General features: G+C 42.7%; 2 protein-coding genes and 1 pseudogene across 3 annotated transcripts; 2 read left to right on the plus strand and 1 right to left on the minus strand.

The window, feature by feature from the left end:
* Positions 1–12,328: 12,328 nt before the first annotated feature.
* Positions 12,329–129,988, minus strand: Lrrc1 (leucine rich repeat containing 1). Of its 2 annotated transcripts, none has more exons than XM_051197992.1 (14): positions 129,594–129,988; positions 83,927–84,044; positions 55,210–55,288; positions 51,362–51,451; positions 37,336–37,392; positions 37,085–37,148; positions 36,667–36,741; positions 34,181–34,325; positions 32,412–32,530; positions 31,051–31,134; positions 22,486–22,601; positions 16,335–16,507; positions 15,284–15,420; positions 12,329–13,537 (listed from the first exon to the last, which is right to left on the minus strand). In XM_051197992.1, the coding sequence occupies exons 1-14, from the start codon at positions 129,750–129,752 to the stop codon at positions 13,379–13,381; spliced, it is 1,575 nt and encodes a 524-aa protein (XP_051053949.1). In that variant the 5' UTR covers positions 129,753–129,988; the 3' UTR covers positions 12,329–13,378. The 2 variants fall into 2 exon arrangements, with proteins under 2 accessions (XP_051053949.1, XP_051053950.1); XM_051197993.1 differs by lacking the exon at positions 129,594–129,988 and adding an exon at positions 111,034–111,054.
* A 33,796-nt stretch (positions 129,989–163,784) lies between these two features.
* Positions 163,785–195,117, plus strand: LOC127231705 (60S ribosomal protein L7-like; annotated as a pseudogene).
* Positions 195,118–240,940: 45,823 nt separating this feature from the next.
* Klhl31 (kelch like family member 31) lies at positions 240,941–244,752 on the plus strand. The gene is made up of 2 exons (XM_051197994.1): positions 240,941–242,112; positions 243,830–244,752. Exons 1-2 carry the CDS (start codon positions 240,941–240,943, stop codon positions 244,560–244,562), a joined length of 1,905 nt encoding a protein of 634 aa, XP_051053951.1. The 3' UTR covers positions 244,563–244,752.
* Positions 244,753–288,358: the final 43,606 nt, after the last annotated feature.

A 288,358-nucleotide genomic window follows, 5' to 3' on the forward strand; every position in this document is an offset into this window, starting at 1 on the left:
GAGAGAGAGAGAGAGAGAGAGAGAGAGAGGCTAAGGGAGGGTTCTTTCAGTTTTTGCACATAAGGTGAATCTTAATTTTATGTAGCATTGCTATATACACAAAGAATATAAAAATATATATTTGAAAAATCAAAAGTCATGCTTTTTAAGATTTTTCAACAGATGGAAAGGATCATTTACTTACTTCTCTAGGCATAGCTCAAGTACAATGCTGAATACATAGAAAAAGCTTTTGAATATGATAGTGATGGTGATGAGACTGAAAATCAAGGAATCCTGGAGTCTATAATGCTATAAATCTATTCTTAAAGTCTCTTAAAAAGGAAAACCTGATACTACTTCTGATGCCCTTTGAAACTAAAACCATCAATAACAAAACCCACATCAGTGCGCAAAGGCAGCGGCTTTGCCTGAACTGGAAATGAAGCTACATAGAAACCAAAGAAAGGGGAAATATAAATTATATACTTTCAGCTCACAATACAGTATGTTGTGTTGTTGCTGTATGTATGTATGTATGTTTACATGTATATGAACACCATTAGAGGCCAGAGTTCAAGGTCAATGCCAGGTGTCTTCCTTCCTCAGTCATCTCCCACCTTATTGTTTGAGGCACGGACTCTCACTGAACCTCACTAACCCAGTTAGTCTGGCTGACCATTGAGCTCTGGGATCTCCCTATCTGTCTCTACCTTGTCAGTCCTTGGATTAGAGATGGGAAGTACAACTGACTTTCATGGGTGCTGGCTGTAGTGGATGCTGGCATATGCAGTACATACCCTCCTTTCAGAAAAAAAAAGATGCCCCCCCCCCTGTTGATGAGTCCAGAGAGTGAGCAGTTACTCATCCTAAGTGCCTCTCAAAATCTGCCTCCACCCCAGGGCACTGCCTTGTCCAAATTATATACCTCCTCACCTCCTCATCTCTGGTATTAGCCCACGTGGAATTACTGGCTGCAGGTCTCCTGCTCCCTGCTGGATTTGCCAAAGCTTCTGTTGGAATTGCCTTGCAATTCAACTTTGTGATTATTCCCCAGAAAGAATTCCTGCAGGTGAAACTCCAACTCAAAGCCTATTTCCAGGGACTCAACTGTACCACCACAGCAAACAAAAAGTAAACTGGTTTCTAGAATATTTTTTTTTTTTTTACACTGCAATCAAGAGAGCATTCAAAGACAAAGAAAATATTTTCAGATAGTCGACGTTGAGTAACTCACAGTGTAAGAATGTAGAAGAGAACACCACACCTCTATATTTACTGAAACCTCAGAACAGATGCTGTGTTGAAACGCTAGAGAGGTAAAGGTTAAGTTTATCTCAGGCAGTCCTGGAAAATTCCCAGCTTCTTAGGCTGATTATATTCTATCTGAAAGGCGTTTAGCCAGGGAGGCATGGGGAGCATGCAGAAGTCTCCAGAGATTAACCTGCCATGATGCACAAGGGTAAGGGGAAGCCTAGTCTTCACAGGTTGTAACATGGCAGGCAAAGGAAGTGGGGATCTTCACTGATAACTATCCATTTTGGTCAATTTTTAATGAGAACAAACACATGAGTCTTATCTCATAATGTTGTGTTTCTTTCTAAAGAGCAATGTTTATTATGCAACTATTATTCCATCTCAGTTTAATTTCCTCTCTAGGCCTCCCAAATATGGAAATGTACTTCCTCTTCTGGAGGATGTATCTGCATTTCTCTATTGACAATCTCAATTTCCACCTTTCTTCTCTCCATTAACACAAGGCCCTGCTACATCCCATCTTTCTCTTCCTGCCCCACTACAAGAAAATGAGGTTCATCCAACACAGCTTCTTATCAGTAGAACCAGACTCTAGCTGTTGGCTGGTAAGAAGCTTCATAGAGGGTCCATCTCCCCTGGGCCTGATTCAATTTGCTTCCTTCTTTCTGCACTGTCATAGCTAGTAGCCAGGGGTAGACATTGTATTTGGGAGAACCAATTAAGAATTGATTTGGAGTAGCTTTTACCTGTGTGTGTGTGTGTGTGTGTGTGTGTGTGTGTGTGTGTGTGTGTGTGTGTGTGTGTGTGTCTATCTCTCTCTGCTTTTCTACATTTATTGACCTTTTATCTACCATGAAGAGGTTTGTAAATCGTGGGGCTGGGACTTGCTCCTGAAGGTGGTATAGTAGCAAATTCAACAGTCTTGACTTAATCACCAGAGCAGCACCCATCAGTGAGTCAACGATTCTAGTTATGATTCAACTTCCTAACCATTCGAATGTGTCTAATATCTTCAAGCACATAGGATTCTGAGGGAAAGTATCAAAGCATCACTAAGCTAATATGAGCACTGCAGCTTTGAGCGGGCCTGCCACAGGACAGCAGTCACTTGACACTTGACGAAGCAGAGCTGTTATTATCCTTATTTGACACACTGATGATATGACTCGGGCTGGAGGCATAGCTCAGCCCTCAAAGGCTAGACTCATAGCCAAAAATGCAAGATGATATGACTCACTTGGATTCCACATGGACCTAGAGACTCACATCTCACTGTGAAGAAGACTTCCTGTAAAGAAGTTGTGTCTGCAGAGACTGATTGGTTAGAACAGCAGTACTGTGGAGAGACTAGAACATTGCACGTCCAAAGGTTAATCACTTTATCTTGGGCTAGCTTTATCCTAGAACAGCCATTCCTTGTCCATCTCTGTGTGAGAGTGAACATTCTATAACCAACTGATCCACCAACCCCAAATCTGAGTGTCATCATATAGCATCTCAGACCTATAGGAAAGCTCCCCCATCTTTATGTAATGCCTCTGATACCCTCAAATGGATTTTAAACTTGCCTTGATTTATGACTGTCTCTGTTCTGGAAAACTATGAAACTGCTTCTATGTTGGAACATGGTTTTGGGATAACCCAAATCTTTGTTCCCAGGCCATGGTCACTAAAACGGCTCAAGAAAACCTCTCTTATTCCCTTTAAGATGAGAACTGGGGCTTTGCTGTAGAAGCAGTACAGATGGAAGGGTGCCATAACCTTAAAGAGCATCCTGGCTCTGCCTTAGATGTTTACAGGATGATGGGCTTATGTGCCCTTAATCTACTCCAGTCTATGGACCACTTATCTGTGCACATCCTTGACCACTATTTAGCCAGTAATCTCACAGCAGGACCTTGAAGAAAATTTTGGCCAAGTTAGTTGGATATCTTTGTCCCTCTTTCTAATGTGGCCTCATCAATAAACTTCCTTTCTCTGCTTTCCACTTTTAATGGGGCCCTTTAAATCGAATTATTGAGAATGAGTGGCCAGACCTGGCTTGGGGACCCCTACGATCAAAACTATGTTCACAGAGTCTAGACAGCAGAACAGTCAAGTGCAGTCAAAGTAGAATCTCTGCACACAGGATGAAACCACAGGGATCTGATGACCTAGCCAGAGCATTTCTGAAGTGTGGTTTATTGGAGACAGAACCCCCACCACCACCACCACCACACAGTGAACAGTGGTGTATATGGAGATGAAGAAGGCGGTAGAAAAGCAATCCTCACACCAGTCTTCACAGAGAAGAGGGAGACAGCTACGGAGGAAGTTAAACAATTTTTGGTCCTATGGGATGGAATCAGAAGATATTTATAGAAGCAGCTGAAGATACGGACAAAATGAATCATGGATAGAAATGTCTAAGAGGGAAGATCAGAGAGCAGCTGAGAGAGGGATAACGTCTAGGAAAAGATGTCAGGACAACAAGGTTTCTGCTTGTAACAGCCCTAACTGTCCTGGAACTTGCTCTGTAGATGAGGCTGGGATTAAAGGTGTGTGTGCTACCACTGCCCCTAAAGTTTACTTTTAGTGGTGCCTCAGTAAAACCCAGAATGAATGTGTTACTGACATGGGCATGGCCACATCAAGGACTCCAGTGCCTCAAACCTATAGGAGTAGCAAAGCCTTCCCCAGGTGAGGCTTAGAGAGATGGAAAAGCCTTCCTTGGGTCCAAGGGTGACTGTTGACAGTGTGTGCAGAAAATGTCCACCACAGCCTTCTCCTGAATACTGCTCCTTTATAGATTGCTCCTACTGAGATTAGCTGAACTTGTCTCTTTGTTCAGCAGTTTATAACACACATACACATATATATAAAGTTGGGCTTTGTTCACTGTATATAGTATGTCAGCTATTTGCAACAACCCAATCTTTCTGTTCAACTATATATAATAAACACACTGGATTTCTGGGGTGCTGTGGCTTCTCCAGCCAAGAGCCTAAACAACCTGATCTCAGCTTCTCTGTATCCACACATCTGTGCTTTCTACATGCCCTCACTGTTCCAGCTGGGTCAATACCTGCAGCTATGCAAGAACATGACACCTCGAGGTGCTGTTGTGATAATTTTTGTTGTTGTTGTTGGTTTTTCAAGACAGGGTTTCTCTGTGTTGCTTTGGAGACTGTCCTGGAACTAGCTCTGTAGACCAGGCTGGCCTCAAACTCACAGAGATCTGCCTGCCTCTGCCTCCCAAGTGCTGGGATTAAAGGCATGCACCATCAACACCTGGCTCTGTCATGGTGATTTTTAAATCACTTCTTCATAGATAATGCTACAGTTTCAGGTACAGACTCTGTAAGTTACGTGATGAAAATGCCTCAGCCAGGTCAAGAGCAGTAATTGGAGCAAGGGGTGCCAGAAACAATCTCCAGCTCCTGGGCAGTCTGACAAGGGCTGGTCCCAGGAATGTGTCCCAGAGCATCACACGGAGAAAGTAGTGAGCACAGACTATGCTGTTGGGACTTAGACTCAGGCTCTCTGCAGTCAGCCCACTTGGCAGAGCAGCATCTGGCTGTGTTAAGCAGGTGGCAAGCACACTCATGGCTCTGTAGATGCAAAATGTAGCAACAGGTCAACTGGTGCCCCTGAGCTTAATAAAGGTAATGCAGTAAATGATTTTAGGTTATCAGGTCTTTACATGATTTTAAATGGGCTTAAGGAGCTAGAGAGATGGCTTAGTGGTTAAGAGAACTTGTTGCTCTTACAGAGGACCTGGATTCAATTTTCAGCATCCACACAATGGCTCTCTCCAGTCCTAGAGGATCTGGCATCCTCTTGTGAACTCCCCAGGCACCAGCTACTCATGTGGTACAAACACATACATGCAGGCAAGATACTCACACACGAGTGAATAACTTTTTTTTTTTTAATGGGCAAATTGACATAAACTCGGCTCATCATAGAAGAGGAAGAAGTAAGCTCAGTAGAGAAAATGCCTTCATCAGACTGTAATGACTGATGTGGGAGTGCCCAGTGCATTGTGAGCAGTGCCACCCCTCAGCAGGGAGGTGGTCCTGGATGGTGCAAAAACAAACAAGCCAAACGCAGAATGGGGAGTAAATCAGTAAGCATCATTCCTCCTTGGCCTGTGCCTCAAGTTCCTGGCTAATAAGCTGTAAGATAAAATAAATACCCCCCCCAACTTGCTTTTGGTCATAGTCTCTAATAGAGCAACAGAGAACAACCCAATACAACCATAATCGAAGAAAATGTTTGTTTTCTCAAACGCTCAGCGATTTGCGATTTAAGGATCCTTGGACTTTATTAATAGGGGTGTTATTGAAAAAAAATTTCAAGTTATTTTCAAATGAAGCTGTGGAACAGTAAAGGACATCATGTAGATGGGAACCAATCATAAGACAGGCCTTGAGTGTGCATGCATCGTCCGGAACTTCCAATATGACAAGTAAATGGGCTTCAATGTACATGTGCATTGATACATATTTACATTATCAGGTATTTACTTTGGAGGACAAAAGGGGACAGTAAACTTGGGAGGGAGAACAAAGATGACTTTGAAGGTGTTGAAAAAGCCAACATGGCTTCTTCAGTTACCTGGAGACAGATTGTCCTGATGCATCAAAGGGTAACAGATGAACTTAGGAACCCTGGGGGGGGGGTGTTGAATTGGGTGCTTGCAAACCTGAGCTGTCACGGTGCAGTTTGGAATGTTCATCAACATCCCAGACATAAGGGCTGATGGCAAACTTGGAGGGTCTGGGACGGAATGCCAGACAGTAGATCACAAATGAGTAAGACCAGGTTCTTGCTTATTGGCAACCCACACTTGGCAGGCTTTTGTGCTGTGCTGAGCAAGTCAGGAAATGTTGATATATTCTCACACATCTGGCCAGCAGCACTTCTAGGCTTCCCTTTGGGCACTCACCCACAGGTGAGCATAGTTCCTGTTTCTGTTAGCACCTCATCTCTTGCCATTGGTGAGCACATGTTAACAAGAGCCTAAGGGTCAGCAAGTGGGAAGAGGGATCAAGACTTGTGTAAGGGGCAAGTCTGCACAAACCCATTTTAATGCAGTTCTCTAGACAGTATTTGGTTTGGGGGGGCTGTTACAGATGAGTTAATGGAAGTTCAGGGAAATCAGGAAGGCCTGTTATGGGTCACACCAAGTTTCCTTGTGTTTGAGCAATGGTTCTCTACGTGTGGCGCCAGATCTGCTGCAGCAACCGGGGATTTGCCAGACATGCACATCTGGGGCTCCACACTCATCTGCTTCCTAGCAGGCTTCATGTACTTTAATGTGGGCTTCAGTTTGGAAGCCACTGAGTACCACCACCTTCAAGAAGATACTGCCAAAGATACCAGGGTATCCAAGTGGGCAAGATGGGCTCAGTTGCACTCAGCTTCCTGTCGAGAGTGAGTAGTATGAGTCAAGAGGACAACCAGAGCCCTAATCCTTCTTGCCAGTCACATTGTGCCAGCTCATCCCACACCGACAGCAACTATGGGTAGCTGCAGAATGAGCAAAGAACCCTTCCAGACTTCGCTTCTGGTGCCACCATTGTTTCTTCCCGCAAACTATCTAGTCCATGGTCTGCTGTGCTTGAGGCCAGGGCAAGCAGTAGGTAATTTTGTCAGTGTGAAGTTACCACAGGTGACAAACTTGAATTTCGAATGGTTGCTTCAAATGGGAGTCAGGACATCTACCCGTTAATAGTCCTCAAAGGGAGGACAGGTAGCCTGTGGGGAAGTACACACTCCACCCGGTGCTTTCTCTACACTTAGATCCCTTTCAGGCATCTAAGACGGAACCAGCATGGATGGGGGTTACTTACCTCAGTGTCAAGCCTCTGCAAAGGCCTTCCTATATGCATCTGCCGCCACCCATCAGGAGGAAAGTGGAAGAGGCCCTCCCACAACGTCTATGGCAGTGTTCCCGACCCTCAGATGCTCCAAAATGATTAAATTCACAGGCAATCCTAACCCAGCAGACCCAGCCCACAGCCTGTTCTCGAAACTTCCCAAACTATTACCGAAACTCACCGCACCCATTATGCCTGTGGGCCAATGGGCAGGACAAAAATTCAGGAAGAACTTTCAATGCCTGGACAAGTAAGCCTGTTGTTTTGTTTTCCTACACAGTGCTGAGCTAGGTTTAAACAAACAAGCACTCACACCTCCAGCTGAAGGAAGTGTAGCAAGCAGTAGCCTCTGTGAGAATACCAGAGAGGACATACACAGAAGAGCACACTTCCGGTAACTATTTTCTCAGGTGCTCAGGGTAGCCGCTCAGGCAACTTTTTTCAAACTATTTACTGCAGTTGGCACCTTTACGACTTATTTCCAGTGGCCATCTAAAGAGGCATGTATATTCTCTGGGGCCATGCAGTAACGGATCCAAAGGTGTCTCCCTACCACACCCGGGTGTCAGTCTGGTCTCTTGACTTGTGGAGACTGCATGAAGCTTTCTCTTCCTACCACCTGGCAGAAGAGGGTTTCAAAGAAGTAAAAGACAGGGTAGCACCACAAGCTTTCTATCTTGTTTCTGCTTCTTTAAGAAAGTATCCACACAGAACAAGAACAATACAGTTTCACATTTTCCATAGCTAGCCTTTTTGGAGGCAACAGGCAGGCAGGCAGGCAGGCAGGCAGACAGACAGACAGACAAAAAGAAAGGAAGAAGGGCAAACAGACAGAAAGGTGAAGGAAGGAAGGAAGGAAGGAAGGAAGGGAGGAAGGAAGGAAGGAAGGAAGGAAAAAAGAAGGAAGAAAGGAAGGAGAAAAGGAAGGAAGACAGATCCAGTTCTTATCTGTCACAAGTTCGCATCCTCAAACTGCAGGAAGGTCAAGGTACATCATGTAGCTCTCCTAGTACCTGACTTCTCTCCATGGGAGAGCTATTAAAAGTAGTGATGATCACAAAAATTTATAACCATTCCTAAATGACTGGCCCACTCTAGAGCTGCCTGCCAATACCTGGAGCATGCTAATGCTGAGACCAGGTTCCTGAGCTGTCTCTCCAGCTAACTTGGAAATATCAATTTGTTCTGGCCATGCACTAACCATGTGAGCTATCTTCCAAACTCCTTGATGTGCACCACTTGAGATGGTTAATCCCCGTGGCGATTTCTGCAGCACTTAAACAGGATGCCATGGTGTGAAGTGTGAGAGGTGGGCGGGAACAACCCCAACTAGATAAAATGAGGCTCTGCTTACATCTCACGCGGTTTCATGGCAGTGTTTGTCCGTAATTTAGGCCTGAACTACCTGAGTACTTTAAGACAGAAGTCTTCTCACCACCATAAATACAACTAACTCTAAATGTAATTGCAGGTTCCCAGCTGTGGCTGGGAGAGGAAAGTCAACAAAAATAAAACTGCAATCGCAGATTCGAGTCAGCAGAGAAGCGAATTTAAATTCCATCTTGGGCTTATTTATGAAATCATATGAATTTTAATTCGTGGCTTTGCAAAGTGGGACTGTGATCTACATCACAGGGTCACCCTGGGACGCACTGTGTTGATAGCTTGGCGGAAGGGCACCTGGAGGCGGCAGCCAGCTGTGTATCTCCTACCTAACCAGGAGCAGCCCATCATTTTAGAAGTTAAATGCTCATGCCTCAAAAGAAATGGAAGAAAAAAAAAATGAAAAAAAAATAATAAAGAAAAAACCAACCACAGAAGATTCTTGCCTGTCATAGTGACTGCCAGCCTGCTCTCATGGTTTAAAATTATGGTCTTTCTGGCCAACAGGCAAGAACAAAAATCCTTCCTGCAGCCAGCAGCTTTGCAGGCTCCTCCCCATCAGGTTCATCTTGTTAGTCTTCCTTTCCAGCCAGCTGTCTGGGCTTTTTAAACACCCAGCAAGGTAGAGGCAACTCCACCCTCCCAGCCCAGGCTGCACTAACATGTACATAGTCTCCAGGCGTTTCTCTTTAGGGTGAGCGTTTTAAAGCTACTTTCCCCTCCTGATCCATTCCAGCCTAGGCACTCCTGTGAGAGAAGAGACAACAGAGTATGTTAAAAGGGAGGAAATTATAAAAATGCCAGGGATAAATTAAAGTTGAGAAAAGGAACAAAATGAGTTCCATTGACTTAAAATATAAAAGTGAGGTCATGGCAAAATGGAAAGCATTTTGTGGGAAACAGCCCCCTCTCCCCCCCGCCTTAATTAGGTATTTAACAGTTTCTTGGTAGAAACTTATCAGAAAGAGTTTCTCTGTGCAGCCTTAGCTGTCCTGGAACTCGTTCTTTGAACTTACCACAAGATCTGCCTGCCTCTGTCTCAAGAGTGCTGGATTTAGAGACATGTGCCCAGCTTTCAGAGTAGTTCTTAAGTCTAGGAAAAAAGGAGGAAGTCTGACAGAGACCATTGGGAAACTAACCATTAACTACACTAATTGAAATGCATTTAAATCAGAATTAGTCATGGTGGTCCATGTCTATAACCCTAACACCAGAAAGCCAAGACAGGAAGACTGCCAGTCTGAGTCCAGCAATTTTTTTTGCTGAGCTACAGAGCATACATCTCCCCTTATATAACACGGGGGCCCATATCTAAACCAACAGAAGAGATTTTAGGCAGTTACCAGTAGTGTGTATTCCTGAGAATGCTGCTGCCAACCTACTCACACACTGAGAGCTGGTACGGACTGCGGAGCTCCTGGGGACCTCACTGGCAGCAGCAGGGCTTGTAATAACAGCAGCCATCAATTTCCTGAGAGAATGTGTTCCATGTATTCCATCTAGTCCCCTTCTAGGCTATTAGAAGCTAAATGGCTTCATCAAACCCACGTGGCCTGGCTGGATTCAAACCCATGATTTCATTAACATCTTGACTCAAAATCAACTCCAACATGATATTTCAAAGAGTACACTTAGGTCCTTCTTTTCTCTCCCTTCCTTGCTTTCTTTTAAGCACACACATGGTCATCTTTTTCCTGCATATGTATTAAAATGATATTTCCATCCCTTAAGAACAGAGCCTCTTGATCTTGTGTTGACACTTGAAGATGACAGACATGTCAAGACCCTTTATGTAATTCTACCTTTGCGTGTTCGATTCCCCACAATCAAAAGCCCGAGGTCTACTTTAAAACATTGTCTTAATGGGCTCTTTGGAAAGCTGAGTGAAGTCAGTCAATAGGAATAGGTGAAGTGAGACTTCCACTCGCCGAGGATGTCACCTGTGTCAAAGTCTCTCACCACACACCTGCCAGGCAGCCAAGGCACAAGGAAGGCAGTTTCACAGGGATAAGATGGCTCCAGTCACTTTCTGACAGATATTTTTTTTTTTCTCCTGGCCTTCAGCCATTCATTAATTATGTTTTCAAGAGCATGGCAATCTCCAGATGATGGCAGAAGGGCTGCTGTGCCAAAGGGCTGGTGTTCTGCTCTCACAGATAACCAGTCGGTATACTATTGGACTTGGCTTGTTATCAATACTCTTTTACAATTCCCAGAAGAAAACCAACATGTTTGGCGCTGGTCAACACTTTCATCGTCAATGGCAATCTCTGACTTCATCTCCTCTAAGGATGTGGGTTTTGTTGTTTTATTACTTTATCCATTGAGATATATAACTCACTTGATTTTTTTTTTTTAAAAAAAGAGGAAATAAAAAAGATTGTGGAAGGAAAGTGGGTGAGTATGTTCCTATAAACATTTTCTTTTTCTACCTTTACCTATTAGTCCCATCAGACATGTAAGTCAGTGGAAGATTGAAGTCCACCCTTTCCTAAAGGAAGGGAGGGGCAAGGAGAGGAATGACTGACAGCTAGTGCTGCCCACTCTCACCCCGACCACTCACACCCCAGCAAAAGGTCAGGAACTTGGCTACTGGACAGGAAGGAAGCTTTCAGATCCCTTTCCTTCCTAAAGAGCCTGGGTATCCTCAGGCTGGGGCTGCTGCGTTCCGTTGGTGCTGACAGTACTGTAGAGTAGAAGTTTGTATCCACTACCCTGAAGCTTAAGAGCGCCACAGATTTTGCCAACATAAAATGTCAAGATGAAACAAAACCACTCAAGCCCCAAGTTCAAACCAGAGCAAACCAGCTGAGTAGACATGGCATAAAGAAAACAGGCTGAAGGAAGCAAATAATTAGGCACAAAGCATTTCCTACAGTAACTTTTTCTCCTCCCCTGATCTCTGTGTGTCTGGATCTCCATCCATTCATTAAAACTGAGTGGCAAATGGTGGCCCTCATATGAAAACCATGAACAAAATACAGTGGGAAACTTTGGTTTGTTTTTCAGTCAAGACAACTCTTGTAAAATAAAAATCTCTATGTTTATCTACATAGACTCACTCAGTCCTTGAATTGCAACTATCAGTTTTATAGGTTTAAAAATCAGAGTGTGTCAAACACAACAGAGAAAAGGAAATGGATCCCTACCCATGAGTAGGCAAGGCTGAAAACCATTAAATGGCATGTACTCTCATGTAAAGAGTACTGTACTCTCACCTCCCGTGTTTTGAAAGTTCATCTACACGTGGACATACCGACAGTATGCACAGGTAAGTGACCCACAGAAGGCATTGATTTGCTAGCTTGAAAGAGGGTGTCTAAGGCATCCAACTGGCCAGATGCCACAGCTCATGGTGATGAACCCACACTGAAGGCAGCTCCAGGCTCTGCCCCGTGTGGCAAAATGACTCATGAATGAAAATCTCCCCAGAAGTTTCTCCAAACCGGCTAAAACTTAGACACTCAGCAGACAGAAACACCTGCCCAAGAGCTCAATGATCTGCTACTATTTTGAACATACAAAGTAATGATTTTTTTTTTTAAAAAAAAAGCTATATGGTCAATGTCCATGATGAGTTTATTTCATAGGGAACACCCCACCCCCACCCCGCACAAAAAAATAAATAAAACAACCCATAATTTCCCAGACACTGCACAGTGCCTGGCACTTTGCATTTCTCTTCCATCAGAGCACACACAAAAAGAAAACAACAAAAATACATTAAAGACACACCCTTTAACTTAGCAGAAGTAAATCTTGAAGCAGTGTTTTGTTATGCTTTGATTACAACTATTTACAAATCAAAGTGCACTTGTATAAAGATAGCAACATTTCTATTAGGGTATAGGTTATTTTGCTTTATTGTGGTCTTTTTATCTGTATATAAAACTTTTAAAGCTTTCTTCAATAAAAGTCATTTTCCTACAATACATAAGTTACTGATCCACTGAATTTCGGAACCAGTTTTGTTTGTTTGTTTCTTCTGTGCTTTTCTGCTGTACATCATTATACAAATGGCACACGCCTTTGGACGAGGCGCAGTCTGATGCTGCACTCATTAAAACTTAAGACAAGGGACAGCATATGAAATGACATATCAGCAGTCTAATCCTTTGGCTCATCTTTTCGAAGAAATCACTGGATAAAACTTACAAATCACTGGTAAATTCATCTTTTTGGTTAACAAAGAAATCCATCTGGTACATTACCACTAAATGCAACACTGCTTTCCAATGACCACACTCATATTCCCATCTCACTGCTCAAGGACACCACTGTTTACAACTGGTGTGACAGGACAGGATACAGTAAGGCACGAGGTGGATGGTACAGATAAAAATGAATACTTTAGGCCTAATCTGTTTTTCTGCACAAATATGAAAATATGTACCGTCTTCAAGATAAAATAACAAAGAAATACATAATTTTTGTTATGAAATACCTATACAAAATTTTAAGATTTACACCATCTGAGCTGCCATGAAAGGTTAAAAAAAGTATCTTTTTTTTTCCCCCCAATACATAAAGCTTCCTCTCATCAGTAGGTCCATGAGAACTTAGATTCAAAATGTCCAGCACTCAATAGCGGAAAGAAGACTAGAATTCCCCTTCCTGCTCTCTCTAAGCCCAACATAAGACAAAATACGAAGGCCAGATGTTGACAGTAGTGTATTCTACGTATTATGTACAACTGAAATTGAGAAACAATCAGGATGGGAGCCTACTGGTACTGGTACGGTAGTGACTGAGGGATGCGTAAGGCACTTTGTGCAAGAGCAGCATCCTGGCACAGGGATGGTGAACGCGAGGGCTGCAGAGGCTCCTCGGACAGACGCACGCACAGGAACATCTCTACAGCAGGGAAGACACAGCAGGTAGAACTCAGGCGAATGCTACACCGATGTGGTGACTCGGTCAGTGGCGTGGTTGACCTCGTTTTTGTTTGAATCCAGTCCTTTGGCAGCATTCATGTCGTTCCGTAAATTCTCCACCGACCTTTTCATGTTCTTTAATTCCCCTGGGTGTGGAGTGGCTCGCCTCTGAAGTGTTCTCTGCAAACAAACAGAGGCCCGAGAGTGTTTGGTTTTATCCACTGCTGTTTCAAAGCATGCAGTTTTCAGCCTAGAACATTCCAATACATATTGTACTACTCCAGAAATCCGAGTTCCAGGGGAAGCAGCTTTCTTCCCAGCTATGTGCATTCGTCAGCTGTTCACCCAGAGTTCACAGAACATTAAAGTAACTTCGTAGTCTTGACAGAGCATAATACTTTTAGAATAAAGGAATGCATTTAGAAATATTAGTACAAAACACATTTCTACATGTTGATGGAAAAATAACAAAATTTAAGATGTAATTATAGAGCAAAGAAAAAAAAAAACAAATAAATATCCTAAATTAAATTTACTCTAATGTTCTTTTACTATTCAGAGTGGCTCTGGTTTCCTTCACCGCTCCAGGCCTGGGAGTTGAAAAAGAGAAAGTGAAAGAGAGGACTTCATCTGGTTAGACTGCTGTGTGCCATTCCATGCTCTGATGAAAGTGCATGTTCTTCTAACAAAGGCCACAGTGCTGAGAGCTAAGTAACAGGGATTAGCAATTTGTAAATTTTCCCATTAGCTAATCTGTGGCATGCCCATTATCTCAAAAAGCAGCATTTCCATCTTTGGAAAGACCTGTCTTAGAACACATTAGCTTAACAAAGAGCATTACCAAGGTAGTAAAAGAACCACTGAAATTACACTCTGGATGTCAGTGGTAGGCATTAAAGAAATACTGACTTTGAAGTTCCTTATCATCCCTTATTCCCATTTTTCTCCCTACTAAGACAGGTGCCAAAATTCCCATCTGGGGACAGCTAGATGACTAAAGACAATTTTAAAGCACCCTTTAAGGTGGAGACAGGGGCTGCGAGCACCCGCTGTAAGTGTTGCTTGTGAAAACCTAACTGGTACAGAGAATTTAAAGAGCTAAAGTAGGGGCTGGAGAAATGGCCCAGTGGTTAAGAGCACATAACTACTCTTCCAGGGGACTGAGGCTCAGTTCCCAGCACCCATGTTGGACCCAATACATGCATGTAACTGCAGCCAGCACCAAGGCATCTGAAGCCTCTTCCATCATCCTTGGGCAACAAGCATACTCAAACACACATACATACATATGACTGGAAATAAAAATTAAAAAAAAAAAGTACCAGCCAGTATAAATCAGTATCAAGTCAAGAGCTGAGACACGGTACATCTGAGAGACATTTTCAAATATGAACCAAAAGGCAGAGCTTCAAATATATTCCTGATATTCCTGATTTCTAAATGGAAACTTGCCAAGTTAGTTCAACCAAGATCATAAAACTCTAATAAGGGCCATGGTGGCCTGGTATGCCAAGAAGAGAGATGTTTTGAATTGAGTCACATATGACATGTGAATGGACTCAACATCGCACAGCCATGAGTAGTATTGGAAACAGGAAGACATCATTCACTCAAGCAAATAAATAAATAAATAAATACATACATACATACATAAATAAATAAAAGGAAGAATCGCTAAGTTTAGAGAAAAATATGGGGACAGAGGGAGATACTATCACAAATAAATAAAAACAATCATTCAAGTAACAAAAATTCAATCTGCATCAGTGCTTGGAGAGCTAGTTCTGTTTAAGAAACAAATGAACAAACAGAAAGGCTAGATGTTGAAAGACAAAACTATACAGTATACAAAAAAACAAACAAACAAACAAAGAAAATCTACATTAGGCGCCACTGTCAATCTTGGATGAATGTCTAGCCCCATACCGTTTCATTTTCCTCTTCATCCTTTTCATCTTCCAAAAACCGGATTGCACTAACTCTGTGCACTGTGCGGTCATTCCAGGCATCCTCAGAGACGTCATTCACCAGGCTTTCCAGGGCACCACAGCGAGGCAGGCTCTCTGCAGTGACAAAGACAACATCAGTAGGGAATGCTGGCCATGGGACTGGGAATGGCTACACTGTAATTTAGTGGCTCATTGGTCAGAATCCACACAGAGGACTACAGTGCCAAAAATAAGGAGAGTAGACCACTGTTGCAACCACCAACCTTGGCTTTTGGTTAAAACATAAAACAAGAAACAAAAAGACCTGGGCAGAATTGGTCTTTTCTAAGGGGACTACACTTGAGATCCTCTGGGGTATTGGTTAGACTGGGATTGCTGAATGTTCCATCATAGATGGCTCAAACACTGAAGGGTGCTTTGTGGCTCTTGTCACACAATAAGCACAGTTCCTTGTTTTGTTTTGTGTTTTTTATCATGGGATGGCTGAAGTCAAGGGAGGCTGGTACCCTCCTTCATGTCACTTTGCTATACTTTCCTGAGGCCAGCAAAGTCATTTCTCGGAGTGTCAGCGTGGAGGACTCCAGTATTCCTGCTGAACCCATCTCTCTTAGCAATGGACTCATACCATTATTTTGACATTTGTGTGAATGTCGTTTTTAACAGAATTTACAAAATGAAGATAAAAAGCCCTCAAAATAGTTCACTGGTTTAAAGACACTGTGCCAGTGGTGGTAACTGGGAATCCTCCAATATGGTTTGGAATTTAACAAGCTACCCCACTGATGAGCAGTCTACTTTTACCCTTAGTGTATCATTCCAAATCAAAGGGTTGCTTTCAGAATTTTGGTCAGGATAAACAGATATGAGTGTTCTTTTCCTATAAAGACCTAGGGGGCCCTTCCAGAGTAGCCACACAATCCACTTGCCTTGCTTCTAGTAAGGCAAACTACAAATGCAAGCACACTTGGGGAGAGGAGGCCCTAGGGATAAACATTAGCTCCAGCTTGAAGTCCTTAAGAGAGAATCACCTTGGCAGATAGGTTCAGAAGGCAGCTGAGGAAGTAAGACACAAGTTAAAATCTTCTCCCCTGTGGTGCGGTCTGTGTCGGTCTGGAAAGTGAGGAGAGGCTGGGACTGGTTGTCAGATAACCACAAGGCCTTTAACTTCAGGGTGGTCAGCGACAAGGGCAGATGGCGCAACCTGACATAAGACAAGAGACATTACAACCTGGAATGTCAGGGAACGAGAGCCCTCAGAATCGGTCCAGAGTGTAGGAAGATGCTATGCTCATGATTCGATTTTCACGTAGAGTCGCAAGTGAGGTACCCACTTCTCCTTACTGCTACCGCTTCTCTGCAGGACCTCCAGAACAGACTAAACAGTCCAAAAAAAGCTCAAGACACATTTGAAGGCCTTGCCCTAGGTTTTAGCTTAAGAACGGCAAATTAAACAGCCTAACTGAAAGGACTCAAGCACGGTTCTTACCGCTGCACAGGGCTGCAGCCTCACCGTTAGGCTGCTGGGGATCAACGGGGGCGGCAGGAAGGAGAGAGGCAGAGAAAGATAAAATTATTCTGCACCTGCTGCACTTGCTGACTCTGGGGAGAACCTTCCAGGTCTTCCTTTAAACTCTGATTTTTCAGCTCCCAGCCACTCTTAATCTCAGTCTCGGGTGATAATTAACGGTCACACCAGATTATTGAATTTCTGATGAGAGAAGCCACCTAAGAACACTTTAAAAGTTGAAATGTGACACCTGAATAGTAGGTGTATATTTACGCTTGCACCATGATGCAATAGACCGCCACCATCAAAATGTTCTTCATAAAAGTCACCGTGGGTTACCTGAGAATGGAAGCTGAAATAAACCCTTTCCTCCCCAACTTGCTTTTGGTCATGGTGTCCATCACAGCAATAAGAACATAGCTAATAAATATATAAAGCTTGGTGCCAGGATTATGGGCCATTGCTGGGACAGACATGACCATGTTGTTTTGGGGAGGAATGTGACAGTGTTTAGAACTTTGGGCTGGGAAAGGCATTGAACACTTCTGTGGAAGCTTAGATAGCAAAGATGAACACAGTGCAAACAATTGAGGCCTGGCTTGTAAAGTTTCAGAGAAAAGCAAAGGCTCTACTAGAACCATTGGGTCATATTCTGAATTAAGAATCTGAGTTCCAATCACCTAGAGTTGAAGACCCAGCTATGACTAACAAAAGACCAGCACCGCTGAAGTGAAACCTTTGTTTTACTGGAACAATTGCTACTGGTTCGCTGGAGCTAAGAAAGTAGCTTTGTCCTGTTTAGGGTTTCTGTTACTGTGATAAAACATCAAAACCAAAAGCAACTTTGGGGGGAGGGGTTCTTCTGCTTACATGTTCACATCATAGTTCATCATTTAGGGAAGTCAGTGGCAGGAACCTGGAGGCAGGAGCTGATGCAGAGGCCATGGAGGAGGGCTGTTTATTGGCTTCCTCCGCCTGCTTTCTCATACACTGAGAAACACCGACCCCGGGATGGCATTGTCCAGTGACCTGGGCCCTCCCACATCAACCAATAAGAAAATGCCTTATAGGCATTCTTACAGAACAATCTAATGGAGACAAAAGGACTCTGGCTTTTGTCGAGTTGACATAAATGATTAAGAGACCAGCATCACTGGGGTAAAAACACTAATGGGAATATTTTCCCAGGGTCAGGGCATAAAAGCCATGGTCCAGAGGATGCCAAGGCTGCATGTCTTGCTGGCAGCTGAACTTGGTAATGTCTAAGAGTCTCACAGGTAGGACTAGTTCTGAAGCCATAAGGGGGACATGGAGAGCAGCTGAGGCTTGGCACTTTAAGAGGCCTGGAGAGGCCACTGGTGAAGATATAGCCTCGATTACGGTGGAGATCCCAGGATTGAAGGGGTCTTGGAGAAAAGCTGAGGTGGGCACTGTGTGGCAGAATCAGCTCCTGCCTCCGGGTTCCTGCCTTGGCTTCCCCCAGTAATGGAGTGTGACCTGACAGTATGAGATAAAATAAACACTTCCTTTCAGTTGTGGCCTCTATCACAATATTTTACTAGTGAGGGTGACACTCGATCCCTGCTGTGAAGAACTCACACCCAATTCAAGGACATCTGAGGAATCCGAGGCAAAGCAGCAGCCATGTCCACCCTCTCCTCACTCAGATATGTCTGCTCCTTAGGTGAGGAAGCAAGTGGAATCTCTGATGTCTGGAAAATAATTTCTCTCTCTGTACCAAATCTGTTGTAGACACATTCAAACTCAAGGAGGTTAAAGACATTATTTTTTTTTTTTTGGGGGGGGGGTCAGTCACTGTGACAGATATATACATACATACACACGTATGTGACTATAAAGTACATGAGGACACAGCTCAGTGGTAGGGTGTTTGTCTAGCATGTACTAGGCCCTGGGTTTGACTCCCTGCAGCATAAACAGACACTCGGACACACAGCACAAGCATCATGGGCGAACACACTTTTCTATCATAGGAATGAAACCGTCTCAATTTTTACTCTTTTTATAATCAGACTTTAAATCCTCTCAAGTGTTGAAGTGTTGCTCAATAATGTTACAGTCAGCAACTCTGCTGTTCTTGCTCATAACCACACAAGGGGGGGGGGGTGTATCAAGACTTGAAAGCTGGCACAACAGACAATCTGCTCCTGCTACGCCTCAGGGCCATCACCAGCTTTCCAGTGAGCACCGGCAAAGGCTAAAAATATCACCAACAAATAACAGCTTCTATGTACAACAAGTGGGTGATAAAAGCCGAAATAAATTACTGGACTCTACAGCAGCAGACCTTGTAATCAATCACATTCCAGCTCACATTAACGAGTCATCTGAAACACTGGCTTTCCTGTGAATAGCCCAAGTGCCAGGAAGCTCCAATGCGGTTGCTGCTGACCAAGTCTACATCACACGCCAGCCCAGCCTCAACAGCTCTGTACACAGAGATCTAACTTGTAGTGCTCCTATCCCTACAGTCTGTACACACTCTGCTGGTCAGGCCAAGCAGCTTCTCAGGGTTTGCTGTGGCCTGCTCACTGCAAACACATACACCCTCAACTGCTTCTCAGGAAAATTATCCAACTGGAAGTCAGAAAATGCTATAATATACCCCAGCTTTCCAGGGGAGTTAAATACACTTTTAAATTTAATCTGGTACCCTCTCTATACCACGGGATAACAGGATCAGCAGAAGCAGCCTTGGTCTTGCGTGCACACATCTGTATGCTCTACTTAGCACCACAACCCCAGAAATGAAAAGCTGCTGTTTACTGTTTCACACTGATGGACGAGAGCAAAACAAACTGTGACCAACCCAGCCTCAAGTGACCCTCTGTGCCTCTGGAATATTACAGCAATTGCTTTGACAAAGGTACCGAAGAACTCAGTGTGCCTACTGGCTAATGTAATGTTAACCAGTGGTTGAACACTGCTATACTTTAATGTTTCCTTTGTTATCCCAGGTAGAATTTCCTAGTTTCAAGCAGTTTTCAAAAAATGTCTGACAAGAGCATTTGGAAAAAAAAAAAAAAAAAGCAAATCTTTCAAATGAAAGCCCCATGTACTCACAGTCTCCACCATCCTCTATGGGCAAGGGAACCACTGTGATAGTTTGGTGCAGTCAGATATGGTTTTAAGAAACAACAAAACAAAACTGAATGCAACAACATTCAACTTGCTTTTTCACTCAGCATCATGAGTCTTCATTTGAATGCAGACAAAAAAAAGTCACATTTTTGATGACTTAATGTTCCAGAATTAAATGATTTAAATTGTTTTATTAGGGCGCGTGCACACGCACATGCGCACACACACGCGCGCACACACACACACACACACACACCCAGAACACAAAACTCAAAAGTCTAACCTATGTCCTTACTAACAGATAGTTTCTAGTATCTGGTACTGTTTATATTGAAGCAAGAGCCCCAAGTACCCTGTTGTGTGTTCCTGGTGAGTATTTCTAGGCAGGGAGTTTATTAAGAGTTAATTTTTTTTTTTCCTGTGTCCCAGAGTGGCTGATGATACAGAACACTTCCTGTCACTGCCACAGAGGGCTTCATAGTTCCCACATGGAACTCTAGAACCACCCTTGTGGTGATACGTCCTATCAGGTCTATTACAGTGAGTCCCTGCACAGTAGCAGGCAGTCTCTCTGGCTGGCAAGCACCACCATTATATACTTGAGGGCAGAGCCAGATGCCGCACCTTTAATCATCTCCCATGGATGACATTTCTGCAAGTTCCAACGCTGACATGGTGATCTTATTATTATTACTAGTTTCAATACTGAAATTTTAAAACAAGTAGTGATTATACATTTTAAAAGCTGAGAATTTAGCTATGAATTTATATATGGATGGACAAAATGGCACATTTCACTGACTCAGATGGCAACTATGTACTTCAGCTTCTTAACTAAGCGTCTCCACTCCAACCCAAGCATAATAAAAATGTAACTTCCCTTTCTTCTGAGAACTGGAGAACCGTGCCCCTAGTCAGAGGAAACAGTTTTAGAAACTAGAGCCATCTTTCTGCTCAAGGATTAGGAATGTTAACTCATGCTTCCCAGTGTGGCCAGGACCAGCTAGAGTTCCTGAGTTTCCCGGGCTGCACTAAGGAAGCTGGAAAAAGCAGTCCTTCCCAGGCTGCAAAGGTAAGCAGGCAGCAGAAACTGACATTCAGTCCAAATCAATCCTGAGCTTGCAGTCACCTCTTATATGGTCTTAAGAACCTATCAAGATGTCTGCAAAGGATTAACCTTTAGAAAGGTGAGCGTTCCAAGGCCATAGCTCACCTCCAATTATAGCCCAGCTGTCTAGGGCCCCCTGCAAAGGAGGAAGAGTGTTAGCTTGTGCCCGGCCTAAGTGACCAGCTAATCAGTACGTGGGAGCCAGTCTTCCAGCACTCTACCCTGCGGGCCTTTACCAAGTAAAATCAGCTGTTTCCAGTTTAGTAATTACTGCTACTTTGCCCCTATCACATTCAAAAGTAATTTTTAGATTCCTGTTAGCAGTGAAGATTTTAACACTTTTTGAAACACCATGCAGCTCATTCTGCAAAGCTATTAGCATTTTTCTTCAGTCAAGTATTTACCAGACACCCACTGTGTGCTCGATGCAGTCACAGAAGCAGTCTCTCTCTCTCTCTCCCTCTCCCTCTCTCTCTCTCTCTCTCTCTCTCTCTCTCTCTCTCTCTGTGTGTGTGTGTGTGTGTGTGTGTGTGTGTGTGTGTGTGTGTGTGCACGCGCGCCTTAAGATAACATCAAGCTTGGATGGGTTACACGCATACATGCCAACAGGCATCACCATGGGGGAAGCTCTTTACAAAGGTCCAAAGGCAAAACCCCAAGAGAAAAGAAAGTGGGTGATGAATGACGAGCAAAGGCAGAGGCAGGGAAGGGAGTCCCAGGCAGAAAGGCCGGAGCAAGTGTGTATGGCATCTCAAGTGCTAAAACTAACTCAGGATGCTTGCAAGGTGGCTGCACTCCAAACCATGACACCTGGCACAGTGTGGCAGGACTGGGAATGTGAGGAAGAGCAGTGCTGTGTCACAGGGATGCCACCTGCTTTGAACCGCAGTTTTGATTCTGAAGTCATTCGGGTACTCTGACACTATGGAGCCTCTCCCCACCCGTAAGTATGCCCCTACAAACCCAACTTTATTTACAAAGTCAGGAGGCTGAAAATGACTGGCGCAGAATATCAAGACCCGTGCTTAAAATTCAGTCAGGTTTGGCAGCATGTGACTCTGGTCCCGGCTTCTCGGGAGGTGAGGGCAGGAGGGTGGCCCCAGCCTAGCCTCAGTAACATACTGAAACCTCTACCCTGCCTCAGAAGGAAAAAGTCAAACTGATTCAAGCTTATCTTGGAAGGAAGCATCTCTAAGGCCCAGTGTGACTAACAAAAGTAGCTAAGTAGCTACCGAAGCTAAGGCAAGGCCTCTGCTCCCAGGTCTGGTCTGCTCTGAAGTAGCCTAAGTTCAGGTTGTGCTCTCACTGCCCTACCTGGCTCTAGCAGCTTGGTCCCCATCAAGAGTTCTCTAAGCCCTCTGGCCGCTCGGTTGGGCAGGGCCATGCCGCAGCTGCAGAGACGCATGGCAGCAGAGTAGGGCCAGGAGTCTATCTGTTTCGCTCCAGCAAAGCCCTTTCTTACCTGTTCCCTGCCACATCTAGGACATGAAGCTCCATGGCCTGAGACACCTCTGCAGGTATTCGAGTCAGTCTGTTGTCCCGTACACAGAACACGGTGAGGTTGCAGCACCCGCCGATCTATAGTGGGAGAGAAAAATCATCTGTTCTTTTCTCCATTTTGAGGAGAGGTGGGGGTAGGGCAGGGTATTTTAGCAACAGCATGAAAAGGTGCATAAAAATATATGATTTTAAATTCCACTAATGAGCATAACATGTTCTAAACTGAACAAAGAAATTAACACAGTTTAAACTGTCATTCTGAGAAACGTTACTTTTCATTGCTGATAATACCTAAAGCGGCTGCACTGGTTAAATGTTAACTAAACTACACAAGTCCAGGAAGTTTTATTTAGTCATAAGAGAATTAAACAGTTCTACTTCAAAATATTAGGCCAGAGGTAATGCTGACACGAAGACACACAGCTCAAGGCCTGTCCTATAACTCCAGGGTTTTCAATATTCCAGGGCTAAGAAAGGGAAGGAGGGACATGAAAAATTATACATGAATTGTCACTGAGTACATTTTGATAGCTTTTGGTCACTCATAAATTAATTTGACAAAATCACTTTCCTTTGAGGAATGCAAAACCAATTAACATCTCAGCAAGAAGTGACATTGGTAAATATATGTACATTTGTCTCAGCCATGGTCTGCTAACTCTACAACTGCATTAAACTAAGAGCTGAGCCCACATCCAAGACTGTTCCAGAGTAGCTGAACTTCCTATGTGTGGTCTTTAAGACACACTAATCCAAGACTTTGCTGGACATATCAGCCATGGATTTTTGAGTTAGAAAATCTGAACCAAAAGGGAGGAAAAGGGACTTGATCTCAGACATAACCTTCTCCAAGTCTCCGTGAAGCATCATGTTTTTCTGGTCTTTGCCATCCAGGGTAGAAAAAGATTATAAAGGGACCCATTGATGTCTCTCGGACACATGGGAAAAGGTTACCCCAGGGCCTCTCACTACAGAAGAGTCTTGACTCCTCAAGCTGTCTGAATGTATCTCCTTCCCTGTTTCACTAATATGTGTACTTAATATATGTATACAACACCCAAAAAGAGAAGGCATCTTTACAAAATTACTAATTTCATGAATTATCCTTCTATTTATTCTAAGAATATCAGGATTTGCAATTACTACATTTAATTGCAGAGTCCAACCATAACAGATGTAAACATATTAACATTATAAAGCACACAGGTTTTCATTTGCTTCATCACTGAAGGCACCCCAATGTGTGGAAGCCATCCCTTTCAGGTCTCAGAATTCAAGTTTCTCATCCCAGTAAAACTAGTTTATTCATTGTGTTTACACATCATTACTTCTTGTAAAAAAAAAAAAAAAAAAAAAAAAAAGCCTTTTTTCTTTCTGTTTTTAAACATCTTAACCAGTAATCCAAACTGGCTCAATGTCCTTTAGCCCCCGCCATAGTATTCCCAGAACCTCTGGTCACTATGATGACAAACAGCCACCTACATTTCTTCCATAATTATGGACTAACACTCTGTAACAGGACAAAGTGTCTCTCGAATCCTGAGATTACTTATTTGTGTATGGATACATACAGTTAGAATACTTGACAAGAGTAGTTCTTTTCTTATCTACCCTCCACCCATCCATCGCCTGTACCTACCAAACAGGTCAAGTGTGCTCATCTTAAGATATGATTCTGCCTGACAGCACAGCCCAATACCCTTTCATGTGAAAATCAGTGAAGGACTGGCACTATCATGTTACCCAAATCATTTGTGGGCATTTTCATCTCTCATTTGGTTTCACAGGCAGAATCTGAAGGTTCCCTGGCGGTCATCAGGATCAAATGTCTATTATCACTTAGAAATTCTGGGAAGCCGAGTCACTGTTTAAATAACCTATTACCAGTTGTGTAGGAAGCTAGTATTTTAAACCTCCCTTAAACCACTAATAACACCTTCCGAGAATACAAGGGTTTCGATTTGGAGTCTCTAAAAACTACAGAATGTAGCAGGAAACCTGAGTTTAGCTCTTTTGTGTCTACGTTAATTCAAAATGATCCTATATTTAACTGTCTGCCAATGAATTAGCCCAGGAAGGGCCTGGAGATCACCATGGAAACCTTTAGAACAGTGGTTCTCAACCTTCCTAATGCTGTGACCCTTTAATACAGTTCTTCATGTTGTGATTCCCCCCACCCCACCCCCCAAAAAAAAAACCCATGAAATCATTTTCTTTGCTATTGTATAACTGCAATGGTCCCACTGTTATGGACCATGATGTAAATATCTCTGGTTTTTTATTGTCTTAGGTGACCCCCTGTGAAAAGGTCGCTCAATAACCCCATGGGTCATGGCCCACAGTTTGAGAAACCACTACTGTAAGGGTGAATGCTTATGGGGCAATCTAAGGACAATGATCAGACTGAAGATGCAGAGAAGCAGCCTAGGTCAGCCACCCGTGCTGCATGCATCCCACTCTGCAAATGGCCGCCTGCATGGAAGAGACCGCTCTCTCTCAGTGCTGCCCTCTCAGTATTGGTAGCAGAACAGAACCCACAATCATTTCACAGGCAAAGAGGAAAACTTACAAGAAAGCAAAATCTGGCCTGAAGTACAAGGTGAACAAAGGCAATATACATAATTTTATAATCCTTTTCAGAGTCGGTGCTGTGTTATATCAGTGTTTCCCACTTGATGAATGTCTTTCAAATGATACGGTTTGGGGATTCCACAAATTATTGGACCACATATACAACAAGACACTATGATCTTTAGCATCTATATCACCAAGAACATGGTCTAATGTTATTATATGTCTCTAGATTTTATTGGCCACACTGTATTTTCCCCTCCAGATATGTAAGTGATTTTCTTAACAAACACCCATGGCTGACAATGCTAGTTAGTTCCCAACACTTCTTTGCTTCTCTTGCTACACTAGTTTAATCATCCAGTAGATGTTGATAGTGATTTGTCTATACCTCACAAACAAGAACAGACACTTCCACAGCACTTGACACAAGAGACTGGTCCATGATAGCTCCCTCTATATACTCTCAGGACACTTCTGGTCCACAAGAGTACTTCATGTCTTGGGATGGTGCCTGGAGCATGTTTGGTGCTCCTGTATAAAATCTGAGAAACAAGTCTTGTGTGTGTGTGTCTTAATATCAATGGGCTACTTTTTTAAAGGGTAAATTTCCAGATTTATCCTTTAAGGTATGTTTCTAAGTCTTTGATAGTATCAGTAGTCTTTCCCATGTCGGCCCTAACAATCTACACTTACAAAATATCATGTACTTTCCTGTTGTATTTGTCAACATTTGGTGTTTCACTTAAAAATTTTAAAGTTCTGATAGATTAAAACATCTTCACACTTCTATGAAAACAGTCATCTACAAAATAGCCTTATGGCTATTTTGCTCTCTCTCCCTTTCTAGGTATCACTGGTTTTGGTTTTGCTTACTTTTTTCATGACAGACACAGCTTTTGCTCAGTGACATGAAGGAGTTTCTGGTGACAGTTAAGATTTTCTTCATTTGTGATTAAATGTCCTCCTACCCATACACTGTTATCCTCCTGCAGATAAGGAATCTTCCAGGTAGAAAAAAAAAAAAAACATCATAGTCATCAACTGTTTTGTGCTTGCACGCATGTGAATCTTAAGATGCACCTGCAGGTCAGATGGTAATCTCATCTTTCCTCAAGTCCACTGACCTGTTTTGTAGACACAGCATTTTTTGCTTGCCTGGAAATCCCCAGTTAGGCTATGCTAGCAGGCCAAGAAGCCCCAGGTCTGGTTCCACAGCACTGGGGCTCCATGCTTTGCCTTTCTTAAGGAAGGCCTCCTGGGACTGAATGTGGGGCCTCATGCTTTTGTGGCCAGCATTTTATAAACAGAGCCATCTCTCGAGCCCTGGCAACTATTTCTTTAATGATTTTATTTCCTGTTTCGAATTTAGGAATGCATTCCCAGTCTTCAAATCTTATGGTCAATTGTATTTTATTCTAATATGTATAGGTTTTATATTATATTTATTAACAATAATTTTAAAACGCAAGGGCAACTTAGACTGAAACAAATTTAAAGTGTAAGACAAAAAACTAACTAACATCATAATCATTTCTGAATATCAGAATATTTACAGGACATTAGTACTGTCATACTGTCTAAATTATGTGTGTGTGTATTTTTTTTTTTCCTCCTACAAATTCTACATTATCCCATTTGACCAAACAGGTGTGATATAGTTGGGTTACCTTCCTTAGTTTTATATGATACAGACAAAAATAAGAAGCAAAACTCCCCTCTGTATTCTAAACTTAGCCATATGCTCAATTTCTTTTAGCCAAGAGGTGTTTCAAGGCGACATTTGGCTGGGGAATTACTGCAGTTACTGCCTCATTCATCAGACCCACAATCACACACCAGCTTCCTGCCTATTAAATCATGCTCCTACATTTTCTTCCCCTTTCCCAGGAGTATGAAAACTTAAGCAACAGAGTGAGAGATAAAACACACAAGCAAGTGGCTGGGGGCTCAGAAGCATGCCATGTGTTGCGAATGAGCCGGGCTTAGCCTTTCCACCACAAGCTAGAATCATGCTGACAGAGCACAATGCAGGGAAGGCAGATGAGGTGGCAAAAGATGCCCTTCAGAGTTTCTGAGTAACTTACGATGTAAGTCACAGAAAAGCATTCTTTTGTAAAATAATGATTTGAACAAATGTGAGAAACACATAACGATACAAGAGTCCAGGCCGTGCGGGTATTACATTTACTCATAGAGAAATGCCTGTGGTTTACAATGATGAACACACAGAGCAGTCAGCCAGTCTGAGTCTCCATGCACTTATGAAGCAAAACAGGAGTCAGCGATGTAACTGTAGTCAGAACAATACTTACAAGGCGACAAGTTTACCTGACTTTTCTAAAATTCCAAGCAGCTAACAATTAAGAAAACAAGAGACATTCATTGATTTCCAAATGTTTACTACAAATGACACCACAAAACACAAACAGGATCCTTCATCGTGGCCTAAACAGTACAAACATCTTCCCCTCAGTCATTTGGGAAAATAGATGGAAACACATGCGGTTGGAGGAAGGAGCTGTGCCATTAGGCTGACAATATACAACACCATCAAGTAAGACCAGGATCACACAATATAGGGATAACTACAGACACAGCAAACCAACAGCAATTACACACGTGTGGATTTGGGATGTAAAAATTGGTTAGTTTCTGTCTTAGCTTAGATATGCCATATATGCAACTTAATTGATCAAGAAAAAAAGGAAATCATTTTTCAAGAAAGGGTAAGATTTGATCAAATGGTATCAAGCATCAAGGTAGAGCTGATGTTCACACATACTGACAATCACAGGGCAGACTACACTAACTGTTACACACCGATGACTTGACATGTGGTTGGGACACACTTTGTGGTTTAGTTGGTCAGCCGTAAGGAGACAAGCAGTCAGATTATTTCTGTTGGGTACCAAACTGTGATACATGGCAGAGCCAAAGACATATATGCAATGAGTTTCTTATCCTGGGATCTGTCTTGGTCTCTATCTCTGTCTGTGTGTGTGTGTGTGGAGGGGGGTAGGGCTGAAGATAGAGTCCAGAAAGATTTTACTCTTAAAAACCAAAATGTTTCTGCTTTATCAAGAGACCAAAGAAAATAAGTATGTTTTATCCACTTATAAAACTCTACATGCCAGGAAATCAATCATAATTTTCCAGAAAATAGATAAAATGTGATAGCACAACGCTTTAGAGCTAAAAATATTTTTGCAGTGGACTTAAGTAGAACCAGAAGGTGCTACATGTCACTCTCTAATCAGAAACACTGCTGGAGACTCATTTTGACAAAAACAAGGACAGCTTGTTAAAATGACAGTAGCAGTTTCATAATAATAAATTTGTAAAGATTCTCCCCTAAAATGTCTCCCTGGAAAAAAGAATTCATGAGCCATTCAGAGAGGATGGGAGATGGTTATTATTAAAGTGCTCTCCTTAGCATTTGCCACGAAAAATACCCCTAAGCTGCACTGATGTTCTAGAATGCCCAGACCAAAGGTCACTTGACCTTTCTTTACTGAATCAAGGTTCTGTACAATCTCCAGCACACAGATGAAAAGGCCATGCTGAATCTGACTCCCTGTGTGGCCCTATTCTTACAGTCCAGTCACACCGATTAAAGACTGGGGGTGCCATCTTTGGAGCTAAAGACTGGTTGCCCTCAGTTTCTGTATCCTTGAACTGAGGAGGCCATCATGACTTCCAAAGACTGAATGAGCAGAGCTGCACAGAAACACCATGGACCATGCAGGGCATTAAGGAAGAAAGTGACAAATCTCCTCCTTGGGCTGATTCTGCCTCCGATCCATTCCCCGTCTACAAGTGCTGTTCCACAATAGGAAAAATTCGTGTCCACAATATCAGCTGTGTTTGGGTTTACTGCGTACAGATTAGAACCAAAATGTTTTGATTAGTGGATTAGCGGTTTCTTAGTTGTGTACCCAATTTGGCTGAGATGTAGATTTGAGTCTTTCTGTTGCAGACAGTTTTGCTTATTATGATTCCTCATGTTAAGGGTATGTCTGATTATAAATGTGTGGTGTTTTTAATCTGCATCTTCTTGCTTACCCAGAAGAGATTGGGCTCTGTGAACAGAGATCCAAGCTGAGAAAGGGAAAGAGGAAGCCCACACACCCTATAAAGTGGCCCTAGGAAAAAGAAAAGAGGTGGCCCTCAAGTTCTGGCTGGTTAGATACCAACTTCGAGATTATTCCAAGACAGATGGTAAAAGGGTCAGAGCAGGGAAATATGAACAAAGCAATGTTAGCCAATGTGAGGGAAAGAGGCTTTCTCCATGAGGACCCAACAAACAGGAAGTCTCACCAACAGCTTCCAATAAAGGGAAAGGAAAGGACCATAAACTCAGCTTTTGGCTATGTGGTGAATATTACAGACAACACAACAAAAGGTAAGCCCAGTCTTACTCTTTACAGTACAGCGCTCCCAATTCCCAGTAACTTTGTAGTAAACCTTTCAAAAAGGACACTAGACACCTCCGTGCTCCATTCACTGTGGGTTCCCTCTTCAGTCAGCATTCCTACCTCCTCTGAAGAGCCCCTGGTTACTCTCCACAACAGAAAGTAATCATCCCATACATGGTCCCCTGGAGAAGTGGAAAGGGACAAGATCTCCCAAGTAAATTGGGAGCATGGGGGGGGGGGAGAGGGAGTTAGGAGGAAGAGGAGGGGAAAGGTGGGCATAAGGGAGCAGGGTGATTGAGTCAGGGAAAGAACAGAGGAGAGCAAAAAAAGAGATACCATAATAGAGGGAGCCATTATAGGTATTAAGAGAAGTCTGGCACCAGGGAAATGTCTAGAGATCTACAAGGATGACCCCAACTAACAATCTAAGCAAAAGTAGAGAGGCTACCTTAAATGCCCTTCCCTGATAATGAGATTGATGGCTAACCTATATGCTATCCTGGAGCCTTCATCCAGTAGTTGATGGAAACAGAAGCAGATACCCACAGCTAAAAACTGAGCCAAACTCATGGAATCCAGTTGCAGAGAGGGAGGAGTGATGAGCAAAGAGGTCAGACCAGGCTGGAAAAACCCACAGAAACAGTTGACCTGAACAAGTGGGAGCTCATGGACTCCAGTCTGATAGCTGGGAAACCAGCATAGGACCAACCCAGATCCCTAAACACTGGGTGTTAGTTAGGAGGACTGGGCAGTCTATGGGGCCTCTGGTAGTGGATCAGTATTTATCCCTAGTATACGAATGGACTTCGGGAGCCCAATCCACATAGAGGGATACTCTCTCAGCCTAGACACACGGGGAGGGCCTAGGAGGACTTAGAAGACTCCTATGAAAGGCCTCATCCTCCCTGGGGAGCAGAAACAGGATAGGATAGGGTTTAGTGGGGTTGACAGGGGAGGAGGGGAGGGAACTGAGATTGACATGTAAAACAAGCCTGTTTCATCTCTGCACTAGTAGACGGTGGGAGAGGAGGAAGAGAAGGTGGAGTGAAGCAGGGATGGGATGGGGGTGGCCTTTGTCTGTATAGGCATGCCTTTGTAAAGGATTCCCATCCTAGATATTATTAACAGACCCTAACTAAATCTGTGCCAAGAAACAGGGTTGCATAATGGTCCACTTTTATAAGCACAATAATGGTTTGTGGTCAAATGCAATAGTTAAACCCCAAATCATCCACATTCTCTGGCAAGCTTCCAAACTGTCCACTTTTGTCAATAATCATTTTTATACAAAAATAGAAATCTTCCTTCTATTTAAAAATCCTATCAATGTACATTTCTCAACTCTCCTTAAAGGAACTGATAAGCATTTATGGATGCAGACCACCATCCAGGCTCATACTTGCACTCTTTAAATGCACTATTTGTCTTTTAAACATGAAAAAAAAACAAAAACAAAAACAAAAAAAAATCACCCATGGACATTTTTGATCCCTTATGTATAACAATTATTACGATATTCTTTCTTTAGTGGCACATACCTCTTTTGGTAAAGACATCAGTTTATTTCTGTCTGCATTCAGGTTGCTCAACTTCTTAAGTTTTCCAATGCTCTTAGGTAAAGTCTGTTAAAAGTAATATGATTGTTATTAACTTATTACAATTTTTACAACATAGCTCGACAGAAAAACCAATTACTTACAAGGACTTTAAAACTATCAAGGAAAGAAAACACTTTTTCCTGAATATTAGATGTCTGTAATAGTCACTTGTGGAAATGTAATGAAGTATTCTATAATTCTGCTGTTATGATAGCATATTTGAAAGAAATTAAATCAAAGATGGAGACTGAGTAACGTAATGTTCTCCCGTTCACCAAAATGTGTATTTACACCTTCAATGTTTACAAGTGTCCTTTCAGCATGACAGACAGCCATCTGCTCTGACATGTGGAAGCCAGCTGCTGAGGCCGGGGGCACAGAAGACCCTGGTGGGTGTCGAGAAAGGTAAGCAGGCTTGGCATGTGCGGCAGAGCCCTACAACAGCAGGCCGGGTCACACAGGCTCTCCAATATCACAGCAGAACCTGGGGGTCACTACAGTTTTAACAGCTATGGTTTCTGTTTGTAAACCTACAGCCACCACTAAGACAGGGCCACACGCCTGCCAGGGCACGGCCACCTCGGGAAGAACACGGTGGGGACCCGCATGTCTGTTTTCACTCTTCATAGGCTGTCTGTCATTGCTCTTTCCACCTAAAGAAAACTACTTCACTTAACAACCCAGGAGAAAGGGGACGCAAGAGTAAAGAAGGGAATGCAAGGTGGGAAGAGGCGTGGCCAAACAAGGCAGTGAAGACAGAGGTCGAGCACAGTACTTGCCTCTTGAAAAGGAACAGTAGAAGAGAGGGAGATGAACAGTGAACCTAACAGATGAAGCAAGGGAGGGCAGGAAGGAGGCAGACAGCACAGACTGGCTGCCACCACGCTGACCCACCCTGGGCAGGTGGTGCATAGGGAGAGGAAGCTTGGTCAAAGTGTGACTCTGGGCAGCTGCCTTCGGTCCTTGTGTTTAGGGTAGGGTGGTCTTGTTCGAAGTTTTCACACGCCATCCTCCAGCTCAGAGTACAGAGCCAGCAGTCTAAGCGTCTATCCCTCGAGGCTTTCCCGTTCCTTCTGGTGTACTAACACGCCCCAGACACACCCAGCTTATAGGCAGGCTTTGCCAGGGACCTCTGTGAGGTGTGAGTCCAGGGTCTATGCTCTGAGGACACATGCTCTAAGTGTGGAGTCCCCCACACCCTTGGCTTATGCAGCGGTGGTTGGTCTTGAGGCCATACCTCCTTATGGCAGGTACAGAGAGAGAACCCATCACAAATCCTCATCACAGTACAAGGCACTCACCAGGAGCCGGTTTTCTGTAAGAACTAATTCCGTGAGGTTTTCACAATCCCCAAGTGCTTCAGGCAACTGTGTGAGCCTGTTCTGATCCAGCTTCAAGATTGACAGTTTCTTTAGATTTCCTACAAAAGTGTCATTTAAACTCATTAGTTGTGATTCTTTGCCTGATTATCATTTGGCTTTTTTTTCCCCCCCTCTATCTACCGTTCTTTTTTATTTTACATAATTACTTTTCTTTTCTTCAACTGGCTTTTCAAACTGAAACTGTATCACTTTCACTTAGATCACCAAAGGTTGAGTGTTGAGAATAATTTGTTTAGCACATCGGAAAGTCAGTAATTAGAAACATGTGAAAGGCTAACTAAAAAAACTATGAAAGCCAGAAAATTTCATGAAGGACAAATAGCTACTGATGCATTTGTAAGAGCAGGAGCTATTTTGTGGATAGATGAGCACCACTTCTGACCCTGCCCCCTCACTAAAACAGCTGACCAATCCCATCCCTTCAGAAACACAGCTGACTAGTCACCTGTCAATGTAGTGAGTGTGAAGATCCTACCAGAAGTAGCCCTGCGTGTGCAGAAAAAGGTGGAAACTCCAAAGAGCTTCTGAACAGGAAGTCTTGACGGAGCCGCACAGGACAAGGGGAAAGAAGAATGAATCTAATGGCCACCTCCAAGTCCCCAGGGGAAAATGAAAAAAACTGAAACATTTGAATTCTTCCTTCTAGCCGGTCAGGGAAACAGACAGTGCAGGCACCCTTCATTATCCTAGCAAGGCCACCTTCCACATTAAATGAGAAGATCAGATCGCCTCTACACAAACAGAAACATGAAGTGGAGCGTAGAGCAGTGAAGGAAGAACTCTCAACCCCGAGCTCACTGTGTAGCATAATCAGTAAGGCCAGTGCTACCCACAGGGTACAGTGCAGCTTGAAACGTCTCCTTAGCCCTACTCCCCAGCTGGAAGTATTAGAGCTTGAATAGTGCAAGTGGTGGGGCATTTGTTTCCTCACTAAGAAGGGCAATGTGATTTGTAGCCATTGTCTTTGTTCTTCAAAGCTTTCCAAATGAAACTCCCCTTTGCCCCTCTGAACAGGATGTACTGAGCCTGCAATGGAAGGCAGGCCTTGCTACAGATAGTCCTTTAGAGCCCACAGGGTCAGCTCCCACCTCCTGTTCCAAGCGTCAAAATATCCAGTTCCTATAGCTGTATATGATTCTAAATAAACAGTTCTACGAAGTCAAAATCCTCATCTCTTTTACAGCTGGTACCAGCAAAAACAGTGTCTCTAGCCTTGCTGACTATGATCAGTTTTCGCTTCACTTTGCCCAATACCAGAAAGGAGGGGATCTTTGGTCACACTCTTCTCCATCATCTTATGACAATCCGTGGTTAGACATAGTTCCTTACAGGCGCTGGCCCGCACTGCTGTGATGGGGTTACCAGTCCCTGAGTTTACACTACATCTGTCTGTCTGTCTGTCTGTCTGTCTCTCTCTCTCTGCACATTTTAATTATTAGCACACATTTAAAAATAACATTTTAAATGGTTGTGCAAAACAAACAATATTACAGGTGTTTGCCAAACGAGGATGGACAGGCATACTTGAAACTTACGCTGCATTAACTATCCCCTGCTTTCCTTCTAGGAGAAATGAGGAGCCACATTCCTAGCACTGAACAGCTATGAGCAAAGAATTTGAGAGTGGGTTCCCAATGGTCTAGATGGAGGCAGGTGGAACTCTGTATCTGCCACTTTTCTGTACTCACCAATGCCATCGGGAATTGTTTCCAGTAAGTTCTGGGAAATGACTAAGTCTGTTAAAGAAGTCAGGCCACTGATTTCTTCAGGAAGTCTCTCCAACCTGTTTTCAGAGACGTCTAAACAGAGCAAGCTCTTCAGATTCCCAATTTCCTGTGTTAATGGCACAGAGAGAGAAAGACATGCTTGAAGCTGGCATAGCAGGGGAGTTTGCTACAGGGGTTTTCACAACCAGACCCCAGGTCCACATGACAGGAACAGGAGCAGAAAGAAGGTAAGGGTTGGAAGATGAGGAAGAGTGCGGTGAACCGCTGGACATGGCACGATGTCCATCATAACCTCACACCGGGTGGGGTTACCTGCACAAGATCAAGCTGCTCACAGTCTGAGCAGAGATTGGCAGGGGCTCAGAAAGCCACACCCTGTCCTCAAGTGAGGAGGCTGCTGGAGAAAGGAGAGTCCTTTATCTTTAAGAGCATGGCCCATGGTAGGGGGGCCCAGACCCATGTGGGTGTGTGAAGCACTAACTGGGCTTAGTGGATGGAAAAGAAAAGGGAAGTGAAGAGGCCATGAAGTTGGGAGGAGATGAGGCAGGGTAAGGGAGTTGGAGGAAAGGAGATGAGGGTGGATATGGCAAAAATATATTATATATATGTATGAAAAAAACTGCTTTAAAAATCCTCAGAGGCAGGCAGATCTTGATGAATTCAAGGGCAGACTGGTCCACAAATCGAATTTCAGGATGGCTAGGGCTGTTACACAGAGAAACCCTGTCTCAAAAAAACAAAAACAAAAACAAAACAAAATAAAACAAAACAACAACAACAAAAAAAAAAAAAAAAAAAAAAACCCAAAAACAAAAATCCTTAATTCTGGGCTGGAGAGATAGCTTGGTGACTAAGAATAATGGCTACTCTGCCAAAAGAGCTGGGTTCAGTCCACAGAGCGGCCCCCTCCCCCCCCCCCCCGCCCCCGGCCATATATTTGTAACTCAAGTTCCAGGAGACCCAACATCCTCTTCAAGCCTCTCAGGAGCACTGTACAAATGTAATAGACACACACACACAAGCAAAAAAAAAAAAAAAAAAAAAAAAAAAAAAAAAAAAAAAAAAAAAAAAAAAACAAAAGCAAAAAAAAAACTCACATAAAATGCGAAAAATAAAATAATTTAAGGCCTCAGTCTAAGTATGTTATTTCTATTTTACCACATATGTAAGTGTAAATAGTTGAGTAGTTTACCAATGGAAATGATAAACTGTATGAATTGCAGCCAAAGAACTTGAAGGGGGTTTGATTTTGGTACAACTTGATACTAGAGGCAAATGAGACTTTTAAATAAGTACTTACAGCATAATCCATTGGAGAGCCAATTCCTTTGTGGTTAGAATGCCACATCGTCGCACAGTCATTTATACACATCTGCACTGACAGGTACTCTCCCCCTTTTAATGTCACATAGCTAGCATTTTATTACACTCCTCACATTCCACAGATGCTCTCTGGCAAGGATTTTGCACGTGTTACAATGAATTCTAAGTATTAGCCAAAGGCTACCCCAAGTTACCTATCTGTTTCTCTTTCTGAAGGGCAGCCCAAATCTGAGTCGTGGAGTCTAATTGGTTTCTCAGTTCCAAAAGTCATTAAGTGACATCATGATAACGTTGGTGCTGTTACAGTGACAACTCCAACTTTAGTTGAGTGTTTCCTTCTAGTGTCAGACTTCCTGCCCTCAATCTGTCACTCCTCACCCACAGCTCCTAGCCCTGTCACTACAGTCCAGCGTGCACCATGCAAACTGTTTTAAATTTGACCATCCACATCATAAAAGGCACAGTCTGTAAACACTCAAGAGTCAAACTCCATGACGGAGAAAAAGGAGGTAACAAGAAGAAATGCCTGTTGTGCTAGGGAAAGCCCTCTGGGTGAGTTTCTCAGCTGATCTATCCGAAAGTAGACCTGCCTGCTAGACTCCACCCTGAAGAATGAAATGGCCCAAGGCACATTTCATTTAGAGCATGGGTCTCACATTTGACAACAGTAAAGACTAAACACAATGGTATACCAGCTCAAATGGTGGGTGCTATGGTAGGACAGGGGAGCTCTTATTATTGCTTTATATTAACTACAGTGGGTAAGGGGGGAGATGAAGTAAAAATAATTATCCTAAGGCACTTGGGCACATCACTAAAAACAGCCGAGATTTATACCGTTTTAATTATGGCCTTTATAATTCACGGATCTACTGGACTTGAAGTAAACTGTACTAGCTAGGAAGAATGAGATGATGTACAGACTTCAGCATCTTTTAGAGACAGTGGGCTGGGTTTTTAATATCTCTGTGGCACTGCACCATGGTGAAAGCTCTTGGCCTATTTGCAAGTTTTTTAAACAATGTTTCTTATCTTTGGAGTCTTCTAGAAAGCCCTATAGAAGCATGGAACACACACAGTTTTCTGCCACTGCTGTATATTTTGGGAGACACACTGTAAATTACCTGAGGTAATTCAGACAGTTGATTTCCATCCAACCAGAGATCCTTCAGATGTAGGAGCGCCCCAATTGATTCTGGCTGAAACAAAAGGTAACATCATAGTAACAAGGCCCCAGACCTCCATCTTCCATTATGGGAGAACAAACCATCAAATGGGAAAGGGTACCACTGTGGGGTTAGTTGTTACATCTCTCATATCAAGACTCTATTCCCCAACCTCTTCCCTAGAACGCAAACACCTCCCCTCATGAGCAGACCCCTAGTCTTGAATCTCCCAAACTATTTCTCAACCACTGTGAACAGAAGCACAATCTCCATGTTTCCTAGCTATACCTAAAGAAAGATAACCCTACTGAGTGCTTCAAAATCACTTGTGCTTACAAAGACAGAGAAACATCAAATCTCTCAGATACACACTTACCAAATTATAGATTTCATTGTTTCCTAAATCAAGTTCTTCTAGTCTCCTCAGCTGGGTGAGAGAGCTGTTGAAAAAACCAACAACAGCAAATGCTCAGAGAAGACTTTAGACACGTAGAGCCACACTCTTCCTTTCTTGGACTAGTGTCCAAAAGCATGGTTCATTTGGATTTGGCAGGAGGCACTGCCCAGGAAGGACGATGCTGCCACTCATTCTGCACAAAATCCCCCTTGCTTTCCCCAGAGACTCACTCAGGAAGATAGGTAAGAAGATTCTCTCTCAGTTCCAGGGAAGCCAGGTTATAAAGACTAGAAATTCAAAGAAGAAAACAGTGTTAAGAAAATGCCTTAGATATTCCCACTCTCTCTCTACCGTCCACATCCCCCACATGTTGCTCCTATTAAAACCTTTCCTGTTACTCCCCAGAGTAAAAATATTTACCACCACCACTAATGGACTTAATCTTCACCTCCCAAATTCCAATACATAATATGGGTATAGTGTTTAATCCACAAATCCCTTATCTATGAGACGTGGAAGTAATTCACTAGCCACTAAAGATGACCACTCCCTGAACTGAGACAGAAGCCAACTATGTGCCTCTCAACTTCAGAATGTTAAAAATGTGCTGTTGTAAGAATTGTGGTGCCTTTAATCTCAAGGGGCTGGGACTTCTTCCTGTTATCAGTGAAATATCATGCCTGTTTTAAAGAACACTGCCTTGATCTGACAAGATGGCTCAGGGAGTAAAGGCCACCGAGCCTGACAACCTGAGTTCCACCCCCAGAATCCACTGGTGGAAAGACAAAATCAATTCCTGCAAACTGCTTTTCTTACCATTGCTATACCCAGCCCAAATAAATGTAATTAAAAAGAAATTATATTAGGGTCTCTCAACAAAGGCCAAGTGCTCTAGCAGATGGCCATCAGCCACCAGGGGTCAAATAGATAAATAATATAATGAAAGGCTCTGTCCATATAACTGACTTAATACTGCTGCTATACTGACATGGCGCTTATCCTTACTAAACTCTAGAATGTGCTCTTTGCAGTATACAATCCTGCCTTTCCAATGTTAAGAGAATCTATCGGGTTACTAAGAAACAGACAGATGCTCTCCCCAACAAAGATCATCTGGGCCACTTTCAGTTGGAGTCAGTGCCTCATCATCTAAAGACCCACATACTGAGCTAACTCTGTACTGCATGACAGATTTCAAAAAGCGGCTCTCATTCACCTCCCGGGTATCCAGGCTCCACGACAACCCCAAATAATTTTGCTAATATTGCTTTAGCATTGTCTAGATTTGGAAGGATTTTATTTCTGAACATCAACATTAACCTGCCTTAATCCTTTACTTTCTGTCTTTCCAACAACAAACAACAAAACTAGGTCCACATGAACTAAAAAGCCAGAAAACAAATATGAGTAAACAGTCCTTCCATTCCATCTATCAGTACAGATGTGTATCTGTACACAAACACAGATTCTCAACATTTGTTTGCTGAGAGTATTTTTAACTATGCTAAGGACAGTATATATCCTGTATCTTGTCCCATTATAAACCGAATAAGGGACTGGAGCAGTTAAGGGCATTGGCTTCTCTTCCCACAGTCCTAGGTTCAGGCACCCACATAGTTCACAACAGTCTGTAATTCCAGTTCCAGGCGATCTAATGTTCTCCTCTGGCATTCATGGGCACTGTGATGTGCACACACATGAATTCATACACATCAAAATAAAAATGTGAACCAAATTAAGTTTCCATCAAAGGCCAAAGCAAACAAAGATGTCAAATGAACATGATTTATGAAAATCAAAATCCTTCCTCTAAGTAATCACTCATGGACTTAGCCCCAATATTTTCCCAATGGAATGGAACTAACTGGCAATGGGAGTTCTTGTTTTACTTCCTTTCGATCAAATGATCACCTGGAAGTACTGCCATGGGGGGTGAACTATCCAGAACTAACATGCACAGCGCTAAGTTACACTCAGAAAGGGAAAAGCAGCCAGGCAAAGGAGGCGCACACCTTTAATGCCAGCACTCGGGAGGCAGAGGCAGGCGGATCTCTGTGAGTACAAGGCCAGCCTGGTCTACAGAGAGAGTTCCAGGACAGGCTCCAAAGCTACAGAGAAACCCTGTCTCGGAAAACAAAACAAAATAACAAGGGGGGGAGGGGTTGAGGGGGAGAAGGATCTGATGTCAGAGTAAATGTTCAGGTCACTCCACCAGGTTTATTAGAAATGTGCTAAACCCATCTATATTCATACTTTGTTTTTTTTTTTTTTTAGAAAATCACTAGTGGAGCTGTCATTTTATCCATCCAACACTCATTACCTTCATATCTATTCTGACAAATTAAGGACATCTACTGCTTCAGACAATTTCACTTACTAGGTATCATCCAAAGGTAAAACTGTTTAATGTTTTAAGTATCTCTCTCTCTCTCTCTCTCTCTCTCTCACACACACACACACACACACACACACACACACAGGGCTGTGTGTGCACATTTGAAAGCTGGTGCTCAGAGAGCCCAGAAGATGGCAGTCTTGGGAACAAAACTCAGGTCTTCTGCAAGAGGAATACAGACTCTTAATTAACCACCGGGCGGCCTCTGCAGCCCCATCAAATACATGTTTTATACACAGCTTTTGAGTCTGCATTGTACCACGTTTCTGAAGTTCTGGTCTGGGCACCTCCACCTCAGACACAGAAGGGAGCGTGGGGAGTGGGGAGAGGAGGCACTGGACAGGGCCCTCTCACGGCTCACCCCTCTCACCGCTCCTCAGGCCTCTTCTCAGCAAGTCAGTCACGACCATCTGTGGGCAGTACTATGATGACAGAGGAAGACTGAGGCATCCTACATCAGGAAGAACCAAAGCCTGGCTCTGAGCCAGGGATTGCCCTCACACTGGACTGATCAGGCCCCTTAGGAGCTTACTGCCCGCTGGAAGTTTCCCAGTTAAACAGTAAAACCACTTCTCAATCTCCGATGTCACCTCCCTAACCAGGCCAAGAAACACCTGGAATTTCACCACTTGCTGTTGTAAAAAAAAAAAAAAAAAAAAATACAGGGAACTCTATTCAGGTGTAAAGAAAATTGAAATTTTCAGGTAAATGGATGGAACCAGAAAACATACAGAGCGAGGTAACCCAAGCCCAGAAAGACAAACACTGCGTGTTCCTCCTTATTTGTGAATCCTGGCTCCTAATCTTCAGATGTGAGTATCCTAGGATAAAAAGTAGGAAGGGAGCATGGGGTAGAGGGTAGAAGAAACTCTAGAAAGGCGGTCAGTAGCACACAGGTGTTATAAAGCTGGGATGAATGGGAAAAATGGGTGTCATCTAACTGAGAAGGGGCAGAGAGGGCAATTCAGAAGAGATAATAAGAGAATAAATAATACTAAAGATGCCTGAAAAAGCCACACCGGCCCACTGCCAGTGATGGTGTCAGAAGCCTGGCTGGCTCTATGAGCAGCTGAACAGCTCAGCTACCATCTGGGCCTAGATCCAGTGCTTTGAGTCGGTCCACACCAACATCTACACCATCTATGAGCTGCTGGAGCATGTGAAGGAGCCGGTCTTGCAGAACCAGGGTTACAGGATCATCATGACTCTGGCAACAGCAGGGTATCAAGAGACAAGTCTTGTGATGGTCCAGTATTTATGGTGTTCCAGAAACCAGAAGCTTGGAACTAGACCAACAATTCACTGCAATGATTTGTGTGTGTGTGTATATGCGTGTGCATGTATGTGTGTATGCATGTGTATGTGTGTGTGCATGTGGCATGTGTGTGTATGTGTGTATATACATGTGTGTGCGTGAGCCACTATGATGAACAAATATTCAACGTAGAGGTGGGAGAGACAGAGAAAGGAGCCGTGAGTGAGTGGAGAGGTGGAGAGGGTAAGAGAAGGTCACAGGTATGAGAGAAGCTGGCGGTGGCCGGGAGAACATGTTGCCAGGTAGTGCTGACAGGGTGGTGTGCAGCAGCCTGGACCTGGCACTCTGACCCAGCCATGCTTCCTGCCCCTCCCCCCCCCACACAGACCAGCTGTACCATCTCCCTGGTTCTAAGCAACAATAGGATGTCTAAGATGAAAACCATCATTTTCTGGATTGGATCTCCTCAAAAGACTTCTATGGTCCATGCTGCTCCTGGAGGCCACTTTGGTATCCATGGCCCACTACCCCAGGCCACGTTCATATCTGTGGTCAGCTAAGGGCCATGCCGGTGTCCCTGGCCCAAGGTGCCACTGAAGGCCACTCAGACGTTGTTGGTTGGGGCCACTGCCTGAGGCCATACCAATGTGGAGAATGGCCCGCACTGCCACCTGAGCCCATGGTAACGCCTGGGTCTGTGCTGCTGCCAAGGGCCACATCTGCGGCCATGGCCCTACTGCAGCTGTTGACGTACACATGGCCTGTATTACCTCCAAGGGCCATGCGGATGTCCATGGTCTGTGCTGCAGCCTGAAGCAATGCTAATGTCCATGCTGTGCTACCACTGGGGTCAGTATGTAGATGAGAGTGGCCTGCACTACCACCTGAGCCCATGGTGATATCTGGGTCCACTCAGCCACAGAGGGGGGCATGTCTGGACCCATGCTCCTACTGTGACAGAGGGTCATATTAACGTTCACAGTCTGTACTACCCCTGCATACCATGCTAAGTTCCATGGTCCGTGCTGACACTGGATGCCATGTGATGTCCATGGTCCACGCTGTCTCCAGAAACCATGTGTGAGTCCATGATCCATGTTCCTGCTGGCTGCAAAGAGCAGGGAAGCTACTTCTGCCATAGTTCCGATGACTGCAGACTCACAGTTGAGGAAGAGGGACATGGAAGGTGTCTGTGACAAACCCTATCCCCACCCAACCTCAACACCGCCCCCTCAAACACACACACACACAAAATAATAGCCTAGACAGAAAGCCACCAAAAAGAGCTCTTAAAGATTGTGACGAGGACGCTGCAGTGTAGCTCTCTGCAACTGAGGGCTTCTGGTAGGGGAGCAGGTGGGGAAGGACTCGGGCTGGTGCCACCACCAGTTTGACCATGCTCCAGTGAACATATGGGCAACACTAATGGAACTTTGTTTTTTTTTTGGGGGGGGGGGTGAGGGGATGCCAGGAAGTCACGAGGGGGGGAACAGATCTGGGAAGAGAGTGTACTAGGAATTCATAATAAGGAATTCTCAAATAATAAAAATATTATAAAAAAAGCTCTAGGAAAAATTATTTATGTTTACTTTTATACAATGCATATAATGTACAGTTTAAATGCAGCGACTCCATTCTGGGTAATAATATTTCCCGCAAAGCCATCAACTAACAGAACCCCAAGCGCTAGGCATGGGAAAGCTCTCTTCCAGTTGTTGGTGAGGGGAGTCCAAGAGCCTGCCAATGCAGTACAGGCTATGGCTGCTGCTCACGGCTGCCCTCAAGAACTGGGAGGTAGACCCTACTGCTGAAGATTCTACACACCTCAGGCACAGGGCTTGGGAGGAACTGATCTGGAATACTCCTCCCTGGGGACTGATGCTTACAGTGTCCAAGCATTGTAAGCTTGCAATGGGGGAAAGTAACCAATAGCCCCACACTGCTGTAATGTCTTCAAACTACAATGACCAGACTGGTAAGATGTCTCACCAACAGCTGTCTAGGTGGGCCAAGTCACTGTCCCCTGAAGGGAATTCATGCCTAGGACTGTGAACTTAGCCAACCATCTATGATTACGAGGATATGGTTCCTTGAGAACCATTACTGACACTTTCCTGATCCAGTGTGATACTACATCCACAGGTAACTGTTAACTCCTATCTCTCATCAAAGGGCTTCTCTTTACAGCAGAGATGACCGCAGAAACTCACAGGCAATCAGGCAACCAAAACACAGGAAACAACAGACAGTGGGGTGCCCAGCTACCATCTGACACATCTATAACATCATCGAAGGCTCGGGGAGTATCATGGGAGAGGGGAACAGAAAGACTATAAAAGCCAGAGGACCAGGATGCCTACTCAAAGACAGTGTCTTCTACATATAACAGGAAGGCTGCATCTATGAAATCTTAATGGTATGGCACAAGACCTGCACAATGACACCGTCAGCTGACGAACCGAAGTAGATGGGGGGGAACATCACCCCTAGATAAAGAGCTACAGGAAATCAATGGCTTCTGAGAGAGGGACAATCAGTTTTATCCAGGCAGGAGACCCATAAATCACCCTATCCCCAGTGATCAGCTCTAAAGAAGCGTATACACACAGGCAGAACACTCAGCATGCTGTATTTATATTTACATGCAGTGTGAGTGTGTGTGTGTGTGTGTGAATCTGAGAGGGAGTAGGGGGACTTGGATAGAGTCAGTGGGGGAAGGGTAAAAAGATGTAAATACAGGTACTCATGTACATAATTTTCAAAAATTGAAGTACTAAATTAAAAACAAGAACATATTTTAAAACTTCTCTTTAAGTGAAAGTGCATGGCATAATTTGAGTGTATATCTAATTGCCCATGCAAAACATTACTAAGTTGCCTACAAACTCAAGGCAGAGTTCCTATCCTCAGCAGGACCCCAAAAGTACAGCTCCAAGTTTCCACTGTTTTGGAGGGGAAAATGTGAACAGAAAAGAGCTACATTAGACAGTGACAACGGTGTAGACTGGGCTCCTTTTTGGCACTCACACCCATTGCTCAGAGCACCTGTCACCCTCCTCTAGGAGTCTCCTGGGCAGCTGGGGTTACACATAGGCAACCCCTCCCACAGGAGAAAAGTCACACCTGCAACCTTACAGATTTCCTGATAACATATGTACCAATAATGGCTCCCATTATTAGAATTAGAAATACACATCTGGACATTATACTCAGACTCTGCAACCTCAGGACGAAAGCCATTCTTTGTCTAAAAGGGTTAAACCATGAACTGTTTGACTGAGCTATTTCATTGCTAGTTCTCAGTGTCTTCTAAACGCAGCGTCTGTCATGGTAATTACCACTTAATGTATTTTCCTTTCAAGTGAACCTGGCGAGTTATTTAAAAACTTGAGGCATCCCTTGTCCCTTAGCACATTTGGTCACATTATAAGAATACAGGTCCGGTCAGTGTCCACAGAAAGATCACAGTCATCATCTCCCACCACTAACATCTCAGAGGACAGACCCCAGGAAGGTAAGGTGCTGGCACGGCCATTTCATAACTTACATACACTGTCATTTGTGACTCATAAAACAAGGGGCAGAAAACAAAGACTTTGGCTAGAGGCTCCTTAACCTGGACAAGCCATTCTCAGTCAGAGGACAACAGACTAATTTGAAACCATCATGGGCTTGATTCTCAATAGCATCTTGTCTTGGAATGTGCTAGACCAAAGTTTAGGAACCACTAACCCATGTGGAACGTCATTCTCTAGACTGCTGTGGTTAACAGTGGACCCAGCACAGGGTCTGGATAAAGCCGTTAGACATTGATACTGAGAACAGTCTCTTCCCTCACCACCCAGAACACAGCATTAACATGGTGTCTATTCCCACTGAGGCAGCACACCCCACTCAGTGTAAATAGCATCTCATTTCCAACAGAACCCACAAAAGAATGTACTACCAAGGAGCTGGCCGAGGTGGCACACATCTTTAGTCCAGCACTCAGGAGGCAGAGGCAGACAGATCTATAAGGAGGGGAGGAGAGGGGAAGGAAGGGGAGCGGAGGGGAGGGAGTGTTATTGAGAGGTATTGCTATGTAGCTCAGAGTCTATCCTCTGAATCATGGGGGCCAGGAGGGAGGACTCAACATGTATCTATCCATTACTTCAGTTAAGGGACACGGTTATCAATAAAAATCATCAAGCATTGTTAATGCATTTATAAATATGATTTTAAAAAAATTAGGTGCTTTTCCAAGCGGTGGTGGCTCCTGACTTTAATCCCAGCACTCGGGAGGCAGAGCAAGTTCCTGTTACACAGAGAAACCCTGTCTCAACCCAAAATTTTTACAATATGCTTAAAATATATAAAATACTAGTTTTTAATAGTCCTACTAGCACTAACGATATTACTATATGATGGATTTATTACAACTGCTTTACAAGAACTAGCTGTATGGAGAAAGCCAAGGTACAAAGAAAGAAGCTTAATCTCTTGCACAACTTGGGAGTAAAAGGCCAGGATTCACACAGCATTGCAACTGCTCTTCTCTGCTACCTCTCACGCTGGAGTTGGTGAGTGAACCTTGTTAACTTGCAATATATATGCACCTATGTATTAAAAGATAGATACAACTTTTAAAATCCACACACATGCTCAGCAAAAAGTTCTCCTTCCATACTTATTCCCTTCTAACACTACTCGTTCAAAATACATTTTAACCAGAACCTTCCTTTGTGTGAAGACAAGGTACGTCTCCACAGTATTCTAAAAAAGAAATTATGTGTATATATGTGTGCCTGCCTGAATTTATGTTCACCATGTGTGTGCATATGCTGCAGCAGCCAGAAGAAGGCATCAGATCTCCTGGAGCTGGAGTCATGGGCAGTTGTGAGCTGCCTGATAAAGGTGCTGGGAACAGAACCTGGGTCCTTAGAAGAGCAGCATGCACTACCATTGAACCTCGCCTTCAGTCTTTTTTTTTTTTTTTTTCTTTTTCTTAAAGATGTATTCATTTTATGTATGATTGGCCTGCGTGTATGTAATATGTATTCTATGCATGCTTGATGCCCATGGAGATTAGGAGAGGGCACCAGATTCCCTGGAACTGGAGTTAGAGATGCTTGTGAACCACCATGTGAGTATTAAGAATTGAACCTGCGTCATCTGCAAGAGAAAAAGTGCTCTTAGCCAATGAGCCATCCTCCAGCCCTGTCCTATTACTTGAAGCAGAAAATTGCCATCTACCATACACAGACCACATTGCTTTCCTAGCAGATTTGTCTCCTTTTTCCACCTTGCACATACTTTATTTTTAAGACGACTGCACAGTATCTCAAAACCTACACACACCTTAATTTTTAAAAACATTCCCTATTAGTAAGCATCTCATCTTTCGACTTTGATTCCTGACATGTTAAGTTTCTGTGCTGGGATGTCCTCACTGTCCTCTAGGACACCGGAACTACCTCATGCCACTAGTACTATCCCTGCCTTCCATCAGGGGCAGGATGAGAAAGCTACGGAGCGCGGGAAGCGTAAGGCAACAGCCCTGCTCCCTGCTCGCTCCTGTTTCATGCAGTTCAGAACAGCAGGGCAGAAGTTACATTCTAAGTCAGAATGCAAGCCAACTGTATTTTTAGGATTCTATTTCAAGGGGCTGAATGAATGGCTATTTTGAGAAAGTCACCTCTTTTAATGTGAATTTTTAAAACTGTTTTAAATAATACTCTTTTTAAACCATTTTGATTCCCCCCCATTTTCATTACCAAATCACCTAGAAAATAGAAAGATACTTACACCAAATGACAATATACTGTAAAATCATAAAAAAAAAAAAAATACAAACATTTACAGTAGCAATGAGTGGGGAAAAAAAAAATACAATTTCACTGGTGAAAGTACTCTACCAGAAAACCACACCCTCAAAACCCAAACTTCAAAAGTCAAATTATTTTTTTGCTTTTGAAACAGGTTTTGTTTTTTGTTTTGTTTTTTTTTTTTTTTTAAATAGCAATTCCCAGACTTCAAAAAAAGAATATTCAATATGGCAACAGTCTTCTGAAAGTTTTTTTTTCTTTTTTTCCTGCTATCATACCACAGCTAAGCAGCCTAATGGTAGGCTTTGTCAGCCATGACCCCAGGGCTACTTAGTTCAAGGCCACTAAAATCAAGGTCACTGGCTCCAAGGACAGCACATGCAAAATCAGCCCCACATGTTCTAGCTCAGTCTGCCAGAGAACCCAAGGCCTGCCAACTCGTTCTATTTCTACCACCAAATTATCATAATTACAGGTTTGCTGATAAGAACTACTCAATGACCAAGGACTGTGCTGGGAACTACACTAGCTCATCAGACATTTCTGCTATTCTAGGCAGGCTATGCATGGAGAAGAAATTTTAATTAATGGAGCAAGGGGTATGCTTCCGCTAACTTCTTTTCTTACAGCATTAATTTCACAGCAAGGAATATGAATGTTTCACAGAGAAGTTACACAAGGCCAAGACAAAGTAGCACACTGTCCCATGCTGGGCTTCTGGTGTCCCAAGTCCTTGGCATGCCCTGCTAGTTCCCTGGGGTCTCAGTCCCTGTAACAACCTTCAACACCCCTACTCCCCCACCCCCCGCCAAGGCATCTGAGCACAGTAAAGACTGAACACATGTAACTGCCTACTTGCCAGGGACTAATGGACTAGTGACCTCAGAGCAATTTACCAATTATTAAATTCTCTTTCTAAAATGTACAATTCTCTGTTTTTAGCACATTTATTCACAGGCTATGAAATATTATTACCAATTCCAAAAAAAAATGTTTATCCTCGCCAAAAGAATCAAAGTCATTCTTGTATGGACATGTTTTTAACTCTTTAGTGTACATATAACTACAGGAATTCATTAAAATTCAATCCATACTTTTCAAGCTCATTCAACCCTTCAGCCTCTAACAACTACTAACATCTTTTCTTACAGAGTTGACCATACTCGTTACTCTGTATAAACAGAGTAGGACGGTATGTGACCTTTTGGGGTCCTGGCTGTTTGTTTGTTCGACATCTTATCAAGGTTCATTCATGTTGCGGCATGTTGCAGTACTTCATATCTTTTACAATAGTTTATTGACGGATACACATTTTTACTTATCCATTCTCGCATGTTTGGTTTCTACTTTGGGGGCATTATGAAGAACAACTGCTATGAACTCATCAACAAATACTTGTATGGACACATCTTTAACTCTTTAATACAACTAGAACAGCTGGGCTATGTAGGAGCTACGTTAAGCTCTGACAGACAGAGAGAGTGAGCTTGCCCATACTGTTGCGCTGCGACAGTGCTTCTCTGCTGTACTCCCCCACCAGCAGCAGGGGAAGGTTGCAACTTCTCTAAGTCTTCCGTGACACTTGCTACCAGCTACCTTTCTCACAATCACCCTAGCAGGTGTAAAGTGCAAAGGCGCAGAAAGTCTCGGGACCTAGAATGCCAAGACCATGGCATCGAGGAAGAAACAAAATGTGCTTACTTGTGAGAGGTGTGTGATTTAAAAACTACAGTATCTGCAAGGAAGACTCCAATTCTCCAGCTAACTCAACCAAGCCTGGCAATACAAACATTAGCTTACTTATCATCATTCTGCAGAAGATGCTAATGGCACTCCACAGCCTTGGGAGCAAGAGCACATGTAGATGGGGAGCACCGGACTCCCTCCCTGCACATAAGTCCATTCCCTACTGCCTTTCATTGCACAGAAGTTAACACAGCTGCTCCCACTACACGTCTGAATTAGCTTTAAGCTTTCTGGCAACAAAGGCAGAGAAGTAAATGTGATAAATGTCAGAACTGTGACTAAAATGAGAAAAGCTTCCCATTCTTTTGGCAGATTTTTTTCCCTAAAAATAACCCCCTTTCTCTTTCATAGCTCCTTAGATCACAAAAATTAGAAAGTATTAATAGACAATACTTATTCTCCATTACAAAATTTTACAGCAATAGAAGCTGTACTTCCTATAGTTACGCCTTCAAAACCACTTTTTATAGCAGCTGAGTCGAGGGCATTGCACAGGGACAGGCTAACATGGTTCTGGCAGAGATTCCCAGGACTCCTCCTTCCAGAACCTATGAAGCCTCACTGTGCTGAAAATGTAGATCCCGTGTGCTCGGTTATGTGTTCACCAAGCAGGGGAAGGGGAGCGCCACCCAAGATCCCTGATATTACTGGAGTCATGACACCGTTACATACACTGATTATAGACAAACAACTCAACACCCAACACCTAGCCTTCTCTATACAGAGAGAGAACTGAAGCGATTACAGTGTGGGGAGCAAGCAGCAGGTCAGGGAACCAGCAGGTCTGGCCTCACCTCTTTCAGTTGTTACAAAAGGTATGACCAAAAAGGAAGACTTTCAACCTTTACCTGAAGAACAGACTTCAGCTGGTTTGGAAAGAGAAGGTACCAGGCAAATTTTAAAGTATATCTGTATGAAAGGCTTTGGAGTTTTCTGCTTGGTTTATACGTGGATCTGCACCGCAGTAAAATATACACATTGCATGTGGGTATAAATGTTAACAAAGGGTCTGAAACCGAAGTCCCCAAGTTTAACTAGAAAAATATTTGTGGCAGGCTAACTGACACAAAGATCAGCAGAGACCACCCAAGCATTGATTCTCACTTCCCAGAGGGATCTCAAAAAACTTCAGCAGAACCCACTGGAGGCGCAGAAAAGCAAAGCTTGAGAATCCCTGATGTAGAGCTTAGATGACCCCCTAACAGTAGATAATAAAAGGGTGCTCTCCACACACACACAGTATACCTGTGTAGTTTTTATATTTATTATTTTAAATACATGATATGTTATACACCAATATACTGCTCATATTAAAAATTACATAAAGTTTTATAGGAGATAAAAGAAAAGCATACATGCATATACATGTGTGTATATATGTATGTATAGAGTGTGTGTGTGTGTGTGTGTGTGTGTGTGTGTGTGTGTGTGTACAGAGAGAAAAAGAGAGAGAGTGTTAAGACAGGTCTTACTTTATAGCCCTGGATGTCCTGAGACTCACTATGCAGACCAAGCTGGCCTGGAGCTCATAAAGATCCTCTGCCTCTGAGATTAAAGGTATGCACCACTATACTCAGCTTAAATATTTTTATTAAAAATAAGAAATTCTACACCACCACCCTCCTCTGCTCCTAAGAGCACTGGGCTGACAATGCTTTATTATTTTTATGCACATACAGCACAGGTAATACTTAATCATTTCAAACATTTTGCTTTACATTTGAAGATAAAACACCAGGCTAGACACTGCACTGGTTTCCTGGCTGTAAGATAAGAAGGACACTCTGAAAAGTCAGGTGCATTTGTTAAGTCATCATTCCAATTTTAGCATTTTCTTTTCAATATGGAAAGGTCTATGTTAAGGTTCTTCTACTGATTGCATTTTATTGGAGGAGTTTGAACAAGGTATCTCTTAGCTATTCTTATATCTTTCTTCTCTTGGGAATTCTCTGTTAAGATCCATAGCTCGCTGTTTAACTGAACCATTTTCTTGACTCTGCTCTGAGTTCTTCATATATTCTGGACATTGATCTATCAGTTGTTTCGCTGGCAAAGGTTCTCTCCCCCTCACTGAGCTTCATCTTCACTAAGCTGATTGTTTCCTTTGCTGTATAAGGAACTGTTTGGTTTCATGAGGTATGATTTGTCCAGTGTTGGCCTAAATTCCCAAGCAAATGAAGCCCAGAATTCAGTTCCCATAAACCACATCAAGCAGTTTCAGGGAACCTGACACCCTCTTTTCCCCTCCATGAATACTCACAAGTGCATGCATACATACATACATACATACATACATACATACATACATACATACACACACACACATACACACTCACTTACTTACTTTAAAAATAAAACTCTGCCAGGAAGTAAGGGCATATGCCTTTAATCCCAACACTTGGGAGGCAGAGGTAGGCAGCCTGTGTGAGTTCAAGGCGAGCCTGATCTACAGAGTGAGTGCTAGGACAGGCTCCAAAGCTACACAGAGAAACCCTGTCTCGAAAAGGCAAAAACTTCAAACAAATTAGACTTCTAACAAAAAATAGCAGTACAGTTTATAACCATTAAAATCCAGGCACAACTTGGCCCTGGAGAAATAGCTCAGTGGGCAGGTGCACACATGCTAAGAAGGCATGAGAATCTGAATCCCAGAATCTATGTAAAAAGCTGGGTGTGGTCAAAAGCAGTCCTGGAACCCCAGCACTGTGAGAGGTGGAGATGGGAACCACTGGGGACCGCTGGACCTCAGCCCAACTCCAGGCTCCCTGAGAAACCTGCCTCAAAGGAATAGAGACAAAGCAATACCCCTAGCCTCCGCTGTCCTCTGGCCTCCTCACACACGCAGATGTGTACACAGGAGTGTACGTACAGACAGACAGTAAATAAAACACAAGAGCAACTGGACACACAAGTGGAAGGTTGGCATTCATCTTTCTTGATGATGACACTGAAGAATGGGTGAATGGTACCCTTTGTTTCAAAGCTGTAAAGGCAGAGGATGCAGTTGGTAAGCTTCCTCTCATCCTTGGCACTCACAGACTTCTGTAAAAACTTACTTCCCAATATTTTCCGGCAGAGTCTGCAGTGAGATGTCATTTACAGAAAGACACGTTAAGTTCTGTAGTTCAGGAAAGCTCTCTGGCAACCTACAACAACAACAATGGTAATTTTAAAAAGTAAAGCAGTGTACAACAAGTGTAAACATAGACTTCATCCATGTGGTGGCTGTAAAAGCCTCCTGCAATTACTATGGAATACCTGCCTTGTCCTCCCATATATATTATACCTGTAAGCAAAAACAGACGGCTTTGTCTACCCAAGGGAAGTACACGCCATGTAGACACTTACTGAGGGAGTAATGCAATTGCAATCACAAAAAAGGTAGATGTACATGGCCTGGCAAAGAGAAAGTGGCGGGTGTCCTTTCTATGAGACAGGAAGATGCTGCCACTGGGACCACAACCGATGAGACTTTGGCTAAGTATAAAAGTACACGCCTGTAATCTCAGAGTGCACAGGGAGAGGCAGGTAGATCTCTGTGAGTTCCAGGCCAGCCACGGCTGCACAGTGAGACCACATCTCACAAACAAAAAAGAACAAATCCTAAGGAAAAAGACCCAAATGAAACCTGCTGAGAATGAGAACACTGCACTGATGAGAAGAAAACGCAGAGCAAATTCAGCTAGCCTATGGGGGTTTAAGCCACAGGACAGCTGCTCAACGGTCCTCCCCCTTGTAGCTCCAATGCCCAGAGCGGAGGATTCCTCTGTACAGATGGGCTGTCAGCCAACTGCTACTGCCTTAACTTCTTTGTTAATTCAAGATGTCACTCATTTAAGATAATTTTATCTTTCACTATGTAGTCTACGCAAAAGACTCCAATATGTCTGAAACTCGAGAAAATTGTAAGGAGTGGATACAAAAATCATTATTTAAAATTTACAAAGAAATTCTAGTTTCAATATTCCTACAGTCACCCATATTTAGAGGGAAAATCATGACTAAAGATGAATCTCATCATATGTAAAATGAGATGCATCTGTCTTCCTCCCTCCCTCTCTCTCTCCCTCCCTCCCTCCCTCCTTCTTCTCCCTCCCAGCAAGAAGAGAACTCTGGCTTTAGCAGTGAGCTCTCAATCACTATACTTCTCTTTTGCTAGGCTTGTTTGTATTTAAACAAAAGAAATCCTATATTAATGTCTGATGTTTAATATAGACTAATTTCAAAATTCAGTGCCAATTTTAGGTATGCAAGAATAAGATATTAACAGGAAGGTTTTATTATGTTATTGGGAATAGCTTGCTGAAGATTGTTACTTATAATTCAGAAGTCAGAGCCTATTTGGTCTGACTTGTTTTGCCAGATGTATATATTCCTTTACAATCTTAAAAATACCTAAAATGTTATAAAGGCAAGTAAGATGCTTTAGCTGGCTGGCCTGCCTTTCTGCCGGCTGCTAGCAGGAAGAGTAGCATGTTCAAGAGTGCGGCATGTTGACAAAGGAGAAGCCAAGTGAGGAGGTTCCAACGCTCTCCGCACTAGCTGCACCATCTAGAAGTCTGTTCATCTAGCTAAGGTCCAGTTTTCCCAGCCATAAACTAAGTGGGCCAAGCGAAGCAATTACTAAGTCTCTTTTAGCTCACAGACATTTTAATTATTAACGTCAGGACACTGCCAACTGAAAGGGCTTTTCTCTAAGAATCCTGCCAAAGATGAGGCCAGGATAAAAACAGGGATGAAAGCCTCAAGTAAGCTAAGTGTGTGCTAGCTGAGAGCCTTCAGATAATTGTGGAGTGAACTGTTAGCCGACACCAGGAAGAGGAAAGTAGAAAAGCAGAAGGCCATTTAAGAGACTGGGTGGTTAAGTCTCAGCTGCACCACACAGCATCTCCCAGTCTGCCGAGCTATAGAAGCTGCCTTACAGCTCAGTGCAGTAACAGTTGGGCTGGAGATACGATAATAAGAGAGAAATGCAAGTCACTTCCCTGTGTCTGTGGGGGGAGTCTTTATCAAAGGCAAAGCTTACATATTAATGCCAAGTGCCATGAAAGCAAGTGCTGTGAAAGCCCAGGGTGGCACTGGGAAGTAAGGGGAAGGCTTTGGGGAGATGCAGGGTGCTCCACCCACAGACTAAAGGGAGGGGAAAGGATCAGAGCTGTCAGGGAGGGGGAGCTGGGAAACAAACTGAACTGCTTCATTAGTGGCCAGAGACTGTCAGAGGCAGCCGAGGGCAATGGGGGGGGGCACTAACTTGGGGGACAGGGAACTAAAGAGGCTCTGAGAAGGAAGAATTGTGTGAAGGTCAGTGGGATAGGAAGGAGGAAGAATTGTGTGAAGGTCAGTGGGATAGGAAGGAGGAGGATGTAGCTGCAGGACAGTAACGAGTTACAAAAGGTATCAGGTTTATGCAATGTAACAGATTATTATTTTTCAGTCGTAAAAGATAAAGAGTATCAGCCACTGAAATCCAAAAGAGAGAAACCAGAAGCACCTTAAAAAATATCTAATTCTTGAAAATGAGATATGGGTAAGACAAAATTAAATAGGGAATTGTTCCATACTCGGGGAGTCTCAATTTCAAAATGTGTAAGATAAATCCAGTTCAATTTCAAAGGGAACAGCTATGTGCAGAGCCTTGAGAAACCCTGCCAGTGGACTCATTGGCCCAGAGAGACCTTTAGAACACACACCCAGGAGTTGTCTCTGCACTGCCATATGGGCACCGATTCATTTACCCTGGAGGCAGGCGTCCACGGACTCCCAACTCACCAAGGCCACCAGGAGAATGGTGACAATGCCCTCAGCCACCCCCCAAAAAAGTGTTCTGTGAAACACCAGGAAGGGAGGAGCTGTATTAATGGGACAGGTGGCCATACTCAGAATGATAACCCTAAGGAAATCCCCAGAGCTACTGCAAGAGTGAGGAAATAATGGTGTTAGAGGGTTGGTTTTTTTTGTTTGTTTGTTTGTTTGTTTTCCTGTTTGTTTGTTTCTTTGTTTTTGTAGCTGAGCAGTAATGGCACATGGCTCTAATCCTAGTACTTGGTAGTCAGTGGCAGGTGGATTTCTTGTAGCGAGCACAGACTATAAAAAAGCACTGTTACACAGAGAAACACTGTCTGGAAACAGGGCTCCCCTTACCCCCCAAAAATTTTGTTGTGTGTATGTGCTTTTGTATAGGAAGTTGTTATTATAATGTTTCATTATTGGAGTGTAAAAAGTAAGTTGAATAAGACTTCTCTGGTTGAATATGTAACTCAGTGGATGTCTAGTAACCGTGCAGCCCCAAGGTCAATAAAAGAAATGGACTTCCTGGGTAAGTAAATACATGGGAATCTCTCTGGCCTGAGTCTGATCCTGTAAGATAGGAGATGAACTGGGAATTTACTTTTATCTTATTTTTACATTTATTTAGTGGCACATACACAGGTGTGCACTCACGCCCACACCAGAGTGCACATACATGTGGCATGGTGCATATGGGGCTGTCAGAGGAATGCCCACAGGAGTCAGCTCTCGTCTATTATGTGGGTTCCAGGAAATGAATTCTTACCGTCAGATTTGCCCCCAAGTGCCTTTACCTGCTGAGCCATCTCACCACGCAACTGAGAATTGTTTTAAGCTTCATGATGCTCAGGAATGTACTCTTTAACTCCTGCTTTTCACGGACCTCAGGGCCCCCACCACCACCACCAAACCCGGCTTCCTTTCCCATGATCCCATCAACACCAGTGTGCTCTCTCCCAGTGTTTATTGATGAACACACTAAAGTCGACCCTGTTTGGCAGAGACAGTGCCCCATCTAGATAGCTCCTAGATGTGTCACTTGGTTGTATCTTTTGCTTGGCTGCCAAGCGCGCTACCCAGCGCACTGTAACTAGAAAATGTGAAGTATGATGGTTACCTGGTGAGGGGGTTTCCACTGAAGTCAGCTACCTGCAGGGCTTTACAGAAGGAGATGCTTTCTGGAATTTCGGGGATATCTAGAGAGGCAAAGAAAGTTCAGCAGCATTGTTAATATTTGCATCGTGTTTAGAGCTGAATACAATCACAAGAGAATGTTACCTCATTCAAATGTGGCCACAACTTGTTATGACTATTTTTCTATATTTCTTCAGAAAATATGTTCCTTAAGAAAGCACATTAAAAATGTCTGGACCCAGTGAACACGGGTGCTGGGTTTCATAGTTTAGCTTACACTACTGAAGAGGTGCCAATGGTTTATTTGGCAGCTTGATTTGAAGTGTGAGCCAAAAGATGGGCTACTGTGAATGAGGAGAGATCTGGTGGTGTGATACGCCTTGGCTTGGTGTGGATGAAGTGAATCTAAGGCTCAGGGGCACTAGACCGCTGCAAAGGATTTGCTATGTAAAACCTAATTCTTGCAATGGGGGGAGGGGAGTGGGGGAGTGCGAGGGGGTGGACATGCCCTTCACTCACACTACAACCAATGAGCTTGAGAGAGAAGAACCAGCACATCCCAGGAGCTGTCACTGCCTCTCTCTGTATACCACACCGTATAGTACAAGTCATGGCTGCTCAACTGGACAACTTAAATACAATGGGTCAAACTGAATCCCAGGGCAGCAAGGGTCAAGAGGCAGGACCGAACCACCAGATGCCAGGTGAGCTCACTTGTCATAAAGGACAACACAGGCAGAGCAAGGTTCATAATGGTCTGATTATGTAGACCTTTGGCACTGGGTAGTTAACTGTGATCTTCCCAGAAGTGAAACAGGAAGCCTCAGCTCCTGCTTGAGCTATATAAATAGAAAGATTGTACAGTCTTCAGTCACAGCAACAGACATCCATGGCACCTCAACCCATTTCCAGACTTTAGCTAGTTTACAGACCCAGGGTCCCCTGAATGAAAGGGAGGCCATCCCCCTTGAGGAAGGACCCAGCTGCAATAGTAGGAAAGCTTACTACTCTCTTTTCATCTTTCATTCCCAACCCTCCCTCCCTAAGGGAATCTGTGACCTTTTATACAGGGGGAAAGGAAATAATCAGACCTTTCAGAGCCTATTCGACAGTGGCCCACAACTGACACTGATTCTGGGAGCCCCCAAAAGTGTTGTGCCTTCCAGCTACGATAAGAGCTCACAGAGGCAGGTGACAGGATGATCACAAACTTAATCAAGTTATGACTCCAACAGCAGCCATTGTAACAGATGCTACAGTGCCACCCTTGCTTGAGCAGCTATTGATCTCAATGCCTGTCCTTAAGGACAATGAGAAACAATTCTTTTACTCTTCTACTTCAAGGGTGTTATTAATTCTCTAGCCCTGTGTCATTTTGACCATTTGTCTTTTCCACATGCTATCAGATCAGTCCAGTTATACTGACATTAAGCTGATTGGGCCAGGTGAGCAGGAGGGAACATCTACTGTGAACCTGTTGGTAAAAAATATGTGCACTCAAGGGTGGAAACCAAAATTCAAGGGCCTTCTAGCTCAGACATATTTCTAGAAGCCCAGTGGTGTGGAGTATGCAAAGATACCCCTTCTAAAGGGAAGGATAAGTTGTGGCTCCTATCCCTTCCTACCACCAAGAAGGTAGCACAATGCTGAGTGGGTCTCCTTGGATTCTGGAGGCAGCAGCACATTCTGCACTCAGTTGCGTTACTCTGGCCCATATACCAAGTGCCTTGGAAGGTTGCGTGTTTTAAGTATAGCCCAGAACAGAAGGCAACTCTTCAACCGGTCCCCACTGCTGCACAGGCTCTTCTGCTTCTTCAACTCTACGATCCAGCAGACCCAACAGTAACTGAGGTGTCAGCAGCAGACAGAGATGGTTTGGGCACCTTTGATAAATGACACCACACACACACACACACACACACACACACACACACACACACACACACACACACACACACACCAGTGAACCTATACAGGGACCACCCGGAAGTGGGCAGCTACAGCATTATAATCCTTTTCTGGGACAACTCTGAAGGACAGCGGTGAAGGGAAATCTTCACAATAGGCAAATCTTTGCATAGTGCATTGCACATGCTTCTATGTTTTGCTTGGAAGGAGAATACTTAATGTGTACATAACCAGTGATTTATGAGCTTGTGGCCATGCAGCTGAATAGTGGGAAACTGGAAAGATGCAGGCTTAGAAAACTGATGAAAGAGACAGCTAAGAAAGAAATGTGTGGATAAGTCTCTCCAGCTATGCAAGGGATGTGAAGATATTTGTGCCCCATGTAAATTCTAAACAGGTTACCTCAGCAGAGGAAACAATGGTAAGTAGCTAGGATGACCCATTCTATGGACAGTAGTCAACCTCTTTCCCTAACTATCCCTGACATTGCCCAATGGCCACATGGACAAAACAGCTACAGTGACATGGCTTTAACAGTATATACCTCCACTTACAAAGGTGAATTTGCTACTGAATTCCAAACATGTCAGCCCCAGAGAATAATACCGAGTCCCCAGTGAGTACCATTTCTGGGGTGATTCACCAAGGGACCCGGTAGCAAGCACACTCTGTCCTTGCTAGAAAGATACCAGATACTTCTGGACATGGGTTTGCTTTCCTGCATGTAGTTCTTCCAAAATCACCACCCATGAACTTACACAATGCCTTATCTCAGTCAGTGTTCATACAGTATGAAGTGACCAAGGACTCACTTCACAGCCAGAGAAGTGAGGTAGTGGCTTATGTATCCTGAAGTGGTTGGCTTGACAAAATGGTGGAATGGCCTTTTAAAGAAACAGTCATGATGCCAATGAGGTAACAACAGACTGAAGGCCTAGGGCAGGGTTCTCCAGAAGGTGACATCGGTAGGTAGTCATTACATTCTCCTCTGGCCAGGGTTTCGGGGTCCTGGAATTAAGGGGTAGAATTGGGGATGTACCATCATCCTTGGTGACCCACTAGCAAAAGTATGGCTTGACCTCAGGCTCTGTTGGCCAAATGTTTTGATTCTGGAGGGGAAATTGCTCCATGGGAGACACATTTCACTGAACTGGAGGTTCAGACTGAGCCCTGGCCACTTTCAGTTCTGATACCTTTGAGTCAACACGCTGAGAAATAAGTTAATGTTAGAGAGGATGATTCATCCAGCCTATCTGGAGACTTGACTGTTCTTTCAACATGTAAAAAGGTATATCCAGAGTAGAAGAGACCCATTATGGCATCTCCTGGTGGTACAACGTCCTATGATTAAGGTCAGTGGGAAACTACAACCCAAAGCAGGCAAGATGATAAATGGTCCGTAACTTACAGAAATGAAGGGATGAGTCACCCCTCCAGTTAAAGAACCAAGCAAGACATGCTGAGTTGCTTGCTTAGAGTGAAGGAAATAGAGAATGGTTATTAGAAAAAGGGCGCATAAATACCAGTTAAGGCCAAATGACCTGTTACAGAAATGAAATTCTAATTGCCATGAGGGTTTCTGTCCTATTTTGTTAATAACTGTTTTTAGTTGAGTGTATGATGGTTAGATCACGTTAGGTAGAATTATGGCCATTATGTTTTTTTTTTTTTTCCAATTTGGAAATTAAGTATGACATAAGGAGACATAATTAGGTATCAAGCTGACAAGGGGTAATCTTGATTATCAACTTCATTGTATATAGAATAAAATAAGAGACATACTTCCAGAGAGGGATACTTCCTAGAAGGGTTAAATGACATTGTAACACTTTCCCCCAAGTGTGTGGCACCTTCTAGCAGTAGCCAGACATGAACTGGTCTGAGGGAAAGCAATGCTGCTTTTGCCTGCATACCTTCTCTCCCTGCTTATGAATGCATCTACCCTGCTGCTGCTGCTACAGCTGCCATCCTTCACTGGCATCAGAACCCAGCGTCCTCTAGGAATTCATCACCAGATTACGACTGCTGAGGCATCCAGCCTTGTGGCCTGAGCAAGCATCAGGATCTCAGTCTCTTCAGTGTACATTTGACCATCGCTAGACCTCCCAACTCAAATCCTGTAAGCCAATCTATAAATTCCCTTTATAATAAATATTCATTCTGCTGATCGTCTTGCTCTAGAGAGCCCTGACAAATACAAAATACCAAATTTGGAGGGGTGGTATCTTTGCCAGTTATTAATCTGATAGGAGATAAAGATTCAGAATGAAGAACTCAAAATCAAAGCATTAAATAACAAAACTATAAATAATCCAACTAAGAAGTGGGGGAGGGGAGAGCTTATTGGCTAGCACTCGACTAACAGTTTTCAGATAAAGTACAAATTTCCAATAAATACAATGTTTAACATCCTTAGCCATCAGAGAAATGCACATGAAAATGACACTTAACATTCCATCTCATGCCATCAAGGAAAAGTAAGAAACTGTCAGTGAAGATGGGGTGGAGGCTCCAATACACCACTGGATGATGGGGGATGTCCTTCTGTATGCTGTGAATATGCTTCTCTTACTGGTTGATGAATAAAGCTGTTTCGGCCAATGGACAGGCAGGACGTATAGGTGGGGCTTCCACACTAGGAAAAGGCTAGGAACTTTGAGGGAGATGCCATGTAGCTGGAGAGGAAGTAAAAGGCTCAGGCATCTTTGGTAAGCCAAGACCACATGGAGACACACAGATTAAGAGAAATGGGTTAATAATAGAGTGCTAGCCAATAAAAAGCCTGAGCCATCAGCCAAACAGTTTATAATTAATATAAGCCTGTGTGTTTATTTGGGACTAAATGGCTGTGGGATTGGGTGGGACAGAAACTTCAGTCTACAGTTGGCAGGGATTTAAAATGAGCCCAGTCACTATAAAATCAGTAGAGTGGTTCCTCAAAATATTAAATACAGAGCTACCATAGTACCCAGCTTTCTGTTGTTTGGGTATATACCCAAAGAAGTCAAAGTCAGTACACTGCAGAGATAACCTTTCCATATGTAGTGTAGCACTTTTCATAATAGCCAAATCTATAACCAGCCTACATGCCTACCAATACATATGGGTGAAGAAAATGCAGTCTATATTCACTCTGTGGTTTTATTTTGCCATAAGGAATAAAATTATGCTCTTTGTAGGGAAATGGGTGAACTAGTGGTCACATAAAGCCACCTAAGGCAGCATCACAAAGACAAGTGGTGCAGCTGTTCTGTCTTCCATGGGATTTACAGGAAGAAGAACATGGAGGTGACGGGGTGATGACTAAACATGGTGGCCAGGCCTGTAACCCCAGCATCTGGGAGGCTACAATGGAAGATCACAAGCCTGAAGTGAACTACATGGTATAATAAGGTTCAAGACATCCGGGAGACATAATGAAACCCTGCCTTAAAACAACCAGAGAAAGGAGAGGGGCGGGGGTGAGAGGTGGGACTATTGAGGATGTGGAAGTAACCAGCACACATTATGCACATTATGTGCCTATATGGAAATGGAATGAAACCCACGTCTTTGTACAAGTAATAGCTTCTAACTTAAAACTGACAAAAGGGCTAAAAACACACAAATCTATCACATGATTAGCACTGCTCTTTAGGTAACCTAGACAGCTGTAGGACCCAGGCCTGCCTTGGTGTGAGAGGTGCTCACTCATCAGCCTGGACAGACCACAACAGCCCCTACCTGCCACTACGCTGGATCTGGATGTGGGGGGAAGAGGTGCCTTGTAACTGCCCTGGAGCCAGACCAGCCACACATCAAAAAACAAATTCTACAAATGCCTGATGTTCTAGCAAATAAATAAATAATAACCTCTGAAGGAAGATAAAAAAAATCCATCCATCAGGAAGCAGACTTTAATTCAATTTGGATGTCAGGAACATCACTGAGGCTTGAAAAGACAGCCAGCAAGGAACATGTGAATTCCAAAAATTCTGCAAAGTGACAGTTTGGAATTTAAGAATCCCAGGATAACAGAGGCCAGTGCTGGACAAGTCCAGGCAAAAGCACCCTACACTAGGTCTGGGTTAGAGGAAGGCATTCCTGCTCCAGGTTAAATTCTGGGAATATATACAGTAGGAGACGGGTTACAAACCCAAACATGATTCCCTTCCATTGCCTGCGCATGCCAATCTTCGTTTTAAATATCTGTTCTCCAAATTATGAGTTTCAGGCAAGAGGGATATGACTATGTTGATGGTCATTATTTTACTCTTCAGTCTTTTGGGGCTCAGCGCCACCCAGGTCCCAAATAAATGCCCAGGTCTCATCTTGGCTTGTTTCTTGCAGCTTTCTAACATTATCTACAACAACCTTTTGCCTCTGGGCTTTTTCCTTTTCTCACTTCTATATATCTTACTTTCAACTCTTAATCCCTGATTGGCTTGGGTGGCTGGCCCCTACTGCCCTCCTCCCCTTGTTCTCTTGTTCCTTTTTTCTTCTTCCAGATTTCTCCTCCTATTTATTCTCTCTGCCTGCCAGCCCTGCTTATCCTTTCTCCTGCCTCGCTATTGGCCATTCAGCTCCTTGTTAGACCATGAGGTGTTTCAAACAGGCCAAGAATCAGAGCTTCACAGAGTTAAACAAAAGCAACATAAAACAATGCAACACATCTTTGCATCATTAAACAAAAGTTCCAAAGCATAAACAAATGTAACACATCTTAAAAATAAAATCCCACAACAAGAGTGTAACTTAAAGAGGGCTTTAAAAGGAAGCTGTAAAAGTTTGGGGTCCCCTTGACCTCAAGTTATGATACTGTAAGATCTGCTATTGTATTACCCAAGTAACTCTTTAGTGACAGTCCATCAGCAGATCTTAGCAAAGCTCTGCAGTAGGAGAGAACACACTCACTGACTTCTCAGAATGGAAGGGTGAGGTCCTACCATAACTGTGCCTCTTAGAGACATTGGTCTTTCCCTGAGTCACAAAACTGGTTAAGTATCCAACAAAGCATCCCAACAGGATAAGTATCACCTCTATTTTCCCAGTAGGAATGATGCTTTTCCTACAAAGGGTACTGTAAAGCTTACACATTATTCCAGCTGAAATTTCCATTATTTGGTCCCCAAGTGTTCTTAAGGAACAAACGTGAGGTTTAAGACCAAAATGTAAGAAATTAATCACCTTGCCAGACAGACCTAGCATGATCTCATTTAAAAACAAACAAACAATCATTCCAATTTTACTACCCTTCCTTTTAGATACATCCAATTTCTAGACCTGCTTAACATCCCATAAATCATCCAGGTTTTCTTGTTCACTATTACTATCACCCACCTGGCTTGGCTCCCATCATTAGACGACCACACATCCTCCCTAAATGCCACAAGTATTATCTGCACTGATTTTTCTATATGCATTAAGCCTGTGTGTCTGTTGGCACACTATTAACATGTCTATACCTCAATTTCCTTCTCAGTAAAATGGACATCACAGATACTTCTTATTAAACAATGCCGGAAGATCACGGTGTGAATACTGTGGAACCCTGAGAAATGAGGAAGTAGGTGAAGAAATGCCCCAAAGCTCTGAACCAATACACACAGAGGACAGGCCCAGGCATGAACAGGACACGGGTGACTCTGAGGACAGCATGGACTGCCAGTGGGTGATCTGGAGAAAGCACTAGAAAGGTCCCTTGACATTGGATCAGCCTGACATTCACCACGAATTTGCTGCACATGCAGATCCCTTGACTGAACAAGCAGTCACACCTCCTCCATCTTATGGTTAAGGTGAGGATGCAGGGAGACAGACAGACGGAAGAAAAGTGGGGTCATTAATAAGAATGTACCAGTTTTTGCTGTTGCTCTAATTATTTGAGAAGCAATAATGACTAAACCCAGAAAAAGCATGTATTTACATATAAAGCTTAAGACATTTAGTATTATTAGATTCTTAGTTAGCATTTAGATTTTCATCAACTTATTGAATTATATAAGCCAAAACTTCTACTTTCCAATACTATAAAAGTAAAACCAAAAAAAAACCCTTTAATATTACTTTTTTATAGTTCATATTAGCCATGTCCATTTACAACCAAAAATAAAAACAAAAACAAAATATCTCTCTGGCATTTTATAAGTATCAGATTTTGCTATTTTTATTTCACGTTTCCCTATAACGTTAAGATAACCACTGCAAGCTATCATTGTCTCTGAGTCTGAATTGCTTTTGACTAATGGGTTTTAGCTGTCTTAGAAGGAACATACCAAATCCACAGTTTATTAGCAGAATAATTTCTATGGCCTGTGTAAGGACACTCACATCACTGCTGAGCTCTGTCTACAAAGCAGACAGACCACCAGTCTGACATTATTTGCCAGAGGCTGCCCACACACGACAGAGCCTTCACAACAGATAACAGGCACTTTAGACATGATTTCAAGGGGCACTGCTGCCCCTCAGGGCATCTACTTTTAACACAGGCAGAGCTTCCATCCCACCCCAAAAGCAATGTGTAAGATTAGTTTATATGTTCTTATAAGGAATAAGTAGATCACCATGTTCCAAAATTACCAAGGCATACCCTCTCCTGATGTTCATGGTACCAATCCACATTTTAGGGATGTCAAGGAATGGAGCCAAGTGAGGCTATGTGGCCCTGTCATTCTGAGCACATGTCAGTTCTGGCTTCAGAACTCAGAACCCTTCTTTTTGCAGAGGACTGAGGGCAGCCTACTTTGGCTATCAGGGTTCATTACATTTTGATGAATAAACTGATTGCTCACTGGCACTTCTTAATCCGTGTAACAAATACCGAGATGGAGAGCAGCAGACCTATTTAGAGACACAGAAGCATCGAATAAATGGTCCAAGATCATTCCACTGGCATCTGGGAAAGCAGAGCTTTGGATAAGTCCCTCTGCATGAAGACACAAAGGTCCCATTGAAGATCTGCAGAACCACATTTGAAACACTCCAGACATACTGCAGGGATTACAGACAGCAGAGGAACGTACACAGAGAAAACACAAAATACTGCCAGGTTGTTATCTGGTGCAGAAATGGGGGCGGGTGAGGAGTGGGGGGAGACAAAGGATGCAAGAGTGAGCTCCCTGCTTTAAGGCTGCAGCATACTTAAAACTGGGGTCCATCGGGTAGGAGAGAAAGCAACTGAGAAACAGCCAGGAAAGCAAATGGTTCAGGCAGCAACATAACACGGAAGAAGGGCATGGCTATAAGCTGGTTCCTAGGAATAAGCCGTTATCTTTAAAAGTGATGTGAAGAGAAGCCAAACCGCAAAGGCAGAGGAGCCAGACGATGAGGAGGAGGAAGGAGGAAAGTGTAAAACAGCAACAGCCAGACTCTGGTCTCCAACACAGTATTCACTGGCTGAGCAAACAAGAAAAGTGGGGAGAATATGGTAAGGTTTTCCCACCATGAGCTGAATGAGTTCATTAATTATAGAGGACAGTTGTTTAATTTGAAATGATACCCAGACTGGCAGGCTTCAGTCTAACTCTTACTAAATTATGTTAACCATTTTTCTTACCAAAACAAGAGATGGCAACCCTATGCTGAATTCCAATTTAAAAAAAAAAAAAAAAAAAAAAACTACACTGCTCATCAGGCTAGCATAAATACCATGGACACACAACCTGAATGTAGTTATGTAGTTTGGGACAGTATTTTCAGTCAGTCTGTGTTTTCGCCTGAAGCTGTTTACATGAGTACAGGGGGTAGAATTTTCCACAGATGGAGTCATGTTGACCCTAATAGTTTCTAATATCAGATTTTCCAACTAGAGATGGTAGTAGCTCACCACAGAGAAACTTGTGTCTTGGTCACTAACAAGACAGATGCAGGACAGGCGATGGATGTCGAAGGCAGGCACACCTGCTCCAGAGCTTTGTGCACCTTATTGGAGCTGAGCTTGGGGCAGTTCCCACAGATACTGAGTGTCGCTAAGTCTCTCAGATTCTTTCTTAGCACACTTGACTTTCATACCAGCTCACTGGTCCACACTGCATCTAAGCCTTCGGATCCCAAAAGCTTTGCTGAGTTCTGCATGCAGTCTCCTCTGGTTCCCAAGACTATGCGCCAAGCTCTTTCAGTAGGAGACAGGAAGTTCCTGCCCCCCCCCCAGTTCCACTTTTCCCCGTGGACTTCCTTCTCATCTCTGCTTCCTACTGTTCCTCGGTGCACATCAAAAGGCCACAGAGAGGAAAGCAATGCGCCGGGGAGATGAACAAGAAAGAGCATTCTGTCTGTTTTCTTCTGCCATGGCTGGCTCCCACCACTGCCACGACTGCCACCCCCACCCCACCCCCACCCCCACCAAGCCCCTCAGCCACCCCCATCCTAGCACACTGCCACCCATCTCCAGTGCAGTATATGACAGTGCCCAGGAAGGGGGAGCTTGGATGGGGATTCTAGACCGAGGCTTGCTTCTCCAGTCGTTTCAGGTTCACAGCCACAGAAATAAAATTTGTGATTAAAACAAAACAAACACTACACAGTTGTCCTCAATCTCCATGTCTGAGAACCTGGAACAGACCGTGCCTTCAACAAGCCTGACATCCAGAAAGATCGAAAGGGGTTTTTGTTCAGGAAAAGTATCAAGGTCCAGGGCAAAGTGACTTCAGTGTGTTTGGATTTTATTTATTTATTTACTTTTAATTGAGAACTCCAAGTAGTAGGCAGAAGCCCTTTCCCAGAAGGCAACAGGAATGCAGTCACGTAGAGTGGGCAGAGGGCATGAACATACGGACTTCAGAACCTGCCTACGTGAGAGACAGCAGAGGGATATGGGAGCAGAAGAAGGTCTGGGGGAGCAGAAGGAGCCCTATCGATGGAGAGAGGCCTCCTGGGATGAGAACCCCCAAGCCACAGGTGGGTGGGACAACATCCCTCATTCTGAAGGAAATGAGCTGACAACATGAAGCACTTCTGGGCAGAAAGTGGGCAATGTCTCTACTTGGCAATGCAAGAGGAAGGAGGAAGGGAGAGAGGGCCATGCTGGCACAGAATGTGGGGTCCTGTTGTGCAGAAGCCATGAATTAAGCCTTGGCCAAAGACAGAATTCAAACTCTACATGACTACGACAGCCAGCAGGGAAGAGAGCAAGCATGTGCAGGAGATGCTGACAGGCTGTGGTAACATACTGAACACTGTGCGTTGGGGACAGTCAGTACATCGCATTGATTCATTTAGAATTATTTACTACTAGAATAAAACAAGGTCCTTGTGTGCCAAACAGGCTGGCTGATTAAGACAGCTTGAATGTTGTGCTGCAGGCTGTCTGACTCAATCCTGTTTAAAAATATCCGGGATTGTCAAACAAGACTAAATATGAATGTGCTCTCCCAGTCTCCCTTTTGCTGTCACAGCTGTTCTGGTAATGAGAGGGGAAAGCTAAAAGCAGAATGTCTTCAAATGTTTCCATTTATCATATTATCCCAAGCACTTCAGACACCCAGGAGACAGCCAGCCTTGGACACAAAACCCCAGTTCTGGGCATCCACTGCTGTGCTCAAGGGGGCTGCCAGGCTTGGGCCTCACCCGGCACATGAAAGGAGGCAACACACACAAGGACCCTTCATAAATAATATTTGGGTACATCTTGTTAAAAGTCCCGGCTAGGTGTGGTGGCACAACCCTATGATCTCAGCACTAAACCAGGACGGGAACTCAGGAGCCCAAGGTCAGGGCTGGCCACGGGTGGATTCAAGGCCAACCTAGGACACAAGGTAACTTGTGTCTCAAAAAAAAGCTCCAACAACGAATTCCAGCAACCACTGTTACAGCTCAGGTTTGTCTTTCCCAGAGTAAGCTGAAATATGTCTGGAGGTGCAAGGTCTTGTTTCATAAAAACAATATTAAGTAGTAGGTTTCACATGAAATAACAGAAAGGAAAGAAAGGTAGCCATTTGGCACCCATTTTACTTCTTTCTAAAATCAGTTACTTGTAAATATACATTCATATGTAATTTTGAGTACAAGTTATTTATGCATCAAGAAAATATCACTGCATATCAAAAACGAAAGTTTTATCCATCAGAATCTTCCCTTTTCATCCAAAATTACAGCTCTCTGAAATTATTCTGATTTCATATGGCTAAATATAGTCACTAGTACTTATACATCTAATTCTGTAAAGCAGTCTAATGGATATATATATTTGACCCAGAAAGTCTAACTACACACCCCTACCCAACTTCTCCCTCATCCTTATACCACAAAACCTTTTCCTGCTCTGACCGAGCTCTCATTGTGGCCAGCTCCCCCACACCCCTGTAATGCCTACTCCCCCACACACACCCCTGCAGCCCACTCCCCCCCACCTCTGCAGTGCCGCTCCCCCCACCCCTGCAGTGCCCGCTCCCCCCCACCCCTGCAGTGCCCGCTCCCCCCACCCCTGCAGTGCCCGCTCCCCCCACCCCTGCAGTGCCGCTCCCCCCACCCCTGCAGTGCCCGCTCCCCCCCACCCCTGCAGTGCCCGCTCCTCTGACTACTCTCCTGCTGCCAGTTTCTGTGCTCTCTGTTAAAAGTACCTCTTTCCCTTCCAGTTAAGTCACACCCTACTAAGCCGTGTTTGCCGACCACACCACTACATACACGGTCAGCTGAGACACAATCACAGGCTAAATGAGTCACTCTTTGGGCAATACACGCAGAGTAGGTAAGAGTGCAGGGCCAAGAGTGAACACAGCTCTGTCCATGTGCACAGAGAGTCCACTCAGCCCTACACCAGCCAGGACAGTGACTCTCAACTATTTCACTGGGCTCTTCCAAAGCACACCCCTAACGAAGTACTTTAATCACTGAGAATCCTCCAAGTGAGATGTTGCCATCAGACACAGACTAAAACTCCAGGTGAGGAGAGCTTGAACTGTACAGTAACATAAGACCCTGCAAAGTGAGAGAAAGAGATGTGGGGGGGAGGGGCAATCCTTATAGATGCCTTAGAAAAACACTGGGCATCTGGAAATATATGGGGTCTTATAGATATCGCTTAAAAAATAATGGGGCATTTATCTTTAGTGGTTCTTAGCCCTGGCACATCAGAATCTCTGGAGCCATCATCACTCAAGAATTCAAAAAGGCAGCCTAGAGTGGGCCTGAGCACTGCCTCAAACAAGCAAGCAAACCAAACATGCCCCACCTCACCTGAATCCCATACACAGCTAGACTCAGACCATCACTGAGGAGTGGACATTTGAGCATGGTGTTCACACTTACTCCCATGGACAATTGTAACCCCACTGCAAAGGGACTTCCTCTTACCCTGACAGAATCAACTCCCAAAGACTGTGCTGAAGGCTTGCTTGGACTGCCTGGGATGGAATAAGGACCAATGTGGGCAAGAAAGCTGTTCTGTATGTGGTTAGGGGTGAGGACAGGAATGGAGGATGGCGACGGAAGATGGAGGAGAGGATCTGTGAGGATCTTATGCAACCTCTTCTTCCTCAGAGGCATCAGATCCCAAGTACCTGGAGCTGCAGGTGCCTGTGCCCAACCCCGGTGCTGAGAAAGGAATTCAGGTGGTCTGCCAGAGCGGTCCATTCTTAACTACAGAGTTATCTTTCCAGCCCTAAAACTTATTTAAAAAAAAAAAAAATAGCTCTGGACTTCCAATACAAACTGACTCCCCCCCCCCCTAAATTAAACCTTAAAAGATAAAGAAGAAAAGTGGAGTACAAAGAAAAAGCACTCAAAAGAAATTCAAAACATGTTTACATTACTCAAAGGAATACTGTAAAAAGCTTTCAAATTACAAGTTGTCAAGGGACAGATGAAAAGATACTCATAAGGGTGTTTAACTTCCTCAAAAGACACAACAGAGCTCACCCACTGAAACTGGCACTGTCTCTTCAAGCATTCATCACACATCACATCTCTCTCTTTCTCTCTCTCTCCCTCTCTCCCTCCCTCCCTCATTCCCCCCTCTCTTCCCTGTTGTTGGTACTAGATGAATGTTATAAAATACACTTCATAAAACTAGTGTTTTCTCTGTAATTTACAAAAAAAAAAAATTCAAGACAAAGAATCAAAATAAACTATGTAACGTAGTGCATTTCAACTAAATCACACCCTGAAGATGCTGTATTATAGAACGTTGGTCAACTTCCATCCCCTTAAAACAATCCTCACAGGCACCATCATCCAAATTTCTGGTGAAAGGGGAGAAAGAAGGGGAGAATGTAAAATGCTTGCTTTTGCTGAATGATAACCAAATTACTCTAACAGACATTTGATTTTTGAACTGGGCAAAAAATAACGTTCTGCGCTTGTCTGAAATGCCTGAAACCAAAAGTATTTCAGACTTTGGATTTTTTTTTTTTTTTCATTTTAGGACACTTGCACATGGAAATTGCCAGGTGCTTTATGAGTTTCTGCTGCTATAATAAAACACTATTTTGTTTATGATCTAACAAATAAAGCTTGCCTGAAGATCAGAGTGCAAAGCTAGCCACACCAGGTAGCCATACGTGCCAGGCAGTGGTAGTACACACCTTTAGTAGTACACACTCAGGAGTCAGAGGCAGAGATATCTGTTAGTTCAAGGCCACCCTGAGCTACACAAGATTGAATCTCTCTAAAAGAGAAACAGAGCAGACACAAAGGTGATCCCCACACTTGGAATCCCACACCTTTAATCCCAGCACTAAGTGGGTGCTACCACCCATAGTGAACCAGGCTAGTCTGGTGGAAACATTTTCTCAGTTAAGGTTCCCTCTCCTTAAATGACTCTAGTTTGTGTTAACATAAAGTTAGTCCGCAAAGCAGTTCAAAACCTCTACAGCCAAAATTCACTCAGGCCCTCGATGTTTCAGATTTTGGAGCATTTCAAATTTCAGATTTTCAAATTAGGAATACTTAGTATATCCATATGTAAATTATTTCAGACTTAGATGAAGACCAGAAAGGTCGGATTGTAGTAGCATCCTTTTGGTCTAAACACTACTTAGCATCTGGACCCAATCAAGAACTGTCCAAGTTATAGTGACTGAGTCCAAGTTTAAATTTAATGTTCATGGATTTTAAATACAAACTTCGGTATCTGGCTTCAGAAATTCTGACTTGGCTGAGACGAAAATATGGAATTTTAGCAAGGATTCTACGTAGGTGGTCTCAGGGCACATCTGCAGAGACAACTGCACAAAGTGAAGGCAGGCAGACCACAATCCAAAGTTAAATTGTCTAGAAAGAATCCTAGCTGCCACTGCCACCCTTGAAAACAGTGTTCTCTCTGGCCTGGCACCAGCGTGCCACTTCCCAGCCACTGCCCTTGGAGGTGTTTTTCCCCATCTGCCCTTCCAAACCTACAAGCCAAGGCGGCTTGCGGGTCTCTGAGAACATGAGGCATCAGACTGGACAGCATGTCTGCTCCTGGTCAGGACTCTTCCTCTGCTGTGCTTGTAATCATGCCCAGGGCCTGCAATGCAGAGCAGGTTCTAGGCTCCCTGCACTTAGTGTAGACATCCCAGCGCCCTCTGGAATAACGTAGACTGCACTGTTAGTATCAGAGATGCGTCATCGTCCAGCTTTAACCTGTTCCCCATCACTCACCTACCTACCAGTTTCTGACTAGATTAACCCTTGCTGTGATTTATCCAGTATAGGCTGTGTTAAAAGTCCTAGGTCTCCCATCCTACTTCCCAGAACCATCTATATAATAAGCAGGCCTACAGTAAAAAACAAAACAACAACAAAGAAAACAAAACAAAAAACCAACACACATGATGCTCTCTGCTCTGATTCTCTCTAGAAATACAATGGAAGGATGAAAACTATGGAGCACATGATAAAGCTCTGAAGATTACTCAAACCCCCTTTGCCCTCTGTTCATTTGTCCAGACCAGGAACTGACATTTATGCTGGACCACGTGGCAGCAATTAAGAAGGCTCAAGATTTGCCCACTATGATCCCAGCAATCAAGAGAGTTAGAAATGAGTCAAATAAAGCCAGGCATGGTGCATGCATGCACCTGTAGCCACATCTATTTGGAAGACTTGGAGAGGAGAACATGTTGAATCCAAGAGTCAAGCCCAGCTTGGGCAATATTAGGAGAATATTGTCTCCAGAAAAGAAAAATAATAATAATAATAAGTAAAATTAACCAATAGAGTGGGATATCCAACAGACAACCTCAGCCACAATGGAGGTCATTTCCTCCATTAGCGTTTTATAATAATCACATTGCTTTTCTAATTCCGAAGGGGGATAAAAGATGAAATAAACCTGCAAGTACTATATGATGAATGCAATGAAAAGGGTCAGAAGAGACCATCTGCCTGGAATCCTTGAGACCTAATGTGCAATAACAAGCCTAACATGATCATAGCTCACCTGGTTGTCATCACAGCCTATGTTTAGGCTCCAGAAAGGCAACACTGGCTGACTGGTTACACACACACTCTTTTCCTATCTACTTCACTACAGCAACAGCCATGCATTTATAACCCATTCTCACATCACAGAGTGCTCAACAACATGCAGGATACAAGCAGGGTGTTATGAAATTCCTCCCTCAATTCAAGCAGCAGCGGCTGTCCAAGACACACCCACCATCAGCAGCAGCCCCATCCCTCAGCACAGGCTGACCCACAGCTAGCAGTAATCACTGCTGCTTCCTCTAGGAAATGGAGACTGTTAATTCATCTCAGAGTTTTCCTCTTACCTCTCAGAACTGTGTGAAAAAAAAAAAAACAAAAAAACACTATAGCACTATGCTGCCCTAACTGCTTCCTTTTGCTGAAACAGATGACCTCCCAAGTGCTAAGCACAATGGAAAGTTCAATGCACACATTCTGACCATCCCCTCCCACTTTTTCCTCAGACCTACCTCGGGTGCCCAGGTTAGCTCCCTGAGCTCCCATTTATTTCTTCCTGCTCAGTTTGCTTTCTGGGCTGTTTTTCGGGAGCTCTTTCATGATGGAGTGCAATGCAGGGTTCTTTCTTTCCACAGGCTGTGCAGGATGGACTTGTCTATGGCAACAGCCTAATCTACAAGTGTTGGCTGCATCTCTACCCCACATCCCAGTGTGAACAGTTGTTCTGTCGTTGCGGTCTGACCTTCCCTACACCGCTAGTCAGCACTACTGGACAATCCTCCACCGAGATCCTCCCAGAGCTCACAAGGGCCTCCTTGTGAGGACTCTTCTTTCTCTTTGACAAAGGCATTCTTTCTGCCCTTCTGTCCTTCCAACACCTGTAGCTCTGCCCCAGAGTGCTTTCATGCATACTGAGTCTCAATAAAGACGGAAGATTCTCAGACCATCATCTCTTCCCAGCAATGTCCTTTAAAATCACAGATCCTCACATTTGGCTGCCATGGAACATCTCAATTGACAAAGAGAGCTTACCCTCACATGCCTGCATCCTTCACTGTCTCTGCATCCTTCATCGCTCAAGGTGATAAGCAGGAGGTTATCTTAGGCGTCAGCTGTCATTTGCCCCCAAGGTGCCATCCCATCCTACAAGTTTGTTGCTAAATGCCCTCAGAACTGGTCCACTTTGTCTGGTTTCCCTCACAGATGCTTATCCTCCTGAATCCAGGCTGTCCTTAAACAACTTCAAGCCTCCTGCTGGGTCCAGAGAGCCTTGCACACTATTCCTCTAATATAGTATAGCTCCATGGCAGCCAAATGTGGTACCTTCACAGCTACCAACAGCTTTACCGAAGATGCCGTCTTCAGTCTTTCAAATCCTGTTGCCATCTTCCTCTCTAGCACCATCTTTCCTTGGCTCCAATACTATATTTTCTTTTCCCCAGTTTTTATCTCTAATAACGGTTTCATGTGCACAGATGGGAATACTCCCTCATCTCCATCAACTACCTAGTCCCTAGAGCCTAACTGTCATCACTACTGGGAAGCTATCCTCAACCTGGCCTGCTAGACTAACTCAGATTTGATTGTTGGTCCTCACCCAGCAATCCTCGGCTTGATAACTGGGAGGGGAGGTCCTCAAGGCTTTGTAACACCATTACAGGAAGGTTGAAAGCAAAGTTAAATACTTCAAGACATCAACTACTAGTGTGCACGGCCCTTTCAACAAGCACTCTGCAAACAATACATGCTGTGTAAATGGAGAACCAGTGGCTTCACGGCCATTTAGAAGGTCACACATTTATTCCTGGTCTGTTCCTGCCCCATGTCCCCACATGCCTTTGTGACTTCATGGCTGTGGGGTGAGTGTGATTCTCTGACGGGTTCCAGCAAGGGCAGGACCTGAGACCAGTAGACTACACTGCTCCTTCATCTTGCTCCACTCGATCTGGTTGGCTTTCACATTATACTCTTCTGGAATCACCCTCTCCTGTGTGTCAGACACACCACGCCAGCCTTACCTTTGACATCTAGAGCTTTCCCGCTGGTGTTAGAGCTACAGATCTGTTCATATTTCCTCCAGAAAGATATAAATGACTGAGCTATCACTAATCTCAGTAAGTACCAATGACAGCATCAGAAATGCTCAAAACCTATATTAAGTAAATAAAAGCAATATAGAAGTATCTATTGATGAATGATGCCTACTTTTGGGAAACAAGTAATAAAAAGGATAATTATTTCTGGGTGTAGGGATGTTAAGTGTTTGTGCTTAGGAAGCAGAGTTATAATTTTAGAACTAGAACATCTAGGCCAGTTCTACTCCTAAATCACACCACTCAAGATGGCTTTTAACCTGGGCTTGGCTTTGGCATCTCCAGAGAGAAGATGCAAGTTGAGGCCAGGGAGATGGTTTAAGGACTGAATGAGAAAAACGCGTGTCAAGGACTCCAAGAAAGGCGAGGATGTAATTATATCACTAGACCCAAGGTAAACTCTAAATGGGTGTTTATTGGGGAACAATTACACAGAAAAATACAAAGAACAGCTGGAGTGTTTCCCTGCTCTTCCTACCTGATCGGCTGACCCTCCAGAAAGAGCATGCCAAGGAAAGCCACGCCTCAAGCTCCTCTCCGGCAGCCTGAAATCACACCCAAAGAGGTGTGGCCACAATTACAGGTCCACAGACTAGAAGCCTACCCTCCACTTCATACTGGTACACAATTAATGCCAGTAAGTCTGCCAACAAGGAAGAAGGACACAGTTCCCTTTCATTTTACTGAACTGGTTCTTTATATCTATTGCCATTCTCCTTAACAGCCTAAACATCTGAAACTAAAACAATGATGAACCTCGCCATTCACTGCTGTGACCTTCTTGGGCTTCTCTTGTTCCCTTCAGGGGAAGGAAACCTGTGGACTGTTGCTCTGAGAAACAAAGAAAACTTCATCGAGGAAGAGTCTGTCTGCTTGGAGCAGAGCTTTGCACAGAAGCCAAAGAGATGAACCGTGGCAACAAGCTCAGAGCCCAGAAAAAACTACATGCAACCAAGTGACCACTCTGAGTACTGATGTCAATCTGACCACTCACCACCCTTCTCAGCATCTGCAGCTGGAATCTCAGCTCCCCTAAGAGAGAACAGCCACGCCCTTGAGAAAGAGCAAGGGCTGAGCTAGTCAGCAGCAACCAGGGCTGCACCAAGAAAAAGGGAAAAGCCACACCTGCCTCCAAGGCTCAGTCACTGCTGTCTGATCGCTTTGTTCTTTCCTTTAAAGGCACAAACCATGTAGGTTGAGTTCTCTTCTTGGTTCTGTTCTTGAACACACACACACATCTTGCCAAAAGAACACACCACCACCTCAGAAGTATTATGTCATCTCTCCTCAATGGATGACAGCCTACTATTGGCTATAGTAGGCTCACAGACAACATGCTGACATTTATTATTGGTGTCCCTAGATGGATCCTAACTAAGTAGAGCATTCGGGAAGTGAACAAGTTTAGAGCAGAGGTCATTCCCTTACAAAAGAAGCTGCAGCCAGTCCCCTTGTCCCTTCTGCCGAGAGACACAGCAACAAGATGCCAGCCTCAAATCACACACAAGGTATTTCCCAGCCTCTGAATTACAATCTTTACACTTCGACTGTCTGTAAATTACTCAGTCTAATGCAATTTGCTATAGAGCTGTAAACAAACTAAGAAACTACCTTTGGAATAACCTTTTCCTATTTCCATCTTCAAACTCAGACATAGTTATTAGCCCATATACGGGCAAATTCACTTCTCTAAAAAATGGAACTATTGGTCTTGTCTTTATTATCTTAATAGTCTCAAAAAAAAAAAAATGGTGAGTGCCACTCTTCCATGGTGCACCTCACATCTTCAAACCTCAGTTTCCTTACCTAACCTGAGACAATGGTATCACAGACTGCCATGTGACAGTGCAGGGCATTGGCCACACCTCCTACGGCTGCATCTCTGCTGTGGGACCTCACCCTACGGCGGCTGCGTTCTGACCCTCACTCTTAACTCATGTCCAAAAGGAACGAGCACAGGACTAACTGCAGCACCTACTGCTGCAGCCCTCCATACAAGATGCTGCTCTAAGTGCTGCACACAGCCGTCCCCTAAATGTCTCAGTCTTCACTTTACCGATGAAGCAAACTAGGACTCGGCGAGGTCAGAGCAATCTGGCCCAAAATCCTTTAATGACCTTGTGTCGCCCTAAAGCGAGTGCTTCAGAGATCCTGCCAAAGTAAAACTCCAACTTAATTTAAACTCTATAGTAAGTTTCAAATTTCAAGTTAGAAATCCACACACAGCAACATAGATTATATGCTGGCTTATCAGTAGCCACCAATGACCTTGACCTGTTTGTGGGTGTGTGTACTTTCTGCGGATTTGCAGTAATGTTACTGCAGAATCATGTATATGTGACTGTTTGCATCCATGTTTACTGGGTATGATGAAATTTATGAATTAGCTTGACAGCAGCACAGTGTGCCAGAATAAACATTATTTCTGGGTGTGTGCATGAGGATGTTTCTAGGTGAGACAAACATTTAAAAAGACACACTTGATGGAGCCAACTACACTCCCCAATTCATAATCAGACAGGAAGTTCGTCAGTACTTCTCCTGTAACTCCAGTTTCCTGAGGGAGCAGACCATGGACTTCTCGGTGTTCCATGACTGTGTGAGTTGATCCCCACTCCCCGCTCTTATTGGTGTTCTTTCTCCAGCACAAAAAAACGATACTATGTGAACATCTGTTAAATACCGGGTTTGCGGGTGATCTTGTGTTATCCAGTAGCCATGCTTCCCTCTTTTTGTTCTAGCTATCTGCCATTTCTCAGCTCCTTGCAACCAAGCAGTCCACACAAGTCTCCCGTAAGGACCCTGGAGACCTTGGATGACAGGGGGACACCGCAAGGAGAAGCCTAGATCTCAGAAGCTGTGTGCAGTAGAAGCCCTCACCATCTACGCCTCCATACTATCCTTCTCACGCTACGCTGTAAATTCAGCAGTGATAAAATGGCCCCAGTTTTGTACAAACACCAAAATTGTTTAAGTAATGGTCTACACTGACCACTGGCAGCTTGTTACTTCACCCAGCACAGTTCCTTGCACACAGAGACCAATTACCTGTGTACTTTTACCTCTTATTTCAAACTACTCCCATGCCTACATAAATACTAAAATTGTACTAAAATTGTCAGTGGGTAAGACGACAGTCATTTATTTGTAGTTCTTTATCTGTAGCACTCCCCTCTTTAAGTGACAGATGACCTTAACAAAAAGCCTTACACTTAATAAATATTCAACAGGAAAAAATAATTAAGGGGGTAAAGTGATGAATCCATCAGAAAAGACCTTGCCACACACACAAGCATGAAGTTGTGCATTAAATCCCAGCATCTATGCTACAAAAGGAAAGTTAGGTGCAGAAACATAGCCTCAGTAATGTTGGGGTTGGGGAAGCAGAGCCAAGACAATCTCTGGGGTTCACTCTCCAGTCAGTGTAGCTTAATTACTGAGCACCAGATCAGTGAGAGACCCTACCTCAGAAAACAAGGTGGAGAGCAACTGAGGAGGGCAGCCATCACATGTACACACACATCATGCAGGCGAACACGCATGCACACAACCTACACAAAACCATACACAAAGACAAGAACTATAGTTAACTAAAAGCATTTTTAATGCACTGTGGTCTATTGCTGTTTTGTTTTTTTTTTTTCAGAAGGAATCCATGGTCATTTTCATTACTGCCTTTGAGCAGATACGTTAATGGGACGGAACTCTTATTCAGGACTCTCATACTAGTAACTTAAAATCAAACTATCTTGGTAATTAATGTATGTCGTTCCCAGACTTTCTCTCTAAGATCCTTTGTCCCTTCCCCAGAGTTGTCTTTTCTGGCTTGACATGCTGCGCAACGGGGAGGGCGAGTGGCTTATACCATCCACAAAGAGGTGGTCTTTCAACTGCCCCACAGGTCAATGCCACTTGCCTCAAGCCAGATTCACATGACAAAATGGATGACCTCAAAATCAAGGTAAAGCAAGCAGTGTGGGACCTGACCCCCCGTTACTTTCAGGGCTGTAAGCAGTAGTGCCCATACAGCAATCTCCTGAATGGTTTTAGAAACCCACCAGCTAGTGTGAATTAATTCTACAAGAATACACTGTGGTTGCCTTCTGCAACAGCCTGCTGGATATAAACCCACCATTATGGGGTGGGAGGTTAGCATGTAAAGATTGAGGAACACTCATTGGGGGCAGAGGAAAGAAGATAAAATGCCACTAAATAAATAAATATATGTATGTATGTATGTATGTATGCATGCATGCATGCATGTATGTATGTATATGTGTATATACTCAGAGGGGCTGTTTCCAGTTATTATGGACTTGCCAATTTAAAAAGAGAAAAAGAATTCTATTCAAATATACTATTATTGGGTATAATTTTGCTGATAATGAGACAGAAGCTACATCAGGAGAAGTCTGCTTTTCTATCCCTACGTTCTAGCACGGGCAAGTTAGGTACCCTAGGGAGAATCCTAGACAGGGGCAAAAACAAAGGCTGAGGAGCAGCAAGAAACTTTAAGCAGAAAGTATAAATATGCTCATCAAAAGGGACTTGTGGTTTAACCTCTAAGTCATCTCTCCAGCCCTGGGATACAATTTTTCTAACCACAGAAATCCAATTCCTTTCTACCTTTACTTAAGCAATAACCACTATAATGCAGAGCTAGCTAAGTACTGTGGTGGCTTGAGTAAGTACGGCCCCCAAAGGCTGATATTGGAACACTGGGTTCTCAGTTGGAGACTGTTTGGGAAGGATGGAGGCAAGGCCCTTCTGGAGGAGGTGTGTCACTGAGGGTGGCTTCAAAAGCCCACAGCAGGCCTAGCCTGCTGCTTGTGGATCAGGATGCAAGCTCTCAGCTACTGCTCCAGCACCATGCCTGCCTGCCTCTCCCCACCAGGATGCCATGCACTAATCCTCTCAAACTCAGCACGCCCCCAATTAAATGCTTTCTTTTTAAGTTGCCTTGGCCGTGGTGCTTCTTTACAACAGAATAGTAACTAAGTATGTAGTATTTTGCTTTTCGCAAATAGAAGGCAACCCTATTTGTTTTTTTTTTTCATGTATTAACCCACTAGAAAGTTAGGCAGAAAAAGCTCAACTGAGGAAATAGAAACACTTATAAAGCAAAGGACAAGCTCTACGCTGAGAGCTGTCTAGCCGCCATGCATCAGCCAAGTAAGTCCAGCTGTGTGCTTCCTTTTCCTGGTGTCTCTCATGGCTAATGGTGATAGTGACAAGGAAATTCCCCAGGTCCAGCCACTGTGCAACGTGCTAAGCACAGTGTTAATCCTGGGCCCGAGTCAGGCAGCCAGAGTATCTGCAGCAATGGCTTCATTGCGGCATGCAATGGTAAAAGCAGATTCGTGCCGCTTTTCTGATGTGAATGTATGTAGCTAATCTCAGAGAAATCAAACAGAAGAACTGTGTAATGGAGGAGGAGCAGAAGGAAGACATATGGAGGAGGAGCAGAAGGAGGACATACGGGTACTCTAGATCTGTGCTGCTAGCATGGCCTTTTCTCGGGGCAGATTCAGAAGCAAACACAAGGTCACTTCAGCCGGTCTCAAGCCTAGTTACAAGTTACACTAAAGAAGCCAAAAGCTGCAGACCACAGGCATTCTTCATCATCCCCTGCTTAGACAGAAGGAACTACCCTAAGCATTGAACCAAGTCCAAGCTCCAGAAGAGATGAGAAGATGGATTCTGATCTCCCTGCAGCTCATCTATGGTGGTGTTACTTACATTGGAAAGATTCTACATCTAAGTTGTTGTTAAGACATATTTGCTAGTTAGCCAGTCACAAGCCAGGACTTATGAGAAAAATAGGCCTGAGCCCTGTTTGGCTCAGTATGCTAATACTAACCAGCACCCCCTCACGTGGCCATCCCAACTCCACCTTCACTACTGTAATGCTCCCCATGTTATTTATTACTCTTTTAAATTGCCCTTTTAATCTGAACATCTATTTTCCAAAAAAGCAAAGTGTTTTAAAGCACTAAAACAGAGCCACTTTCAACACCAGAAATGATTATTACATAAATATAGCGTTATAAGGTCTCATGTAGCAACTCGTGAATAAAATTGCAACGTCGATAGTGTTCTCACCATGATTCAATAGCTACTGTTAACAGCTTTTCACTTCCACCAGTAGCGACCTCTAGTAGTGTCAGTGGTCTAGGCCTTATATTGTGGGGGAAACTAAATTAAAAGGAAAATGACACTGCTCAATGATTTAAGTCAAATTACAGTGTCAACTATAAAACTCAATCTACTAATACTGGGGCTAGAAACATGACACATTAGGAAAGTCTGCCCTGGACCCATGGATAGCAGACTATATTATGGGTCAATACATGAGCAGCCATTTCCCTAGGACAGCTTCGAACAGGTGGACGCAGGAAACAGACATAAACTTCCAGTATCGATACAGACACTGCACCACAGCGAATGCCTCATACCAGAATGGTATGTAATAAGCCTGTCCAGTTTTATACAAGATTTTAACACCGCATCCAGATATCAATCCCATGTACTGTATTCCAGTCATCCTCTAATCTATATTCATGAAAAACATGCAGTATCCTTTTCTCTCAATATATTTTGGTCCTGCATGTTTACCATGAAACTCAGTGCTCACTTGTATCATTCAAGAAGTAGAACCTCATTCCATCCCTTCAAAGAACACAGCCCCAGCAGAGTTAAGAGCCAATTCAAAGCTGATCCAGCACTGATGACAGTCCCAGGACTCTGGCCAAAGGTCTCCAGCCAGTAGTTCTGGGAGCAGCCTCTGTTTCCCACCCCCCACCCCCAAAAGCAAGCCCTTACCTCCTAGAATAAGCACTGCCCCTGCCTCATGAGCTCACTCTTTGCTAGAAGCCCATTATCTCCCATGACTCTGTGCCCGAAATATCAGAAAACAAAGCTACAAGGTGAGGGTTTAGAGGTCTGGGCAGTTCTCCCTTGACCCAAGAAACAATCCCTTGAAAAATCTTACAGACTTCCTTAGAAACACAAGATTCTCTTATCTTTAATTTAAGCAAGGAAAGAGACTCCAAGTAAGTGTGAGCTTAAGTCTGCTCTAGCATATCTTCCTGAACCAGGACTATTCTTAGAGACTTCCCCCCTCACAGACAGAGGTACAGGGTTGTCTGCGGCAGAGAGAAGTTAGGCTCATTAATTATCACATGGAACTTCTGAAGGTAGTCTGTACCAAGTCTGAGTGGTAACTTCTAAAATCCTGCTACTGCCTGCTGCCCTGGCAGGGTTAGCAGCCCCTGGGAACCAAGGCCCACTCTAGACCCACCACTTCAGAATCTTCAATTTAATAAAACTTTCAGGCAATCCCTGCAAGTTCAGGTTCAACAGGCAGTAATCCAACGGTGATATGTACCAACATCTGGCCTTTGTCCCCCACAGTCAAAGCAATGAATTTTAGAGACTTGGGAACTGAAGATACCATTAAAAGCTCTCTCAAGAAGTGGCCAGTCCTGGTTTTAGCTCTTCTGCAAGCCGGGGGACAGGCAGGGAACTCAGACAATCAACTCCTGTCTGCGGCAGGCAGTTCCAATTAGTGCAACAGAGAAGCAGAGACTAGACAGACCTCAGCCATCAGCCCCAAAGCCTCACAATGCCTCTGGTGTACAGAGTAGGCTCTCACGCTGCCTCTCAGGCTGGAGGCTTTGTGGCTTTTATTTATCTACTCCAGTTGCCTTGGAAATTTATATGGATGTGGTTTTTATCTGCCAAAAATTAGTAGTAAATAAGAGGAAAAGGGAAAGGAAGTACACTGAGATCTGCCCATCTGGAAATGGCCTTAGACCCTGTTCCTGTTGGTTATAGTAACAGTGACCTTGTTTTGCTGTGTCACTCTGGCAGGCGTTGACAACCTTAAAGAAATCCCTGAACCCACCCATGCTCCATAATGCATTCTCTGTACTTGTATGGTGGTTCGTGCCCCGATCCCATGGTGCGAGGCTCCTCCTCGGCAGTTTAAAGCCCTCGGCATCTCAACCAGTCTCAGGATCATGAAAAACTGCTGGGTCCTTCACGAGGCCCCAGCGCTTGCAGAGGGCAGGGCTAGCAATGAGGAATTTCAAAGGTACAACGTGAGCATCCCCAGGGCAGGAAACATCACACCCTGACTTGGACTTCAGGCATGCTTAACTTCGTTTGTCAACATGCTGAAGGTTAAAATTGAACCCAGGGAAGGGGCGTGTAGCTCTCTGCTGTCCTGAGAACTGGGGAGCAAACAGCCACTACCACCCCCCAGAAGTTCCCATCACGGGGAACACAAAGCTAATCACTTGCTCCTCTTTCATCAAGAGCTTCTGGGCCCATGTTTAATCTCTCCTTCCTGACTCCAATTTCAAAACTGCTTTTTATCTCCTCGGACTTTGTGACTGCGGTTTCATTTCACACAGTCGCCACTTCTCTGCAGAACTATGACATACATTTATTTATTTATTTGTTTGTTTGTTTATTTTTTAGAAAGCTCAGGTTAGGATGAAGACAAGAAGTCATTTCCATCATGTATGCCGCAGCACAGCCTTACAGGCACTTCCTACATCTACTTCCAGCCAGGCCAGGTCCCATCCCAACTCCAGTGTATCTTAAAAAAAAAAAAAAAAAAAAAAAAAATCTGCTTTGCTCCCCTCCTCAGGGCAGCCACTTTTTAGCTTATGTCTGATGGCTGACATAAAAAGCTGGGGGAACCACTCCTCCCTCAGCAAGGAGTCACAGATAAATAGATACTGCATCTGGGACAGAGGCAGAGAGGTACACAGACACCAGCCATATGTGTGTGGGGGGGTGGGGGACCACAAGCTAGTCCCAAAAGAGTGGAAAAGTGGATAAGGACGGATGCATCCAGAACAGAAGCCACAAGACAGAGGCTATCAAACACCACGTGGCATCAACTGTAGTTACTGGAGCATCAGTTCTGCCCCCAGACTTATGGCAAAATCCTCTTTACCTGAGCTACCTTCTCTTGTGTAATGCACAAGCCGCTTTAAAGCTAGACCTACCCCCTAGTACCTTCAAAGTAAGAAATAACTTTCCATGGAAGATAAAAGACAATACCAAAAGACTACTCCCAACTTAACGGGATCGAATGGGTGAGAGCAAAGGAAGGAGGGGTCGTTTTTCTTCACTACTGTAACAACGATCCACTTACAGATATGGTACCCGGCCTACAGTGTCTGAAAGACAAGAGGTGGAACTACAATTTACAGAAGAGGTGTGCTATTTGAGAGAAATGAATGTTATCCTAGATAATTCCAACTACTCAGGGTGGGGCCTGACCTGAGGAAATTGTAAAGGTCCTTGTAGGATGGAATCCTATCTCCAGAGAGGACCACACCAGAAGCTGCCACTTCACCACTCTGCAGTAAGCAGCTACAGTGCTTGGAAAGGGCTCCAACCACTCTCTACCTCAAAATGAAGCTCCCTCGTACAGTGCTTACCAATGGGAAAAGATAGAGTTGTAAAGCCTGAGATTCAAGGTAAACTCACAAAGAAGCCAGATAAATGCAAGAGGACGGAAACAGCAGCAGCCTAATTAAGATGACAGAAGATTGCTCACAGTACACAAGTCTACTAGGGCAAAGTACATAGACCGTTCCCAGTACGTCAGACTACTGGGATAGAGCACACACAGACAGCTGTGCATCAGATTACTGGGGAAGAACACACGGAACCCTCAGAGTACATCAGTCTGCTAGGGAAGAACACTCTAAGCTTTAATCAGGAGAACTAGCCTTTCCCTGGGGCATGACTTCTCTTTTCACCACCGGCTCTCAATGGGAGGCTCAGTAAAACGAACTGAGTGCTGGTCATGGTCACCTATAGCCCTTGCACATGGGAGGCTAAGGCAAGAGGACTGCCACAACTTCAAGGCTGGGCTGCAAGGTGAGTACCAGGCCAGATAGAGTTACAAAGCCAGATCTTGTCTCACAAAACCAAACCAAAGCAAACCAAACCAAACCGAGCAAGGTAAGGCACATGTTCTCCAGCCAAGAAAGGTGAAGACTGAAGTCACTTTTTAAAAGTTACATAAATAGTGTTGGCAAATATTTGAAGCTAACCAAACTATTCAACGTGTCATTAGCCAAGCATGGTGACCCAGGCCTGGGATCCTAGTATTTGGGGGTTGGGGGAGGGAGGGAGGTTGGAGGTTTGCAAATTCGAGAGCAGCCAGAGATGTGAGATGCCTCAAAAACATAAAAATTAAATCTTGTTAATTTCCATACAAAAACAGTGCAGATAGCTTTCCCCATAATCAGAAAAAGCATCTCCAATAACCTTTATACACTCATTTTTATTTATCATGGCCCCAGCATCAAAAAAAGTCAAGAGGGCATTCCAAGCAGAATGTCTTCTTACCATTTCGAGACACGTCAAGCTCCACCAGCTGCATGAAGTTTGCTATTTCTGGAGGGAGCCGCTGAATTTCATTATCACTGAGTCCAAGCTTTCGTAATTTGACTAGCTGGAAAAATTGCTGAAAGAGAAAATGGTATAACGTAAGTTTCACATATATATTTGCATGGCTCTTTGAGCTAATACAACATTTCATTTGTATTTGACAGTACCGATGTCAATTTCCTGATCTGATCCTATGAAGACATCACTGGCATAAACTGTACAAAGTGCCTCTCAGGACATACAATTTTTGCAAATTCCTATCCACCTACTAGTATTTAAAAAAAAGGTTTGAAGAAATGAATAAGCAACTTCATGAGAATAACTAGAAATAGATGTTCTAGTTATCAAAACTAATATTAAAACTGTGATGTTAAACAGGCATAAGTAAACATAAGAATAATATATGTTAGAAGAATTTTAAGTAAAACTTGTTTGCACAAAATGTAACACATTAGTTCTATTGGTTATGGGTGTAATATCTCACTCACATTGTGTGATGGAAGTAGGAAAACATTTTGACCAGATAGTCTATAGTGGTTTCCCACGGCTGCAGCACAATGAATATATAGTCTTTCTCCGATACCCTTCAACAATATACTAAACTTTATCCAGAGATGAACATAAATATAAAAATATGCAATATGGCTATGAAGACCACTAACATACAAAGACAGAGGCAAACAACAAAATTCTTAAAGCCAAAAAGCAGGACAATAATAATAAAATGGAAGGAAGGAAGGAAGGAAGGGAGGGAGGAAGGAAGGAAGGAAGGAAAGGAAGGAAGGAAGAGTAAGCTGTGCTGTAAGTAGCCAAGAAGAAATTAGGTTAAGTTCCTCTAAAGGAAGGAAAACTGACTGAAAATTCATTTTTAAGAAACAGTTAAATCCTTGTCTTCTCTTCTCTGCCCTTTACAGCCAGACAAAAAGTTAACTGACAGCATGGGGGCTTTACCAGCAAGAAGGCAACCCTAATTTAAAAAAAAAAAAAAAGGGGGCTATTGGTGAAGCTCACCCCTCCCCTTCCTGGTCTGAGCAGGGCAACCAGGACCTCAAGCATGGACCAATCATCCTAGAGAAGAGGTAGCATGATGCCCCCACTCCCAACACAGTTTCTGCACATGCTCATCTCCACCCACACTCCCAAGGTCTGGATCTCTAATTTAAACAAAGTCTAGATTCTCTAGATACCTAAGAAAAAAGCCTACAATATGCAAGTGTGTATGGATGCTCATGAAGGACCTCTCTCTCTCTCTCTCTCTCTCTGTCTCTGTCTCTGTCTCACACACATACATACACACACACACTTCCTCAAGCATGTGAACATAAACACACCACAAAAACAATACAGGGAACCAAAGGAAACATCAGCTAAAAAGTATAGGATCCTGAGGGGTGGGGGGTGGGAGTGGGATCAAGCTGAAGCTGTATATTACCAAATCAAGAAAAAAAAATTAATTTAGAAAACACTTGAAAATTTAAAATGCTGTAGCCTCCACAAAAGAGTCTAAGAGAAGTAAAGAAAATTAACAAGCACCCTCAGAAGAAGTTTGGAAAAATTCAGAGATAGCAAAACAAAACAAAAAGCAGGAAAACTAAACTCCATAAATAATAATCCATGTCAGTACTATGGAGTCCAAACACAGTAAACTGCAGAACATGGCTTTCTGGTTCCCAGGGGCACACCATCAGGACAACACAAATGTGTTACGGTTTGGATCTGAACTGTCTCCACAGCCTCATGTTTGAAACGCTTATTTCCCAGATGGCAGTGCCATGGTGAGGGGCCTTATGGAAGATTCAGTAGGTGGTGGAAGATTCAGTAGGTGGTAACCCAGCAGGGAAAAGCATCCCAGATCCGGGTTTCACCTCACTTTCTCTGAATGCTGGCCCATCATGATGCGAACAGGCCCCTCCCTGAGCGGCCACTGCCATAAACACATCTCTTCCCACTGCCATATCTACCCTGATATGATAGACTAAAACCATTAAGCCAAAATCTTTCCTCCCTTGTTTTTGTCAGTTATTGTGATTACAATTGTGCAAAAATAACTAACAGAATGAAAAAAAAAAAAACCCACAATAAAGGAATACTGAACTAATAGAACTAACACTTCTGTAGTAAATACAGAACTAACTGGAATTTTTAAACATCTAAAGATGAGTGAAATAAAGGGGAAATAACTAACGAGTTTGAATTCCGAATGGCAAAAAAAATTATTTCTCACCCAAATATGAAATCTCTGCTTTTCCTCCGCTTTCCCCATAAATCTATCAAAATGTCGATGTAAATTTAAAAGAACGATATGACACTCAGGACAGCAAATCAACAAAACTCAGAAAAACAAAAGAAATCCCCAAGGAGATTCCCATATATCCCTGAATCACAATCCCTGGAAGTAACCAGACTACACAGAAGCCAAGTATGTAGGCTCGAGATGGGAGTTTTGAAAAAAAAGAATAAAAACTCATCTCGGGGGTTATCTGATGTGGCAGAGAGTACAAAGACGAAACCTGCAGTTCTCCACATGTTAAGTGATGAATCAGAAACAGGAATGGAGACAACAAAACAAGTAAACAGGGATGCAGTTAGTTCCAGGGAATGGATATCACACGAAAAGAAAAAGCACAATATAACGTAAGGGAATACATAGCAGTCATAATAATATTATATATATATATATATACATATATATATATATCATCTACACTGATAAAACAATTGTTAGATGTCAATGTTAGAAAGGCAAGAAAACTAGAAGTGTTAAATCTTCAAATCCCACTAAGAGATGGCATCTGTAGAGAGCTACAAAGTCAGACACCATCCAGCTGGAAAGCAAAGAAGCCCTAGGGGTATGGGAGCATAACTATGGAGACAGCACAAGACTGGGGGTCTCAAAAGGCCTGGGAAGGCAAGAGGCCCTCTTCACTGATTAGAACTGTGAAATGATTGCAAATACTACACTGTTAAAGACAGACAATGAATTACAAAGGAGAAAGTCTGTACCAGGATGATAGGGTGCTCCAAAGGTTGATTATAAGATGCTAATATTTAGCAGTTGTCTTCTCCTTCTATTTGTTAATAACAAAAAAAATGGTATTTATATAATGATCCAACGATGCACTACTTTTTGAAAAGTAAGTGGACAACACACAAAAGACAAGTGTACTGATAAATGTCTGGGCACCAGTCCTCATACACTATAACTGAAAGCAGCAAAAATAAGCGCAGTGCACAAAGTACATTGTAAATAAAGAAACAGACTAGCCAGCAGTTATGTAATGCAGTATTATAAATAATAAAAATGATAATTAAAAAACACAACAGAACTTGAAAAGGGTTATTACCATGCAAACAAAATTCTAAAATTAATTAATTAATTGAGTTCTAGGGTCTCTGTAAAAAGCCACGCTAACTACAGGAAAGAGATTACAGTGAGAGGACATCGGGTGCGATGGAAGCAGATCACAGTGAGGTCAGGTGACAAGAGTATTGCATGAACTATTGGTTTTAAGATTGAAAAGAAACAGATTACTTAACTGAACTATGAATCTCCACAAATGATTCTACTAATTGGGCATATTTGATAATGAAGATGCTCAATGGGTGCTAATCCCTGAGCTTTCTTTAACCATCAGTTGAGATTTATATTAAGGAATGGCAATCTCTTTTTTTACTAGTTGTACTAAAGCATCAGCAGACACAAAAGCCATTGAAAAGAGTCACATATTTGAATAACTGAGCCAATGCGGATTGTTCAAAGAGTCTGACAGTTTCATAATACATCAATGTGTTTACTCAAGCATGAAAAGCTTATTTTGTCTTCCAAGAAAGGCGTAATAAATAGCAGCACTACAAAAGCCATCACCAATCCCATACATCCAGGGCCCGTCCACATATAACATACAAGAAATCAAGTAAATCGGGTACTCAGGTCTGCAGTAAACAACAAAAATGATAGCCTACAGATCTCCATGCCTAACAGAGGTCATAACAAGCAAACAAATTTAGGGTTAGGTTCCACTGGTTGATCACATCCTCAGCTTTAGCCTGTCCCAAATGTTGTTTTAGTTAACATGGGAAGGTACACATTAGTTGCAAAAATACAGTATGCTATGATCTCTAAAGGAACCCAGTAAACTCCTTACCCCTTTCCTACATTAGCCTGATGGACCTAAGCAGGTGTTCAAATGTCCTAAATCACCTACTTCTTTTATACAATTGAGGAGATGTCACTCAAACTACATTACATTACTAATTTGCAGCTTCCTTACATAGTCAGAGAAAGAATTCATAAGCTATAAACTCTTCTGTCTTGTCTCTGAGATCAGCCAGGGCACACGAAGAACAATTTGTGTAACTCTTCTGGCAGGGTGACTGAGCACTGAGCAGTCATGTGACAGAACACACAGTGACACTATTCTTCAAATCTACATGTTTGATTACAGCTCACTTGACCCACGCAGAGCACAGTCTGTGCAATTATATTCAGAGAAACCCCAATTGCCCTGAGTGGTTACATGGCACCGGGCTTCTTACAGCCACTATTGTTTTTAGCAGATACTGAGCCTTCCATTCAACAAAACAAAATGCTGTTCCCATTCTCCATCTGACAAGGTCTTTGCCCTTTTGGTATTATTAATCCCTTTCTGCAGTTGACAAAGGGGCAAAGGGAATCTCAGTTCTAGAGAGATGCACCCCTTCATGGTACTACGCAGCCAACCACACCCATCAGCTGTACCCAACTGCCCAAATTTGTGGAGATAAAGTAGAGAAGAACCACCATGATCATGTATTCCCACATGGATGAACAGTGTCAAAAATGCCACAAACCTGAAAATCTATGGCTGAGCTACAATCATGCCCATTTCCATTTCAGAGGCATTCTAATCCCTGACCAAAATCTTTTACCTTTTTGTATTTTATATAACTTAAATACAATCCATACCCCATCCTCATCAACATGGGCTGCCTTTTTTTTTTTTTTTTTAAATCAACTACCTACACAGATATTGTAAACCAAAAGCATTTCTAACAAAAGTCAGGAACAAGACAAAAATGCCCATTATCACCAATCTTATTCCACATAGTGCTGGGAGACTTCAACCAAAGACACAGAAACAAAAGGGATAGACAGAAACAAGCTGGACCATGGTGAAAGCATCCCTACTTGTAGATGACATGGGAAAACCACCAGAAAAGTCTTAAGACACTTTCATAAAAGTGCCAGGATATTCTCAGTTAGAAGGCCTGGGCAGTCTAAGGGACCTCTGCCAGTAGAACCAGGATGTATCCCTGGTGCATGAAAGGACTTTGGGAGCACATTCCCCATGGAGTGAAACTGCCTTAACCTAGAGACAGAAGGGAGGGCCTAGGCCCTACTCCAAATGACTTGACAGAATTTGATGATCCCTCCTGGAAGGCCTCACCCTCCCTGTGGAGTGGGTGGGGAAGGTGGCATGGGAGGATTGGAGAGAGAGGGAACTGGGATGGAAATGTAAAATAAGAAAATAATAATAATAATAAAAAGTGCCAGGATTCTAAATCAACATACAAAACCCAGTAGCCTTTCTATATACTGATAATAAACTTGAAGAGGAAGGAATTAGAAGGAAAAAAAATCTCATTCACAAGAGCTTCTAACGAAAACAAAACTAACTAACAAAGAAGAAAGACAACATATACTCTACAATGAAAACTTTAAGAACCTGAAGGAACAAAACACCAGAACATAGAGACCTCCCACAAAAGTGATCTGTAGATTCGACATAATCCTTAACAAAATTCCAATGATAATCTTCCAGAACCAAAACAAAGTTTCTAAAATTTATATGAAAGCTTACATTAACCCAAGAAAGAGTAATGCTGCAGGTATCACACAACTGATAACAAATCATACTAGAATACTAGAACAAAACCTATGTTTTAGCACTAAGACATGGAATAGAGAATGTAGCAACAAGCCCACATAGCTACAGCCAGACATCTAATCCTTAGTGGTGCTATCAAACATGTATTTGGGGGAAAGCCAGGATAATGGAAAAGCTTGGTTTCCATTTTATTAAAAAAAATGAAACCAGGTCCATCTCTCCCATTCTACACATACATACATACACACACACACACACACACACACACACACACACACACACACACTCACTCACTCACTCCAGATCAAAGATCTTATATAAGAACTGAAACTTTAAAACTGGCAGAGAAAAACCTAGTTCTGTAAAACACTACACTTGAAGGCCACAGACAAAGATTTTCTGCAAGGACCTAAACAGAACAGAAAATCATCCCAAGAGCTGACAAGCAGAATCCATCAAATTAAAAATCTTCCATATAAGCAAAGGGAACTACCACCAAAGAGGAAAAGACAGCCTGGAGGATGTGTAAAGGTTTTCTAAGCACACAGCAGAGAGATGATTAACCTCTAAAGCAGTGCAAATATAAACATCAAAAGGTCACCGAATCAAGAAATGGACTAACAGAATAGAGTTCTCAACTAAGACATATATGGTAAAGAGGTGGTTAGACAAGGGATAACTCCAAGGATGTTTGATAAAGCCATATGTAAACCTAGTATTTTAGAAGTGCCTTATGTATATTATACACACACACACACACACACACACACACACACACACACACACACACACATTCATATAAAAGTGCTTAATTAGAGTTAGCTAACACAGAGGATTATGCTCATCCTAGAGGCCACAGATTGCCAAATAAAAAGCCCAGGGCCAGGTGTGGCACAGAGAGGAAATGGTGTGAATATGCTCAAAACACATGGTATGAAATTCTCAAAGAAAAAAATACTTTTAAGATAGACATACATAAAGCCAACAAATGTTCAAAAAATATTTCAACACACCTAGCCATCAGAAATCTGAAAATTAAAGCTGTGGGGATGAGGGTATAATTCATTTGGTAGAGGGCTTGTCTAGCATGCATGAATCCCTTTGCATTCAATCAGGTACAATCTGCAATACGACATAAACCAGTCACAGACCTGTAATCCCAGCAATTGGGTGCTGGATGCAGAGGATCAAATGGTTAAAGTCATTCTTGACTACTAGAGAGTTAAAGACAGCTATATCAAAAGACAAGAAAAACTGGATTGATTACCTCAGGAAGAGCAGATATCACCAAGAAACCAAATGACAAGAAATGCTGGTAAGAATGTGGGGAAAGAAAATCATTTAGTGATTGATGATAGGAATGCAAATGTTATAGCAAATAAAGAAATCTGTGTTGGAGGGTCCTTAAAAAATGAAAATTAAAACTATCGTGAAAATAAAACTAGTTATACCATTCACAGTTTTACAACCAACAGGCTATAAGTCAATATATCCTACAGACAAGTGCACATCCTTGTTCTTTGCTGCACAATTCATCATAGCTAAGAAAAATGGAACCAAAACACAATGTGTACAAGCAAGCATGTATACACACACACAACACACACACACACACACACACACACACACACACACACACACACACGAAATTTTATTCTGCTACAAAGAAACACATTTGCAGGAAAGTGGATGGAAGTAGAGATCAGAATGCTAAGTGAAATAAACCAGACTCAGAAAGACAGACACAAGTTTTCTCTCACAGGCGGACTCACTTAAGTATAGTGTCTAAGTGTGTGGGCTATGCAAATAGAAAGGGGACCATGAGAAGAAAGAGATTATGATTTGACCTGACCAATAAAATATGAGGGATTTTAAGGTCTAGTCCCGGGAGTCCCACCGTGTCTGGAAGGAAGAGGATAAAGGCCTTGGGAAAAGCAGGAGTTTTAGATGAGATGGCACAGACAGAAGAGAGACTGGCAGAGTAAATGGTGGGAGGGGCCATGGGGAGGGAGGATGAAGCCTCTTCTAGCTTGCTAATGTTCATCCCCCCCCCCAAACACTCCTGGGGGTGTCCGTGTCTGTGTGTGCATGTGTGTGTGATGAAATGAAAGACCAAATCCAGGAGGTTGAAAAATAGTATCTACTAATAGATGGACAGGATAGCAGAAAAGGATACATTACATAGAGTCATGGGAAATGGTGCAAAACTAAATGGTTTGCCACAAAATAACTGGTAGAAAGTTCAGATCCATTACAGAAGAACATGTATTAAAACTGAGTAATGCTATCAATCTCCTAATGAGAGAAAGGAAAAAAAAACTGGGTAAGGCATGTTAATAATCATAGAGGAGCAACTTTTCTAACAGAAATTAAAAGAGAAAGTAGCTGAATAAAAGGTTTCATAATAACAAGAAAGTATATAATCGACAAGAAGGAAAAATATTTACAGAACAGTAAATAACCCAGGTGAGCTAAGCAGAGGATTAAATAACTGCATCTCAACATCCAGAATTTGAGTTTGAAGGGGGTTAGCAAATACTCAAATACTGGGGTCTGGAAAGATGGACTAGCAGGTCAGAGTGCTTGCTCCAGATTCTGGATCCTAGCACCTACACAGTGAGCCAAGCATTCTGTGCACACATACAACTGCAGTTCTGGGGAGGACAGAGACAGGAGGGTTGCTGTGGTTGCTGCCTTCCAGTCTTGCCAAGGCAGCTCCAGCCTCGGGTTCAGAGAAGGACCCTGCTTCAAAAGAACAGAGAGTGATAGAGTAGGTCACTGAATACCCTCTTCTAGCATCTGTTGTATGCACGCCCGGGCCCAGGCACACATCAACTCTCACACGGTATCCCCACCCTCTCCTACTTCACAGCAAGGTAAACAGAACTGTGCATCAACATTTTGAAATAACTAAGAGAAACTGCCCAACGTGCTCAGCACATTCTAAATGTTTGAGGTGATGGATACAACTGCATTAATGTTGTACACCATAATTTTAAAAAGAAAACATTGCACTGTTTTATATCCCACAGCACCGTCTTATACAATAATGAACAGTCAACTTATAACAAAAGAATCTGGAATGCTGTGTCACAAAACAGAAAACTCATATGCAAATGCTCTAGAATAGGGAACAGTTAATATAGTTAATAAGTAAGAAAAGAAACAAAAAGCTCCATCCCTTACTAAAACTATTTCCTCTGTAATTGGAGAACTGTATTACTTGCCAATTTATTTGTTCAGAGCACAGATGACTGCTCTAAAATATAATATTTAATAGGCTTGTGTCCTAGCTGCAAAGGAAGCCTTTGTGCAGCAAAGAAAAGGCCATTCCCTCATTTCTTTCCATGGTCCTAAAATCTCGGTGAGCCTATTTCAGCCAGACAAATCTGCTCCCCGCAGAGTGCCAGCAGGTGTGCACTTGGGCATCTGTAACCAAGGGGCTGCGTTTATTTTGCTCAAAATAGGTCTCCAATCTTTGGGTATTTTAACCCCGGTGATAATTTTATCCTCTCATTTACTGACATAATGAAATATTCTCACGGTACTTTCATGCCCCATTACTCTTTCACCATCATTGTGTTTAATAAATATATAAATGCCCAAGGTTCCCCCACCATTGTTGGAAAGGCTCAGTGATAAGTCACATTGAAAATCGTGAAGCCAGGAATGCTCTGTTCTTTGTTTCTTGATCGGAGAAGTGGGCAGTTGATAGTAGCATTGCAATCACTTGGACAGAAGAAACTTTTTTAATTTTTTTTTATATTTTTAAAACAATCTTACTTTACAAATCAATCCCAGCTCCCTCTCCCTCCTGTCTTCTCACTCCTCTCCCCATCCCACCCCACCCCCCATCCCTTCCTCAGAGAGGGTGAGGCCTCCCATGAGGAATCATCAAAGCCTATCACATCATCTGGGGCAGGACCAAGGCCCTCCCTCCTGTGTCCAGGCTGAGCAAGGCATCTCTCCATAGGGAATGGGCTCCAAAAACTCAGTTGCTACACGAGGGATAAATACTGGTTCCACTGCCAGTGGCCCCACAAACTGCCCAAGCTCCCCTCCCAACTCTCACCCACATTCAGGGGGGCTTAGGTGGGTCTTATGTAGGTTCCCCAGCTGTCAGTCTAGAGTCGGTGAGCTCCCACTGGCTCGGGTCAGCTGTCAGAACAAATTCTTAATTAAAACCAGATGACATTAAGACAGTCCTGCTTTACTGGGAACGTGAATAAGCGGTTGACGTGGGAGGACCAGGGCTGCTATGCCCACAGAGAAGTGACAGGAGTGACAGGGGCTAAGCAGAGCAGCACGGTCCAGGAAAGAGCAACTAAGACAACACCATCGACCAAAGCATTAGCAGCAGGGGGAGAAGCAAACCCAGATGCAAGTGATGAAACTCTCACATGTGGAAAATGCTTGATAATACAATACATAATATGCATTCCAAGGTTAGGGGGAAACAAAGTAAAATTGCGGGTATGCGAATATATGCATATATGCATACATGTGTATTATAAACCTTGCTTTTCTAAAAGGTGGAATAGGAACATGAGAGCAGGACAAAAGGAGAAATCTGCTGAGGGGAAAGTTAAGCTGAATGATTTCAGGCTGTTCAACTCCTATAGTGGAGCTTTGTATCACAGAAAATCAAAGAGGCATTGTGTAGAGTGTTGCTTTTTCCTTCCGTTTCTTTTTGTTGTTTTCCTTTGCTTTTTTGTTTTGTTTTGTTTTGTTTTGTTTGTATGTTTAGCTTTTTTGAGACAAGAGTCTTACTCTGTAGCCCAGTATGGCCTTGAAATAGGATTAAAGAAGTATAGCAATGCCCCACTTTTTTCCTTCACACTGTAAACAATGGTAATTGAAGAGACAAATATATAAATAATTTACCTGTAAAAATGGAATCCAAGGAGCTAGAGATGTGGCTTCCTAGAGTAGAGTGTTTGCCTAGCATGCAGGAAGCTCTCACTTAAATGTCTAAAGCCATATAAACTTGGGTGTGATGGCACAAGCCCACATTCCCACGCTTAGAGGAGAGAAGGCAGAAGAGCGTAAGTTCCAAGTCATACTCAGCTGCACAACCAGTTCAAGGATAGCATGTAATGAGGGAGAAAATGTACAAAATTCAAATATATTTAATCGAATTTATTAAACTTGACTGACACTCCTACATAGGTGTTTAGATACAGCTTCGATTTTTCAGGCTAAACTGTTATGGTTTCATGTTGATGCTAAATTTAAAGGTAATGAACTAATTTGTTTGGCAAAAGAAAATTTAAAGCATGAACTGGAGAGATGGGTCAAAGGTTAAGAGCAGTAGCTGCTCTTCCAGAGGTCCTGGATTCAATTCCCAGCAACCACGTGGTGTCTCACAACCACCTGTAATGAGATGTGGTGTCCTCTTGTGGCCTGCAGGCATACATGCAGACAAAACATTGTATATACAATAAATAAAATCTTAAAGGAAGGAAGGAGGAGAGGAGGGAGGGAGGGAGGAGGAGGAAGGACAAGGGAAGGAAGGGAGGGAGGCTAAGGCAACAATCAAGCAGTGGCATGGGTGTTGCTCACTGCCCTGAAGCAGGTCCACAGTGAGAGGAAGGGAAAAAGCGAGGAGAAAGGCGAGTACCTGTGGCGTCTGGCAAGGAGAGGCTGAGAAGCAGGCATGAGGGGCCAGATGGAAGAGTGCAGGGAACAAAGAGATACCTCCAGAGCTGCACTGGGAAAGGAACCTGAGAATAGGACTGAGGAGATGTGGGAGGCCACACCTTTGAGACCCAAATTCAAATAAAGGGCCATGTTTAAGCTGAGAATACTGCTGAAGGGTTCCCTGTTCCTCACAAGTTATTGCCTAACGAAGTACTCCCCATCCACCCCGAGTCATCACAGAGAAACTGATGCAAAAGTGTGTGGGGGTGAGGCAGGGCTCCACCTCAAGCAGGTGGCAGAAGTTGGCCATATTGTCTACATTTATAATGGTGTTGCAGGCATGAAAGATACAGGACCGAAGGGGCCATGGAGGCCAGTGTCTAAGTTTCAGAATGCCTAAAGGCCAGACAATAAGTGGCAGGGTGTGAGTTCTTGTAAAGAGACTTCTCCCTGGAGACTACTGAATGAAGGTGTGAAGGAAAAGTCTAAATTATGGTGCAGACCTCAGGATGCTGGAGGTGCCAGAATCATGCCACATCCCCAGGAGAGAGCTGCAGGCATAGAGTATAATCAGCCCAAGACACTGCGTGCTTCAGGTGGATAAAGTGCAAGGTGCAGGACGACCCAAATCTCTTGGAGCCCAGATAACGCCACCATGAGCCCCAGATGCTGGACATGCAGTGCAGGGTTTGGTGTTTTCTCTGTTGCATTGCAGTCTTGGCTCTACTCCCATCATTCCTTGCTGTGCCCCTGCTTCTTACTCTTCCCTTTTGGAATGGGAATGTTTATTCTGTGCCAGTGTGTGTTAGAGGCATGTAACTTGTTTTCAGACAAAAGTGAATGCCTTTAGGCTGGTCATAGTGGCACAGGTCTTTAATCCCAGTACTCAGGAGTCAGAGGCAGGCAGATCTCTGTGAGTTCAAGGCCAGCTTAATCTACATAGCAAGTTCTAGGTCACCCAGGGCTACAAATCCCTTTAAAAAAAATAAATAAATAAACAAAGGGGACTGTCTTCAGTCTCAGCTGAGACTCTCTGACTTTGGGCTTCTAAAGCAGCATTGAAACTATTAAACACTTTACAGACTTTTGAATTTGGACTGAGTGTATTTTGCATTGTGAGATGGCCATGAGTCTACAAGGGCAAATGGTGGAAGGTAATGGCCCAAAAGTGATGTGTTTGGATGTCATGCTGACAAGGTTGTCATTGTGATGGCTATCTTGATTGTTTCTTGATGGGAAGGAGAATCACCATGGAAACCCAGTACATGCCTCCCACCTGTCCTCTGTCAAGTCCTGGCTCCTTCCTGTTTGACCATCTCTTCTTCTAAACTGTCCTCTTCGTTTATTGCTGTGCAAAAATGTGATAAAAGCAACTTAAGGAAGGAAGTGTGTATTATGGCTCCTAGTTTTAGAGTAAAGTCCATAATGGCAGGAAAACCGAAGGCAGGAGCTTGAAGCACATGGCATTGTCTATGAGGGATTGTTTTGTTTTGGTTTGAGATAATCTCAGTATATACCCTGGGACGGCCTAGAACTCACTATGCAAACCACATTGTCTCTAACACACAGAGATCTATCTGCTTCTGCCTTCCTGGTACTGGGGCCACCATTCCTAGCACTATAAGGGACTGTTTGGGATTTTCTTCTCAGAGGTTTTTTTTGGTTAAATGTATGAAGACCTGCTCTAAATATGGGTGGTATTCTGTGTCCCGGAGTCTCAGACCAAATGAGAAGGTGTGATAAGCACAGGCAGTCAATCATCACTTTCTGCTTCCAGACGAAGGGTATCATGGGACTAGTAACCTCCAGCTCCTGCCATCATCACTTTCCCTCCAGTAAGCATTCTGGAGCCACAAGCAGTAATAAACACTCTCTACATTAAGTTGCTTTTGTTACATATTATAGCATAGCAAGGAAGAAAGTAAAGCAGATAGTTTGAAGAAGATGTTCAAAGCAAGGAACCCTGACTCCTAAGGAAATCTAGAAAATGACATAAGGCAGGTGGAAAATAGCTAATATATAAGGAAGGAGGTGGAAAAATCATAATAAATGAGGAACATCCTGCTAAGAAAGAATATAGGTCATCAGGTAAATGCACTTGGTGCAAAGGATGGTGACCTCAACTTGGTCCCCAGGAACCACGTAATGAAAAGAAGGAACCAACTCCCACAAGCTGTCCTCAACAAAACCATACTGTGGTTCATACATACGCAGGTGTGCATGCGTGCGCGCGCGACACACACACACACACACACACACAAATGAACTCAACAAAAACATTTTTAAAGAAAGGATATTAAGTATCTACAATTATAATAAACTACTGTTACATTTCCGCAGGGAGGTTAAAAGCATACTGTTTTACTGTAAAGCATGTCATTAGCAATATGAACAAAGGTTCCCATGAGGCATCCACTAGGAATGGCTGCAAAGAGGCTGCATCGAGAAGGTTCTTGTCAACTTTCTCAGTAAAACACCAACCTTCATAGAGGCGCCATGGCTATGAAGAAGAGGTCTTGGCAGAGAGAGAACCCACAAAGGCAACATAACAAATGTGCACCCTGTATGTAACAGGGTTCCCCAAGCTCCACCACTCACTGCTAAGGGGTTTCCATCTTCTGAAGCAACAGTCTGATACCATCTCAAACCGGGTTTGACTTTTCTAGGAAAACAAAGAAGAACTGGAAGACTCCGCAAATAACACGGTGCCTTGACACTTAAGCTCAGTTCGCAGGTTACAAGGCAGGCACTTTTGAGGCAAAATTCAATTATACTTTTAATGAATAATTACACGGAAAAGTCTTTATTTTATATTTTTAATAATAAATGTAGAGGAACACATTTTTAAACCAATATCAGGAAATCTTGAAGAGGACGGGAAATAGACAACATGATTCACCACTTAACACAGCACATCGAAGCCACGGATTCATCTCTCAAACCATGAAGCCCAGCAAGCTTTGCACTGGCAGCCATGATGTCACCGCACTGCTCCAAGATCTTGCCACAGTACTTTTCCAAAGCAGAGAAGGGTATCGTCATGCAGCAGAAGGCAGCAAACACTGAAAACCAACCCAGTCACCAGAGACACACTGCCCAGAGTCCCACGGGACCCCAGGGGACTCACTAACAAGCCATGTGAACTGGATTAACAGTGCAATGCCATGAATTCAGACTGCAGGGCTCTAACCAGATTTTAGACACTCAGAAACATAATTATATAATTATAACCACTGTGAAATTTTATAATGGAAGCAGGCTGAACTTACTGAACATTTCCTAACACTGGTCTAAATACTTAAATTCTCTCATTTTAATATAAGGGTTCCTCTCTACCCACAAATGTTTATACTCCAAACTTTCTGTAGCTCCTTAAGGGGCAGCCTGCACCTTCAAAATAAATCTCCTATATTTAAATTTCTCACGCTGACTAAACTCATGCTACTTCCCCTGGCTGACCAACAGTGTAGCACACAGCATAATGGAAAAACTCAAAGAGTATCCCCTAGCAAGTCCACAATGCAAAACCCAAACAGATTTCACACTGACCACTACAGTTTAGCTTCACAAACTGAACCAGGTATCAAATTCTAACCCTGATGCAGTTGAAGAGCCACAGACACGGGCCTAAGTGAGACCCGACTGAATCACCCCACTGTTTGAGGCCCAAGAACAGCCCGGGGAAGGCAATAGAGTCTGCTCAACTACCCCAGCCTGCGCTTCCATCTGATCAAATGCTCAAGCCCTAAGTATACTCTCTAGATGAAGAGAACAGGCAGCCTCTGGAGCCACTCAGTTAAAAGATGTTCCTCTCAACAATCTGTGAACTGTATTTTCTATTCACTGGCAACCTGGGTGAGAGGCAAAACTCTTGATACTGTCCAATACAAAACCATGCAGGTTTGATAGGTGGCTGCCTGAGGCCACACAGTGAGCTATCCTACTACATAAATGAGGGCTACAGTCCTTCCCCTGTCACCAAGTTCTTGACTGTGTTCTTGCATTTGCTGGCCAGCTCGTTGCTCAAAACATTAGTCAGTAAGGGCCAAACTCAGCAAGCACATCACCTCAAAAGTTCTGAGTCAGAAATCTCTGTGACATGCACTCAAAAAGGAAAGGGAGGGAGGAGAGAGAGGAGGGAGGGGGAGAGGAAGGAAGGAAGGAAGGAAGGAAGGAAGGAAGGAAGGAAGGAAGGAAGCTCATGAGAGGGGAAACAGAAGCCCTCAGGAGTGGCTGAGCATGTAAAGCACCTCTTGCAGTGCAAGTATATGGATGAAGTCTGGATCCCCAACAGCCTGGTGGATGTGGCCACTTACAAATAGTTCCAGCACTCAGACATGGAGGATCCACAGGGAACGCTAGCTAGCCAGACTAGCCAAACTGGCGAGCTGTGGGTTCGAAACACTCTACCTGAATTTCTAAGGTCAGTCAAGGAAGACATCAATCTCTGGTCTTTGTATACAGATACTCTCACTCAAATTGGGCACCTACACACATATGAACACACGTGTGTGTAAAAGGAGTGGTACTGAAGATACTCCCAAACAATTCCTGTGTGAAGTGTGGGAGAGCATCCCTGCCACCTGAACCTCCAAGAAACATGAAAGAGCTCCCAGGTGTCATGCCGGGTGTGACAAGCCCTCCATAAGGTCCCTGGCAATTTTCTGGGCAAGTTCATTCTCTGGGCAAGACTTCTCTGCTTCAATTCCCCAGTGTCTTACTCCCAGCTGACAGTCAGTTTCTCTACCCAGATTTGTACAAAATAAGGGAGCAAGGCTACTACGTCCTGGTTCATTACACCTAACATCAGGACCACTGGGAGTAGTGGGGAGACACAGTCCTCACCTCCTGACTCCTCTCTGTCTGGAAATCCACAGAAGACATCTTCCAAAGTCAGAGTGTGAGCCCAGGATGCCCAGACTTCTTTTAAGCAGGACTTTATCATATGTAGGAGTTAAGGGAATTTGAAATTCAAATGTATCATTAACAGAGTGCTTCTGAAACCCTACTTTCAAAAACCTTACAACACTGCTTTATGTATTTATTTTTTTTTACAAAAGCAACTCTAAAATAATGAGAAGGAATCCTTTTCTCTGTGTGGTCCTGGCTGTCCTGAAAGTGCTCTGAAGACCAGGCTGGCCTTGAACTCACAGAGAGATTCACCTGCCTCTGCCTCCTGAGTGCTGGGATTAAAGGCTTGCACTACCACCATGAGAAATAGTCCTAATGTGCCACATATTAGGTAAGGCTTCTACACCCACAATTGCATTTAAGCTAAAAACAGACTGATCCAGGCTTGATTCTACAAAAGAAGTAACTGAAGCACAGAGACGGCGCCTGCCAAGGCCAGGCTACACAGGTTAATCACTGACCAGATGCAGAACCCCATTCAAATGTCACACCCATCTACTATCAATGGCAGAGCAAAGTGTGTGATGGAGTCCAAAGTCTCTAGGGTTCCCTAATTAACTGGCTGGCTGTATGAACTCAGGCAAGCAGCTTAGCCTCCTTAACACTGCTTTCTTCTTTAGTGAAAATGAACAGCCATGGTGTCTGTCTTTACAGTGGTGGCCATTATGTGAGTGAATACTGGTAACACATCTAGAACCGTGGCTACATATGAGAAATGTATACTTTGTTAGCTGTAATAACTGCTTGTGGGTATTATAAAAACAGATCCATCTTTGTATCTGAGTTACAACATCTTCTCAAATATAAGAGCTCTGATCCATCCATCTTGCTACCCCTGGAACATACTCTCAAGATGCAACTACATTCTAAACAACAATGGTGATGATACATTTTTTAAGGACTTCTTTTCATTGGCAAAAGCAGAGAAGGACCACACTCACATAGCCGCTCTACAGGGAAATCAACAGACTGCTGGGATCAAATGTTACATGGTCTCAAAGAGAAGGCCTCGCATATAAGTCCAGTAAACCACAATCCATCGGGCACTCGGGCTCTAGCCAAACACAGCAAGTAAATCCAAAAGCAAAGATGAGCTAAAATACAGAATGAGGGGCAGGAAAGAGAACAGGAGCATTCAGAGCAAGGCCAGCGTGACTGAGTGACCAGTGCCCCTAAGGCAGACAAAAAGCAGAGGGGAAAGGAGGGCAGCTGGGAGACTGCACTAGAGAAAAGCACATGCTTTAAGAGACTGTGACCACGCTGGCTAGGCTGGCCCCTTGAGTGGTAGGCTGCCTGTCTCAGACACAGAGGGGTGTCACCCTGAGAAAGGACTCCTTCTTCTGCCTAAAGACCTGCCAGCAACCTTGGGCAGCTGAGATGGCAATGAAGTGCAGTTAGATCTCATACACATACCCACAGACACAGACAGACAGACAGACAGACAGACAGACAGACAGACAGACAGACAGACCCCCCCCCACAACACACCCAATAGACTGTGATTCTAATTATAAAAAGGAAGGGAGGAACACTGGCAAGGTAAATTATGTGCTCGTTGTGTTGTGTTCATTTGTTTGTTTTGTTTTTAAAGGTCAGAGCCAGGGATCCAGAATGCATTGCTATATGCTCAGGAACCCTACAAAGTGTGAGGACATTTTCAAGTAGGCCTCCTGGAGTAAGTCCACATGCCCCTAACACAATAAAAATATGTCTTCTCCAAGCTTAACCACTCATCACATGACAAGATAGGAATGCAAAGAACCCTGGCACATGCTAAGAACATCGTTAACATTAGTGGGCTCTTAAACTACCAACATAGTACCCTGTAAGCCATCGGTTACCACACACTGATTGGCAGATTTGAAGTGCCACCCCTCAGCCAGCTTCTGCTGCATGTCCAATGTTCTCTCCAACTCTGCCCTGGTCGCCTTCTCTAACTTCAGTTCCCATGCCCACAAAACCCAGCACCCTATGTTCCTATGCTAATGAACCAATTGCCGTCAGTTGTGACTTTATTATTCTCAATACCTTTCTCCAGCAACCAATTATTCTTTCCAAATATCACTTCTCTGAAGTGTTAGCCAATTGTCTGGGCAAAACAAAAGATGTTTCTTTAGCTCTCTGCTTCTTCAACAGATGGACAAACCCCACCAGGTGAAATAAAGAGTAGACTAAATAGGCCATAGTATGCCTCAGAATACCTACTATACCCAAGGCCCAGCAGTCCAACCAAGCAGAATGACACTATCTGACCAATGTCTATTAAAATGCATTTGAAGTTCAGGTTCAGGACATTTGACTCACATATATCCCCATTCCCTGGTCAGAAAAATGGAGAAGGCAGCAGCTTTGTGCCAGAACAGTGAGAGTCAAGTCTCCAGTCTTGACATCCCGGACAATTATGTTAGGAATATGGTTCCTTGTGCCCACCTATTAACGCAGGCTCCAAACAAGGACTTAGGGATCTGACCTCTTACACACTCCAGTAACTCGTAAGAGGAAGTAATCTTGGGAACAAATAAACCAAATTTTAAAGGACAGTGCCATGCAATTCCCCAAGTGTGGTTAACAGGCAACAATGAGGAACACACAGGACACAGGAATATAGTACAGAGTAATCAGACTACAAGCCTAGTGATGAGCTTGGCCATGCCCCCTGACGCAGCAAATGGCAGTCAAGTGAATGGGAGTTAAGTAACTACATGTCCAGTCATGGCTCAGAATATCTGAAGACCTGCCATGAGAAAACAACAGGACTTGCCTGGTACGGTCCAACACCAAGAATGTGACAGCAGAGTCCTCGGGGAATGCAGTCAGGTCTATGCAAGAAGTAGGCCTGACGACAACTTGTTATAGTTTTCTGAAAATAACTGCAGAATCAGAGATGCAGCTGGTCTAGAAAGCTCCTTAATGACCCTAGGGTTCTCTAAGTTCAACATTTAGGCATATTTTCTGTCTCACATTCAAAATCTGCCAAGGTAATTTACAGAAACACTGGGTGATATGCACTTTGGCCTATGATTGACTAACATATACATACAGCATTTACAAGAAGCAACAAGGAAACCTGTAGATTATCTGGAATCAGATGACAAAATTCAAGCACAACACAATGTACAGCATAGTCCCTGGTGTGTATAAAAAAAAAAGTGAAAGAAGCAACGGTCAAGTAAGGCAGCAAAAATCATAGAAATTTTCTTGAGGACTGTGAAAAAGAAATAATATCAAACTTACAATCCCCCTGCTTCCCTGCTTCAGCTCCAGAGGGCTGAAATTATATGTTATGTACCACCAATCAGTAACACAAAGAATTCTCAAATGTAAGAATATGACTAACTTCTATCAAATTTTTCCATGCTGATAGAAACTTACTTTCAAATTAAAAGAAAGAAAAAAGTCTCACAGATGAGGACAGTGCTATGTGGGAATGACATGACGGGCCCTTGCGAAAGCTATGATAGGTCTGGGTGTCAAACATTTTGACACTGTCATCTACAAATATACTGGATGAACTCAGTGGCATTTAGGACATGTGCAATCCAATCCATTCTGCAAAAAAAAAAAAAAAAGGTTTATGCTTTGGAATGCATTCAAGAGTCTGGCCACTTTCGTGTTGTCCTGGTGAGCCTTGATTGTCAACGTGACTCACTCTTGAGATCCTGCCAGCTTCTTTCAATGACAGACATAAGATGAAATAAACATAAAAGACATAAAATGAAATAAACCCTTTCCTCTCCTGAGTTGCTTTTTGTCAGTGTTTTGTCACAGCAACAGAGTAGAACAAAACTGTCCTGTCTCCTTCCTGTTGCTATGACAATACCTCAACCAAAAGCAACCTCATGAGGAATGGATCTATTCTGTTTACAGGTCCCAGGTAACAATCCATCATGAGAGAGGTCAAGAAAAGAACTCACCCACAACCAAAGAAGTACAGCAGAAACCATGGAGAAACCCCGCTATCTGGCTCACGTCTAGCTGCCATTTTTTTATATCCCAGGATTACCCACCTAGGGTTGGTGCCCTCCTGCATCAATTAATAATCAAAATAATGCCCCACACAGACTCCCGCAGGCCAAACTGACCTAAGTAAATAACTCCCCCTCTCAGGTGACTCTAGGCTCTGTTAAGTTGGTAACATGTGTACTGGCGATGGCTGTTCTCAAATAAGCAGGACAGCATCATGGCAGTCTTTGTTCCTCTGGCCTTTCCTAGCACATGGAAGGGCTTGCACCCAACTGAGTTTCAATCTTCCTCATGTGCGGGACAGACCTGCATCTCCCAAAAAAATAAGCATGCAGGTTAAAAGTCTGCAAGATTCAGTGAGAATGGGTTCAACTTTCAGCTGTTCTTCCTCACATTCTGAAGGTGCATGTTCTACAGGGACAAAGTGGGGGGGAAACAGATGAGAATTTAGTTATATTCAATGAGATTTCAATACTTTGGCAGTGACAGACGAGATGGCCATTTGTTACCTAACCCTGAGTGAACCAGAGCTAAAATGTGAACCAACCAGTCTACTAGGAGCTGGCCTCCTGCCCAGTGACAATCTGAACCCTGGAAGCTTGCCCTCCCCAGCAACCATTAGCAACACATGCTTTCACGACTCCCAGCCCTGGCTTGTGAAGACAGTGGGGATGCCAACAACTTTCCTGGTTTTCAGACACTAAAGGGATCTTTCTGGGTTAGAGTAGAGCAACTCTGACAGAATAAACTGCATCTTACTTCTGATCTTCTCCACTCCCACTGTATAGGTCACTGAATGCCTTTCTCTGGCTTCTTGTGGGCCTTTATTTTAGAGCTGCCCATTTGTCTGAAGAGTGAAGAGTCAAGTTTAAAGTGTGTCCTTTGCTCTCCCAAGCATGTGAGCCTTTGCCATCTCTATACCCTGTCCTCAGCACCTCAGATCCCCTCCACTGCTATGTTCTTATTGCCAAGGCTCTGTACCCTTTGGCAGTTCTCAGAGCAGAGCTCCTGGAAATGCAGAGAAGGTGAGAACAGAGAGACATGGCCTCTCCACAAATGACCAGTGTAGTAATGATATTCTCTTTTTCTCTTTGACAAACTTTATTTCAAAATCAGCACTGAAATACTCTTTACTGTGCCCACTTGACAAGCAGGAACAAGTTAATCTTCTATTAAAAGTAAAAAAAAAAAAAAAAGGTGAAAATGTTAAAGAAAAGTACTAACTAACCATCGCATCCTTCCAAAGCCAACTTCACAATGTAGCTCTGCTAACATATCCCTCACCACCTTAAACAGTGCAGCAGCTCTAGCTCTACTGTCTAAACAGGACAATAATCTGAAAGGACAGTACAAAGGACAAGAACAAGCAAAGCCAGGTGTGCTGATGCATGCCTACAACTCCAGTCCTCCATAGAGGTTCAGGACATGAGGAACTGCACAGAGAGTTCCACGACAGCGAGGGCTACATGATGCCTTATCTCAAACTAGCAAAATAAGAGAGAGAGAGAGAGAGAGAGAGAGAGAGAGAGAGAGAGAGAGAGAGAGAGAGGAAAGAGGAGGAGGAAGAACTACTCACATATAATCAAGACAATGAAATATTTTCAGAATAACAAAGACACGTAACAGAGAAGCACCATCATAACTCAACACACTCCGCAGTCTCTGAGCCAGGAGACATGGTCATAATGTGTAGGAGACACTGTGACAAGGTGTGACAAGGGTACACCGTATTTTTAGGTGCCCTCAAAATGTCCTATTTTCCTTAATGTCAAAAGTAAAAAAAAAAAAAAAAAAAAAACCTGAGTGACAATGAATACATAATAATGGCTCAACCCTGAATTGTATTTGTCTAGTGCAGCCATAAACTATAATTTACATTTTATGGAAGAAGTAGCCATTTAAAAGAAGCAAAGTGTCTACGGAAATGCCCAGAAAAAATCACCTGTGGCTTTGTCCTTAGGGGACAAGCAGAGAGAGTGAAGCAAGTTACTTGGGTGGTCGAGCTTGTACAAATGCCACTCTGCAGAGAAAGCCCACAGAGAACCAATGCCACACACCGTGACAAGCATGGGGTAAAGGAAGTGATGTTGCTTTCAACTGTTCAAAGCTGGGTGACTGGTTCTCATGTGTCCTTTGAAATGACAGAGGGAATAAGCTCTAATATCCAGAGAGAAGACACAGAGAAATGGTTCGAGATGGCTGGCATTACAAGACACAAGCGAGGGGTGTCCATGGTGCCTGGCAGTTTTGTGTGCTATTCCTTAGTTTTCCCTGCTCATATCTACTTCACAAACCAATAGCAAGTTACGATCTTACTACAGGTGACTTCGGAATGCACTTTGTCCATTATAGCAATTACTGTCCCATGCCTTTCAATGAAGCACCTTCAGTTCGGTAATGTATGAATAACGAACACCTTCTTGTGGTAGTCTAGACAAAAATAGAGAAACACAGGCTGAGGGATAAAATGAGGGGTGGAAAAAAAAATCAAACTGGTTGGACAAGCAACATCCACTTGACAAATACTGATTGACTGACAGGCTTGCCTGCCTGTTAGAAGACCCTGGGGCCGGGGAAGGAGGCGGTGCTTTCCATAGTAGAAGACTGGTATGCTGCTAAGAAGTGTGCCCACGCTGGAAAAAGCTCTTGCCAGGTGCCTGCACAACCAGCCTGGGACACAGAGACCACTCCGTTTTATTCCAGGAAAACAGTATGAGAACTGAAGCTCAAAAGGTGAAGTGGTTGCTGAATGACATGGGTAAGAGTTACCTGGAAGCAGCCTCAAGCTCCTCCTTTCTTTCCAATCCATCCCATAAACACTGCCAATTTTAGGGTCCCTGAAACTAACCAGTAAGTTGCATAAAACCAGATGTGGGGGAAGAGCTCTTAGAGTTGACTGCACTGTGTTTTACACTGATGTGCTAATCTAATTAAAATAGATTTAGCCTCAAGAAATGCAGAACCTTGAGATCCAAAACTCTAAAAGTTCAATACAGTCATGGAGAATGGCCTAAAGGCAATGTTCATAAAAAAGACTGCAGAAAAAACTATGCAGGTAATTTGAGTACAAGAATCATGTGCCAGAACTACACATATTAACTAAAACTATAAACTCACCAGGAAATCCATCAGTCACGTACACAATGTTTCGTTTCTTTCCCTGAGGACCTGCACAGAGCGCCTGCTCACCCCAGACAGGATCCCAACACACATGAAACGGTGCTATTCAGTTCCAGTTTGGTGAGCCGGTGAGTCTCCAGCAGCTGATTCACCAAAAAGCCCCCTCCAAGACAAATGACAACTCAGGAATTACTAGATGCCCACCGCCAGTCAACCTCCCCCCTCCTGCAGACTCTAGCTTCTGACCCACCCAACCAAAACCACAAGCAGCAGAAACAGGATTAAATACAAGGAGGTGAGGTGGGATGTGACCGACCGGCGACCTTCCCCCAACCCACACTCTAGGAGGGTGTGCAGGTTTCCTGAAGGTAATCATGGCAGCTGATTTTGAGATGACAATGGTCATCCCATGTCCTGATGACAGTTCCACAACATGTACCTTCTAAAGGCTTCAAAGTACTATTTCTCGGGTGATGGTGCTCTGCCCCTGGCTGACAGACCTCACTTTGTTTGCCACGTGGCAGAGAAAAAAGGATGTGGTGAGATATGACACCTCTCCAGTGGCATAGCCTAACAAAATAACCAAACTAGGAAAATCTCTAGTGGAAAGGATGGAAGCTTTGGGAGCTGGAGATGGTGGCATACTCATGGCTTCACCCCCCTTTCCTCTCCACCTGGCTTTCCACCTCTTTGGTCTGCTGAACAGACTTTCCCATTCCTTTACACATGCCAAAGTTCCTCCACAGTCTAAGAGTAAATAACCCAGGGTTCTACTAACTCCCCAGAGGTTTTTAACAGGCACTTACACGTGAAGAGGGGTAATGAAATACTGTGCTTTTCAAGCACTTCCCCAATTCCCCTTGAATGACATCTCTCCTTCTCTCCTTCATAGTTCTACTTGCTAGGAGCACAAATACAGAAATACGGTAAGGCAAGATGTGTAACTAAGGGGATGTTTAGAAACAGAATGGAAAAACCTTTCCCCAAAATGCCTTTCCATTTTTACCCCTCCCCATGGCATCACTCCACCACTTCCTAGAGAGACCCTCCAGTTATCTGGCCCTCGCCGCCGCCTTCTCTTTCACAGCTCTTAGTCTACCTTGTCTGACCCCACAGAACTGAAACCCAAGCCCTGCTCTGATGGTTCCCTGTGTGGATCCCCCCTGCTCCCCAATACACTACAATTTTAGCTGTGCTCCATCCTCCAACAGTGCTGCACCCATGCTACTCATGGGGTCACCGCCCTCCCTGGAAGCTTGAAGTCAAGATAAACTCTTTGTACCAAAGCGTTCTGCTGTCCTACGTGAGTCTGTCTTCTCTGCCTTGTAACTCATGCACCAAAGGATAAAAGCATGTATGAGATGAAATAAATGGGGATTTAACTACCCACTGCCATTTCCTAAAAGTGAAAGAAAATAGATTTGGCAATCACTTCAATGACCTTGACATCTATTCTGGGAAAAATGTCAAGAGCACATTTAAGAAGAAGAAAAAATTAATCGTGAAAGTATTTGCACCTAGCCCCTCCCTTTCTTAGCCTTCTTCGTGCTTATAACATCATCCGTTCACATACATATGCACAGCCACATATAAAGCTCTCCATGGTTTGTGAAAACGATATTCTGCAATCTTGAGATCTCTGCCTCCTCTTTGGAAAGATTGCACCACAGCCACACCACAATTTATCCAACAATTTCACAGGCAGGCGCTCACTTAATTTCCTTTTTCCGGGTACTTGTTGCTTTTTTGCCACCACAGAAAGAAACTGGCAAAAACCCATCACTATGTATCTCAGTGCATTGACTGCCCTTCCAAGCAGGATGCCAGAGCTGGAACTGGGTGCTGGGATGCCTTCAGAAGGGCTGTATCTATCCACTTGGCCACCTCAGCCCTACATTTCAAAGGCAGGTTTTATAAAAGATCAAATGTATTCATTCATATGTGTGTGTATACAGATTATCCATGGGAAGATATGAAGTGACAGATGAGTGTCCATCTGGGGCTTTATAAAGGGTGGGAGGGATGTCTGCCACTCATCGTGCAGACCCATCTCTGTATGTTAGGCATCACTCAATACAAACATGACTCTCCTTATAGTGCCATATGGGGAAAAAAATGAAAGTACTGACTTTCAGCACTGACTGCATACAAACTCAATGATGTAAAGTCAAAAGCATACAGAATTTAGCTTAAACTTCATCTGTTTTGAGTACCAACATCACAATCAATTCTGTAGAAACACACAGTCAGGCTCTGCAAGGTGCTCAGAGTCCAACAAAAAAAAAAAGACTTGCAATATGTCAGGCAAGCAGGTGTGGTGCAGAGCTGAGTGCCAGGTGGCAGGTGTGGTGCTGGGGGAGTGACACCTCCAGGCTCCTTTAGCAGGTGGCTTCTTGGTAAGCAGGCAGGGCACCAGCCAGCCTCTCAGGGGCTGGACTCTTTGAAGTAGAGTAAAGGTGTCTCTCTCTTTTTTTTTTTTTTTTCCAAGCACTCCTGATTTTTTTTTTCAAGGTTTCTGAAATTGACATTGAGATAAGTTCCATACTTGGAGCAAACAAAACAAAACAAAAGAAAACAAAGCAAAGCAAAAACCCTCCTTTGAAAATGTCAACCCAGTAGACTGTTTCTTAGCAGTTAAAGCCCTAATTAAAATTCTGGCTACTTTCTCAGTCTTTAATGAATGTTCAGAGGTCTTTTCAAGGAGATGGAGTTAGATTTTTTTTAAGGAGATGGAGTTAGATTTTTAGTTCAGCATATGTAAAGCAGTTGAGCAGCGTAGAGCAGGTATCCACCCTGTCCTTGCTTAGCTTTCCAAAGGATCTAGTTTACCTAGTACTACACCCTGGATCTGGAAGAGCTTGCAAAGGCTCCAACGTGACAAGCTGTGAGAAGCCAGAATGCTAAACTTGTAGAACCTGTGGAAGGTCTTGTGCTCACTAGGGACATGTACCTGTGGGAAACAGAAAAGTCTAGCTCCCTGCTCTTCCTCTTTTTCTCCTCATGATGAGGAGAGAAATGAGTTCTGTCCCACACACCTTGCTACAGGCCCAAAAGACAACAGGACAACTGCATCTCTCAAACTGTTAGCTGAAATGAACCTTTTCTCTTCCTAAGTTATCTGAAGTATCTGTCACAGCAGCACAACACTGACTAACACAAATTTTCCTAGGAAATATATAAAACCGTGACTAAGAAACACATCCCTCATGCATTCTTACTGTGATAACGCTGTACTCAAAGTCAATGACTACAAACATATGTTTGGATTCTGGCATTCCTAGAAGACTACACAAGGTTTCCTGGTGGTTTCTGTAGTTACAGGGTACCTAGCATTCCCAGCTCAGTCACTTTTCTTTCTCCTGCTGTTTCTTTTACATAAGATCCAAGAGCCTTTTGGGAGAGATACCAGGGAAAATGTTCCCAAAGAATATGTCAGGTAGTGAGCAAAGATTTACAATAAGTCCAGAATGCACCCAATATCTATTATGTGTTTTAAGACTAACTTATCCTGAACACTATCACCAAGTCAAGAACTATGAAATACCAAACAAGGAAACTACATACCCTCTGGTACCATGCTCAACAACATTCACGAGTGGAGATCATCTAGGAAGCGCCCATTGTCAAGGGCTCTGAAGAGTAAGGCTCTTCTCATACATAAATGGTCCTGATGCTGGAATTACAACAGACATACCTTCATGCACTTGCCCAAAGAGCTCCCATTATAAAAAACCAAACTTGCAGTTAAAACTTTAAATGATTGGCAAGAACAGCACGTAGTTATTCTACTTCAAATATTGCAAAGGAAAGATGAAAACTAAAAGCACCAGTATGCTTGAAGCCTGCTAAGCCTGGGCTCAGCAAAATTTGCATATATCCCAGGCACAGAAGCATGCATTCTGTTTTCACAACACTATGGAAAAATCCCAGTATTATCTTTCACCACTAGCACTGAAAGAAAATACAAATCAAATAATTCTAAAATGTGCCCTGACTGTCTCCTAGTAAAATCAAGATCATATTGCCCAAAGCAAAAATCTCAGAGGAACTGCTGCCCAATGACTGCTGCCTTAATTTCCCTAAAGGTACAAGGAGAGGTCAGGCTCATTGTCCAGAAAGCGTTCCTAGGCCTTGGTAAGCAAGGATTACAATTCCCTAAACAGAGAGGACCTGAGCTAAGCCTCAGGTACTACAATACAATAGTACCTTATGTTCAGCAAGCGTGTGTGTGTGTGTGTGTGTGTGTGTGTGTGTGTGCGCGCGCGCACATGCACAAGTAGGTGGAGGAACAGAGTCAGTATGTGAAAGAAGAAAGGACAGTAAATCTCACAAAGGAAACTATGAAGGGGAACCTAACAGACTGGTGACTTGCAAGGGCATGACATTTTTTTACTACAATGTTAAAGAGAACCATTGGACCCAAAGTCTATGTACCTCATACAGTAGAATTCGTGCAATAGTGTAGTACAGGGCTCTTACCCAGTGTTCTGTCCTCTCTCCAACAAAAGCACATCAGCAATTCAGAACAGGAATCCTTTCTTCCTGAGCATAATTATATCACATAGTATGTGTGAAATGGAACTGGGTGCTTTTGTTTGTATTTGCTGCATTCCTCATGATGTCCATGGTGAATTTACCACTCTCACTTACGGATTTTTTAAAAATGGAGGTTCAACAGTGCTAAGCAACTCTGCAAATCACACGGCCTTCAGATAGTAGAGAAAGGACATGAAGCTACATCTGTATAATACCAAAGACCTATACAGCAGTGTATCACATAGTGTGGCTCCAAGGCCATCTGCAATAGCCCATAGGGCTCTTACAAAGCTACAATTTCCTGGTACCATCAAGAACCACCAAGGTACAAACAAGGAGAAACGGATCAGATTCATGGGACCTAGGTCTTGGGAATCCGTTTCTTTACAGAACTCCCAAATGCTTCTGTTTAAGTCTCTGTGCTTAAACACTGTGTAGAGAACAGCAACTCAACTACTGATTAATATAAGAAGTCTGGCAGTGCATCCAGTTCAAGCATTCAACACACACTGCCATTGGCCCACACATTTGCTGTTTAAAACATCTTAGGGGAACCCATTTCCTCAAGATTTCTCCTGTGGAGGACAGCGACACAATTACACAATCATTTTGGAACTGTCCAAGACCAACAAGAACTGCATATTTATCTCCAACAACAACAAAAACACCTAACTAAACTGTTTTTTGTAATGAGAAATTTAACTCTTAATCACTTAATAACTACATCACTTTGGAAAGTTTGTAAAAAGCCATGTTGAAAATGGAGGGAACCAGAAGTACAAGCTACCAAGCAGGCCACACTGTTCAAATATCTGTGTTCTGCAGCTTGCACTGAATTTGGGCTCATCAGTGAGTCAGCCTGTTGTGACTTCATGACCACAGCTCATGTGAGCACAGGACTAAATTTCCTAGTAGCTCCACAGCCCGCATCTTTAGACTCAGTTCTCTGGCCCAACCATCCAATGTTATTTGCAAAGGTCCAGGACATGCAAACAAAAATGGCCAATGACACGCAGACACAGCCTGAGACTGATTCCTAAGGAGTTCCAACACTGTTTGGAAGTGTGAATAAATTCACAAAGTGGTTAAATTGAGGGGCAAAGCATCTACTTAGACGTCTAAGTACCTTTCAGCTGCTGATTCAAAGAAACAGTTTCCCCACTACACACTCACACCTCTCAGTTAATTCACTGAGTTCAAACACACTAAGGAAATAGATTTTCAAAACTGTGCGGAATCATTACAGGGAAAAAAAAATTGACCTACATTGTGGCCAACTAACTTGAGCTGAATTCTATACAGGAACAAATGAGACAGAGCACAAATGGAGAAGTAGATGTGCTAAGGGAAGAAAATGCTGCAGGCGAGCAAAGGGGGCAGGCACACTGCTCCTGAGTAGGTCCTGAGCTCAGGTCCCAGAAACTATGTTAGCTGCATACAATAAAACGTGTAACTCCAGCTCCAGGGATCTGACACCACTGGCCTCTGTGGGCAGCTGCACTCACAAACAAACCCACACACATACACATACTGCAAAATTCACATCAACATTTAAAAATAGACTAGAGCCAAAGAGAAGCCTCAACATGAAAAAAAGCAAATGGCTCCCCATCCAGTCTGCTGCTCCCTTGAGCCCCAGGCCTCAGATTACAATCGAGGCCTATTAGCTCCTACTGAAAACTAATTAGCTTCTGAGTTCTTTATCTTCAAAGTCGGATGGGAGATGACCAAAAAAAAAAAAAACAGGAAGACAGTCCAAGACTCTGGCATCTGACTCACAAGCATCATCCACTTTGCCTCCTTCCCCAGTCCTGAAACCCAACTCAACACTGGACTGCAGTCCACAGTGACTTTTCCAAATTCTTGAGAAATTCTTGACTAACTTAATTTTCAAGTGCCCAGCACTTAAAAGCCAGGACACTTCTGCACAAAAACTATTTCCCAGGATGAGGGGCAGGGTGGGGAGTCGTGGAGTAAAGCAGTGACAACTTCACTCCCACAAGGCCATGCTGGGTGGGACAGGTGAAGCTGTCCCTTTCGGGTGAGGCTTCTGGGTTTGCCACCGATCTGTCTATAGTTAGGTCTTCAAACACTATAATTTACCCACCTGGCCCTTCCATGAGTGGTTGGTTTTGTGGCTCGTGGTGGAGCTGACCCCACCCACAGAGCAAGCGCAACCATTCCTGGGCTTTCTTAAGGGCATGGCCACCACGCCCGCCCCTCTGTCTGCTCCCTGCCATCTACCCATGAGTCACAACCCTGGCCTCACCCAGAGCTTCTCCTCCCTTTCACAGATCTCCAATATCTCAGGTCTGGCCATGACCTCTGGTGCAGTCTCGCCTCATGACGTGTTCCACTTTCGCCCTGACCATTCACTTCTCACTGCAGCTCCCTCTTTCCTCTGCCCACCCTACAGCATCCCAACTACTTTACTGTGAGAATCCTACAAGGTCTCATGCCTTCCTATCCAGCCACTGCTCATTACATAGGTGGATCCGGTACCCACATCTACCCTTCTCTATCCCAGGCTTGGCTTGCTGAGCGCTTCAAGGGAACAAGCAGCAGAGGCCAGCATCATCAAAACTGCACGTGGATCCAACAACACACACACACACACACACACACACACACACCTTCAGTTCCCAGAAGGCTGGGTTTTCAGCCCCCACCTTGCTCAACCATGAGCAAAGTAAAGTGGCTTGAACTTCACTTGCCCACACTCACCCTGCCCCTTTTCTGAGATGCTGAGCCTGGTAAGCAGCCAGCTGTTAAAGGGTCTCCCTTGATGACGATGATGATGACGACGAGGACGACAACAACAACAATGCTCTGTTTCAAATCAGGCTGGTCACCAGACTCCGCCCTGCTTGGTTTCCAAACATCCACCTCTTTCCTTGTTCCCCTCAGATCCTTCCACAAGCTGCCATTAGGATGCGGTTTCTAAATGTATGTCTTACGAGACACTCATTCAACCACGGAAGGGAAGCCAGACATCTTCACCTGCATCTAGGCCACCCATGATGAGACTCCTTGGTTCTGTGGTATCCCCTGCCTTTGTCCAGGCTACCCAGGACCTCCAGAAGAGTCTGCTGCTGGCTCCACAAGCCAGGCCTCTTCATGACCTGATCTATCCAGCTGCCTGACTCCAATGCTAAACCCAAGAGGCCTGGAAATAGCAGTTCTCACATCTTAACATGGAAAAGCACCCATCTTTGGCATCTGGCATACTGAGTCTTAACCTTGGCCTAGACTTTTTCTCACCTATGCTCTCAGAAAAGCCATCAGGGTCACTTTTAGCAAATAAAATTCCCACATCAGGGTCATTTTTAACAATAAAATTCCCACATACCACATCAAGCTGACCTAAGGGACTAAATTCTGAGTAGGTGCAGCTCGTAGTATTTAACACACGGCTGCTATTGGGATTTCAAAACATATAACTGTGGTTTCACTTAATTCTTCCCAGAGGGAGGGAGGATTGTCTGGGATGTGGACAGCACAGGCCATGCCTTCAGAAACACTTCCTGCCTTTTGGACATTTTACTCCTCATTAACACCCCTGCTAAGAGGCAAGGAGGGGCGGAAATGTCCTTCTGTCAACATGACTAATGACCTGTTATCTTCAGTGATACCACTGACCCTCTGCCAGCAGGATCTGCTGACTCAGCAACAGCTCTGCTGTCCCTGGAGGGTGGATAGCAAATGCTTGCTATTGATATGGCTACCTTGGGCCAGTGCTGCATAAGGCCTACAGTAGACAGACACTGGCTCTGGAGAATAAAAGACACATTGGCCCTTGTACAGGTTGATTTTGTCATCGTTGTTAACTTCACAATAAGCTAGAGCCATCTGGGAGAAGATCTCAGTTGGGGAAATGCCTCCATCAGAATGGCCTGTAGGCAAGTCTGTAGGGCATTGTGTTGACTAATGACTGACATGGGAGGACCCAGTCCACTGTGGGTAGTTACCATCCCTGGGCAGATCCTGGGTTACATAAGAAAGCACACTGAGGTAGCCATGGCAAACAAGCCAGCAAGCAGCATTCCTGCTTCAGCTCCTACCTCCAGATCCTTGAGGTCCTGCCCTGGCTTCCCTCAATGATGCATTATAACCTTCCAGGTAACAGAGACCCTTTCCTCTCCAAGTGGCTTTCTGGGTCATGGCTTTTACCACAGTTATAGAAAGTAAACTAAAACCAGGCAATCCTAAAAGACTAGGAGACACAGGAGACTTAAGGCGGCACAAATCCCATTGTGGGTAGTCTAGAACACAGGTCAAGGAGTTTATATGTCTGAACTACTCAACAGGAAATAAAATGCATTTTTTCAATACAATAGGTTTTATTTATTTTCTCTTCTTCTGTCCCCCTGTGAATCAGGCACTGAATTTCCCAGTGCCTGAGTCAGGCACACATAAATTCAGACCTGATGACAGACAGACAGAAACCACGGTTATAAGTCCCACCCTCACATATAACCAGAGAAGTGAGCCTTGAGAGGCTGGGAAAGCACAGAGACATGCCTGAGGAGGTGACATGGGCACAGGAGAAGGGCATCACAAGCAAAAGTGACAGCACAGGCTGATGGGAGATGTCATTCTATAAATATGTTTCTCCTATTGGCTAATGAATAAAGCACTGTTGGCCAATAGGAAAGCAAGATAGGCGGGACTAAGAGACTAGGAAGAGAGAGGAAGTAGTAGGGAGGAGATCCAAGATGGAAGACGGAGAGAGCAGAACGCCAGCCCCTCTCTCCCACAAGATAAGAAGTAAGTGGAAGTACTTAGATTAATAGAAATGGGTTAATATTTAAGACAGAGCTAGCCGTTAAGAAACTAGTAACTGGTCAACAGAAATCTATCTAATACAGAGTCTCTGAGTGTTATTTGGGGCTGGTACAGCTGTGGGCCCACGCGAGCTGGCGGAAAAACTTTACCCTTAACAACAGGCAGCCATGGAAAGTCCACAAGTCACAAGCTGAGTGTATGAGAACTTAAAAACTTTTATAATACCCTACTTATTTAATTCGTGTTCTCACAGAATTCTCCAGACATATGGTAAGAATAAAACCTAGGGGAAATATCTGCATATACACTTACTCTTTTTGTTGTTGTTTTGTACAGTCTGAAAAAGAAATTACTGCTAGGGATTCTTCTTAGAAAACAGAAACACAGATGGTCTCTGTGTTTTTGGCAAAAGACATAGGGCTAAGGAGACACAACAGCTACCTGCTGCCCCATGACGGAAAGGGCAGGTATATGCAAAATCCCAGCAGGTTTAGCAGGCTGTGCTGACTCCCACCTGCCTTCCACACACCTCGCCTCAGACACAGGAGAGCGCCCACACACCATCCCTACCCACCATCTACTTCTCGTCAAAAGGAGAGCCAGGCACTGTTAATCCCAGCCTCTGTGATGGCTACCACAAGCCACTGACTACCCACTCCTTCCCCTTCTGTGTAAGAGGCCACCACCCAAAGCAAGCGACCTACTGACCTAGCACCATTACCTTCAGGTTCCCGGATGTGTGAGGTCACCAAAGACACTTCAGCAGGAGAACCACTACTACTTGTAGTCCAGAGTATTCCGAATGGACGCCTGTCTGTCCAGGACTGAGTGTTAGTGTGTAACGTGCCAGAGAACTGAATGCATGAGTTACCTGGTACCTGCCTTCAACCTCAGAGTAAACCTGAACACTGGCACATAACACCCTATAATACACAGTCTTAGAAGACTCAATGAAGTGCCTATCACAAGCAAGCATTCTCTGCCATACTTATATTTCAAAACCTTTCCCATGGATTTTTTTTTTTTTTTTAGCACAAGCTACTAAAGAAGGGTAAACGGGAGGTAAAGTTGGAAATTCTGCATCTAACAAACTTTGTTTTTAGACCTTGGGCAATTTCAGCGAATCACAACAGTTACAGAAACACTGGGCACACGTTGCCTTGCCATTTTAGAATGAAGTTACAGAAAACAGAGACATGTGAATATAACACACTATTACATAGGTTGAGTGGCTTTATTTGAATCTGAAACATCCCCTATGGGATGTTTGTGTTTGGGACACTGGTTCTGTATCCAGTGGTTAAGAACAATGGGCCACGAGGGTCAGGCCTCTAAAAAGCACACCCTTGTCCCTGGTTCCAGCTTTTTACTCCCTAGTCTTTACAATGCTCCCTCTCCCATCAATCAACCAACCCTACCCTGCCATCATTGCTCCAGCAGTGAAATCCTGAAACTGTGAGCCCATCAAACCTGTGCTCCTCAAGTTGTGTCTGCCAAGTTATTTCTGTCACAGCAAATGCCATGGGAGCTACTAGGAAATATTCATTTTTATTCATGAATAGCAGTATGGGAGGGAATGTGTGCATTTCCATAAAGTACATTAGGCAGAGTCAAGACTAAAGGCTGCTTCAAGACAATTTCATGACGTCACACTTTGCAAACAGGGACCAGTAACACAAGCGCTGAGTCAGCACTGGCAGCGTTACAATGGGGCACTGCTCTGACCAAGCCAGTGCCCACCATTCCTATCAATTTCTCTAACAAATGCACTTTTACTGTAAAAATGTATAAGGACTCAACTGTCAACTACCTCCTGAAGGTGAGAATTCCAGACCATTAATCTTTTGAGAGATTATGCATGAATGAGCTCATTAATATTCGGTGACCTGATTCTGAAAATGATCTCTCAGCTCGGGCTCTTTTTCTTAATGATGGAAAAATAGCCCGAACGCCATGAGTCCATTTGCTGCCCTTTACAGAACAGATGGGACTCCTGGCTCAGCAGGGGCCGTTGATCCAGTGGTTAAGAGCCTCAACTCTTGGGAGACCCTATGTCTTCAAACACCAGCTCCGCTACAAGGTGTTTGGGGTCTCTGTGCCCCAGTGTCCTGTCTGTAAGAAAAAGCTACTCATGTGAAATGAGGACGTGGGTTTTATGAGCATGAAATGTGTCAGTCATGGGAAGATCTGACAACAGACTGAGGGAGGCATCATACCCAGAGCACATTCAGTATCTTTGTAGTTCTCGTCACCAGGCATCCCCTTCTTAATGCTAGGTCTCTTTACAACTCCCACCATTGAGGCACTCCTCAATTCCTATGAAGCTAAATCCACGTATCCAGTCCTCTGTAAACCCAGCAAGATCGCATACCGCATGCCACACACCAAAAGATGACAGGTGAACCCTGGCACCTTGATTTCCACTGTTACCCCATCCCTTGCCAAGACTCTAAAGCACCAAGCTCATCCTCAAGCCTCTGCTGTGCTGGAGGGGCTGCTTGCCACGTGTTAGGACAAGAATCGCTCCCCTGAAGGGGCCTTATGAGAAACAGGAACCTCCCATTTCTCAGCTTTTTGTTTTTTAACTTCCTTTTTTGTTTATTCTTTGTGTCTTTCACAACATGCATCTCCATCCCATTCTTATCTGCCCTCTGCCCTTGCAACCTCCCCCTCAAAATAAAACAGAATAAAATATATAGCTCTTTTTTTTCTTTTTAATCAGAGATTTGTACTAGCTTACCTGGCTCACCTGAAGGTTCCAGAGACACAGACAGATTCTATCTGTGCTGCTGGAAAGAACAAAGCCTGAGGCAAGGCCAGTACTCAAAGAATACCTGGAGAGAAGAAGGGACGGTGACAAGAGGGCCTGTGAGGATGCAGGAAGTCCTGTCCCAGCCCCCACTCCTGAGCCGAGCGGGATGCCTCTAAAGCCCTGCACCAACATCCGGTCAGAGCTGATGCTATTCCTCAGGAGCACAGAGCTACAGCCCAACAAACCTACCCTGGGCTGAGCCTGATCCACTGATATTCCTAATGATCTGTCCCTGAACCATAGTTCCCAAATACATTCTCACGGTTATCAAGCCAACCTCTGGGGCTACTGCCACCTCTTGATTTGCTTGAGCTAATTTACTAAAGACATAAAAAGTCCTAGCCAAATTCCCCAGTTCCTTGCAGCTTTAGACGCTGAGAAAAGACAAACAACTGACAGACAAGAAGCATTCAGAGTGAGCATGTGGGCTGGGGAGAGATGCGCAAGTGCACACGTGTGAAGGTATACATGGTAACCAGAGAAAATCTGCTGATCTTTCCTCCTCAACTCACTCTGGGAATCAACAACTGACCACAGAAAGACACTCATTTGGAGCAGCTTTGCCTGATTATCAAATCCTTGATTACAATAATTAAGCCTAGATTTGTGGTTACACTAACCTCACTAAGCATCCACTCCTGAAGCATGCGCACAACTATGGCACTACTCTTCTAGTCCTTCTCGGGTGTCAACACATGAAATTAGAATTTGAGAAAGTCAGAACACAAAAGGACCATACACCTTCCACATTCGCCACCGTTCATATTAGAGAACTGAGCAATGAATGACAAGGACTAGAGTTGTCCCCTAAGCCATCGATCCATATGCACAACAGGGACTGCTGACAGACAAGCTTCTTGGTATAATCTTCAGTCTCAGATTTATAGATATAATCAAAACCCTCTGGCTCTGTGTGTGTGTGAGAGAGAGAGAGAGAGAGAGAGAGACAGGCAGACACAGACACACACAGACACACACACACACACACACACACACACACACACACACACGGACAGGAGTGACTGAGATCAGAGGACAACCTCCAAGCATCAGCCATGCCTGCTCTCCTGTTTGAAACAAGGTCCTGTTATTTCCTCAGCTGTGTGAGCCAGGCTAGCTGGCCAGGGAGTTTCAGAAGAGCCCTCCACCCACCCCCACCTCTGCCTCCAGGCAGAGGCTTACTACGATTAAAGCTGCGATTAAAGCTGCGTGTGCTATGTGGTCAGGCTTCAGTGCTAAGTGCTTTACTTTACCCACCGGGCTATATCCCCACCCCCACGAAACCCACTTTTAGCTTTATTCACTCCCCCCCAAAAAGGGCCAGAAAGTTTCCCAAGAACATCTTTCAAGTATCTAGTTGACATCTTCTCTGTGGTAGCTGTTTTACTCAGCAGCAGAAGCAAACATGGGGGCAGGCAGGGGTCTCCCATCGTTTGCTTTGAGGGAAAACAGGGATGTCTGCAGTGAAGAACAGTATCAGAGGACGACTCCACAGACCACAGAGGAAAAGGAAGGCTACCCAGGAAAAGGTTTCTCCTGATCTCTGTCCCGCAGGATCCGGAGCAGTGAGACAGGAGACAGAGAGGAGTGTGGTAGCACAGATTCAGTCACTGACACGAAGGCTCATGGAACTGGAACAGTGCAGTGTCAGTGACTCAGGGCAGCTAGCTATTGTGAAACACAGGTGCAAGTTACAAAAATGGCAGGAGAAAGCAGACGACAAGAATGTTGCCAAACTTACCCTGCAAGGTGCAGGGAGGCCACTTTGGAGACATCACTCTTTATATCTGTGTCTTAGATCACTCTGAACAAGTATTGAGAAAGGATTCAAAGATGGGAACAATGAAGGTCTTGGGCTTCTAACACTAAACAATCAACACTGATAAGGATAAAATTACATCATCTCTTCCTATCTGCCAGCTTCTGGTCTCTATATTGTACATGTGTTAACACAGTTAATCTTCACGCAACTTTACAGGGTAGGGACTATCACGCCTTTCTTCCCAAAGATGATCAAACTGAAGCACAGGTTCAGTGCAGACACAGTTGTTTATGCAAAGTTTCACAACTAGAACTAACTGCCATTCGTACTTTTTCTTCAAGTCCAAGATTCAGGCCTGCACTGAGACCACAGTGGATGGGACAGCTGGGTGGTCTGATTCACAGTCATCATCCCAAGTGCATGCCCACGCTTTGTGCTGCCAGACATCCTCTGGACCACTGTCACCTCACTCTAGGAACTGAACTGGGTCAAGTCAGACAATCTTTTCTCCTAACACAGTATTGTGTCATCTCGCAAAAGACAGCTGTCTGCAGCGCCCTGTCCACTGACAAGCCCTCTGAGCTGAGATGCTGAGAAAGCCAGAGCAAGAAGCTCTTCAGAAGGCACACAACAGTATGTGGTCTTCGCCGCCATGGGGTACTTAATTCCTTTAGAAATTCCAGAATTCTTTCCCTAAGTACAGACTGCTGGCTCCTTGAAGGCAAGCATTAAAATGCTAGTCTCCCAAAGACCTGGCATAAACATCTGACCAACCTGACTAGGGCATACCTAAGGGCTCTTCTGGAAGAGCCTATGCAGCCTGGGAGAGAAACTTCCGAGTACATAATGTTTCATCCAGCAATTACTCTTTAAATTCATTTTAAAGACCTATTTGCCCAAGCACACAATGTAATCTGTACCAGCACATTTAAACCAGCATGGTTCCTCAAGAATTAGAAACTATTTAAATTCCTAACAGTAGGAGAACAATTTTTAAAAATGATGTAAAGCCTAACTGAAAGCTACATCAATGTTAACCTATAATACATACTGATATGGAAAATGACCAAGATACAGTGTGAAAGCAGAAAAGAAAGTTCAGCAAAGCCACTCACAGAGGAGGAGTTCTCTTTTTGCTTAAATGAAAATACACAGCCATGTCCGAAGAGGAAAAAAATCACAAAGAATCCTTTATTTTCTTTCTTCTTCCTATTTTTGATGTTGTTGTTGTTTTTAATGCACTGGCTTCCTATGTAACCCAGGCTAGTCTTAAACTCCCAAACAAACCTCCTACCCCAGCCTCTCACTCTCACGTACTGGAATTACAGGTATACTGCTGTAGAAGTTTGGGACTAGAGAGGTGCCTATGTGGATCAAAAGCACTTGCTGCTCCTCCAGAAGACCTGGGTTTGATTTCCAACACCCAAATGTTGGTTCCCAGCCATCAAATTCCTTGCACATACATGGTACACATATATACATGCAAGCAAAACATCCATACACATACAAGCAAAGGGGAAGGTTTCCACCATAAGGAAATGATGAAGAAGTGAGCCAACAGGTATGCTGATGAGTCTGTATTCATCATTCTGTAATTTATACAGACACAGTAATACCACCCTGTGCTCCAAAACTTACCATTACTCATTCTTTTAAAATATTTATAAAGAAAACTTAAAAAAAAAAAAAACTAATGGGTGATATCATGACAAGAGAAATAGGCTTCTTCTTTATTTTTTTTTTCCCCTTTTAATTACTTCAAGCTTCCAAAGAAAATCAATCTTATCAGAAAAACAGGTTGACACCACAGCCCACACTCAGCCTCAGTAACAGCCAGCACTTTTGGAATCAAGCGCAACAGCCTGAACTCACATCCTGTCTGGAATCCACATCTGGCCCTCACTGGTGCCCATCTAAGCCCAAACCCTTACCCTCCCACCTAAAATGACTATTCCTCTTAATTATGATTTTCAAAGAAGCGGGAGTGAACTGTGCCACAGAGGTCCCATCTAGTCAAACCATCAAAAACTCATCCAGACTACTCCATAATCAGGTATAACACCTCCTCCCGCCCAAATGAGGCAAATCCATTCTTTGAGGTTTCTAGAAACACAAAATAACCAGCACCTACACACACACACACACACACACACACACACACACACACACACACACACTGGGTCAAATCTCCAGGGTCCAGAAGTTTTACCCTTCATAAGTAAACTCTTTAACAATGATCAAGCCAAACTTCCTTCAAGGACTTCAAGGTCACACACTCACACACACACACACACACACACACACACACACACACACACAACATTAGATCATCTAAAATGCCACATGTAACAGTAAATTACCACCTCTGTCCACTAAATGACACCTAAGAGAAAGTTAATAGTCCCCCAGAAAACCTTTCTGAGCACTTCCCAAGGCCTGTCTCATCACCCTCCATGCAGCTCTTGAGGCAGAAGGCAGGGTACTTCTAAGCTTGCAAATTTGTCCTTTACCTCCATGAACACCCCTCAGCTGCCCATCACATACTGCAGCCCTCCTTCCCATGTTGCAACCGTCACTGCTGGTACTGCTGACATTCTATGAAGCCATCAGTGTTTTAACCCCCAAATCTCAAGTCTATTGAAAGTTCGTGGCACATATGTAGATGTACATACACACACACACACACACACACACACACACACACACACACACACGAGAGAGAGAGAGAGAGAGAGAGAGAGAGAGAGAGAGAGAGATGCACTCATGTTTCTCAGAAAAATGGAGCCCACAGTTACCAGTATCACTATGGGTACACTTTTATACACATAATGGCCACATTTACCGGAAAATAGGAAAAGATACCCAAGTTCATCCTACCCACAACACATCTGGCTGGCCATTTTCCTCCCAAGGCAAAGCCTAGATATAAAACTCACAATGTTTTGACTGAATGCAGGCACCCCACATTCAAGGAGAATGTATCAACATTAAAAAAAAAAAAAAAAAAAAAAAAAAAAAAAAGCCATACCCCAGGTGCATCAGCAGAACACAAAGGTGATAAAAGCAGATTAAGAATTCCAAGGAGTGAAAGTCTCAGAGCCTTGTCCCTAGTCTTCCTGCAAGTACATCATTCCTCCAGCTACACCACGCAAGGGCTCCTGACTCATCTCCCATCATGATCCTCTCTAACCCCAGAAATCACCTTCCTAAGACAAAAACTTGGCTACACAGTACCTAAGAGACCCACTGACAGCCTCCTTACTAGCAGGGCAGAGTGCAACTCCACTGTAGTGTGGCTCCTGGCCTCCACCACTCGGGTGACCCCCTCCTGCTCCACACCTGGACAATGCACAATGCCCTTCCTCCCTCCTTTTGGCCTATTCTGAATCACCTCCTCTAAGTCCTCTCTCATTTCCCCCAAATGTATGAAACCCCTCAAAGCTGTAAGAGCCTCCTGTAGAGGCTGCTGGTAGTCCCCACTGCCAGTCTTCTCCCCTCCCCTGTCCCAGCTAGGTCCCATGTGGTGAGGGGGGTGTCCAAATGTTCCCATGCCTCTTAAGTTTCTCAAGTCTTTTTCTGCATTTGAAAAACTGAAATTATAATGGCTAAAATCTTTGTAATACAGTGTAAGAAAAATGATTTGTGTAAAGAACCTACTACAAAGTTTGGAACTTAGTAAGGGGTGGCTAATAATTATGTCACAGACACTATCTAACCTGGGAAAATTACAACTTCTCTAGCTTGCTTTTCTCATCTCTAAGGACAGGGAATGAGGAAACCTATGGGAAAGGTGTGAACCAACACAGAAAACAATCAGAAAGCAATTAAGAGCTAAACTGTAGAGTAATAACAGGATGTCTGAGAAATGGACTATTTCTCTAACTTGGTAAAAGTGTGGATCCATAGGGAAAACATCACTTTCAATCCTCTTTGCTGTAAGCATTCAGTCCTTAATGTGTAAGTAATTGGTCTTTTACTGAATAATTAAGTTTAAGTAGATAGGCGTGTCACCCCTATGCCTTAGCTCTTACAGAAAGTAAAACAATTCTAAAATCCCCCCAAAAAAAGGAGACTTCAACAGTAACTTGACATCACAGAGCAATTGCCTAATTTTGTGGTTGCTACATGGCTGCTCACAATGTATTAAATAACATTAGCAGGTGCAAGTGCTTGGGTTTTAATCCTGAATAACTACACCACAGGGGCTGCTACCCTTGCAGCTCCTCATCCTTTCTCTCTAATGAAGTACAGCAGACTCTCTGCTCTTCTTCCAGTTGCAGTCATCGCCTGCCTCTCATGCAGCCTCATCTACTCCTCCCCTGTCAGCTATAAACAATAAAAGAGGTGCTCAAAAGGCTAGGCAATAATTACTCATTTATAAAGTCATCTAAACATTACAGGATGTGTGATTTTTTTTTAATTGCTGAAAATAATTTCAGAACTTTAATTTGGGTTTAACAAACTCCGGGGGTTGGGGGTGGGGACGGGGCCTCTTTAAACTTCATCTGAGAAACACTGTAATAATAAGTTCTTGCCACAGTGTTCAGAAAGATCTTGCATTGGTACTGATCTTCTAAATCCTCAGACTAACCCTGTGAAGTAAGCAGAGCTCTAATGCATGCAGAAACTCCGGCTGGAATCGAGTATCCAAGACACAGAGAACTCTGTCTTCAACTATCTAAATCCAACATGTGGACCCCACTGCCCTTCATGACAAGATCCAAAGAGCCTTGGTAAAAGATAACCAAAAGCAACATGAATCCAGGTGAAACCAAGGCGGTGGATATGAGAAACTGAGAAGATGACATTTTAAGAAAAAAACAACAGACCTTGGTGACAAGATGGGGGGGGGGGGGGAATCCGCGTTAAATAACTTCTTCTAAATGGGGATGATAGCCCCTTGCTGGAGCAAGCAACAGGTGCTGAAATTGAACCCATAATCATGGCAAATGTTCATAGTGTGTAAGAATTATTTCAAAGACAGTCAAAGACGGTACAAGAGAGATGGAGAACAAAACCTTCCAAGCAAAAACAACTGATTCGGAGAGGGCTGACTGACTAGTTTCAACAGGAAGGGGAATTATGAGGAGTCATTTATGCAACAAGCACTCTCAGGCCCACAGTGTACCACATAGTGGCCTAGGTTCAGCCATGAACACCCCTGCCCTCAAGTGGATAATGGTTTGGTTGGGTAGACATGTAGGGAACACGTCAAGCATATAAGGTTTGAGCTTAGTTGGTTGTTAAGAGCTCTAGAACTAGAAAACAAATGAGTTAGGCTATGAGAAAGAATGATGGGAGGAGGATGGGTGCTGGAAACATTTTCACCGGGCAACCAACAAAAGACTAGCTAAAGGTGAAGAGGAGACAACAGAAAATTCTAGAAAGGTAGCTGTTTATTGAGCAAGACCTACTGGGCACAAGGGCAAGGCTTTGTGCTTACAGGAGAGAATAAGAGCATGCAAGGCACTTCAAGGAGACAAAAGCGAAAGGGTCTAAGTACAGATACCGAAAGAACCCATGCAGAGACAGGAAGGGGCAAGCAGCAGGCAGATGCAACAACTGTCGTCTGCCCAAAGCCACGCTCAGGATGAGCTTCCTGACCCTCAACCTGCATTGTTGGGAAGCCACGCAGAGGTAGATTAGATAAGTGACCAACACGTCTGCAGCTGGTGAGTAGACTGATGAAGTAAGCTACCCTCTCCATCTCACAGTCGCCAACATCTGTATTTAAGTCATCACAGGGCTTCGATCGACTCTAAGGATCACAGCTTCTTTCATCTCTGTATCCCTAATAACTAGTAAGTAATGGTACTTCAATAAATATTTAACAAGGCCAAGTTTAAATCACATGACTCAAGAAGGGAGGTCTAAATAGCTAAAGGTTTGATGGATATGAGAGACAGAATGGACCAGACTCATCCCATGTGTTCAGTGTGATTTGTAGCTGTCTTGACACTTCAGCAAACGGGGGGAGGGGGGGGAGCCAGAGATGGCATCTAATAGGGTGCAAAGCCCTGAGAAAAATCACTGTAATTCCCTGTCTCAATTTGTAAATGAAACTGTGGGAGCAAATGAGAGGTTGCAGAACTTTCAGTGGAGAGTAAGTGTCTATCATTATCCCAAAGCCTGTAGCCCAGGTAGAGGGAGCAGTCCTCCCTTTTGGCTGTGCTCCCAAATTACAGGCAATAAAACATACAGCTGGTATGGCCACCACACTAAGGACTAAGCTCCCCATCAAGAGTAGTGAGGAGAAAGGAGCCTGGAGTTAGAGGCCAGGGCCACCACTGAGTTATACAGATCTCAAACAAGAACAATGGCTAGCCCAAGGAAAAGCTGCATGAAACAAACAGGCTTTCAAGGTAGACATTCCTGTCTGGCATGAATAAGCCCAATCAATGGTCAGGGTGAAATAAAACAGACAGAAATCCTTTTTCACAGGACCTTGATTTGAAGCTGTGAGAGCAGTACTTACCCAGTAAAGAAGGCTATCCTTGGCTTTGATATGTTTGTTTACTGTATTTACAGAATGCCATCAGACTGCATTTTGGGCTTCTGAGCTGTCACTGATGATACCTAACGCGCCCAAAACTCTCAATCTCCTAAGCCAAGCAAAATTCTGCAGCTTGACAGGAAATCTCACAAAATGCAGAAAGGAATGAAAAGCCAATCCAAAGAAAGCTTCCAATTCCACAGTAAAACTCAAAACACTACACAGAGCACTGCATGGTTTATAGTCAAGAGCTTTTTACTACGTCTTTTAATAACTGCATTTCAAATCCCTTGAAAAGCATTTTAGTAACATTTGCTACATTCTGAAAATTATACAACTTTAAAGCAGTGAGCTTACCACTTAGGTAAGACAGCGAAGCGGAAAAACTAGATCATGCGTTTGAAAATGCCCGCAAAACAATACAAGCCTGAGGGAACTGGATGGTTTTCCTACTGAATTAAATTAGGGGAGGGGGAGGTGCTCTGATCCTGGCCAGGGTAATCTTTGTGATTACACAGAGGCAGCCATGGGAACCAAGGAAAGTTAATTCAAGAGGAACATAACTTAAGATGTTGCGAAAGCACGCAGTTCTGATTTGCTAAACTCTTGTCAGCGCTGGAGATCGTTATCGGTCCGTGTTCTAACAAACCCGGACATCTGACCAGAGCGTCTTTGAGAATGACAGGGTATTAGCGTTACCAAAGGACGAACAAGGTATTTTGCATTCCGAGGCTCGGCCTTTAGGCTCTCTCCCCGCCCCCCAGCAGCCTTCCATTTCCTGAACCTTTGGATTGCTACAGGCTTACTTCCTACACATACCTGGGTTTGGGATGCCTTCCCCTTTAACAGTTAAAGCTAAAGTCCTGAGGCAAATCCATGGGTTAAAAGTTCGGCGTCTACTCCCGCCCCGACCCTCCTAGAAGCTCAATCAGCATCTGTCACTGGACAAGTTCGGCCCGGCAGATGGTTAATTTTCGTAAACAACTCTGAATAGGTACGGCATCAGTGAGTGATAGGACAGACCCAAGCAGGCTCTGTGGTGGCTCAGGGAGAGAGAGGCGGCAGCAGGGCTGACTCGCGGAAGGAGCCACTGCAGACGAATGGCAGTTCCAACCACGCAACAGGTCCACGCACGCAGTGCCCCGGTGGCGGGCACCTGGGCACCAGCTCTCCTCCCGCCCTGCACCCCGAAGCCACCATAGGGCCACTGGAGCCGGCAACGCGCCATCTCTCCAGGGCACAGCCCACAAAGATAAGGCCAGGAGCACATTCCTTACAGATGCCAAGATACCGAGGCTTACTTGTGCGTTGCCAGGTCCCAAATGTCCTCTGGGACCTGCTTTAACCCAAAGAGAGGCGCTCCGGGCCACTGGCCCAGGAACTGGCCGCCAGCCGATCGGCCCTGGGGCGTGATGGGGCGCATGGTCGCCCTCATCTGGGAACAGTGTGAGCTACCTGGATGCTCACCTAACCGGCATTAGATCCCAGACGAGGATCTAAGCTTCTTTTAGGGATCAGAACCTTTTTTCCACTAGCCAAGTAACTACTTGTTAGATACCAAGTGTTTCGGTACAAATGAAAAAGAACTTTTATTGGAGGATGAGGCAGGGGAAGCAAGGAGGGATGGGGACGGCTGAGTGCAGCAGTGGTTCCTCGCTGGCCAGGGTCTGCCAGCGAAGCAGTCGGCCGAGGAGCGCGCGGACCCGACCGCCGCGCCAGGTGAGGCGGGCACTCACCTCGGGGAGCTCCCGGAGCTGGTTGGCGTCCAGCAGCAGCTCCTCCAGGCTGCGGGCATAGCGGTAAATCTCCTCGGGGACGTAGACCAGCGAGCAGTGGCGCTTGTCGATGGCCTCCACATGACGGTTGCACCGCCACAGGGGAATGCAGTGGAACATCGCCGCCCCCGCCGCCGCCGGAGCCGTGTCCCGAGCCGCGGAGCCCGGGGCTCGGAGCCCGCTCCGCCCGGCCGCCCCGCTGCTCCCCGCCCGTGGCCCGCTCCGCGCTCGTTGCTGGCCCCAGGCTCGCTCGCGCCTCGCAAGGGCTCCACGGTCCCGAACGCTCGGAGGAAAGCCACGGAAACCCTCGCCGCGTCGCGCGCCTTCGCCACCGCCGGAGCGTCCCCTCCCACCTCCCCCACCGCCGCGCTCCGCTTCCTACTCGCGGCTGCCGCGCACTGGGCATGCGCACACGGCGGCACGCGGAGGGCGTGTCCCGGTCGGGGATGCTCCGCTCCGGGTTTTCCTGGAGATCCAGCTCCCGGGGAGGGTCGGTGGAACCGGGGCTCTTGCTGTCTCCTCCTCGCTGGGATTCGCGCAGCGTGGCACTCTGGAGGGAACTGCGCTGTAAAAAGACCTGAGAAGGACGGGGACCGAAAGCCAAAGGGAGCCAAACAACTTCCGAGTTTTAGTTTTACTCACCGTGCCTCTTCTCGCTCCCCTTCCCCAAAACAACTTTCTCTTCCGGGGTCAGGAAGTACCGCCCCGCCGCGTACCTTGAGCCTGGGGTATCACTGGAGCGGGTTCTGGCTTTCTGACCCCCTCCCTCCTTGTCCCTCTTGTCTCCTGCGCCTGTTCACACTCACCGGAGGGCTCTGTCCTGAGAGCATCTTCAGTAAGTAGGGCTTATCTGAGATGTAAGCATCACCCAATTCCTGATGCCACCAAAAACATGGGGTCAGAGTCTTTAAAATCTTTTCCAAGGTGCTCTGCGAAGAAAGCAGTAGGCGAAGGTGCACTTCGGAGCCAGTTCTACATGGCCCGCAGGTGTCCCGGGGCCTAACCTAAGCTGAAGTACAGAAGGGACTGGTCACGGAGGCCAGATGAGCCTCCTGCACCTGGCTCCTGTGTTTCTTGGACAGCACCCTGCTCCATACGAAAGGGAGATTGCATCCCAAGAAATAACCTTGACACGTTTCTGTTACCATAGCCAGACACTTGAACTATCCATCCCTATTCTCATGCTGTTCACCAGTGACGATCTTAAAATAACAAAAGACACTCTTTCATGAACGGTTGTTGATCCGGTCTAAACCAAACGTAGTAGCAATGGACTGTTTTAAGAGTCTTCTCTGACTCCCCACCCAGCCACGGAAGCCCCTTGCTCCCACAACTCAGTTCTGGAGAAGCCTGCAAGTTTGGCATTTTTAGTGACCAAAGCAAAGTTTGCGCTGAATCCTGACTCTTCAGTACTTCTAACTGAACAGGGCACTTTGCCCAAGTGGAGACAGGAGGGGACACATAACCCTCTCCTCTCTATAAGGAACGAGGGGGGGAGGGGGGGACTCTTTATCTTAATTGAAAAGGGAGGAAATTCGGCTTTTGTTTCTAGCTCAGGATTACCACCTAGGCCAGCTAGTTACAGCCAGTGCCTAATTCCTGCCACTGCCACTTGCTTCTCCGTTTATGCTGACTTGAGTCCTGCATTCTTGAGGAGGACTTTGAGCCTCCCCTCCTTCATTCTTACATTCCAGGAGAATGGATAAAGCCCATTTTCTGCCACCTCACATGGAAAACTTTGGTTTCTGATTGAGACATCCATGAAAATGCCTCATTAACTTTGCGGGTTTTCCAACTGCTTTTTTAAAAATTACAGAAAGCTGACCTACTCGGCTTAATGTTGATTTTTTTTTTCAGAGACATTCACACTAGATTATTATGATGGATGTATTTTTAAAATGCGGCTCTTCTTTTGAGGATCCCAACCTGAAATAAGCATTTCTATGCTTCCCTGTGTTGTGAGCTTGTATCTTCTTATTTCCAAAGACATCATGGCCTTTTAATCAACAGCAGATACTGTCACCGGCTTTACAGATCCTGTAAACTACCCTGGTGCCGGATTCCTGTTCAGTTAACTCTGTATTCTAGTTAGTTTTCTGTTGCTGTTATAAACACCATGACAAAAAGTAGCTTAAAGAGCAAACGGTTTATTTGGCTTATATTTCGGGCTCACAGCCCATCGTTGAGGGAAGCCAAAGCAGGAACTCAAGCAGGACAGGAATCTGGAGAAAGGAACTGATACAAAGGCTTGCTTTTTTTTTTATACTAGCCTAGACCATCTATCTGCCTAGGGATGGTATCAATCCCTAGGACTGATGAGCCCTCCCACATCAGTCTTTAAGCAAGAAAATGTCTTGCAGACTTCTGATGGAGACATTTTCTCACTTGAGGTTCCCTCCTCCCAGATGACTCTCCTTTATGTCAAGTTGACAACCAGCACAGGAGATGAGGGTTTTATTTGGCTTACTTGTCAGGATCACAGTCCATCACTAGGGTAAGTGAGGACAGGAACTCAGAGCAGAAACTGAAGCAGAGGTGGTAGAGAAATGTTGCTTATCAGCTTGGTTTCCTTAGCTTACTGGCCATGCTTCCTTGTATAATTCAGTACCACCTGCCCACTATAGTTGTAATAATTCAGGGTAGTTTACTGAACAACAACAGATAATTAAGGTGCACATTATTCACCAAGCACATGCTAGATACTAGAAATACAACAAAGTTAAGATCACCTTGTCACCGAGAGAATGAAAATGGCTCTATTACTGGTATGCAATTTAAATGCTAATTTTTTGTAAAATGGTATAATCATTGCCTTTTTAAATTACAAATCCAAAGTGGTAGCTGATAAGATGGAGATGACTGGGAATCCAGAAATCCAGACATATAAAATTTAAAATGAGAGTGGCATACAACCTTGTAGCCATTGGAGCTTTAAATAACAAACAAAACAAAAAAAACAAAAAAGGAAAACAAAAAAACCCTGATAATCCTGTGTTATGAAAAATACAAAGTAACAGGAACTCAAGCATTGCTGACAAGAAAATAAAATGTCGAAACCATTATGCAAAATAATTTGAAGTTTCTCTGTATACCTGCCCTAATGATCCAACCATTCCACCCTATGGTATACATACACACACACACACACACACACACAAACTGGTTCAAGTTAGTTGTAAAGCTCAATGGTCATTTTGTTACTATTAGTCAAAACATTGAAACAAATATTAATCAACAGATTAGAACCCAATGATAAAAGGAAATAAACTAATAAAATAAGTCTTTAAAAAAAATGAATGTAAGCCTGTCGTTGGTGGTGCACACCTTTAATCCCAGCACTCGGGAGGCAGAGGCAGGTGGATCTCTGTGAGTTCGAGGCCAGCCTGGTCTACAAGAGCTAGTTCCAGGACAGGCTCCAAAGCAACACAGAGAAACCCTATCTTGAAAAGACAAAAAAAAAAAAAAAAAAAAAAAAGGAAGAAAGACAGAAAGAAAAGAAAAGAAAATGAATGTATCTCAAAAATCAGATCCATGAAAGAAGCCAAATACAAGGCAGGCAGTGGTGGCACACACCCTTAATCCCAACACTCAGGAGGCAGAGGCAGCCAGATATCTGTGAGTTCAAAGCCAGCCTGGTCTGCAAGTACAATACAATAAAGCACATACTATATTATATAACATATATAAATTATAAAAAATGAAAACTAATATAAAACAATACTGTCTAAATCAATGAAGGCATTCAGCTAATTTGTGTGGAAGTAGAAGAGGGATGTGAATAGCAAATGACTTGGTATAATTTGGGAAATGATGGAACTATTTATTTGGGTGATAATTACATACATGTATGCATTTATTAGACTCAAAACAATCTCCTTAAAATTGCAACATTTAACTATACAAAATTTATATGTGAATAGGTTTAATTCTTTTAACTAACAAATAAGAGACTGGCGAGATGGCCCAGTGGGTACAAGCACTTGCTACATACACAAGCTTGAAGACCTGAATTTGGCTGCCTGGCACCCATACAGAAGCCAAGTGTGGTGCATGAGACTCTGACCAGCCCAGACAACCAAAAAAAAAAAAACCAATAATCTCCAGGTTCAGTAACAGATCCTGTCTCAAGAGAATAGGACAGCTGATAGTGACTCCTAGCCTCTTCACAAGAGTTCCAGGATCGCACGTGCGCGCACACACACACACACACACACACACAGAGAGAGAGAGAGAGAGAGAGAGAGAGAGAGAGGCAGTGTATACTACAGGCAGCTATAAATTACAGTCCAGGCTAGGAATCATGTTGTGGTAAGTGGCTACCATGTATCTGCCATATGCCAGGTACTGGGTTAGTTTTCTGGGAAACAAAGGGAGAGCATGGCAGAGCATGGAGTCTTTCTGGGAGAAAGGCTGTTGTCAAAGGAATAATATCAAGATATAAACTATAATGTGACAAAGGGTCTTTTTTCTAATCTAGAAAATCTATCAAGAGCCTGACCTTTTCATCTTGTAAAGGAATACAGGAGTGACCCTCTGAGGTAGGGGTGTGTGTGTGTGTGTGTGTGTGTGTGTGTGTGTGTGTGTGTGTGTGTGTGCAGGCCCGCGCACTCAAGCCTGCAAACACACACACACACACACACACACACAGAGTGTCCACACTTGAGCTTGGCACACTGCAGGATGTCAAGCCTGGTGCTCTACCCACTGAGCCATCGCCCTGGCACTTGCCCTTGTTTTTCCATTAAAATATTTATCACATCTACACTCTCAAGATAGTCCTGAAATGGCTGGATTTGTGTTTTCTGTTTTTGTTTTCTGTTGATGCCATCTGACTCTCATCCTTCCCTTGTAGAACAGTTTCCTATGAATGGAACATTCCCTTCAAGTGGACAAAGAAGCTGTAAACAAACATCAGATGTCTGGGAAGGGGAAACGTGAAACATCCTTGTAGCTCCCTAAACAAATTTATAGATGCAGCAAGCAACTGCTGGGAGGGAGACCACCAGCCAGGCTGCCCAGAGGAGCTTTCTGGGAACTTTTGATCTGCTGGCAAGATGAATAGAGAGCTCCAAGGCTACAGCTTTCATGCGCTATCACAAGTACTGGGGTGGCCTTTTGGAGGAAATAGCTGCTTGTAAGTTATCCCTGCTCCTAGAAATAACCTCCCACCCACAGTACTGTCAGTAAACCCCCCCCCCCGGGGGTGGGGAATAACTCACAGAATCACAGAGTTAGACTTTGGTGGGATGGGTTCCCTTTCTGGAACACCCAGGTGTTATGTCTCCCCAGGACACTTTCTTTTCCTGCTATCTTTTGAGTATATTTTCAAATTCTATTTTGTGAAATCTACTAGTGATCATGGTAGCCCTAGTGAATAGAGTACACACCTTTACATTTTCACAGTCTGGCCAAACAATATTAGCAGGAGCTGTAGATCCCTTCTAAAGGTGTGCCTCTTGTAAGGAGAAGCAAGTGCCTTGAAAACAATGCTTCCTAGACCCTAAGAAAGCAGGCTGTGTCTTTCACTGGGGGATAAAAAACGATCCCAGATGCCACCCCCCTGTTGTTGGGAAGCTCCTATGATTGCATACAACTTTGATAGATTCTCCAGGAGACAGTTGGTCAGCCACAAAGACATACCTGAAAAACAAACAAAGAAACAAAACATCTTGGAGTTTTTTGCATCTTATCCAGATTATTGTATGAAGCTGTGTGTGTGATTGTTACCTGTTTTTATTCTGCTCTCAAATGAAAACTACTGTTTTACAAAAACTTGCTCTGGTGTACTAAATTTTTAAGCTTCCCATTTGGTTAAATTTAAGAAAGTTAATAAAATGAATTCTAGAGGTTATTGCTATATGAAAAGCACACCTATACAACTAGTAGTTGTTACTTTCTTTTTGTTTTTTAACATTTATTAGATTTTGTTTAGGTCGCATACAACCCAGTGGATTTCACTGTGACATTTCATTTTCCTGCATACATGTCATTATTTTTCAGTTTTTATATCATTGCCCCCTCCTGCCTCTCTTCTTCCCTTGGTCCCTCCTTCTCCCCATTAGCCCCTCCCTCTGGTTTCACGCCCTATTTATCCCATCACCTCTTCCTTCTTCCACTTTCAGGCCTTTCTTCCCCCTTATACCTCAATCTATATTCATGCTAACACATACACACTTCAATCTGTGTTTTCTATGTGAGAGAAAACATGACATGTCTTTCTGAGTCTGGCGTATTTCTCTTTTACCAGGGTGCTCTCCATCTATTTCCCTGCAAGTGCCATAATTTCATTATTCTTTACAGCTGAATGACATCTGGGTCCAGGTACCACGCTGTCTTGTCTTACCTTCTAATGGACTTCTGAGTCTGTTCCGTATCTTGACTGTGTGAGTAGTGCGGGAATAAGCATGGGTGTGCAGGTCTCAGCAGAACGAGTCCTTCGGGCACACAGAGGGAGGGAGTGGTGCAGCCTCATTGACACGTGATCATTTTCGGTTTCTTGAGTGACATGTATACTTGTTTCCATCAGAGATGCATCAGACTGACATCCATTCCCTCAGCAGAATCAAAGTGTTCCACTAACCCCACATATCTTCACTAGTTTATTTTTTGTTTGTTTTGGTTTATTTTTCCTTTTTGTTTTGTCCCTTGTTTTTTATTTTTAATTTTTATATTTCTAAACACAAAATGTAATGAATTCATATATATATATTAGATATTAATATAAGATTACAATGAAAAGCCAATACCTTAACAAAAATGCTCTGTGTTATCCATTTTTATTGGTAAGGTAACTTATTGAGGTAAGAAATAGAAAAGCAGATGTTTGCTTTTTTTTCTAGAAAGGTGGTCAGAAGCCAACAATATCGGCACCAAAACAACACTGGGAAATACAAAGTGACAACCAGAGACCAACTTTGACCAAAAGGCAGTGCAGAGGTGTGAGGTGTGAGGCAGTAGGGGTGGTGATGTAACAGCTTAAGTTTGTTAACAGGACACACAGTGAGGATTGCTGGAGCCTGAATATATGTTCACTGTTCCACAAGGACAGACAGCTGAGCTGTGTGCTACAGAAGTGACAGACAGTCCCTTCTCTTACATCTGGCTATGATGTCAGAGATGGGTAGTGTGTCTGCTTATCAGCCATGAGGACATTTTACTTTAAATTTGAAAGGGTAAGAAATATTTTATAGACAAAAGAATATTTTATATTAATAAGGCTCTGTTGGCTGAATTTTTTCTTGGTTAGAGGTTTGTGGAAATAGCCAGATAGACATATGTACTGAATGGAACTGGCAAATCCTGGAGTGCAGCTGAAGACCACAAATGATGATACTGATCTCTTCATGGGTGGACAGAAGTATTATTTTATCATCATCTCTGTCTAAAGCCATTTTGATACCTGCAGTTAGGACACTGATTGAAATACAGTCTGTCAGGATTAAAACCTCTAGATGGGATTTCCCATCAACCACAACTGGCCATTAGGCAGTGTGTGATTTTTGGCGCATCTTCCAGCCAAACTCCACATCTCATGCTTTAGTGGCAACTATTTGAGATCACCTTGGATCACCACTTATGAACATCAAAAATGACAATCTGCATTTCACTCCCTGTTTAATGAGACCTCTACTCGCCTTATCCTGGTCCTCAAAACGTACAAACCTTGTGACACACTGCCCTGATCTTTAGTACATCTGTTATGTGTCTCTTGCTGGGCAGCTGTATGTTGTCCGAAGGCTGGTTCTTTTTAAGGTTTTGTATCCTCTGTGCTCATAATTTCGGTTTGTTGTTGTTTTCGAAATGCATCCCACTGTATTGGTTTCCAATCAGAGTGCAATCAAGTCAGCAGCCACAGATCATAGATTCACTCTCCCCAAAAGAACTTTCCTTGGTAGCAGAGCTTCTCTGTCTGGTTTGACCTCAAGTCTTAAAGCCCAAAAGAACACTATGGTGACTGTTGACTCTTCCTAAGTGAAGTCATTCCCTTTGGTAAAACATAACGGCTGGACAGCCACTTCTGTGGCGATCAGATGGTGAAGTTCTGTTTCATAATAACATTGTTCAGTTTTATGCCTCACTATCACAGGCAGCCCTTCGAGGATGAGGAACTTCTGTTGCAGCTGGCCCAAGTAAGGTTTCCAATCAGGGATTCTGTACTCTCCTGTATCACACAGGATCGGAGCCACTGTAAAAGCCATCATGTTTGTGGCCACTCCCCTTGGATACGTGAACTCCTTCATGGCAGGCCTGAGATCGCATCGAGCCTTGGGCTGCCCCTTCATAGAGGGTATAGAGCAGGCTGCTGGGCTACTGGAGGAGCTGCAAGGCAGGAACATTTCCTCCTAAACCCAGCCAGTGGCCAATGGTGGACGAAAAGGCAGCAATGCAGTGCAAACAGAAACACAACAGCTTGATAGCAAGCCCAGGTACTTTCACTCCAAAATGTCTCACAGATGCCACCCTACAGTCTCATTTTTCTGCTTGACAGACACTCTGACTGGGCTGAGATGAAATGGAAAAGCAGGTTTGTTTGTTTGTTTTGATTGTTTATGTTTTTCAGCACATGTAGCCCTGGCTGTCCTGGAACTTGCTCTGTAGAGCAGGCTGTCCTCTGCCTCTGCCTCCCCAGTGCTGGGAGAAAAAGGTGAGCACCACCACCATTCAACTTCAAAGCAGTTTTAATTTGCATTTATTTCCCTTGATGGCTAAGGCTTTTGAAGACTTTTCTCAAATATTTACTGGCCATTTGTATTTCTTTCTTTCAACTGTCAGTTATATTCATTCGCCCACAACTTCATTGGATTGCTCATTGAGAGTAGGCAACCCTTGGAGTTCTTCATAATATCAACGCTCTACTAGACATGTTTTCTTCCTGTTCTATAGGCTGTCACTTCACTCTACTGATCATTTCTTCTGTTATGCTCCAGCATTTCAGTTTCATGAAATTTTATCCATCAATTCTCAGGATAATTACCTGTATTTCTGACATCATTTTCAAAAAGTCCTTTCTTATGTCTATATGTTGAAATATTTTCCTCTGCCAGTTCTAGAGATTCTGGTTTTAATCGATTAAAGTTTGCACTGATTTTTGTGCAGAGGATCTAGCTTCATTCTTCTACATGTGGACATCTCGATTTCCCAGAACCATTTGTTGAAAAGGCTAACCTTGACCTAAAGCATGCATTTGGGACTCTCACCAACAACTAGGGGGCCTGTAGTGGCTTGAGTTTGCTCTGAGCACTCTGCTCTATTCCATTGGTCTGACTGTGTTTTTGTGCCAGAACCCTGAAGTTAATTCTATCACGAGACTATAGCAGGTGTTTTCAGAAGCATCAGTTTCAGAGCATCCTCCCCATCAGTAAGACAGTGAGTGCCCAGTGCACAGGTGCATTCCTCCCCTTGTGAGACACTGCCCAATTCAGCCTTGCTTTTCTCAGCCTGGCCTGTCCTCGTTCACGCAGGCAATGGCGCAGTGGTGACATTACCACTGCCCCCACAGAGGGGCTCAGCTTCAGATTTCCATATGTCACATCTGTATCTATCTCCATAGCCTGTGCTGTCTCCATGTCTCTTGGCCCATGGTTCAGGCAGGCACAGGCTTGTCTCCATAGTCTGCTCAGTCTCGGTCCCTCTTGTCTCCAAGCCCAGCTAGTCCCTGTCCAGCTTACTGTTGCTATAGTGCCAACGTCTGGGACGGGAGAACGCCTTCTGGCTGTCGCTGCAAACCAGAGCCCATCATTGGCAGCGTGGTGTACCTGGACACCAGTCGGCTGCCACTCCTGATGCTTCTTAGTTAAGGTCTCATTTTACTTGGTTTCTTTCGTCTTTTGCATTTTCTCCCATGAACTTAGTCTATTGTTTTCTAACCTGATTCTTTCCTCTGCTCAATGGCACAAAGGTGCCTTTTAAGCTGTCATCTTACCTGCAAGAACTAACAAATCTTTACCATTTTCTAGCCACAAAGAACAAGAGGGCAATCTTTCAAGAGAGCATCAGTGTGCTGCAGCTAAACTATGAGTAGCTGGTAAACAAAAATTCTTCTCAAAAGTTAATCTTACTGGAACCATAAAAGAGTTGGAAAGAGAGTCTTGGTGAAAACATCATCACTACCTGATATTACTGACCTCTCGAACTAATTCACTGAATACCAAAGCTACACTTTCAGCATGCCCTGCAAACACACAGTTAACTCATCCTAGGCTACATTTCAGTGAGGAGTTTGATTCCTACTCCTTCTGGGTGTGCTGACAAGGTTTTATTGAAGGTTGAAATGGATGGTTTGAATGCAACCAAAATGGAATTTCCTTTATTGAAAATTAAGTGTCATATAATTTCATAAGTAGATGTATAATATGCAGAGCTAACTATATCTAGCCCCAAATATGTTATGTTTGAGGAAATTGAACCAAGTACCACCCAAGAGTTCTAAACGTCAACATGAGAACCCTCATCCGAGAGTTCTTTCTCCCAGATACACTCAGAGAGCATGACAAAAAAAAAGGCATAACTTCTTAATATCCACATATTCATAGACTATGGTGATATTATTTCAAGTCTTAAATGCCTTATGTAATATAGAAACTACAACTTCATATTTTGCAAGAAGGAAGCCATTTTCTTCCAGAGTATGAAATGTAATTGTAAATAAAAGCAACCGAAACAGGACTTCACTGAGACTCAGCTCTGGCTTTACAGCAGAGTGTCACCCACTGCCTGGTGTCTCACCTTGACTGGGAGCAGATGAGGATAAAGACCCTGGCAACGCTGTTCAATAGCTGTGATTTTCCTTCAAAATGTTCTGCTAAGATGTTTAACACTTGCAACAGCAGAACTTCACAGTGCATTCTATCCAATTTCCGTTTTTGTAAACACGGGTATTTGCAGTTCACAGCCAATCCTCCCTCCTCTCCTCCCCCACATCTCCCCACCTTTCTCTTCCATTATCACATTTTTCCTACTTGGAAAAGTAACTGTTACAATCAAACCCACTTATCTCAGCACAGCCTGCCTTCCCACAGCCCCTCATCTTCTTTTCCTTACGTATTTATGGCTTCTCATGTCTTCCTATTTTACTGAAAAGGAATATATGAAAATGGAATTTGTTAAGAATGATGTACAGTTATAGACACCGCAACAATTAAATAAAAACGTAATAAAAATACCATCAATAATTCATAGAAATGGACAACCAGAAAATGTCAAATCTTCATTATGTCCACACAGTGGATATTAATAGCAAATATGTGTGTTAATAATTATATACCAAGGCAGTGCCAATAAGCAGCCAAAAGGAGAAAGGGAAACATAGACAAGTCAGAAGGGGACCCTTTGTTAAATGGAGGCTGGAATTCACTTACTGACTTCTTTGGTAATAACAAACACATTTCCCACCAGGTATATGGGATGAGAAGTGGCATTTTTATTTTCATGTGACTGTCAACATAATAGTTTCCTTTGGTATTCCCTGAGGAAGGAAGTGAGCATGTGTCTGTGTGTACTGATCAGACAAGGAAGTAGAAAATGTACCAGCAGACAGCCAAAGAAGAATGGCTTTTTAAAAACAAACTGAGTCAAAGGAAATACATAGCTATGCATAGAAAGGCACTCATGGCTTGTAACTTAAAAGATAATGCAAAGCACAGCATGACTGTGTCAGTATTTCTATGTGATCTGTGTTGAAGCTTTACTGCTCATACAGCTTGTTGTCCATCTTGGCAATACTGATCTTCCCAACGTGATTAGATCTCTTATGAAGACAGAACCAACTTTTCTATGCAAAGTGATAAAACAAGCTTGGTGGGGTCACAATCCTAAAATGCCTCCATTTAAGTCACGTGGCATAGACAAACTCTAACATAGACCCAGTGATTTTTGTGGGTGTGTCATTCTAAGGATGCATTGATCTGCTAGTACTTATGCTTTGGTGTTATAAATGTTGGGTGGACTTGTTGACTTGTAGCTAAAAAATAAAATGCAATGGCTGTCACTCTTGAGATTAGATGATAGCGAGCTGGTGGCTTTCCTCATGGGTGTTCATTCCCTTTCATTTGGATTCACTGCTCTAGACGAAGCCAGCTGCATGTTCTGAGACACCTTGTGAAGAGACCTCAGGAGTCAGCATAGAGGCAGATTCCTCCCCATGTTAGTACTCCAGCAGTACTCCTGCTAGTGCTCCACCAGTGCTTCTGTCAGTGCTCCACCAGTGCTCATGTGAGTGTTCCATTTATGCTCCTACCAATGCTCCTACCAATGCTCCTACCAATGCTCCTATCAGTGCTCCATCAGTGCTCCTGTCAATGCTCCTGGTAGTGCTCCTGACACTACCAGGAGCACTTGTGGAGGCAGTGCTCCTGTCAATGCTCCACCCGTGCCCCTGGTAGTGCTGCACCAGTGCTCCTCCATGAACTTGCAAGTTTCTCCATCCCTCCATCAAGCCTTGAGACAACTCTAGCTTCAGCTAATGTCTTGATTATAACTTCCAAAAAGGGTTACCCCAAACCACCTAGCTAAGCTGTTTTTAGATCCCAGACCACAGAGAATGTGAGGTGATGAGTGTTTGTTTTAAGATGCTAAATCTGGAGTGATCTGTGGGTCTTAGACGAGAACAGTGCAACCCAAAGCAGATCGGGGCAGTGGGGGAGTTAGAGGTGGGCTAGGCAGAGATGGAAGGGTAGCCATGTTGTGCAAGACAGGAAGCCAGGAACCCTGCAGGTGTGTCTTAGGTCACACTCCCTACACTCTAATATAGGCACCAATAGCTTCATGCTAGGCATGAGTAACCTAATGTTAAACAAAATATAAAATAACTTAAAGATTTTTCAGAACTTCATGTATAACAACCCAATTTTTACAGTATTAAATATTATTATAGTAGAATGACAATATAGTTTCAAACAGAAGAAAAGACTAGTCACTGAATATATTTTACACATTAGCCCAATTAGAAAATTGTTATTTTAAAAATGTTCTGGGAGAGGGTTGTAGGTTGAAATTTTTTTTCCTTCTTCTGTTTAAAGCTATTTCAGTGAGCTGGAGAGATGGCTCTGTGGTTAAGAGCACCTTCTACTGTTATTGAATTCAATTTTCAGCACTATGTCAGTTGGCTCACAACTACCTGTAACTCGAGCTCGGTTGATTCTGTGAGTCCTCATTGATCACACTCCACCTTATATATTGAGGCGGGGTCTCTCCCTTCATCTGGAGTTCACCATTTTGACTAGTCTGGCTAGCTAGATTGCTTGGGGATTCCCTACCTCTACTTCCTGACCACTAGGATTACAAGTGAGCCACCACACTCTTTTGCATGGGTTCTGGGAATCCAAACGCCATCAAGCTTGCATGACAAGCACTTTCCCCATTGAACCATCTTCCTGACACCAATAATCTATTTTTTAAAACTGAGCTACCCTAGGGGTCTAGCATCAGGGATTTGCAGCCTCAATTTGTTCTGCCACAGCTTCTGGTCAAGTGAAGGCCCAGAGAGGCAGTTATGAAGAACAGGGGGACTGGCCCATGATTGGCCCAAGGTGGAAAGCACATAAAGAGAGATAACTCTGCCTTTAGTGACTGGGATGAAGCTTATCAACTGGAAATTGCCTTGGAGCCTGGAGTTTGATTGCTGTGAGTCTGAGGCCAGCCTGTGAATCAAACCCTGGAGGCACCTATCAGTCTTTCCCTTCCCAAGAACTTCACAGGTGTGAAGTGTATGTGATACCCACAAAGCATCTCTTCAGTGGAGTGGATTAATACTCAGGCAGCCTTAAAAGGAGAAGAACAGGCCATTCCATTGCACTGACCTCAATGTTATACTTGCTTTACACACTTTTAGTGTGCTTCAGAGACCCCTCTCAGCTTCATCTGCTCCAGTGGATATGACCTGAAAAGTCTCTAGGGTTGAGAGTGTTTGGCCCACAGAATGGAAAACCAAGTGTGGCAAAGCAAAGCAGAGGCCTTTGCTAAGCAAAGAAGGGAAGCACTAAAGTAATGGCATTAACTGTAGGAAAGGCAAGAACCCACAGCTTTAGCTGGCCCCCACTGTCCCCCATGCATGTAACTGGCATCCAATTTCTAAGGGCCTGCAAGACACTGCTCTAACATCTTTTTCCCCATTTTCTCTTGTGATTTGTGTTTTCTTTCCTCCCCCTCTTTCTCCTCCTCCTTTAACTTACTCATCCTTGGCTAGCCTCAGACTCACCCTTACCACATAGCCAAGATCCACCAATTCCCACCTCCTGAGTGCTGGGATTACAGCACCACTGTGGCCAGTTTATCCAGTACTGAGGCCCGAATCTGGAATTTGTGCACACTAAACAGGTACTCCATTAGCTAAGTTCTAGCCCAGCCCAGACTGCTTTTACCTACACTTTCAGAAATTTGATTGATTGCATTTTTTTTTTTTAAGATTTTGGTTTCTATTTATTAGCTGCCTTCACACCTTCACATACTTTTGCTAAGCATTAAGCATTTCTCTCATTCAGGGCAACATATTTTCTTTTCCATAGTCATTTCTTTTTTTCCCTCTGTGTACCTTTTTATGTCTAACAGCTCTTTGATTTTTTTTTTTTTTACCATATACAGCACTGCTTATTTTAAATAAACTTAGGTTTTTATTTATCCTTACTGTTCTAACATTTATCTAGTTTTGTCTTTGAAATTTTTTTATTATTGGGATTTTTTTTCTTTTCCCTGCTAACATGTTGCTTTTTCTCTTCACCTCAAAAGCATTCCCACCACTCCGTTTTTTTTCTCCCCTCGTGCAATTAATCTTGTTTCCTCCCTTCCACTACCTCCCTCTTTAGCTTATTAATTTGTTGCTTCTACAGTTACCCTAAATAAGTTTTAAGTTGATGGCATTTTTACCTTTATGGTCATTGGTGATCTATAATTGTATTTCTGGGTTTTCGGTGGCTTGAGACGGTCAGTGTTACAGGAGTTTGTTTCCTCCTCACTGAATATTGAGGCTTCAAGAATAGAGCATTCAACAAAAAGATCCCCTTACCACAAAGATCCAGATGAGGGACCCAAACCAACAGATGCTGGAATTTCAACTCAAATACAAGAAATAGGGGAAAGCAAGATAATATGACTTCCCTAAGGCATCATAACTCCTTGGCTACTATACTCAAATATTCTGAAATGGGAAAGTGCCAGATAGAGATTTTTAAAGTTTTCTGATTAAAAAATGGTTAAGTATAACTATAATGTTACAAGCAAGTGGATAGATATACTATGGGAACTAAGAAAGAAGGTAAATAACAGAAAAAAATCAACAAAATGGATGGAAAAAAAAACCCACCAAAATAAGTGATGAACCCACTGAAAAGTGCAAAGAAACAGAAGGAAAAATTCAGGGGAAAGGAGCAAGGAGCCGTGAGCTCTTGGTGTATGTGCTGGGAGAGTAGCTTCGCCTGAAAAGTAATCTGGGTAGTCAGCTAGTGACTGGTACCCTGACCCACTGGGCATGCCTGTAGTTCTCAAGTCTTCAGTCTGGCCATGAATGTGGGGAGACAGTGATTCTCTAGTGTGATTGGTGAATGTTTAAGAGGTGGTCTATTTGTCGCTCTCCAGGTCTGAGTGCCTTTTCTGGGCATTGCTTTGAAAGGTAGCTTATTACTGATGACTAAGCACTCTTTGCACAAGAAAACAAGATCAGTCACCAGCCAAGTGCACCAATGAAAGCCAGCAACATGGACAGAAAACTCAGAAGGAGAATTGACGATATGAAAACACTGACTTTGAAGTGTTGGAAAACTCAAAACCTACTGAATCAGATGAAAAACACACTGGATCACCAATAGATTGGATCAAGCCAAAGAAAGGATGCGTGTGATGGAGGATAAATAATGGAGAAACTGCATTCAGAAATCAATATGGAAAACAAAAAATAGACAAGCAACTCCACGAGATGATCAAGGGGTAAAAACCTAGAGATCTATAGAAAAGAAAGAACTGAGAAAGAAATTAAAAGTATAGAGAATCTGTTCTATGAAATTGTAGCTGAAATTTCCTTAAATCTAAGGAAAGAATTCAATATCCGAGCACAAGAGGCATCTGGAACCCCACATACATGTGGAAAACTTCTCTGTAACACATTGTAGGTAAAATCCAAGACTGTAAAACTAAGAAACAATATTAAAAGCTGCAAGAGAAAAGGACAGAAGCAAATCCATTGCAATAACATCAGACATCCCAGTGGAAACCTTGATAAAGTATAAGAGCATGGGATGACATTGCAGGTCTTGAAGGTACTTCACTACCAACTAGGTCACCTACTGTGCTGAAGCAAATTTACCTTTTAAAGTCAGTGAAGGAGAGTCTCCCTGCAGAGAGGCCTTAATGTCCCTGCCAGGGGATTTCCTGTAGCAGTGACATCACCAGGGAATTTCTACTATGAAGGGACTCCTGGTGATACCCACCACTGCCATTCACTCACCAAGGCTCACTCCACAACTCCTGCCACCTTCAGGCCATGACCATCTCAGACAAAAGCAATGAGTGCATCCACACTGTCCTTGCTGGATAACATTGAGAAAGAATAGTATCAGAAATCTGAATGGGCAAGGCTGGTGAATAGCTATGCAGGGCATTAGACTAAATTGGAGAAATCATGGCAGTCACATGTATAAACTGTGGCTAGAGAACCTAGCTACTACTACACTGACATCCAGAGAAAATGGCCTCCCCACCCAAGGTAATGCAAGGTGGAACCCAGGGATCTGTCCCCACGAAGAGTTGAGAGGGTCTTCAAATCCATCCATAAATTACAGACAGCCCTGCCCATATTAAATTCTTCCCTTAAATACTAAGGGACAAGACTATAACTTGCTGGGTGGGGAATCTGGCCAGGGAATACTCCCAAAAGCAGTGAATTGCACAGAAGTCCTTCTCATCTGAATGGGCACACTGAGTTACCTTGTTGGAACCATTGAAACTACCAATCCTCTGACCCTGGAGACAAACAGCAAAACAATTCCAGGAAACAGGGAAACCAAAGCATCAAGATGGGGAAGAAGTTTGGACATACCCTCTTCCTTTATGTTCTTATTTTGCTACTTAGTCTTTTGACATCCCAGTTTAGTTTTCTCTTCCAAGTTTCTTGCCTTTTCATTGCCATGTGAAACTGTATGCATTAATGGCTGGGGTAGTGTGTTTTATCTTCAGTCTCACTGGGAAAGACTTAGGACCATCCCTTCTATTTCTGTACCTGTACAAATCTGCTCCTTTCTGCAGCTATAATGATCTCTCTACTTCTTATGCTTTCAATGCATATACTTTTACCCCTCACTCATAGTTTACCCATTTCTTTCTCCTTTCCCGGTTTCTTCATCATTTTGTTACTGAGATATTGATAGCTGAGGTTCCAAGTAAATTGTCAATCATACTTTCTCTAGTCAGTACCTTGCATTGGTGTTCCTTAACAGGGTTACCGTGAGGCATCCATATCTCTCAGGCAGCAGTGCAAATATATCCACTGCCAAGAAGTTAGTAAGGAGCACTGTGGCCACATCACCTCAGTGGCATCAGGCAAACAGCACAATTTAAAATATTAAAAGAAGAAGACAAACAATAACAAATGTTGACAAGCATTTGGGAAAGGGACTCAGACTTGGCCATCAGAAACACAGATTGGGCCTGTGGCTATGGAAATCAGTGTCAAGTTCCTCACAAAACTAAGACTACACCATGTGACTTCTTGGCATATGTCCAAAGTCAATGGACCATAGAGGTACCTGCATATTCATACTATATTCTGTAAGTTACAGAATCAGTCTAGGTGCCTGTCGACACATGAATGGATGAAGAAATCTGTAGCTGAAACGTGATATCATTATGGTAAGTGAAATAAGCCACAGAACGACAAACATTGCATGTTTTCTATTACTTATGGGTCTTAGAATTCTGCATATTTATTTAAAAACATATATATGAAATAAGAATATTGGGAGGGATGGGGTAAGAGGGAAAGGATGCAAAAGGGGGCTTAATAGAAAGAAATAAGACAAGGGTGAATATGGTCCTAGTACATGACATATTCAAAATACCTTGTCTTTTAAAGTAGCTGTTTCTTGGAGATAAGGCCTAGTGCTGCAGGAAGTGGAATTTTCATTAGAAGTGTTTATACCCAGGTGTGGAAGGAACAATCCTGTGACTCTAAAGGCTGAAGCAGGAGAATTGCAAGCTGGAGGCTAGCTGCTTAGGGAGTCCCAGGCCTGTGTTAGCTATATAATGTCTCAAGACCAGAAAGAAAAAAAAAGAAAAAGAAAAGAAAAGAAAAGGGAAATGTTGTTTACATTATTACATTATTTGACATACATATTTTAATGAGTAAATAAATTTTGATGGAATCATTCATTAAGGGCTAGTGAGATGGCTCCGAGAGTAAGGGCACCTACCATCAAGCGTGACAACTAGGGAGCAATCACAATAACCCACGTGACTAAAGAGACTAGACTCCTTGTAAATTATTCTGTGACATCCACACATGCTCCATGGCAGGTGTGTGCCCCACAACAATGAACTAAATTTTAAACAAAGGTGTGACTGTTTTTAACTCTTCTACTAGTACAGAAAGGGAAGACTAATCCAAAATCAATGGCTATCAAGTACATACATCTCTCTGGCATTTTGGTGAGAGGAATGTAATGTTGCCATTGACAGGTCACAACTGCAGAAATGATGCATCCTCTAATTGTAGACAAGAAAAACAAACTAATTTTGGTAACGAGTTCCTTTCGGTCCTAGCTTGCCTTCTGGATCTGTTTTCATTTATCTTTTAAGTCCCACATGCCTGCTAAGACTTGCTATGGTCTGAATGCACCCCACCCCCAGACTCATTTGTTAAGATTTAACCATGACTGTGATTAAATTAAAAGATAGGACCTTTAAGCCCTCATGAACAGGGTAAGTAGCCCTTTAAAAAGAAGTTTGAGGGAGTTGTTGCTCTCCAGAGTCAATTTCAGGAAGAATGCAGTGCAATGTGACTTTCCTGATCTGTGGAATTGCCAGGTCTTGCCATTCACTTACCTAAAGACCCCAGCATTTCAAAGCACTCACCTTGCACCGGGATCTCCTTGGGATGCATGGATAGAGTACCTGCTGTTCATTTCTTTACCTTCCCATATGTCTAACTCCAGGACTGTTCATTCTGCTATGTTTTCTAGGTAACCAAGGGAAATTCCAAGACATCATCAAATCAAGGCTTCAGAATGAAAACTGTGTCTACTGGAGTGAAGCGGGGTGTCCTCTTCTGGGCTCATTAAACATCTGAAAGGTCAGTCTATTCTAGACTTACCTAAAAGCTGTCTGTCTAAAAGCTGTCCCGCCCACCTCTGCTTTGTGCTACTTGTTATAACTCAGTGTTCTTCTCTCCAGTCTTCTCATGTAACCAGTCAGCAATTACAACACGCACTTGACAAGCTGTTCTATGGGAACATGTCAGAAGGCAGCTGCCTCCGTGAGAGGTCAGCTGCTTTAGGAACAGAGTGAGAGTTATTTGAGTGTCTTTTTCCCAGCTAAGACTTTTTTGGTTGAACTTCTCTAGGACTTTTGGGGGCGGTTATTTATTCTTGCACTGGCACAGTTTTCTTTTCTCACTACAGCAATCATCACGTATAATTAAGCTCTGCACTCCAAAATAAAGGCGGAAGTGCTGGTCACATTACTCTCGGCTGAATGTCACCGCCTCTATCCTCCAGAAACTCAGAGGATTCCTCGTGTTGATTGTAATTCCATTTGTCTTTTAGCACTAATTCAGTCTGTGCATCCATGAAGCATATTAGGCTAGACAGGAGAGATGGGAAGCACCAAATCTGCCTGTTCATTCCTCATATTTTGGGCTGCAGAAGTGTCTATAGGAAGCAGGAGTCCTGTACACTCTGCAAAATGCCGGATAGCATCCTTACAATACCTACCAAATGCCAGTAACTACCTAGTCATTACAACTACAAATGTTTGAAGATATTATCATACATTTCCTGAAGTATTGTCCTAGTTAGCTTTGACTGTCAATTTGACACAACACAGTCACCTGAGAAGAAATTGCCTAGCTCAGACTGCCCTATAGGCATATCTGTGGGGAAATCATCTTGATTATTAATTGATGTAAGAGGGCCCAGTCCATTGTGGGCAGCACCAAACCTAGGTAGGTAGTCCTGGACAGAATAAAAACAGCTAGCTAGGCATGAGCCAGTGAGCAAGCCAGCGAGCAGAGTTTGTCCATAGTTTCTGCTTCAAGATCTTGCTTGAGTTGCTGCCCTGACTTTCCTCTGTGATGGACTGTGAGATGAAACAAACCCTTTGCTTCCTAAGTTACTTTTGGGCAGCCTGCTTTGTCACGACAGCAGGAAGGAAAGTAGGGCAAGGACAAACTGCCTCCTGTAAAGAATCACTGCTCAGATAATTGAATGATGGATGCTGCTTGTTTCTACTGTACAATTATGGTTTCTTCCCTTGGAGTCTCCCAGAGCCCCTGCCTCACACTGATGCATTAGAGAAATACAGTTCTTAATCTAACGTAAGTGGTTCCTAATGAGTTTACTAACTAAAGGGGGAATGGGGAGGGCAACTCTCTTATTCAGTGTAATAGCCTAAACAATGATAATTTATCCACTGTAGAGTACTTAGAAAGACTAGAAGCAAATTGGAAGCAAGAAGTTGTACCACATTATTCTCTTTTAATTTTAACTGTAAAACACTGTGAAACTTATATCAGCCATTCCATTGTCACTAAATTTTTATGTTCAAGTTCCCTGTGAAGTGATTATTCCAGGGCTAAGGTAATTCCTCAGAGATGGGGGGCAGTGCTGTTAGGATTTCCCAGCAACCTCCACACAGCCCCTTTATAGCAAGAGACAGCGACATCTGTTGTACACAGCAGTTTGGTCAAGGACAAACAGGAACAGTGTCAAGAAGTGTGCCCTGAGACCTGATCCAGTGACTTCTGCTTAACATGCTGTCTCCTTCAGAAACCCAGCAGGAAGCTAGCTCAAAGCCTAAGTCTCCAGGAGAAGGGTGTGTGTGTGTGTGTGTGTGTGTGTGTGTGTGTGTGTGTGTGTGTGTGATGGCAAAGGGATGATTACAGAAAAGAGCTGCCATAGGAAGTCTTTGCTTTGGGATCTGATTCAGGTGTGTGCTATGCCCTTCTTCAAAAGTAATTGTTTGAGTGTGTGTGTGCGTGTGCGTGTGTGTGTGTGTGTGTGTGTAGAGGCTAACTTACAGGAATTGATTCTCTTCCTCCATTTGAGTCCCTGGAATCAAATTCAGATAGTCAGACTTAGTGCTAAGTGCCTTCACTTTACCCACTACGCCATCCCTCTACCCCTTAGCCTTTCTTACAAGGCAGTCTTGTATGTAAGTATATACATAAATGTAAACAGTTATTTCTATAATCTGCAAAAGTTAATCCCATCACCTGCAAAAGGAACAAGAGAAGTTCCTGCTCTATGACAAGGATTAATATGTTAACACCCAAGTCAGTCAGTACCCAAGCACTTTGTCAGCTCATCCGATATTTTTGCTATAGTTACTACTAGTTTGCTAAAGGGGCCATTCGGACTGCTCTGGGGAAAATATGTATTAGTTAGGCAGGAAGAATCAGTAAGGCAGAAGACACATAAGCAGGGAGAATCGAGACCTGAGAATTTGACAGGATGTTACAGGGAGAGAACTTTGGAAGGAGAGGGCCCAGAGCCAGAATTTGAGGCCCCTAAACTGACATGGTGGAAATGAGATACTCATGGGAAGATGAGGAACTCATGGGAAGATATGTAGCTAACGTGATTTCTTTCCAGATAGACCACATGCATCTTTTATTTTTATTAACCATTTGGGAAATTCATACAATTCACTCTGATCACACTTGTTTCCCATTCTTTCTAGGTCCTCCCTCTCATCCTGTGCACCTCCCCCCTACCACCCCTCCAAAAAAAACCCAATAACAACAAACACCAGATCTAATTTGTGTTGCCCATGGTCAAACTCCTAATGGTCCTTAAAGAAAACCATGACCTTCCCCACCCCCTTCTACCCTCCACCCACCAGAAGCCATCAACTGTGAAAAGCTATACTTCAGCATCTTTATCACAGGTTTTAAGGACTCTTCACTAGCTTCCTGTCTGGAGTGTTTCTTTTTTTGGAGGGAGGGGGGTTGTCACCGAAGCCTTCAATGTCTCTCATTCTCAGTTATGAGTCTGCAGTCACCAATACCACTGCAAAAGAAGCTTTCTTGCCCATAGCAACCAGTAGCAGTATGAATCACAGACTTAACATGATTTCCAGTGGCAGCTAGGATCGCAGACGTCAGCATGGCCTCGGGTGGCTGCAAGGACCATAGACATCAACATGGCCTTCAGCAGTAACAAGGACCACAGACGTCAACACAGTTTGCAGGAGCAGTATGGATGAGACATCAGTACAGCCTCCAGCACCCAACATGGCCTGCAGTGGCAGCATGGATTACAGACGTCAGTGTAGAATGCAGTGCACAGGTCATATATCTGAACGTCCTTTGGCGGCACCACTGACTTCAAAGACTGGCATGTATCTTTATCTGCCCCACTAAAGGCTGCCCATCTGATAAAGCTGAGCTGACTTCTCCCAGAAATGATTCCCTATTACAGGATTCCTAGGCCTCTTTTTGTCCTTAAGCCCTTAACATTAATCTTCAATAATAGGATGCACTTTTTTTTTTTTTTTTTTGGAATGGTGATAGGTATTATGTAAAACGGATCTCATCTCCAAAGAGATAGGGAAGGGTCATACCATTTTCAAGACTTCCCAGAGCCTTAGAGATACTAATATTCATGGGGAGTATCCATGATTATGATACAGATGTTACCTCCATTCTCTTGGCCATGAGCACTGTTGACACAGCTTCCCAGGGACTGTCTCACCTTTGGCCTGGTGTGAAAGAAAAGTCCAAACCTACTTTAAACTCATAATAGGACTGCAGCAGGCGGCTGTGAGGTTGAGAGCATTACACTTAGGGACAAGATTGACCTCTTTTACAAAGTCAACAGTGCTCCTTAAAGCAATGCACTGTCTGAGCAAACCCCCAGTTTGGAATTCCTATGCCTGGAGGAAATCTTTGGCTTTCTTCACGCCCACTGGAACTTGAGACTGCACATCTTCACGCACTCTCAAATATTCTACCCAGGACAGTTAGCACCAGGTTCCCCACCGATGACTTCATGGGAGAAACAACAGATGGAGTTTACATCGCACATCTTCAGAGAATATTTTTAAAACTACCTACTCAACATCTGAATTACTCTGAAGGGACTCTCTAGCTTTGCTATGAGTGTGAGCATTTCTTCTTGCTTCATGTGTCACATTCTTGTTGAATTTCCTTTTGTAAACTGTGGTTTATTGGGACCACTGTGACAACACATTAAAAGTATACATCCCCATGCCACCACAGGATCTTTATTATGTCAGGGAGGAACAGCTAGTGTTTGGAAATTTTCAGGCATGGAGTAAGGGGTGTTATCAAAACAAACTAACATAGAAAGCTCCGTCAACATGTTACAGGTATCTATCCTCATCAGTTGCCTCAAGCAATGCAATGTCTACATGAAGAATAGGAATAATTTCTGCGTCAGGTAGACAAAGTGGGGTGACATACGTGTCAATATAGTGCTGGAAATCTTAGCCAGAGTGCTAAGACTAGAGAAAGAAATAAAAGAGATGCAGAGATCATCATTTCAGATGATATGATCCTATATATTAGAAACCCTGAATATGCTACCCAAAGTCTCTTAGAGCCGATAAAAACCTTCATTAAAATGTAAGGATACAAAATTAATACACAAAAATCAGACTATATGCCAATAACAAACAAGGAAGCAATCTATCCCTTCATAGTACCCTCAACAACACCTCAGGGGAATAAAACCCGACAAAGGAAGAAAGACCTTTATATGAAAACTTTCAAACTCTGAAGAAGGATATTAAGGAAAAACTCCAGATGGGAAGACCTCCCACAGTCATAGACTGGTAATGTTAAAATGGCCATCATACCAAAAGATCACCGTGATCTTAACCAAAATCCCAGTGCCTGTTTCTCACAGAAATAGAAAAAAAAAAAAAAACTCATAAAATATATACTGAAGCACACACACAAATCTCTAAATAACCAAATCAATCCAGTGCAAAACGAATGTTGCCAGAAGTATCATGTTACCTTATTTCAAGTTACTCTGCAGGGCCATAGTAAGAAAAACATATGTGCTTTCCTCTCCTCCCCTCTCCCCTTCTCTTTCTCCTAGCTCCCTCTCCACTCACTGCTGCCCTCCCCCACTCCCAATATGCTCAGGAGATCTTGTTCCTTTCCCCTTCTGTGAGGGATCATGTATGAATCTCTTAGGTTCCTCTTTGTATCCTAGTTTCTCTGGCAGCGTGAATTATAGGCTGGTGATCCTTTGCTCTATATCTAAAATCCATATATGAGTAAGTACATACCATGTTCTTCTTTTTGTGACTGGGTTACCTCATCTAGGATGGTTTCTTCAAGTTTCATCCATTTGCCTGCAAATTTCAAGATTCCATTGTTTTTTTCCACAGAGTAGTATTCCATTGTGTAAATGTGCCACATCTTCTTCATCCAATCTTCAGTTGAGGGGCATCTAGGTTGCTTCCAGGTTCTTGCTATTACAAATAATGCTGCTATGAATATAGTTGAACAGATGTTTTTGTTGCATGGATGTGAATTATTTGGGTATATGCCTAAGAGTGGAATTGCTGGGTCCTGTGGTAGACTGATTCCCATATTCCTGGGGAACCGCCAAATTGATCTTCAAAATGGTTGTACAAGTTTGCACTCCCACCAGCAGTGGAGGAGTGTTCCCCTTTCTCCACATCCTCTCCATCATAAACTGTCAATTGGTGTTTCTAATTTTAGCCATTCTAACAGGAGTAAGATGGTATCTCAGAGTTGCTTTGATTTGCATTTCCCTGATAGCTAAAGATGTTGAGCACTTTCTTAAGTGTCTTTCATCCCATTTTTGATTCCTCTTTTGAGAATTCTCTCTTCAGTTCTGTACCTTACTTTTTAATAGGGTTATTTGGTGTTTTGGTGACTAGTCTCTTGAGTTCCTTGTATATTTTGGAGATAAGCCCTCTGTCAGATGTGGGGTTGGTGAAGATCTTTTCCCAGTCTGGTGGCTGCCGTTTGGTCTTGTCCACTGTGTCCTTTGCCTTACAGAAGCTTCTAAGTTTGAAAAGGTCCCATTTATTAATTGTTTCTCTCAGTGTCTGTGTCCCTGGAGTTATGTTCAAGAAGCGGTCTCCTGTACCAATTTGTTCAAGGGTACCTCCCACTTTCTCTTCTAAGAGGTTCAGTGTGGCTGGATTTATGTTGAGGTCTTTGATCCATTTGGACTTAAGTTTTGTGCATGGCGACAGACATGGGTCTATCTGCAGTCAGCTATAGAGCAGCAACATGAAATTCTCAGGACATTTTATGGACCTAGAATGTACTGTAGTGAGTGAGATAACCCAGGCGAGAACTGTATTTTCTTTCTAATAAATAGATCTGAGGTTTTAAGTTTTAGATTTAAAAGAGAGTTTATTAATTTTTATTTAATGTGCAGGAGTGTTTTGCCTGTGTAGTACGAATTCTAATAGGCCTTAATAATAAAAACCCAGAGTCAGATATTAGGGGTGAAAGCTGAAAGATCAGAGAAGCAGAGCAGCCAACCACTAGAGCTCTTACCTCTACAAAATCCTCAGACTGAAAAGAAACCCAGTTCCTGTCTCCTCCTGCCCATATTTTTCTCTCTGCTCAGCCATCTCACTTTCTGTCTGTCTACCCAGACTTCCAGATCTCTACAGTTAGCTAGTGGTTAGCTAACTGATCTTCAGGCAAGCTTTATTTGTTAGAGTATAAACAAGATATCACTACATGTCTGCATGTATGTATGTGCACCAGGTGCATGCCTGGTGCACACAGAGGCTGGAAGAAAGTGTCAAGTCCTATAGAACTGGAGCTACAGGTTGCTGTGAGCTGCTGGAACCTTAACCCAGGTTCTCTGCAACAGCAGCCAGTGCTCTTAACCCCAGATCCACCTCTCCAGCACCTGAATTTTTTACATTTTTTGTTAGAGATGAAAGGCCAGGAGGCAAGAAAAAGACCATGGATGAGGGGAAACACTTGGGGGAGGAGGTAATAAAACATATATCATATGAACATAACAGTGAAGGGGAGTAGTAAACATATGATATAAACATGAGGGACTGATGGAGGTAGTAAAATACATGTGATATGAACATAACGGGTGAGTGCTAATGTGGAAAGGTTAAAGGGGAATGGGTTAGTGAGGGGGGGTGAAAGGATATGGAGTAGGGTTAATCAAAACTAAAGATACATGGAAAAAGTCAAATAGAAATCTACCATTTTATCAGCCAACTTAAAAAAAAATGAAATTTAAAAAAAAATGAGTTTCAACAGAGGTATCCTGTATCGGTAGACACTGCTATTCCTTGAAGTCAGGTGCTTTTTAATGAAAACCCTATTGCCAGGGATAGGATGCTTCTCTATGAGTTGTTGGCTGTGGAGTCCCCTAACACCACAAAGAGGAAACAGGATACTGCCACTGTTCTTAGTTACTCACAAGAACTAGATGGTAAGACTACGCTGCTGCAGATATCACACACTTTGGATACAAAGCCTAAGAAAACCCACCTGGAGCTGAGTGGGAAGCTTGCTCTCCGGTGCTAGCGTTCTCAGTGACAGAAGGTGCCATATAGGCTGTTGGGGGAGGAAAGGCATCCACAGTCTTATCTAGGCAAGATATGAACTCTGGCCTGACCGGGAATAACCCACTCCTTTCTGATTTGTTTTGAGGCCTAGTCACCTGATGGGAGAGAATACACACCTGTTACTTTGAGGCCTGTTGCTAAGGCTTGGAAGTAAGCAGGGAGACCTGCCTTTGATTCCCAGTACTCACATAAAAGAATCCAGTTATGATACTGACGTGCATGCAATCCCAGAATCTACGAGGTGGAGACAGGAAGTTCCCTGGAGTTTACCAGCCAGCCAGCCAGCCTATCCTACTGAGTGAGTTCCAGGGCAATGAAAGATGCTGTCTCAAACAAACATACAAATAAAAGCCTGTGGCGAAAGAGGTCATGGGGTCTGGTGTGGACTATGTTACTGCTTTGTAACATAGTCTTTGTAACAAAGAGTCCAACTGCCTTCTCAATACTCATAGTTACACTCCTAGATGCTCTGGTGTCTGCTGTGAGCAGAAAAGCTGATCCTTGCTGTGAGTGGTAACTAATGCAGAGACTCATAATGGGACAGTGCTGAGAATAAAAACTGTTGCATGCTTGTCCCTAAATGAGCATGTGTATCAGCCCCTCCAATGTCTGTGGAACTTTGTGGAAGCAGGAATCGAAATAATGTAAGAGGCAGAGGGTGAGAGACGTGAACACACTGTCTCCTGGAAGTCACATGGCCACTGCAATCATAAACACATAGGTCTTGGGGGTGCCTGCACAAGACCTTCATAAAACTGGACCCTTCGTTCCATCATGGGTCAGGCAGGGTTAGGGCTGGTCATGAGGTCTCATGTGTCCCTGAGAGGTGGTAGGCAGTTGATGTTTGGTGGGAGAAGGAGTTTTGTTGTCTTCGTTGTTGTAGCCATTTGGTAAGTTTCCCATGCCCCAGTAAATAACTCCCTCTCCATGCTCATACAAGCAACCCTAGTTCAGCTCTGTGGAGGAAAAAGAGATGAAGGCAGAAGGGAGACTATGCAGGAAGAAAGGGGCATGAGAGGGTAACAAAGAGTGAACAAGGTCATACTCTGTGTGTGTGTTGTAGAATAATAAAAATGATGTTAAATTTTCTAAAAATCTGTTCATTAAAATAAATAGATTTGAGAACAGACTTGACCCTCTTCCAGGGTATAATTCCCAGAAGGTATGGACTAGAACAGACCAAAATGGTGCCTGGCAGGTCTGTGGATTCAAGGAGCTTGACAACTGGAGCCTGAGGGCTGGGGACATAGCTCGAAAGCAGAGCACTTGACTAGCATGGGGAAGAGTTGGTGTTCCATCTCCAAAGCCAGACAGGGAAGGGGAGGAGCTGTTGGCTGAACTGAAAGACCAAAAATTATGCCACGGAACATCACTATAACACATGTTCCTGGAAGCACAATTGGAGAAGGCTTAGAAATTGGGACTTGCACAGAAATTCAACTTAATTAACATTAACAGCAAATGTTTTCCATAGCTTTTCTATCTTTTGCTGATTTGAGTCATGATATAGTTGACCAAAATAAGTATGAGAAACACACTCAGCTGCAGAGATACAGATATTCACGCACACACAGGGTTCCCATAGAAGCGCAAAACCAGAAGACATACGGACCTGTAAGGTATGAAACAAATGTCCTGAAACATTATGAGACAAAAGTTATGAGACAAACTGCAAAGGCGCCTTTGAGTTCATTTTCTGTTGGCTATCTACTGCTGGACATGGGGACCACCCTTAAGTTTGTTTCGCCAATGAGACTCCGTTGGGGAAAGCTAATTTTTCATTGGCAAGCGGCTATCACCTGGAGATAGCAGCATGTCCATCTGTTTCAGTTCTAGGACCCCATCTGATGCAGACCTGTGCAGGCCCTGTGCATGCTGCCACAGTGTCTGTGAGCTCATATGTATACCAGTACCGTGTCTAGAAGGCATCGATTCCCTGGTGTCTTCTATTCCCTCTGGTCCCTGTACTCTTTCTGCCTCCTCTTTTGAAGAGTTTCTGAGCCTTGAGGGGAAGAATTTGATGGAGACACCCCCTTGGGGACTGAGTGTTCCAAAGTCTCTCACTTTCTGCATAATGTCTAGCTGTGGGTCTCTTATTTGTTCCCATCTGCTGCAGGAGGAAGCTTCTCTGATGATAGCTGAACAAGACACTGATCTATTAGTATAGCAGAATGTCATTAGGAGTCATTTTATTGCCCCCTTGTACATACCTCTCTGTCTTTCTCCTCTTCCAGGCAGCTGATGAGGTTTACAGCTTGCCTGTTCTGGCATTTCTTTGGAACACTACTAAAACTGTCCTCAAAATTCTGTTTGGATCCATTTTTTATTTTTTTATTTTTTTTCACTAATGAGACCAAGAGTGTTGTGTTTGGGCCCTCATTTCTTCTGTATTATCTAGCAACCCAGATAGAACTCTCTAATTCCAGTAATATATCTGTTGGCCTGGCATAGGGACATTATGGAAATATCTCTTGGTATGAAACAGGTAGGCTTGAAATGGCTCTGCCTCCCTAAGGAAAGGAAAAAAGAAAGAAAGAAAGGAAGGAAGGAAGGAAGGAAGGAAGGAAGGAAGGAAGAAAGGAAGAAAGAAAGGACTGTTGTTTTTTGTTTTTCCCTTCTTGCTTGGGTTTTTGGTTTTGGACTAGAAGGCTGTGTAGTGAGACGTACATGATACCATTTAACTCCTATCTTCTCTCCCAAGGCAGGGGACTCTCTTTCCCTCTCCACCATGATTTTCTCAGAGGACCCAGGAGACTTGGGATCAGGTTGGGGGAAGAGTAGGAAACACAGGAAACTACCTTTCAGGAAGAGACTAGCATGCTGGCTTCTAAAGGGTTTAAATTTCTGCCAACACAGCTGGTCACTGCTGCCTCTGATCTCTAAACACTGTCCCTTTCAATTTCCGGGTTTCTCCACATGCTCCCAGACCAACAGCGCCACCTATGGGCTTTGGACACATCTCCACACCCCTTCTGACATATGGGTTCCTTTCCTTTGTGCCTTTTCCTCTTCCTATCTCCTTCCAAGCCTGCTTTCCCAATAACTTTGGGCTTCCTTTCACTTTGCCAAAGCTCCACTCCCTTCCCAGTGGCTGCTTGTCCGACCTCCTTGCTGGTTTAAATGGTTTGTCTTCCTCTACACTCCTCCATTCTATTCCTCCGGGCAGTTGCTGCGATTTGCAAGCAGTGTTTTCAGCACCTCTATGTCCACTGCAAATCAAATTAATAATGTGGTTCAATTGGGGGCTCTATAAAGGGCTCTATTGCGTTTATGCTATTATGAGAACTCAGTAAATAAGACAGCCTTGCCTGCAGGGAGGTCCAGGCTATTGACTATACAACTGGGGTGGGGGGTGAGGGTAGGGGGTAGGGAGTGAGGTTTTAGGGTAGGTTGGGAGCCGAGGATCCACTGTTTCTCATCCAGATATGACTGTTACTAGGAGCCAGTGCTTTCAATATCAAGTCTGTTGAACAAATCCTCATCTGCCTACATGAATCTGTTACAGCCAATTTTGCTGGTCTAATGTGTGTAATAAGATTAAAATTTTATATTTCCCTTTGCTATTCATTACTTAGTGATAAAATAGCTGGTGTAAAGGGGGTGACTGGAAAAGAAAGGAATGGTCAGGAAGAAATGACCAAGCTGGGAATAAAAGGCAGGCCAAGAGCTTCAGGGAAATCTATTCTATAAGCAAAATGTTGTCCCAGGATTAAAGAGAAAACATGAAACAAGGTTTGGGGGATTTGCTTCAGTGGCTTAAGGGTTTTCTAGTGTCTTCTGGGTTCAATCCCCAGCACTGAAATCACTTATTTAATTTAGAGTAAAAATGCCTATTCCCATGTGACAGGACAAATTTTATTTTTCTTCTAATTTTCTGTCTTTGCTACATTTACTAACAATGAACTCACATCACTTTTATAATTACGAGGAAAGTATTTTTAAATTAATAAAATGTGACACTGGGGGAACTCCAAATAAGATGATTAGAAAGGAAGGGACCGAATGAACAAGACTTGGTTATAAACGCAAGAGACACAACAGTTAACAAGTGTTCGCATCCAGGCAGAATCCTTCAGGGTTGCTGCCTCCTGGGATTGTGATGGTATGTGGCTCAGTGAGGGCTTACTCAGTCTAACTGATGCTTGTTTTTGATACCCAGGACAACACTGAAAAAAATGAATCAATAAGGCAAATCATAAAATAAAAAAAGGGAAATAGAGATTTACCACCCAAAGATAAAGAAGACGGCTAGGGAGAGGAATGACAGTTTTTAAAACTACCTCATAGTTTGTATGTAGACCTTGACCAGCAGTGTATCTGATACCTTAGGATCTTAGACTTGCAAGATGAGTCAAGAGCAGGGCCAGTGGCCACCTTCCCACTAAAGTTGAGACATTGCAGCCTGACGACCCGACTGAGAGGACTGAGCTCTCCTTGCTGACAGATCCATCCTGCCCATCAGTCATGTGGACCTGAATTTCCATAACTCTACATTATGAGTGCATTTCCATAATTCTATGCTATGGTTGCATTTCCACAATGCTTCCCTGTGACAGTTGGACAGGTCCCAGGCTCTGTTGGATTTTCAAAAATAATTTATGTCTTTTTCCTCATCTAAATGTTATGGGCCTGCTACTGTGTATGCTTTCAACCCCTTAGCAGCAAAGGAACAAGCACTGAAATAGTTCTAGCAGCTTTTCTGGAGTTGTGTTGACTCTCTATGATTCAGAATTTTTCAGTTTAGTCATGGGGCATGACTTTTTCCCCCTCTGGAGTTATCTTTCTTGTCTCTGGTTTCTAGCACATGTTGGTTAGGATTTCTTATATTATTCCAACTATAATATATAATGCCTCGCTTAATTTTTTGCATTTACACTGAGATCAAACTAGTATAGCAGAGCAAAGGGGACGTGAAAGGGAACAGACGAGAAGCCACTCGGAACAAGGTGTTACTATACGCCATCTACCGTTAAGCCAGGAAGGATGGTATTTTCCAGAACACAAATCTGTGTTCTAGTTAGTATTAAGGGCTTTGTTCACAAGACAAAGGGCAGAGAATTTACCTGCCTCACTCCCTGTTCTCTCATTATTACTCTTGCTTTTCATTCCACTTGGACCTAATTTTCCATGTCAGGTCTGGGCTACATTAGTCACTTTCCTATGCTGGGACTAAATATCTGATGAGAGCATGTAAAGAAGGAAGGATGTATTTTGGCTTGTGGTAGAAGAAGGGATGCAGTCCATCAGTATCAGGAATGTGATGTGTGTGGTCATCCTCATTTGGGAAGCAGAGAGACGGATGCAGGTCCTGGGCTCACTCTCTGCCTTTTCCTCTATGTATTCTATCTAGGACCGTATGGAAATAGTCCATAAACATGCCTAGAGGTGTGTCTCTTAGGTGATTCTAAAGCCAGCCAAATAGAAAACGAAGACTAGCAATGCTATCAGCCCTCCCAAGCCTTCCAGAAAACCAGCTCTGATGCTTAGAAATGTGGCCTTTCATGCAAATCCGCAACAAATGGGATTTCTTTCTCCTTTCCCAATTTCAACTCAGTCCTTAGCAAAATTTAGACAGGAAATCTGGTCTTTGGCCCCTTCCTTTTCTGCATCTCCTGCCTTGTACTGCCTGTGTCCTTTGACTAATCATGTGACTTTAAGCTCACCTGTATCCTCTGACTTGGAAGAACAGGCAGAGTGGGCCATGTCCTCCAGCTGAAATCCCAAAAGTAAAAGATTGTACCCATTGTAATCTTAGTTGGATGACTACTCACCTTTAACACACCGAACACTTTCTCCTCTTGTCTGATTAAAGCTTTTCTACAAATTGCTAATCAGAATCATCCTCCATGGGGATATGGAGGCTGAGATGGCCCCTGGATCATCCTCCCTGGGGATATGGAGGCTGAGATGGCCCCTGGATCATCCTCCCTGGGGATATGCAGGCTGAGATGGCCCCTGGAGCTTTCCTGGTGTTTGAACTCCATCTCTTCTGCATATTTAGATTCAAGCTCTGTGATCTGCAAGACTTTCCACAACTCCTGTGAACACGCTCTGACCAGCTGAGCAAAGAGGCCACCTTGGCTGTATTTTGTGATATGGGTCAGCAACGGCTCCAAAGCCACAGCATAACTAGAGCTCCATACTGCCTTCAGTGCTTTCCCACCGTAACATTTCCTGTCTAGGTCCTATTCTTTCTCGTCATTGCCATCTCCTCCTCCCTCCCCTTCCCCTTTCCCTTCCCCCCTCTCATTCCCCTTCTTTGTATACATTCTATCTATTACACTCATCAGTTAGCAAAAGACCCAGAGCATAGGTAAGATTTTCATTTCCTGTTTTAAAGATCACTTTATTCATGGGAGAAATGTGTGAAAACAAGCTCCCTATTTTATCAGATTAAAGGGAGGGACTCATCACAAATTCTGACTTACTCCCCCAGTTCTTTTCTTCTTCCCCTTCTTCTGTTTCCCAGCTAGCCGGGATGTGTGAAATATTCCATTTCTTAACATTCTTCCCACCTCATATTTCAAGATGCCTATTGGGAAGGAGTGACAGGGTGAACTGCACAAACCCTACACGTTGTGTTGAACTCAGCAGGGCCTTCCAGAGTGCTCTCCTGCCCATGCCAGAGTCAGACTGTGTTGTACACCGGCAATGGAAAGTGGAACAGCACAGAGCCATCCTAAGCAATGCGCCGGATGCATCGCTTCACTAGATGACATGACCAGGTTATTTCATCTTCTTTGGCCTCCTTTTCCCTACCTTTAAAATGTCAGTGGCAAGTCCTTCCTCATGAAGTCAACAGTAAGTGACAACATGTAACCCGTAAACTGCTTTAAATCTGTTTGCTGATGCTACGCTGGGACCTTGACAAAATGGGGAGAGTGTTCTCTGGCAGTGTAAGATCCAGTTCAAGAGTCAATCACAAAACCAGACATCAATGCAATCAGAGAACCGAGTTCAACGATAATTTTCAAGATGTGCAACATCTTAACGCCAGGTTCTTCTACTGAAAAACAGCTGTCTTCTGTGTGATCAGCAGGTCTGTACTTGCCGCCCCCTCCCCCGCCCACCTATTCCTCCTGTGTTCCCACAGGATTTCACAGCATTGTCTTCAAGTTATCCTAGATCCCTTCCACAATTTGTGGCATTTTAATCAGCCAATTAATCTAAGTGCTGTGTCTAAAAGACATGGTAGGTAACATGTATCCCGATTCTACTCTCATTATCTTGATCTAAACTAAAATCTAGTATGCTTGGTTTGTTTTGACCTTGTTGTCTACTGTGAAATGTTGATCTCTGTGTACTTTGTTTCTTTCCTACCCAGAGATCTGACGATATCTTACCTAACATTCTCCCACTGCCTTTTCTTCCCTCACATAGACCCTGGAGCCTAGAACCATGGCTTATTTACCACTGCCCAGCCAGTTCTGTGGATGGATGAAGGACAAATGTGTACTAGAGGAAGATGATATGAGTAATTATGCAAGATTTTATCATGCAGTGAAGTAACTTGCAATCTGTCTTGGAAGGTACTGGAAAAATCAAATGGCATAAGTAAAGTGAGCTTTTCAAAGTCAGTTGTGGTGATAAAAATGATTGTTCTTACATTTGAGATAATTGTAATGTAATTAGTCTGGGCCATTGTACACATATCTAAAACATTGCTAGAGTGTGGATGTAGCAGATTGAACCATGACTTGGATGTTAAGTGAAGATTTAATAAAGCCTATGGTGGGCTCCATGAAGAGATAAAGGATGCAGAAGTAATTGCAGCATGAATGATGGTGTTGGGAAATGGAAAGCCATTCGCTGCCCCAGGAGTCTGGGATGCTCAATAGAGGAGGACCAAGTTGAGTAAGAGCAAGAGGTTAGCATTCATCATTATGCTCATTCATGCTTTCAACAAGTATTTCAATTAAATACTCTTTCCTAATCTATAGTTTTGTCAGCCAGAGGAGCTGTGCTTGGCTCATGGCTTAAGTTAAGACTTTAGAAGCTGCTCGTGAGTGGTTATAGATTCTCAATGAAGTCATCATCGGCCTATTGCTTCTCTTCCCCTGACCTCTGTTCCATTCCCCACAACATGACTTTAAACTCTCAAATATTTCTACATTATCTTCTAGCTACAGGTCTGAGCTATCTTTTAATGAATTACAATGAAAAGGGGGGAATGCCTTTAAAGCTCTTTAAAGAAAGAGCTTCCATGGTTGCAAATACTAGCATAAAAATTTAGGATGGGAATTCACAATTTAAGGTAACTCCCTGCCATGGTTTCCACATTTCAAGTCATCAGTGCAACCATGATTTGCGTGCTGGCAATCTTTCGTGTAGCGATCTGCTGTTTCCCTAGTAAAACTTCTCTTTTCAAAGATACCTTCCAGTAATGACTCTAATTACAACCCAAGGCTAGGCTGGGAGATGGTATGCATAGCAGCTCTGGTGGTGAGAGGTGGAGAAGGAATGAAAGCTTATCATTTTTTTTTGCGGTGTTTTGAAGTCTGATGGCACCCTGTCCTTGTGAATGTGTAGTCACCTGGAGTGTCAGGAGAGACTAAACCAGAGCAGCATGCTGCCACAGAGATCCCTGGCCAACACATAAGGAGGCAGTGGCAGCACAGAGATGATTTCTCTGTGATCTCTTCAAGCAGAATGGCCTGGAGGAGAAGGTCCTAACATTTCGAACTGTCGTGGTCTCTTGTTAGTTGGCAAAACTGCTTGTTCCTTACTGTCACTAAGTTTTCCCCAGCCATCCATAGAGGATGTGCACATCATCACCAAGCAACTACAAATTCATTATTACTTTGAGATTAATTTGTTTCTTGAATCACGTTAGCATTCGTGGATGCTTGAAAAAGCAGAACGTCTGTGACTGACAGATGTGATTTATTCAGTTTGCCAACAAAGCATGGCATATGCAGCAGCCCAGAGACTTATCTGAACCTCCCATTGAGCTGCTCCTATATCAATGTCAAGACATGAAAAGACATGTTCCTTGTGTCTGAGTTAACTTTATTTCCATAGAAAGTTATTAAGACCTACTATATTCTGTGGGTCATGCTATGGGTCACAGAATCAAAGTGAAATAACCTACTGTGGTGGCTCGAAAGAAAGTGACCCTGTAGACCCATAGGGAGCGGCACTGTTAAGAGGTGTGGCCTTGTGGGAGGAGGTGCATTACTAGGTGTGGGCTTCGAGGCCTCAGGAGGTTAAGCAGCTCACTTCCTACTACCGGGGATCTGGATATAGAACTCTCATCTCCTTCTTCAGCACCCGGTCTGTCTGCATGCTGCCATGCTTGCCACCATGATGGAAATGGATTAAGCCTCTGAAAATGTAAGGCAGTTCCAATGACATGTTTTCTTTTGTAAGAGTTGCTATGGTCATGGTGTCTCTTCACAACAATAAAACCCTAACTAAGATACCAACCCTCAAAAAACTTAAGTCAGTAGTGGAACCCATTCTATATGGAGAGATACCTTGCCCAGCTTAGACACAGTGGTGTAGGGGTGGAGAGGTACCTTGGTCCTGCCTCAACTAGATGAGGGGACAGACTTAGTAGACTTCCTAATGGAGGCCTTACCCTCTCCATGGAGCAGATGGGAGGTGGGAAGTGGAGGGTTTGGGAAGAGAAGAGGAAGGGGGAACTGGGATTGGAATGTAAAAACATTAATTAAAAAATGAACAACAACAAAAGAAATGTAAGTCGGGGGATCTGGAGATATGGTTCAGTGGTTAAGGACACTGACAGCTCTTTCAGAGGACTGGGTTCAATTCCCAGCACCCACATGGCACCTCACAACTGTCTGTTACAGTTACAGGGAATCCAAATTCTTACACAGACATACATGCATATAAAACACCAATGCACATAAAAAAAGAAAAGAACAAGTCAGATATACACATATGTAGCAGTACAATAGGCACAAAGTAGGACATGTTCATTCCTCTTAGAAAACTAGTTAGGAAAGCTGTCACCTAGAAGGTTCATCAATCAGCTATTGGCATAGTATTGTGAGAAAAAAAAAATCACTCAAAGACATAGTAGTTTAAAACAGTAGTTCTTGGATTCATGGTCTAAAAGTCAACAACAAGCCTGTCAGGCTATGTTTGACTGGAGGCTTTGAACTCTGGGTTCCACTGAAGTACCGGAGTCAGATCTGTTCCACAGGATTCTCATTTTTCTGGGCTGAAGTATGTGTCCATAGTTGACCATTCACTAAGGAGAGAGTGAGAGAGACCAATTGTATAAAAACAATTCATGCCTCTGCTCTTGCTACATTACCAAAATTCCATTTGTCAAAGCAAATTAAATGTCAAAGTCTGAGGTCAAGGAGCAGGGTCTTAAAGTTGGGCCATGTGTGGTTATGTGTGTTCTAAAGAGAAGTGAAGAATTGGGCCATACATTTAGTGTGCCACCAAAGAAGGTCCCAGAATAGTATCCTGAGAGATAACTGGAGACCAACAACAAGCATTTGAAGTTAACTTCAAGTAAAATACAGACAGACCTTGGCCAATGAGTGACACTCTGAGTTCACATTGTTCTTGGCCTTCTTCCCTCTGGTGCCTTTCATGGGATGTGTCAGAGTCATTAGTGACATGAGCACAGGCTTAGACATGGCAGCAAGAAGATTGGGATTAGACCTCAAGTAATGGCCTCATTCTGTTGATGCGAAGCCAGGTAGACTACACATGGATAGTCTTGACCCCAGCACTGTCCCAGTGACTGACACTGTACAACGATTTGTGTTCTGTGCTGATGTTTGCACTAACACAGCTTTGTGCTGCTCTCTTCAAAGTGCTCTGTGTTAGTTTCCTACTGCCCTGAACACATCACCACAAATTCAGCAAATAACACTCACTTGCTATTCTGTACTTCTGTGGGGCCAGGAACCTGAAATGGAGTGTATGGGCTACAAACAGACTGTTAGCATGGCTGCACTCCTGGAAACTGGAGAAGAGAATCTGTTTCCATTCTAGAAAACTGTTTCTGCTTCTAGAATACAGCTACATGCTTTGGCTTATTTCCTACTTTTTTATCTTCAGAATTAGCATTGTAGCATCTTCAAATCTTCCTCCAGTTGTAAACTCTATGCCTCTCTGCATTTGAAGGACTCTGTGGTTATACTGGGCCCCTAAATAATCTAGGGTGAGTACCTTGTTTTAAACATAGCTGATTAGCAATCTTAGGTCCTCCTTGACATGCAACATAGCACATCTACAACTCTCAGCATTAAAATGTAGATGTCTAAAAGAGGATCTTAGTCTGCTTCTCATATGCTTTGTGGAGGAATCAACGGTGTTTCGTAGTTCTTCTGTTTAAACAGCAGAGAACCATGTGTTAAGTGAATGAACTGAAAGCTGGCTATGGCACACGACACATAGCACTGTGGTTAGTTGCTGTCATTCAATGGCATTCCAGTTTAATGGCTGTTTCACCTCATCTGCCACACGTTTATCTCAACATCTCAGAGCAGACATGTGCCCATTCCGCATCCTGTGCCTTATAGCAACTGAGGTAAAAGAAAACAACATTCTTCCATGCTTATTGTGTTCATGTTTCAAACACTGTATATGTGGTTTATAATGCATTATTCCTATACTCACAGATGAGAAACCTCAGTCTCCTGGTCACAGAATCACATCAAGGTCTGCCAGGTCTTTGGACATGTCTGGCATGGAGATCTGCCACTGACTTTCTGAAGTGGTGTTGAGCTGTGCAGACTTCAGTATGTGCATCTCAACTTGAAACAAGAACTAATCCAACAGCACACCGTTGTCTATTGTTTGCTCACTTGTTTCTTATTGCAGTTTAATCTGTTTTAGTTTGTAGGTGTGTGAGAGTGAACACACAGGTGCTCACACATGCATGTCACCACACACATGTGGGAATCAGTCCTTGCCTTTCATGGTGCAGTTTCATAGATGGAACCCAGGCTGGCAGGTTTGGCAGCAGGCACCTTTACCTGCTGAGTCATCGGATCAGGCCTGACTTGGGACTTTGGTACTGATGATGTTCTAACTCCAGTCAGTTCTGCCAACACTAAGCACGTGCCCCAGGCCACTCCCAACCCCTCTGAACCACGACTTTTATAATGAGAAAAGTAAAACAGATGGCCCCTGAGTTCCTTTCTAGAAAATACCTGAGGTGTTTGACCTGGGATTCTGGTGAAACAGAAGCTTAGTTCCCCATGCTAAGTACAATTTTAAAGTACTTATTTCCGTTGGACTTTTGAATCATGTTCTGAAAAAGATTTCAAATTTATATAAGCAACATCATACCATAAACACCCATTCAACATTTTTCACCTAAAGCAGTGGCTCTCACCCTTGCTAATGGGGTAACCCTTTAACATAGTTCCTCATGTTGTGGTGACCCCTCCCCAGTCGTAAAATTATAAAATTGTTTTCATTGCCACTTCATAACTGTAACTTTGCTGCAGTTATGAATCATAATGTAAATTTCTGCTATGCTGGATATCAGATATGTGACCACCCAAGGGATCACAACCCACAGGTTGAGAACCACTGACCTAATGCTAATATGCATAGTCTAGCATGCTGTGTTGCAGCTCAGAAATGATCACAACAGTTCCCCTCCCCCCACTGGAAGGAGCCAAGGAGGCCAAGCGGAGAAGAAAAAGAAGGTTCCTGCTGACCCTTAAGAAAAAGTGAAGGAATATCGCAGAGCTGAAGGTGAAGCGCTTCCGGAAAAAGTTTGCACTGAAGACACTCTGGAAGGCACGGAGGAAGCTCATCTATGAAAAGGCAAAGCATTATCACAAGGAATACTGGCAGATGTACCGGACAGAGATTCGCATGGCTAGGATGGCAAGGAAAGCCGGAAACTTCTACGTGCCTGCAGAACCCAAGCTGGCATTCGTCATCCAAATCTGAGGTATCAATGGTGTGAGCCCAAAGGTCCTCAAGGTGCTGCAGCTGCTCCGTCTTTATCAGATCTTCAATGGCACTTTTGTTAAGCTCAACAAGGCTTCGATTAACATGCTGAGGATCATGGAACCATACATTGCATGGGGGTACCCCAACCTGAAGTCAGGAAATGAGCTCATCTACAAGTGTGGCTATGGCAAAATCAATAAGAAGAGAATTGCCTTGACGGACAATTCCTTGATTGCTCGATCTCTTGGTAAATACGGCATTATCTGCATGGAGGATCTGATCCATGAGATCTACACAGTGGGGAAACGCTTCAAGGAAGCCAACAACTTCCTGTGGCCTTTCAAACTGTCTTCTCCACGGGGCGGGATGAAGAAAAAGGCCACTCACTTTGTGGAAGGTGGCGATGCTGGCAACAGGGAAGACCAGTAAACAGGCTTATTAGATGGATGAACTACGGTGCCTGTGGTATTTTTGTAATCTGGTCAGTTAATAAACAGACACAGCTTGGCAAACTGAAAAAAAAAAATGATCGCAACATCAGTTTTCTCCTAAAAAAGTGAGCTGGATTTTCTTTTTAATACATACAACTGCTGCAATAAATCTATTTCTTTAAATGTGTCACTCTTCCTGAGGACTAGTGTCACTGACAGCAGGGCTTCTGGAATAGTGGACTACAGTTCCTGATCTGTAACCACTTAAGTGTAGAATAAAGACTAAGAAGCTTTAATGACAATTTAACTGAGTGCTTTTATGGATTTTTTTTTTAAAAGATTTAATAATGAAGAAGAGTCAGGCATAGACTGTGTATACCTATTTTAAATGTGTATCTAGCAATTCATTTTATCATATTTTATTTTTTAAACTTTTTAAATGATGACTATTTGAAATTGTCTGTGTGGTTTCTACACGCACGTAGACTCTCTGGCTTGGCAATGAATGTGGTCTTAGCTCTGAAGGGTTTTTACACAGAGCACCCATCCAAGCCAACCTTACCTACAGTGTGTGGGTTTCCTTTTCCTCTAGTTGCATGGTCTGTTTTTTAAATCTTACTCCACATGACAGCTGTGAAATGACATTTCATTTTAATTAGCATTCCTGTTTAATAATGTGGTTGAATGGCTATTTATATGCTTGTTAGGTTCTCAGCTGCCTGACTGGGCAAAGTAGACATCTCAGTTTGCAAGTGGTGGGAAAAATAGAATACTTGACTTTTGTAGCTAGAATTTTAGAGTCATAACTGGTACAACTTGTTTTGAAGAGAAAAGCCCAGGGACAGCAAGTTTTGACTTGATGGAGGTCAGGAAGAGTCAGTACAAACGAATGCTTACGTGTGTGGAAACTTTGGGTGTGAGTCAATCAATCAGTCATCATCATTAAGACATTTCCGTAGACAGACTCACAGAGAGTTCTGAACCTGTTCCCCAGTTCTGATTATCTGATACTTTTTGGTGCTAATGAGCTCAATGACAAAGAGTGAGTCTGAGTGCTCCTGAGAGCTTGATGATTCCCGTGCCCTCAAATTGGAGGAAGGGAGGTCTGGGGAAGGAATGTGGACCTTTCTAATCTATCTTACATACAGTTGGCCTGAGAACCCACATTTTCACTGTTGACAGTTCCCAACGCTCTCCTGAAGCTTGATTAAATCAGAAGGACTTGGCATGAACTGCCCCTCCCCTCCCTTGCATTTCTTCTCACCCTCTTTTTCACCCAGACTAGCACATGAAATTGCTTTGAGAGCATCACTTTACAGCAAGCACTTTCACATACACTCTGACGACTTTCCTACTCCCAGAACATCTTCTCTTATCCCACACTCATAACTCAGGTCACAAACCTCTCCCAAAGCTGTCTGCTCCCCTAAATTAAAACTTTTATTAAAGTATTTCCACCTCTCAGGGAAACACGCTTTTATTCAAAGCGCGTAGTGTTATTACAAAAAGAGCTACCGAGAGGACGTGCAATTCCTCCTTTATTACATTTGTGTTAACTACCTTGGCGTAGCTCTGACCATAATATCCAACAGAGCAACTTACAGAAGGAAGGGTTTAATTTAGGCTAATGGTTTCAGAAGGTTCATTTCACAGTTGCCGGATGCTAGACTTGTGGGTAGAATATCATGGTGGCAACAGCATGTGGTAGAGGAAAACTGTCGCTGCCTGCTGAATGAGAAGGAAGAGAGAAGGGACCAGAGGGTAGCTATCCCCTTCAAAGGTTTCCCCATTACTCTTCCAGATATGCCTAGCTCCGAAGTTTCCAGAACATCTTTAAATAGAATCTTCAGCTAGAGACTAAGTATTTAATATATGGGAATGTGGGTGGACATTCATAGTCAAATCAAGACATTTTCATTATTTAGCATTTAGTCATATAGAATGTATTTTTGTGTGGCTTATTTTGCTTAATAATATTTTGTAAGACTTGTTCATGCTGTTGTATACGCTAGTGTCCATTTTGCAGCTTATAGCATCTTTCTTACAGCTATACCACATGTGCTAATTTGAGTCTTTAACCTGCAGGTGAACATTTAAGCTATTTTTACTTTGGCACATTGTGATGATGCCCAGAACATTAATACAATGTTCTTTTGGTGCATATGCATGCAGGCATTTGTGTGAGAAATATACCTGAAAGTGTACTTCTCGGGTCATGAGACTTTTGGATTCAAGTCCAGTAGATACTGGCAGTCTCCCAAAGGGATTGTACAATTTACATTCCCATGAGTAATCTTACTTTGTTTTTTGAATTTTAGCTCCCTTCTTGAGCTGGGGCTTGCTGGCTGCCAGTCTAGCTGAAAAACTATGCATTCTGGGTCCAGTGAGAGATCCCACTTCAAGAGAAGAAGGCAAAGAGTGAGAAAAGACACTTTGAATTGTTGTGTTCCTCTGGTAAACAATTGTGTTTGATTGTTCTCTTAATCTGAAGACATCCTCGAGTGAATTCTACTTAATAATGGTGACTCTACTAGTTTGTACAGGCAATGTGACCTTTTGAATTTTTTTTTCTGTTATTTTCTTCTTTTGAATCCCAATCAGCTTCCCCTTCTCTCCATCCAAGTACTAACCAGGCCTGACCCTACTTAACTTCTGAGATCAGATGAGATTGGGCCTGTTCAGGGTTGTATGGCCATAGACCCCTTTCTCCTTTCTGTCAGAGAAGAGTGTGTCTCTCCTCTTTATAGGCTGCTATGCAGTTGGGGTTATTCCTGCTGTTGAAAGGGGATCAGATTCAAACAAAACAAAACCCAAAACAAACAAACAAAAACACAAAAATCCCGCCTTCATTCATGTCTTTAGAAGTTTGTGTGTGATGTCCTAACCACCAAGGTTAGGAGGTGGATCCTCTCATAGAAAGACCCCCAAAGACCCTTTCCCACTTCCACCACAGAGGGCACTATAGAGCGCGCAGCTATGAGCCAGAAAAAAGGCTCAGTCCAGAAACTTAAGTCTTTGGGCACCTTGATCATAGTTTTCCCCATCTTCAGAACTGTGGGAAGTAAAATGTATATTCTTTATAAGCCACCCAGTCTGTAGTATTTTGTTCTAGCATCCTGAATGGACTAACACCTAAATGTGGAGTCACCAAAATGAACTAAGACACACGGAAAGAGTGTCACTGACCTTGTTCATTCACACAGCTCATCTTTTTGCCTATAGGAGCTGAAGCATGTCTCTTAGACACTACGAGATGCTAGGCGCCTTCCTAGCATCTTGGCGCATGCTTGGCACACTCTAGTTTTGGAGCCTTTGAATTTTCCATCTGAGTCTTTGGAACACTTTTCTATGTAACTTCAAGGCTTGTACCAGAGATAGATGGAAAACTCACAGAATAATTCCAGGCTTACAAGGGCTACTATATAAAGAAGGAAGGGATACTGTGAGCTCAAGGACAGCAGCATGGAGAGCAGCTAGGATTCACTTAGAGAAAATTGATTTGCATGGGGAAGGGAGAAGAAAGAGCACATGTATTCGACCAACCAAAGATATAGAGCTGTCATGGCTAGGGCTTCTCTACACACATCACAGAGGCCAAGATCCAGGTAGGATGGTAGTAAATGGTAGGTATCTAACTTAAGAAAAATATCTTAACTCACAAAATAAATGGCTCTTGAGGAATAGATTTAAAAAAAAAATTTGGGATTTTCATTGTGTTTCCTCCAAGCCTTTTTTTTCAAGATAGAACTTCTCTGTGTAGCCTTGGCTGTCCTGGAACTCGCTCTGTAGACCAGGCTGGCCTCAAATTTACAGAGAACCGCCTGCCTCTGCCTCCTGAGTGCTGGGATTAAAGGCATTCGCCACTCACACCCCACCCCACCCCCAAGCTTCTTAATTTAGTTCATTATTGGGATTAGAGTCCAGGGGCCACATCAGGATGATGTTATACACATAATGGGTAAGTACTGTTTGGTATATTGATGCTTAATTACTCAAGGCTTGTGATGAAACTACCCAGGTTCAAATCTTCCTCATCACATCTTGATTTTGAACCAGATGTTAACTACTCTCTGCTTCTGGCTCCTTGTCTGTGGAAAGGGCTGCTGGAGGTGCCAGGTTTACTGCACAGTTGTGAAGGTCAAACAAAAGAAAATAGGATTATGCAGTTCTTACTATTACCACTCACCACTTAATAAACATTAGGTATTGGTAGTTTGTAAAGTTCCTTATTCCTATAATAGTCTCCTTTCATTAAAGATTGAAAGCTCTTTCCTAAGGGACAAAAACCCATAAGTATGATGCTGCTTTTTACCAAGAAACCAACCTAGTAATTATGTCCCATCCCACTCTTTCCAGACACTTTGAGATAGCCATGAACACTGCTTCTAACATTTTGCTCAGCCAAATAGTGTGGTGGCAATGGCTGCTGAGATTTGTGTCTACAAGAGCTAGAACTTAATAAAGCACAGAAAGTCTTATATTTCTGGCCATTATTTTGCTTCCAAGAGCTGTTTTTCTTTTTAAATGTCTTTATCATCCCAAAGCTCGGCTTTTCAAAGGATGATTAGGAGTCAGAAGTACAAGATAACAATGTATTTTCTTGACCTGTTTTGTAGGCAGTTGGTCTGTAGCTAGACATGTTGCACCACAGAACTAGACACATAGCTAGAACGGGTGAGACACAGCCCCAAGTGCAATGTGACTGTGTCAGCCAGCTCGCAGTTTGGGCTGGATTTTATTTGTCTTTGGTGTGCCCTGAACAGTTGGACCTGATGGACAGGTGGATAATAGGACTAAAGCAATGCCATCACTCAGGAAAGTCATTTGACAAATCCTAATTTTGCAAAGAAATGCTCTAGTGTGGCATTAGAGTTATGATAGTACCCTGGAAAAGATAACTGTGCCCGGATCATCCTCCCACTGGATGTTCTTCATATCTAAGCATAATGTTTTTTTAGTACATGCCTCTCAAGTCTATTTTCAGCTGCATATAAAGGATTAATGAAAATAACTCCATTTCATGTGATTAATGTCTCGGAAGTGTATTCCATCTGAGAATTGATAGGAAATGTGAATAGCTTTAATAAAATCTCCAAAGGAGTTGAGTAAAGAAAATGAGATCACACACCTAAGTATAACATTTGAATTTTTTTTTATATTGGCATTGAAACTCAGTGAGGAACCTTGGTCAATGAAAATTTACTTAAAAAAAAAATCATGTCATGCACAGCAACTTTTCTACTCACCATGGGGAAGAAATAGTAGACAGACACTTAAAGCTCTGAGCTAATGTGAATTCCACTAAATGTTGATATTCTCCTACAATAGACACAAAACCCCAGCGAACACTATTGTCACCCCAACCTGTTCTCAGCGATTCTCTGATGCAATATCATAGAGAAACCACTCATGATTTTTAAATCTTCTGTTAAAAGCGGGGAGGGGGGGGGGAGATACTACTTACTAAAAAGACAATTATGAAAGAAAAGTAAAATCAAATCAATAATTTACAAACCATTAAGAGCATGCAGCAGTTAATGAGTGGCAGTGTAAGATAAGGGAGACAATAAAATTCTAAACAGTTGTTACTGTTTGAAATTACCACACGAATCTATAAGTCTCTGTGTATACATACATTTGGTTGACTCGAAGTGGAGCTACATAAATTCACATATCACAAAAATGTGTGGAGATTTTACAAGGAAGGCTAGGGATTTTCTATCATGTATCAAGAGCTCTTTGTGTTTTCTAAAGCTTTAAGAGAAACTTTTTATTACACTCAAACACGATGGTTTGTTATTTGAGTGAATGCAGACAGAATTACATTAAAAACAACAGATGCAAGAACTCCTAGATAGACACACTAATTGCAGAGGCTAGGGATTTGGAAAAAGCAGTCCAAAATACCCCAGAAGCAGGTGTTCTAGGCATTCCTGTGGCTTGCGTGGGCCTTGGAGATATTTGATGTGGTCGAAAACAGCTTGCTTGAACACAGGGCTGAATAAAACAGTTGGCAGGAGGATTATGGCTGTGGCGAGCTGCAGATTAGGGAATTGGGAGGAACGATTCAATTCCCATGTGGGGCCAATTTGAGAATGCTGGTTTCTAGTATTAGGACCCTCTGCCTGCTCCTGACTGTTATTTGGGTTCTCTGCACTCTCCCACCCTAAACTACAGCCTGTTTCCCTGAGTGGGCCCTCCTCCCTGCTCTTCTCAGGGATGCCTCTTTCCCACCTGTAAGCTACCCAAGCCTCTTCTCCTCACTGGCAGGACTCATCTTAATTCTTAGTTCTTCATGGAGAGGGTTCTCTCCCCTTTTCCTCCTCACACCCTCCAAGCCTTCACAAGGTTACGTTTCTCTGGAGTCTCTAACAGGATCTGCATCTTTGTTACTCGAGTATGTGTTCACTGTTCCTCAAGTGTTGCAGGAACCGAATCCCAGCAGTTTCTATGCTACAAACATACATCAAATAATTGATGAATGGATGAAATCTCCAAGGTATCTTTGGTTGTACCATTTTCTGTTTGATGATCTCTTCCCTTCGAGGCACTGGCCATGTGCTAGAAGCACCCAAGTCCCTTGTGATCAGGATGTATAAGTTAGTAATATGTTAACCTTGACTAATTCTCCTTGGTTTGTTAACCAGCTAATATAATCTGCACTGTACTACATAACGAAAATCACAAAAGAATTCTTTTGTGATTTTTGTCTTAAGAGCATACGTAGAAAATCCATTTCTAACAATGCAATGATGTATAGTATCTCACATTACAAAACACCTAGAAATGCTGAATAAATTATGCCCAGCACACCTTTAAGTCCAAACACACCTTCAAGTTCAATGTGCAAGTACTGTAAGCACTATTCCTGCAGGCGACTCTTGAGTGATGCTATTTTCTATGGCTGAGAGATTCTTGAGGGATCCATCTACTGAGAGGAAAAGGTGCCCAGCAAGTTTGGCTCATTTTAGGTTCCAAGGGAGGAAAGCATCTCCCCCATAATTCACTATGAAGACTTTCTTTGGCATAGATTAGGGGCTTATCTCCTAAACTCATAACTCTTAGTCTGAATAAGTGACATATTCATGAACTCCTACCCGGGGCTATTTGTTAATCCTTCTTAAGGAGCCCAACCTAATGCCGGACTCATGGGACCCTCACAGACAGAGGCTTAGATAAGGGTTTGTGACCCAAATCTATGCAAAGTTCAACCTACAGAGAAACAGCAGCATGAATGATTGCCTGGGAATTTCAGGTCAGTCAGGTATCTACTGAATATCCAATGATTTAAAAATTATTCAGCACATAAAACAATAAAAAGTAGGGAAAATGAAGAAAATAGGGTTGAGGCCATTCATGTTTAATGTTATTTTTAAAAGATGTGTGTTAATTGTGGTAATTTTGTTGCTTTTCTGTTGTTTGTGTTCTTAGTCTTGCTTGGTATTTTGGTAACTACATTTATTTTTCTTTCTGGCCCCCTGGATATGTTTATTCCTCTCTTGAGGAAGTATTGCTTCCAGTATTCTCTGTAGGACCAATGGACATGAATTCTTTTGGATGTTTATATCATAGAAAATTTTTCTTTCTCCTTCAATTAAAGCTGATAGCTTTTCTGGATAAAGTACTCTAAATTGTTATGTATAGTCTTTTAAAGTATGAAGTATATCGTTCTAGGCTTTTCTTGGTTTTAAAGTTTCCATGGAGAATTCAGCTGTTGGTGAAGTCTGCTTCATTTTCCTTTACAAGACTTATGATTTTCTCATATAGATTTCAATACCCTTTCTTTGTTCATTATAGTTCATATTTTAACTATAACATGGTGTGGGTCATTTCTTTTCCAGTCCTGTCACTTTGGCGTTCTGTGTACTTCTTGTTTCTGTATGGGTATGTCTTTCTTTAATTTGTGGGACTTTTATCCTGTGGTCTTGTTAAGATCTGTATCATGTTCTAATGGTCTAATTTTTCTATTTTATATTCAAGTCCTGATATTCTATTTTCTACTTGATCTGTTAAGCACCCCCACCCAAGTTTTCAAATTAGTTTGTTGCATTTTTCAATTCTACTTTCATTTCTTCTTGACTGTTTTTCAGTATTTCTATCTCTTTGCTGAATTCACTTTTTAAATCCTGAATTGTTTTTATTTATTTTTTTTTATTTCATTTGGCCTGTTGTTTGTGGTCCTTAGATTTCATTCAGGAGTTTACTCTTATTCTCTTTAATTTCATTCTAGTGTTTATTCGTGGCCTCTTTAAATGCCTTGATTTCACTGATCATGTGTAGAATTGTTCTTTTAAATTGTTTGTCGTGGGATTTATCCAGTTAACTTTCCTCAAAGAACATTTCTAGAAAAACGAGTGATTTGTGGTGATGGTACATGCTGTCTTGTCCTTTCATATGATTCAGTAAGCATGCATATGCATACAGGTGAGCTTCCAGTCAAAATAAAGATCTTAAGAAGAAAAAGCCAGATTATCCAAAATGAACAATGACATTGATATCATAAACCATGGATCAGAAGACAGTGTGCTAACATTTTCAAGATACTTACAAAAGATAATTGACCTATGTTCTATGCCTGAGTAAACTATTGTTAAATGATAATAATCAAGTGTACCTTATCAGACTCTATGAATCTAGGTAGCTTAAGAGGAATGAAACTAGTTCAGAAGACAAAAGTGAGTTGCAAAAATACAAACTAAGCAAGGACTTAGAAAATGCAGTTAGAGTCAGCAAGATGGTTCAGTGTATACACATGCAGGCCTAATGACTTGAGTTCAATCCCTGGATTTCATAAGGTGGCAGGAAGAACTTCTAAGAGTTGACTTCTAGCCTCCAGAGGCACACAATATACATGCAAGTGTACACATACCTACACACACACACACACACACACACACACACACACATTTATTAAAATAAAGAAATACAAATAAATAGGTAATATAAAAATAAAATGTAGGTGATTACAAACAGGATTGGTTATATGAGATAACATAATACTAAGGACTAATTTATGGTGGTAGAACAGAAGAGACTTAAAACATGATGGTAAGTGTTGGCTCAGAGTGTTACATTGTTTTTCTATTATTTGGAAGGTAAAGATATCTGTTGACTCTATACTTTGGATTATATTCATGTCAAATTGGGACTATTGCCACTAATGGAAGTGAAATGTATAATTTTTTTAAAAAATGATAAAATGTTCTTTAAAAGATTGGGGCCTGGTGCAGTTCACACTGTAATATTGTAGTTAAGACCCTATTGCTAAAGGCATCTCACACATTAATCATACGGCATAGAGGGATCAAACTAAAACTGAGCTAGAGGCTTTCTGCCTGTCCACTATTTTCTATAATTCTAGAGGTATTGTGCAAACTGCTGGAGGAGGAAAGTCATCAACAGTTCTTACAGAGCAGTAAATTCTGTGAGCTAAATAATGACCTGTAAGGAAAAACATGTTCTCTAGTGCAACAGTGGCACACTGTTACGGGTAACCAACCCCTTTTCTGCTTCTATCTCAGATCTATTCTATAGAAGGTAATTCATGTGTGATTCTGTAACTTGGTCAAGAGCCTCTGACTGAAAATAAAAAATCAAAGACCTGAATACTGTTATTTTGATAAATGATCATGTTAAAAAACTGACTCCTAAATACCTACAGATTAGTGCAGTACCCAACCTTCTTTAGAGAAAATGCTTACTGACTGTGCATGCAGTTAAGGTAGAAACCCACAACTATGCAAAGTGCCAAGAGTAAATAATGGTGGAATGCTTGGCCCTAAACAGTACAACTATATTCTTGTTTTTCCGCCGTCACAGTGGCTGTACTTGACTCTACCATTCTTTCAGCCAGTAATTTCAGGCTCCACGGTTACTGGTCTGCTTTTCAAGCAGATCTGCCTCTTGCTTCTGCCATCAAATATAGTTTTTAACTAAATCTCTATTGTTTTATTTACTAATAAAGACCCAGGACACAGAGCTGGGGATGAAAACTTGCTAGTTCAGAGAGGTTTGGGATCAACTAGCTGACCTTCCCTCTTTGCCAGCATCTTGGACAAAAGCTCATCCTTCCTCTCCACTAAACCAAAAATGACTGCCACACACAAAGCCCCTCCCTACTACTTCCTGTGCATCTCTCTGTCTTCCAGATACCCTCTGGCTCTCTATAATTACTTTCTGTCAACTAGTTTCTGGCTTCACCTCCTAATCCAAGATTGATTTTATTTACTTAACCCAAATGTACTCCTAGGGTTCACAGTGTGATTGACTATCTTATAACACTATATCATCCCTCTAAGGTTCACAAAATATAATGGAAATGGGGACAGGAAGAATGTAAGAGCCGTACAATAAGGAGATGTGCAGCAAAAAGATGTCTCCTTGACCAATATAGTTATTGAACTCATGTTTTCTTTGCAACTGTGGTAATCTGCATAAGATCTGCATATGATAGGGCCAATCAGTGTTTTTTAAAACTTTTTTTTATAAAAATATCATGAGCAAAGAAAAAAAATATGCAACAAAATTGACCAGACACAAAGACTGTCTCAGTGAACTTCTTCTATACATCTAGAATACTCATTCGGAGTAGGAGCTGTGGAGCTTCACATTACAATTTACACTTTTAGCATCAAATACATTTGATATACATATCCACTACCAACAATGAAAAAAATCCATGATGGCTCTATAACTGGAAAAACAACTAGCTTTATATCCTCTTTTATAACTCCTGTCCATTACTTGCATTTGCTCCTTCCTTATCCCCTAATATTTAGCCTTTCTTGTTCTCTTTTCTACAATCCTAAATTATACCCACACATACATTTGTTTACATATAAACATATATTATTGGTTAGATTCTGATAAGGAAGAATATGTGGATTTTTTCCCCTAAGATCATATGACCTTGCTTAACACTCTATACCCTAAGTTCATCCATTTTTCTGCAAATTTTGTGACTACATTTTTCTTTAGGGCTGAGTAGTATTCTGATATACATACATTTATGTATGTACAATACATATGTGTATTTGTGTATATACATACATACACACACATATGATGGGAGATATCATTCTGTATATGTTTCTCATACTGGTTTAATGAATAAAGCACTGTTGGCCAATAAGAAAGCAAGATAGGTGGGACTAGGAGACAAGGAGGATTGGAGGAAGTAGTAAGGAGGGTCAACATGGAGAGACTGGAGAGAACAGAACTGCCATTCCTCCGCTCTCGGTAAGACCACGTGGAAATACATAGAAATGGGTTAATAATTAAGACAGCGCTAGCCAATAAGTAACTAGTAACGGGCCAACAGAATTATATCTAAAACAGAGTCTCGGTGTGTTAATTGGGGCTGGCGCGGTGGCGGGACAAGACTAGGTGGTGGGCAGAAAAACCATACTCCTTATAATTGGTGCCCACGTGGCTAATAAGAAAACTTACACTTAAAATTTAACAAAAGCTTAAAAAAGGGTTTTAGAAACAAAAGAACAGAGACAAGCAAGGTTTCTTGGTAACAGCATTTTTCTCAGTTGAACTCTGCTTTGCAAGAGACAAGCAGATATTTGCATGGCTCCTTTAAGGGAAGGTTCCTGACTCAGCATAAGCGGCAAAAAGCCACAAGGCTTTAAAAAAGCACTGCTAACAATTTATTGGTGTGCATGAGAGATGGCGATTGCAGTGACCACATCTCCAAGCAGGCAGCATGCCTGCTGGATGGCAGCGTTGACTAGGGCAGTGACTACAGCTTTCATTGCTGGCGGTAAAGGTACCCGCCACCATCTTTGATAACCGAGGCTTTCATTTTAGCAATGTTGTTGTTTAACAGATAAAGACTTGTGGCCAGACAAAGATAAAGATTTAAAGTAAAGACAGAATCATATTAAGAAAAACCTCTAAAGGTTTACAGTGTGTTTTAAAATATATGTAGACATGGAAAAAAAAAAATAAAATGGTTTTAAAAAGACAGAGAACAGCTGGGTATGTTGGCACACGCCTTTAATCCTAGCACTCGGGAGACAGAGGCAAGCAGATCTCTGTGATTTTAAAGTAAACCTGGTATGCAGAGTGAATTCCAGGACCGATAAAAGAAACCCTGTCTCAAAAAATGAAAAAATAAAAGTAAAACAAACAGAGTAATAATAAAGCCACGTAAAGATGAAAAGCTCAGAGAGAATCTGGTTACTGTATGCTATTGTGTTGTCTCTGCATTGTTTGACTGCTGAGGAAATAACAACAACTGATAAAGGAAATGCTGCTGGATTAATTCAATTTATATATTTTAAAAATGCTTTGACTCAAAAATTTAAGTCTAAGGACAAGTTACTTGGGAAAAGGATTTCTAATTTTGTTTCCACAGAAAATAAAAAGCTGTGGATTCCTTCCAGACTAATGTGGTTTGATCAAGCCAGATCCCCTGAAACAAAGTTCCTGGTGATCCAACATTCAAAACAGCTTGAACAAGGCAGACTTGCAGACTACAGCCAGGATGTCTGTGTCTTCTTAGGATCCCCATGACAGTGCCCCCTATCAGCAGGAAGTAGTTTGGAAAGAACGACGCCCAAATTCCCAAATATTGTTTATAAATGTTTGTTTTCATTTAAATGGAGTTGGTTATAAATGGTTAATGACCACAACCAATATTGTTTTAAAGGTAAAAAGGGAATTATGGTATAGCTATGAATACTTTGTTTTAGAAAATGGATTTTCATTTATTGATACAATTTAAGGTCAATTTTGTGATGTGTATATTCTCCTTTTGTTTAGGTATTGTGTTTATATAGCTCATTTAGAAATGTAATGTATAATGTAGTACAGATAATAGATAATTATCTATGATAGTCAAAGTTTAGAGTTAAGTTAGTTAGGTTTTTCAAGATACACAGAGATGTATTTGAGATAGATAGGCATTCTTCAAACCTTTCAAAGACCTATAAAATATGGCATTTAAAAATGGTTTAGGGTTTTTCTTGACAGTGAGACATAAATGCTCCTGGCAACAACACCTGTGTCAGAAAGGAAGATGGACATTGAAGAAACGTGTTATGGAGTTTGCCTCCAATATGGCTAGACTAGCCATGTGGACAAGATATTGCTCTTGTCTGGACTGTTTGACTTTATGCTGTATAAACTGGACATGCAGGACCTATAGAAAAGTGACTGCTGATTCAAGATGGACATTGCTACAGAGTTCCTGCTTCATGAGTCTGCCAGACAGTCTGCAGGACACAGAGAAAAGTGACTGACAAACAGCCAATACAAGAAGACAGTTTAAAGTTTCCTACTTTGCTGAAGAGTCTGTCAGACACACTATGGCCTATGGGCTGAAGATGGAAGATTACAGAAGAACTTCAGGTGACTGACAATGTAAGATGTCTCTGTCATTTCTAGAGTTTATATATTATCCTTCTGTGGTCTTTGAAGGAGTTCAAGACAGACAGTTATGGTTATAGTTTTCCTTAGTTAAGCTTAAAGATAAGTTACACATAGGACTTTAGACTCACAAATATAGGATAGATGATAGAATAGTTTCTTAAATCTTGCTAAATGTTAATGGACTAAATATTGTCAACTGTGATTCTTATTTGATAACTGTTATGTTATATATTTTGCTATGTTAAGGTTAAAACCTTGTTTTTATTTTAGACAGAAAAGAGGAGATGATGGGAGATATCTTTCTGTATATGTTTCTCATACTGGTTTAATGAATAAAGCACTGTTGGCCAATAGGAAAGCAAGATAGGAGGGACTAGGAGACAAGGAGGAAAGAGGAAGTAGGAAGGAGGAGCCAAGATGGAGAGTCTGGAGAAAGCAGAATGCCAGCCAGCTCCCCGGTAAGAGAAATACATAGATCAGCAGAAATGGGTTAATAATTAAGACAGAGCTAGCAGATAAGAAACAAGTAACTGGGCCAACAGCATTATATCAAATACAGAGTCTCAGTGTGTTAATTGGGGCTGGCGCGGTGGCGGGACAAGACTCAGCTGCGGGAAGGAAAAACCATACTCCTTACACACATCACTATCCACTCTTCTGCAATTCATCATGGATGAGGACAGCTCAACAGGACCCAATCCTACATGAGACACTAAATAGCAGTAAACAGTCTCTGGTAACTTGAATGAGATGCCCCCATGGTCTCCAGCTTCTGAATGCTTGGTCCCCAGTTTGTGACACTGTTTGGGTAGGTTTGGAGGTATGAACTTTCTGGAGGAAGTATGTCACTGAGGATGTGTAACACAAATAAATAAATGACCCTGAGATTGATGTTGAGGGTCAAGCTTATAGCTGAAGATTAGAAAAGCAAAGCAGCTGGCCACTATCTCTCACCTCTACCTCAGACTGAAAGGTGATCCTGGTTCCACCAAACCTCAGACTGTAACCCCAGACTTCTATGCTCTCCTCCACAGGGCTGGAAAATCCTGAGCCTGAATGTCTTCCTATCCTTAATGTGGCTGGAAAATGAATGCCATCTCTGAGATCCTGCTTATATACCTCCCTAATGCTGGGATTTAAGGTGTGTGATCCCAGGTGCTGGGATCAAAGGCATGAGCTCTGTTACTCTTCACTCTTGTGCAGGCCATGGTGGCCTTGAACTAACATAGATCTATGTACCTCTTAACCCTGAGTCCTGGGATTAAAAGTGTGTGCCACCACTGCCTGACCTCTATAGCTTGGGGGCTAACTTTGCTGTCTGGATCCTCAGCAAACATTCAATAAATTATAAATGATATATCACCACAAGGGTGGGCTTTGAGGTTTCAAGTTCTATGTCCCTCCAGCTTCCTGTTGTGGGTTAAGATGTGAGCTTTCTCCTGATGCTCTTCTGGTCCTGCCTGCCAGCTGCCATACTTCCCTGCTGTGATGGTGATGCATTCTTAACCCTCTGGAACCTTTAAGACCCAAAGAGACCCTTCCTTCTATAAGTTGCCTTAATAATGGTGTTTATCACAGAATAATGAACAGTTATTGGAAGAGGAGTGTCATTTTCTTCAGTAGTGAGCCACTAGTAAGTTGCCCTTGGTCCAGTAAATGACCTTACCCCCCACACTCGGGTGAGAAAAACACATAGAAAGAAACCATGACAGTAGGAGGGGGCTCATTGGGAATAAGGATTCCAGTAGGAGAGGGGGAGACAGGAAAGAGGGGGATGGGGAAATGTGGAAATGACTAAAGTTCATTATGAAAATGTGTAAAACAAGCTTAAAAGTTAATGTCTTGTTACAAAGCAAGTGTGCCCCAGGATTCTATTGTTTGTTGATAAGCAAAAATGGTTGGAGCTGAAGAGGCCATGAAATTTTTCCCTTGGGATATTCTGCAGTTAATTATTCAAGAAGTAAAAGAAAGTGGATGGGGGGAAAGAGAGAGGGGGGGGAAGCTAAAAGGTAAAGGAAATAGCAAACATTTGGAGGCCAATTCTTCAGGTTTTACCTTCAAGAACCCACACCCTTCAAATGGAGACAGTGTAGCTTTCTCTAATGTCACAGCAAGTGCATAGAGGCGGAAGGAATCCTCCAAGACCCCTTCACCAGCAGTGGATGGGCTGCCTCAGTCTCTGAAGGCAGAGCAATGCTGCAGGCAGGCATTTTCTCCAGGCCCTTCTTATCTGCTACAGACCAAGAGGAGCTAGAGATCCCAAAGCCAATTTTCCTGTGCGGGAGGAGGGTGACAGGCCACAAGGAGTGGCAGGAGGGTGAGGAATTCTGATAGCAGGAAAAGGAAGGAAGGGTGAGGGTGAACAGGAAAGTCATGCCTGAGCTCTCAGATCTTGGAGGTAACATGGAAGTTTCTAAAAGCTGATTTCATTCACCAGGGCAATCCTTTTTAGGCCTTACCTGCAGACACACACACACACACACACAGAGAGAGAGAGAGAGAGAGAGAGAGAGAGAGAGAGGGGGGGAGAGGGAGAGGGAGAGGGAGAGAGAGAGAGAGAGAGAGAGAGAGAGAGAGAGAGAGAGAGAGAGAGAGAGAGAGAGAATAAAGTGTGGACTGAGGAATACATAATGTTTCTACCATACTGGAGGGAGTAAAGTTGGTTTTCTACTCCAACTCTCTCTCTCTCTCTCTCTCTCTCTCTCTCTCTCTCTCTCTCTCTCTCTCTCAATCTATTTCGGCCTCCTCCATAGGGTTCTGCAGCTTTACCAGGAAGGGAATTCATAACTCACATTTTAATCTCTGAGCCTGGAACAAGGTGGAAACCTGCAGGTTCCCAAGGAGATTTCCTCTTCCCTATTAGCATTTCAGTTAAAGCCTTAACTCCACAAACAGAAGGCCAATGTGTAGTGAGAGGCCCTGTCCCTGCTACTCTGCCTCTGGCTCTCCAGGGCTCTCAATAAGTCTATTGTTACCTAGCACTGAAAATAGCGCTTTCTCTCTTAAGCCTCATTGCTATTTGTACTTGTTCAAAATGCCTGGCTGGCTGCTTTTATCTGAGAGAACTTGCATAATTCCAAGGGCGTTGCTGAACACATTTATTGGGGAGAAAAAAAAATGTGTTCTCTCCCAGCTGCGCTCGAGTTGAGAAGAATCCAGTAAACAGGCATACATTTTATCAGATAAGGATAAAGATTGTCATTACTACTTACCCAAGAAATAGCAACAACGGTGAATCAACCACTGAGTTAATTAGAACCCAGACATGCAGCCCATCCTCAGCTCATAGAATGAGCACTGTTTTCCCTTGACCTAATTACAAGATAATCTTAAATATCATCATTTTGTAAAAAGACCTTGTAACCACAAATTACTTTGTGAACCGTTATTATTGGGACTCAAAATGTGGCTGCAATTTGAAGATGCTTGCAACTTGGGGGAAAAAATGCTGCCTCCAGGGAACAGTGATATGATGTTGGGCCATAGGACTACTCTAGGGACATTATGCTCTTCTCTCCCCATATGTCTGGGTTAGCAGTCATTCCTGCCCTTGGGTCCAACTCTTCAGTGTGATCTCAGGGTGAAAGAAGCAACCATCTAAATAACTGTTTAAAATGCCTTCTCACTGCCACCCACCACCATCAACAACAATAAAATTCAAAAGCAAAAAGAACTTTCTATAAATAAGCTCGGTTAAATTCAAGGAACATGGCAGGCAACTTGACTTTGTTAGATCACTACTGTAGAATTTTATTTCAATATTTGCTGAGGAACTACAGTGCTGAAGACTTACAGAGCCCTGATTTTCTCAGGTGACCCAGTACCATGGGGAGGAAAGTGTGGACAGGAAACTAAGAACTAATGTCTAGTGGACAGTGGAACGTTACCAGAAAATCTATCACCATTAGAGTAGTGGAAACCCTGTTCTCAAACACACAGCTCCTTTTGTGTGTGTGTGCAGGGGGGAGGGTGACGGAGGTAGGGGGGAGGTGATGAATAGAACTCCAGACCCTTGAAAAATCACTCCAAAGTGTTTTTTTTTTTTAAACATCAGATGAGGGACTAACGTTGGTGGCGCTCGCTTTTAATGCCAGCACTCAGGAGGCAGAGGCAGGTGGATCTCTGTGAGTTCGGGGCCAGCATGGTCTACAGATCGAGTTCCAGAACAGCCAGGACTACACAGAGAAACCCATCTTGAAAAAGAAAACAAAGGCAAACAACAAAGAACCCATAGCTTTCCCCTAGTAACTCCCAGCTAGTCTTTACAGATAGATATTCTTCCAGGTGATCACCACTAGAGGGCCGAACAGGCTGCTTCAGTTTCTTAGGATCTTTTCCCCACTGGGGGCGCAGAAAGTTAAAGAGAGAGGCAAGTTACATTCTGAACAGAACTTTTGATTCAGGAGAAATCGGGGTTTCCTCTCAGGGACCTTGGCTTATTAACAAAATAACTTAAGGATGGATTCAAACGGAAGCCAAGAACATTTTTATTTGAGTTTAAAATAAAATGCTCAGGGCAGGCAAAGTGTTTAAAACTCCGCAGCTGCCTGCAGGAGAAAGAAGGGAAAACAACCATGGAGGTCAGACACATACGTGATGGGCAAGCAACCATGTGGTGAGGAAGGAAGCTTTAGAGAAAAAGAAATGATGCCCAAGTATCAGGATATGCATACTGTAGGTTCTGGCCAAAAGAAAGAGATGGGGGGGGGGGAGGAGGAAGGAAAAGAAAAGAGGAAAGTTGTACTTCTCCTAGGCCTCGGAAAGATAGGTAGGGGAGTCCTGCCAAAGCTCATGATGGCTCCTGGGAACTGTGATGAGAAATTATGGCATCTTGTTAAAGAAACAATTATCCTGCCTATCTCTTTAGCATGTGAACCTACTTTCCTAGAGGTAGTCCCTTCTCCAGGGTGACTGCCTGGCCTGACTAGACTGTTAGGTCTCTTCCCAGGTCGGAGGTCTGTTCTCTCGACTGAAGGAGTTTCCCATATGGGCTCTTTCGGTTTTGCTCTAACACTTTGAGCTTACAAATCTCTCACTCACTGCTATTAGGAAGCAGAGGGCTGGGCGACCCCATAGAGCATTCCATTGGAAGCAAAGTGTTATGCCTTTGACTGCTTCCACTTCTTAAAATGTTTCTTTCTGCCTTCCACTTTCCAAAGATTGCATTTAACACCTGAATGTAAGAAGTAGCAATCAGCTGTTTCCTCTCTAGGCTTAGAGTCTGGGTCAGACACAGACCAGGAGACTAATCAAAAACTGTAATTCAATATGAGAGCCAAGGGGAGAGCAGATTCACAGCTGTGAGTGGGACAAGGGACGGGCATTGCCTCATGGACCCAGTGAGAGACATCCTGAGGCCTGAGGAGCAACTCAAACACAGCGTGAGGAAGGAAGATAAAACACAAAGGCCGCATTTCTCCTTCTAAAGTATTTTCATCCTAAAGCAGCCTTCATCAGCCTTTCTGATGCTGCAACCCTTTCATACAGTTCCTCATGCCTGTGGTAACCCCCCAAAAAATCAAATTATTTTCATTGCTAATTCAGAACTGTAATTTTGCTACTGTAAGAAATTGTGATGTAAATATCTGATATGCAGGATGTCTGACATGTGGCCCCTGTGAAAGGGCCATGTGACCCCACAGACTGAGATCTGCTGGTCTAATGGTATCTGTGACAGAAAATATAAACAAAAGCAAGAGGAAAGCCAATAGCTAACTGCAGTGGTCTGTACTAGGCTGCTCAACACCCATCCAGCTTGTGGGAAGGCTTAGCTGCCCCAGGGCAGCCCGCCTGAGAATGATATGGGCTAAGGACAGACAAGAGGGGATGGTTTCCTCACAGCACTTGTCCTAGTTAGGGTTTCTAGTGCTGCAACAAAACACCATGACCGAAAAACCAAGTTGGGGAGGAAAGGATTTATTTGGCTTATACTTCCACATCGCTATTCATCATGGAAGGAAGTCAGGTCAGAACTCCTGGAAGCAGGAGTTGATGCAGAGGCCGTGGAGAAGGACTGCTCAGTGGCTTGTTCACCATGGCTTGCTCAGCCTGTGTTCTTATAGAACCCAGAACCACCAGTCCAGGGATGGTACCACCCACTATGGGCTGGGCCCTTTAAGTACTAATTAAGAAAATGTCCTCCAGCTGGATCTCGTATGGAGACTTTTTCTCAGTTGAACTTCCCTCCTTTCAGATGACTCTCGTTTGTGTGTCAAGTTCACACAAGCCTGGCTTCCTAACTACCAACTGTGCCTGAAGAGCTGGAGGTTAACATAAGCATAAAGCTCTAAGTATATTTCTGCTCATGGGGGTAGCATCTAAGACATACCAGTTCCCGGCTTTCTCTCCACCGTGTGCTCTTGTTAGTTAGTGTCTAAGAATTCTCAGGTGATCTTAGAGTGTGTCTGGGGGAAGCCAATGGGATTCTCCTCTGAAATTTCCAAACAAGGATACAGGCAACTGCGGTTTTTCCTAGCATCATTAAACAGCAACAACAAAAGAAAAATTTCAGCCTTCCACCTGTGTTAACTTTTGCCTGCACCTTCTGCACCTGGGATAGTTTGTCAGGGATGGCTGTTGTTGCAAGGAAAATTATTAGAAAATAAAAATGAATACACACCAGGTAGACAATGTTGCAGAAATATTTATCATAGGGCTTTGGATTTTTAAAACATGTCCCTCCAATGGGGTCCCAAGAATGCCTCACTCTGTCTCTCACATCTTCATCTGCCTCTCTGTCCTCTTCATCAGGGAAGTGTGACTGAGAGATACAGGAAGCCTTAGGTGCTGGTGGCAGTGGCTGTAGGTCTTGCTGCTAGAGCTGCTGATGCCGGTGCTGGTGGTGAACCCAGCCCCCTCTCCTGTTACACAGTTTGGTTTTCCTCCAGTGTGCCAACTGCAGGTGAAGGTCGGAAGCTCTGGTTCCCACCATCGTGTCTGCACCCAGACCATCTCCGCATACCAGCATTGTACCTTCAGCACTTAGACTCAAATTAGGGTCCAAGACAGAATGGTGTCTGAAATAGCTAATTCAATTCTGGACAGACAGTTAAGCAAGTAAGAGCCCTACAGACAGGAAGGGGAAATAGATGAGCAGGGGTATGTGTGTGTGTGTGTGGGGGGGGCTCCTTGGGTAGCTCCTGTGTCTGATAGTGTCAGCCTCTCAGGCGCTTGGCCTGGCTCCAGCACGGGAGGAGGGAGCTGCAGCTTGCTCCCAGTTTATACAGTTCAATCTTTCAGTGGCTGTGGGTGTCATGAAGTAGCAGATAATGAAACAGACAGAATAAAGTATCCAGCAAAGAAGAATGGTTTGGAATCTTACCAGGAGAAAAGCAGACCCTGGAGTAAAAAGTAACATGCTCCTTGAGTCATGCATCAGCTGTGACTGTGACAAAAGGCTTCCCCAAAGATAAGGACAGAACACTTAGCAGTTATTTGAAATAGTGATTTATAGCATAGAGACCTGACACAGTCCCCTGCAGCTCAAGGTCTTGCTTCCTAGGTCTCTTGGAACACCGATGCACTCAGGCAATGCCATGAGAAAGGCAGAGATAGGAAACTGTTCTCAGAAGGACTCACCCAAGACCCAAAGGGCCCATGGAGCACACAGACAGCATTTGTGGTATGGCTAGAGGACAGGCAGTGTCCATCGATTCCAGGAAAGCTCCGGGGCAGCAATATTTTCTTCCTGTATTTCCATTGCTGGTGTTTCTATTAACCTCTGCTGAGCACAGAGCACTGCAAGAGAGCACCATAGAGACAGAACGGAAGTCCCGCCTCTCCTAACGTTTCCAGGAGGTTCTGGGGGATCTGGGAAATGTTTCAGTCAAGGTTCCTGGAAAACATCAGCACTAATTAGGCTTTCTCCAGGAAGGCTCACATGCTCATGTGTAGCCTAGGTGAGGGGCGCTAAGGTAGCATGGGCTTTAGCAGCAGAGGTGCTGCAGTGTGCCCAATGGGAACCCTAGAAGAATATCAGTGAAGGAAGGCCAACTTGAGACAACAGTAGCCCCAGGCCAGCTCCGGGACTATGCTTGGGTCTCTGATACCTGAAGCAAAAGTCTTGGTGGGTACTATCTTTTGAGTCTGTTCTGTGGAAGAAATCAAGCTGCACATAATTACACTCACCCAAAATAAAGCATTTAAACATTCCCATTGTTGGTTCAGAAGTACACATGGAATTCTTGAGGCCAGCCTGTCAATCGGCCTCTAGACCAGCCATTCTCAACCTGTGGGTTTTGACCTCTTTGGAGGTTGAACCACCCTTTCACAGGGGTTAAGTATCATAATATCCTGCATATCAGATATTTACATTACAATTTATAACACTAGCAGAATTACAGTTATGGAGTAGCAATGGAATAATTTTATAGTTGGGGGTCACCATGACAAGAGGAACTGTAAAGGTTCACAGTATTAGGAAGGTTGGCGATCACTGCTTTAGACCTAGATAACATTGATAATGTGATCAACCAAGGAAGACTAGAGATGAGAACCCAACCTCGTATTGCAGAGGCAGCAGGGGAAGGTGGGTCAGAGTCTAGTCAACTGTCAGGCGAGGTAGTCTTCATGTCTCTCATCTTTACCCATCTTTCTTCCCGTCTACACCTCTCCCTTCTGTGTTTGATACTCAAGTCATTCTTGCAGGCCTCCCTGTTCTCTTCATGTCCTGTGTCATTCCCACCTCCCCCCTCGTTCTTTCCTTTTTGCCTTTTCTTCTCTAAAGTGTACAGACCAGCCAGATTTGCAGGATGTTTGTGCCTCAGTGTCCTGAGAATTGGGGCTGCTCTGTTATCTGATGGCATGTCTTTGTTTTAGTGTCCTCTACTTCCTAACACTATCAGTGCTCAAGGGGTGATGGTTGCACAGTTGACTCACCATTATCAGAGTGAGTCTCCCACTGGGTGTGACGGTGTTACAAGGGAAGACATTAGTTGTGGGAATGCTTTGAAGCCTAAGTTGTTGTTGGTTTCTCCAAAGAGGGTTTCTTTTAGCTGGGAGCTGTGGCTGGTTTTTCTTGTCCCACCAGGTCCTGCTGCTGCTTTAGCCCCAAATAAACACCCAAAGACTTATATTAATTATTAAACTGTTGGCCAATGGCTAGGGCTCCTCATTGGATAGCTCTGTCTTAATTGTTAACCCATTTCCATTAATCTAAGTATTACTGCATGGTCTTATCTTATTGGAGATGGGTCCAGACCTGTTACTCCTTCCTTGGTTACATGGTGTCTTCTTGCGGTCTGTCTCTGCTTACCTTTCCCAGAATTCTCCTCATTTCCTAGTCCCACTATCTTCCTGTCTCTATTGACCAAACAGTGTTTTACTCATCAACCAATAAGAGAAACACATTTACAGAAGGACATCTCCTATCAGTTAACCTATGGGATAGGAATTGCACCAGTACTGTTTATGTTCTCAGCTTGGGATCTTGGAGGATTGAGCAGGAACTAAGTTAGATCCCTAAACCTGCTTAAGAACTGGCTCAGCAAATATTCTTAGGCAAGGTAGAGTGTTTATGTTTATTTATTTGTTTGGTCTTAGTGTTTTACCATTTTACTTAAAGGAGAGGTAAAAACTACAAGATTCCTATCTGTCCATCTTTGTGTGACAGCCTTCAGAATGCTAGTCTAAATAGAACTCTCTGGCCTATCATTTTTGTCCCCTCTCTTTTTTCATGTGGCTCTGTGTCTTAATCTGCAATTAAAAATCAAGGTTGTAAGTCCAGGTGGATTGAGAGACACCCTTGGGGCATTCTGACGCATGGGGCCTGTCATAGTAGGTTTGTCCAGTGTAGTCTGAACCAATACTATCCAAATCATAGCTTCCTTAATACTCAAAACAAGCCATCTGGAAGATCTGGGGTGGCCAATCCCACTCTGACTGGAAGAAGAAAGTGAGATAAAGCTGCCTAGGATGGCATTTGCTCCAATGAAGCCAGTGTACCTGAGAGCCAAAACTACCTCAAAGAAATCACAGCTGTTCTGACCTCATCAGGGATGGAGACTACCTGATGTGTGTGTCAGCAGCTCTCGAAGTATTTTTATCTCACATCTGCCTTCCTTCACAATCCTCCCCAGCATTTCTGGCTAAGAAAGACAGAACAAAGAGGATCCTGGGAAGTTTGGTTCTGTGCCTTAGGGGAGGCCATGCCTGTAAGCCTGTAGACCACTAGCAGAGCTCTGTGTCAATAGAGCCAGAGGCCCTTTAACTCTCAGATCATGCATAACTGTGTGTTTAAAATGCAATGAGTAGTGCCTTTGAAATGGAAGAGAAATTAAGGAATGTTGATAGGTCTGCTTTTGCTGTTCTCTGCCAAACGAGTCTGATGAAATTTAATCCTAAATTTATTGGTGGGTTTGCAATTGTCACTAGTCTGCAAGGCAATGTCCCTTGGGTCAAGAAAAACTGAGAAGCTCATTGCAGACATCTTGATGTTTTTGTTCTCAGACTCAAGGAAGCGCCCACTCTTACAACCTTCTAAATGGACTAGAGTTCCATTTGCTTGGTTTATGAAGGGTCTCTTGGAGCTAAAAGCATTGGGGGCAGATTGGTTAATTATGCACACTGTGCTTAGAGACAGCCAGTTCTCTTTTCTACTTCTCTCAGTTATTTGGACTTCCTAGAAACAAACTCTGAAAAAACAAAACAGTACAGTACATATTACATTAAATGCTTAAAGTAAACTTCCCACTTGCTTGAGTAAAGGAACCAGAGCCCCACTGTGTATCCAAACCCTCCAGGACTCACAGGCCTGAGTCTGCTGAGCAGTAAGAACAGACTCTAAGTAAGACCTAGAAAAGATAAGAAAATTCACTTACGGTAGGAAACAGGTTTTAGGTGCCTTCTGCACATTTTCTCGACTTAAATACCAAACTAAGCAGATATTTCAAGTTTATTATCATCTCACTGACTTTTCTGGAAGTATTTCTGTTTTCCAAGTTCTGATGTCTGATACTGAGGCATTTAAGAGTGCAACACTTTTAGATTGATTTTTCAGTGTCTTATTTCAAAACTGAAGCTTATGTGTATAGTAATAATAACAACAGGATGTCAGGTTCCATGGGCACATGCTAAAGAGTGGTATAGCTTCATCTGCTGGTAGATTTATTTTTAGTTTTCCAGGGACCCTCCCAATGATTTCCAGAGTGGCTGCACAAGTCTGCAATCTCAGCACCAGTGAATGGCTGTTCCTCTTTCTCCACAACCTTCCTGGCCCTGGATGTCAGTTCTTTTGTTGATCTTAGCCATTCTCACCAATGTGAGATGAAGGAAGAATTGTTTCAATTTGCATCTCCCTGCTAGCTAAGGTAGATGAATAAGTTTTGAGGTATCTCACATCCTATTTTAGTTTTGATTGAGAACTGTCTGTTTACATCCCTTGCCCATCCTTAAATTGGATCATTTGTTTACTTGAGTCTCTGTTACCTGAGTTCTTTGTTGTGTTCTGGATATTAATCCTCTGTCAGATATATAGCTGGCATAGATTCTCTCCCACTCCGAGTTTCTTCTCCACTTAGTCAGCTGTGTCCTTAGCTATACAGTAGACATTAGTTTTAGGAGGCCCCTGTTGTGGGACATCCACCAGAAAAGACTGCTTGGACATGGATTTAAGCAATAAAAGTATTACCCAGCCGGCGCCTATACTGCCCCAGGAATCCCAGTGCAGCACCAAGCTTTTTGGGGGGTGAGCTTGTTTTTTCCTTCTTTTTATTTATTCTTTGTGTCTTTCACATCATGCATCTCCACCCCATTCATTTCTCCATCCCTTCATATCTACTCTGTACCCTTGCAACATCCCCCCTACAAAATGAAATAAAACAAAATTTAAGAGAAAGAAAAAAAGAGAAGGAAAAAGTCAATCTGATCATGGAAGCTGTTGGGAACCAGCAACTGCTGACCCTGCCCCTGACGATGGGCGGGACGCTCGTGGCCGTGTCATCGCTATGAAAGACTTTACCTGGCTGCTCAAGCTTTACCTGGCTGCACAGAAGACTCAGTTACACAGGCGCAAGCCCCCCTTTTAAAGCAAGTGTGCCAAGCGTGCCCCTCTCTCTTGCCCTCTCTCTCTGGCCTTCTCTCTCTTGCCTTCTCTCCATTCTTTCTGTCTTTCTCTTTTTTTTTTTCTTTCTCTCCCCTGCTTTCAGTTGGCCACCAGCTACCCCCCTTTCTCTCCCTTCTCTCAATAAACTCCACATGGGCACTGAGTCTTGTGTTTGTGTTTCATAGGCAATAATTATAGCAAATCAACAACAGAAGCTACAGTGTGTGACACCGTGAGTCATGTAGTAAATCCCCTTTTACCCATATACCTTTACTTGCAAGTGTTCATAGCAAAGAGTCATTGGTTTGGTCCCAGGTCTCTGGTTTCTGCTACACTATTGATGCTGGGCTCTCACTAGGCTTCCTCTTGGATATCCTTTTGTTGTCCTTGTGTCATGGAGATCCTGCAGCTTTGGGTCCCAAGGACCAGTCCCTTCACAAACTCCAACTGATCATGGATGGGGTGAATGTTGGGGTGGACCAACTCATAACCCTGGTTCTGAGCCTGGGTAGTTGCAGGATTGCTCAGCTCAGGGTGAACTTTTAAGCACAGGAATGATGTTCTGGGTTGATGTACTTCAGTTAACAAGAACAATTAACCAGAAACAGAACTATAGAAGTAAACAAGTAAGGTTAGTACATTTAGAGACTTTCCCAGAACTATGGATTTGAATGGATTAGGTCTTTTTTAGTTTTGGCAGGTGGTGCTGTCTACAGGCTTTTATGCTTTATGACCTGAGTGGTATTTCTATCATGGAGTCAGTTGTGCTAAGGTCTGGGGCCCTATTGCAGTCCCACTTTTCAAGTGTTAATCTGAATTCCTGGTTAAATGGAGTCCTATTCAGAAAGTTCTTTCTTGCACCTATACCTATGTCTTAGACTGCCTGTGTTCTAGCACTTTGAAGTTTTCCAGTTCTAAATTGATGACTTTGATCCACTTAGAGTGATATCTGTGCCTGGTGATAGATATTTTTCTCATTCATTCCTCTACGTGTGCGCATCCAGTTTTCACAGCACCCTTTGTTGAAGATGTTCTCTATGATTTGACCTCTTTGTTAAGTATTAAGTGGCTGAAGTCAGTGTACTCATGTTTGAGTCTTTGGTTATGTCCCATTGATCTACATGTCTGGTGTGTGTGTGTGTGTTTTGTTTTATTTTATTTTTTGCCATATAGTGTTTTTTAATAACTGGTTCTGGAATATCTCTTGAAGTATGAATGGCTCTCTCCAGCATTATTCTTTTTTGCTCAGAATTGCTTTGACTGCTGGGGTTCTTTTTAGTTTTACATAAATTTTAGGATGGATTTTTCTATTTCTGTGAAGAATGTTTAGGTATTTTGTTTGGTATTGCATTTAATATGTAAATTATTTTTGGTAGGATGGTCATTTCCACAATATTCTACTCATCTATGAACTTGGGGTGTCTTTCATTTTCCTGGTGTCTTCCTCAATTTCTTTCTTCACAAATTTGAAGTTTTCATTGTACTTCCTTAGTTAGATTTGTTCCCAGAATATTTTATTGTTTTTGATGCTGTTGTAAATGGGATTACAACAGCAATGACCCCAGGTGTGGGTGGTGCATGATTTCCTCCTATGCCTAGCCCATCCCCTGGCTTGTGTATATAAACCCGTTACCCTCTGTAATAAACAGCAGCTGCTTCCTCTTCACTTCTCGTGGTGGTCTCTGAAGTGTTTCAGTACCAACACCCTCCGCCATCTCTCTACTCTGGCCACACGGGCGTGGCAGCTATGGCAAGTTCTTACAGAACTCTATTGTGAAGGAGTGGGGATAGTCGACAGCCCTATCTTTTTCTTACTAAAATGGAGCTCCTTCTACTCTTTCTTCATTTAGAATGATGCTGGCTGTGGGTTTGTCACATAAGCCTTTATCACGTGAAGGTGTGTTCTCTCCAGTCCTACACTCTCGAGAACTTTTACCATGAAGGCATGGCAGATTTTGTTAAAGACCCTCTCTATTGATGTTTAATAAGGATCAGGAGAAACAAATAGGCTGAATAGATGTTTATTCAGAGAGAAATAACTCACAACATAGACAGATGAACCCCAGCAGGTTCCTGGTTCCAAGGATGCCTTTGGATGTTCTCCTGTCCCCATGCTGCCAGCAAGAGAGCTCTCAGAGCCCCCTCCTCAGCCTTAGTTCCCCCATGTCACGTCTGGCCCTGTCTCCACCACCCAATGGGCGTGGTCTATGCCACAGGTGCGGACAAGGTGAATATCTCACTACACCTCTCTGCATCTATTGACATATTCATGTGATTTTGGTCTTTAATTCTATTTATATGATTTGTTGAATTAATTTGATTATATATCTTGAACCATCCCTATATTTCTCAGATACTTGCTCAGCAATTTCATTGCCAAACCATTCTCAGCAGCTAGGAAATGGAAACAACCTAAATCTTTTTCAATTGACGAATGGATAGTGAAAATGTGATAGACAGACAGATAGATAGATAGAGATAGAGATATATGCAACAGCGGACTCTTTAGCTGCAAATGAAAATGAAATTTGCAGGTAAATAGATGGGCCTAGGAAAGATTATATTGAGTGAAGTAACTCAGACCCAGAAAGACAACATGTGATGCCATGTCCTCTCATTTATGGTTTCTAGATACAAATCTTCACATGTGAATATATAACCTGCAGAAAGCAGGACAGTACAAATGGACAATGGAGGTGGGGCTAGAGAGAGAAATCACATAATACCATTGATATGAAGGTGGAAATAGAAAAATGGGAGGGTTCAAGCTGGGGAGGGGAAGGGAGTTCAACACAGAAGGAGAATAAGGGAAGAGAGACAACATCAAGGTTAATGGATTGGATAAAGCATCAAAGAATCATATTATTTTATTATTCCCTAAATACATATACTATATGTTTTAAGATATACATCTTAAATGAAGTTATGTAACTTGGGCTGGCAATGCTCCCCATAAGAATCATAGACTGGGAGCCTCTTGGGAACTGGGGACTGTGCATGGGGAAGCCTATCCCAGGGAACCAGCCCATCCAGAGCCTGCCAACATCCTAGTCCAGCCTCCACCCACTGGAAGAGAAGAGTTATTGGAGTCTTGGACCTGCTTGCACCAAACAGAAGAGAACCTTGGTCCCATACCCACCAGGAGAGGGAGAGACCCCACCAGTATGCATTGGAAGAAGAGATGGATAGACAACAGTATAAGAACACAGTCACAACAGAAACATCAATATGATGCCACTAGAGTCTAGCAACTTCACATACCAGCAAGCCCTGAACTTCCCAACACAGATGAAGCAGAAGAGAACAACCCTAAAAACAACTTCATGAAGATGATAGAGACCCTAGAAGAGGAAATGAGAAAAGCCTTTAAACAAATGGAAGAAATAAACAAACCAAAAATTGCAAGAAACAATTCAAACATCACAAGGATTGAAAGCTGATATAGAGACAATTAAAAACAAACAAACAAACAAAAACCACAGTCTGAGGGAATTCTGGAAAGAAAAAATGTGGGTAAATGATCAGGAACTGCAGATGCAAGCATAACCAACAGAATATAAGAGATGGAAGAGAGAATCTCAGGCGTTGAAGGTACACTAGGAAAAATAGATTCATTGACCAAAGAACATCATAAGACCAACAAATCCCTGACACAAAATATCCAGGAAATATGGGACACCTTGAAAAGGCCAAACCTAAGAATAATAGGTATAGAAGAAGGTGAAAAAACCCAATTGAACAGTGCAGAAAGTATATTCAACAAAATCATAGAAGAAAACTTTCCCAATCTAAAGAAAGACATGCCAATGAAAGTACAAGAAGCTTACAGAACATCAAATAGAGTGGACCACAAAGAAAAAGTTCCCTCACTATGTAATAATCAAAATACCTAACATACAGAATAAAGAAAGAATATTAAGAGCAGCAAAGGAAAAAGGTCAAGTAATATATAAAGGCAAACGTATCAGAATTACATCTGACTTCTCCATGGAAACTCTGAAGGCCAGGAGATCTTGGATAGATATTTTACCAGCACTTAGAGACCACAGATGCTAGTCCAGACTAGATGGAGAAACCAATATATAACATGACAAAACCAGATTTAAACAATATATATCAACTAATCCAGCCCTACAGAAAGTTCTGGAAGGAAAACTCCAACCCAAGAAAGTTAACTACACCCACAAAAACATAGGCTATTGATAATCCCACTTCACCAACATCTAAAAGAAAAAAGAGGGGAAATACACATAGAATACCACCACCACCAACAAATTCAAAACAAACAAGAATTAACAATCAATGTCCTTAATTTCCCTCATATTAATGGTCTTAACTTGCCTATAAAAAGACACAGGCTAACAGAATTGATACGAGGACAGAATCCATCCTTCTGCTGCAAACAAGACACACACCTCAATCTCAAAGACATGCTACCTTAGAGTTAAGGGTTGGGAAATCCAAAGACTCTTCAGGTCACACTTTAAAACCCTTTACTTCACAAAATTTGAAAATTTAATGGAAATAGATAGTTTTCTGGATAAATCTCACTTACCAAAATTAAATCAAGAAAAGATAAGCAATTTAAATAGACCTATAACCCCTAATGAAATAGTAGCAGTCATCAAAACTCTCCCAACCAAAAAAAGCCCAAGGCCAGATTGTTTCAGTGCAGAATTCTACCAGAAATTCAAGGAAGAGCTAATACCAATACTCCTCAAATTGTTCTACACAATAGAAGCAGAACATTGCCAAACTCTTTTTACAAGGCTACAATTACCTTGGTACCCAAGCCACACAAAGGCACAACTGAGAAAGAGAACTACAGACCAATATCCCTCATGAACATTGATGAAAATTACTCAATAAAATACTGGCAAATCAAATCTAAGAACACGTCAGAGAAATCATCCACCATGACCAAGTAGGCTTCATCCCAGGGATGCAAGGATGGTTCAACATATGAAAATCCATCAATGTAATCCACCATATAAACAAAATGAAAATGAAAGACCACATGATCGTTTCACTAGGTGCTGAAAAAGCCTTTGACAAAATCCAACACCTCTTCATAACAAAGGTCTTGGAGAGATCAGGGATAACAGGAACATATCTAAACAAATAAAAGCAATATACAGTAAACCAATACCAACATCAAACTAAATGGAGGGAAACTCAGTGTGATTCCTCTAAAATCAGGAACAAGACAAGGCTGTCCACTCTCTCCATATCTCTTCAATATTGTACTTGAAGTTCTAGCTAGAGCAATAAGACAGCAGAAGGAGATCAAGGGGATACAAATTGGAAAGGAAGAAGTCAAACTCTCACTATTTGCAGATGATATGATAGTTTACATAAGTGACCTGAAAACTCTTCTAGGGAACTCCTACACCTGATAAACACCTTCAGCAAAGCAGCAGGATACAAGATTAACTCAAAAACATCAGTAGCCTTACAATATACAGATGGTAAAAGGGCTGAGAAAGAAATCAGAGAAACATCACCTTTTACAATAGCTACAAACAACATAAAATATCTTGAGGTAAAGCTAGCCAAACACGTGAAAGTCTTATATAATAAGAACTTGGAGTCTTTAAAGAAAGAAATTAAAGAAGATACCAGAAAATGGAAAGATCTCCCATGCTCTTGGATAGATAGGAGCAACATGGTAAAAATGACAATCTTGCCAAAAACAACCTACAGATTCAAGGCAATCCCCATCAAAATCCCAGCACAATCCTTGAAAGAATGATATTCAACTTTATATGGAAAAACAAAAGACCCAGGATAACCAAAACAACCCTATACAATAAAGGAACTTTGGAGACATCACAATCCCTGACATCAAACTCCATTATAGAGCTATAGTTCTGATAACAGCTTGGTATTGGTGCAAAAATAGACAGGTAGCCCAATGGAATCAAATTGAAAACCCTGATGTTAACCCACACAACTATGAACACTTGATTTTTGTCAAAGAAGCTAAAATTATACAATGGAAAAAAGAAAGCATCTTCAACAAATGGTGCTGGTGTACCAGGATGATGGTGTGTAGAAGACTGAAGACAGATCCATGTCTAGCGCCATGCACAAAACTTAAGTCCAAATGGATTAAAGACCTCAACATAAATTCAGCCAAACTGAACCTCTTAAAAGAGAAAGTAGGAGATATCCTTGAAGAATTGTTACAGGAGACTGCTTCCTACACAGATACTGAGATCAACAATTAATAAAAGGGACCTCCTGAAACTGAAAAGCTTCTGTAAGGCAAAAAACACAGTCAATAAGACAAAACAGTAGCCTACAGAATGGGAAAAGATACTCATGAACCCCACATCTGACAGAGGGCTGATTTCCAAAATATACAAAGAATTCAAGAAGCTAGATACCAAAACACCAAATAATACAATTAAAAAGTGGGATACAAAACTAAATAGAAAATTCTCAATAGACGAATCTAAAATGGCTGAAAGACACTTAAGAAAGTGCTCAATATCCTTAGCCATCAGGGAAATGCAAATCAAAGCAACTCTGAGATACCATCTTACTCCTGCCAGAATGGCTAAAATTAAAAACACCAAAGACAGTTTATGCTGGAGAGGATGTGGAGAGAGGGGAACACTCCTCCACTGCTGGTGGGAGTGCAAACTCCTGCAGTCACTTTGGCAATCAGTATGGTGGTTCCTCAGGAAAATAGAAATCAGTCTACCACAAGATTCAGCAATTCCACTCTTAGGCATATACCCAAAAGATGCACATTCATACAACAAGGACATCTTTTTAGCTATGTTCATAGCAGCATTATTTGTAATAGCAAGAACCTGGAAGCAACCTAAGTGCCCCTCATCTAATGAATGGATGGAGAAAATGTGATACATTTACACAATGGGGAAAAAACAATGGAATTGTAAATTCACAGGCAAATGGATGGAACTAGAAGAAACCATCCTGAGTGAGGAAACCCAGTCACAAAAAGACAAACACTGTATGTACTCACTCATATATGGATTTTAGACATAGAGCAAAGGATTACCAGCCTACAATCCACACCACCAGAAAAGCTCGGAAACAAGGAAGACCCTAAGAGAGACACACATGGTCCCCTGGAGAAGGGGAAAGGGACAAGATCTCCCAAGCAAATTGGAGTGTGGGGGGGAGGGGAGAGGGAGTTAGAAGAAAGAGGAGGGGAGAGGAGGGTAGGAAAGAACAGGGAGATTGAGTCAGGGGAAGAATAGAGGAGAGCAAGAAAAGAGATACCATAATAGAGGGAGCCATTATAGTTTTAAAGAGAAATCTGGCACTAGGGAAATGTCAGGAGATCTACCAGGATGACCCCAACTAAAAATCTAAGCAATAGTGGAGAGACTACCTTAAATGCCCTTCCCCGAGATTGATGACTACCTTATATACCATCCTAGAGCCTTCATCCAGTAGCTGATGGAAGCAGAAGCAGACACCCAGGGCTAAACACTGAGCAGAACTCCTGGAAACCAGTTACAGAGAGGGAGAAGTGATGAGCAAAGGGGCCAAGACCAAGCTGGAGAAACCCACAGAAACAGCTGACCTGAACAAGCTATCAGACTGGACTCCAGTCTGATAGCTGGAAAACCAGCATAGGACCGACCCAGACCCCTGACATGGGTGTTAGTTAGGAGGACAGGGCAGTCTATGTGGCCTCTGGTAGTGGATCAGTATTTATCCCCAGTATACAAATGGACTTTGGGAGCCCAATCCACATAGAGGGATACTCTCTCAGCCTAGACACATGGGGGAGGGCCTAGGCCCTGCTCCAAATGATATGATAGACTTTGAAGATCCCCCATGGAAGGCCTCACCCTTCCTGGGAAGCAGAAAGGGGATGGGATGGGGGCTGGTGGGAGGGGACTGGGGAGAAGGGGAGGATGAGGGAACTGGGATTGACATATAAAACAAGCTTGTTTCAAAAATAAATAAATAATATTATAATTTTAAGAAAAGAATCATAAACCAACAAAAACCCAGGTTCCAGGCACAATAAACCTCCTTCCAAGATCTTGATCATCGTAGTTCAGGTGACTCAAGACTATAAGGCTACCACTATTGCCCCTGAACCCCTCTAGGGACCCTCTATTGCTGGAGATACCACACAGGACTCAGGCTACCATTGGGTTTAAGCTGAAAGCTTCCTTCCTGCATTCAAGCTTCCAAGGTGCCAGAAAGTGCCGTGTAAGCTGCTGCTGAGGGAGGGCAGCAATTAATAGCCCTACCCAGCTGTCACACCGGTGAACCACAACAGTAACAGTGTGGCAGGGTATTCATAAAGGTGGAGTAAGTGGGACCTGCATGCTGCTGGTAACCTACGTGGTAAGCCGGAGTGGACTTAAGGCCACCCAACAGGAGGAAAATCATGCCTGGTACTAGAAACCTAGCCAACTACCTGGGGCTGGGAGGTTTCAGGTCTTAGAAGAGAATCAGCTACCACAGCTTCGCTAGATCAGCTTAATCCCTTACTACATTCTAAATCTTATCCTTACACCCACAGACAGATGTAGCTACCACCTCTCATCAAAGAGGCTTCTCTTTACAGCAGATGGAGAAAACAGCAACTGTACACAGTGAAGAGTTCGACAGATGCCCAGGGAACATCTCAGAAAATGGAGCAGGGTTGTAAGAAGCAGAATACCAGGAACTCTATTGTGAAACCGTCTCTCCTAGAAATGGCTGTGTAAACAAGATCTGAACACTGACAATAGCACCTGACATGCTAGCAGGGAAGTTGTAAAACCTCATGGGGCACTTATACATTTTGAATATATATAATGCACACATTTTAATATATTATGTATGTGTGCTTAGATATACTATATATTTGTGCACATATATTTGAGAGTGGAAGGGTAAATGGGAGGGAGTGGAGGAAAAAAATGTGAAGGGAGGAAAGGGAAAAGGGAATGCTTATCTTTTAATTTAAATGTATTTAAAAGTAAAGTAAACAAAACACAAATAAGAGATCCACAATATTTTAGCAGCAATGGAGTCTAGGGGTTCGTCTTTCCTCAGAAACGTGACCATAGTGCCCTCTAGTGGATCCGGTGGACCTTGGCTGTTTGCTGCTCACAGCTACAGTCATTCCTTGAATAAAAATGAAACTGTCAGCTTATTCCTGAGGATCACGTTGGGTTGAGGCTGCATGAAAGCACCTCCTTCCTCCCACTCTTCCTCTCCAATCTCTGTTCACTTTGTCGATGGAAATGGTTAGTATCCATGCATCTGTGCAGTCCTGTCGTTGGGGTGCTCACAGGATACGCCCTCAGCTGCTGCCACTAAGAGCACCACCTGTGCACATTCACTATGTTCCCTTTTAAAAGGGTCCTGCCCACCTCCCCACCTTCTCTGTCTGTTCAACTCTCTCTCCCTTTCTCTCTGTCCCTCTCTCCCTCTGCCTTTCCCTCTCCCCCTTTCCTCCCTCAGTTCAACTCTCCCTCCCTCTCTCCCTCCCCCTCTCTCCCACATCTTTTCTGCCACTCCTGTACCTGGAGGCTGGTCTCACCCCTCCCCTTTCCCGTTTTTTATGATCCCACCCCCAAAAAAAACCCTCTGCTCTAACCCTGTCTCATGGTGTCTTTCTCTCCTGCCCTGCTTTTATTAAATCACGGCCTTGGTTTCACTCCACCACAGGCTCTCCGTTTCACTCTGCTCCCGAGAACTGCCTGCACCAGCAGCAGGCACTGGGGGACATCAAGATAGCACAGTGCTGGCTACTCCTAGACCCTCCAATCCGAAGATCTGGCTGGGATTCAGGAATCATTTTCACCAATGGCCTCCACGAGGAGGCCAGAGAACAACTGTGTGGACAGAGTGGGTTCTCTCCTTCCACATTTATATGCATTTCAGGACCAGAACTCGGGGCACCAGGCTTTTCCATCAAGCACCTTTAGCTGCAGAGCTATCTCACTGGCCCACCCTGTATCTTTCAGATACGATACAGAGCATAAGAATCATCTATTTTTAAAACCAAATATTAGTTATTCCTACGGAAATGCCATAACTTCTTGATGTTTTTTGGCTGTGTGCCTAGCCTTGAATAGATGAGCCATCCCTCCAGTCTCCCACCTCCAGCCCCCCCCCCCTTTTGAGACAAGGTCTTCTTAAATAGCCTTGACTATCACACAACTCACTGTGCAGACTGGGCTGGTCTCGAACTCATGAAGATCCACCTGAGTACTGGGATTAGTGGTGTGGGCCACCAAGCCCAGTTGGAAATATTCTAATTACTAATCAGTCTCCTATTTATGTGTAATATTTCTCTCAATGCTTTACTAATGAACAGTGTTTTACTATGAACTTACACATAGACAATGTCATACATGAAAAATCTCTAAAGAAAAGCTGGCAGGTCAGGGATACAGAATTTAAAAAGCCTTCTAATTCTGGTAAATGTCACTAAATTGCCTTTAGGTGTTGCTACTTATTGAGGTAATATTTGCAACTATCAACTTCATGGCATCTCCATGCCTGTGTTCCTGCCATTCACTGGGGGATCTGAATTTCATGAGTTTCTGGAGAGTCTTTGCTGGGATTTGAACTTAGGATGAAGCAGTGACTCCCAGCAGGACTTCTATTAGCTTCAGGGGGTGGGGATTGCCAGAAGAAGAGCCAGCCATATTATTGGACATCTCAGCCATATTCTCTAACATCTCCGAGAGGAGAGAGGATACTTGAGTTCATCTCCAGGGAGAACATGTATCTGTGTGCTTGGGAGGCAGTGATCCTACATATGGCTCCTATATAATTCTCAACGGCTATGGATCAAGGAGACTGGGAAAGAATGGAGAACAAGAAATCAACAAAGCCAAGCCCTGCTTTATGACAGTCCTGCAACACCCGGCTTGAGTGCTTGCTGTCTCTGAGTCCAAAGCCCCAGCAGGACTTCCCAGCTACCAAATTTTTAAGAAAATTCCTTGTGGTTTTCAGATTTCTAAGCCTACAAGTGAAAGGCTCTCAGTTGCAATGAATAAACCCCCACTCATGCACACACACACACACACACACACACACACACACACGAGAGAGAGAGAGAGAGAGAGAGAGAGAGAGAGAGAGAGAGAGAGAGAGAGAGAGAGAGAGAGAGAGAGAGAGTCACCTGGAAACTCCTGGGAATTCACAACGTGAGCTCAGTGGCACCTAACTACTTTTCTTAGTGGTGGGAACAAAAAGCAACAGGAAAATCCAATGTGTGATGTCTAATGTGTGATTTAGGACCTTCAATTTTCAATTTAAAAATGGGGGACAGGGGTCCCCAAAGGTCGAACACTGAGAAAAGAAAAGCGAGTATCCTCCTAGGCGTGCGTGCCGACCAATAATGTTTACCCCTAGGGTGGCAGCCTCCACTTCCTGGGCGGACTAGGCTGGTCTGGGCTTTATCACGGTCAGCCTGAAATCTCTAGGAACTGGAGTGACTCATTCAAACAGAGCTGACCTGCTCGACACTTGTCTTCTGTCTTATGAGGAAATGTTATGATGAGCAAAAACATAAGCAAACCAAATGGAAAGCTTAATAAAGCATCGCTTCTCGGTCTCTCTTCGCTCTGGGCGAATCCACTCCTTCCCCCGCCCACCCCTCTCTTCCTCCACCCCTCCCACTCTTCTTTCTCCTTCTCTTCCTCTTTTATTTCTTCGCTTCTTTTCCCCGCCTTTCTAGACAGCCATCGTTTAAGTCCTTATATTTTGAAAAGCTGTTCTGCCTCCCTTCGTTAGGCTGTGCTCTGTATTTACCATAACTTTGAAAGGTGTTTGGCATCCCTTGGCTGCAGATACTTGCTGCCCTGGGCTCTGACTGAATTTCCCAGTGGAACCTGACCTTCTTAGCCTCCCACAGAGGACCGTTTCCTTCTCTTTGTTCAGTTAGATTTAACCTCAAACACCTGCGTTCCAAGAGGCCCTGTAGCTTTGCCACCTGCTGAAGCCTTGGGCATGGCTGACCAGCAGCTTCGGCGGCAACTGGTGTGACAGGCCAGCACATGAGAGAAAGCCACCAAAACTTTGTGCCACCATCTGTGGGAACTACTTCAAGGCCACCCAGCAAGAATTGGAGGCACTTTCAGAGACACGTTCCTTTCTGAGGTTTTGAAAACATAAAAAGACCCGTTCACTTGTTATGATTATGGAGTAAATGTATTTATTTATGCTCTTATTTTGTTACTTCTGTTTTTCACACATTTGTTTTTTAAATTTCATTGTGTATATAGGTGATGTCAGACAGAGAATCTTAAAATAGTGTACCCACAATCACTCCCTCTCAGGTACAAAAACTAATATGCAGAATTGTGAACCCATCTTTTTCATTGAAAAACAGGTATTTTTAGAAGTTAATAGCTAAACACATCAAAGTGTCTGTGTGTCTAGGGCTTAGTTACTCTGGTCTATACCTGATAATTCAATGGTCCCGGGCCCCTTGGGACCTAGAGTTCTATGTGATGGTGCTATCTACTCATTCCTCCCCTTGGGATATTGTTTCTGGTATAAGACCCTCAGAATGAGGAGTCTCCCCATTTCGGTCGGTTCCCCCAAGAACTCAATGTCCAGTCCAGTTGATGCAACACGCCAGAGGCTTTAATGAACAGGAAACGTTTGCGCAAATGGGCCCCCTCAGCACGCAGGCTAGAAAGAATCATCATTCTCCAGGCACAGGTGTTTTTAAAGGCAAAACCCACAAGCTTAGGGATGGAGTGGGACCCTCTGTCCGTTGAGTACGTGACTCTTTGAGGCCGAATAGTCTCACTGTTAGGGTCAGCAGACCTTAGGGCCTCAGGGTGTGCTAAATAATCTTGTCTGGGCAAACAGGAGGTACAGTTATCTCTTTGTTTCTTAAGGACCCTATTCACCACCTGCTGACTCACGGAAAGGAGGGGCAGTGTGAATTCTTGGTATCTTGCTAACTTAGAGCCAGTGGTTAGCAAATTCTGCCCGGCATTCCAATTATTTGGGCTTCATTTCATTTCTTTGCTAGTTTAAGTCTTTCACTGGAAACATCTGATCATTTTTTTTTTTATAACCTCACATTAAATAGCCTTCCGAGTCTTAATCAAAACTGTTTCCAGGGATGATGCCCACATGTCCTCGGGTGTCTCTATCCGGGCATCAGTCTTATTTCTAGTTTTAAAATTTCTCTGACTGAGTGGGAAATGCTAATTTGAATTCCACATCCCTGAAAGAACAGGCCCAGGTTTGCAGGTAATAGTAGAAAATTACTAATCCTATCATTTCTCCACTCCCCCACACACACCACCCCCCCACCCCTGACAGTTTTCTTTGTATTTTTGACCTCAGACAGATTTTCCTGAACCTGTCCTTCCAATAACAATGTGACATATGCAGGTGGCCTGGTTCTATGTGAGGGGGTCTTAAGTTTAGCTCCTACTTGGTGTAGCTTACCTTCTGGGTCCCATGGTCTTTAACTCTCAGTGTGTTAATTCCAAGTCCACAATTTTCCAAATGCTAAAATACATAAACATCTTCCAAATCAGTGCTTGACATTCTGTAATTTTATGGGAATGTAGTTTGTTGGTAGAATGCTCGCCAAGGGTGCATGAGACGGTGGGTTCAATCTCCTGCACCTCATAAACTCGAGGTAACGGTGCACCCCTGCAAACACAGCACCAGAGGTGGAAGGGGGTACCACAAGTTCAAGGTCATTTTTTGGTTACATGGTTAGTTCAAAACCAGCCTGAACTACTTACTACAGGAGAGGGAAGGAGGGAGGGAGGGAGAGAGAGAGAGAGAGAGCTGGTGGGGTGGGGGTTAGTGCAGGTAATTCAGTCAATCAATGTGACCTCATAACCTAGGAGCTAATAAAATTGTATTTCTGATAAAATGTCAAATGACGCACAGGCACTATAGTAAATACAGTTCTTTACTGGAATAGAAGGTAAATGTAGATTAATGGGAGAGAATAAGGAGGGGTGGCCATGGGCTTAAATTGTAGGGCAAGGGCAGAAGCTGCTGGTGGGGAACTGATTGTGGGGCTCTAGGTGAAACTAGGTGTCCCAGAGGTGAGCGCTGTGGGTCAGCCTGGTATGTTTTGCTTTGCATAGTTATGGAGGAAATGCACACAGTCAACATTTCTAAGACAGAACAAATGACCAGCCTGAGCTGCTGTGAGTTTGGGTATGACTACACAGTCAATGCATGGTGTACCCACCATGGCCATGCTAATGGATGCTGCTCCTCCCTCCCCACTCCCAGCACAAAAGAGTCACATGGGGAGGGAGCAGGGTTGTGTTTGAAGTGATGTGATTGCTATCAGTTTCCTTTTTCAGACCTTGTCCCTGAAGATTTGTAAGGAACATGCACCCTGAACTGTTTTGCATTAGTTCTCAGACAGCCCTGGTTTTGTTTAATGGTTTAAAAAAACTAAACTAAACTAAAAAACAAACAAAACAAAACAAAAAAAAAACCCCACAAAAACAAAAAACAAAACTGTTCTTACCAATTTGCCTTAGCTTCTTGAATTCAGTAATACATTAAAAAGCCATATTTTTTTAAACCAAATTTATCCTTCAGCTGAATGTGTTTAGTGGGGTGGCATTTTTGGAACAGCTGGCCCTCCCATTGTCTATCTTCGGGCTCCTCCATCCTGCTACAGCAGAGCCTCTGTCACCTGTGAGGCATTGGGGAAGCCCCAGGGAGAATCTTGAGGATTGCTGGCACAGCTAGCCCAGCCTAAGCAATGGGTCTCAGATCAGTGGCAAACTCTGTCTCAAAACAAAACAACAAAGAAGCAAGGTGGACAGCGGCTAAGGAAAAATACCTCATGTGTTTTTCCACATGTCCAAACACAGACGTGCACCGGCATTCACACGTGTATCTGTGCCACAACATCCAAACACAAAGATGGTAAGGAACATTGAATTTCAAGAAGACTAAACGGGCCAGAATTCCCTAGCAGAGAGGACCAGTACCTGTTCTCTGAAACAGGGAGGCCAGCAGTGGCATGTCAAGTGTTTCAAATTCATCTCACAGACCACACACAGTACTGCATCACTACAGGACAGACTCATGGGACACAGACACAGCCCCAGACAGGTGTCACCATTTCCTGGGCCCAGCAGAAGCCACTTTGGAGTCAGGCAAAAGTTTACCTGCATTGATGAACCAAAGGGACAGAAGCAAGAACAGCAAAGCCTCAGCTCCAGGGTTAGCATAGACCTTCCTGTCCCCTCCACAGGCCAACCTCGCCAGCTGCCTCTAGTCAAATTGGCACTCACCTATGTCTTCTGGGAAGATAGGTTCTTGTGAGTGACTTGCTATGGATTTAAAGCGGTTCATTTCCTAAGAACTGCTAACATTTTTCCCCTTTCAGTTGTCAGGTTCCCAGGGCCTCTGGGGAGCCAGCCACAAGGTGAGTCACACTTTATTGTCATCAGTATAATACTGACTCTGCTCCAAGAGGTCAAAGTCTAACTTTAAATGGCCTCATTTAAGTACAACAATTAGATCCTGTTGGACTTTCAGAAAACAAACAAATAAATAAATAAAAGCCTAAACACGAGAAATTTATTCTTAAAATGAATTACCCTCAAATTTCTCTGTCTTAAACTTCATAACATGTAAGAACCCTCATCATTTCTAATGAAAATGTGACTTAATCAGCCATCCAGAGACACATTTCTCTAGCCTATGATATGCATATATGTCATATGCATATACAACATAAAAGTAGAAATTATAAAGGGGTAAAAAGGGACTAATGGAATGAGGGAAGCGAGTCTGGGTTAGAAAATGGGGTGGTTTGAATAAGAATGGCCCCTATAAGCTCATATATTTGAATACTTAGTCATCAGAGAGCGGCATCATTTGAAAGATTAAAAGGACTAGGAGATATGGCCTTGTTGGAAGAAGTATACCACTGAGAGCAGATTTTGAGGTTTCAAAAGCCCATGGCAAGCCTCCAGAGTCAGGCTCTCTCTCTCAATCTCTTTCTCTCTCTCTCCTTTCTCTGCCTACGGATCAGGATGTAACTCTGAGCTGCTACTCCAGCCCCATGCCTGACACCATGCTGATAATGCATCAACTTCTGAAACTGGAGGCAAACCCCCAGTTAAATGCTTTCTCTTGTAAGAGTTTCCTTTATCATGGTGTCTCCTCACAGCAACAGAGCGGTGGCAGAGGCTATAGAAAAGAATATGCTCAACATATAACATGCACTTGTACAAAACCATAAAATCCATTCATTGGAAGTGAAGATAAACGAACAGTGGTTCTAGAGAGAGTACTTGAGGTTTCCACTCAGAGGGTGCATGTTCAACTCTTGTCGACCTCATTCCCTCTCGTTCACCTCCTACCAGCTTACCGAGCAACAGGGAAGACATGGGGGCCCACTGAAGGCAGGAACTCCTAGGTAAGGCATTAGATTGTGGGTTCGAAATTGCAGCCCAAGGTCATACATACTGTACACCGGACTAGGAGTCAGTTTGTACCATGGTAGTAAACAGAGTCCCAGGGGCCAAATGTTTTCAGTCAGCCACAGACACCATTTTTGGTCTTGTGGTCCATTCTAGAAAAAGGTTTAAATCATGTCCCTTGGATCCCGAGGACTTTGCTTGTAAATAAAATCACTGCAGAAAACCATATTTAAACCGTTGGGTTCCTGACAATTTTGTGGGTTTAATCTCATCTCTGTGGTGATGCACAGCCATGAACTTAGCCCCCAACCATCTCCAGACTTCCTACGCTGCTTGCTCCACTCACTAACACATTTTCATTTTTCATTCCTTCACCCTCTGACACCCCAAAATAGTCAACCACGCAAGCCATTTGTTCTCTTTGGTTCTATTTTTGGCGTGGCTTTCCTTTGGGCAGGGCCAGTAGAACAGGTGCGAGAGTTGCTGTTTAGTGCATCTGTAACCAGAAAATAAAACAAAACCGGCACATTCAAGAGCTGTGGGGGACCAGCCAGGAGCTGCTCTCATGCCTGCTCTTAGCAGGTGACCTTGGAGGCCACCAAGTGGGGCTATGTCTAGGGATCATCTCAATGGCAGTAAAATGAAGAATTTATTCCTGCATCGTGTTGGCTTTCTCCCCCAGAGAATTCAAGTGCTGGTCGAACTCTTAAAGAGCTAGCAGGGTCAGACAGAAAGACTCGAAATAAAAACTGAATGTGTTTCTATGCTATTCACTACTTTATGCAGCACTAGAATTATGAAGAACTTTGATCTGACTACCTGAGGAAAGACGCTGCTAGGGAAACAAGAAGAGAAACAGATACCAGGGAGGGCTCGTAGGGAAGTTCAAAAATCAAAAAGGTTATTTCTTCTTTTCCAGTAAGAGGCCCTGTGGACTAAACTTAAGTACCAGTTACATGGAAACGTTATAGAGGAAGATGGGAGCACCATGTGCTTCTCTTGTGTAAACCCAGTAATCCAACCTCCTAGGAGTAACCACAGTGGTCACCATAGCAGGCCACCTGTGTCTGTGTAAAGCACCCACACACCCCAGCTTGCGTTTCTAGGGTGCAGAATAGGAGGAAGGGCCAGTGTGGAGTCCGGTGGATGAGCCAACACTGCATCTTGCTTTATAAGGGATGGAAACATCTGGTCAAAGTCCTTGCTAAACTGATTTTTAATCCCAGTTTAAAATATTTCTCCCCAGGAGCAACTCAAGCATTGAGAATCCAGTTTGCATGATGTAACCTTAATTGTTACTATTTAATAATAATGCTATTATTGATACTGCAACTACACACAAATCACATAATATTGATTACATTTATTATTTGATAATAAATGTTTAATAATTGTTGATAAAACTATAATTATATTTATTTACAACATATACTGTAATTTGTATTGTATGGTATATAATATGTAACATGTAATATATAATAAATTATTGTAACACATAATAATAAAATTATTAAAATACCTTAGACTAACGAGTATCTTCAGGGCAGGGTTTTCAAAGGCTGAACTCTCCACTGCCTCCTCCCTCTTGATGGCAGTCCTCTGTGATTCCAGTTTGGAGCAGTAAACTAAGGCCCTGGCTTAAGGCTGTAATCTCCCCTGGAACACACTGAGTACCAGGACTCCAAGGTCAAGTTCAATGTGTCTTTTGTGAGTTCATTGCTAACTCCTTCCTTCACGCCTTCCTCTTGGTGTGCTCTGAGGCTCAGAGAGAATCAGAGATGTTGCTGTTGGGAATGTGTTCTAGCTACGCTGGGCGATGAGCAGAGTGAAAATCCTACTTTCTACTCTTGTCTTCCCCGGAGCTGCCATCTGTTGTAGGCTATATCATCCGTTCAGGAATACCTGTAGTGAATATTTTTAGACATTGTTTGTCATGAGCTATAAGTAGAGATGACCATAAGAGGAATTAAAGACAGTTTGCTAAGCTTAGAGTGAGGCCAAAGGCCCACAGTCCCAGCATCCAGAAGGGTGAGCAAAGAGGGTAAGGCCTTGGCTATACAGCAAAGTCAGCCAGCCTGGGCTACATAAAAAAATGTCAATAAAAGAACTAAATTATGAATTTACTGATCTTTACATTCTTTTCCTACTCTGGACAGTACTGTATAGAAATGTAATAATTATTCATATTGCTTGAAAAAAACACTAGTGTTTATGCATTAAGTAAATCCTTAATGTCAATTGTCATCACTCTTTTAACCACCTTAAAGCCCTCACTAGCTAACACCACATTTCTCATGAAATGTTTATGAAGTAACATCTGGAGACAGCCAAGTAGGAATGCAGTGACCATTCCTCATAGGACTCACAAAGCAGTGAATAGAACAGGAGCTGGAATTATAGTACAAGCACGATGGCGTGCTAAAGGAGGGATACTGATGCCATAACAAGGGAGTTATTTCAAAGGACTGTGAAGACATCTTGGAGTAGAGGGGTGGTGCCTTGAAGGTATGTAACCAAGGGCTTGATGGTGGGGAGAATTTGTCATGTACAGAGAGGCCTGGTAGGGAGACCCAAAAGCATAGACATAGGGAATTGCATGAACGTGTTCAGGACAAGAGGAAATGAATAGTTAAATCTTGCTCATTATAGGCTACAAGGTCAAACATTATTAGATGATAAAATATATCCACTTATCTCACAAAGAGCCTATGGAATGATAACATCATTACCCCCAATTCATAAATAAGGAAACATGGATAAAAGTTAATTTATCTTGCTTCATGTTGGAAGTAGGCAGGACACATGTTCCTGAATCTTTGGGTTAAGCTAACATTATCTGTGATCCCTGTTGAGTACCATGATGCAAGATACTAACATGGCTGTATCTACTCTAGTGTGTTGACTAGTATCCCTGGTCATTCATAACTCTGCAAAGTGCATGGAAGCACGTTTAAACCATGCTTATTTATTTATTATGTATACAGAGTTCTCCCTACACAATGCCTGCATGCCAGAAGAGGGAACCAGCTCTCATTATAGATGGTTGTGAGCCACCATGTGGTTGCTGGGAATTGAATTCAGGACCTCTGGAAAGCAGCCAGTGCTCTTAAGCTCTGAACCATCTCTCCAGATCCCTTTTAAATCACATTTAAAAGTCAGATTTGCAAGTCTGAAAGCTAATAATGCAGCATATCACATGAGGACATTACATGACCGTATCACTTGCAGGCATAAGCATCATCCATCATCGTCTTCAAACTACCATGTTGCAAAATCACATTACTTAAGATAGTTGCCCAGACAGTGATTTGTGATTCCCAAACAACCCTGTAAATAGCAAGATCTCTAGAAGTATCCTGTTTAATTGATTCATTTAATTAGATAGTATTTTCAAACTCATTTCCAATAGTTTTTGTTAGCTTATTTTAATTGTACATAATAAAGGGTTTCATTTATTTTTCCATTCATGCATATAATATACTTCTTGGTCACATTTACCTCCTCTATTAACCCTTTCTCTTCCTGTATCCCTGTCTTAGTCAATGTTCTGTTGCTCTCAAGAGACAACATGACCATGACAACTCTTATAAAGGAAAGCATTTAATTGCAACTAGCTTACAGTTTCAGAGGTTCAGTTCATTATCAGCACAGTGGGAAATATAGAGGTATGCGGACAGACATAGTGCTGGAGAAAGAGATGAGAGTTCTACGTCCAAGTCTGCAGACATCAGAAAGAGAGAGCCACTGAGCCTGGCTTGGGCTTTGAAACCTCAAACCCCATCCCCAGTGACATACTTCCTCCAGCAAAGCCACACCTCCTAATCCTTTCAAATAGTGCCACTCCCTATGCATTTAAATATATGAACCTATGAGGGCCATTCTTATTGAAACCACCACAACCATCAATAGCTCCCTCTCACTTCCTTCATCTCCTCTGACTCCTATGTGAAGCGTGTAATACTTGTTTTAGTGAGACTGGCTCATATCACTTCCCAAGATGATCTCCATTTCCACAGTCTTTGGGTACTGTGGTACTTTGGTCTATTCTGGAGAATCCAAAGTGGTAGGTGCTACTTCTGCTATGAAATAATTGGGTAGGGATAAAACAAAATTCCGAAAGATGAAGAGCATGAATAAAGAGAGATAAGTTCAGTTACATTCTTAATGCCTGGCCTGATCACTTTTGTAATTACTTAAGTTATTATCTAAACTGACAGTGATTTGTAACAAGGAGCAAGCTCATAAAACCATAGTTCACTAGGAAACCAAATGAGTTTGTGTTGTGTTTACACTGTTATTAATAACATTTGATGAAACAAGTCCTATGTTGTGAACATTTGCAGCCCGCCTCGATTCCATTCATAGGTTTAATTCTAGCTTCCAAAAGGATGGTAGTAAGACCTGCCCTTTTAAAAACTGATTAGGTATGACATTTTAGGGCTTTATAAATAGGCTCATGGAAATCTACCTATTCCTTCTACCATGTTATGGAAGACACAGGGAGAAAATACCACTTCTAGGAACTAAGAAATGGTCCTTCAGAACATAGAATCAGCCAATACCTTGCTCTTGAACACTCCAGCCTCCAGAGCTGTGAGAAAAAAGTTTCTGTTATTTATAGAGTCTATCATATCTAATTTTGTTAAAGCAATCATAAACATTGTAAGACAGAAGGGGATGTTCACCTTCTGATACTATGTAGTTTTAACCCTTATTACTGACACAGCTGGAAAAACTACTCTCTGGGATAAATGAATTTTGGTTTTCTTATTAAGAATAAAAATGAAAGGAATTTCTTTTAGAATGGAAAACAGTGATATCTCCCTGCATGTGAAATTCTCCCATGAAAGATCATGTGCACATTCTTACTGCCCCCTTCTGGTGATTTCCTAATGTTCAGTGAAACCACTTGCTCACAGGTCAAATCCAACCTCAGAATACTGTCTCCAGGCCCTGCATAGGAGCCCTGCTTCCTCCGAGCTCACCCATCTCTGGCACCCTGTAGATGCTTTGACTTTCACCGGGAAGCATGCTTACCTTCTGCTTAGTCTGTTTTCCTTTATTCTTTGGGTTTATGTCACACAAATTCTGTCCCTGTCTACTTCTCTAATCTCACAATCTTCATTTTAGGCTTTCGCACCACAAATATCCTTCAACTTTTTCCTTTATCAGAAACAGAGAGGCCACAAGCCGTAAGAGGGTTACATCCTGATAAATGTAAGCTGAAATCATTCTAAGTGGAGAATTCATTTAATATGCTTGACCTACGTGACATCATACCACATTTTCCTCATGAGCCTGGGCATGACTGAGAGCTGGGGTTTGCCGTGATCTCCAGCACTGCCAGGGAGCATAATGCAAGTGTATTAAGAAGGGAAACATCATGGAGGAAGCCACTGTGTACTGGGACCCATGTGTAATCTCTGTGTGTATTCCTTCCGGAATTTCTCTTCATGCCTTGTCTGTCATGTCATATTAATGTACATGCTAACATGGAAGTGGAAAATCTCGTGGTGACCCACTCCTAGACTAAGAACTATAGGTAACTAATGACTGCTAGGAGCAGAAGAATTAGCTTTTCATAGGGATGAGTCCCTTAGTCGTTATCTAGTCCTGAAACCATATATACAAACAATAAAAGAGGTGTGTGTGTGTGTGTGTGTGTGTGTGTGTGTGTGTGATTTAAAAAAAAAAGCTGAACTGTGAGGATCCAGGCTTTCCTGTGGATGTCTTTTACTCATTTGAGCTATGTGGCATCAGGGGGCCTGTGGATACTTCAGGCAGCCCCAAGAGACAGAATTCTTCAAAGTTTCAATGTCATTGTGGATGGGTGAAGGAGCTGCTGAGCATTGTCCCCTGTTACTACTGTTCATAGTGTGACCATCATGACAGCATTATCTAGTGCAAAATTGTAATATGAATAATAAAAACCCAGAGACCGATGTTGGGGTTCAAGCTGAACATCAGAAAAGCAAAGCAGCCAACCACTAGGGAGTTCTTACCTCTATCAAGCCTGGGGCGATCCTGTCCTCAAGGTGGCTGGAGACTGAACGCCAAAGACTGAATACTGAATACCCTTTCCTGCCTCTAGGAATCCTCAGACTGAACACCCAAAATGAGACCCTGAGCTCCCGTCTTATACACCTCTCCAGCACTGGGATTAAAGGTGTACACCACCACTACCCAGCCTCTATGGCTGTGGGCAGCTTTGCGTTCTGATCCTCGGCCAAGCTTTATTAAATCGTAAGCAATGTATCACCACACAAACTACATTAACTATGACTTTCTTATTCCATGTTAAGCAACTTAGGCTTCGGGGCACTATCATGCCACTTGTGGGCCTAGTTGTCACCCTACTCATAGCTCTTCAGCCCCTTTGCTCTGCTTTATGTCTCTGTGTCACCACGATCACCATCAGATGTAAATGTGGATTTATTTACTAGGGATTTTTTTCTCTTTTATGTATTCTCTTGCAGACGGTAGATGTTTGAAGCTGTTTTGCTCCCTGCTTCCTCTACTCCTGGGACAGTGCTTGAAAAATAGCAGCAAAGACAGTCAACAGTTGTCAAATGATGACACAAAGAATGAATACAGCCTTTAATTGTCTCAAAGCCACTGCGTCTCACCCATTAGTTGTGGTCTGAAAAGTTGTTCCTCATCTGGTTTGGGTATTTGTAAAACCTTTAAAAACTTTTTTCCTATAATCTTGTTGATGATCATGTCTATATCACTTCCCTGGGATCTCCTTCTTCATCTCTTCCTATAATTTGAAGCTTGATCCTTTTATATTTTTGTTGTTTGTTTGGTTGGTTGGTTGGCTAGTTGTTTTTTTTTTTTTTTTCTGAAATTCATGTTCTTCTAGAATCCAGGCCCTCTACATTACTCTTTGAGTCCAAATAGTCTGTCTTCATTTGATTTATTCCACTCTGAGTTTTCTCATTGGGTTAGTAGGGTTTTCAATTCTGTATTCATTTCAGCTTCTTTCTCTTCAATATTTCTACCTCTTTATTGAATTCTCTTTTCGAATCTTAGATCATCTTCACTATCCCCATCAATCACATGCTCGTGTTTCCTTGGGCATCACTCGGGTGTTGACTCTTGTGTATTTTTGGTTGTGAGCCTGGCCTTTAACGGCTGAGCCATCTCTCTCCAGCCCGGGTGTTGATTCTCTTTAAGTTTGTTTATCTCCCTCTTTGTGTCTTTTCTTCAACTCTTCAAACTCTTCGATGAATTTTATAGCTTTTCTTTTAAGTCTTGGGTCCTCAGGTTCATGTTGGAAGTTCTCATGGGAGAACATTTGCATAGAACTGACTGGGTGTGGGGAGGAGCCACTGCCTTGATCTCTCATATTGTTTGTATTGTTTTGTCTGATATCTGGGCATGTGGACTTCTTTTTTTGGTTCTGATATAGACAAAGCAGGTTGGGGCACAACACTGGTATGGGAGGCAAGAACCTTTACCCACATAGCCATCTTACAGGCTCTGGCTTTATTTTTGGAAGAATAAATGCATTTAATGTGCAAAATCATTTTTGCTGGAAGTTTATTTGCTTCATAAGGAGGCATGTGTTTCCAACTAATGTAATTTCTGCTACTGAGACTGACAGCTCTGGGCCTGACCGCCTCCTGCCATGGGTCTGACTTGCTAGCGTTCTGAATGTCCAAATATAGTTCAGCGTAATGGAGCACTGTCTTCTCACACCACACATAGCTGCTGACCTCACTGCACACTCAGCCATTCCGTTTCAGGTCTTGGAATTGCTCTCCCAGTTCTGGTGACACACAGGTGGCATTGCTAAATTGACAACAACCCATATAATCCCAGATTTCCAAAATATATTTTCATGGGGCTTCCGTTACACAAATGTAAATATGGCTTGTGCTTGGGTGGGTTGGTCAGCTTCTTCTGTATCATTTTAACCATGATTTCTTACTGGCATGAAATACTTCTTTCTGTCAGCCCTTCACTCAAAGAATTTCCCACCCCCATGTACATAAAATAGGAGACCCGCCCCCCCCCCACTCCAATTCCCCTTCCTACTCAGACGGAGCCAGGCCCAGACATGAATATGAATGAAAACTTGGGACACGTGAAATATTTAAAAGGCCCAGTGAGGTTTCATGCACACATCAGAGAGCTGGAGCCATCTCCTTTAATATTCCAATCTTAAAAAATACCTTTGACTCCTTAATGGACCTAGAGTTGCACATATCTGTCCTGGGCCTCATTCTTTGAAAGTATAGGGCCAACTAGCTTCTATCTCTGAGTAGGAAATGCCAGGATCCTGAACCACAATTGTAGGAGCCCAGTTGGCTACAGGCCCGCATATCCCCTTGGTAAGTTGAAACCCAGTTTTGTGGGAGTGGTCACTGGAGTGGCATGTGACCTCACCTTTTTCATCTCTGATTTTATGAATTTGGGCCTTCTCTCTCATACTTTTGATTAATATGACCAGGGTTTGTCAATTTTGTCTATCTTTTCAAAGAACCAGCTTTTTGTTTGATTAGTGCTGTGTATTGTTCTTTACTCTCCACTTTACTAATTTGACCCCTGATTTGTATATTATTCCCCACAGTCTTTTTCTTGGAGGTTTGGCCTTTTCTTTCTTTCCTCAGACCTAACTGTGCGTCATCAGGTTACTTGAGACCATTGCGAGTTTTTAATGGCAGCACTCCAAGTCAAAATTTTCCTTTTAAAACTGCACTCACTATATCCCAAGGGCTCTGGTAGTCTGTGAATTCATTCTCACTGGAGTCTAGGAACTCTGAAACCTTCTCCCTGACTTTCTTCAATGACCCAGATCACTCAAAAGTAGTATGATAATAGTTCAGTGTCTAAGAATGTGTGTGGTTTCTGCAGTTCCTCCTGATATTGATTCCTAATTTTATTAAACCATGATTCGATAGATACAAAAGATAATGTGTGTACCCATGTATGCATGTGTGTGTGTGTGAATGTGTGTGCTTGTGTGTAACTGTGTGTTAAGACTTGATTCAGAATCTAGGAGGTGTTTTATTTGGAGAAGGTAACATGGGATGCCTGTAAAAAATGTAGTCTTGGTCTGGAGAGATGGTTCAGCCATTAAAGGCTAGGCTCACCAAAATTATAAAAATATGTATTCTTATTTCCTTTGGATGAAATATTCTGTAGGTATCTATTAGGTCCATTTGACTGATGGGTGTACACTAACTCTGATGTTTTTTTTGGTGATTCATAGATGAGAGTGTGATATTGGAGTCTTCCCTTGTTGTGTCAGGATTTACTGAAGTTTTATGTTCATTAGTATTTAGTTTATGAACATACTGGTGTGCATATTCACAATTTTTACATTTTCTGGCTGGCTAGATCTCTTAATGAGGATGTAGTAGCCATCATTGTCTCTCCTGATTAGTTTTGGTGTGAAGTGTACTTCATCAGATACCACAATGCTTACCCAGTGTATTTTCAGATTCCATTTGCTTGACTCCCATCTTCTGCCTCCCCAGTCTGCGGCTCTAGCTTTTTAATTCAGTTGGTCAGTCAGTCTTGTCTTTGTTAGTGGGTTGAGTAAATAATAGATCTGAGTTTAAAATAAAAATCTGTTTACAATTGTAGCTGTCACTGAGAACTATTTACCAATTCCTTGGATTTAATGGTTGTTTCTTTGGTTGGTTACATTACTGTTTGTTGTGCTAGGTTCTTATTGGTTTTATATGTTAGACATGATGGGTTCCTTCCTAGCTCTCTCACACTCCTCTATACTGAAATGCAGTCTTCATTTGCTCTCATGAGTGAGAAGAGATAGATGGTCTCTTTTCTTTTTAAGCTCCACTTGCAGATCTGGCTTGGTGGTCACAATGTGCCTCAGTTTGTCTCTGTCTTGAACCATCCTTATTTTGCCACCAATCTTAAGAGATGGCTGTACTAGATATAGCCATCTTGGTTGGCATGTATTGGCTTTTAAGGCTTGAACTAGATTACTCCATCACTTCCTGGCTTTAGGGGGGTTGCTGATGAAGAGCTGGTGTTTTCCTTGATGTTGGCCTTTATATAATTTGGTAGTTTAACCTGTGACTTTAATATTAGTTTTTACTTTGCATTCTTGTGTATGTCTGTGACTGAGGGGTTATGCAATGCATGCAGGTGTCCATGGCAGCCAGAGGCATCAGATCTCCTAGAACAGGAATCCAAACTCAGGTCCTCAGGAAGAGTAGACTATACTTTTAACTTCTGAGTCCTTCCAGTACCTGCTTTGGTTTCCTGAGATTTGGCTACATGTCATCAAGATGTATTTCTCTGGTCATGCCTATTGGGGTTTCCTTTTGTAGTTAGATGTTTATTTCTTTCCCTAGATTTGGGAAGTTTTCTGCCATAGTATCATTGAATAGATTCCTTATCCCTTTAGCATTTATCTTAGCTTCATCTATTGATTCATCCTAGGGATTCTTAGATGTGGTCTCCTGATAGCATCCTCACATTCTTAGACATAGTTATGCTCATTATTTCTTTTCCCTTATTGACATTTGAGCATTATTTAAAAAATATATGTGACATTCCTTTTTTTTTCTTTAGTATTTTGTCAAGCCCATTGGTGACACTTTCCCTGTGTGCTTTATTTGATTTAAGGTTTTCATTTCCAAGATTTGTATTTTTGTTTTTTAAGTTGCAATTTTCTTGCTGAATCGTCTTTGATGATCATTATTTTGCCAAATACCAAACCCATGTTGGTAATTTTCCAATCACACTGCTGATTTTCTCATCTGTTTTGTGATACTTTTTCCTTCTAAGTTGCTGGTTTGTCTTTCTAGGTCCTCTTACATGTGCTTTCCCTATTTGTTTGAGGTCATTAGTTATGTTTTTGAAGTCAGCATTCAGCATTTTACAGATCTCAGCATCTTTTCATTCAGTGCCCTTTGGATGTTTTCTGCCTTGCTCTCCCATGCTTCTGTGTTTCTTCTCTGACTCACATAGCTGTTGGTTTGGATATCTCTTCCTGTTTAACTTGGTGATCTGCCTAACAAGCACTCTACCCTTAAGGGATCTTTAACCATCACATTCTTCCAGCTGTTTTCTAGACAATAAGGAGTTGCTGTGTCTCACAGAAGAAACCAGAGGCAACTGTCAAATCTTTAGAATACAAGGAATTATTTTCAGAAATAGCATATACAATTTAAACTATTTGAAGACAACATATACTTTATCTCAATTTTATGCTCGTAAGCCACCATTGTTTCAAGATTTCTTTAAGCCTTGGTGTGTGTGTGGGGTCTTCCTTTTAAAACTGGGCAAATTTTTTTTTATTAAAAAATCATTAAAATTTTATACAAGAGGTATCATATTTTTCTTTTTAGTCTTTCTCAAGCTTCAACACTATAGCTCTTGACTGTGATGAAGCAGGGCATAAATATTTTAATGGAAACAAAGTTCAAACTACAGCTCAGTGGATGATGAAGGAGGAGTATGGGGGCAAGCAGAAGAGCAGATCTGACCTACAATGATGAGCAGAGGGGACTCTGATAGTCTCCTAATGTTCTTCAGATAGAACAATGTCCCTGTGAGAGGATAGTCTGTGATGTCTTGCTTAGTCTGGTTTTGACCACGTTTAACTCCAGAGTAAGGAAGTCTCTGGGGGGGGGGGGGAGACAAGCAATGGGTCATCCCTAGAGTGGCAGAATGTCAGCCATCAACCATACCATGCTGAGTACAGAGGTACAGAGAATGAACATCATAGGACCTTGTCCTCTAGGACCTCACAGACCAGGGAGGAGACAACACATTGTTGTGACATGGGAAACACCAGGAGAGGCAGGCAGACTCATAGCATTGTGGGAACCAGAAAGAAACCAACACAGGCTCATAGAAATAGAGCCATGAGAATCAAGAAAGGAGAAGACTGATGTAAAGTTTACTAACACCCACCTCAAAAATTGTCAGTAGACCAATTTACACCATTTTAACTGGAGGATAATGCCTACCTTTGAGCCAACTGCTCTGCCAGGAGAGTAAGTTTTCTGAACAATGACCTTCTAGGTTTTAGCAAGGCCAGGTCTTGGGGGGTGATGCTGCACAAAAGGAGAGTCTAGCATTCCTATGTAGGTTTTCTTCGTTACTTAGTATCTTCAGGCAACTGACTGTGTACTCTCTAGTGAAGCGTGAGCTGTGTTTTGAATACCAAGCCATACTTTCAGAAGAGACTGTGATACATTACTTCCATATTTGTGAGCATAGTTTGGACAAAGCAGTGCTGCTCCCTTTGAAATGTCATGGCAAAGCATGTGATTGGCAAGCTCCACTTAACTCAAGAGGCTTCTCAGCACACTGAGCACAGCCCAGGCACAGCTGGTGCTGTAGACAGTCATGGAAGGCAGTACAAAGTCACAGAGATAGACAGCTACCATTTCTGTTAAAGGTTCATTTCATCAGGCTTCACATCTATTATCAAAGGAAGGTCTCCCACGGACATTCAAACTATGTATTGTTTGCTTAAAAGTCGTGCATTTGAAATAATAGAGTATATGCCTTTCTTTCCCCTTGATAAGGGAATGATTTGAGTCTATTATATAAAATTCTTCTTGTCACCCCTATCATATGATAGGATTGAGTTCACTGACAGCAACTATTTTGGACAAAGATTACGTATACTGTGTTGGTTATGAGAAATAGAGTTTCTTGGCTCTTGTGACTCATGTTCAAGCCAGCTTGTATAGTGTGCATGTCAGCTTAGTTCTCCAATCCTGATGATACTCGAATAAAACTGACTTGACCTTTCTGAGTCCCTGGCCTTGGGAAGTTCTTTGTCAGAATTTCAGGGTACTGCCTTTGTCCTTAGGCTTGTGTCTGTCACCTTGGTTCCAACTTACTGCTTGGCTGAGCTCCAGCCAAAGCCTGGCCATTGCTCTCCCATCGTGCCAGCTCTGTGTCATGCTGGGTGACTTTTTGCTAATTACTACACAAAACACCCACCAAGGGAATTGTGCAATGGATCCTACTGACACTGATGTGCCCTGGAGAATACTTATAGAGTAGAAAGGAAATGGAGACAAGATACCCTGACAGAAACAAGGGAGAGAAAGGGTTTGGGTTTGTTTGTTTGTTTGTTTGTTTGTTTTCCAGCTAATGGTTTCTGTGTTTGTTCTACTGTCACTGGACCCCATGTATTTGAGCAGAACATGAAGGCTATGGGAGCATGTGGCAGAATACAGCTGTTCCTGCTGTGGTAGACGAGAAGCAGAGTGGGAAGGGAAGGGAAGGGAAGGGAAGGGAAGGGAAGGGAAGGGAAGGGAAGGGAAGGGAAGGGAAGGGAAGGGAAGGGAAGGGAAGGGAAGGGAAGGGAAGGGAAGGGAAGGGGCCAGAAACAAACGGCCTGTGCCAGCTGGGTCCAACCCTCCGAAGTTTTCAGAAGCTCACAAAGCAATGTCTCCAGGTGGGAAGCAGATGTTCATAACACCAGCCTGTGAGGGACATTTCAGATAGAAACCAAAACAGTTTTTAGAGATACCTCCCTCTGTCTCTGTCTCTCTTCTGCTTCCCCTGCCCCCACCTTAGTAAACAAGATTTGGGCTATGCTTCCCAGGATAATCTCAAACTCTGTGCTCGACTGACCTTCCCTTTTAGCAGAGGTTAATGGATGGCTGCCACCACACCAGATTCCACTTCCTTTTAGTAAACAGAGTAGCTAAGTGTTCTAAAGCCTTGATGTTAGCAAAATACGGCCCTTGGACTGTCAATGTCAGAGTTACCCATGAGCCTGACTAAAGGCAAGCTCTCAACTGCCCTCCCCCAGACCTACCTTATAAAATAAATTCTACAGTGTTCTCGGGTAATTCCTGCACCTGTTACTGTAAGAAATAGCATTTACAGTTACTTATTGTATAAGTAAAGAGGCAACTAAAAAACCAGATGTATGGCCTGCAGTAGCCAGGCATGATCTATGGCTATTAATCGTTGTCCAGTTGTTCTTTCAACTATAAGTACTTCTTTTTTCTTTAGAATTATCTTTATTTAATAACAAATGTATAACAAGTTAACTCCATATGCACACTTAAATTTTTAAAGAAAAAAATTACATCTTATTATACCACAATCCTAGCTAATCTCAAAACTTTGGGGAAAAAAAATCTTTAAAAGGTTTCACACATCACCTGAAACTTATAAATCTGACATTTTCGAGAAAAGAATACTTTTACACTCTTACATAGACCACTAGAAAGAAACAATTAAGAACTAAGAAATTTTGAAAAGGCTGTGTGTGTGTGGGGGGGAGGTGCGCGCGCATGTGCAAACAAACGCAATTCTTCCTACACAGTAAAATAACGTCATCAAATAGTCCAGTCTATTCATAGAATGGCTCTCTGCACCTGCCCTGGCATCCTTGGTTGTGACACTCCACATTTGTGCATGACTGAGATAAAAGTCCTCTTGACGCTGGTATGTCGATAACCTGAAGGAAGCTGTTCAGTTCCTCTGGGATCTCCATTTCATATCCTGAAGCCCATGGCAAGCAGGAGGAACTCGGCATTGACTCCTCGCACCGTGACCACACTGTCCGGGACCACAGCTCCCTGCACAGTGTTGCCCCCCCCACACGGCTGCCACCACTACAGTTTCTGCTCTCCACGGTGCGGTGGACAAAAGAGATTATAATCTCCTGCTGCTGCACAGTTGTCATAATCACCTCCATTGCCCAGTTCTGATCGTCATATGCAAACTTCCACCACGGTGTTTTTCCCTTTCTCCCCCCATGATCAGGATTACCTTCAGAGTTGCCAACCCCAGGCCATCATACCCATGGCAACCATTGCCAAATCCATGTCTTCAAATCCAAATCCATCCCCAAATAATTTTTGTGTCCTGGTCCTGGTCCACAATTTTCACCACCACCTTGAAAGTCCCCCCAAAACCAAAGTTCTCTCCTCTTCTATTCCTAGACCTTTGGACTTCTGCATTCTTTGCCTTTCTAACTTCTGCACTGTGACCATTGATGGTGTGATGTTTTTGTGATAGGGTTTTGTTTGTTTGTTTGTTTTGTTTTTTGGGTTTTTTTGTTTGTTTTTTTCCCCACAAAATCATGGTTATCAAAGTAACAAAGCCAAAGCCTCTTTCTTCCCAGACTGCCTAACAGCAATTTTAAAAATATTATGATTTCAATAAGTATCGGTTTTTCCACATTCTTCCAAGAAATCCTAGGGATGTTCTTAGCATCGTCCCTAACCCCAGAAATGGCTTCTTTGGTCTTATGGGCACCCAGCTTTCAAGATTCCTCTCTGGTGATGTTCCGGCTCTGCAGCACTCCTATTGGTTGAAAGAGGCCTTGCACCCAAGTCAGCATCGGCTTCCGCCATGGATGAGAGCATTTCCAAAACCAAATCCACTAGAGTTTTTGTTTACAGGGTCCCTCATAGCCACACAGTCTCTGTGCGGTAGTTTCTCAGATGTAAATAGCCATCTATTGATCAGACAAAAAAATACAAACAATATGAGAGATCAAGGCAGTGGCTCCTCCCCACACCCAGTCAGTTCTATGCAAATGTTCTCCCATGAGAACTTCCAACATGAACCTGAGGACCCAAGACTTAAAAGAAAAGCTATAAGTTGCCTTCTGTGGTTTCAATGAGTAAGCCACTAACGAAGAGTCTATGGGACTGTCCCTTTTTCTCTTTCTCTTCTCCACAGGAAGTTTCTAAAGTGTCCTCCATCATGGACTCGGTCTCTTCAGCTGGATATCCCACAGCCTGAGGAACAACTCTGCATACTGACTACACACAGCTGGAAGTGTTCACTCACACTGCAAGCTGGTTCGTAACCTTCGGGATGGCTTCCCTGTCCCTACCTCCCACTTTGCCGGAGAAATGTTGGAGTTGCAGATGTGAACCATGGACTCCAGCTTTCTGTAGGCTCCAGAGATTGAGCCCATGCAGGGTTTTCACCAGCTAAACCATCTCACTGGCCCAGCAGTGATTTTTCAGTATCGTGAAAACAGGGTTGAACGCTCTGACGCTTCACCTGCATCAAAGCAGTGAGGCTCGATGGTGCACATCCATACCCTGGAGATGGCTCTCTTGAGCCCAGGCAGCAGAGCAAGACCCCATCTCAAAACCAAATGTAGAATGGCTTCGCTGTGAACCATTAAATAAACTGCCCTAGTTTGCTTCTCCCAGATTCTGTGCTAAGGTTCCATGAAGGGAATCCAAACATCTAAGGTCAAGCCAAGCATGGTGGCCTGAGTCTATAGTTCTAGACCTCAGGCAGCTGAGGCAGGTAGGTAATAAGTTCAAGGACAGCTTGTGCTACACAGTGAGTTCCATGCTAGCTTTGTGTTACATAGCAGGGTCAGGTCTCAAAGAAAGGAAAAGAGAGAGAGGGAGAGGGAAAGAGGGAGAAAGAGAAGGGAGAGGGAAAGATGGAGGGGGGAGGGATGGAAGGAGGGAGGGAGAAGGAAGGAAGTCCTTCTTACATCACACCTGTCTTGTTACTTCCCAACTTCCACGCTTCTGTTTACAGAGAATTGGTTCTTGATCAAGCTGCCATGTTGTCATTAGACCCAGTTGTTTTCAGTTTTCTTCCTTATTTTTCATTAATTCTCCTGGTGTTTACTCATTTGGGCCTATTTTGAATGTATCAGGCTACACAAATTTCAGTTGCCCTTTCTTGGTGCACAAAAACCCCCAAATTCAAATTCTTGGGAGTCTCAGCTCGTCTCTATCATTATGATTTTTTTCTCACTTGTCCTGGTATGTCTGGATGCTGCGGCCATTTTCATCTTTCCAGTGATTAACGATGAAGTCAGGTTTCTCAGTCGACCACGAGGCATCTTACTGACAAAGGATAATTAGGATTTTCAATGGTCTATTTGCCCATTACTGAAGCTGACACCATGTTGACCTTTAGAGCAGTCATTTCATACCCTAGGTGCCTATTAAAAGCCCTCTGTCAATTACAATCACTTGAATTGCCTTCCTTGCATGAAATGCTGCCAAGGTAGATATCTCCCAACATGCTTCTGTGCCAATGTGCTTATTGCAGATCCTCCTGTGGGTCAATGGCTGGTGGAGGGCTGGTCACAAAGCTGGCTTTATTAAACTGAAATTTTGTGCTGCAGAACATCTCCTGTCCTGGCAAACATGTCTCCTCGTCTACAGAGAGTCTATTTATAACCAGTCTCCTCACAGGACCTGAGGTGACAGCATTTACCTTCCTAGAAACTAAGTTTTGCCCACAACCTCTCTTTTTACAACTCTTCTCAAGTCCCTGCTTTTGTCAGTTGCAACTCCATTTAGTGACTGAACGTCCACTGAGCTAATTTTCTTTCCTCACACCCATTGAGTCCTTGACTTAAGAACAAGTGAACAAAACAGCCTGGTCTGGTCAAGAAACCCAACCCCTCTCTACCAACCAGAGCCCGCCCTCTTTCCCTGCCTTGCCCACAAGCTGAAGACCAAAGAGGGAGAGGATGGCTCAGCCTGCCCCAGGCGAGCGCACAGGCTCAGCCCATCTCCTCCCGTGGGATAGCAAGGGGCAATGCTAAAAATTACTGCCACTAGGGTTGGTCAGGTGGCTGCTGGTGACTCCTCACTGGGTTTTCCTTCTCCCACCCTCCCTTTCTCTCCACAGATCGCCTCCCCAAAGGAGTCTGCTGTTAACCCTTCAGCCCTGACAGTGGGGCTCTCGCTTCGTACGGGAGAGAGGAGCTGGGACCGCACTGCCAACTCGTGCCTTCCTTCCGGATCCTAGGGTGTGTATGGCTGTGTGGGTGGGAGGCAGTGGGGGTGTCTGAGTGTTGGTGGCAATAGAACTACTTTCCTGTGGGGATCTCCAACTGGGTGCTCCAGGTCATGTCCCTTGATCTGAAGTTGGGAGGCAGAAAACTTTGTCCTGAAATTTGAGAGACGTTGTAACCAAGGAAACGGACACGGTACTGATATGTTTGAGTGACACCATGTAAAAGTCAAATTTCCTGCCTTTTGTCATAAGAGTTTTAAGTCTCTAAATCTTGTAAGTTTTTCATCCACTATTTTACAGAGAAAATTCCTAAGGTTTGCTCACGGGGTTTAGAATTCCATCTTTAATATTATTAGCAACCACTTCAACACGTGGTTTCGTTAACACAACAGTTCAGGAGAGATACAGTTTTATCAGTGGGTTTTTTTTTCTTTTTTTCTGAATTAGTAGAGCAAAACTCAGATGAACTCTTTGACTCTCCAAAATATAACTTTTCGACAAAATTGAGGCCCCACCCCTTTGCAAATAAATACCCTACCATTTGTTATTTGACCGAAAATAAACACACGAGTTTTGTTCTAAATGTGCACTTATGGTTATCATGGTCTATGTTTCACATTTAAAAATCATTTCGGTGATGAAATGGCAAAGTGGAATCCCCGTTCGGATGGACTTCACTAAAAATGGACAGCATTCACCAAGTCAGTTTCTATTCCGGGAGGCAGCGCTGACGAGCCCTAACAGATGCAGCCATTGGAATGCGACAGGGACAGGGAGCAGGCGCAGCTGACCCTCACCCTTAGCCAGAAGTCCTGTGGGACCCAGCTCCAGTGCATGACAGTGACGGTGACACTTGGGCACATGTGCACTCCAGTCTGCTGGGCAGTGGGAAGAACGCTCTCACGCAAGAAGCCACCACTCACTCTTCAAAAGGCTTTCTCCAGACGTCTGGTTGAGACCAGGAATGATTTTTATTTAAAGTCGATACTTTTGTATGGACTTGCCGGCTTAGAGGTGAGAGCAGGGGTATGTTTCTATTTCTTGGCAACATGTAGTTCTAGATGTATTTTTCATTACAGACTTTTTCAGGAACTTTATGGAAAACAAAACCAAAAAACCTCTGAGCTGTGTTACAGAAAAATAACCTGAAGAAATGTGCACTGTGGGTTTCAGAACAGTCCTCAGGGCTCATGGATCCATCTTGAGCCAAACCCTGAGTGGAGCTGCAGGATAAAATGCAGGATATCCTATTAAATTTGAACTTCCTTAAAGACTACAAATACAAAACAGCTCTTAGTATAAGTGTGTCTGAAGTACTGCATGTGGTATTCATACGTACACACATGTATGTATGTATATTTCCTGATTTATCTGAAATCCTAACTGCACATTTGTATTTTATATATTATTTTATATATATTTGTTGACTCTCCGTTGACTTATCTCTCTCTGAGAAAGAGTTAATTTAAGGATCCAAATGGCTGTTTGAGAGGAAGTGGCTGAAGTCTTGGCACCTCTAGCAGAAAAATGGCAGCTATGTAATAACTGTAAGATTTTAGAACTAAGGACATAGCTCTGCTCTGACAAGAGGTTAAACTAAAACCACAAAGGCTGCATGTTGCATTCAAGCCTTGTAAATGATTGATACAAAACTAAGTCCCAGTTCTGCGACAAAGAAATATGAGTCTTTAAGACTGGGTTGGGGAGAAAGAATTAGAAACTTGAATTCTAACCCCCATACAAACATAAAAGATGAAGAAAGAGAAGAAAGACCTTATTATTAAAAAGTTGCTGGCCTGATGGTGCACACTTGTCATCCCAGCACTCAGAAGGAGAGACAGGTGGATCTCCATGAGTTCAAGACCAGCCTAATCTCTATGAAGAGGTCCTCTCTCAAAAATATTTTTTCAACAAAACCAATACCAATATTTTTGGATCCTGAATGTTGAATGCAGAGAATAAAACTGTAGTTAACTTTGCGTTTAGACTCTCAATGCCCTATGAATAAATCCAAGTGCACCTCTTACCTAAGCAAAACTGTAATACATTGGCACATTTATTTTTAAGGAAAAAAAAATGGGAACTTCATGTTCAATCTGACCCTTACAAAGAAGTACTTAGTCATTTAATCAAGAAATTCGCAGAACCCATCTCTGGACTTACATTTTTGGCAGGCCTAACCTACAGAGTTTTTAACCTTACCTCCTTTAGCAGGAGAAAGAAACCTACAGAATTTGTTTTACTTTCCACTCAAAACCACTTTTACTTTGACAATTGGGGCTGAAAGAACTATGTACGATTTGCTTTTATGAGCCACAGGTCTCTGTCACTCAATCTCAATCTTGTCATGTTGGAAAAAGCTAGCTTTTCATCTTCTACAGGTTTTAACTGGCCTTGGATGAAAGGGAAGCAAATAGAGAAGATGAATGTTGTGCTCCAAAATACATTGCATATGACTTGTGTGACTGTGGACAGTTGTTTTTAACCTCTCTGAATTCTGAATTCTCCATTTGTAAAATGAACATAGGACATGATTTTTAAGATTTCTGCAGCATTTAAACTTAGAAATCCAAATTACGTAAAATAGGTAACAGCATACTTTACTCTAGCATACAGTAAGCCCTGTGTACCGAGTAAATTCTAGGTGTGTACTGCTACTTAGGGAAGAGGCAGAAAGCAACTGGCAATGGCTTCAAATGTGCTCGTCCTGTTTACAACCTCAGCTGCTTTGGATGACCTGCTCTTTCCAGCATTTCCTATTATGGTAGGAACCTTTTGAAAAGTGAAAGGCATTCATAGTTCCAAGACCAATCTGGAAAGTTCTTCCCTTTGAGTATAAAGGTGTGAGTTCTTCAGAGCCCCAATGGGTGAGAACAACTCAAGCATGTGACTCAGGAAAATAGTGAAGGAGTCTTGAATCTTCTCTCCAGGGAAGCGCACAGAGCTCACACCTCAGTGCTCTGTGATCTGAGCAAAGGCTCGCTGATTGGGAAGCATGGTGGTTACCCAGCCCTGAGTTGAGGCACGAAGAGTGGCTGGCCACAAAGCATGAGCTTGGCTTATGGGAGGGAAAGCTGTAAAAACCAGTTAAATCCTCACCTATCTTTCAGCTCATGTATAAGTTGAATCAAAAAGAATAGAACACTTTCAGAATTTATTCCTCAATGTGTGGGAATATTCTAGATTACTATAGGTAAATGAGTAATATTAAAATGAGCTAAGTTGCTCAATTTTCCATATGTATGTACATATATGTTCCTATGCTGCCTATTTACAACTGATTCTCTTTTTTTAAATTATCAGTTCTTTGAAAATTCCATACAATGCATTTTGATCATATTCATAGCCCTGGTGATATATTATTTATGATTTATTAAAGCTTGCCTGAAGACCAGGGAAGCAAAGCACCCAAGCTACCAGAGAGCTCTTACTTCAAACAGGACAGGGGCATTCCTATTCTCAGTGTAGCTGGAGAATGAATGCCTCTTTCTGACTTTGCTCCTATTTGAGATACCTCCCTAATTCTGGGATTAAAGAAGTGTGATCACAGATGCTGGGATCAAAGGCATGAGCTGTTTCTCTTTAGGACTGGATACATCTTGTATCCATTTGGGTGGCCTTGGACTCACAGATATCCGTCTACCTCTTAATCTTCAGTCCTAGAATTAAAGGTGTGTGTCACCACCTCCTAGCTTCTGGCTGCTGGGATTAAAGGTGTGTGCCTGGCTTCTATGGCTTGTGGCTGATTTTGCTTTTTGAATCCTCAGGCAAGCTTTAATAAATCATAAATAATATATCACCACATAGCCCCACCCCACCACCCAACTCCTCCCAGATCCACCCTCCCTCACCTACCTACCTAACATTGTGTCTTTGTAAGAACTATGTCTGACTTAAACAAATGTTATTCAAGCATAAATCAACATTTTAAAAGGGATAACGTTCCAAACAACAGAATGAGAATACCACGAACATAAAAGAACTATGACTTTAACAGGTTTAAAACTTCTAAAATCACTATATCATTTGATTCCTCAATTTGTATTTTGTTGATCTTATTCATTTCACAATGTCCTTCTTACTCTGCACTTCATAGTTTTAAGGTTTTGAATTGTGAGTGTCATGTTGATGAGGTCAGACTTTATCCAATAAATAGCCTTCTGGTAAATAACATCTATATTAATAATTATACATGTTATGCATGCAAAACATTCACTTGGAAAATACTTTTTAATGAAACTAATAATATTTCAAGCACTTTTTACACATTTAGCACATAGGACATACAGGAGGCACTATTTATTCAATATATAACATAGCATAATGAGTTAGACATAGTATGTATACAGCATGTTGTCATTACCTCAAAGACAATAATTCTGAATTATACCTAGGCTTTATTGGCAACAGGACCAATTTCAAGACAAATGCTTGAGACAGTTTCAATTTCTTTTTAGTAAGTAACTCTCAGGATAGTAACTCTTAGGTCATAGTACAAATCAGTAACATAGAGTCTAGATGCCTTTATGAAATCAAGGAACTAATATCCCTGATGCCGTGTGATCCAGAAACAATGAGGCTGTACTGCCCCTACCGGTGCCAGCTGGCTCTTTAGTCATCACATTCTTGCCCTTTCTTTCCCTTCCTTTTTAATCTTTTTTTTTTTTTTTTTGAGAATTTCATAATGAAATTCTTACCCCATCTACCTCACTCACCTTCCCCTCTCCTCCCAGAAACTCCTTCCGTGTCCCTCATCCTGAACCGATCTATTCTTTAATCATTATATATGTGTGTACATATGTGTATACATATATATGCCCGTATGCATATACAACCTTCTGAGTCCAGTTAGCTTTCAGGAGGTTTCTAAAAAATGTATGTGAGGAATGATGAAGGCATATTGATTGGAATTGTATTGAATCTATAAATTACTTTTGGTAGAACAACCATTTTCACAATATTAATGCTATCAGTCCATGACAATGAGATGTCTTTCCATTTTCTAGTCTGTTTTTCAATCACTTTCTTCAGAGATTTAAATTTTTCACCTCTTTGATTAGGTTTACTCCTAGATAATTTTATTCATTTAGGCTATTGTAATGGGAGTGTGTTTATGGTCTCTCAGCATGTTTGGTTTTGGCTTATAGAAAGGCTATTGGTTTTTCTAAGTATATTTTTTATTTTGTCACTTTGCTGAACTGTTATTATTTCCAGGTTTTTGGTGGATAGTTTGTATTTCTGATGAATATATGTATATCATCTACAAATATGAATGATTTCACTTCTTTTTCCTATTTGTATCCCTCTCATTTCCTTCTCTTGCCTAACTACACTGTATCAAAGAAGAGCAAGGGGTAATGGACAACCCTGTCCCATCCTAATTTTGATTGAATTGCTTCAAGATTTTCTCCATGTAGGATGATATTGGCTGCGGGTTTGCCATATGCCCTTACTGTGTTGGGGTATGTCCCTTCATTCCTACTCTCTTTAGGCCCTGTGAAGCTTTGTTGGATTTTGTCAAAGGCTTTTTGATATGATCACGAGTTTTTTCTTTAAAAATGTCTATAGGATTTGTTACATTTATAGGCTTAATGTAAACTGAGCCGTCCCTACATCTCAGGGATGACTAGGCAGATGACCTTTTTCACATGTGCCTGTATTCAGCTTGCAGGGCTTTTACTGAGGATTTTTACATCCATTTGCATCAGGGATGTCGTTGTCTTTGTTTGTGTTTTACCCGGTTATGGTGTTAGAGTAATATTGGCTGTGTAGACGGACTTTGGATGTGATCCTTCTCATTCTCCTTTTGGGTAAAATGTTGGCTGTTCCTCTTCTTTGAAAGTCTGGCAGAACAACAACTAAAGCCCACCCACCTCATTTGTGCTACCCATGTACTCTTGGGTGTGGCCGTCCACTGTGACAGTCAACCACATTCCTCCTGCCAATATCTACGAAGCACATAGCCACGCTCATCATAGTAACAGCTCCAGTTCTCAGTACCAGTTTTCTGAATGTGTTACTTTTCTTGTTAATAAAGTCAAATGCCTGACAAATGCAGCTTGAAGGAGGGTTTGTTTTAGCTTACGGTTTAAGAGCACAGCTCATTATGGCAGCGGGGGTGGGGGGCAAGATGTACTGGGGCAGAAGCAAAAGGCAGCTGACCACATTGCATCCCTGGTCAGGGCACAGAGATTAATGTTGGTGTTCAGGGGGTATTATTTTTATTCAGCCCAGGACTGGAGCCCGTGAGATGTTACCATCGCATTCAGGATTGGGTCCCTGCCCAGTTAAAGCTTTGTGTAAGCACCTTTAGTTTCGTGTTTCATAGTGAATCTAAATCCCATCAAGGTAACAATCAAGATTAACCTTTGTATTCACCTGGTTTTTGCATTAACTGCGTAAAATGTCTCTGCCCAAGTCTGAAGCAGAACTGGCCTTTGGCTGGCTATAAACGTAAATATTTAGAAGACAGTTTGAAAATGCATCCATATACCAAAGAATCAGTAGGAGATTCCTCTCTAAGCCTATGACTGTCTTTCTCATTGCCTTTTAATCAGCTTGTGTATCAGGTATGAATTTCTTCTAGCAAAGGAAACTTCAACTCCAAGCAAAAGGCAGTTAGTTGCTCCATAGCAATAATGTCGTTACTGCACCACTGTGCAGCTTGCTTGGTAGCACAGTAAACTGTAGCATGCAGGGTGAGAATATCAATGGCTTTTCTTCCCATGTAGCCTGTTTAATACCTTTGGGCACTTTGAAAGCTAGCCGGCAGAGAGGAATCTTCCAGCTGCGCTCAGTTCCTGCTTAGTTTCTCCATGTCCCTCTGACCAGCAACTTTTAAGGATATGTAGCAAATCAAGGAATGGAGTTTTTAGTAAAAGAAGTCACAGCTTCTAGAAACAGCATTATCCAATGCCACTCCTCTTTGTGCCCTTCTCAAAAATTTATTTTTAATTCGTCCATGAGGTAGTAGATTTCCTTATGGCTTTTTCATACTATCTCCTAAGTTTTGGTTAATTCTTCTCCCACCTCCTCCTCTCTTCTGTCTCCATACCCTCATCCCTGCTTAACCCTTTCCAATCCCAGTTTTACACATACACCAGGCTGCTTCAATCCCAATCCAACTGCTGACAATGGCCAGATGCTCCTGCAACATCATTTTCAGGGCTAATTCACCCAGCAGGTGAGAGCATTGGTTTCTTCCCATGATCAACAGTGCCTGAAAGAGGGTAAGCTGTGGAACTAGTTCTGGAACTGTGTTTTCATTATGATTCAGCTTGAACTGGGATCTAATTACCCTTGTAAAATCTTCTCTCAGGCATAAATTATTTAGAAGTGTACTGTTTAATTTCCAAAGTTTCAAAATTAAGCGGCTTTCATGGATAACCCATAGTTATTCCTAACTCCATTCCATTGTTATCAAAGAGTGTATTCTACACAGAAGCCGTGTTATGTCAATGTTCTTTAGTTGCCTGCCTTAGGCATTTCTGGTGGCTTTGTGAATGCACCATGTACACATTTAGTAGAATTTGTAGCTTACATTTGCATGTAATGTTCTATTAAGTCAGTGATTAATAATATTCAGATTTTGCTAGCTGAAACTTTTTCTAGTTCCATCAATTTTCAAGTTAATTTTTTCATATTTAATAGTGAATTGCTTGTTTTTCTTTATAATTCTATCATTTGTTAGTTCATGTATTTTGAAGCTCAATACTTATGAACATTATACGTCTATGATTGTTACATCTTCATGCTCAATTTATGTTTGCATTGTTATGAAATTCAGTCACCAGTAAAATGACTTTTTCTTTAAGTCTATTTTACTTGACACTAAAAAAGCCACTAGGACCTTCTTATGTTAATTACTGCCTTAGTAAACATTTTTATGACCACTTATTTTCTACTTATCTGTGTCTGCATAGTGAGTCTCTTATAGACAGCATATTGATTTTGCTTTTGTTTATTCTGGAAGCTTGTGTCTTTTAATGCTTTCCCATTAATATTTAATATCATCACTAATGCATTTGTTTAACATTACATTGTTGTTTGTTCCCTCCAACTTTCTTGTCTTTAAAATTCCCAGCTATATTCTGCATATCTTAAATGGTTGCTCTAGAGCTCTGTTGTCCAATACAATAGTCATCAGCCACTTCAGGCTACTAAATGCTTAAAATATAGCTAATCCAAAGCAAGACATACTAAAGTCTAAAATATACACAGGATCTTGTTTAGTATGAAAATAGACAATAGTATTTTAATGATTTTATAAAAATTATATGTGAAATGGTAATATTTTGTAGATGCCATAGTGAATAGCCTACTAGCATTAATTTCAACTATTCATTTTTATTTTTCTAATGCAGATACTCAGGTTTTTGGATTGCATATATTATTCATTTCTGTAGGACAGCAATGCTCTAGGCCAGTGGTTCTCAACCTGTGAGTAACAATCCATTCGGGGGTCAAACAACCCTTTCACATGGGTGCCTAAGGCCATCAGAAAACATAGATATTGACATTATGATTCACCACAGTAGCAAAATTACAGTTGTGAAGTAGCAATGAAAATAATGTTATGGATGGGGGTCACCACAACATAAGGAACTATATTAAAGAGTCAAAGTATTAGGAAGTTTGAGAACTACTGCTCTAGACACTTTAGCATGCATGTGAACTTTCCACAAGTTTTATACATTCATGATGTATGTAACACTTCACAGAAAATATGGAAATGAAGCTGGGAATGGAATCTGCTGGAAGTGTGCTTGCTGGGAATGTGATCCCCAGAAGCTCAAAACAACAACAACAAAACCATGTTGTGAGGTAGATACTTGAGACAGCTTAAATTGGTTGTGCACCTGTGTATAAAAAATAGCACTCTGGGTTCGATTAGTACCACATAAAACCAGACATAATGGCTGCATGACTGTAATTCCATCATTTAGGAAGTAGAAGCAAGAAGATCCAAAGTTCAAGGTCATCCTCAGCTACATAGCAAGTTTGCAGTCAGCCTTAGATATATGAAACCTTGTCTCATGAAAACAAACAGACAACAACCAAAGAACCATCAAAAAACCCAGGTTGAGCAGTGGTGGTACAGGCCTTTAATTCCAGCCCTTGGGGCTCAGAGGCAGGTGGCTCTCTGTAAGTTTGAGACCAGCCTGGTCTAAGAAAGTGCCAGAAGAGGCTCCAAAGCAATACAGAGAAATTCTGTCTCAAAAAAGCAAAGGAAAAAAAAAAAAAGGATAAAACCCTTACATTTGTTGATTCTTTTTACACTATGACTGATTCCTTCTTTCTTTAGATGTCTGCTGTTGCACTAACATAACTGTAAATTTATGATACAGTGTTTTCATTTTTATTTTGAGGAATCATATTTACTATAAAATAACTGAGTGAGAAAATCGTATTTTAAGTTCCCCCAGATATTTATCATCTCTTGGGGTTCTTGGAGACTCAAGATCCTGATGGGTTTCCCTTTTTGGAATCTTTTACAGAATTTCCCCTCCAGTTCTAGTAAATGTTCCCACAAACTCTGTTGCTCAGCTGCTCTTCAAATCAGAAATAGTTCCTATTGGAATTGCAGCTGTCTTGTGCAGTACCAGCTGCAGCCTGTCCTTAGGCTAACAGCCATCACAAAGCCCTTTGCAACTGCCCATTCCCTGAAAAAAAAAATCATCCTCACTTTTTACTCTATGGTCTTCAGTGGCTTCTCCCCCTCCTTCCCCACCTATTACCTCTAGCTTACAGTTACAATGTTACAATTAGAAACTTCTTAAGGAAAGGGAATTGCTCCTTTGAAGATGACTTGAAGACTCAGGATAGAAGGAAACACTGTAAACTATTGATTCTGAAGTCCACCAGTCACACTACCTTAGCTCTTCTGCTCACCTTTTCCTCTAGAGCCTCAGCATATCATGACATAAAAAGTCGGAGATCTGCCTGTAAATATTTCATGTGCATTAAGCAAACAGAATTATAAACACCAGGCAGCTGCTGCTGCCATTTTGAATCCTTCTCACCCTTTCAGCTGTCTCTCAGCATCCTTGGACCTCATCATGATCCAGAACTGAAGAACTATACAGGGAACCTCAGCTTGTATGAGATCCAGCTTCAACACTGTGTCCTGAGTCCTTTCTGGTTACTAGGGGCCCTGTTTTATCAGTTGTTTGTGTTTTAAATGTCACTTCTACATCTGAATGCCACTAACAAAGTAATCGTCTAATAAGGGAAAAATAGAATTGTCTTAGCGTTACTATTGCTGTGATGAAACACCATGACTACAGAAATTTGATAAAAAAGGAATTTGATCAGTTTATACTTCCACATCACAGCCCACCATCAAAGGAAGTCAGGACAGGCAGAAACCATGGAAAGATGCTGCTTACTAGCTTGCTCCTCAGGGTTTGCCCAGCCTGCTTTCTTCTAGAACCCAAGACTATTTGCCCAGGGATGGCTCCACCCACATGGGCTGGGTAATCCTCCATCAATCACTAATTAAGAAAATGCCCTGCAAAGTTGCCTACAGCCCAATCCTAGAGAGGCATTTTCTTAATTGAGGTTCACCTCTCTGATGACTTTAGCTCATTTCAAGTTGACATAAATCTAACCAGCACAAGAATATTCAGCCGTTTAGTCTGAAGCACACAGATCACTCTTCTAAGCTGAGGGATTCCTTGAAAGCCCATTATGTGCATGAATAAAACATTGGCTATCTGGGTTCTTCCAAGGACCCAGACAAGCCCTACATTTCCTCTTGCTTTCAGTTTGCATTTGTGACGTATTGTCTTGTGAGCACAAATTACATGTTTACTGCACCATCCTTTCTAGAAAACTGCTGTCTGTCCATGCAGTTGTGGATCTCTTATAATTTCTTGCTAAGCAAAATATTTTTAAATTTCCTCAAACAAGCCCAACAAGGGGACACTCAACACATATAAGTGTAATGCATTTTGGAAAGTAACTGCAAACCACAATGAGAAAGGACACATGTCCTTTAAAGAAATGTGAGTGTGAATATGACAATTTGAGCAAAATGAGGGGAAAAAAAAAAAAACCCGAAGAAGCAGATTCTTCTGTCTCCTGCTACATGCTGCTGCCCTGCTATGTCCTACTGGACAGGCACAGGAACAAGTACTGGGGTGAGGGCAGGGTCACAAGAACACTTTTTTTTTTTTAATCTTCTGGCAAACCGTGTGTACTATATAAGAGTCACTAAATTCTAGCCACCTGTATCACTTCAAATAAGGTAGATTTCACTGACGTTGCTAAAAGGGTCTCCTTTCCATGATATTTTGAAATTTTAGATGGATTCCTAAATTTTAATATTTATGTTAAGGAAAGCCTCCTAAGTAGTCACAATTCGCTTTTTCTCTTAAGCCTTTTAGATGTTTCCATTCCAAAATTACTGTGCATTTGAACCAGGGAACGGCTCATTGCTGCTGGGTCATAATTGCTTGGAAGAACACCCTTTAGGAGATTTTGTTTGAAAACATGTACTTTTTAGAATCATTTTCAATGTTTGAGGCTTGAAATAATGTCACTGCGATGTGCATCTCGCTTTGTGTCTTTAAACATATTTTGTTCAAATAAGAATTAATCTACTTTATACAATTATAAAAGTTTCTGGTGTACTATTTTAAAGTCCAAAACACAACTAAAATAAACATGTCCATGTCCTTCCCTTTTAGTGAGCTCTTGACTTGAACAGCACTGTAGCTACCTACCATGGCACCCAAAAAGAAGGCTATCAAGAAGAGCAAATCGGAGATCAACGAAATGACTATTATCGTAGAAGACAGCCCCCTAAACAAGCTCAATGCTCTAAACGGGCTCCTAGAGGGAGGCAACAGTCTTAGCTGTGTTTCTTCTGAACTAACAGACACTTCCTATGGTCCCAACCTCCTAGAAGGTTTAAGTAGAATGCGGCAAGAGAGCTTTCTATGTGACTTAGTCATTGGTACAAAAACCAAATCCTTTGATGTTCATAAATCAGTGATGGCTTCATGCAGTGAATACTTTTATAACATCCTGAAAAAGGATCCATCAACGAAAAGGGTGGACCTCAACGATATCGCCCCTTTGGGCCTGGCCACGGTGATAGCCTATGCTTACACTGGAAGACTGACCCTCTCTCTATACACAATAGGAAGCATCATCTCTGCAGCCGTGTACCTTCAGATCCACACTCTCGTGAAGATGTGCAGCGATTTTCTGACCCGAGAGATCAGTGTTGAGAACTGCATGTATGTTGTGAACATCGCCGAAACATATTGCTTGAAAAATGCAAAAGTGACAGCCCAGAAATTCATCCGGGATAACTTCATCGAATTTGCAGAATCAGAGCAATTTATGAAACTTACGTTTGAACAAATTAATGAGCTCCTCATAGATGATGACTTACAACTGCCTTCTGAGCTAGTAGCATTCCAGATTGCAATGAAATGGCTAGAATTTGACCCCAAAAGGGTGAAACATGCAGCAGATCTTTTAAGTAACATTCGATTTGGTACCATTTCTGCACAAGACCTGGTCAATTATGTTCAAACCGTACCAAGAATGATGCAAGATGCTGACTGTCATAAACTGCTTGTGGATGCTATGAACTACCATTTACTACCTTATCATCAAAATACGTTGCAATCTAGGCGAACAAGAATTAGAGGTGGCTGCCGAGTTCTCATCACTGTTGGGGGACGCCCTGGCCTGACCGAAAAGTCCCTTAGTAGAGACATTTTGTATAGAGACCCTGAAAATGGATGGAGCAAGCTTACAGAGATGCCAGCCAAGAGTTTTAACCAGTGTGTGGCTGTGATGGATGGATTCCTTTATGTGGCTGGTGGTGAGGACCAGAATGATGCAAGAAACCAAGCCAAGCACGCAGTCAGCAATTTCTGCAGGTACCCAGTGCTTTGTTGGTAATGCAAATGAATGGAAATGTGGAGAAACTGCCCTGACCCAGACCTGATGCCTCTTATTTTAGTTCATTAGCCATATAATAGTAGTAATGATTTAGATATTTTCTGCATTTCATATAAAGTGCAGCCAAGATATATGTACCCTAGATTTCCGTTTTTACTTTTTAATATTTTTTCAGTTAACATACAAAGGGATGGGCTTAATTTTCCATTTTCATACATTCATGCCATTACAGTTTCTTATGCATACCTCTTGCCCCTACATCTCTCTTATTGGTCCCCTTGAAGGTTCCCCAGAATCCTCACCCTGCTTCCACCCTGCCCTTAAAGTCTTTCCCTCCCCTTTCATGGTCTCCTTTCTGTTTTCATCATACATACACATCCAACATAACCAAGAGGCAATATCTTTATGATATTCTTTATTGTTTCATTATGTGTGTGTGCATCCACCATTTACCAATAATCCAAACAAAGCATTGGAGAAATTGATCAGTGGTTAAAACACCACTGCTTTTGCAGAGGACCCAAGTTTGGCACCCCATCAGGTGGCTCACACCAGCCTGTAACTCCAGCACTAGGACATCCAACACCCTCTTCAGACCTCCAAGGGAACCTACACTCACATGCACATATCCACACATATTTATATGTAAATATATTCATTAGATATATTTCTTATATATTATATTATGTATAATATATAATTTAATATATCAATATAATTAATACATTTTGTATTATAGCATATATTTCGTGTACTTTATATATTTTATATTCACATGTATGAGTATATTCCTTTTAAAAATAATCCAAGCAATTGATTTTTAGACTTTTTATATTTTTTCCATTCTGGGCCTTGAATACAGTGCCTCACCTATATCAATCAAGCACTGTACCTCTGAGCCACAGCTTCAGCCCTGTATTTGGGAGTGGGACAGGACGAAGGTGAACCCTGTTTATAGAACTTCTGAGCAAGGAGCCCCGAGCTCACTGGCCCTGCTTCTTTTCCTTCTGCTGGGTTTCTCACCATTTCATACTCAAGCCAGTTTTCTTTGTGTCGAGTTATATACTGCTAAAAACACTATAACACTAAATAAAGAAATTCTATGAACTGGAACTTTTTACCAGTAGAAAACTATCAGGATAGACCAAGCCTTTCTTGATGCCTTTAGACACGATTCCATTGGTTTCATTCTACGGTGGCTTAGCTTTCTATCAGTGCAATGAATGGCCAGGCCAGACATGCCAAGGAGAAGCTTGTAGAAAGAATCCAGGCAACTCCTATCCTAATTAGGCAGCAAGAAAGAGCTAGGAGTTATTGATGTCTAAAAAGTAAGTAGAATCCCCTCTAATGTACAGGTTCCTTCTTCAGGTACCCAGCTTCTATCCTGTGATCCATTTTGCATGCCTCTTAAACCCCGGGGAGGAGAGGTGGTGGTGTCAGAGGAAAGAGAGTTCTATGGGATCATTTTTTGTTTTTTTGTTTTGTTTTTGTTTGTTTGTTTGGGGGTATGGCTGAAGGAAACATTTTCTGAATGCAGGGCGAGAGGAATAGCACATTTCTTTTTTCTGAATGAGGCGGAGGAACATTAGCTGTAATATCTAGGGGTGGTGGTTAAGGCAAGGGTTCCCACTCACACGTTGCTGGGCAACATGAGTTCCTCTGCTTAGGCGATCAAGCTGTCCTCTGTCATCTCAGGTATGATCCTCGCTTCAACACCTGGATCCACCTGGGCAACATGAACCAGAAACGCACGCACTTCAGCCTGAGCGTGTTCAACGGGCTCCTGTACGCGGTGGGCGGCCGCAATGCGGAGGGCAGCCTGGCTTCGCTTGAGTGCTACGTGCCCTCCACCAATCAGTGGCAGCCTAAGGCGCCGCTCGAGGTGGCACGCTGCTGCCACGCCAGTGCCGTGGCCGACGGCCGCGTGATCGTGACGGGCGGCTACATCGGGAGCGCGTACTCGCGCTCCGTGTGCGCCTACGACCCCGCACACGACGAGTGGCAGGAGCTGCCCCAGCTGAGCACGCCGCGAGGCTGGCACTGCGCGGTGGCGTTGGGCGAGAGGGTGTATGTGATGGGCGGCAGCCAGCTGGGGGCGCGCGGGGAGCGCGTGGACGTGCTCACGGTGGAGAGCTTCAGCCCCGCCGCGCGCCAGTGGAGCTTCGTGGCACCGCTGCCCGTGGGCGTGAGCACGGCTGGGGTCTCAGCGCTGCACGGGCGCGCCTACCTGCTGGGCGGCTGGAATGAGGGCGAGAAGAAGTACAAGAAGTGCATCCAGTGCTTCAACCCCGAGCTCAACGAGTGGACAGAGGACGACGAGCTGCCCGAGGCCACCGTGGGCGTGTCCTGCTGCACACTGGCCATGCCCAACAGCGTGTCCCGTGAGTCACGGGCCAGCTCGGTGTCCTCGGTGCCGGTTAGTATCTGAACGCATTGCTTCCCAGAGGTCTGTGGTCAAACTGCGAGTGGGCCACAAGGAAAATATACACCGTTTACTACAGTGATGTTGATTCAGATCGATCTGGAGGACTATCAGGGCGGCTCTAAATTCGTAGTTAGGCATCTTCTACCTCCGTTTTTCCCCACCTCCCACCAACAAAATAAAGGTCTGTAGGCGATAGAAGAAGCAATTTCGTTCTGCAGCCACTGGGTGGCAAACGGCACTCTTCCAGGGAGGCGTGCTTCTTAAATTTATAGCAGTTACTCGCTGAGATTTTCTTTCCTACACTATACACGTGAAACTTAAGTGACTGTGCAATTTCTTATCCAAAGGCGTATTTTCCTCTCTGTTTCTGTTTGGGGGAGTTGAAAATACTCTTCGAATTTTCAAATGAAAATATATAAAGACTTAATTTCATATTTCAAAATACAAATTTATTTCCCCTTACTTTTAAAGACATCTCATGATATAGTCACAAAGCTTTAAATAAGTTGTGGCCGGAAAGCAATGCATTCTACTGGGAAATGGTACGGTTACAGTGTGAGGGTAATGGCTTTCATCCTTCTGGAAGCTACAGTCATTTTCTGAAAGGCACAATTTTCAGTCATTTAATTTATAGTATAAATTTAAGCCATTTGGCATTTTCTTAGAAGTAATTTGATCTCTATGCTCACATATTGAGAGACTTTTTTTGGGGGGGGGGCCTCGGTGATGAACCAATAACCTCGTGCATGCTAAGTAAGAGCTCTACCAGAGAGCTACATCTCCAGCCTTTATTTCATTTTATTTTTTTGAGACAGAATCTCAATGGGTAAAGTAGGCTAGCTTCCGACTCCCAGAGATAAGCCTGCCTCGACCTCCTGGGTGCTGAGGTTAAAGGCTTGTGCCACCACTTCCAGCTCTCTTTTTTATTTTAAAGTAGGGTTTTACTAGGTTATCTAGGTTAGCCTTGAACTTAAAATTCTTCCTGCTTCAGCATCCTCAGTAGCTGGGATTAAGTTCAGCCTTCCCCTACACTGACATGGATAAATTGCTTCTAACATTAGCCCAAATAATCACCAAATAACATTATGTTCTTGGGTATAGTTAACTTTGGCTTATCTTTCTGGCTATACAGCCGATAGCAGTACTTTTACTGGCCCACTCATTTACATGGTGATGGTGAAGGAAACGTTGGGATGCTCATATTTGGCAATAACTGGATGAGTGGGTGGGTTTACCTGTTGAGGAATGTGGTTTGTTTCTCCTGATATATAACTTAAATTATTAAGCCAATATGTTCTTTATGATTTACTTTCATTACTATCACTCCAAATTGCTTTGCAAATCAAAGTGTATCTTTTTTTTTTTTTTTTTTTTTTTTTTTTTTTTTTGAGTCAGGGTCCCTGTGTAGTTGTGGCTGCCCAAGAACTCATTAGATAGACCAAGCTGGCCTCAAATTCACTGAGATTCGCTCATCTCTACCTCCCAAGTGCTGGAATTAAAGACACGTTACACCAAGCCTGTAAAAGAGAGTTTACTGCTGCCGTTTCCTTGACTTATCTGCCAAGATTGGGGGAGAAGGGAAGCACTGTAGTAAATGATGCATATTTTCTTTGAATGTATCAGTTTATTCTTTGTGGTATATTTGTTTGGGGAAAGAAGTGCTTATCGACTATGGGTTATGTACAATTAGGGAATCTAAAAGGATAAATAGGTATCTGGAACTATATTTTGGTTGTTACTAATCCTAGACCACTTTACTACCTATATGTTGAGTTGTGATAGATATGTCTAAAGCACAATCATCTCTCCTTGTCTGTGGGCTACACACTGTAGGTGCAGCAAGCCACAAGCAGAAGAGGTTAGGGGGAAAATTGCATATGTAGGAAACATGTCCCAAATAGCTTTTCAATTTTCTTCCCAGAGCAATACAGCACAACAGTTTACATAGCAAATACATTGTGTTAGATATTATAACGACCTAGAAACAATATAAATTTTAGAATATGTGAGAAGGTTATGTGTAAAACTATGCTATTTTGTAGATGGGACTTGAACATCAAGGCACTGGTATCCTGGCAAGGGTAGGGCATGTCCTGGTACCAGTCTCCTAAGGATACTAAAGGATGGCCACATTTTATTCCAACTGTGAAAAGTGGCTCTGATAAAAGGTTTTTGGAACAAACCTTCCTTCATCACCCCTTTTGAAAAGTTCAGTTTGGGGTACTCAATGCTAACACTCAGAAGTAGACTATAAACACTGGACATAAGTAAGACACCGTTAGCATAAAAATACTGAGAGAAAGTTTCATCAGGTACACGGAAAATCTAAAGGTGCCTGCTCTGTTGGCTCCCTGGCTACACAGGCTGGAAAACAAAACTGTGAGAAATGGCTTTTGGACCAAGTTAACACTGGCTGAGGCCCTCAATCATCAGCAATGGTAAAATAACCTCCATTTTTAATGCATCATTCTGGCCATTACTTGCCAAGCATCTTTTCCAGGTGACATACACACCCCTGCAACTGAAAAGCCTACAGAATATTGTTAATTTTGAGAGAGAATGGGGGGGTGCTTCATTGCGGGTTACAGATAACTGAACAAACAGACGTCATTTATTTATGTACACTTTGAAAATGTAGAGGTGTGTGAAGACAATGGCCTAGGTCTCCAGACAAAGTAAAAATCAATGCATTGTAAGATCTTAGGATTTAAAACATGAGGAGACAGACTGAAAGTGGAGGGTTCTTCATCTGTCGCAGCTGGTACAGTGGGCTGTAAAGCCCAGGCAGTTACTTTTAAGAACTAAACTGCAGACCTTGTACAGCTGGGTAAATTGCAATCACCGTTTAACTTTTCTGTGCTGTTAACCAGAAGACTCAGAAAATACACGTAGCTGGGCTTACCAGACCCCTTCGTGAGTTGGGGTTGATAGAGTATGGGACATGAAGATCAGTGAGCGTTTGAACCCCTGAATATCCTGCACCGCCATTAAAGACACAAACATACATAGACAACCCTTAATGGTCTGTGTCTTTCACCTTCAGGATCTTTAATTTGTCTCAAAGTTGCTGTTCCTGGGATACACAGTCCACTTTCCAGCTGCAAACGACCTCATTTTATTGTGGTTTGTGTTTGCCTCTATCAGTTACTAGTTACACCCCCAAGTTAGGACCTGAACATGAACTTCTGTTTAGTTTTCTCAAAGAAAAATGCTTGTTATTTTTTTTTAATGCCCGAGTTCTGTGATTAAATAAATGCTCAGCTTATCAGAAAAGAGCCTGTTACCCAGCAACAAACAGTCAAACTCAAGCTGCCTTTTTCTCAATGGGCCTGAGACCTGATTAGAGTGTCTCCAGGAAACCAGATCTTAACAGTGTGTCCATCTTCTCAGGGCTCCAAGGCCAAGCTGTGATCTCTTAACTCACCAGTTAATTTCAGCGCACTGAGTGCATGTCATTTTTACTTCCTGTTATGAAGATGGTCACACACGGAAGGTCCATGCTGGGCAGTTCTCCAGAATGGCTGGATGGCGGGGACTTGAGGAAGCATCATAGCTGAGGTAATAAGGAAGTGAGCCCTGGAAGGCTCCAAGCTTTAAGACAGGGTGGTAACGATACTATGTGTGTTTTACAATGTGTGTGTAAATAGGAGTCAGGTGGGAATACGAGGTGGGTATCCCCAACTCCAGCCCTATTATCCTGGCCACATGTCTTCAGAACTCAACTAAATTACTAAGTTAATGGACTTAGGTCGATTCATTGATTTATTTTTCCCTAGTTGTAACAGAATGAACCTTTGTCATCTCTGAGTGAGTGGGGGACCCCTGCCCCAGCGCTGATGACTGTGTTCTTGGCACAAGGCAGCAACAAAAAAAACAAGAATTATTTTCATATCAATAAAAAGAAATCATACCAAATGCTTATCATTGTTAATTACTAGAACTAAAGGATGTAAAATATTAACAATTTACCCTGTAGCATACCATTAAGCATTGCCTCTCAGAGAGTCTGACACAAAATATTTATCTTGGACACTCCTAAAAAATGTTGGTTGTTGCTTATCCAGTAAATTTTGGCAAAAATCTTGTTGGCTGAAAACAATCTGGTTTTCTATAAAGAACAACAAAGAAAACTGCCTGTGGTCTTATTTTGTAACCTCATCACTGTTAATAAAGCTGCATACAAGAAGTTTAATCAATGCTCACCTGTGGGCAGATGTGTGTATTTCTTTGATGACTAAACTGTTTGGGGGATTACTGTTATTATTATTATTATTATCATTATTATTGAGTTGGTATTATTCAATGAAGCAAAATAACAGCAGCAAAATAGAAATGATCATTGAAAAGTGATGCAGTACCTCGGATGCATAAAATAGCACTGGTGGCCAGACAGTGACCAGCTGTTGCCACCCAGGCCTGATATCCAGAAATTAGATTGAGTTTTATCTTCTCATCCATGTCTACTTGTTAAACCTGAAAATGGTGAAGAGAAAATATAAAATCCATGGGTGCCCAATGAAAACAAGCTGTACTTTAGAATGCATCCGGGACTGGCCAGCCGGCTGTCTCACCCTTAGCAGGAATTTGAGAGAGAAGCCCCTGCTGGCCTCTTGAGGTACTTTTTATAGAAGAGATAAGGAGTTCACAGGGGTGAGAGAGTCAGCTGTTATACATTATTAGAAAAATACGATGAAAGGGAAGGAACAAGGGTAAGGATATATATCACATGAATGGGGCCGCAAGTTTAGTGCAGGTTGAAAACTGTCTTGCAGTTTACGTCAGATCGAAGAAACAGAAACTTACTCTAAATTATGAATAGAAATCTTTACTTGCAAGGACTTAACACAGAGCAAACAGGAACTTATTCTTAACTGTCTTAACTGCAAACAGAAACCTTACCCTGCTAGATATATTGTTCCTGTTTTGGTCTCACATTCCCCTCTTGAGTTGTATCCAGGTCAAATCCTTCACTCTGTATTGGATATCTGGTTATTCTCATAGCCATCAACTTAATGGCACCCATATAAGAATTTATACATCTAACTAATACCTTAATGATGCAAGGGCCAACAGTAATTTGCAGAAACAGAAGGGTCAAAAGTCTTGTGGTGGCTGACATCAGTTACTATCTAGGAGGACCCCAAAATGAGAATGGGCACTAGTCATTTATTTTATCTCAGGCCCCCCTACCTTTCTTTCTTTCTTTCTTTCTTTTTTTCTTTTTTCTTTTCTTTTCTTTTTTTTTGTAATGTTTCTTTGCGTACATCGAGATTATCTGTAATGATTCCCAAGTGGTTTGTATAGAAACAACAATTTTCTCTTAAAGCCATGTAATACCTTCTTGTTCTATGTAGAGCAGGCCAAGTAAGTATTCTATCATATTGTAGAAATATTTTGGCTAATAAATCTAATGATAAATCTGGACCTATTTGGTTTAACAGGCACCTTTTCTAGTATGCCAATAGGCAGTATAGATAGGCATTTTGTAGCCGCCCCCCCCACCCCAGAGTTTCCTTTTGATCTAACATTCCAGCTTGTTGAGGACAAGGGATGACATACTCTCTTCTATAACTAGTTCCTGCTGGAACTAGGACATCTTTGTCAGGGTCCAAAGATTGGGCTGCTAGTATAAGGCCAAGAGGGGATTTGGGAATGGGGCATTCATCAGAAGCATCTGGCTAGCCGACCCAGCTGAAGAGTCGGAGCAATCACCTTGGCTGGGCTGGTTCATACCAGCTTTCAGCAAGTCCAGAACTCACAGCTGTTTGGAGCAGTTCATAGCCCACAGCTGATTTCTGGGTAGTGTCTGTCAGCCTAGTGGAAGTCTGCTTAGAGAGATATAGACTAGGGTCAAAAGTTAAAGTTTGGGAACTTGAAGGAAAACTTTACATTTGGCACTTTCAGGCCCATAGTCCTGGTGGTTGTGGGAGGTGAGGAGTCCCAAGACCAGGAGAGACATCGAATCCTCAGGTGGGGAAACTTAGGGTCTACTTAAATGGAATCTAAGTCTTATGACTCCCTCAATTCCCTGAAGCTTACATGAATTTTTTTAGCTTACAAAAAGAAATAAAAATTTCATATGTATTAACATTACCACTGTAATCCGTAGTAAAATCCACATTGTAAAAAACGCAGCTAACAGGTACTGTTAGAAATCTCAGTATAACAAGCATAGAGGGGGAACAGAAGCCTGAAACATTTCCCATTTTCTTAGGCTCTCAGAACTTAATTAAGCTTTCATATCCTCAGACCCTTATACACCTTAGAATACTTCCTTGAACTACCAGAACTAACTCGTATAGACTTTAAACCTTGTCCTATCCATCTAACAATTTATTGGAGACATGACTAGTTATTACTGAGAACTGTCATTGCAAGTTCTTTTAAAGGAACAGCAAAGAATTACATCTGAAACCTTATTACTCTTTAACATGAAGAAGCCTGTTAGGAAGGCAACCCTGTCTGCCTTTCTCAGAAGGAGACCTAGTAGCTCTAGAAAAGGCAAGGCCTGGTTTTTTACATATGAAATGAACTAAGAAGGTGGGTGCAGCCTTGGGGAAAGGGGCTGGTTGCATGCTGCCATTAAACCAACAAAGCTAATTAGCCTAGCCATTGATGTCATCAGAGATCAGAGAAGGATAAATTATAGCAGAAACTATAGTCTGAAGGGCCTATACCTATTACCCATTGTAAGTAACTTGGCCCAAGTTTATTTACTGGACCAATGTCACCAGATATGGCCATGAGGAATTAAATCAGGCTGGTTGGAGGGACCACAGCACAACTGAGCCTATGACAATTTTGTTGAGACTGATTAGACTTTTCTACCTTTTACAGAAACAGAATATAATGGCAATTGCCAGGATCAATACAATTGTAGTTGCCAGGATACAGTGAAGTTTGCAAGTCATACAGGGTGCACAAGATTAATGTCTAAGAACAGTTGTCCTATCAAGCCTTCCTGCTTCAGTGACTACTAGGGGAAACGTAGAGAGTGACACAGAGCTGTCTGAGTGCTTCATTCCCTGAGGGAGTGCATCAGTTTCTCAGGAACTGGAAGGTACATTGTGCCCCAGGAACCATGAACTCTAATCTGAAAAATCTGCCTCTCAAGGCAACTAGGCCATACCAACTCCATGGATCCTAGGCTCCTGTTCCAGGCCAGCATTAGCCACCAGGTCCAGAAGATCTGAGAAACTTTCCTGTGGATGATGAAGTTAGGGGAGTGGCCTTACTTTGTCTGGGTAAAGTGGGTCAATTCTCCAGTGTCCTGCTTGTCCACAGTTTGGGCCGGACCCTGGCTGCAGATGCGACATTGGTGCAGTTTTTCCCAGTGGTTAGTGTTACCACATTCAGGTCATGTTATCATGTTCCATCATCTTCTTTGGAGACATCAGGGTCACTGTTATGAGGTAGGGTCCCTGTCTGCCATTAATCATTTTGAATGTCCAATTCAGCAGATTTCTGACAAGTTTTAGGATCATTATTTACTAAGTACATATGAGCTAAACAAACTTTGCTTGCTTTTAGTTACTTGCTTTAGGCTTAACCTTGAAAACACATGCAGGTTTCTATTGCTGTGAAGAGACACTATGAGCACAGCAACTCTTATAAAGGGAACCATTTAATTGGGACCGACTTAAAGTTTCAGAGGTTTAGTCCATTATCATCACAACAGGAACCATGGCAGCATGCAGGCAAACATGGTGCTAGAGAAGGAGCTGAGGGTTCTATATCTTGATCCAAAGGCAGCAGGAGACTTCTATAACATTAGGTGTAGCTTGAGCACATGAGACTTCAAAGCCCACCTCCACAGTGACACATTTTCTCCAACAAGGCCACATCTACTCCAACAGGGCCACACCTCCTAACAGTGTCACATTCTATGGGCTAAGCTTTCACACACATGAGTCTATGGGAGCCATACCCATTCAAACCACCATAGTAAATAAATAAAGCTTATTTCTGTAGTTACTTACATTAGTCCTTGGCATGACTACCAGTATTGTTTTGAACACATTAAAGAATTTTATCCTTTATGAGGTGACTGGCCATTGCATGTCTCAATTATCTTTAACAGTTAACAATAAGTCAGTAGCTTTTTATAAGATTAGGACTTTACATCTTTTCTCTGCTAATTTTGAACCTTAAAAACATAGCAGTTTCTGAATTGAAGCCCTTTTAGTATTAAAATAAAACTTTAAATCATGAATACTGTTCATAGACTGGCGACTTTACTTTCCTGGACCTTACATAGTGTACCACTGCAGAATATAGTTCCTTATATGACTCTGTCTATCCATTTCAAGAACTTTGGAGGAGGAAGGAATTCCTCATGGGGCTGGTTCTCAGAAACACTAAGGTTTGTTGTTGTTGTCGTCTACTGTAGCCACATTCACAGGTTGATTCAGGGGTAAGCTTTACGTGCTCATGACATCACTGATCTTCCACCCATTTCTGGATCAAGCAGGCTCCTTGGTAAATAGTGAGAAAGAAAAGAGTTGGATAGATGCATCTAAGATCTTACCTGGCTGCTTTCCTTGAGCCTTTCAAGAAAGAATCACAATGCAGTCTGACTAACATTCCAATACTGCCTTGTTGAACTGTAACTTCAGAGGTGATTGAAGAGTTGAAAGCACAGGCTTTCTCTCACTGTTATTTCCAGAACAGGAGGAGGGGGTGAAACACAAATTTTATTATTGTAGTAGGCTTTTGTCTTCCATCCTCCCTTACAGATACTTAAATAAGAACACTCGCAGCAAGTCAACAACCCATGCCTTTTCATCTGGCTCTTGTTGCTTGAGCCACAGTTAGGTCTTCACCAACGGACCCACACTGCAGCTGTTTGTTTCCTTCCACTTAGAGTTATCTCCACTCTTAGCTACAGGGGAACGCTGAGAAAAAAAAAAAATCCATTTCTGCTAGGTTGGGTGTGGAGAGCATCTAATCTGCTCACATCTCTCTATCCATGGGCCCTACCTAGAGGCAAGTGTGGTTGGAAAAAAATCTTGTGGAAGTGGCCAGACAGCCTTCAGGAAGAAGCAGTTTTCACGGTCTCTGTGAAATGAATGGGTTATCAATAGGAACAAGAACTTTTGAGTCTACCCAGCTCCCGTTCACTGGGCTCTCCTGACACTGATTGAGGCCTCTTTGTGTCATAAGCTGTTCCCTTGACTTCCTAATACTACCTTGTTCTTTTCCTTTAGGCCTTTTTTTAACCCACTATCCTTACAGGGAGGGCTAGGGCAGGCATGCAATTTATCCTGTAGGCCTTCGGTGTTTGCACAAATCTAGATCCATCAAGAAACATCTACTGCTTGTAAAATGCCCTATTCACTGTTCCCAGCCTGGGTCTCCATTTCTCTCTCCATCTATAACCCTGATTTTACTCCTATCAGGGTTTAGGGCACACTGCATTCCTGTGACTTAATGCCACTCATTCCAGCCATATGAGGAAATCTCCATTCTGGGGGAAGAAGAGCATACATACAGAGAGTTTAAAGAGGACCCGTGTACATCTATTCTTAGCTTCTGTTGTGAGGATTCCTGGGGGAATGAGAAGGATAATAAGATGGCTGTAGTCTGTCCCCACAAGTTTTATTCCCTAGCCTGAATGCATCTTTCTCATTGAGCACAGGGTTATGAGTTGAGAGATGTTTTATGGCATCCCAGTTCTGCATGTGTGTAGCCAGGGAAACCATGTATGCTAGAGTGTTTCTTTTCATTGTTTAGCAGATATTCACTGGACACAGCCAGGCATCAATCTGAAGCTAGAATACTCTTGTGAACAAGCCACTGCCTCCTCAGGGACAGTAAAGAGCCAGAACCTTCCAGGAGGTGGCTCTGTTGCCCCGAACACACTCATTAGGTGAGGAAAGTCAACTCTACAAAGAGCAATTAAATTAACAAGCGCATATTTTGGCAAGCACTGTGCTCTCTAGGTCTCTCCCAGAGGAGAGGAAGGTAAATTCAACCTAATGTCTGCTCTCAGAGGGATCGGAATTAGTCAAGGTTTTCTTGCTGACTCCATTCATTGATTGTTTCTCTACATCACACACCCAACCACGTGGTCCCAGTCAGGGACTACATCATACAGGCTGATTCTCTGACCTCTGTTAGCATGAGTCTGTAGGAGGTAGAAGAGAGTGATCAGATGTGGGTGTTTTCTGCTTTTTTCCAGCAGTCTCTTGGCTTCAGCACTGTATTTCTTCTAGCCAGGATTCCAGCTCTCCCCAGCTCTTGTCAGGACAGGAGATGCTTTCCCTATCTCCAGCTTGTGATGTGCTCACATCACCAATCACAGTCTACCACCATGGCCTGTTGTGTTGTTGGTTTATGTTCTGGCATCCCTTTAAGAAAATGCATCTTAAGAGAGAGGGTCTTGTCGACCTGACTCACTGCTATGCTTCCAGCATTTGGAACAATGTCTGGTGGACAATGCAAGTCAGTTGTTTTGAATGAGTGAATGAAGGCAGCAGTAAATTGTCATGACCTACTGCTCATTGATTTATATTCCAACATTGCTCATTCATTTCACCAACATGTTTTCTGAGTGTCTACCACATGCAAAGCACCTCTCCTCACCCCAGGAATCGCTGGAGGTTAGAACAATCAAGTCATAACCATGATAACTAAGATGTTATCCAAATGGACTAGAGGTCAAAAACTAAATTACTTGGAAAAACTATAGGTGAAAGGAGTTAGGCAACAAAATCTTTACTATTCATTTCTTTATTAAGCAACCTTAAAAGATTGATATCTCTAAGCTATTTTCTCATTATTTTTAATTATAGCTTTCTCCCTACAACTGCCAAATATTCTAAAGCATGCTAGAACTAGTTTTACTATTTAGCTAGTGATTACTCAGTGCTCACTTTCTATACATTCATGCACATATATGGATATACACATAACCATCATTTGATACTGTAATAACATGTGCACGTGTATGTGTGTGAGCGTGCATATGCACATGCGCACACATGCATGAGGCGGCTACATATTTGTATTTTGGGATTAATGGTCCTTCTAGCTCTACTACCCTAAAAGAGAAGATAAAACAGATAATAGGTAATGTTCATTAATTCTCATAGGTAGCCACACTCCTGATGATGTAGGGAAGCCTGAGAAGTTTGAGTTTGCACATAGACACTCATAGGCCATTTCTATCTCAAGAGCCTAGGAGAAGGACATTTCACACCCAAACCCTGGTGACCTTCCAAAGCTCCGGCAAATTTCCATGAGTGGCCCTGTCATTTCCCTCGTGGGAAAAGACACTGAGGACAAGTCACTCATGGCAAAGTCCTGAATGTCAGAACCCTGAAGCTCTATGCCCCAGTCACAGTCTATTAGGAAAGTGAGGGATCCTGTAAAGAATTAAAAGGTGTCAAACTCTGCTGCAGGGATGTCCAGCTCTGCCGTCAGAAGTCTTCCCAGGGCATCCTTCTGAAGGAATCTGACCCCAGGATAAACCTAAATGCATTGACTAAGGGTGTTGTTATTTTGCAATCATTTGTTCACATTTTAGAAGGTCATCTATAACTTTATTATTTAGTCTATTTTTGCTATGTATTTCCATTGTTTGCAATGAAAATAAAATTATATATATATTTATGTATAAACATATATATGTATACACACATATATATAACATATGGAAACCTATGAGTATATGAAAAATAATCTTAAGAACTATAATTCTATTATATCTCAATAGCAGAAAATGCAGCACTAATTAAATAATAGCAGTTCAAATAATAAAGACATCAGTCCAAAGAGCTCTAAGGGAAAGAAGATGTATGCAAGTTGCCTGAAGCCATGGGTGTGACGAATTACAGATAAATGCATACTTACTTTTTGAACTTTTGTATCTAGCAACCTTCCAGATATGGGGGGAGCAAAGATGAGTAGACTGTGTCTCGCCATCCCTAGGGGTAGAGGGAAATGAAGCAGGAGGCTGGGAAGACAGGCAAACAAATTATAGCTGTATGATGTAATAGCTGTAATTATGGGGGTATGTGCAGGATCTCATGGGATTGCTACTAATTGGATGGCAACTTTTATTGAGAGAGGTCAAAGCAAAGGAGGGAGCCTCAAGCTGAATTTTTGTTTCTGTTTTTATTTTTTTGTAACGGAAAAAAATCATACAGTGTATTCTGATCATGCTCTTCCTCTCCCCAAACTTCTCCCACAATGCTCTAGAAATTCAGCATTACTGGGCGTCACATGGTATGAAATCTTTGATCAGTGCAGCAAGGACTGCACTCTTCTATGGTCTTTGGAAAGCAGTCTAAAATGAGAGGTGAAAAACTAGAATTGATAAACAAAGATTCTGAACCTCAGTTTCTACAATTGTAAGAATCACTATCAATTATAACTACCCTATTTATTTCATCAAATGGTTGCCAACATAAAATTAAGCAACATGCAGGCAAACATTTTGAAAAGACGAAGCTACTCTGTGTATTTGTGAAGATCATGACATTTCTATATGGAGTTATCTATAGCCAACATTATTAGTTATCACTGTGCATTAAAAGGAGACATCAAAAATATGTGGCTCCTTGAAATTCCATAACATAGCTCCTCTCAAGCTTTACATGTCTGTTCTTTCTTTGATTTCCTAACATCTTTGATGGAAAAGCCTGGGCATGCTTTGTTGCCCCAGACACGCAAAAGAAAAAAGAAGATGAAAAAGCCAAAGAAATAGAGATAAATTAGAAGGTGAACTCCTGCTTCCTCCCCCAAATCACATTTCTCCTGACACAAAGTATACAGAACACAGGAAAGGAATGGGAGAGGTGCTTTCTAATAAATACTCTAGTAACCACCCTGAACAGGTAAGGACACATTCTATTTGCATGATCTACAGTAAAGTTCGTCTTTCCCAATACTCCACTGAGGGAGGGGTCACGTTTCTGAAGCTCAAAGCAGAAGAAAACCCTAGCTGCCTGCACACTTCCTGTGCTTGCAGCTTAGCCTGCTATCTTAGATACTTGCTCTGGGGATTCTAAAGTTACCTCTTTCCACCCAAGTAACTGTCTCTCATCCTTTATCTCAGCTCAAACAACACATCTGATAACAGCTTCCAGAAATGTCTCTTTTTCTTGAAGTCACCCTGATGAGACTTGTGGATAAGAATCTAGGTCCCAAAACAATCTGCCTCCATCCGAATCTCAGACCCACTGCTACCTGGCAACCTCTCAGCCTCTGAGCTCTTATCTATAAATGAAAGGTTATCATGGTGGCGTTAATAACACTTGCTACTTAGAAACATTAATATCAAGTGCTATTGATTTGAATGACTATAGAAGCTTGAACATAGGGATGGCGGTGTTGGGAGGCATAGGAACTTTTGGAAGATGATGTCTAGTGGGAGATTCTTAGGCTATTGGAAGTACATCTCCAAAGGGAATCATAGTTCTGCCTCATTGTATTGTGTAGTCCAAACACACAAGAGACCAAGGCAGAAAGGTCACACAAGTCTGATGGCTACTTAGACTACCTAGTGAGTTTGAGGTCTGAATTACATAATTATGCACTGTTTCAACAATGTGGTGTGTGTGTGGGGGGGGTTGTTTTAAAGCCCTGTCTTTCAACTTCCTTCAGGATTTCATGTAAATGCTTTGTTCACCACATGCCCGCACTATTTTGGGTTGCACTCTAGAGGCCCAAAGGGATGGGGCTGCCTGGTCTTGAATTGAAACTTTCAAACCATTAGCCAAAGTAAATCTTTTCTCTTTATAAATTAGTTATGTTAGACATTTTATCATGAAGCAGACAAAAATGAAATGGTAACAAGTAGTGAGGCCATTGCCATCTATATGTGAGGAAGAGCCTTTGGAAGTGGTTTGTGAGAATTTGTAACAGCTTGGGGGATCTGTTTAAAGAAGTTTGGCCCCTCCACGGAGCTGGCTCAGGTCAGAGTCCTGACAGGAGTGTGGACATCCAAGGCCATGCTGATTGGGTTTGCATGGAAATGAAGACTCTCTCAGAAGTTGGACCTGCAGCCAAGCAGATAGCACAATGGCTAATAATTTGGCTTCTTGTCCAGACCAAGACTTTGTGAAAGATGAACCTTCAGAGTGATTGGCCCATCTCCATCAGCCATTCATTATTTCCACCCGAAACAGTGCCATGAGTTGGGAGACAACTGTGCAAACACATGTATGTGCCCATGGAAAACATGTAAGCCACAACTGTCCTGAGCACTAGGGAAATATCCAGGGATCCACAAGGATGACCCCAACTAACAATCTAAGCAATAGTGGAGAGGCTGCCTTCAATGTTCTTGCCAGATAATGAGATTGATGACTACCTTATATTCCATCCTAGAGCCTTCACCCAGTAGCTGATGGAAGCAGAAGCAGACACTCACAGCTAAACACTGAGCTGAACTCCAGGAATTCAGTTGTAGAGAAGGAGGAGTGATGAGCAAAGGGGTCAAGACCATGCTGGAGAAAACCACAGAAACAGCTGACCTGAACAAAGGGGAGCTCATGGACTCCAGTCTGACAGCTGGGAAACCAGCATTGGTCTGAACCAGGCCCCCTAAACATGGATGTCAGTTGGGAGACCAGGGCAGTCTATGGAACCTCTGGCAATGGAACCAGCATTTATCCCTAGTGCACAAGTGCATAAAGGGACTTTGGAGCCCATTCTCTATGGAGGGATACTGTCTCCACCTAGATACATAGGGGAGGGCCTAGGCCCTGCCCAAATGATGTGACAGACTTTGATGCTCTCCCATGGAAGGCCTCACCTTTCTATGAAGCAGAAGAGGCATGGGATGGGGGTCAGTGGGGGCATGGGAGGATGGGAGGGAAAGGGAATTTGGATTTATATAAAATAAGATTGTTTCTGGTTTAAATAAAAAAAGAGAGGGGGGAACTGGCTGCTCTTCCAGAGGACACAGGTTCAATTCCCAGCACCCACATGGCAGCTCACAACTGTCTGTTTCTGGTTTCAAAGGATCTGACAGCTTCACATCAATACCAAATAAAATAAAGTTAAATAAATTATTTTTTAGAAAGGGATGAGATTCTGTCATTTTCAGGAAAATGAATGGAATTGGGGGTCATCATGTTAAGCAAAATAAGCTGGGCTGAGAAAGTCCAATATCACACACACACACACACACACACACACACACACACACACACACCACACACACATACACACACACACACCACACACACACACACACACATGCACGCATATGGAATATATACATATATATTTTAAGTACATATACTCATTCATATACAGGAAAGAATGAAATGAAAGTGGAGCTGTGGTGGGCAAGGAGTTGAGGGAGGAGAGAGGGGGAAAACCAGAGTCATGGGGAATTTAAAAGAATCAAATATCATGCTCTCTCACATGTTACATAGCACGAAGCGGGACTATTCGAGAGCAGAAAGTGGGATCTGTGAGAAGGGAGGTGGCTTATAAAGGTCGTAGTAAGTAACTGTGAGCAAAATTCAGTGATGTGCTGCATGAAAATACCCTAGCTATGCTCAAATCAACAATTAAAAGGCACTAAGTAAGGCTGGAGAGATGGCTCAGAGGTTAGGAGCACTGACTGCTCTTCCAGAGGTCCTGAGTTTGATTCCCAGAAACCACATGGTGGCTCACAACCGTCTGTAATGAGATCTGGTGCCCTCTTCTACATAGAGGCAGAACCCTGTACACTTAATAAATAAATAAATCTTTAAAAGAAAAAAGACCATGTAAACAAATTCACCATCACAACATAAGGGTCACACTCACGGTCTACATCTTCTGTATTTGTTTTGTCACAGCTGGGTGACTATGTGGCACAGATGTTTATTCTGACCCAGTTTCAGAGGATTCAGACCTTAGTTGGCACGAGATCACAGGGTGGAGCAGCAGCTTATCACGTGGTGGACAAGAAACCAACAGGATGTCTTTGCTGGCTCAGTCCTTCTCCCCCCACCCCTTTGATTTAACAGGGCTCCCCAGCCTATTGTGATGGTGTTGCCCACACTCAGAGTGGATCCTCCCTTTAGTTAATCATCTCTGGAAACACCCCTGAAGGCAAACCCTGAAGCACACTTAACTAATGTGGATATATTAGTTTGCTGTCTGTTGGTGACCAAAAGCAATTTGGGGGAGGAAACATAAGTTTTAGATTTTTTTTATTATTTTATTTTACTATAATATATATATATATACATATATATATATACACACAAATATTATATATTTTATTATAAATGGGGAATACGGGGGCAGGTGGTATTACTGCCATGTCCTAGAAGAAATTCTGACTCAGTATTTCTTTTCTGGACCAATTTGACAGCAGGTTGTGCTAGGATCTAGGTTCTTCCCCAAAGACATATTGGGCTTGAACCCTCTACTCTGACATCTCTCTGAATATATGTTCTGTACATAAGCAAATAAAGTAGCAAGAAACCACTATCACTATTCTAAATTTGAAATATTTCTTTTTATTATATTGGGATATTTCTGGTGAGCTGTCCTAATTGGAGAAAATATAACTTTATATGTAATGCACATGGCCCTAGTCATTCACTAGTTGAGTGACATCTACACCATTATCAGTCCAAAAGTCTGCCAGACCTGGTGTCTAAACACAAGAAAGACCCTGCAACCTTGACATAGTCTATAGAGCCAAATCCTTCGTTATAAGAAAAGGACAAAGGAAAAGCTGGGCTTTGGTAAAGAAAATATTCAATATTCAGGTTAATATACAGTGTATCCTAAGAGAAAGCCAAGGTTAGAGATAAGACCCTGCAGCCAGATGACTAGTTCATCTTAGTTGAGACTGTCATCAGTCTTGCAGTGGATAAGGTGTGTTACCTTGTTCTCCAGGTGTTTGAATGAAAGGGCTCGTCCTCTGTCAAACACGTAGGAACAAGGCAATGCACCTTAGCTACTGCAATACCCCTTCCTTTGAAGTTTCCTGCCTCTACTCTATAGTGAGGCCCGGAAAAGGATGCAATTGTGAAGCATGACTTTTACAAGTGTGTATGTATGCTTCTGCTGTCCCAGGTAAATGGTGTTCTTTGGATTTGAGTCATCAAACATAGATCAAATTAAGGGGAAAGGCATTGAAAGAAAGCAAAGACATCAGAAATTTTCCTCTGACAGGCACAAACTAAGACAATAGGAGTTACATGAACACTGGCCATATATTCAGGACAGTTTAGACAGTGCAATGCTTTGTTCTAGTTTATGAGCTCACGGTACTCAAAAAAGCTAATACAGTAGAACAATAGCTGACATATCAGGTTTGTCAGTCATATTATCAGTACTTGACAGTTTGCCAAACTGCCCTCGGCAATGGCCCTGAATTCACACAACAAAAAGAGGAAAAGTTAGAATGGCCACTTTCCATTTGACTTTTACAAGCCCCGGATTATCTTAATGAAAGATAAATAAAAGTGAAATCAAAGAAAATAGCCTGCCAAGACTACCAGGTCACTAACTGTGCTCTAGCACCACAATACTGCAACAGCAAGGAACAGAATGTCCCAAGCACATTGCAGAATTTGAGAGACTGTGACCATTGAGGTGTATGTTAGTTTCCTGACATTAGACCAATTGGGAGGCCTGGAAGCTACAAACCCAACATCAAGATTCCAGCAAGGTTGGTTCCTTCTACAGGAAGAGTCTGGTCCATGCTAGTTTCCAGGTTTCTGGCAGTTATTGGCTAGCTGCATTTTGCATTCCTGGGCTTATAGACGCCTCACACCAATATCTATCCATTTTCTCCAGACCATCTTTTCCCTGTGTGCCTCTGGGTCTTTAAATAGTATTCTCCTTACTCTCCCATTATCCAGAGCCAAATTTCCTTGTTAGGAGAACACCCATCAGATTGGATTGGAGCCCAACCCAATGACCTCACGTTAACTTGAATATACTTGCAAAGGCTATATTTCCATCTCTTGATTTCACAAGTAGCAAGGCTTGAGATTTCAACTGATCAATTTAACTGTTGGATGCTGGTAAATACGTTAATAGCTAAAAAGAATTTAAGAGGGTATCAAGTTCTTCCCATTGTGAAACATCTTCATTTCTAAGAATAGGAAGGTAAGTTTTTGTACTGCATCTTAATTAGGGTATTTCTCTTCTAGTTGTATCTATTTTTTCCTATTTATTTATTTTTCTTTTTCCCCCTGATTTTCAAATCAGGGTTTTTTTTTTTCTTTTCTTTTTTGGTTTTCCCTGGCTATCCTGGAACTTGCTCTGTACACCAGGGTATCCTTAAATTCACAAAGATCTTCTTGCCTCTGCATCCCAAGTGCTGGGATTAAAGGTGTTTGCTGCCACCTCCACCACCTGGCGATTTACTTGATTTTTATTTTATGTGTATGAGTGTTTTGTCTGAATGTATATCTCTGAACTGTATGTGTACTGGAGTTACAGACGGTTGTGAGTCACTATGCAGGTGCTGGGAATCCAACCTGAGTCCTCTAGAAGAAGAATTAGTGTTCAAGACTACTGAGTTGTCTATCCAACTCTTTATTTTGGTGTTTTTCTAGGTTTTAGAAGAGATATATTTACTTTGCTTTTTATTAACTCTTTAAGTGTACAAGCTACTTTAAAGAAGGTAAAATTATGAATACTTTAATTGGCCACTGTTGTCAATGAAGCTGGAGAAAGAAGGAATAGAAACCATCCAGAAGTCATCAAACTACTACCAGAGATATGCTGTGTGCAAGGAGCTTAAATAGATTGGAGGTGGAGAGCAGGAAATGGGCTTCTTTGGAAAAAAAAGGAAGGAAGAAGAAAGAAAGAAAGAAAGGAGAGAGATAATATTTCAATTATGTTCTATTGCATTTACAATACAGAAGCAAATTCAGCATGTCCCATCAGCAGTGTCAGTTGGAGAACTTCCACCATAGATGTCGTCTATGACTATGGGACACTCTATGGACAGTCACAGGCTGCCTGTGGTCCATGAACACACTAAAGGTAACATGGATGTGACTGAGCATCATAATTTGAACTGTACTTAGAGAAAACAACGTAAGTATAAATTCAAAGACACACATGCCTGTGGATACCATGTTGAACAATGCCATACTAGGAAAGCAGTTTTGAGAGAAAAAAAAGTTTGGTTTAAAAAAAAAAATCAAGAGTTTAGTCTGGAAAGCACATTACTCCCCCACCACAACATACACTTACAATGATACAATAAATAAATAATAAATATCCCATATGTAGACAAAGCTTCTAACATTTTACGTATTGGATACTCAGGGTTTTTGTTTTGTTTTGTTTTGTTTTTATTTTGTTTTGTCTTCCCAGTTTATATACTAATTTCCCACTGTTGCATTTGAATGTGGGGCATTTGGGGTGGCTCAGTTTCATGGATCAGTGGCTCTATTTCAAAAGGGCCCTTCTTCTATACAAGAATAAAAAAGCAGGGTTCATCTGTTTTAAAAAAACTTGAAATCAGATACCCAAGCCTCAGCAAGAAGAGGGTTCAGTTTATATCATTACCTTCAAAAGCACATGAAACACAAAAAATACCCTTGGCAGTGGTTATAGTCATGAAAAAAATGGCTCCCCACATTTCCTGTGTTAGTAAAACAATCAAAAAGAAAAACTTGCTCAAAGAGAGATTGAAATTTATTTTTCCATTTGCTAATGGAAGGTTTCCTTCTGTATGTTGTAAATATATGTTTCTTTTATTGGTTGATAAATAAAGCTATTTCAGCCAATGGACAGGCAGGATGTAGCCAGGCAGGAAGTAAAGATGGGGTTATCAGACCATCAGAATGCTAGAAAGAGAAACACCAAGAGTAGCCAGGGAGATGCCATGTAGCTACCTGTAAGGTAGGATATTGGTTTTGTTTTTGTTTGTTTTCTTGTTTGTTTGTGGATTAGGTTTGTTTTGTTTTGTTTTGTTTTGTTTGGTACCCACTGCCAGAGGAACTAAAACATTTGCAAGTTGGAATTTAACAGAGAAAGGTTGCTACCCCTTTGTATTGCTAGATAATAAAGAACGCTGTAAGACACTAATACCCAGCACAAAACTTGTAGCTGGAAATGTGCAATAAATCTCTCAGCATCATTATTTATTTGACAGGCCTGTAAGCTCTGTGATTAAAACAAAACAAAACCAAAAAAAAAAAAAAAAAAAATTGGCAGTACTGCCTGTTGGTAAAAGCCAAGTCAAGTCTAAAGAAGAAATGCTAAGTAATCATAAGAATAGAATTCTAAAAATCAACACTATTATTGGAAGTTGGAATCTTGAAAATGACAGGAAAAAAACACTGAATCACTTAACAATTATTTTTATGGCTTAAAGTAAGGAATAAAATTCTTATTTCCAATCACGTGTGTGTGTGTACGTGGGTGCATGTGTGTGTGTTTGACTGAATTCTGTCATTCTTCTCATTTTCCCAGGGCAAACTGGGGTGGGGTGAGCACAAGTATGGCTGGACACCTCAACTTCCTCAAAGTTCTCCAAGTTCTCTAGATAACAGTACTTTGGCCCCAGGGAGCAGATCTTTAGAATCCTGGATCTACATTCTTTTCTGCCTTCCTATTCTCTTGCTTTGGTCTGTGGGAACACAGTCTCACCTCACACAGGGCCTCTTGGCCGGCCCCTGTGGATCAATGCCTTGGTTGAACTGTCTGCCTGGCTTTCCATCAGATCATCATTGAGTCCAGGCTCTGCAGCAAAAGTGTCAGGCTTGATCTATGCCAGTCTGTCTGACCTCATCATGTTCCCCCTAAGGGCACAAATATCCAGTCTCTAAGCCTCTAGGACATCTACCTAATATGTTGGCTATTTCCTTTTTATTGAATCTATCTTTCCATTACTGTTTCTAGGTTGTCTCATCTTAGAACACATCAGAACCTGAAAGGTCTGCTGATCCTTTCTCTGCTGTGAGAAGAGATAAATCAGGGTATACACCATACTTCAAGTGCACCTGACTATAGCAAGTATTTTAATATCTAGTATGTTGGATGTTATCTTAGTAAGATATGAGCCAAAATATATTAATAGTTCCTTAACTCCTACATTTGCTCACAGAGTTTATTAAATTAAACATTTACAAGAACAGGACTCAGTTTTAGGTTGCTGGAACATCACCTAGCATCTCTTTTGGAAATCTTTCCATTTTTGTTTTCACAGGGAGTACAAAAACCTTCCAAATGTGCTTTTAAGTAGAACGAGAAAGCAAGAATATCTATGGCATTCATCGTTCTTATTTTTAAGACAAACTCATTTATGCCAAATTGGGGATGATCCTGCAATCTATACAAGCTTTGTCTAAGAAGCATGTTATCACACCAACGTAGTGGTTCTCAATCTTCCTGATGCTACCCTTTAATACAGTTCCTCATGTTGTGGTGACCCCCAACTGCAAAACCTTCATCACTACTTCCTAATATAGTTTTGATACTTTTATGAGCCATAACATAAATATCTGTGATTTCTGTTTGATCTTAGGTGGGTGACCCCTGTGAAAGGATCAGGCTATCCCACACAAAGGGTCATGACCCATAGGCTGAGAACCTCTGCCTTAACAGTGTGGTCTGAATGTGAACTATCCCCATAGGTTTATATATCAGGAGCTCAGTCACCAGTTGGGAAGTGCCTCAATCCTTACTTAACCGATGCAGTAGCGTGTTGCTGGGAGGTGTTTGGGGAGTAGGGGTGGGGCTGCAGAAGGGGCATCTGTGCTTTGCCTCTTCTCCCTGTCCACCATGTGATGCACAGTTCTGCCTATGCACTGCTTCCTGCCATGATGCCCCAGCCTTTTCTCTGGGCATACCAGGGAAACAGTCCAGTCATGGACCAAACTTCTGAGATTGGGAACTAAAATAAATACTCCTCCCTTGAAAGTTGATTTTTGTTTGTGTGTTTGTTTGTTTGTTTTTTTCACATGGGTGAACAGTCTGACAACACCCAAAATTGATCCCGGGGAAGAGGAACCTTTGCTATGACTGCTCCTGACAATGTGGCTCAGAAGTCTTTAGAACAGGTTTATTGGAGGAATTTGGGTAAATTTCGGGACGAAGCTAGAGAAACTCTAGAATGCTGTGGGCATAACTGGCTTGGTGGCTGCAATGGAGGAACTCAGAAAGCAGATGCTCACACACAGACAGTCCGACTGTCCTCATGGGGAGGATCCAGATGAGAATGAGCCCTGTACTAGGAATTTATTTTTCTTCTGGCAAAGAGTTTGTGTACATTTTGTCCAGAGAATGAATGTTTTGGGAGGCTGTTGGGACCATGGAAGACATGGTTTCTAAAGAGATGAGAGCCGGTAAAAGTGGTTCTCAACATTCCTAATGCTTCGACCCCTTAATAAAGTTCTTCATGTTGTGGTGACTCCCAAACATAAAATTGTTTCTGTTGCTACTTTGTAGCTGCAATTCTCCTGCTATTATGAATCAAAATGTAATGATTTAATTCACAGATGATCTTAAGCAGCCCCTGTGAAAGGGTCATTAAACCCCCAAAGGACTCGTGACCCACAGGTTGAGAACCACTGACTTAAAAAGAAGTCAGACACTTTGAACTGAAACAGCAGGTGAGGTATCTTGAGCACATACTGGGACCTGACTCAATCTCGTTAGTCCAGGGCTAAGTTTAGACAGAGTTTTCAACTAATTTCAAAGACTTTGTTTTGAGAGGAGACAAAGCCAAGTCTCCTTTTGTTGCAGGGCCACCTAGGAAATTATTTCCCCAACTGGCCACCCGGACACTGAGAGGGGCCTGGGCTGCTGATTGAGTGGGGCACAGGCTCTAACTCATCCATGTGGTACTACTGGGTTTGCATGCACATAAGGATGTAAGGACTGTGGGCTCATGGGACTGTATCTATTTCAAAGAAAGGTTGAGGGATGAGGGACTGTGTAGCAGGGTGAAAATCACCACAAGAAGGCCCTGAGGGCAATGCATGAAGTTGTGAGGATGAAACTCAACACAAATATATAGACCCCTGGGATGTTGGAGATGCCGCAAATACTGGATGTCTACCGAGGAAAGCTGTAGGCAGTAAACAGCCAGTCTAAGAGATAACACCCTGTGAACTACAACTAACAAGGCCATAAGTGTGGGGCTTCCCAGGCCCAGTGGAGCTTACATCATGATATTATTGTTCACCCTCACCATAGAACTACAGACATGATGTTTACCCTCTAGGTTTCCATCTTGTTGGGGGTGATTCTTCCTTGGTATTCTCCTATCCCTCATTTTTTGGAACAGGCATATTTATCAGGAGCCATTGCATATGTATGTATATTGGATATAGTTTTTAAATTGTGCAGAGTATCAAAGTTGAGTGTGCCTTTAGTTGCAGAGGAGATGTTTAAATTACATTGAGAAATGTTGAACCTGTTAAGACTGCCAGAGACTCTTGGAGGTGGACTTAATTAATTTTGTATTGTGAAATGCATTATGAGCCTTGTGAGGCTCAGGGGTGAGATATCACAGTTTGAATGTGAAGTCTTCCCCATGGGCTTATCTGTTGGTGGTATGTTGCCAATTTAGGAAGTAATTGGGTCCTAAGGGCTCTGAGGCTCTAATCTGTGAGTAATTCCCTGATGAACTCACAGTAGAGTGGCATTTTGGGAGGGGTTAGAAAGCGGGAGATGTGGCTGGTCGGAAGGAATAGGTCACCATAGCATGCTCTGAAAAGGTATAGAAGCTCTTACCCTCTGGTTCCTGTCTGCTACAAGGTGAGCAGCTTTGTACCACATCATGACATCCAGCCTTCTGTTAAGCCCACAGCAATGGAACCAATTTGCCACTGGGTAAAAATAAATATTTCCTCTTTTTTGTTGTTTAGTTTAATTTTTCTCAAGTGCTTGCCACAGCAATAAAAACCTGACTTACCAAGTAACTGTGGTTTTTTTTTTTGTATGCAGTAATAATTTCCTCCCATATATTATAGAGAACTAATAGAGAGATAGATCGTATATTTGCCCAGCACAGCCACCCTTCTCTATGACAAATGGCATCCAATCTTATATGGTGCTAAATTAGACGTGATTAAGATGTGCTGGATGCTCATTGTTCATTCCCCAGCATGAAGTTTTACATTTCTGATTTTGTGCCAACTAAGCTCTCCAAACAGCCAGCCCTAGGGAGACTGAACTCCAGCAAGGAGTGAGCCAGAAATCAGGAAGGAAGATGTCAGTTGTCTGGCAACAGCCAGACTGGAAATAGACTTGACTCAAATATCACCTTGGAAAAACACAAATTATTCTGTTCTTAACATTACTTATTATGTGTCTCTGTCCCAGAAATAGCAACATGGGGTGGTGGTGGGGCTAGCAACTGATGGGATTATGAGTATCAAAAAATATCTTGGTGGATGCTGGGAAACTTCAGGTTCTAGGCATGATAAGGTCATGAGGTAATCTGTGATCTTTAGACACAGGTCTCTTTCAGAATACTGGAGCTGGGATAGGGCCTGTACTTGCCTGCTGATAGTAGATCTCATCTTGTTCAACACAAAACCCAAGAGATCCTTCAGCATGCACTTGATGTACTGTTGTCCTTACCCCAGATTATGAGTTATCTCGATCTCCTTCATTAAATGCTATCTCTGTTAGAGTTAAGACCACTGTTATAAACACTTTCCTGACAGCCTGGTCCCAGAGCCGCATGAGTCCCAAATAACACACAGAGACCCTATTAGTTATAAAACTATTGGCCAATGGCTAGAGCTTCTTCTTGGCTAGTTCTGTCTTAAATATTAACTCATTTTTATCAATCTAAGTGTTTCCATGCGGTCTTATCTTACTGGAGAGGGGTCCAGACCTCTTACTTCTCTCAAGTCCTACATCTTGACTCCTTTTTACTACCTCTCCCAGAATCCTCCTTGTCTCCTAGCCCCTCCTTTCTTGCCTTCCTATTTGTCAACAGTGCTTTATTCATTAAGCAATAAAAGAAACATATTTACAGAATGACATCTCCCGTCAGACCACATCATTTCACTTCAGTAGTCAATTAATCAACTTTATGCTTTGTTTTTGTTTATTTATTTATTTGTTCATTCATTTATTTGATTTTTCAAGACAGGGTTTCTCTGTTGCTTGGGAGCCTGTCCTAGAACTCATTCTGTAGACCAAGCTGGCCTCGAACTCAGAGATCTGCCTGCCTCTGCCTTCCAAGTGCTGGGATTAAAGGCATGCACCACCACCACCAGGCTTGTTCTGTTCTATTTTGTAAAAATGCCTCATACAGTGTTCAGATTAAATAGTTGAGCTGCTATTGGGAATGCAGAGACTCCTCCAGAGGAGAAAAAAGTAATATTCTCCCATTCTCTAGTTCATTTGGACTTATACACAAATGAGCTAGCAATGATGATCCCATACTGATCTGAAAAACTCTGTCCCACTAGGCACAAAATCTAGTGAAGTTTGGCTGGAGGGATTCACACAAATGTTTGTTGCAATTCATTGTATCATCTTTTTATAGAAAGAAGAAAACAGCAAACCCAAATGCAGTAGGTTCCCCCATGAACCCTATGACCTCCCTAGCCATGGAGTTTTGATTGGTTTACAGTACCAAGTGTGCATTCCTTCCCTCAGAGTGAGCCTCCAATCCAACCAGAGTGTGGTTGATTGCCCCCAAAGCAGTCATGCCGTATGACACCAGTGGATTGTACTTTGCCTAACAGAACCCAGCATGTAGGGTTCATTGCTGAGTAATGACTATTGATGAGCTGTCTCTCCCAGCAACCTGAAGAGCAGAGAGGAAGCTTCCAGCTTTAGTTTGGCCTTGATTTCCCTGTGTCCTTCCTATAATGAAAATGCATGGTCTCCTCAGGAATATGATTTTACCATTTACTTCTGGTGGGCAATCAAGAACAATGTTAATACACTATATTATTTTGGGAGCCTCTGGGATCTCTTGGCCCAATGACTCTGATGGAGGTGTGCTTCACTTGATGCCATGGTTTTCATTAAAAAACAGAAACAACAAACAACAACAACAAAAAACAAAAGCCACCACCCATGAGCTCTGGGAGCAGTGCTTTCTAACCCCGCAGGGTACCCGCATTCTCAGAGACTTTTAACTCCATACTTCCAGTTATCTTATAAAGCAGTGGGCTTCTTTGTGCTTTTTTCCCCCCACAGCCCCTTGTTTTTATTAGCCCTGCTTCACGCCAAGCTTTCCCCATCTTCCCACTCCCTTCCCCATTTAAACCTTTTCATACCTCCTGTCTCCCCACCACCACTTTCATATCTCATGGGTTATTGTAACCAGTGGTGAGTTTTGCCTGTAATCTAGCAAATAACCCCCTACCCATAACAACCCCGACCAATGCTGTCTAGATAAACTCAGTGGTTAGGGAAAAAAAATCCACAACAGTAGGAGGCAAAGGGCTTATGGCAACAGTGTTAGCTATGCTGGCACTCCAGTGTCCTCCTCACATGGGAGATGGACATGTTCCACCAAGGCCCATCTTCGGAGACCAGAAGAGTAGTGTGAATGGCACCCAGGGATCAGAGGCACAGCACCATGCATCCACCAGAAGCCCAAGACGGCTGTGAGTCCTTTCCATTCTCTGACCCTTGTGCTCTGGTTTAGGTGTCTATCCTTCCTAAATGTGCTTTGTAGGGTCCTTGATCTTAACCACTCCTTTGAAACCTGGTTAGATTTAGTGTTCTCTACTGGTGTCCTTCACGTAGCTAGTCACCATACTCTGGCGTACCTTCTAGGTCTACACTTCTTGACTTTGTCCCTGGTCACCATAGGAGGGTGAAGAAGAGACCTTAAAGCTTTCACAATACACCCAACCTGCCATGTTTCTCAGAAATAACCTTCTGGAGGTTAAATGGGCAAATAGGAAACTGGGCATGGTTTGGTGATAGGCACTTGCCTATCGTGAGTCTGATCCACAACATGGGAAAAGTAAAAAATAAAATAGAAGGCTTTCGTGTTTTTCCTTATGGGAAGGGGAAGGAGAGAGTGAAAGGAATAAAAGAAAAGAAAGAATGAGGGCACTGGCTTGAAGCCAACAGGTCCTAAGGGAAAATGAATTCTTTGGCTGTCCCCAACAGTAGTGACTCCTAACGCCCAATTCTACCACCTGTTTGCCCTTCAGCCTCCGTTAAACAACCTCTACTCCTGTGTCTACATGAAAAGAAGTTACATGGCATAGATTCATTTCTCTTTTCGGTGAGTGTGAATTACCGTGACTTTTATTGCAGGATCTTTATAGCAGATCATGAAACAACTTGCAGTGCTTCAGATAAATAGAACACCTCCTCTTTTTAGAAAAGATTTATGGAGTGTGTGTCTGTGTGTGTGTGTTGTATGCTTGTGTGTGTGTGTGGGGGGGTGCCTGTTAGTGCATTTGTGGAGGCCAGAAGCTAATGACATTAAGAGTCTTCACTTTATTTATTTGTTACTTTTTTAATTTTCTAAAGGGAATTCATGTAGCAGGTGTGCACATAGTTTTAAATAAACATGGAGAATCTTATGAGAGCAGTATTGAAGGAGTTGCAAGAGAGTACAGGGAGACGATGCTTGCGAGAGGTTTATAGAAGACCTAACTCTATTTCTGTAAAATATATCTGGAGACAAGAAGCCACTCTTCATCTGCTTATGTTTATTTTCTCTCCTTACAAACGAATGGCCCTGGACTAGATCAGTTTGCATGAGAAAGACATACAGAGAGCAGTAAAAGGCCAAGGCAATCTTCACATCTGCCTTTGCCTTCCTGCCATGAGAGTGTGTTACATGGTAGAGAGTAAGTTTGCCTTGGCATCTGCAATCACTCCTGTGCTGATTGGTTCTGCTGTGACCCAATCTCACAGACTTATGCTGAATGGGGCCATTACTCACCACTTCTGAGAAGAGGTCCTTCTGTTCAACTTCTGAGAGGCATTAAATGGTATAAAAGAGAAAAGAAGACATAACACAGCCCTACCCACGCAGGCACACTTCATCTTACCAACATGAAAAAGGTACTAGGTTTAGAGGAAAGCTCTGTTCCACCAAAGGAAACACTTGACTTTTCAACAGAATTTTCTCAGGCCTAAAGGACACTCTGGCTGCTTGGTTTCTGCTCTTAAACAACTCCAACTCCATCGGGCTGGAGGGAAACACACACTGTTTCCTGATTCTCCAAGGCTCCATCCCCACCTGGTTCTGGTAACTGCCTTGATTTCCACTCCAAGGTGTCCATGAGACCTGACTCCCCCCTCCCCCCTTGGAAATACTGGGAATCTAGAACCTAGGACTTCAAACATGCTAGGCAAGGGCTCTATCTGTCACTGAAATACAACCAGGTTCGCAGTTGATTTTTACTATGCTAAGTAGAAGGGAAGTTTAAAATCATTCTTCTGGCCAGGCATTAGTGGTGCACAACTTTAGTCCTAGCACTTGGGAGGCAGAGAAAAGCAGATCTCTGTGAGTTCGAGGCCAGCCTGGTCTACAAGCACTAGTTCCAGGACAGGCTCCAAAGCAATACAGAGGAACTCTGTCTCTATAATTGCTAACAGAAAGATAATAGCACACTTTTATCTCGATTTGGCTATAGTTTCTAAACTTAACTAGTTAACTGGTTATTCCTAAGTCATTTTTTCATAAAGAATTAAAAAATCTTCTTAGGAGGTATTATAAAAATAACTTGATAGATAATAGATAAAATAATTTGATAACAAGTTATCATAAGCAAAAACAAAAATAAAGCTAACTACTATGCATAAAATAGAACTATAAATGAATCAGATAAAAGGTTTCATTTCGCTTTGCTTTTACTACATTATACTATTTGGGGATCTTGGTACCAACTTTTGAACTAGATGTGGAATGTGGAAAACTTAAGTGACTTTTTGGCAAATCTATCATGTTTACCTTTTGGGCTCTTTCTAGTTTAAGCTTTGTTTGCTTGAAGGACATTCCATAAAATGTCCCCACTATCTTGGCCAGCCTGCTACATGAGTGTTCTTAGAATCAAAGTCACATCTTACTGCACAGGTAAATGACTGTTTCCACACAATGCCTTTGAAATAGGGGTCTCCATGCCATTTGGAAAACCAGTAAGAAAGTAAACATGAGCAACAGTGTGATCTCCTCAGAATTGTCTTATGAGTATGTCTCCATCTATATTTTTTAAGATGTAAGACAATTTCTGTAGAAATTGCTTGCAAGTTTCTTTTATGCACTTCTAAGATTTTAACATACTATGTCCATTCCACTTAATAAGCTACTTGATTTAAATGTGTTTTATTAACTACAGGGTCCAGCTTCATGGACCCTATAGTTACAGTCTCAGTAGAAGCAGTCATACTGTAAACTTCAAAAGTGCCCTGCCTTCAGGATCTTAGCTTTTTCTAGGCAGTACCTGCTTCTGGTCCATGTTCTCCATCAATGAATTATGAATGTATCCCAGACGCTCCAGAACTTTGACAAGCCTCATTATAGTGAAATATATATATGAAATTCAAAATTTATTTAGAGCCTCAGATGGCTGAGAATTATAAGATGAAGAAAATTTTCAATCAGTCTGGCGGTAGTGGCGCATGCCTTTGATCCCAGCACTTGGAAGGCAGAGGCAGGCAGATCTCTGTGAGTTTGAGACCAGCCTGGTCTATAAGAGCTAATTCCAGAACAAGCTGCAAAGCTACACATAGAGCTCTGTCTCAAACAAACAAACAAACAAACCAAAAGCATAATAGTATTGTGCCATTTGAAAAATAGGAATCATTTTTCAATAGCAATCTTTTGTTTTGTTTTTTTTTGTTTATTTTATTTTATTTTTTTTTATTTTACATATCCATCCCAGTTCCCTCTCTGTCCCTCCCTCTTCTCTTCCACCCTTCCATGCCCCCTGACCACCCTCCCATCCCATCCCCCCACACACACTCCACATGTAGGGTGATGACTTCCTGGAGGGATCATCTAAATCTGTCAAGTCATTTGGAGTAGGAACTAGGCCCTTCCTCCTGCCTCTAGACTAAGGGAGTATCCCTCCCATGGGGAACATGCTCCCAAAGTCCTTTTGTGCACCAGGGATACATCCTGGTTCCACTGTCAGAGGTCCTTTAGACTGCTCAGGCCTTCTAACTGAGACCCATGTTCAGGGGGTCTGAGTTGGTCTAATGCTGGATTCCCAGTTATCAGTCTAGGGGCTGTTAGCTCCTCTTTGTTCAGGTCAGCTGTTTCTGTGGGCTTCTGTAGTCTGGTCTTGTCCTCCTTCTCTGCATCTGTATTCTATTTCGGCTCAGTGTTTAGCTGTGGGTGTCTACTTCTGTTTCCATCAGCTACTAGATGAGGGTTCTATGATGGTGGATAGGTTAGTCATCAATCTCATTATCAGGGAAGGGCATTTATGGTAGACTTTCCACTGTTGCTCAAAATGTTAGTTGGGGTCAGTCTTGTAGGTCTCTGGACATTTCTCTAGAGTCAGTTTTCTCTTCAAACCTATAATGGCTCCCTTTTATGCTCTCTCTCTCTCTCTCTCTCTCTCTCTCTCTCTCTCTCTCTCTCTCTCTCTCTCATTTATTCCTCCCCTGACTCAGTCTTCCTAGTCCCATATGCTGTCCTCTCCTCCCTGTCTCTTTCTCCTAGTTCCCTCTCCACTCACTGCTCCCCCCCCCCACTCCCAATATGCTCAGGAGATCTTGTCCCTTTCCCCTTCTGTGGGGGACCTTGTATAAATCTCTTAGAATTCTCCTTGTATCCTAGTTTCTCTGGCGGTGTGAATTATAGGCTGCTGATCCTTTGCTCTAGGTCTAAAATCCATACATGAATGAGTACATACCATGTTCCTCTTTTTGTGACTGGGTTACCTCATTCAGGATGGTTTCTTCAAGTTCCATCCATTTGCCTGCGAATTTCAAGACTCCATTGTTTGTTTTTTTTTTTCCGAAGAGTAGTATCCCATTGTGTAAATGTGCCACATCTTCCATTCTTCAGTTGAAGGGCATCTAGGTTGTTCAAAATAGCAATCTTGAATGCCTTTAATTTTCTGGTTCTTCAAACTATAGGTGTACTTTTTTACACCTTCACTTTGAAATAATTTCAAATTATCAAAAATTGGTAAAATAAAATGGCAGATAGAAACTTTAATACCCTTTACCAGTTTCATCATATGTTAAGTAAGATCTTGCTATATTTCACTTTCTCAAACTCTAACTTTTTTCTGTATCTTTATGCACACATACACATGTATACATGCACACATATGCACACACTCACCTCTCTTTTCCCTTGAATCACATGAGATTAAGTTGTAGACATACTTATCTACATATTTCATCATATGTTTCCTGATAAGTACATTCTCTAAAAATAATCACATTGCAACTACCAAAATTTGGAAATTATATATACATACATACATACATGCATGCATACATATCCAATAGGTTCTATTCAAATGTTTCTGATTTTTCTCAACATACTGTTTTGCAGTTGGGGAGCCAGTACAAGGTCTTGGATTGCACTTGCACACCTTGTAGCCTGCTTTGAGTTGAACTTGAGTTCTTCTGTCTTTCTTTTTCCCAACAGCAACCTCTTTGAAGATGGCAGCATTACAACAGGAGGCAGATTCACTGTCTTCCACCCCTTTTAAGAGTGTGCTTTGCCTTAGTAGTTAAAGTTACGTGATGCAGGCATGTGATCCTAACATTCCAGAATATACTCCTTGTGAGCCATTGTCATTAATCAATATTCACAATATCTGAACCTATATTCAATGCTGAACTTCAAACTTAAATAGCAACAGCTGTGGCCATGGTGGTGCTTATACAGCATACAGTGCTTGTTCTGTACAAGCTGTCATTTATTGTTCATAGCAACAGATGAGGACAGCATGATGACCATCCCCATTTCCCCCACAACTGAAGCAGAGAGGACTTGGCACGATGACATTGCTGATTGTGGGAAACCCTACAGTCCCACCACAGCGGTCTGGCTCTAGGGAGTCCTCAGTTACTCCTCTCTTCAACTTCATCCACTGCTTTACAAGCATTGTGCCCAGCAGATGTCTTAGTTTGCTTTGTGTAGCTGTGACGAAACGTAAAGACCAAAGCAACTTGAGGTGCAGGGGTATAATCTCATCTAATAGTGTATATTCCGTCATGAAGAAAAGCCAGGGCCGACCTGAAGACAGAAACTGAAGCAGAGGCCATGGAAAGATACTGCTTACTGGTTTGCTCTTCATGAGGTGTTTAACCTGCTTTCTAGTACATCCCAGGACCATCTATTAATCATCAATCATTAATCAAGAAAATGCTCCCGCAGACTTGCCCACAGGTCAATCTGATGGAGGCATTTCCTTCTTGATCTTAACCTCTCTTCCCAGTTGACCAAAGCTTGTGTCAAGGTGAAAAAACAAAACACCAAAATGCAGTGAGTACATAGACTTTATGGGAAGGTGTCAGTGGTTATTTTGTTATGAAATATGTACTCATTCTTCCTCCCTATTTCCTGACATTCCACTCCTAAATGCTCCTGGAATCCGTGGAGTGACGAGGTCCTTTGTGTGCTGAGACCGCTGCTGGCTAAGGACTCTTAGATGTGATTAGAATGAGGAAGGGTGGGTATAGGAGAGTTAAGTATGATTAGAGGGTTGGAATTTTCTGTTCCATGCCCTAAGCTCCCCTTCCATGCAAAGGTGAGGCACTGCAGGCTAAGTTGCTTACAGTGGCATATGATTTGATCAACTGGGCCAGGAAAAAAAAAAAAACAAAAAACAAAAAACAAAACAAAACAAAAAAAAAAACTCCATAAAAATCCAAAGGGGCCACAGAAATGGCTGAGTGAAGAAGGTTTGCTGCTTAAGTGTGAGGACCTGAGTTCTGATCCTCGGCATTCACATAAAGCCAGGCACCCACCTGAACAGGACAGACAGGAAGATGCTCAGATCTCACGGACTGGCCAGTCTAACCAAACAGTGAACCCTAGGTCCAATAAGAAAGAACTTGTCTCAAAAAGTGAGGTGGACAGTGATAGAGGAAGACATCTGATGTTGCTCTCAGGCCTCTGCATGTGCAGCCTTCACACATGCATGCACACATGCATGCACACACATATATACACATATGAATGTACACACACATGCACACACAAACACACACACACACACTTCCATGTAGCTAAATATCTGTAGGCCTAGAGAGCACAGAAAAGCTCCATCCCTCTTCCTATATACCTTTCATCTGGTTCTTTACCTGTATCCTTTGCAATAAACCAGTAAGCACAAGTTCTATGAGTCATGCTATCAAATTAATCAAATTCGTGAGGTGGTGATAGGATCCTTGACCTATATCTAATGATAGGAAGATGTCTGGTACCCTCGCGTGTTGGCTGGCATCCCAAATGACCAGTTTCATGGAAGCACTTGACTTGTGAAATCCAATTTCTAGGTAGTCAGTTTCACATCGCAGTGAAATGATTGTTTCCCACGGGAAACATTGTCTGAATTTGAACAGCTTAGGCATGAGTGTTCAGTGTTGGCTACAGAAACTTGGGTGCTGTTCCTCCTATTTTAAGTAGAGATATAATGTATAATGGTGTTGTTTAACTTCATAAACCTTACAAGCTACAACTGAGATAAGTAGGAAAGGAAAACCCAGAGGAGCAAGTTAGCTACAGACAATAGTTCCCTGAAAGCAGGAAATGGCAATGCCTGGGCGGTGGTTGCAATCGAGCTCAAGCAAGTTAAATATTTACTCAGCTGATAGAAGTAAATATTTCATTTTTAATTGTCACTCATTTCAACAAACAATTAGCTAGTATCCACCATCTGGGGGGAGTTTATGTGTTTGGGTGGGGAAGGTGGGGAGAGTCCATGAAGAAAGAGTCCTTGGAAACAAATAAAAAGTTCCAATGAGAACTATTACAACTTAGAAAAACTTAAGGTGAGAAGTGTTTCTCTGGCAGCATAAACTTCCTAGAGGGGTTAGAAAGCTAAGGAGCTAGGTGGCGTTTAGTGATGCCATGATTGAGGCAAAGGTACCAGAGGCACCAGGGTCTGCAGTGGGAGGGGAGGCTCACTACAAAAAACTGCTTCAGCGGAAGAAAGGAAGTCAGCCTTACCCTTTGCAAGCATCTTTCCATTAGACCATCTCAAAGCACAGTGACTAAGCCCCCCCTATGCTTTTGCCACTTTTAACTATTGCCACACTGAACCCAACAACCTGTTAGGGAACCATTGTCAGCCTGGGGAATGCATTAGTTCTAGTTACTGCCTCTGTGTCAGGCGGCCCGGCCCGAGAGCAGCAGGAATGATCCTTTCATATCAGCAGGAATCGGCCACTGGTTCACACTGAGGATCCAAGCACTGCTGACTCACTGTGACTATGTAAACTGCGCTAGGACAATGCTGGGAAACGTGAGATGTAGAGACAAAGCCTAATATCAAATCCTCAAAGGCATACCACCTGACTCAGTCACACCTGGCTGAACTCAGTCATAGCTTGAGGCTTCACCCATAACAGTGCTGAGAATGCATGATGAGTGCAGAAATATGAAGTAAGTGTTCCTTGAGGAGAGCAGTTAAGGGTGATTTTTAACACCAAAAACATCATGAATTATCTACAAATTTCCCCAGCACCAATACTGATGATACATGCATACATACATAGTCTCACTTGAAAATGCTTTAGTGCTGGGCTTGATGGGGCAAGCCGGTAATCCTAGTTGCTCAGGGGATGGAGGCAGGAGGATTGTAACTTCAAGACCTGCTTGGGCTAGGAGTGAGCTCAAAGCCAGTCTTGGCAACTTACTAAGGTCCTGCCTGAAAATAAAAAAGAATTCAGGTTGAAGTTCAGTGGTAGAACACTTACCTATCATGTGTGAGGCCCTGGGTTCAATTTCCAGTGTCATAACAAAACAAATTCTTTAGAAAAAAAAAAACTTAAAGGAGGGAAAATAGTTGAAACTTGAACTAACACGCCAGTGAGCAAGGGGCACACATATGTTACTATTTAGCTATTTTAATTGCCTTTCTTGTCATTCATATGGTATATGGTAAAGGAAATCCCTGCTCCCTCTGACCTCTGAGTGTTGACTGAGATGAACCGATAACACCTAGACTGACAGGAGAAATGATACAGCAGTTTGCTGGTGTGCACAAGGAACAGTCAGAGGAGTGTGTTTCCTCTGAGTCAATGAGGTTCAGGTGTTGGTATGACTCTGCACTATTTCAGTAAGGGTCAGGAGTGTGATTCCCCCACTAACCCAGTGAGAATTGGATGCCTGCATACCCTTCTCCATACAGAAAAGAATAAATGGGCAGCCGGCGGGGAAGAGGGAATTTAGAGGGCTAGTAAATGATTATCAAGGGAATGGATAGGCAGAGATCAGATTATAAATGACCCTCTGGAATCTGAAGGAGTCACAAAGAGATGTTATCTTGGGACAAAGTCCACCCCTGTGTGGATGCATTCTGATAGACTATGAGTTTCCTTCGTGAGATGGAAGGTGGTTGTGATCTTTTGGGGGTCTGGTCTTAATGCAGATTAAGTTCTTTCCTGCACCTGTGGGAGAGTCAAGATGAAGGGGGCAGGGCTTAGAAGGATCCTCTCTAAGACCACTCTTCCAGCTTCACATGTCAAAATGCACACCTTGAGCTACCACTTTCTAAGTCCCAACAATATGTCCATGAAGAAAATGTAGCATCCCTACCACAAAGGCTGATGTGGAGTTGGAGGGTTTCTTTGCACATTACTTGTACAACCACTGTGCAGTTCGAGATGGAAGGCTCTCTCACAGCCAGTAAATGTCTTCTCGTGGGAGTGCTGGATCTCAGAAAACAATACCTCCCTACGTATAGTCCTTTGGTATACTTGTAGAGAAACAGTCTCAATGCCAGGGTCTTCCTAACCTCTTTTTTCTCCTCCATCATGGGAAGGGGCCCCCCAAATGCCCTCATGTGACAGCTAGATGCTTAGGAAAGAAAGGCAAAGTCTTAAGCCCCTTTCCTAGGGACTGCATCAAGTAACTGAGAAAAAGTATCTAAAAATGAGCCAAACATTGTCCCCATGCCTGAGCAGCTAAATCTACTCTTTCAGTTTCACAGCCTGATTATCTTCAAGATTACAATCTCAACACCTGAATTCCAGAAAGGACAGGAGAATATACTGCATTTTAATAGCACTGCAATTCACAAGGCTCTTTTCACCTCTCATCACTGTATTTCTTTCTCCATCAGGCAGTTCTATACTCTGATTTCACAGTTGATAAACTAGGTTCAGAAAGGTCCTTACTCATCCAAGGCCTCTTCATTGCTGACTCCTCATCAGAAAAAAAAAAAAAAAAAAAAAAAAAAAAAAAAAACTACTGTCCACAGGAGCCAGGCTGACAAAGCAGAGCTAGCCAGCCGTGTTATTTGGAAAGAGACATGAAATATTTGCATAAACAAATCATTCACTCTTATTGTACATGTGTACTCCTCACTGTCCTCCCTTTTCTGAAAACACAGATGAGAGAAATAGTCCACTTTTTTTGTTATAAGAAAAATGCCACCAACATGATGATTCAGGATGGCCCTGGCGCGCGCCCCAGGAAGCCTGCTGCAACCTGGGCAAACTATCCCAGGCTCATGGCTACTCCCCTCTTCAGACGGTTGTCATGGAGATAAAAATGATGGACCCGGTGCTCTGTCTATAGCAGGCCAAGTGCTGTGAGGTTACACCAATGTCAACAGAGTCAGTTTTTGAATCTAAAAGAGATTAACACTGGGTTGCACAGCCTGTGTCTAAGGGCTAAGCTGCACCCGTGGACACCAGTCTGGGAGCTCTGCTCCAGCCTTGAGGAGGAAGGCTCCTTGTGATCTAGGCATGGACAGAGGTCAGGGTGAGTGGCAGTTCCTACCGGGGCTAGGGATCTTCTTAAGCATGTGTAAAGCAAAGCACTCCACTTCCGTGTCTTGGCATTATCTAGAAAATGACGTTATCATCCCTACTTGAAGAAGAGTGGAAGGATGTGGGAAACTGTGGGGACATGAGAAAGGGAAAAGGAGCCCCCTCGTCCCAGAGTCTAGTTTTAGCTTCTCACCAGCCGAGAAGCAAGAATCCCAGCACAGTTAACACCTATGTAAGGCTTTTCTCTTCCAAGATTAAAACAAAACAAAACAAAACAAAAAAAAAAAAAAAAAAACCCTGCAGTTTTCTCGGACTCTCTGCAGAAGTCCTCTATGCAACCCTAGCGGGTCCTGGTTTTTCCTCTTCATATTAATATGTCATCAAAGCCGTTCCCAGGGCTTTTGTACCTGAAAGGATAAAGACGTGGAGCAGGCCCTTAGGGACCCCTTGTACATGAAATCCCCAAAGCTTCCAAAACCTTGTGTACAGACAGTCACCACAGGGACTCTTGCCCTGAGACACCCCCTTGAGAAGCCCAACCGGTGTTCGTGTATATCCCACCTTCCCTGATTGCCTTTCCCCCCATGTTCATGCCTCATGTCTGTGTTTAAAATGTCTTCTGATGAACTGCCACTCTTCCCTGAGAAGCCTGCATCCATGCCCTTGCGTGTGCTTTTACTTTCTTAAGTGACCTTCCTTCATTTTTAATAAAGCCCCAGAGGCTCTGCTTTACACAGACTACTCCTCAATTCTTTCCATCCAAACCACCTACCTTGGGTTTATCTGGACTGTCAGTATTTAGGCGTCTGTATTGGCCTGTCTGTGGAGTTCTGACAGGATACACCCTCAGCTGCTGCCACTAAGAGCATCACCCGTGCCACTTCACTATGTTTCCTATTAAAAGGACCCTGCCCACTCACTATCCTCCATCCTACCATCTCTCCATCTTTCTCTCTCTCTTCCTCTCTTTCTCTCTGCCTCTCTTTCCTTTTTCCCAATGCTCCTGTCCCTGGAGGCTGGTTTCCCCACCCCTTTTCCCCTTTTTATTATCCTTTTCCCCTAATAAAAAATAACCCTCTGCTTGAATTCTGTCACATAGAGACTTTCTCTTGTGACTTTCTAAAATTATAACACTAAGGCCCCTAAAAGACTAAGAGAACTCCTTAGGCTACTGAGGGTGGTAGTATGGAGCTGTGCCTCTGCCCTCTTGCTACTGACAATACCAGCCATATTAAGTGTCTGTTTCTATGGTTAGCCTATTCTTCTTCTTCTTTTTTTTTTTTTTTTTTGGTTTTTCAAGACAGGGTTTCTCTGTATTGCTTTGGAACCTGTCCTGGAACTTGCTCTATAGATCTGGCTGGCCTGAAGTCACAGAGATCTGCCCGCCTCTGCCTCCTGAGTGCTGAGACTGAAGGCGTGCCCCACCAACACCCGGCTGGTTAGTCTATTTTTAATTCTTCAGTTATATATAAAAATGTATATGTGACTGTTGTGCCTGGTTACTTCTATTTGCATACAATTTGCATAGTTTATTCACACTGTGGTATGTGTTGACATTTACTGTTGAATGACTATCACTCTGTTGTATGACCAATCACATTCTGTTAATTGATAGAAATTTGAGTTGTATAAATTTTCAGTGGTCTTATATTTTCAGTCCTTGTGGGTGTACCTAGGAGTAGAATTGGCCTATGTTCTATGAGTAGAATTTCCAGGTCATGTAACTATGTCAGGATGAGGAATCATTAAGACAGTGACTAATGAGAAATGAGTAATATATATATAACCTTATCACATACATGATAAACACTCAAGATGAGAGTTATTAACTGCTGCATTTATTATATTGATCTTACACAAAATGAATTGAAATATGTTGAGTCAGACTCATATCCAGAATAAAGCAGACTCTGCTGATATGAGAGCCCACCTTCTGAACACATGTATTGGACAAACAGCAGTGGTTTCAATCTGTACATCCAAGTTCCAAAAGAAGACATTAAAACCATCTAGAGGCAAACCATGGAGGACTGCTACAGCAGGCAATAAAAGTTGACACGGCAGATGTCATGGGGTGACTGGTCAGAACAAATTCACAGGGCCTAGGAGACGGACCTCATGGAAATGGGATCTGGACTTCCTGCAACAAGAAGCTCGGAAGGTTTGTGTCAGCAGAAACTCTCCTGTCCTGAAGCTGCTGACTATGTCATGGAAATGGTGGCTTACCCCAATGGTGGCACAGGAAAAAGAACCTCAAGAACACAGTGCTGGCAGACGAATCAGTGTGCGGGTGTGTTCTGAGTCCTCCTCCTCTGTCTCTCCACATTATGAAGTCCTCCAGCCAAGGGACAAAGGTAGCCTTTATACAGAGACAAATGAACAGCATGAAAGCCCAGCTTACTCAGCCAAAACCAACTCATAATGAATTTTCTAGAAGCCAGAGCCAAAGGAGCACACACAGTTATAAGTTATCTCCAGAGATATGTTCCCGGGGAACAAAAGAAGTGAGGCACAGGGCACACAGACTTTTTGTTTTTTTTAAGTCACAATCAGTGAACTATACATAATGGAGCAATGATTGCATCAAATTCAAAAGATAGAAGAAAGGAAGGGATTTACAGCAATGGGAGAGCATTTTGAAGGAGTAAGAAAGTCTGAAATGGAACTGACCAGATTAAGGTGCTGGTTTGACCTGAACTGAACTGAGCAGAATGATCATTAACAAACTTTGTTCTCGATATTGCCCAAGAAAAATGCAGTGAGTAAATGCGCATCTTCCAGCATGAATTTTGAGTAATGTTTAAACTTCCTAAACTTTTGGCTCAGCTCCTGCAGCTTTTTCTTTTTAATGGGAATTTAGAAAAGCAGCTTTAGCAGTCCACCCACGTGGATGAGTATTTACGGCCAGGTGAGCGATGGAAGAGCAGCACATCAAAGCAATCCTGCCTTGTGAGTTAAAGGTAACCTTGAAAATCAAAGCAACACAGAGACATTTCTACTTGCAACTAGCAACGAGTACATTACAGAGCTCAGAAATGACGTAAATACGTCAGACTGACAAAAAATAAGAGGGAGAAAGTTTGTGATATAGAGTATTCAGGAATGTGCTTACCTACAAATAGCAGACACTGAAAGCTCAACACTTGAAGGGAAAGTTTACCCTATGTATTAAGAACAAGAAATCAGGGACTGGAGCAATGGCTCAATGTTTGAGAGCACTGACTGCTCTTCCAGAGGACCTGGGTTCAGTTCCACGTGGCAGCTTACAACTGTCTATAACTCAGTTCCAGGGGACTGGGCACCCATGACAAACTACCAATGTACATAAAATAGAAGCAAATAAACAACAAAAAATGATTTGGTTTTTGTGAAGAAGGAAGAGAAATCAAGGGAGCCCAAAGCTGATGAATCTCAATGGGCTGCTTCTGGTGTTTGCATCTATCATCCTCAAAATGAGGCTTAGAATATGATGATCATTAATGCTTTCCTCCTCTTTGTGCAAGATAGCATTAAATCTGTGTTCCTGTCAAGAAGAAACTAGGAGATGGGCAGGGCTCCACACGTGTTAAGAAAGCACATGTCCATTATCATTCTCATGGAAAACTGTGGGGTCACATGATCTCTAGTTACAAGACAGTTAGATAAAGCAAATATTTTTGAGTTTGGCACTCTGGATAAAACTGGCTCTTTTAAAAAGAAAAGGGTGCTAGGGGTTGACAGGAGTGAAGAGGGTTACACAGCCGGGAGACAGAGCACTAGCTGAGGCTGGCAAGGCCCTGGACTTGCTTCCTGGCAGGACCTCAGCCTTGCAGGATAGCTTGGCCATGTCAATTGTTAAATATTATAGAAGTTACAGAACAACCATGTGAGGAAAACCTGAGGGTTTGAGTAAGAACAGGAAGAGATTAAAAACAGCAGCAGGTTCTGAAATTTTGAGAACTGGGAATAAGACCAATGGTTGACTGTTTAAACTGACAGGTGCCCACATTTGAGTGACTTATGCTGTTTATGTAAGTCAGTCCCCCCACTCTCTGTCTAGATTTTAAACCTTTCATATATACCAAGTCTGCACTGGTCCTGGGTTAGCCCAGGAATCTCGAGAAGATGGTATGACTGCATGTTAATGTTTGTCTCCTGAAGGATGTCAAGATTAGGGCAGGAGTTCTCCACTCCCGCTAGAACTGTGATACCAAGCACAGCTCATTTCCTTAAATTTTTAGTTGTGAGCTTAGCCTTTAAGGACTGAGCCATCTCTCCAGCCCCACAGCTCATTTCTTATGAGTATTTGGCTGTTTATAACACACTAGCTAAAAAAGATACATCTACTGTTTCATTTAACATCCATATTGTCTTATACAATACTGTAATATATAAAAATTGTTAGATGCTTTTAAGGTTCAAAAATAAAACAAACTGAACCTAACTTTCTATGTCAGAGCTGAGTGTCAGGGAAATAAACGATTAAGCCAAAGCATGACATCAATGCACATCAAATTTAATGTGCACAAGGATCATAGGTGTGGGATGAGGGCCCATTGTTTAAAATAATGTATTCAGAGCAGGTGAGATGGGTCAACAAGTGATGGCAATTGCCACCAAGCCTGAATTCAACTCCTGAGACAAGGTAGAAGGAGAGAACTGACTTCCTCAAGTTACCCTCTGACCTCCATACATGTGTCATGGTGTGGGCACAGCCACACATACATGCACACTCAATAAATAAATAAATAGTAATAAATCACATACATTCTGATCTAGGTCTTGAATCAAAGCCAAGGTTTTCTTTGCTTTCCTCCCACACAAAGCAATTTTGGCGCTGACTACTAGACTACACTTTGAATCTCAAAGGCCTAAGATGCCTCAAAACCCTACATTTTCATAATCCTCTCTTAAAAAAAGAAAAGTTTTGTGTAAAATAACTGCAAAAATAGACTATAGAAGCAGAGTACTAATGGTTTGCTACTGCCAGACACATCTCAGGACATACATGAAATCTTAGGGGAATGCCATGTGCTTTAGAAATTTAGCCAGCTTGCCAAGATGGGATGAAGGAACATAACTAAGATGTGAGTGAAACCCTCTAAGACTGAGAAACTTCAGTTCTGACATGCCCTTTGAATACACAGAACATATGCCAAGATTTTTCTAACAAGGAGCTTATGCCCAACCTTGAGAAAACTTGTATTTTTCTGTCTTAAACCTTCTGCCCCAAGTGCAATTGGGCAATTCTGGAAGGTTTAGTTAATGTCTTGAGTCGGTTTCTTGCAAGGAAACCACATTTTAACCACACAAACAAACATGATTTAAGGTCGACTATAAGCCATAAGAAAGAGAGCAAAGTGGAGAACTCTGACAATAAAGAGCAAAAGGGTTCAGAAGATGAGCAGTCTCTACAGGACCTGCCTAGATGGGATCTCTTAGAACTTTACCCCAAGTCTGTATTTCTTATATATAACAAACGTCATCTCTTTCTAAGAATTTCTAAGAATTCATTTCACCAGTACAGACAAAGACTGACTGATTTACATGAACAACCCTATGAGTTGGGAAGGCGTCCCTTTGCTTAGCTACAACTGCAATGAACTACTGAGTACTCGTCCTCATCAGCGCCTTCCCTACCCTATGCAGCCAGTCCCAACCGAGGTTCTGTTTCTCAGTCGATAGCTTTTCCTCTTTTGGAGTGCGATCAGTGGACTCTCGTGTCACACATGATTTTTGGTCTACTTCCTCATGTGGCTTCTGAGATTCATCATCACGCACATATATTCCTCCCTCCCTTGCCCCCAGTACTTTCCTGCCAAGCCATATTGAGTTGGAGGCAAAAGGAAATTTCATCCTTATATGTGTGGTGTAATATGATTTGCAAGCATAAGACCAAAGCAGCAAAGAAATAGGAAATACTGAAAATGTAAATATTATATATGTTAATTGATATGTGATACTACTTATTTTAAATACTTGTTGTCCATTTCTCGATCATACATCACATTGCTCATCAGAGAACTATTCTCTGTATATCTTCATTTATCCATCTGTCTTAATAATTGCTAGCTATAAAAGCAATGGTTAAGAAATTTCAGCATGCCCAAACCTAAAACTAATTATTATGTGTTTATTCATAGAAGCAGTGTTTTACACACTACGTTAAAATTATGAGTCCTGTACAAATTCAATATGATCACTGGTGTAGGGAAATAATAGACACACACCCATGAATACAGCAGTCATACAGGCGCCACCACCAAAATCTTGTTTGAAAACTTTGAGTAAAATAAATTTTAATTCAGAATCATTCTATAAATTTATTTGTAAAAATTTATTTAAATAGTAAATTAAATTTACTGTTATCCAGTTTTGAAGCCTCTCCCTTGCCCCTCAGTCAATACTGTGTGAGAGAAGGTTCAGCTGCTTATTTCAGAGGCAACCTCAAAACATATCAGGTTAGGGTTTCTATTGCTGTGAAGAAACACTATGACCAAAACAACTTGGGGAACAAAGGGTTTGTTCAGCTTATACTTCTACATCACAGTCCGCCATCAAAGGAAGTCAGGACAGGAACTCAAGCATGGCAGAAACCTGGAGCCAGGAACTGATGTAGAGGCCATGGGGGAGTATTGCTTACTGGCTTGCTCAACCTGCTTTCTTATAGGACCCAGGACCACCAGTCCAGGGACAGTACCAGCCACAATGGGTTGGGCCCTCCCCCATCAATCACTAATTAAGAAAATGCTCTGCAGGCTTGCTTACAGGCTGATAGGCTGATTATTTATGTGTGTTTGTGTGTAATTAATAAAAAGGCATCATTCCAAGTAGATAGCTTGGCTTTTGTTAGATTAATACAGTGAGACTATTAAGTTTGGGCTAAGTAAAATTAATCTTAATTGTCTACTTCATAAGATTAAGAATCACCATGGAGACAAACCAACGGATATACCTGTGGTGGTGTTTCTAGATTAGAATAACTGAGGTGAGATGATCCACCCTAAGTATTCCACAGGCAAGGCTCAGAATGG

The sequence above is a fragment of the Phodopus roborovskii genome, unplaced genomic scaffold (genome assembly GCF_943737965.1).
Source record: "Phodopus roborovskii unplaced genomic scaffold, PHOROB, whole genome shotgun sequence".
Taxonomy (NCBI): domain Eukaryota; kingdom Metazoa; phylum Chordata; class Mammalia; order Rodentia; family Cricetidae; genus Phodopus; species Phodopus roborovskii.

What these genes read in the sequence shown, in the direction of transcription:
- Lrrc1 (XM_051197992.1), bottom strand. Translation starts at nt 129,752, where the DNA reads ATGTTCCACTGCATTCCCCTGTGGCGGTGCAACCGTCATGTGGAGGCC. An exon ending in AACTGTCTGAATTACCTCAG is followed by an intron (nt 34,326 to 36,666) that starts GTAATTTACAGT and finishes CCATTAACACAG; the next exon opens with GAAATTGGGAATCTGAAGAG. An exon ending in TTACAGAAAACCGGCTCCTG is followed by an intron (nt 31,135 to 32,411) that starts GTGAGTGCCTTG and finishes TACTTTTAACAG; the next exon opens with ACTTTACCTAAGAGCATTGG.
- Klhl31 (XM_051197994.1), top strand. Translation starts at nt 240,941, where the DNA reads ATGGCACCCAAAAAGAAGGCTATCAAGAAGAGCAAATCGGAGATCAAC. An exon ending in GCAGTCAGCAATTTCTGCAG is followed by an intron (nt 242,113 to 243,829) that starts GTACCCAGTGCT and finishes CTGTCATCTCAG; the next exon opens with GTATGATCCTCGCTTCAACA.